Source organism: Brachyhypopomus gauderio, chromosome 6 (genome assembly GCF_052324685.1).
Source record: "Brachyhypopomus gauderio isolate BG-103 chromosome 6, BGAUD_0.2, whole genome shotgun sequence".
In the NCBI taxonomy this organism is placed as follows: Eukaryota; Metazoa; Chordata; class Actinopteri; order Gymnotiformes; family Hypopomidae; genus Brachyhypopomus; species Brachyhypopomus gauderio.
In genome coordinates, this window is record NC_135216.1 from 14,937,415 (window position 1) to 15,225,772 (window position 288,358).

At 45.7% G+C, this 288,358-nt stretch overlaps 1 protein-coding gene and 1 long non-coding RNA gene across 9 annotated transcripts; one reads left to right on the forward strand and one right to left on the reverse strand.

The window, feature by feature from the left end:
• Positions 1 to 12,517: 12,517 nt before the first annotated feature.
• LOC143516235 (uncharacterized) lies at positions 12,518 to 51,394 on the forward strand. The gene is made up of 4 exons (XR_013131616.1): positions 12,518 to 12,644; positions 13,271 to 13,390; positions 37,901 to 38,022; positions 50,116 to 51,394. It is a non-coding gene; the product is annotated as an uncharacterized LOC143516235 (long non-coding RNA).
• Positions 51,395 to 60,674: 9,280 nt separating this feature from the next.
• On the reverse strand, positions 60,675 to 155,624 carry trps1 (trichorhinophalangeal syndrome I). Of its 8 annotated transcripts, XM_077009040.1 has the most exons (8): positions 154,324 to 154,421; positions 153,840 to 153,919; positions 149,657 to 149,968; positions 131,173 to 132,062; positions 125,509 to 126,611; positions 114,819 to 115,455; positions 73,878 to 74,000; positions 60,676 to 64,459 (listed from the first exon to the last, which is right to left on the reverse strand). In XM_077009040.1, the coding sequence occupies exons 3-8, from the start codon at positions 149,667 to 149,669 to the stop codon at positions 63,281 to 63,283; spliced, it is 3,945 nt and encodes a 1,314-aa protein (XP_076865155.1). In that variant the 5' UTR covers positions 149,670 to 149,968; positions 153,840 to 153,919; positions 154,324 to 154,421; the 3' UTR covers positions 60,676 to 63,280. The 8 variants fall into 8 exon arrangements, with proteins under 8 accessions (XP_076865158.1, XP_076865155.1, XP_076865151.1 ...); XM_077009036.1 differs by lacking the exons at positions 153,840 to 153,919; positions 154,324 to 154,421 and adding an exon at positions 155,304 to 155,624; XM_077009037.1 differs by lacking the exons at positions 153,840 to 153,919; positions 154,324 to 154,421 and adding an exon at positions 155,304 to 155,624 and having other exon boundaries at positions 149,657 to 149,972.
• Between the last annotated feature and the right edge of the window lie 132,734 nt (positions 155,625 to 288,358).

A 288,358-nucleotide genomic window follows, 5' to 3' on the forward strand; every position in this document is an offset into this window, starting at 1 on the left:
TATTTTACTAAAAAACTAAAAACCCAGGGGTACAGAAGCAACAGAAAGAGGTATGGTAATAAATGTCAGTGCGTGCCTCTTATTTAGTGATCCCAGCCGATTACTGGAGCATTAAAGTGGTCAGGCACGACTCTCTCTGTTTCTTTGCAGTATAAATGAGGAAAATGCCTCATAGTTTGAATTATGAAGATTAGAGAATCACACAAACAGGACAAATGGTTGTTTACCTTCATGAATCAGGCAACAGCTACAAAATAGCTACACAGCTAAAATATAGTGCTACAAATTAAATGTTTTAAATACTGCTGGGGTGTATGTATGACAAACTGATCTCTGGAGGATTTTTCCCAATCAATGTGGAATTTGACGTGTCATGGGGTTACCAAATTATATACAAGCAATTTCTTTCACCAAAGGCTATGGAACTTTAAAAGAAAACTAGGCTTTATTTTCCAAAACCTTGTATTGGCCTAAAGAGTTCCAGGACATGTCAGAGTACCATCACATTTCAGGGTGTCAACACATTTCAGAGTATCGTCACATTTCAGAGTACAAAGGAATATGAGATCTGGTGCCTTTGCCAGGAAGCACACTTGCAGTGTGATCTTTCACCTCATTAAACACCTTGTCTTCAACTTCATTAAATGAAGTATTGCTGAGGCAATCATTCCAAGAATGCCATTAAAGGTCAGATATAATTTTCTCATGGCATACAGTATATATTAGTGGTATCTTTTGGCCATATGAAGCATGCACATTCTGGATATTCAGTGTACAGGTAACACACTCAAAACTACAGAATATGAGCATACAGTATATAAAGTGAAATCTGCACTAAACTAATTCTAATCCTCATCTAAAACACAGCTCAATTTCAATGTGTTCTATAACAACTTGGTATTAACAAATATAGCTTTGCTTGTTTATTTTTGTCTAATCTTTGTCTTTACCAAATCTCTTATTTACAATATATGTTGCAAAATGTAACACTGACCACCAATATATGTGCTAGCACCCTTTTTTTGTATCTTTATTATTTAAAAAGTTTTTTCATAGTGCAAGCCCTTTACAATCCATGGGAGAAGCCACCTGGTCTTCATAATGTATAACGTAGAGCATTAAAAATACAGCAGCAAACCAGTGCCCACTAGCTCAGGCGGCAGCTTCGTAAGGCTGGGATGATGGGAGCCTCTTCAATAAGTCATGGTTCAAGTCATGGGTCAAGTCACCCTGCAGTGTGTTTCACAAGTACCACCGATGTGTAGTATCCCCCGGTTGTTTGACACATGTGGAGGTCAGCAATGATCAGAAAAAATATATGACAAGGAGGTCTACATTTTTCATGGTCCAACACCGAGAACAAAATAAAAAGGCTTACAATGGCAACACGTTTGTCCATGAGCCTAATATGATGAAAGTCTTGGTGAGAAACACAGAACATACATAAAGCAAGAAGGAGAATAGGGAAGTGAGATAGGAAGTTCAGGGCAAGAGGTGTGTCAAGCAAAGAGTGAAACCACCTCTAAGGTGCGGCTCCCAAAGGACAAGGGAGGCCACAAACACAGGACAGATGGAACACAGAAAAGGAAACAAGTGGAAAAGGACTCAGGAAAAGCAGGAAGTGGAGCACTCTGTGGACCAGGACAACAGCCCATACTGGGTGACCAAGTTTACCTCCCTGGGAGTTTGTCAAGTGGTGACAGACACTGGTATAAATCCAGACTGCCAGGGCAACAGGGAGTAGATGTCCCGTCAAATGGATAAGGTGTCCTGTGTGCTAGAGCATACATCAGGGAGGGCCACAGTGGTACTGAAGGAACCAGGCAGCACAGAGTAGACCAGAGCAAAGGAAATTAGGACACAGGACCAGGAGCAGTGAAGAGGATGTTGGCTGAAGCAACGGTAATAGGAACCCTGGCCGAGGAGATAACTTGTGCCCTACGTTGAGTGAAGGTCTGCAGCGTCAGGTGACATTCACACTGGTGGTAGAAACACCGGGGTCATTGATCTGCTCCCTAAGAAGCACAGACACATGCACAGTCATACTGCCAAATAGCATACATGCTAATTTTTTAGAAGAGAAACAGCCTTTATTATCCCACAGGTGGGAAATTCAGGAAATTGGATGCATCCCCTAGAAGAGGAACTGTCCTCAGGGCGGTAGGAATCACTAAGGTTATTTAGAATACACCTAGAAGCCAGAATCTGCTGTTGAGCCAGACCCTTCTCCAGCACCTGCCTCCTGAGCACCATGATTCCACAGCACCACCCTAACAAGAACACCACAATGCGCTTGCAGGTTTGGGTCCTGAGACCACTGGGACATGAGGAGGGAACCATAACACTGTCCAAAAGCAACGAGAGGACGGTCGGCAGCTGGGAGGAAAGAATGCCGGAGAGGAGGTCAGAAGTAGACGAGGTATTCCGAGATTACATCCTCAAGGAGATGCTTTTGGAATGGAGGTTCAGTGAAAAGGGCACTGTGGGTACAGGGCACTGTGTTCTGTGGCATGGTTTACCAGGTATAACCAGGTGATGGTTGCAGGTTGCTCTAAGAGACACAGTAGATGCCTGGTAATCATGAGAGAGGTGGGTGCAGCAGGTGGCAGGTCCTGGGTCCCAGGGGCCGATGGTGCTGCAGACACCAGGTGGATAATGGCACAACCTGCAGATAGATGGATCTGAGCAGCTGAAGCTCCAGGCATACGGACAGAAGCAGTCAGAGCCACAGGCGCGTGTCCCTGAGCTGCAGCAGCTGCAGGCAGAGTGACAGGAAGTCAGAGTGACAGGAAGTCAGAGTGACAGGTAGATCCTCCCTTGCAGGACAAATCTAGACAATGGAAGAGAATTAAAAAAAACCTCCATGGTCTTAACTGTTCTTATGTCCTCTGATTAGGATGTGAAAAACTTCACATGGTCTGAAGGCACACTGAGAGGAAGGCACACAGATAGGGGGCATATTCAGGTAATGAGAGGCCCGTTGACTACAGCCCTACTGCAAACTAAGGGGCTGTTATGCTGGTGTGCTGTTGAGTGGAATCATATATCCATACCTTTCGAACTGCCTTTAGACTTATGAAGTCTCTAGCCTCCTAGTTGAGTCACCAAGCTGCTTTCCTCAGCCTATTCATACTCATTTGCTCTTGTTTACCTTACCTTACCTTCTGGATCCTGTTGTCTCACCCTTGGTATCCAGTCTTTAGACCCGTCTGTCTTCTGCGACTATAATTGCATCTGTCCTGGTGTAGCTTGTTTGCTGGTTCCTGGCCTGTTTTTTTTTGTGTGTTGTTTGTTTTTTTTATACTTTGTTTGTTAAAGTGAAATTCTACACATGGATTTCACATCACCTGCTCATTTGTTAGTAAGGTGGAGAATCATATGTGGACACTCATCAAACATGAGGCAGTGCTTTGGCTCCACTGCACCTAAATAAGCACAAGTCTGAAAAATACCAGCATATCAGATGCCCACGAGAACAGAACACAGAGTTCAACAAGTACAGATTGAGCAAGAAGATATAGTACCCTGTCTGGAACAGAGAGAGGTCATTATGGGATAGACCATAATGCTGCCGGGTCAAGGGGATAGGGTCAGTTGTGTCTCAGGTTTTTTTTTATTTTTTTTGCAAGCAACTATAAATCCCTCTTAAATGCAACCCAAGGCAGTCCCTTAGAGTGGTCTAATGAGTACACCAGGCCATGTTATTGACCTTTAACATGTGTCCAACAACAAGAATGATTAAGAAGAGCTTCTAGGGCAAATGAATTATGAATAGACAGATCTCAGCTGCTTCCTCAAGACAGGTGCAGCAGTAACCAGTAATAGAACACCACTACTTGAGCTAACCTGTGACATGGAATCAGAAGGAAGCACATACATTTCCTGCCCTCTTCCAGAAATAGACCGTCTGACCGTGACTCCTTTTGCTGAGCGAGCAATGATGTCAACTTGACAGTTATCCCCCCTCCCCAATACCTCCTGCAGCCACAGTGTTTTACTGCACCTCATATCCGTTTGACTGTGCTTTCATGTGTGGCTCTGATGCAAGGCAACATTTCCAGTGGACTTGATTTCCATGACAGTCACAGCCCATCATGCCGGAGTCAAAGGGGCTGAAAGTTTGGAGGGATTGGAGGGGAAGATGGTGTGACGAGCCATCTGGGTTTGAGCTGACGACCAACACAGGTAACCATATGGAAGGCTCCGTCAGTCACTAGAAGACAGCGTGGGCACTCAGTGGGTTATTTCCAAGCATTTAAAAGATTGTCTTGGCACTCACCGTCCCTCTGCCTCTTCATATTTTAAACAAAGATCATCTTTTTTTTTTTTCCATTTCGGATTTTTTTATTTCAGTTAGGTTCCTAACTGTAGTTTGCTCAGCTATTCTGGGAAAAACCAAACAAACATAAGCATGTTAACAATGTTAATATTTTCAGTGTTAAAGACAAAAAGTAGTTATTGTGAATACATGAATGAATTAATGGATGAATACCTTTCATCGTCATTGTATACTGTTACACAACACCTCAGGAACAGAAACACGTATACAGTCACAATCACATATGTAAGTTATAGATATAGATATAGTTTTATCCTCCTACATCAAAAGAGATAACAAAAACATTGCACTTGAATACTTATTTAATAAAATATTGTAAAATTTTATTAAATATGTTTTATATGTTTTTTGACTTGGTGTAAAATGCTAAAATAAGGAGAGTAAGAGAGCGATAGTTGTTTAGTTGAGCAATGACATTGTGGAAAAAATGCTTTGCAGTCTGAATGTGCGGGTCATAAGGATGGCCTTAATTTTATTATTTGTTGTATGCTTTGCACCAGTGATTTTTAAGGAGCATTTCACATCAGTAACAATTTCTAGCTCTGTTGACATGGAAGAACTTGCATCCAGAATAAGCTCAACATTCTCAAGGAAACTGTCCATACAATAATGCAGCATGTGCATAGATGGTAAAAAAATCTGATTGTGAAATCCATGAAAGACAGCACATAAATGATATATAGAATAGTAGTTTAAGCAAGACCTTAAGCAGGATAAACATGAAGACAGCACCCATATTTCCAGTCACAAACAGTCTCATTCAGTGCATAATCACCCAACTCCATGTGGAGACGCATGTATGTCACAAGAAAAGTTACACAAACATACAGTGTGCAAACCTGATACAAAAAACAAAAACTATCTTAGACAAAATACTAAAAATCAAATAAGTTTCAGGTATAGACAAAGTATATTCTCCTACAGACAAGTTTGAGAAACAGCCGAGTTGCATTTCCACGTTACAACCTGTAGGCTGAATGCACTCCATGCATCTTTATACAGTATCAGAACTTACCAGTTTATCCCTAAGGTTCCATTCTCTGATAACTAACCAGTTTGAATAAATGCTTCCCAGTCCTGAACAGTCTGAATAAAAACCTCCTGTTTTCCTGTTCAAGATCTCGCTTGAACTATTATTTTGCAAACCAAAATTGTTTTTTTAATTGTTTTTTTGTGTGTGTGTGCACAATTTTTTATTGTGTTCAGGTTTTTTGTGTACCAAACAGGGAAGGAATTAAGCCAACAATCCTCATTTCAAAGTAATGAAAGCATAAGAATTTCAGTCTTCTCATCTTCAATGTTGACTGTAACTGTAACATAAGGATGTCACGTATAGAACAACACAGCATCATGAACTTAAAGTGCTGGCAGTTATACAATTAGTTATAGAGCCATATGGTCTTTTCAGCTCCTAAGAGCTTACACTAGTTCTAGCTCTGTGAGACTTTACTCTCCCTCATAACACTTTATACTTAAGAGAGCAAATGTCATGACTTCTGTGTTTTTTCCTTCATGCTTGCAGTAGCAATGTTTTTCCAGACCATCACTTCCAACACCATCAGAAAGCCAGTTGGCCTTGTCACCACTGCCGTCTGCTTGCGTCCAGATGGGATCTGGGTCACCTTTGTGGTGCTGATTCTAGCTGACAGTGACGCATTACCTGGCTTAGTGCCCATCAGATATTCAAATTGTCATTTAATTTGTGTTCCTGGGTACAAAGACAATAGCATATCCTATTTATAAAACAAAACACTTTTTTTTCATTTACAGTGAAAAGCTGTTAGGTCTCTGCTTGAACTAGTGTGGAATGCTAATCCTGATAGCTGTGTTACACTGATATGGGCATATAGGGGTTTTAGTTATGAGATTTAACTAACCTACCTGCTTGCCTACAACCAAGGCTTGAAGGAAGGATTGACATGCATAAAACTTATAAAATATCTGACTCCAAATTATAGTTGGTAAGAATTTAAAAGAACTCACTTCTCAAATAGATCAGTGCAGGTTATAGAATATACCTAACCAACTTTATAAAGTACCTTGCTATAAACAATAGCCTGCTTTGTCAGAGGTTTATCATAAACATGCATAGCAGATGGGATACTTTAGAGGGAATTGGTATTAGCATTGATCTACCTTTTAACTGATACTAATAATGAGCCCATTTGGCCCAGTATAGCTATAATCAAGGAAGACCGTGGCTACACAATTAACCAGATTTATTCAATAACCAACAAAATATAAAACAATAACATAACCATACTAGATTAAAGTAACAATAATATCTAATGGAAACAGATACCAACTGGTGCAGACTGCCTCATGAGGAAGCCAAGAGCAAGAGCAAGAGACCCCTGCACCCACAAACTTCTCCTTTTATACTCCCCCAGCATCTCAAAGGGACAGCAGTCACAAAAACCAGGTTAACCAATGGGAATCATGTTGCTGGTAAAGACAACAGAGTACATTTGCATACAGAGTGCATTCCATACAGGACTGCCACCTTTAAGGTGAAGTCTACAAACCTTCTCAGGGAGTGATGGAACTCTTACCCTGTTAGCATAACCTTTCCCAGCACACAACAAGCTGCAAAATGAGACTAAACATGCCACACAAACACACTGATATAACTAAAATACAAATGGTCAGTTTTATCCCATTGCTATGGGAACCTCTTGAGGTAAACCACCATTTGTTGCCCCCCATGGTTTTATGGAGGAGCACCAGATCCTGCATCCCCCACAGGAACACATCTGAGCACTCCTACAGGCAAACAATTTCAAAAATAATATATATTTTATAAAAATAAATAAAATATATATTTTTTGCTATCAGATTTCAAATAGCTATTGAGCTAAATACAAAATATTTTTGGTTTTACTACAGAATGTCTTTTCAAAAGCTTCAAAGAAAAACAGACAATGTGCTTCCTTTGTGGAAAACGGACCCTCAATGTAGTATTCATATATGCATCTGAAAACTCATGGAAAGCATTTATGCACCATGAAATGATGTTGTCCGCTTCTGCCCTTTGACCTCTTAAATCATTGGTTCTCAGTCCAGTCCTTTAGTAGTCAGCCAGACATGTTTAGGTCCTTAGGTGCAAGAACCAAGTAATTAAAGGTTGCAGATCTCTTGGCTCAGGTTTGTTCGGTGCTTAAACAGTGTAAATATGTGGTCTGGCTGGAGTCCCCAAGGACTGGCTTGAAAACCTCTGCCCTAAGTAAAACAACTTTCTATTGCCCTGGACATACTGAACATTACAAGTGCACCTAAGGGTGCAGACCTCCCAAAAAGGTAAAGGGAGGAAGTGTGTATGAACTGACAATATCCAAGTTGTAAGAATAGAGGTTTTAACAAAAAAGTATTCATAAAACTCTTAGATCTTGTTTGATGGTACATTATGTACTAAAGATTGAGCAATGTGGGTTTTTCTATAAGCAAAGCCAATTGCTGATGTTTAGACATCAGGGTCAGCTGATGACCGAAATGTGGTAACGATTGTATTGGCCAAAATCTAGACGTTTTTCGCTTGATTTGCATGCTAAAATGTCACACTAACAAGTGGATGCACAACATTTCTGAACTTAACATAATTTATCGTTATATATAAAATAAATTTAATTGAAAAATATATAAAAATCAATAATAGCAGTGCTGCATATGCAACTTTCTGCATATTTATATATAACCCCAATAACACTCTGCAGCCCACTGACTTCAAATCAGATGCCACTAAACTCGGATATCAGTTGATGTCGATATATTAAAAATGCCAAATACTGGCCCAATATGTCAACCTCTTTATGTACATAAAAATCTAAATGGACTCAAATTGTCAAATCGTGGTGGATAGAGTCTTAAGTTAATTCAGTCTTTATTTGTATGTCTACCCTGAAGTATAAGCCGTAGGAGTTGTGATAATTACTCCACAAGTACCTTTAGCTTTGGTCTTCTCCCACACTTTATCTGAAATCACATACCATCACCCTGCTCTGAACAGGGTCAAAATTCTACCCAGAGACACGGGGAAATAAGTACACGCAGATTTCTTGTTATCCTATCTCCATAGCAGCAAATAGCCAAAAGGTGCTCACTAATTGAGGTGAAATGGAGATCAAATGCAGGTCGTCCAATATCGCCCCCCCCCTCCCAAACCCCCCTCCATTTTATACACCATTTTTGTCATCAAGAAAAGCCACATATGAGTTCAAGAACTATCTAACAAAGACGATTGGCTGGTTTACAGGGAGTGCCAACACATTTCCAAAGCCCCCAGTAATGTGTCATTCATAACTCTAATTGCTCATAATTCACTTGAGTGCTTTTAATAAAGGAATCAATCCAACAGAGGTGATTGGAGATGACTGACTCCTAGTCTCAGTTTCCCCAATGAGAGAGGCCACTTTGGATGTCATAGTAATTCCATGCATGTATGTCTGTTGAGGCTGGCCAGCCAAAGCATGATGAAATACAATGGGCGATTGAGAGAGCACCTTCCGTTCCTCCACGAAGTTCCAGCGGCTGCCAGGATTTAATCAGTTGGAGCACTACTGAAATATGGCTTAAAATGTATCAGTTTGAGAATGTGTGCTGGGTGGGTGCAGTATATCTTTATTTGCTTAGTGCTATGAGAACATGAAATAAAAACACTGTTCAAGAAAGCTTTTTGTTACCTTCTCTCTGCCACTCAACATGCATACACCCTACACACTAAGGAAAGAGCATGTTTACTTTTTAGATTGCAGTGCCTGCTTTTGCTGACTAGGCAGGCCACTCAATGAAAGAGATGCTACACCAAATACAGTTATTATATGCATGGTCAATGTGAATGGTTCTATTAAGCATTCATGAATAGCTACATTATATCCTATATAAAGTCAGCCTCATCACTGCTATGATGAATGTAATTAATATAATTAGTGTAGTAGGGGGACACACCCACATAAATGTGTCTGACCTTATTTCATCTTTAAATATGGAAAGACAAAGTGTTACAATGTTTATGCTGACTCAGCACTCTCGGTGCCCTAGTTCACTAGGTGCCCTATTTCACTAGGTGCCCTAGCTCTCACATGGGTAAGACAATGAATTAACCTATAGTTTACAAAACAATGACCAATTTATTTTCCCATGCTCACCATAGACAACTAATGAAGCTTGAATTGTTGTTTGCTATGCTGACCATTTATTCAGGCAAAACCATCAACCATAAACCTGTAATCGCAATGTCTTGAAAGACAGCCTATTCAGTTACAGCTGAATTATATTAATTACCATTTGCTGTATATTATCAATCTTGACAAGAATAGTCTAATAAAGGGACATTTCTGATTAATACAAGACCAGATTTTTCTTCCAAGTTTATCTCAGTTCAGTAAAATAACAGAACATTACAGTGAGTGGCACTGTCTAGGACAGATTTCTTTGAGAAGCAGAGGCCATGGGCCAGAGTACAGAATATTCTTCCTAAGTCAGAGCTTTCTGGTCTCTGACACTTGGAACATTTTCAGTCATTACAAGGAATGACTAGGGTGAGTGACAGCATCTGAATTGCACAGCAAGTTTTCTAGATGACTTCAATTAAATACAGCAATAGTTATCTATCATTGTTCCATTCATAAGAGTCATATATTTAAGCTTTAGACTAATAATAGATAGGAATAACACTACAATTTTCAGGGACTCTTGCTAGCAAGCGTTTGGTTTGCTTCAATTCCAGAGCAAATCTGAACCCAGGTGTCAGTGCATAACTTGTGACAGCTGACAAACCTATGTGATATGCACTGAAACCACCTAGCAAAAACTTACAATGGCACACTACTTACAGGAAAACCTAATGGCACAGTACACTGTATGCTTGCAGACAGATCTAATCACATACTTACCCTCTCAAATGGAATATAGCCTTAGAAACAGCTGATACACGCAATTGTCAAGCCTGCCCCTCCCAAGACAACTACATTTTCCATAATCCACCTGTTCATTCCCAGGTCTATGTCTATTATTTTTTCTTGTCTATTTTCTAGTATATATATTTTTGTCTATTACCGTATTTTCTGGACTATAAGCCGCAATTTTTTTCCCCACGCTTTGTACTACGCGGCTTATAATGAGGTGCGGCTTTTCTGTAGACTTTTCTTCACCCATCAGGGGCCGGTGCAGAAGTTAATCAGGTGGTAGGTCCAAGTTGTAAATCAAAGAAGAAAGTGCTCAATTTCATTTAGCATATGCAAGCAGCTGGCATGACGGAGAATTTTTTTCAAACAAATAAATGTGTTGTGCCAAAATCCGAGTCCCCTCGTTAGCACACACATGAATACTCTACAAATTATATTCAGGAGTTACAGTGATTATAACTTAGTTCATTGAGCATTCTAGTTTTGTCCTAACTAGATATTTAGACATAATACTTCTGTAATACTGCAAAGTCATGTGGTCAGAGGTGAACTTTGGTATAGCCAGTGTGTATTTTATTTAAAATAATTTACACCCTTGAGCCAGTGTGCTGTGCTGTTTGCTGTGATGGATAATTAAAGTCTAGGTCTTATTTATGCACAGAAACGTAAAGCGACAATATAATCTGTAGCATCTTTATGCGCGGATAAACGAGGGGAGTCAGAATTCGGCACAATACCGGCTGAAAGCCAAAACTGTCGCACGTGAAATGCTACAGGCACCATTCAGAAACTGATCAGTTCAGGTAAATGTATTCAGTTCAGTAGATATATGCGGCTTTTAGCCTGGTGCGCCTTATACAACATGTGCTGTAGAGCAGTCACTGTCCAGTTACCTGGAAGGTTTAGGTGCTCCATGTCATACAATTTTTATTGTATGTTTTTGCATTGCATGTCTACATTTGCTTGTCCAGACCAACTACAAAACATTTACCAGTTTCATAACTGTATGTTCTTATGTTTGATGTTTAATTTCATAAGCCAAAGAGCAATAAAAGGTAGAAAATGATCTCACTACTGCCTTGTTTTCTACTGTAAAATGTATGTCTTAACAAACCATAGCCATTTTATAACCATAGCGATTCAGCTAGCCTTAATATCAGGTATAATTTCCCATAGGAAAAGATTATGAGTTTTTAATTAAAGCTATAGACAAACATTCTGTCATTTGGATTCCACTGTGTGAAATGAGTGGGGGAAAAAGTCTCACAACAATCTGATATCAACATTGTGCATTTTCCACTGTACTACCAGTTTACATTAAAGCCACTCTGACAATAAACTACACTGCATGAAGGTAAGAATCAATACATGATTATTAAAATCCAAAAAAAAAAAAAAACATTTGGCCTGCAGAGTCATATGTGAACTGAATGAACTGGATGTGGAAAACTTTGTAGTCTAGGAATGCACTGAAAACCTTCCAAAGGAAAGTACAGTATTTTGCTGTTATTTTGTTGGATCTATATGTTCAATTGTAGGAGCTTATTTTTCTTTTTTCTTTCTCTTTTTTTTAAAGATAAATAAAAAAGATAAATTCAAACTTTATAAAAAGATATTTCATAGAAAAAGATGGGCTCAAGATGATTGGATTCTATAGTGGGTAGGTGTGGGGGTCTGTTTTCAGCACTGAAAACCAACACAAATACTTGTGAGAAATTAGCCTCTGAATATCTGTCAGCTTACTCCAGGTAGTTAATACTGATTATTTTTTATTTTATTTTTTTTCAAAAAAGCTTTTTGAACATGTTTATAATTCTTACTCCACAAGAGAATTATAAATTGATCATGAAGGAAATGCACTGATAAGTTGATCAGACTATGGAGATGTGTCTTACAAACTCTGCTGCCGATTATGCAGGATGTTTACATGAGTGAAAGCTGGTGTACAAAGATTAACACTGGGAAGTTGGAAAATTATGAAAACTATGCCAAGAACCATAAATTGGCTAATGTCCTGAATAAGTGATTCCTCTTATTCAGTGACCCCAGACCTCACTCTTCACACTCTCCACTAGGCTTGTCCCAATCTGATATTTGGATCGGATCGGCTGCCAATATTTGCAAAAAATGTGTATTGGTATCAGACAGTGGCGGTTCTAGGGGTGGGGCCACAGGGGCATTGGCCCCAGCTGAAATCTGATTGGCCCCCTGAAGTGCCCCTGTCCTGTCACTCATCTGTCCTTTGCCCGAGAGCAATGATCATCAGATTATAGGTGGATGCAATTCCATACCCAAACACTAATCGGAATGTCCAGGGTGAATAAAACTGACAGAAGAAGGTTTGCACAATCCCGCGGAGAAAGTTTTTCTATCCACAACCGATGGCACTTTTGAGGAGTTGGTTGGTAAGTCATAAATCCATGTTTACTCACAGCTGTCACGTAACTTAAATCTAATAAACATTAAATTAAGAAGCAAAGCTAACATTAGTTAACAGTAGTGTTAACCGAGGCCCTATTTGTGTTTAGACATGAACATTAGCATTTTGCTAATAAATGTAATGCGGATTCATGTTCTTCATTGTAACTGTGTTAACATTAAATATAATGTTTGGCAATGATAGAGAATATAAAAAGAAAGGGTCAGTGTCAGGCAGGAATTCAGCAGTTTTTGGTCAAAAGATTGAGTCAGCCAGACGCTGAAACAGAGCAGAGAGAGGGCAGAGAGAGAGCAGCAGAAGACTGTGGACCAGAGGCTGGTCAAGAGCAGGGCAACAACAGTTAATGCTGTAATGTATGATATTGTAACTTGTGAAATGGCACATAAGTTCACTGAATTCATACACCTCATAGTGATGATTTACCATAACTTTTATGTAATGGCTTAAATTTTTATTGGTTCATATATCACCACAACTCACTTTATATTTTAAGCTTTCAAGTCTTTCCTTCAGTTTTAAATAAATAATAATGTGGTCTTGTAGACAACATGGTTTCTGCTGAATAGTTTGTGACATATATTTGTGTTTTAGCCACAAACTGGGACAGGACTCTCTCTGATAAGGACAAGCAGAGTGAAGTTGATGACTTAACCCCCCATTCTACTGAGCCACCAGAGTCACCAATCAGTGCTGATCCTACAGGATCTGATGGTAAGAGGCTATCTTGGAAAGTAATAACTGCTTGCGTGTGTATTGTGACACTAGGCTTATGTTAAATAATTTGTCATTTGCTGCTTTCAAACATCTTCCAGTGTGGTGCACAGAATCCTGTGCAGATGTCAAATGATTGTTCTGCTCCAGTAGGACCTGATGGTATGCTTTTCATTCTGTAAATGGTCTTTAAATTTCAGTGAATTATGCACTCATTCACTTACTGTTGCTGAATGCCATGAAAGTTAAAAGTTGAGGCATGACTGTGTGCGATTGTGTGCAAGGATGTTGGACAAACACTTGGCCCCTCTATGAATATTGTGGCCCCTTGATGGCCCCTTACTCAGAAAAATTCTAGATCCGCCACTGGTATCGGAACGGCAGGCACGAGAAAATGCCGATCCATAATCTGATCCGGGTTTTCCAGCGCACCCATTTAGATAATCCATTCCAGTTTTTGCTGTGTTTTCGCCAGTGAGAGTAAAATCCGGTCCGCATTTTCCAGCACACCTTCAGCACACGAGCATAGCTTCTCCCCAATTTAGTTCAGTGGCATCTCCTAACCATTAAGATGGCCATGTAAATTTGAAGTTATCAGTAAAAATGTCAGTTGTGTGGGATTATTTTACCTTAAAGGACGACAAAGACGAAGAGGTAGAGTGCAACATATGCCACAGTAAAGTCAAGTGTTGTGGTAAAGCTGTAAGAACTTTTAATACAACCAATCTAATCAAGCATTTAGCAAAATACCACCATAAACAACATGAAGAGTTTCTAAAGAAAACCGAAGACAAAAAGAATGGTCCTAACACAATTAACACTGGCAGAAATTTTTGTGAAGCATGACAAACTGCGACTTTTAAAAAATACAATTTACAATATTATTTGCACTTATGGCTTTTTAAGCCTTGGTTTACTGATGCCATCTCTGTTTATTGTTTATTATTTAGTCTATTTTGAGTTTATTAATTGCTAAATAAACAGGTCAGTTTCTCCTTACCAACCATTGTGTATTATTCAAACACACCTAATTCAGCTGGCTACTTGTTATCAACATGAGTTTGACAACAAAGTAAGTTGATTAAATAACTTTAAATTTTAATACATGCTCGGATAAGCCGGTATCGGTATCGGCCGATATTGGTATCGGATCGGAAGTGCAAATAAATATCGGTATCGGATCGGAAGTTCAAAAAGCTGGATTGGGACATCCCTACTCTCTTACAGTAGACAAAAGACCAGGAACGCACCAGACCAGGTCTCACCTTCCTGCCCAAGAAGTTGTACTGACCAGATGGCCCCAGTCTTCACAAAGATCTTCAAAGGTTTACTAGAGCTGTGTATTTCTATCTGTTTTTCTATCTATTGAGACAAAAGCTCAAAAATCATACAAGTGCCCAAAAACACTAGCTTAAGACCAAATGACTACTGGTCTATCATTCTGGCATTTGTAGTGACAAGGTCTTTTGAGAGACTGGTGTGGGCCCACTTGAAGAACACTACAGGTCTACTATATGACCTACTTCAATACGTCAATTGAACAAACAGGTCAGCGGACAATGCAGTCAATATGGAACTACATACTACATTTCATACTACAACTCCTAAATGACCCAGGAAACGATGCCAATATCCTGTTTGTGCATTTTGGTTTGCCATGCAACATCCTAGGTGTTCTTCACTGAAGTCATTCAGCTCAATGTGTCCATTGTCTCCAACTGTTTCTGATGGACAGATTGCAGCAGGCTAGTCTAGGGAAATTCACACCCAGTTTGTGCATGATTAACCCTGGTGCCCCAGGATGGAGTGGACTCTCTCTAGTGCTTTATTCCTTCATCACATGACTGCCCCATTGATGACCCTTGTCAAGACTGTGAAACTTGCAGATGATATGACAGTTACCAGCTTCATACTTTATAGAAACAAATCAGCATGCAGAGAAGTTGACTAGACTTAATAGTTTTCACTCAGGCATAGTTGCAATTATCTAGTGCAGTGGTTCTCAAACTTTTTAGACAAAGTACCACCAACTGTCAAACGAAAAACCTCCACGTACCACCTACTACCCCCCCCCCCCCCCCCAAAAAAAAAAGAAAAAAAAAAAAGAAAAAGCTGTTTGGCAAGTTTAAGTTGTTGACGGGGGGGCGGGGGGCGAATGTAAATTGTTACCGGGAGGATGTAAAATAGACACGAATTAAGTATTAGGCTATATCACGATGGTTGGCGCCAGAGCGAACTAGTAACTCATTGAATCATAGATGTGGATCAGAGGTAAATAAACTAGATTTTTTTTGTCGACGTGAGAAATCGGATGTGTGGCGTGTGAAGACGGTCAAATGCGTGTGTCTCACGCATTTGGCAACCCTTCTCATTACACACATATGTTATAATGTAGTTCTCCTATAGTTCTTGTTGGTAGTGGTTGGTACAGCACAAAAATTCTTCGTGCGACATGCCCTCATACGCATATCGCACGTAAACGAGCAAGTTGTCTAAATCTGCGACATCTAGGGATTCATCTAACTGCAGTGAGAAGCATTTACTCATTTTAATTCTCTCGGTCAATGTTTGTCTGACGTTGTCCACCATTTCATCAATTCTGCGAGTGACCATGTCGTTTGAAAGATGCACCAGGTTGAACTGTTTAGCGACATTTTCTCCGCACATAATACGAGTAATCCCTTTTAGTTTCTGAATTTCAGGACTTGTCATAATTCTGTTTTAATAAAAAAAAATGTGTTGTGTAAAAAAAAAAAAAACCTCAAAGCATCTTTTATTTTCCGAGTTCATCTGGCGTACCACCGCGGGGTGCTTTGCGTACCACCAGTGGTACGCGTACCACAGTTTGAGAACCACTGATCTAGTGTACTACTCTGAAAACTGTGGAAATGACCGAGTAAACAAAGTCCCCAGCTTGTTACCAAAACAAACAAAGTCCCCATTACGGTTACCATTACCCAGTATGGTTTCATAAAACATCATAAGCCCAGACCTAATGTGGGAAACCAACATTACCTCCATTATGAAATAAGCACAACAGGGAACACACATCCATATAAGATCATTAAAATTATCTGGACACTACCAAGTTGACCACCACATATTTTTTTGTTTTAACATAAGCTCGGCCAAAAGACAGATGCAGAATGTGAAAAATGAAGTACCCCTTTACTGCTTTGACAGGAATTAAGAGGGGTAATAGCAGCCAGATGTTGCTAATCAAACGCCTTGATTAACTTACCATCAGCGAGTGTAGCACCTCTATAAAAGCTGAGTTTTTTGCAGTATGTAGGTCTGTTGCATTCAGGTGTGTTTTAACACAGTGCCAAGGAGGAAAGACATCAGCATCAATCTTACAGGCGCAATCGTTGCTGCCCATCAATCTGGGAAGGGTTATAAGGCCATTTCCAATTAACTTGAAGTTCATCATTCAACAGTGAGAAGTGAGAAAGATTATTCAAAACACTCAACACAGTTGCCAAATCTTAAAATAAGCAAATTTACCCCTAGATCAGACCATGCAACGTTCAGATAAATTGCAAAAAAAAAAAACAACCATGAGCTTTTATGATCTACAGGCATCATTTGACATGTTAAATGTTCAAGTTCATGACAGTACAATTAGGGGAATGTAGACTGAACGAGTATAGCTTGTTTGGAAGAGTTGCCAGGAGAAAGCCTCTTCATGCCAGTACAGCTTATGTTTGCCAAGTTGCATCTACAGAAACCACAGGACTTCTGGAACAGTATCCTTTGAACAGACAAGACCAAAGTGGAGATGTTTGGCCATAAATCACAGTGCAATGTTTGGCAAAAACCAAACATAACATATCTGCACAAACACCTAATACCAACTGTCAAGCACAGTGGTGCATAGCTTGTTTTGTAGCCACAGGAACTGGACACCTTGCAGTCACTGTCAACCATAAACTCCTCTGTATTAGGGCTGGGCAATCAATCAAAAATACATCAAAACCAACATTCAGATCCTCTAACCAATATAATTTCACCCATGTCGGTTTTTGGCTTTTAAATACAGTACGTCATATAATATTCTTAATATACTTAATATAAAAATAGGCTGTGTTAATACTTTGCCCACTGTTCATGTACTTAAAAATATTCTACTGCACGTTAGTCCGTGACTCCACCCTGTCCAGTCAGTGACAGGGAAGCAATTATGTGTATATATTATCATTACAGCAATATGATTGTGACGGGCGGTGTGAGCAACTGAAAAGGAAGCGATCACTCCAAGTCTCAGGGAAAAAGGATGGTTTAATAGAAACTGTGCAAACCAAAACCCGTGCAAAAGATCCAAATTAAGGATATAATGACCAGCGGTCAACTGGTACAAAGACAAGACATATATAGGCAAACAAACGACCCTCAGGTTAGACGGATCACGGGCTCCGCCCACCTGAGGGACGCACATGACGTCACCAAACAACAACAACAACAGCCGCTGTGGACGGAGGCGGCTGGTAGGGGGCCGCCTCACTGTGACAGACCCCCCTACCAAGCTACACTCCCCTCCTGTAACGTAGCTTGCGCTACGGAGCGAGGAGACGGACACAATCGCTGAGAGGAGCGAGATTTATTAAAGGGAATACCAAAATCAGAGTCGAAAGGACAGGCGTGGGTCAAACCGGGAGGGCAGCCAGAACAGGTAAGGTACACGGGCATAATGGGACAGGGAACTTAAACACGACGGGGAGACACGGAGCAGGCAGAACAAACACGGAAAACAGAAACACAGCGTAAACTCACGAATGCACGAACAGACAGGATGAACAAACTAACTGATAGACAAAATCACGGATGACACGACTGGGGAATGACGGGACTTATATACATAGAACCAAACTAGGGACAGGTGATGACAATGACACAGGGGCGTGGTAACAAACGAGGAATCATCAAAATAAACGAGCAGGGCGGAACAAACAGGCAGGGAACACAGACATGAGGGAACCCAGAGTGACAGCTACGAGAGGGGGCGTTGCCCTACATGACACCTCCACTGGGTGTGTGGCACACAGCGGCCGGTCATCAGAATTATAAAGACTCAGCCCAGCCAGAGCCTTAAACCAGTTTCTTAAGAATTATTACATTTTGCAGGCCGCCTCTGTCCACAGCGGCTGTTGTTGTTGTTGTCTGGTGACGTCATGTGCGTCCCTCAGGTGGGCGGAGCCCGTGATCCGTCTCACCTGAGGGTTGTTTGTTTGCCTATATATGTCTATATATGTTAACAAATGATAATCAGAGTGCAGAGAAGATCATAGAGAATGATTTGCAATTTGTTCAGGACTTGTAGTCTTCTCGAGTCAGAAAAAGCATTATAAAGATTCCTGAGGACCACTCATATCCAGGACACAACCCTCATATCCAGGACACAACCCTCATATCCAGGACATAACCTGTTTGAAGTTCTCCCCCCAGACAGGTATTACACAACACTAAGAGCCAAAACAAGCAGTCAAAATAATAATAATAATAATAATAATAATAATAATAATGTATATAGCATCTCAAATTCAATGTTGCAGCAAAACGTATTGCAGATAAGCTTCCTAATAAATCAGCTACAAGAGAGTATCACAAAAAAATTAAATAAAACATAGGGACTAGATATAAAAGGTGAATAGGGAAAGTACAGAGAATAAAGAAAAGTCCAACATTAGAGGACCTCAGTGTGCAGCTGGGCCTATATACGTTCAGTTAGATGGGGGATGCAAGACTCTGCAAAGAATTATATGTGAGTAGCAGAAGTTTAAACTGAATGCAGAGTGAGATGGGAAGCCAGTGTAATTGGAACAGAATCGGTGTGATGGGAGCAGATTTTGTAGAACATGAGAGAATTCTAGCAGCTGAATTTTGGACACACTGAAGTAAATGGATGGATTTGTTAGGGATACCAGTGAAAATAGAGCTATGATAGTCTAATTATATTATATGAAAGCTTGAACCAGAATCTCCACATCCTAAGTGGCTGAAGATATTATAGACGTGAAAAAAAAATGAAACCAATGACCATGACCCGCACATGACACACGCAAATGAACATCAAGACTCTCAGGATCAACTAGGGCTCTTGGGTCTTCACTGCAGAACTTCTAACAGACCTAATGTGACATTCAAAACAAAGCAAAGAGTACACCAAGGTTACAAACTACTGCTGAGAGTTTCATAATGATGTCAAGACAGAATGTAAAACAAGAAAGGTTTGAGATAATGGATTTGAACTAATTAGTAAAACTTCAATTTTGTCAGGGTTTAGCCTCAAGAAATTTACGCTCATTCATTGTTTGAGGCCGTGTGTGCAGGGGACAGGAGGACAGTGGTAACTTTGGTGATGACATAAATCTGCATACCATCAGCGTAACAGTGACAGTGGAGGCCATAACTGTGAATGATCTGACCAGCAGGCAGCATGTAGACAGTGAAGAGGAGAACAGCTTCTTTCCACAGGCAATCGGAATTATGAGCAATTAGCCCAGTCAGCGTCTTAAAGTCATTTCTTAAGTATGACTACACTGTGCAGTTTAGTGAAATTTCACAGGTCATCAGAATTATAAAGACTCAGCCCAGCCAGAGCCTTAAACCAGTTTCTTAAGAATTATTACATTTTGCAGTTTGGTGAAGTTTAAATTTTCAGTATTTATAACGGTAATTTAACACGTTAATTCACCAATGTGTGATATAATAAGTTCAACACTTTAGCAAAATAAGCTACAACTAGTAGTACTTAATATTATAGCATTATTGTCTATTTAATGCTGCTGCAGTTCTTGTTGTTGTTGTAATTTATGTAGTGAGTGTAGGTGCTGTGAGAACTATTGAGAGCCATAGACCAATTCCTTGTGTGTATTGCATACAATTGCACATTTTGGACAATAAAAAAAAAAAAAAATCATACTCCAGCCTTTATGCATTCAGTTAAATCATACTCCAGCCTTGATGCATTCAGCTAAATCATACTCATTATAGTCTTTTAATACACGATGCAAGATTAATACAGTGGTTGCCAATTTACAAAATGTAGCAACATTTGGGGAAGATGTTTTTGCATCAGTTTAGTTAACCGTGCACACACAGCAAATGACTCATGACACCACAGAAATCATTGGTTTCCTGTAGTCAGTGGTGCAAAAAGGGGGTATGCAGCATATGCGACGCATAGGGGCGCTACACTAGAGGGGGTGCCAAATCGATGAGATATAATACTTAATTTGTGTCCATCTTACGTTCACCACCCCCCAAGTCAACAACTTTCGTTCGTTGTTTAGGTTGAGGACAGGAGGAGTGAGACAACTTTATCACTCTTTTTGAAGCTAATCTTGAGTTACTACATGCACAACACATGGGATTATAATTTTACTGACTAGTAATGTTTGACCCTTTCACTAGATATCATCATCAAAGGAAGTATAATGCAAAGTACATTTCAAACTCCTGCTGACTCCCCAAACCTTGCACAATTGCTTTTCTCATAAAGATTTTTCGTTTAAGATAATAAATATATTTTTTCTGTCTCCTCTACTGCATAGAAAAATATTGTGATCTCTGACCGTGCTGTGTTCTCAGCCCAGTTCTCCCTATTTCGTCTTATTCAAGTTCCACCTGGCAACTAAATCACTCCTTTCTAATGATAAATTTTTTTATTTCCTTTTCTTAGGAAAAAAAGATTAATTCATCAATATTCTTTATTGAGAGTATCAACACTCTTCAGTAACCAAAATCTCTTGGGATTTCTTATTCTACGTACTATAATGATTGTGTGAAGATTGATAAAGCTGATATTCAGGGCCAGTGTATGTTACATGGGACATTGACGGAAACAATGTTGTAAACATTGGTGAGAACATACTGCTCATATCGCTAAACAATGATAAAGTATCTTCCTCATCTCTCAATTTATACAAACCCCCTCATGTTGAAATCTGAGTTCACAGTGTTGGCTGTGGAAGGGATGCTGCTAAACTCGAAATACATGTGGTGTGAACTCATGTAATAACAGTTTACAGTTCGCCCCATCATCTGATTTCCGCCTAATCCCCAAAATAACCACCTCGGTTGGTATAACTACTGATCCCCATGCAATTACAACAAACAAGTTCAACCACTTTTTAAACATTACATGTCACTGCTCAGCAGATGTTTCAGGATGTGTCTCCTTTAACTCTAGATATTCTGGCTATCACTGCTAAACAGAAGCCCCATGTTGAAGAATGTGTAATCACTAATCCACATTTACAGAAAATGTAAAGGTCTTGATGTATTTCTTCATATAAACTTCTCTACAAAATTATTAATGCTACTTATTAGTATGGTTAATTTGCCAATGGTTTGCAGCATCTGTTGTCCTTGTAAACATGGATTTAAGGCTGCTCTCCCAAAATTAGGCTTTTTGATTTCAATCTAACACTCCATTCGTTATATCAGCAGGACTTATTTCAAATGGGCAGTTTTAGACTTTTCTGCACACTTCTCCTTTGTCATCTCAAGCCTTCAGACATCTTGATTCTTCTACCTCTGGATGGTCAAATATATTCTGATCATGCAGAATGGGACTGTGTGTGTGTTTTTAACTCTCTGTAGATTTGGCAGGAGTGGGTAGTTCGTCATGGCAGGGATCTTCTCCAGTTTCTTCAGTTCGAAGCAGGGCTGTCCCATTTCCCCACACCGGTCAAGATAGCAACAGTTCTCAGAAATGCAGGAAATATACAGGGGTGGAGCAGAACAGACAGAGTTCAGAGCACAGGGGACATGGCCTCTCTGAACACAGAGGACATGGCCTCTCTGAACACAAAGGACATGGCCTCTCTGAACACAGAGGACATGGTCTCTCTGAACATAGAGGACACGGTTTCTCTGAACACAGAGGACATGGCCTCTCTGAACACAGAGGACATGGCCTCTCTGAACACAGATGACATGGCCTCTCTGAACACAGAGGACATGGTCTCTCTGAACACAGAGGACATGGCCTCTCTGAACACAAAGGACATGGCCTCTCTGAACACAGATGACATGGCCTCTCTGAACACAAAGGACATGGTCTCTCTGAACACAAAGTACACGGTCTCTCTGAACACAGAGGACATGGTCTCTGAACACAGAGGACACGGTCTCTCTGAACACAGAGGACATGGTCTCTCTGAACACCGAGGACATGGCCTCTCTGAACACAAAGGACACGGTCTCTCTGAACACAGAGGACATGGTCTCTCTGAACACAGAGGACATGGTCTCTCTGAACACAAAGGACACGGTCTCTCTGAACACAGAGGACATGGCCTCTCTGAACACAAAGGACACGGTCTCTCTGAACACAAAGAACATGGCCTCTCTGAACACAAAGGACACGGTCTCTCTGAACACAAAGGACACGGTCTCTCTGAACACAGAGGACATGGTCTTTCTGAACACAAAGGACACAGTCTCTCTGAACACAAAGGACATGGCCTCTCTGAACACAAAGGACACGGTCTCTCTGAACACAAAGGACACGGTCTCTCTGAACACAGAGGACATGGTCTTTCTGAACACAAAGGACACAGTCTCTCTGAACACAAAGGACACGGTCTCTCTGAACACAGAGGACATGGTCTCTCTGAACACAGAGGACATGGCCTCTCTGAACACAAAGGACACGGTCTCTCTGAACACAAAGGACACGGTCTCTGAACACAGAGGACACGGTCTCTCTGAACACAGAGGACATGGTCTCTCTGAACACCGAGGACATGGCCTCTCTGAACACAGAGGACACGGTCTCTCTGAACACAGAGGACATGGTCTCTCTGAACACAAAGGACACGGTCTCTCTGAACACAGAGGACATGGCCTCTCTGAACACAAAGGACACGGTCTCTCTGAACACAAAGAACATGGCCTCTCTGAACACAAAGGACACGGTCTCTCTGAACACAAAGGACACGGTCTCTCTGAACACAGAGGACATGGTCTTTCTGAACACAAAGGACACAGTCTCTCTGAACACAAAGGACATGGCCTCTCTGAACACAAAGGACACGGTCTCTCTGAACACAAAGGACACGGTCTCTCTGAACACAGAGGACATGGTCTTTCTGAACACAAAGGACACAGTCTCTCTGAACACAAAGGACACGGTCTCTCTGAACACAGAGGACATGGTCTCTCTGAACACAGAGGACATGGCCTCTCTGAACACAAAGGACACGGTCTCTCTGAACACAAAGGACACGGTCTCTCTGAACACAGAGGACACGGTCTCTCTGAACACAAAGGACACGGTCTCTCTGAACACAAAGCACACGGTTTCTCTGAACACAGAGGACATGGTCTTTCTGAACCCAAAGGACACAGTCTCTCTGAACACAAAGGACACGGTCTCTCTGAACACAGAGGACATGGTCTCTCTGAACACAGAGGACATGGCCTCTCTGAACACAGAGGACACGGCCTCTCTGAACACAGAGGACATGGCCTCTCTGAACACAAAGGACACGGTCTCTCTGAACACAAAGGACACGGTCTCTCTGAACACAGAGGACATGGCCTCTCTGAACACAGAGGACATGGCCTCTCTGAACACAAAGGACACGGTCTCTCTGAACACAGAGGACACGGTCTCTCTGAACACAGAGGACATGGCCTCTCTGAACACAGAGGACATGGCCTCTCTGAACACAAAGGACACGGTCTCTCTGAACACAGAGGACACGGTCTCTCTGAACACAGAGGACACGGTCTCTCTGAACACAGAGGACACGGTCTCTCTGAACACAGAGGACATGGTCTCTCTGAACATAGAGAACATGGACTTTCTGAACACAGAGGACATGGTCTCTCTGAACACAGAGGACATGGTTTCTCTGAACACAGAGGACATGGCCTCTCTGAACACAGAGGACATGGTCTCTCTGAACACAGAGGACATGGTCTCTGAACACAGAGGACATGGTGTCTCTGAACACAGAAGATAAGCTTCTATACAACTCTGAACTATGTGTTTTTGTTCCACATGCCCTTTTGGTCCTTAACATTTGGAGAGTTTTTTGGAGTACAAACTTAACCTGGACCCAATATACAGGAAAGTTTATGCTTCCATATATTCTGCTTCGGTCCACTCTAGATTCACTTTTTGTTACTTTCCCAGATGTCAGGGGTGCGATTTCTTTTCTCTATACAAAAATGTTTGGTCTTATTGCTCTGTTTTACTCACTCATAAGACTTACGGGCTCATTCCTTCTTTATGGAGTCTACCCCTTTCCTTTCCGTGCTGCTGTTTGAGTTATCTGGTGTGCACTTTTGCACTGTTTATAGTGGACTAAGACTATTTTGTTTTGTATCTTTTCTTCACTACATTTTTACAGAACCTCCATTTTCAGCACATTGAGATGTTTCCATACATTAAGAGATGTTCACATCTTTTTTTTTTCAGCACTTCCTGAATCCATTGAGTTACCTACTGTCCAATCACACATAGTGGCCTGACATTGGTTGCTAGTCTCTTCATTCCGCTAAAATAGAAAAAGCACAACCACAGCACTTATACACGCTGAATTAGATATGTTACGTTTCCTTAAACTATAAGCATGCTAGTGGATCACGCTCTACATTGTAAATGGAGTAAGCTGACCTTTTGTTGTCTGTGCTGAACACGGTGTGTTCAAGTCTCAGTATCCTTCACTTGTCACTTTCTATGTGGTATTAATCGTTGTCCTCTCAACATACAGAACAGGAATGTAACAGATCATTTCAAAACAAATTAACTGGATTCATCTTGATTATGTTAATCTTAACATCGTAAGGTTTGTGCCAATCAGTAGTCTCTGAGTTTTGTAATGTAACATATTATTGAGAATTTAAAATACACATGAATTAATATCTTTTAACCTGACACCATTTGACATATTTCTTTGATCTACAAAATTGTCATTTGTGAAGTTGGGTTTGGCAATTAAAACAATGAACATTTAAAATGAAGAAATTGCAATAAAACCTAACTTAGGCACAAAAGATTTACATGAGGTATATTTCTGCAGTAGATACAGATAATGACATAATTCAAAATTCAGTGTCTAATAAATACAAACCACGTAAATACAATCCAACAGGAGCCTCTATGTTCTGCACAAAACAATAGTATGTGGTAAACAGGTTTGAGTTCAGTCCAAGAATACAGAAACATTGTACAGCTCCCTGATGTCTCTGACAGTGGATGTATCCAGTAAACTGTTCATTAAGCTCTTTGTGAGAAATTAGTTATGCCATGACTGGATTTAGATACTTTACGGAGATCTCACGAGTCACGTTTTTCTTGCCGGGTATATTTACTTTTAAATGTTATCTAGCATTTTAAATGTTATCTAGCATCCAGAGTTACAAAATAATCGATATCTGTAGAGCTGTAGGGGTAGGTGTGTAATTGTAGGGTGAATTGGGCAGAATTGAGTTCTGTGATCACTCAGGAATGATGGAAGTTTCTAGGATGAGCATCCTGAGTGGTTCCTCCAGAGTGTTGCTGTGAGGAGGTGTTCAGTACTTCCTCCATAGGAGACTTGCCTGGATCTTTCTTCCCTGTGGATTTTTTTTCTGTTTTACTTAGAGATGTGTGTGCTTAGTGAAAGGGAATGTGAGATGGCCTGGGATTTGTACGGTGTGTTTGAAGAGGAATTGGACATTAAGCCGGGATGGAACTACCTCTCTTCTGATGAGGACAACAAACACATCTGTCCCCAGTCAAAGCAAACAAATAAAGCCCACACCAATTGCCTATCCAAATGTTCTTATCTGTTCCTTTAAAAGGTCTGAAGTCTAACAATTAGGTGATTAAATAAACAGCGTCACACCAAAACCTACACGGTTTATCTGGTTTAACTTATCAAAGTTGATCTGATACAGCTGGATCGGGTGTGCTTGAGTTAGACCTGAAACTAGCAGGACTGTAGCTCTATGGAACAGACCTGGGTGACCAGATCACATTATAAATGTACATTAGAAAGCAGACTGTAATGAGAGGAATTAAAGAAACAGGTAAAAGCAAAGCATTTGAGCATCATGTAATGTTATATATTCTCGTTTGTGTCATTGGTCAGTTGTTACATGCTGTATTTACTATTTGATCGATTGATTAATGTGCTTGTTTGAGTTTGAGTATTTGAAGAAAGGTTTCCTATTTTATCTAAATATAGGAAATACCCATACATGGGAGCCCAGGAAATATATACGAATGCTCTGGTCTGCCAGAATATATTAAAAGGCTCAAAATATCTACTTTCATAAGTAAAGTGTGCTCATCCTGGAAGGTGAACCATACTGTACCCTCTCCAGCATGCAAAATAATAGCATTGTGAACCCGCCGCTGACTCTGTCTGCACAGCCAGATACACTGATAAATTTGCACTTATTCTCCTGTGGTGGCTGCATAAATGGGAAGGGAGAGTAAGGACTAACAAACTGGCTAGAGGAGGTGTCCTTCGCTCCCGGCGTGAAAGATGCCAAGCCAGCCCAGCTAGCAACTCAGCCTGCTCAGAAATCGTGTTTATTTTAATGGGAAAGACCTGCCAGAAATGTCAGAGGCGAGCACACACGGGACAGCATGCTACTGCTGTATTCAAGCACACCAGGAAACAGGGACGCATGTGAGAGGGAAAACTTTGATTTCACTGGTTTATAAATACATGTTTATATCATAAATCTTTCATGGATTTCGAAGAAATTAAATCCGAATGTTTATAGGGATGAAGCTTTGATTATAAACTCAGTGAGGTAATACATCGTTTTGTCCTCTCATGCGCTGCATCAGTTTGAGGCATATTGCTAAGCGTGAAAGAAAAAGATCTGTTCATAAAAGGCACCTCATTTTCTTCATTTGTTTCTTTACTAGCATATTTCCCTTTGGTATAAGGCCAATAAACAAGGTCTGGTGCATACAGCAGTTTTTGTGTGTTATACTGTGGACATCTTTCTACACAAACATGGCCTTATATGCCCTGTGTGCCCTCATGTGTCCCTGCCTCCCTACAGGAGGTAGAATTGGACTTTGGGGGGCTAATATTTCGTTTGCTTTAACGCACGCTGATCGATCTGGATGTTTTGGAGTCAGTCACGGACTGCTAGCGTCCGTGTTCCCTCTTTTCCATCCATAATAACCTGGGCACGGTGCCATCACGAGGCCTGCAGCTACGTTCCTCTCCTGTGTGCTGTTGCTCATAATGGAGGAAAATAAGCACATTAAACTTTGATGAATGCCTACTAAAGTGTGCGTTTAGTTAGTATGTGTTTAGTTAAACACTGCACTCAGAAGCTTGCAGAAACTGAATATGACTGGCACAGAGACTGCTGCCTGATCCGTGGACCAAAAAGAAAAAGACCTTAAGACATAGAGACATTCTCTTCCCTCAATCTACAAACCGCCTCAATAAAAAGCGTATGCAATGCATGTATGTTTTAGATTGCATGATTACCATTACTGCGGGAGTACAGAAATGTACAAGCGCAGATCTGCTTAGCACCTATCACCCACAGCCAAGCAGAATTACTGTTACGTTCTTCAGTATGCTAAGAACCCTGAATTCTGCATGTCCTCATAAAACTGTACAAACTGAAAGTGTGAAATTACCTTTCTAAAAATACTGTTCAGTCTGTACTTTTATAACCCTCTTGGGCTATTGCTATTGCTCTATTTAGGAACTCACAGGTAAATTAGGGGGTGTGTATGCCAGTGAAGAGCTGATATTGAGAATGGTATGCCGCAGGAGGCAGGTGCCTGGTCGCTTTAACTATGCCCTTGTGATGTGGGTCTGTAGGGACTTCAGTCCCTCCCCTCAGACTTGGAGTGTCGGTTTCTGGGTTAATTGCTAATTGTTAATTGTTTGGGCAGTATGAAGCCATGTGGAGCACATCTGCTGTTAATAGTGTGGGGTCGCTTCATGTTTATTTTTGGTCATTATGGCTTGCAAACCATTGTTTTTATGTGAGGAAATAAAATAATATACTAGCCATAAACGTTTATCACCTTCCTTATCTTTTTGGGAACCTGTTAAAATGTGTCTTGTAACAGTATGTACAGTAATAACCAGTGAACATTCTACATTTTTACTACATACAATTTAATTTCTATGATGTTATATTCTGTTTCATTTTCTTGTGTTAATGCCAAGCCAAATGTTATATTCTATTTACCAATTTAACCAGGCAAGTCATTAATAACATTCATATTTACAATTAGAGCATGGCAAAAGTCACTTGAGGCATACATATAAAAGTAACTATCACAGAAAAGTATAGCACACACAATGTGTCCATGTTAAAATTTGTTATAAATTCAGTCATAGTTGGCCAGATCTGATTTGTTTGTAGTGATTCCAGAGATGCTCAGGTGACAGGTAATAGGTGCAGGATGGGTGTGTGATAAGGTTGTGATAAATGTATGATGGGTGTGTGATAGGGGTGTGATAAATGTGTGATGGGTGTGTGATAGGGTGTGATAAATGTGTGATGGGTGTGTGATAGGGGTGTGATAAATGTGTGATGGGTGTGTGATAGGGTGTGATAAATGTGTGATGGGTGTGTGATAGGGTGTGATAAATGTGTGATGGGTGTGTGATAGGTCTCCACTAGCCCTTTCATGCTATCAGTAGCTGGCGGTCCTTGATTTGCAGCAGGTCTGAGAAGCTGAAATCATCGTCATGAAGCAGACCGAATGGGGCCTAGCTGCATACATGGCATTTGATCACAACCCTCCCCGCACAATGTGCACAAAGAATCAAAATGTCAAAACACTGAATATGGTCCTTTTTTCTACAAAACAAATATAAACACTTTCAAACGTTCAAACTGGCGGGAGTTCAGCCTGTGGTCAGTTTGAGTCAATAATCTAAGCAGTGTCAGTTCAACTCCACATGGACTGAACTTTCTTCCAGTGTCGGCTCCAAGGAAAGCATTCATTTGTTTTGATTAGTGTTTTGGAAATTGTTGTGGTGTGCTGACTGATCTGGCAGTAAACCTCAGTGGGGACAGGAGAGGGTGCGTGGGACGTCTGTGATGGGCTGGTGAGGGATGCTCCATTATTTAGCTCCACGTTTGAGCAGCGCTTTGTGAGTTTCATTTGTAATCAAGGACTCAGCTCAGATGAGTGCCAAGCCCAGGCGGCTTTCCTGTAAACTACAGGATTTTGCACATTCCTGTAATCTACAGGATTTAGCCTGATCATGTAAACTACAGGGCTTTACGTGTTTCTGTAAATTACAGGACTAAGCATGTTCCTGTAAACTACAGGGCTTAACGTGTTCATGTAAACTACAGGATTTAGCATATTCTTGTAAACTATGGTAAACTACAGGGATCAGCACATTCTTTTAAACTACAGGTATTAGCATATTCCTTTAAACTACAGGGATTAGCAGTGAAGAGATGTGCCCTCGTAACCTGACTCTCTCTCACCTTTGTTGCCCACATGAAAGAGGTGACATCCTGCCCCATATCTGTGAGGTGCAGACATCATCCTTCTAACGTGCCTGCACTGTCATGATAAAGGCGATGGTCCAGGACCACATGGCCCTGACTGTGCAGACCTTTTGGCTATGACTCATTGTTTCCAAGGGTACACAGCATCTGGCTTTCAGCATTATGCTTCCTACAGAAAGAAGAGGTCATAATGACTGAGAGTTCACGTCCAGGTCTGCTCAACTCAGGGCTTGTTTGCTGCTGCTCCACCCACATCCCATAATTTCTGGTGACTGCTGTGTATGCCGTATGTATGTATGTAATAATGTGGACATGTCATAAAATGCATTTTTTGCATTGTATTACCAATTCAAACCCCAGTAGACACAGATTCCGCAGAATATAAAAAGTTGAATTACAATGGTTTAGTATGATCACTACAGCCAATAGTGCAATTTCCATTATACTAATGCACTTACAAAATTGTGCTAACTCATAAAACTAAGGTTTTAAAAATATATTTATGATTCTCCAGTTGACAGTATGTATATATCAAAGACACCAGGGAAATGGTAAACAGATTTTGGCATATTATATCGAAAAGAAGTGAGAGACGGTTAAAAGACTAATAATTTGTGAGGCCATAAAAAAGTCATAATTAATTATGATTTTGAAGTGTGACTGATTACAATATCATATACAAATCTTAAAACAGACTGAATTCCCAACTTGAATATCCAGAGTGCTCATCTTCCACTGTGATTAATAAGATATCACTGAACCAGACCCGGCTGCAGAAACATTTTAAAGGGGGGGCATTGTATTTTTTCAGGGGGGCACATTTTTTTCAAAAAGCCTTTTATTTGCTTAAAATTGAACAGCGGCTCTATGGCGACTCCAGTGCTGAGAAACAACAATCTGTCAATAAAATCCCAAAATCTAAACAAACAAACAAAAAAAACAATAGTGCAGTGCTTTGTTCATTCAATTAAATTAAAAGTCAAATATATGCAAAAACACATGCAGTGAAAAACATAAGCACTGATGTCAGAACACTGACTGAAGTAAACATTCATGCTAGGAGGGTTAACTACAACAGCTAGGGAGTACAAGGAGAACTGTTCTGCCTGCAAGAAACCTAAGTTTGTGCATGTGAGGGAGGAGGTGTGGTGAGCAGAAAGAGGTTTACTCCACTTTTAGTAGAGTGGCAGACGGCGTTTGTGTAGTGTGTGAAACCTTCTTAAGACACTGTCCTTCCATTCATTCCTTATTTGTTTGGAAATAAGTCCGAATATCCATGCCACACGAACAACGGTGAGCGTAGCTGTTTCTCAAGTATGAACTTTAGTCAGTGACCCGCCCCCCTCCAACTGTAATTGGCTAGAACGTTGCCTTCCTTCACTGATTGGTTGAATTGTATGACTGACAAACTGAGATAGGAAAAATAGAAAGATGGTCACTCAGAGGTGAAAACAAAACAAAAAAAAAAAACATATACAGCTTCCAGTCCAGTCAGGGGGGGCATAGCTGACTCTGTGGGGGGGCACTGCCCGCCAATGCCCGCCGCCGGGTCTGCACTGAACAGCAGGAGATTAAAAGAGGGAAAATTTTCCAAATTGAACACAGCACTGAAACTACTCTTAAATTATTTTAAATGATAACAATTAATGAATAAAGGATGAATATGCTTTGCAGATGCAATATAAATATTGTTTAAATCTTGTATATTATAGTGCTAACTTGAGGTGATCATTAGACAAAACTGTGAAATGATTTCAGTCGCATTAAACTGCAAAATGGCTTATTCTGACATCTAATTCAGTTCAAAACCACCACTTCATGGGACAGTGAAACCAGCAGCTGTCAAACCAGTGCAAATCTATAGATTTGTTCTCATTTGTCTCTCCCAGTATTCTATTCCCATGCTTCAATTCCCATATTTGTCTGAGGGGCAGATAACACAAATAAAAGCAGCTGACTATTTCTGTATGGAAACTTTGGCTTGTGCCCTGTAGACTGAATTGAGAGGTGCATGTAAATGAATCTGTGTGAGGACAAACTGCATCATAGGAAGCAGAAGACACCTCAAGTGCAAAGAAAGCTTCATCATAAGAATGAAGCGTGTGTAACCAGCCCCCAGGGAATTATGGGTGAATGAAGTGAGATCAGACCAAGCCCTTTATCTGCAGAGAAAGAAACTTCAGAGAAACTCTGGGAAATGTTATTCCTGTTTATGTAATTCTGCCAGTATCTATGTATTTTTTTTTTGCCTGTGTCAATTTACTATTTTTTAAGCAATCACATAAAAATCCATTTGAGAACCTTTAAGAGAACCTGAAAATGTCAAACAAGGCTAAATGGAATGTGTGTAAAAGAATAATCACTTGAGTAGCATTTCCTCATATATTTCGTATATGTCCACATCAAAGTACATAATGCACACAATTCTATAGATGGCAGGGAGTCAGGTCTCAGGGCTTTTGTTTGGCTTGTAATAAAAAGCAGCGATTTATGCTAAGATGAACATCAAAATGCCTTAAAACATTTCTGTTTCATTTTTACTACGTTCTGTCAGTAAGCTGCTAAACCCGGGAACCTGTGGAGAGAATCACATATGTCTGTGTAACACAAGTGATGTGTCTGTCTAGTTCTCCGTTCTGCTCACACGGTTTCCAGCAGCACATCCCTGGAGCACGTGGACCAGGCCAGGATTGGGGTCACTTCCTCCCCAGTGGCTACTGTTGGTGTTCTAACACTAGACTGTGTTGTGTACACTGGGCATATGTCCACTTCGTTATGAAGGGCAGGATAAAGGCAAGCATATTGCCTGATCTGTATACCATCAACAAACCGCAGGTGCACTACAAAGGTCAATGTCCATGAGCTAAATGGTAGCAAGGGTCTGTTTTATTGTACTTAATTAATGTATTAAGACCAAAGAAAGACCCATATTAATTAAGAATAAGGGAGTACCAAAGCAAGGTATGGAACTCAGGAGAGAATCACTTCCCCTGGTCCCTGTAGAGATGATCCTCTCATCCTGGAGGCTGAATTACATGACTTCATGGGGGCTATAAAGATATATAAAGATAGAACTATCGTATGTGTTCAAAAAAGGCAATCTATTTATTTACTGTGGCTTATCTGAAATGGCTTTAATTCACGAGTCACTGAATCCATGTTAATCACATGTGAGGCCCTAAAATACAAGCAGAGGACAAATTCACTTCTGCCAATCTGAAAGGAAATCTCGTTTTAAGGTCAACATCTTATTCATAGAGGTGTGAAAAAGCCTCGCAGATGGGATTATAACCTGTTATGTGTCATGGCATCAAGAAGACCTGTTAATCAGTGTCCATTTTTATTCTACATCAAATTTCACTAAACAATCTGATCTATTTTTTTCATTTTCAGAGGCTTTCCAAAAATGAATGAAGATTATGTAATTCAGAAAATATCAGGCATTTTCACATGGTAAAACACCCATTATTGAACGGGCTCTTTCAGTGGTCATTTGTGTCCAGCTAGACTTAAAGCAACACTATAGGTGTTGATTCAACAATATAGGAGTTAATACAACACTACATGTGTTAATACAACACGCTAGGTATTAATACAACACGCTAGGTGTTAATAATACACGATAGATGTTAATTCAACATTGGGGACTTTGCCATTCACTAGAAAAAACTAAATTGTGTGTCCATTTATATTTCAACATTAAGATTGTATAATAATACAATTCTTATCTTATATGACATACAGTAATATAATAATATTAATATAATGTTATTGTATATTGAAATCATTATTTTATGAACTAATTCCTTTGTATTCTCAAAACCAAAATGCCATTTAGAATTACTTTAAAATCACTTTTATGCATTTGCTTTATTTGTGACAGAATTAGCTTAATTTCCTGCACTAAACATTCTGCCACACACACTTATCCTGTTCCCTGCCCTTCACAAAGTCACGTGACACATCTGTGTTTGACATAACTCTGATAAATGTTAGTCCTTTTCCCTTCCTTTGAATTTCCTCCCAATTATTTCCTGCGCTAATGGTAAGTGAACAGATAGTGCCCCATATGTTTCTGATTACACTCCGATGCGTCATCTTCTTCACCCTTCACATACGCTCCTGTGAGTCCAGCGATGGGGGCTGTGTCTATATTGGCTTTTTACTCACACATTTGCCAGTGACAGTACACTGGATCTGAGCCCTGATGATAAATGAGAACCAATTGCCTAATCAGTCTGTCAAGTGTGAAATTTTATATTTTCCATCAAGTCCATATGGCTTGTAATGATCATTAAAAGGAGAGGTTGCAAGTTGAGATAACATATAGTAAAAAAAAAAAAAAAAGATTTATTTGATTTATTCCAGCCTCATGAGCACAGATACAATTGAGAAATTGCCATAGTCTGTCACGATATGGAGGGCTCCCCCTGCTGGTCGACCCCATCCACAGCAGCAGTCGTCCTGTTTCTGTTACATTGTGTGCGTCCCTCAGTTGGGCGGGTCCTATGACCCGCCTCACCTGACGGTCGTTTGTCCATCTATATATGTCTTGTCTTTGTACCAGTTGACTGCTGGTTATTGTATCCTTAATTTGGATCATGTCACAGGTCTTTAGTTGGTGCATGTTATCATTAAACCCTCATTTTCCACTGAGACTTGGTGTGATCGCTTCCTTTTTCGTTCACACTCCCTGCCCGCCACAGTCCTCCTTGATTACAAAATTCAAGCACCACCATACTAAGCAAGTTAAATATTTACAAGTTACATATTTAGATGGGATTCAGATATACAGATTCTAACGCATAAATGCACACGTGCGTTGTTTCAGGTAAAGGGTCCCACACCCAAAGAGTACCACTTAAGAAATGTATACCCGCATGCTCTGGTCCTGCCCTGTTATGTCCATCCCATTATCATCTCCACCATTTGTTAGCAACTTGTGCGTTTGTGTGTGTGTGTGTGCATACATCTGTTCTGCAGTGTGAGTGTTCACCAGCATTTCTGAGTGTGTCTGTAAGTTACAGCTCTTACCCATAACCCCCCTCTCCACCCGAGCCGGGCCGCCTGTGTCGGGTGCTCGTGATCACTCCGCCTGCTTCCTCTCCAGTGGATACGATGGCTCTTCAAGGTCCAACATGTACCACCTTTGGTGTGTCCTCTACTTCCCTCCTCTGGTTAGATGCCCTTCTTAAGAAACTAAAGTAGCCTTTATGGTTTTTGAAGCACGTCTTAGGGACCCATAAGGCAGTACACATCTTCTCTCCAAGCTAGCCTCTATTACACCTGTACTAGATCTTCTGTGTTCTTAATGACTTGGGTCAGGTTTGTTGGGAGTTGGAATAAAGCAAAATAGACTTAGTCTTTGAGCGCCAAGGACCGGCTCCATCATACCCTGGCTCTCTGGCAGAGAGTGGGCTGCTGCTTTAGTTCCAAAAGGGATTAATGAGGCCAAGACTTCATAGATTTACAGCCTTTCTCTACTCTGAGTTTGACAGTCCAGCAGGAGAGGACATTGCCAAAGAACTTTTTTGGATGGGGGTGGATATTGCAGTACAGCTTTAGTCTCCCTGTGTTACCAAAGTTGGATCTCATATCCCCGGCCTGGATGACGACCAGCGGCACAGCAGATGTGATGCCACCCAGCGCTGCGAGGCCAGGTTAAAGGGAGGTCACGCTGGATAACACCAAACGTGAGGACCAGTTCCCTGCGTGCCATGAGACAGGTGTAAGTGATCAGTGTCTGCTTGGACTCTGCATCACTCTTCTCATTTAACTAGGATTCCTTGAACACACTTCATGAAGATAACTTGCACAACCGTCCTGCTGCCTGCAACTCCCAAGACTCCCCAACTTTATGACTGAAAGTTGAGCTCCCAAGCATACCAACTAAAATAGTATGGTACAAAGATCCATAGTGTGGTGCAAAGATGCACAAAAAACATACGGTACTGTTGCTGATAATAGCCTGCAAGTCCTGCTCACCGAACGTGTTGAAGCATTACATAAAATATGCTGAAATATATTCAAACTATCATTTAAGTGCCATGGAAATATGCAACTTCATGCATTTCTATTTTATTTTACTTCTATTTCTTTTTGTTTTGAAAAAGGAACACGCAGGTCCACTGTTCTTGGATGCAGTGCAGAAAGTCCAAAGCATTAAAATGCAAAGCTCCAAAGATTGACCCATATCTCTGCTCACCACACTGTGACATGCAGCCACAAGTGTAAGTGTGCAGCTGTGTACTTCAGTAAGTGGGCTTCTAAATGATGGGTGTCTGCTTTAATAATTCAAACAATAGCGAGCCTACATACGAACCAACAAGCACACAGCCTATATTAAGAGAAGCGTGAGAAAAGCCACCTCTTGCCTCGGTGGGCCTGTAGTGATGCAGTGGGAGAACTTTTGGGTGACGTCCAACACTGATATGTTTATGCATGTCTTTATGAGTGGGCATCTGAGCCAATATGTAAAGTGGATCCCAGCTGTGTTCTAAGCTGTGCAGCCCGATTCCGACAAAGCGGCCCGTCAGACCCAGTTATTGTGTGGGAAGCGGACCCATGAATAAACCAGCAATGCGACGGTCTCAGTGGCATCAAGGTAGTCAGATTCTACTGACAGCCCTCAGAGCTCAGACAGACAGAACATACAGACATACAGACAAAGAGAGGGAGGGTGGTACAGAGAGAGAGGGAGAGAGAGAGAGAGAGAGAGAGAGAGAGAGAGAGAGAGAGAGAGAGAGAGAGAGAGAGAGAGAGTGGGGAAGAAACCTTTGACGTTATTCTGTTTGAGCTCCAGGCTCCCTGAACAGACATGGACTTTTCTCACAGAGACTCTTGGGAGAAAGGTGGCAAACCACATGATTCATAGATTGTCTCTCTTGCCTACACGCATACATTGGTGTGATAGAGACATACCTTACATTTATCGAGGTCTCTATGGACCTTTTCTCTCAGAATCCATCTGAACCTCAATTGTATATATAGATATTTATATGTAGAGAGAGAGAGAGAGAGTAAAAACACTACACTGCAGTACACAAGGTTTCCAGAGAAGGAGGACATTTTCTACAGTGGTCCTTCATCAATGGTGCCAGCAAGGTGCTTGTGAAGTTTCAGGAGATGAGAGCCATATATATTTTTATGTGCAAACTTCTTTTGGTTTCTCTATGTTGGCTTTTATTTGAACCAAAACAAATGAGATACTGGGGAAAGGGGCATCATTTCTAGAAAAAAACATTTTAAACTATTTTGTAAATAATGCAAACGCAGGGCAAATAGTAAATTAGTGCCACTTGATAGCAGATCATTTCAGTCACTCTTTACATTCTAATAAATGGGATTGTATTTTTTTTCCTGAAACCAGAAAGTTTAATGAATCTCAAATGCCAATAATCAATGTGTCTAGATCGTGACAGGTACAAAAGTAGTGAATAACCAGTGAGTTGAGGAATAGTGATGTAAAACTGTGGTTCTGTTGGGCCGACTACATGGGGAGTGTCTCTGCGGGGGGAGGAAGATTCTGCAGTCCCACATTAGCATGCAGGAGCGGGCGGCTACGGGAAGATGAGCGATAAAAACCTCTGGCATCACACATCATGTCTACAATATCGGACCGAGATTATTGCTGACAGGGCACTCCCAGAACACGTCTGCAGAGAACGGCCCGCTTCCCTGGTCTCGGCCCCCCTCTCCCTCTCTCTCCTCTTCGGTGCAGATATCTATTTTAAATCAGTGCCGCCGGCTTGCATGCTCAATCAATGCTGGAAGATAAAGAGTCTTCTATTGCCCACTGATACTGACACTCGGCAGCCGGAGCGCTGCACGTTTCAGTACGCGCCGACGCTGGGGCTTCCACACCACACACGGACTTACACGCATTTGATAACGCGGTAGAAGAAGCAGATTCAGAATTGGCCTCCGCGGGGGCCCTTAGGGGAAATGCCTGCAAGGACAGCCTGGTACTGGTGGAGCTACAGGTCTTTGATCCGCTCCTCTCTTCCCCTGTTCCTTCTGCCTCTCTCCCTTTCTTTCTTCTTCCATCAGGTCCGGATAGAGACGTGACAATTCCTCCTCTATACTGCATCATGGCTACAAAGGAAAATGGTGTATCCATGGCAACGAGGAACACATCAGATGATGAATTGTCTTGCAGTGTGGTGCTGAGGGTTAGTGCTTTATGCATTCTGACTGCGTGTGTGGCTATAGAGCACACACACACACACACACACACACACACACACACACACACACACACACACACACACACACACACTTATACCTCCTTCTCACTCATGTTCCTCATAACAAATGAGAGCTATTAACGACAATGACAATACATTCTTCAGTCCGAACCCTAATATCAACACTGACCCATGGCCGTCAAGCTACAGCGAGCATCCGTGAGGCGTCCCTTCCTGTGCCTGTGCACACCGCAGGGCTGAAGAGCACTAATTCACAAGGCCAAAACGTCAGCCATTCATCATTCATATCCCACTGTTCCCCCTGCCTGGTGGGAGAGTTTCGAACCACAAAGCCTAAATGTTATGGTGGGTCCTGCTCTAACTGGGACACGTCCTGCCTCTTCCTGCCTCACTCTGTCCCTGCCTGCAGCACCCCCCCCCCCTTTTTTTTTCTTCTTTTGCACATTGACTCCCATTCATAATTCAGAGCACCTCTGGGTCCAGGGCTCAAATAAGGCAATTCTAGGAGAAAGATGAGAACTGGAGATGACTAAAGGCCACATATCTCTGCTGTGGATTAGAGGATTAGGAGGAGTTCTGACTCGCGCGGCGGATTGATGCGCACACAGCATTCATCAGGCATATTGATGAGCACATAGTGGATTACGGCAGCCCTGCGTGCACCGTGACTAACGCTGATAGAGAACGCCGGCTTGTCATCTATTTACAGATGAATTTCACTCAATCAGCCTCTGCAAGATAGAAGAAAAGAGAGGGAGAAAGAGAGAGAGAGATCATTATCATCACATGTATTAAAAGTAACGTTCTCTGTGCTGCGTTCTGTTTATGGCTGCGTACATCTGTGCACACTTCTCTGAGTAGCAGGGCTGTTCATCACTCCCCGTCGATGATGAACACATTAAGAAACTCGGCAGGGATCGGGGGCTCATTACCATACATTTACAGACATTGACCTGAGCTAAGCTGTCAGTGCGTGCTGAGCATTTCATTTCATCTCCCCCACCCCCCACCTCCCTACGGACTGCGCCAGGCGGCGGATGCAGTCAGAAGGCACTGGACTTTAGTTACAGCTCGGCATGAGTCAATAGTTTTTAACAGTCTGTTGTTAAGTCGCAGCCCTACATAAAAGAAATGACACTCCTCCAGGTGAAGTGTGACACTTTTAGTACCGTCACAAGAGGATTAACACTTGCTTGCGTGAGCACTTCTCCACTAGAGTGTGCCACTGCAGGGAAGGTCGCGACCTTGCGTACTCAGTGGCCTGTGCGTATCCCTCATGAGGTTTCACGCAATGCGATTTCAATGAATATCAAATTCATTAAGGACGTTTTGTGACTTTTCGTGGCATTTCAAGCACTGATCACCTTCATTTGTCCCTGCCTGCTGGTGTAGGCTTTGGGTTTGGAATCGTCATTCCTGTTTCATGGCCTGCAGACCTGTCATGGCAATGATGCCAGTTTTAGTCTATCTGCAGACCTGTCATGGCAATGATGCCAGTTTTAGTCTATCTGCAGACCTGTCATAGCAATGATGCCAGTTTTAGTCTATCTGTAGACCTGTCATGGCAATGATGCCAGTTTTAGTCTATCTGTAGACCTGTCATGGCAGCCCAGACAGACTTCCATCCCACCAGCCGGTGCTCCCATCTCTTTTCTGCCACTGATCTGACTGTGCTGTGCTGACAATTACCCAGAACACCCTGTTCATAAGAGTTTGCACACAGTGCTGATTGACCACTTGCTGTTTTGTGGAAATTTCATGACCAGATGCAGTGGAACACAGCATGAACTTCTGATTGCGTGTTTGTGTGTAGGGGTGTGATATTTTTTTTTACTCATTTGTAGAAATAGCAGCACAGTATTCAAGTATACCCCTGCATTTAATTCATTACCATAATAATGTGGTGGTGAAAATAGAGGTTAGCAGGTTAGCACAAAAGCAGATATTGCATTTTCTGTGGGTGAAGGTCCTTAGGCAGGAAACAAGCCATTTGCATTAAAAGGTGTGAGTAACCCTAGCTTAAGGTCAGTCCTGCATGGTGGAGATGCTGTTTACTAAGTCAGACTTCAGTGCTGATATCCTGAGGCCCACAGAAACACTGGATCTGCAACAGTTTTATTGTCTGGTGCAACAATGCTGGCTGATTTGTAGATCTGTGAAAAATCCCAACAGAAACAGGAATCAGTGATTGATTGAGTCCCCCCCCCCCCCCCCCCCCCCCCCCCACCACCACCACCACACACACACACACACACACACACACACACGCACACACACGTTCAAGCATAGGGGTTTCAATTCTAAAGTCTTTGCATGCACGGATTTGATATTAAAAATACCTAGTGTGAAAATATGTGACCAACCTAATATAGGAATGTTTCTGAATGTTACAAACAGGATACTAATTCTGTTCTAGCACATTTATGCCAAAACCCAAAATGAAATACAAATAAGTGAGCCTGTGCCACCAGCTAGCATCAGGAGAACACACTGTCCCATTTAATATGCAAATTAGTGAAATGAGAAGTGGAACACAAACGTTTCTTCACAGTTGCTCAATTCTACGATAATTTCTATTTTAAAAATAACACATACTAATGCAGATATTCATGCGTATGTTCAATGTTTGACAAATTTAGTAAGACATTCATGCTTATTTTAGAAATAAGGCCCCAGATCCTGTTAGTTCATTAGCTTCTGGTGTTTTCTCCATCAGTTAGCATTCTCACTCTCAGCAAACTACTCAGCTTAATCAGATATTTATTATTAAGTTAGAATAATTTAACTATCATGTCTTATTATTCAGAAATAATCCTTTGGAATTTGAAATTACTCATTTCACATTCAATCAGGCACTTACCTTTTGTTTATGAGCTATAATTGCTTATTAACAATCATAGGTCTTTATGTCCTAATTAATAATTACACATAAACTAATATTAGATCATTCCTATTTCTAAGGGTAGTCATAATGTAAAATTGAATCATTCAAATCACAATAATATCCATAAATCAAATAGCTGCTCATGTGCAAAACTAAATAAACTAATAGATGGCAAATAATTTTTTCTTTGAACTCATTAATTTTCATCCATTTTGCACAATTACAAATTGTAGAACATATTTGACTAGACAAAGCTAGCATGATGTTACAAATGGTCTGTAAATATATGCATGTTACGTTTTCATCCATAGAAAACAATTTAGGATGCATTGAATGATTTAGACAGTCTAGACTAGGGTGACCATATTTTTGTTTGGGAAAACCAGGACACTGTGTGTAAGTTGTCGTGGGGGAGGTGGCGAACATAAGTTGTCGAGCGGGGGGGGTTGCGAACGTAAGTTGTCGGGGGGGGGGGGGGGGGGGGGGGGGGGGGGGTGAGGCTCAGGGATTCCGTGTCTGGGTCCTAGTGCCTGTAGAATTAATGGCCCGATTAACGTAATTTAAAAACCAGGACATTTCCACAGTTTTAAAAAATATACCGGGACAGGACGTGAAATACGGACATGTCCCGGGAAATACGGACGTTTGGTCACCCTAGTCTAGACCAATATATGCTCATGGTGTGAATGCATCTTTGTTAGATATCACTCCTAGTTAAAAACAATTAAAAACAACAGCTAAATAATTGGCCATTTAACTTGGTCATAAAGTAATTAAATTTAATCTAAAAAACTTGAAAATTAAAGTGAAAATGACTGTATGATAATCATTGGTGCTATTCGTTATCGTCACTGCTGTTAAAGGGTATTCATCTTACGCTTGTAAGATGATATTAGACAAGGGAAAGTACTTGCATTATTAGTTATTGTGCATTCTGGAAATGAGACCAAAGTTCCTATAGTGACCATTTAAGAAACACTCCACGTGTGGGGCTGGATGAGTATCCATTAGGAAAAGCCAGTGATCAGTGATCTTCATTCTCGTTCAATTCAACGATTCCACTAATTTCACCATGGCCTGTGAGAAGTAAAATGTTCGCTTCATTTTTTTTTTAGCTTTTTTCCTTTATTTTCTCCACACAATAACTCATGAAAGCCATTGTTTTATTGGAGGAGAGTTATAGGGGCTTCCTTTGAAAATGTGATGTTTTTTTTTTTCGTTTGAGTTCAGCACCATAAAAGCAGCTCAATCAATCAGAATAACGTCAAAGAAGGCAGCATTGAAAAGAGAGGAAAGGCAAAGATGTTTCAAACAATCTACTGAACACACGATGCTGAGTGGAATGGCACAACAGCAAGTCAGAGAGTTGACAGCTCTGGATACAACAATATTAAACGAGTGTTCAGGTGGTGAGCTGAATATCCCAGCAGTGATGAGAAGGTACAGCTTTAATCCAGTGTAGGAGGAGCATACGAAGTGGTTGGGTTGTGCAGTTTGAGGTTAAAATAACAAAAGAACAGACTAAGTCGCAAAGACAGCATTTTATTTCTCTCTCACCTGAACTTTGTGTGAAGAGGCACAGCCAGAATGGAGGCAATGCTTTTTAAGGTATAGCATTGCAACAAGGTTGAACGCCGAACGCAACGACGTTCAAGCAAGTGCCCTTTTCTGTGGGCCCCAGAGGCGGAACGTATTAAAGTAATTCTATTTAGGGGATAGAAGCGGTCACATATGATGCTGCCCTCTCAAAGTTTGATACACATTCTGTGTCGAAGCGCAAAATTATTTTTGAAAGAGCGTGCTTTCATTCTCGAGTGGCTAGAGGCTAGTAAACCGTAAAGAGTTGCATTATAATAATAATAAATGTATTGTTACAGCATTATTAACAATACATCTATTAAATTGACAGACAATGCCAGTTGCCAAAAGATAAAGAAATGTGTTACAGACTCATAAATTGGATAAAAGATAAACATTCTGAAAATGTGGATGAAAATGGGGCTAAACTCCTTCACAGAGTGGAGAACACATGGGACAAACCGGACCAAGATGTCCCGTTAAGAGAGGGCGGAGAGGTGCATGAGGTAGGGGTGTGCTCACATCCCAAATGAAAAAGATAAAGAACGTTACCACAGGTACCACAAATTGGGCAACTTTGCATCCGTATGCAAGTCTAAGACCAACCATCTATCTCAAGAGACAGCTCATTCTATGTATATGTAACTAAAAGACATGGAGACAGTTGCACCTTCATGGACTTAGATGATGAGTCACCATGGCACACTGCACTTGTCTTTAAAGCGATGGCTGTATCATTTAAAACTGACTCAGGGGCAGACACCTCCATTATGACTGAGGCAACTTATGACAGCTTAAACAGAAAAACCAAAGCTGAAACCAGTGACTACATCTTTAGTGAGCCATGGCCGGGAAACAGTGACAAAAAGCCCTTTTATAGCAAGAACGCAAGTGCTTTAGGCTAAGGCAAGAGTCAGCTGTCATTTCAGAGTAGCAGTAGTAAAGTCAGGTGGATAAACTGCTGAGGAGGGCAGCAGGAGCTCACCTTGGAGTTCCTGAACATTTACAGCATTGGGCAGACGCCCTTGCCCAGAGTGACTGACAAAAGTGCTTTGTGATCTCTATCAAATACACATCCTCATGTTACAATAGATGGGTCAATGTTAAGAATACTGTCAAGCTAAAGCTCTGGCCAGAGAAGGAAGACAGTAAACAAGTAAAATAACTTTAATACATACAGGTAAGTGCATATATAAGGGGTTAGTGATTAGATGAATCTTCAGTGTTGGAGGACAAATGGGTGAATGTTCATTCCACCACACGGGTGCCGGACAGAGAAGAGTCCTGTAGCATGTCTTCTTCGTGCCTTGCAGGATGGTGGTTGAAGCTGAGCAGTGTGAGTTGTTTGATCAGGGCTTTTAGGTATGTGAGAGACAGAGTCCAGCTATGGTTTTGTAGGAGAAAAGCCTGCATTTTAAATCTGGTGCGAGTCACTGTAGGGAGCCAATGGTGGGAATACATGTATCAGAGATGAACATCATTGGTTAACTGGGATTACTCAAAGCAGCACCAGCAAATAAATGATGCCCAGTCATATAAAATCATCAGGCCTCATTAAATATGCACTACATTCTTCCCATAGGTGGAGAACTAAAATAATTGACAATATCGAACCCATTACAGACCCAACTGGGTGTGTTGCATCAATGTGCTTCAGAGTTATCAACGCCTGTCAGCAACAGCAGCCACACAACCACACAGAGGCCAGGAAGCTGCTAGACATGACCAGTTTTGTAGGGTGATAATTACCTCACCTAGCAAATCTACTACTGTATCTCCTTAATGTCCTGCTTAGAAAGGATGTGGTGAAGCTCTGGACCGCATGGTGAGGCTTTTTGGAAGGTGAAAATATTGATATTATCCGCATCCACGCACCATTATTATGAACTAAAGCTTCCAGAAGTGACTAAGGCAAAAAAATATCATCCTGCTCAAATAGTAAACGAGACAGGGTGGAGTTCCAGTGGTTCCTGATTCACCGAACAAAGTTCAACATCTCATAATTTGGGTCTGGCAAGAACCTGGTAGTCCATGGTGCCCTATCTAGGGGTCATGCCTCTCAAAGTGGGTCATACTCCATTGGACTGGAATTCCCATCATCCATCTGTCTGCAACTGACCTGTCGCTCCACCCAGAACCACCAGACACAGCTCCATTCCCCATGCAGCCTCTGCCGATCATTGATATCCGTAACCTGTGCCACGTTAGCCGAGATCCATCTGACCTCTTCAGCTCCTCCTTCTTATTTCAAGTATCGACATGATCTCCGTGTGCTCTCGGAGTGCTTCTCCATTTGCTGCCCTGTCTGTGCATTGACCTGATTTGTTTTTCAGCATTTTCTCTGACTTTTGTCCTTTTAGGTTTGTTTGCTCCATGGGATACACAAAAACAAAAAGAGTCATGCTAGGCTAAAAGCTAATCTTTCTAAACTGGCTTTACAATTGCTATTTGAAGACAAAGTTCACTTGCTCAACAACAAAGTGGACTTACTCAGGCTGAGAATGACTACACACAGAGGTGAATTAAATGTTTTAATTCCAACTAAAACATGGCTTAATGATAACATTCCTGACCTGGCCATTAAACTGATGGGCTAACTTGCTTTCATGCAGACAGAAATGTGTCATGGGGGAAGCCGAGAAGTAGTGGACTATGCATGAACATGAACATGAGTTGGTGCACAAATGCTCCTGTCATTAGCGGCCAGTGCTCTGCGTGGTAAAGTACATAATTAACAAGTGTCCTTCCCACTGCTTTCTGCTCTGTTCGTTCTCAGTTACGTCACATCAAGTGAAGCCTCTAAAGGTTCATGTTTTATGACACAAGCAGCTCACTTCAAACCACTTCACTTCAGGCGACTCCAACCATGTAAATATGAAGAACATACCAAATTTTACCAATATCTATCTCAACAAGGGTGAAAAAAACACTGGACCATGTTTACTGGACCAAGGAATCACACAGTGCTGGGTTCTGTCCCCACACTGCATCACATGGAGACCACACAGACGCATACATTTCTCTGGATACATAAGCAAATGTGTGGACAACATTGTAAGCACCAAAACTTTCACCACCCAACCCAGTCCAGATCCCCTGCGGAAAAGCCAGTACCAGCCATTAAAACATTGCAGTGAGTGAATCTATGCCGTATGATACTATATGGCCCTGACAGCATTCCTGGGTTAATGTTTTCCTGCCACAGGTAACTCCAGTAAAGAGCTTCAAAACTGCCACCATTAATCCAGTGCCAAAGAGACTCATGTTATGGACTCCATCCCACCCACACCAGTATATCTACGGACAAAACTGATCCACTGAGGACGTCATACCCTCTGCTATCTACATATCCTTTTCACACTTGGGAAACAAGGACACTTATGTTGAGTGACATTCAACACCTTCATGCCTCAGAAGCTAGTCAACAAACTAATCTCACTAAGATAAAGCTCATCACTGTGTAAACTGTGTTCGAGACTTCTTGAGGATCTCTGAGGATCAACAGGTGGTGGACCCCTCTTTGCTCAGTGTGTAGATTCTGCTGTCCTGGGTTTAAATAGTTGTAGTTTATTTTGTTTGTACAGAAGAGTTTATTGTTGTGTCTGTATGATCTGCCAGATTGTATTTATTGACTATTTGCTCTATTATTTGTTATTGTTATATGTTAAATGTAGAACTGTGTCCTGGAGTAAAGAAATGGCAATAATGTTTACTTTGACTTTAACCAGTGATGGAGAACATTACAGCTGAGATCAGAGATGATCAGACTCTCCAAATCATTCTTACACTGAATATTCTGATGGCCTGCCTATGTCAACAATGTGTCTAAAGAAGCCCAGGAGATCTTGGCAGAGAGTATGTACTTAGTCATTTAGACAGATTCTCCCACTCTTTAAACAGGGGAAAGCAGAGAGTCATACCAGTTAGTATGAGAACTGACATTTTGGAGAGGATCCATCATGGACATATGGGATTAACAACTCTAGAGAGAGATAGAGATGCCGTATGGTGATCCCCATCAACAAAGCCGTGAAGGACAAAGTATCGAGTTCTCTATACAGCAACAGCCACAAGCCGCAAGTGAGCACCGAGAGCCACTCGTGACCCCTGACCCTGCCTGAACGCCCATGGCAGGAGCTATCAGCAGACGTGTGCAGATTACCTCACTGCCATCAACATGCTATTCACAATAGATGGAAATACTGAATCTCACAAAGTTCCCAGAAGAAATCATGACGTACAATGGACCAAATTCAGATTCCAACAACATACTGACTTTACTGTTGAGTACAACTTTATACATAGAACAATAAGTCCACACTATGGATGGATGAAAAAAGCCGTCCTCAAACACAAGGGTCCTGCACTAGCCTTCCTCAGCTACTGACACACAGTAACAGAACCAACACAAGTGCAAACCTCACAAGATGGAGAAACAGACAGCACCATCGACTAATGAAACATGTTACCCAGGTCCCAACAGCATCAAGGCAGAGTCTTCTACCCTGTGCAGACTGAACCCAATAAAATAAAACTGAACTTGTTCAAACCCATTCAAGGCAGATAGGAAAACCTATGGGATGTACAGTAGTAGTGGGGGCATGCGCAGTAGTATTAGTGGGAGCATGCAGAGGAGTATTAGTGGGAATGTGTGCAGTAGTATTACTGGGAGCATGTGCAGTAGTATTAGTGGGAGCATGTGCAGTAGTATTAGTGGGAGCATGCGCAGTAGTATTAGTGGAAGCATGCGCAGTAGTATTAGTGGGAGCATGCGCTGTAGTATTAGTGGGAGCATGCGCAGTAGTATTAGTGGGAGCATGTGCAGTAGTATTTGGAGAAGCATGTGATGTAGTTGTGTTTTGCTCTATTATATAAACAGCTCTCTCTCTCTCCCTCCCTCACTTCCTCCCTTCATCAAAAGAACCCAAAATAGTACATCCGGCATAAAAAATAAATTATGTTTGACCAATTTTCTGCACATCTTGACATTTAAAGGAATGGAATATGTCATCTTCCAAATGAACACAGCTTGCAAAAGATGAGAAAGCTATTTTATTTACTCTTTCATGGTAAACCATTGCATTTCTAAGCCCAAATTTTTCTCAGTTGAATGGAAAGTTTTGAATTCTATGTTATAATATAATCAGTCTCCAGCTGTCTTTGTGGTATTTTTTATTCCCTGAACCCATTTTCTAAGACTAATTAGTAAATCTGGTCGAAAACTCAAGCAACTCAACTGAATGTAAATTTGTATGTGAATGTGTTCATGCCAAATCTTATACATCCTGTAGCTCTGTAGTTGCCTCTGTGTTGAAATGATCCACATGCCAGCTCGCCCAGTAAAAGGAGGATGAGGAGGAGGAAGAGTGTATATATATTTATATAGTCTAGTTCTTTAATAGTAGCTTTTGTTTATTTAGTTGCCTTTAGACATTGCTACACCAATCTTAAAGGTGTCTTCCAACACCTTCTAATACATGTGTTATTCATCATATTTAATTGGTCTGTTTTATTTGTCATTCCATTCACTAGCCATTATTATATCACATTTTGTTTTATGGTCTACTACACCTGGACTAACATAAAAAACTGTAATTTTTGCTTACTAAAAATTCTGACAAGCTGATTCATAAAATAATTGATCACTGGCCATTACAGCATATATATTTAAGTCTCAGTGGTAATGTGATTACTCATTTATGAAAACAGGAAACTGTGGTTCAGTTTGGCTTGTTAGTTTGTCACGTCTGGCTCCGCCCCCTCATGTCAGTCATGTCCTTGTTTTTGTGTCTCATATGCTTTTGTTATTATTTCAGTTGTCATGCCTATTCATTTGTAACTCCTCCCCTAATTATTGGTCTCATGTGTGTCTTGCTTAATTCCTTGATTATCTTTGTACAAACTGGATTCCAAAAAAGTTGGGACACTAAACAAATTGTGAATAAAAGCTGAATGCAATGATGTGGAGATGGCAATTGTCAATATTTTATAGAACATAGAAGACAGATCAAACGTTTAATCTGAGTAAACGTTTTAGTAACATTTTTAAATTTTGGAATCTGGTTTGTATTTTAAACCCTGTATGTTTGACTTGACGTGCTGGTCATTGTTTTTGAGTCTAGGTTTTCTGTGAATCTTTTGTGATGTGCTTATGGGTTTATGTCATGTTTCATGATACTGGTGAACTGTGCGTTTCACGTTTGAGAGTTCACGTTTCATGGTTTGTTTGCATTTAGTCTGTCTTTTGTTATGTTCTATTTGTTATGTCTTCCAGTACTGTACCATACTGAATATGATCATGGATTTGCCCATAATAAATCTCACTCTTCTCAGCATGTGTCTGCCTCACAATCGCTCCACAACGCCCTGGGTGTTACATCTGTAACTCAGATAGCACCCATGAGTGGCCAGTATTCTGGAGTAGATGGAGCGTTCGCTGAGGCTCATATTCCCTAATGGCCAAAAGCACTGCAAGGACCCCTGCTGCATCTGTCCCCTGAACGTTAGTGGTTGTCTCACACAGCAGTGGATTTAGACACAGCCGCTGCCATGACTTTGAACCTTGTTCTCTGACCGTGTCCGGCATCAGAATCTGTCAACAGACTCACATCATGTGTGCTGAGCGCAGTGCATGGCATTCTGGGAGCCTGCTAGGGAGAGGGGAAAGGTTGGAGGGGAAAGGTTGGAGTGGACGGGTCATTGCGTGACCGGCGCAGTGAAGAATGCCTGCAGATCTTTCTCCTTAAATTACTCCTGTGTTTTCCCCATCTGCATTTCCAGTCTGGCTTAATTAATGCTGTAGAATCTCAGGCTACGATCACCTTGTCCGCTACGTTTTCAGCCCCAGCTCCTGCAGAGCAGTCGCATCCTAACACACGTCTTCCGTTCCTCATCAGGCCCTGTTTCTCTCTTGGATCTCATATAGAGGAGAGCTCCTCTCTGTGTGTGTACCTCACATGTCAAAACAAAGAGCATGTGTCGGAGGTGATGCTCACATTTGCAGTTGGAGATCAAGCCGCTGAAACATGGATGTGCGGCCCTAATTACGACAGCCTGCTGGGGGAATGAGAAGTGGGAGTAAAGGCAGATGCAGAGAAGGCGCCAAAGGTGACAGGCGGCATGTAGCTCACTGTAGGCTCTCACGGCCTGACACAATCGACATTCGACTCAGGAATGACTATAAAAAGGAAAATGCCCTTATTAGACAATAAAAGTATTTAAAACTCCTTCACCTGTTAAGTCTTTGACAATGTTTTAATAACCTCTTGAAATCATTCACTGGCTGTTTACCTCATATTATCTAATTACAAGTACTGAGTGTTTGAAATAATAGCAGTGGTCTCCAGTCTAAAAGCTGTGTGTGAATAATTGCTATCTAACAACTACTTAATCTAAACAATAGGAAACATCTGAAGAGCCTTGGTGATCATTACTGCTTGATCCCTTTAAAGGCTGTTGGGAGTTTGTAACATTACAAAACTTCTTGAAAGAGAAAGACAATGAGAATGAAAGAGATTTAAATATCCTTCCACTTTTGAAAAAAAAAGGAGCATAACATCTCTGCTTAATTATCCCTCTTACTTCTTCCTCTGCAGGAGGTGGGAGCGGACAGTGGTGAGATGTTACCTGGTCTTCCCATCACACGTATGGATGCTGTTACTTCTCTGCCACTGCTGGATCTGGATGAAATGCTAAAATCATTTGGCACGGGAGATGTTTGCGCACGGCTTAGAGATATGTTGGCATACAGGCGACATTGCTGAACAAAGACACAGGGGAGGAGGGAGGGGGATCAAATATTCTCCAACGCTTATCTCGTTCTTAACAGCAATATGATTTATTCCAGGCCCGTCGTGCCCGTGACTCCTGCAGAGAACGAAGCTTTGATTAGCACCTTGCACTCCTGCCTGTTGTTTCACTGGTTAACTCCTCTAGATCCTGTTTGTACAGAAGTTCACGTCTGCTGCTGGTACTCAACTTGCACATGTATTGCAGCAAAACTGCTTTCAGATCCTTTTAAATCCCTGATCTACATATATGCAAGACGTGACACATTTAGTGTCACAAATCATACTGTTTATTAACCTTTCTGATGTCCTTCACAAATAATGCATAACCTGAAAAATCCTTTTGACTGATATGTTGGGAGAGCGTTGAGTGATATGGCCCTATAGGATCAAATTTGGCTACATTTTAATGTTTTATTAATAAAATTAATTACATCTTATTTTTCTTATTACTATTCTTATTACTTTCTGACTACAAGCTAATCGCAAGTATAGCCACCACTGATTTTGCACACATTCACACTTCAACATTTGAGCTGGTGGTGCAAGTTCACCATTCACATATATATCCACAGCATGTATTATACTTTTGCAGATACATTCAGTTATGTACAGTCCAGGCTACCTCCACGTCCATAACTGAATGTTTTCATGAAAATGACTCAAAGATTTGGTGATTAACAGTTGTGGAGACAGAATATGCAAACAATGGAAGCACTGACTGTGGAGGCAGTACTGTGTACAAATGTGAGCATGTTTTGGATGATTGTTGCATTATAACATTTTGATAAAAAAATAAATGTGAGAATTTTCCAAAAGTCCTAGAACTAGTTCAACAGGTGCATTTTTCAACAAATTAATCAACAGCTGCAAGGCAACAGGACTTATGAAATGACTTATGTTAGAGTTTACTGAACTGCAAGATACTCCGCCAAGAAATATGTTCAATATGTTTATTATGTGAAGAGATATTTGAATTCAATTCTTGTAAAAAAATAAAAATAGTAAAAAATAAAAATAGTTTGTCACTTTAGTGCCTTTTAAGGCCAATACCCAACTTGGCAAACTTCAGAATGTGACATTTGAACTGTAGACCAAACTTCAGCCAGTTGCACCTAATACTCTCTACAGGTTCCGACTGACAAAGGAACATTATATATATATATTACTGTTATGGCTAGATGTTTTGGATATATTCACATTATTTTAGACCAGTTTGAGAAGGTTGGGTGAAAATGCTAATATCTGATTTGGTGTACACAACACAACAGCCATGACAAGCTACATGATGTGAGTTCAATTACAGTTTTGGCAAACTGTGCAAGATAAAAAAAAATTCCCATATTGAACTCAGCAATAGAGTCCCCCATTGGCCAATTACTGTGAAACTTTACATGCTTGTAGAAAGTCATGCCCTGTATTTGAGAAGCAGTTATCAAAATCAATAGTAGTATGAGTTTGTAAAAATTGCTTCATTCATTTAGGAGTTGTGGCTGTTTAAGCAAATGTAATGTCTCACAGCCATACTGAGCACAAATATGAACATGTTCTGAATAGCGATTAGAGATCGTGCTCTCCAGAATATTCTGACACCAAATTTGTGCTGATTGGGCAAAAGGTTTTGCATATTATACGAATTAGCAAAAAAATCCATCATGTCAAAAATTGCTGGCCAGGGTCTAAACTAATTTAGCAGAAGCCAAGGATTACAACAAAAAAAATTAATAAATATTTTGACATATAGTTCATAGAGGCCAAAATATTTAATGCTGAACTGCAGTGCCATGTTCAGGCCAATTAGGGAGCCTGTAAAAATATACACAACTTTACAGATTCTGCACCTTTACAGATTCTGAACCTTTAAAATGTTTGTTCCCAATTAATTTTATTTTACTGGAGAAAAACAACAATAAAAAAAAATCTTCAAGAAAGGTCCTGCACTATGTGCTTGGATCCTTAACCATCCAAGTGGGCAACTGCAAGAGTTTTGTTCTTTTAGGCCATAAGAGGTGAAAGAAAGAGTCCATTCAGACTAAACCTGAACAACACACAACCATTCACAGCAAAGACTCAGACAAGTACAGTAATGATCCTTGGCAGAACAAGAAACTTCCTTTTAGCAAGTCAAATTATACCTGTTTTCTTTGTTGCAAAAATCCAATGTCCTTGTTTTGAGCCTGCTTCACTTTCAACCTAGTAAAAGTTTAAAGTCCCCATAAAATAGGTGGCTGCTTTTGATATACAACACTGGAAAGGGAGAAAAGCTGAGATAAAATGAGATAAAGGTAAATTAGTGAGCCTCAAAGGTAATCATGTCACTGTCTGACAATATGTCCTCTGAATCTACCCAGAAAACCTCACTGTGAATTATTACTCACACAGTATAACCACGATGATGATGTCTCCACGTTGTTGACAGCTGGAAGCTGGTTTTGGACAGAACTGGCTCCCTGTGCGGGTCTGAAATCAGATTCCCATCTCCAAACTCTCTAAGACACAACAGGCTGAACCGAATTCAACAAAAAAAGGGCGATTTCTCCAAAACTGATCTCACAGAGACTGGCGTTATAGGTGTAATTAAGCTCTGGTTGGATGACATCCTGCATTAGTCAGACTGCTAATGGTAAATGTGGGTGTGGATATTTTTGTCTGTGATAACCTCTTTAATATTGGACACTTAATGTAGTACACAAACACTTCTAATTACACTGGTACCTGTTTGCCCAGGCATAAGGAGAGACGTCCTAGTGATCTTTGGAGTACAGGTGATTTAAAGTCCTGCGTGAGCATTAGAAACAGGAAGCATGGCTTAAGTACTTCTTGCCTCCTGTTTGGCACTAACACCTGGTCATCTCTCCACCTGGAAAATTACATGGCTGCCCTACCAATAACAGTTACACAAGGCATTATGTCCACAAAAAGTGAAATTTGCTCAAAGAGATGAAATATGTTAAAAAAAAATGAATAGATATATTGACATTCTACTATGTTATGAGGTCGACATGACTCACGACTTTTTCTAGCTAGCATTGACTGGCACACCAAGTAGAAACAAATTCTAGATTTACAGCCCTATTCACATTCAACATTTTACTACATTAATTCGGGCAATCCACCCACTTTTGTGCCACATCTCTGTACACCAAAACCAACTGTATTTACACAACGGCTCCCTTTGAAAAACATTACGCCACTGAAACTACATGCCTAATTGGTTCATGCAAAGCCGAGGGACTCCACAGTGTCATCGGAACCATGTAATTATACCTGTTAACAAAGGAGCCGGTTTGCGTGCACACCGGTGGGCCATATGGTGGAGACGAGCTCCTAGGGTGGAGGATACTGCTGCTGCTACTGTTACCGCGGAGAGGAAACACCACAGCCAGCTGTTGCCGTGTGTGCTAGTCACGTGCGCTGGCGTGGACGCGCTAGAATAATTGACGACTGCTTAGCGGAGGAGCTGGTTCCTGCAGCGTGGTGTGCACATCCTGCAGAAGGCACAGCATCTTAAACCCAGCAGAAGGATTTCTCACACCATGTAGTTTCAGTTTCTTGGGAGAAGAGCCTCATCTTGGTTTATTTTGGGGCGTTTTAAATTAATTTTGCTATCTCTGGCTGTCAGCTTTCAAAAGTACTCTACAATGAAAGGTTTCTATAACAAAAAGTTAAAAATACTATTACACATCAGTGTATAAAAGAGAATTGTAGTGCAACTTAAAAGAGCATTATTTTTACAAATGTTCTTACATTTGATAATTTGCATAATAAATTCCACCCCTTTACTTCTTTTCTTTTTTTGATTAAATGGAAATATAGCCTTTAGTTTTTTGCAGCAAAGCTGTTAGATTTAAGATGTCAAATGGTTTGTGTCAAGGCTGTCAAATGCATTCTGAAATCCATGAATTGTTGGACATTTTAATTGAGGTAAATATTTTTAGCCTATGCTTTACAGTTAGACTTCAATGAGAAAGAAAATTTACAATAATAAAAATACATAGTGGTCCTATAATTAAAACTGACCAAAAACATGTAAAGGACAACAGAAACAATACGCCGGAATATAAAACTGCTTAGAATATAAATGTTAAAAAATGTCAAGACGTAAAAGAAGCTAATGATGCCTGCTGATTTATATAGCATTTTGTTGTAAATGGTGCAAAAGTTTTATATTTACCGACAAAATTCAGTAACAGGCAAATTGATTTTCCCTGTTGACTTGCTTTCACAGTCTTTCACTCCACCATAGTCAGAGCAGAAGTTATTAGCTGTCTCCTCACAAATGTCAGCCATATATACTGTGAGGCTGCAGTCCAGCCTCCTGCCCATTTTTCACTAGCATCCTCATGGCCTCTAGTGTCCCAAATAAACAGGTCATCAACTTACCAAGCCTTGCCCCTTCGGCTCTTGGGTCAAAGAACCAATCACCACTCTTGGAAGGACTATAAATAACAGGCTCAATAAAGCTCGATTTCAATATGACTACAAATACATCTGAGGAAGGTCCATGGACATTTAAAAGATCAAAAGATCTACACGTCTTTGTCATAGTGTTGGACTCAAACCCAGTGGGGTGGTGTACATGGCTGCCAGTTGTTCAGGTCTATGAGAAAGGAAGTATGTGTCACATGGTGGTTACATGGTTACCACAGCTGGCGTGTGGAAATGAGAATATGAAGAGATGAATTTTGTCCATGCCAATCTATTTTTAAATGAATAGATACAACACAGGTCAGGTGGCTTGCTGTTCTGGGGATATTGTTTGATGGTGAATATTTTTTTAAATTTAGAAAAGGTTTTTCTGTTCACTAGCAATATGGTGCAGTCGTGTGTTATCTGTACATCATAATTTTAATTGACCATTTTCTGATGGTCCATGAGGGCAGTTATGCTTCTAGTGGGAATATGTAGATGGTAGAAAATCTGAATAATTGTACCATTCAAATTCCACAAACTGTAAATAACATTATAAAGGTGCCATCAACTTAAAAAAGAACTGATAGTATATCTGAAATTATACATTGAATACGTGTGCAAAATATACCTAGATGTTTTGTTGGACTCAGGGGTTAGTAGTGGTCATTCATAAATATTATACAGGCGTTATACAGGGCAGCTAGGAGTCTGCTTCATGGCACAGAGCTCCTGCCTCTAGGGATCAAGAAGTGGTGGATGACCCAGGGCAGGAGCCCAGTTGACCAGAACACAGTGACCTCCACCCACCCCTGTTAGAGAGGTGTTCATCAAATGGGTGAGTGAGTGGAGGGTGAGTTCCATGGTAACAGCTGGCTTCAGCAGTAGCCCCTTTGATAACATGTAAAATGACAAAGAATAGCTTTCAGGAATTAGGGAACAGAGCTGTTCAATTAGGGAACAGAGCTGTTCAATAAGGGAACAGAGCTGTTCAATAAGGCAGTGCAGGCAGTTGCTTCAGAGTCGAGTTGATTTTACTCAGAAATGTTCCCTGAAATTATTGCTGCTAATATGAACACAATATCATTGTAGGCACAGACGTTCCCCATCATAAAAGACTGGCAATGTCCAAATGCAACTGATCTAAAAGAGAATTAAACCTTACTGTGACTCATATTCTCAGCTGACCTGTCTGTGACCAAGAAGAACTTCCTAGATGATGCATTCTAATTGGTGGAACTACTTGGGCCTAATCTTCATGTGACAGGAACATGTACAGAAACATTCATCACAGTTTTCTACAGCAAATTTCCAACCCTATAATAACTGGTTACTCTGTTTTACAATGTTGTTGACATTTGCATTCTGAAACAGGTCAAGAGTTTAACACCATTTACTTTTTACTCTCTTTTATTCTCCTCAAATACGCATTCATACCTATTTAATAAAGTCCTGCATTCTAAACAATACTTGACTATGGCACCTGGGGGAAATCAGTCATTTCCTAGTGAATACAGAGATTGGCCCAACGTTAAAGAGCTGAAAACAGAAGCTTGCGGGACGAGGCGTGTGATGGATCAATATGTGGGGTTTGTCCCTCGGGGAAGTGATCCCAAGTTCAGCTGGAGCGCTATGCACTAAGGTGATGCAAATAAATAAATAAAATAATTATAGGGGGGAAAAAAAGCTTGCTTGCCATACATAATCAAACTGTTACGATAAAGACAATTGTCTGCAAATGTCCATTGTGTCTCATTAATTATTACAGGAGATAAGAATATTTACTCTAGTTCACAAAGCACCCAGATAGTGTGGGCTCAGAAAGGTATTTCTTATCAGGCTTCGGCAAGTCCTGCTGACAAATGACTTCAAAGGTGAAGAATGCTGTTGAACAGAGCACTCAAAACTCGAGAAAAGTGGTCTCGTGTTGTAAAAGCATAGATTTGAATACCTTTCCAAACTACTGGCTTGAGGAGCTCGAGTGCATTTAATAACCACTATCAGTAGCCTGACGTCTTCCAATCCCTCAGTTTAAACAGTTGTATATATACACTAAGCACAGTTGAATAATTGATCGGTGACTGTAACGTTGTTGCGGTTTGAGTGTCAGGATGTGGTGCGTAGTCACTGTTCAGCCAAGCATGCCTCCTTACACACACTAATACTTTATTAAGCTTAGCGAAAACCTCTGTATTGCACTTGAAACATATTAATCTGGACTTAACCAAGCAATAAAAAAGTTTCAAGACTGCAGGCTTATATAAACACAAAATGGTCAATATGAGCAGCACCAAACACACATGGTATTGGAAAATGATGTGTGATATCCACACAGTCACCTTTGCCTTTGACAGTATATTGTTTAAATACCAATCAAGCCACGCTATGACTGATGGGTCATCGACTTGCTCATGAAGGACACAACAGGTAAAAGCAGCAACCACAGAAATCCACCTCAACATTGCGCAGCACCCACAAGACTGCAGCAGATCAGGGCACAGCCTGAAGTGACCCGACACTGGCAACGGGGAGGCCGATCAATACCGCCGTGCGGGAGGAAGCACGCATCGTACCGCCAATCCTCCCAAAATGCAGAAAGTGCCCTGTGAATAGCACGTTGATTAATTGGACGGGTGGGATAGGGGAAGCGTGGCCGTTCGCCAGGACGCTGGAACGAGGCCGTTCAGTGAAGTGCTGCTTCGTGTCTATAAAATTTGCTCTGATGTGCAATCAGATGAGCAGGACGGAGCTGGAAGTGAAGGCTGGAGTGATTGGTGCAGCTCTTCCTGATTGGTCCGTATCACAGAGAGCACTTAAAAAAAACAAAGCAGATTGATAACATATGTAGGATCTTCTGTTCTGTCTTTTATCATGCGATGAATACGATCCTACAGGGAGGCCCATCATAGGAACTCACAACACAAGGTTTATTCAATTTGTAAAGTGGAACCACTTAACAATAAGACTGCCATTATATTTGGTTTATGAATGGTTTAAATGTTAAATAAATGTTGATTAATGGTTAACTAGGTCATAAACTTTCAAATCATTGATAAGCAGTTATAAAACAAATTAATATGGAACTATAATACTGTGAACTGCTGACCCATCTAATTTTAATTTAGTAACTTTATATGTTAAGGTAATCAGTATTACAAAATAATTATCAATTTTAAAAATAAATTCTTCTTCCTCGTAGCCGTTAAATGATTGTAACTGATTAACAATTGACAAGTGTGCTTAATAATTAGCAAGATCTGGGTTATAATGCTAATAGATGAATGTTGGTGATTGGGTGTATAATCAAATGTTATTTGATATTTTGCCCTTTTTGCATTTTTCATAATTGAAGAAATAACCATTAATGAACTGAATGTCAGTTCCTGTCAACTATACAGCAATTATCTACAGAGTTGCCCCGATTGCTACGTAGCCATGGCTCACTTCAGCTTCTCACTACTAAACGTCCAACTCCTGACATCAGCCACCCTCACTGGCTCAGAGCTGCTCCACTCCTCTCTGAGCCCGACGTGCCGAGCTGCCTCCTCAGTCCGGCCGAAACGGGACACGGCGCTGTCTGTAGCCCACCAGCTGCCAGCCGGAGAGAAGAGCCCCCCCAGGACCCTTCAAAGGCGCCCTGGAGAAAGTCCCTCTCTCTGTCTGCTGCATCCCTCTGACTGGTGCAGTGTGCAAATCTCAGCGAGGGAGAGGAGGGACTGCACACTTCTGTGGTGGTGAGGGAAGTCTTTTAAGGAAAGAAGAAGATGGAAAAGAAAGTGACGGTCAAAAAAGGGCAACCATTAAAACCTCCATTTGTGGCCATCACTTTAAGAAAGTTCCGAAAGGAAAGGTTAGGCTAGGTGTGGATGGTATCTACCCTGGCTTTTAACTATCCGGTTTGGTTTGAAATAGAATGTAACTGCACTAAAAGGGCCAACTCAAAAGTGAGAAGTCACTGCTAATGTCAGTTTCCACTTTTTTGATTGAATCCTGGTGTCAGGAAACATTAAAAATCACAGACAACAACAAAAAAAAGAAAGAAAAGCAGTTCCTTCTCATTATTTTTGTAGACATTTGTAGACATTTAGGAGACTAAGCAAAAAGAAATTGTACACGACATATAAAGGAAATTAACAAATGAAATTAGGATCATGTTTTGCCGAAATTAGATCAGAGGTAACAACAGGAACACAAACTGCATTGTTAAACACTGACGCTGCCAGTGATGGAAAACCCGTAACAGACGAGTAATTCTAGCCTGAACCGCACCAGTGTAGACAGCCACAGCAGACTGATGAAACTGCTAAAAACACAGGTCATCACTCCTAAATGTAATCAGGCTGCTAATTACCACAGAGCTGCCATTTGGAAACCATCTGTAGCCAAAGCCAAGAACCAAAACCAGTAGGCTATTAACATACTGGACACCAAACCTGTAGCTTATCACAAAGAAAGAAATGTGGTTACATATAACTCTTCATCTTGTGGACAGAATTATTTTTAAAGAAAGCCAAGCGAGTGCTTTAGCCCGCGTTGCCTGTTTCTGGGAGCGTGAGGGCAGGCCTCTGCTGTCCGAGTGGCTCTCAGCTGTGCAGAATGTAGAGTATCAAGATGGGCTGGAGCGGTTCTGAAGACACGAAGCAACACACATCATTATTATTTCATAAGTCTCATCTGTGTCTCAAATATGATTTATAGTTTAATAACGTTAGCCTCAATTCATTAAAAGTTTCAGATCAGAACTATCAGAAATTAGAATTTTAGATGAAACTTTCTAATTATTATCTGATATGCTTAATTTCCATTAATATCCACCGATCAGCTACTAATTAGAAACATCTTTAAACCTGATAGGTATGCAGTTCTACAATAGCTCCGTGATCAATGTTAGCTATAATTTACCTCGTTGATTGTCATTTTTAGTACTGCAAGACGCTGGCTGGTTATTTTTGGGTGGTTGGACAGTCTCAAACCAGCAGTGACAGACTCGTAAAACCCCGGCTCTGTAAAGCTGTACCTGTTAAACTTGTACGAGCTCAACGCACACAACCAAGCCATTTCAATTTCAGTGTTAAAACTCTATTAATATGTTAAAAATAGTCTACCACATACAGCCCACCACTAAATACTTGTTCATCAGTAGTTCTGTGGTTAGAAACATACTACATTAATGTTGACCAGAGGCGTTGGAGAGCAAAGAATTTCTGCATTAATATGCACTACAAATGCATTCTACGTGTCCAATAAGGCCAGTCAGTCTAGGGGGGCCAGTCAGTCTAGGTCAGCGTTCCTAATAAAGTGGCTTGTAAGTGTATATGCAGGAAGGGAACATGGGTAATAGCGTTTCATTTTACTGCCACACTCATTTTACTTTAACTGATTTCCACTACAACTGTGTAACAACCAATCTCCACTGCATCCTTACCAGAGGACGGCGAATAGCTTTCAATCCTGCTGCCTTGCTCCCAGTGTCCTCGAGGTCATGATCTGTTTGGCCATATAAAGTGACAAAGTTTTGGCCATATAAAGTCACAACCATTACCCGTCAAAAGGGAGAACAACTGGGTGGCGGTCCAGATAGCTCTCTCTCAGCGATGTAAGAGGTCCGATGTTCTGTTCAGATCGGGTCATGTGCCTACGGATACAGGGAGGGCCACAGTCGTCTCAATGTACAGGTCATGAAGGACTCTGGTTAGTGCTTCTCCTCTCCATCAGGAGGCCTGGACACATCTGACCCCTGATCCCACAGCAGCCTCTGCTCTGATCACAGCAGATAGCGCTGCTTTCTGGCACTCCCGTTTCCTCGGAGAACTGGCCATGGGAAAAGGTTGCAACGGTTGTCTCATTAGAACTGCTTTGTTTTGAAAAAACCTGTGATGGTGTAGAGATCAGTACTTATTAACGCTAACAGATGTGGATGGAGGAACTGTGAAATGACACAATGAATGCAACAGCATGCTGCAAAGTTTGCCAAAATGTTTTGTTATTACTTTATTAATTATTATTATCATTATCATCATCATCATCATCATTATTCAAGTTTAGATGCATCAGACATCTTTGCCATCTTTGTTGAATCTTTTTGCATGTAAAATCCTACAACACAAAGTTAAGGTGGCAGTTGAAGAAAACCAAAATAAAGAAATTCTAAACCATCATCTATGCACTTTAAATGCAGCAAAAGTGTAAAAACAATAACGTTCTAAAAACAATAGTTAAAACATTTACATAGTTTTGCCTTCTGTGTTGACCAGGGCCAAACGGGCTTCCAGGCACGAGCAAATACTCCTTTGTGTTTCATTGTTGGAGAGACCTTGCAAAAGGCCTTCCCGGAAAAAAAGGCACAATCTTGTTTGCTTATTACAATGCAGTACCTGTTCATACTCATAGCATGCTAATAAAACATTTCATCTTTCTTCTTCCTTGGCAATAAACAGAATAACTGAAGTGCAAGCGTTAAGATAATTACAAATTAAAATTGAAAGACTGGAGAAAATCCTCGTTACGTAATACCCAACTATAAATGTTCCAATGAAAAGCAACAGTTCATAATTATTTCAGTTATTTTCCAAGAGGCGTTTGCAGTTAAGCAGCATCATAAGGCTATAGTAAGGACCTGTGAAACACAGAGATGTCCTTGAGACATCCAGAGCACCTCTCTCTCTCTTCTCTCTCCCTCTCTCTCTCTCCCTCTATCTCTCTTTTTCTCCCCCTCACCTGCCCAGTTCATATAAATAATATCTGTGGGTAGCCAGTCAAGACCCAGATCACTGAGCCCATGGCCAGGACAATGGAACTGTGGGTAGGAGAAATGCACAGTGGAACAAAACAGAGTACACACATCTCCAAGCTTCTAGCAAACAAAACATGACCTGCTGTGGGCTAAAATGACTAAAATAGACTTGGAGATTTCTTCTCAGGGGAAGAAAAAAACAAACAACAACAAAAACAACAAACACACCTGATAATCTACAATGTTGATCTTGTGATATTTTGGTATAGTAAATTATTTTCAAAGTAATCAAGATATTTAATGGCAAAACCTTTGATCAGTAAGAGCTTCTGATTTATTCTGCAGAAAGAGGAGTTGCAAAGGGGCGTGTGAAGTATAGCTTAGCAGAGCACAACCGTGTCATACTTCTCTAAGAAAAACTTCACCACAAGGCACCTAAGACGTCCAATGCTGACAGCAGCTAATATATTTCCGAGCATAATGCAGAGGAATTGGCAGGTTAATTATCAAAGTTTGTTTCAAATAGGAAACCGTGAAAAGGTTTTCCTGTACTTTCTAAAGTACTACCCAACAATGTGGAATTCAACAGAATTCGTGGAGTTTGAAATGCTCTGGACAGTGGCGGGGCAGTGCGTTTGGGATCTAAAGAGATCTATTCGCATCTCCAGCACACCGAAATTAGCACATAGAGCCTAATCAGCTACTCTTCAATTAGTTCAAAGTCTGTAGACAAATACCAGGAGATAATTACAAGCTATTGAGCTATAAAGCACATGTAAATGAATAAGGTGACACAACAACGTTGTGAAGGACAGCGGCTGGGATGGAGAGGCCTTTGATGGCCAATGAATCAAACACACACCTCTGCTCCATGTTCCACTTAAAGACAGAAAAGACTGTTTATGTGACAGAAAAATAATTAGCAGATGTTTGCTTCATTACCTTGTTTGCTACATTTGCAAATGTAAACTTTTTCAGAGCTCAAGGCCCATATTCAGACGCAAGTTCAATGTTGCATATCAACATATCAGGTAGAAAATGCTCTGTACATTATATCAGGCACTGGTAATATGATTATTCCTATTAACAACAGAAAAAAATAGATTTTTTCCATTCCTTCCCAATTTTCTAGAGTGATATTTCAGTTTGCATCCCAGCATCTAAGGCAGCAGCTCACGTCTTGATGGCCCAAACCAACTTCCTGGAGAAAGACAAATACAATAGAGAAAAGCAACTCGGTCATGAGAGAATTAGTATAATATTAACCAGAGACAGGAAGGCCTAAACGCATGTGTCTTTGCTATTTTATCCATATACATTCCCTGAGGATGCTTGTTTTGAGGATGAAAGTCACTTATGCTGTTGCTATAGTGATGGAGGACTGGCATGTTTACACACTCTTTGCCACGCAGGCATCCGCGCTTTTCCCTTAAACCAGGTAAGAGAATTTTCCAGAAGGCTGTGAACAGCCCTGGTGTAATGAGCAGAATTCAGTTTGAGTAGATGTACCCAGCTCACTGAACTTCTTGGTCAAAATTGCATGTCTGGGAAATAACAATGGAAAAAAAAATCTAAATTGAAAAGCTACTTGTACCATTTTCCTCAAAAGCTGTTCTTTAAAAAAAAAACGTGAAAACAGAGAGCTTCTCGGTTCTGAACTCTGACAGAAATGCTATGCTGACTGAAGTTGCTGAGGCACCAGGAGCCATCTTGGCACGTTTAGAGCAAAACAAAAGTCACGGGATTTATTCGTACGTTTTGTCGTTTCTCCTTCTGAGCCTCTGCTTGGATTCCTTAGATACTGCTCTAGTTGTGCTGGGTGGGCGGGGCCTAGGCGTCCGAGACCTGGGGGCTGGGCTCTGGGAGGGGCCTGTGGAGGCCTCGCTGGATGTGGGTGGTGAAGTCGTACTTGTCTGCGCAGGCGTGCAGGCAGAGGCTGCACTGGAAAGCCCCGCCGTCGCCATGGCAGCTCATGTGAAGGGCGTACATGACCTCATCCAGGAAGAGGATGCCGCAGTGAACACATTTGCTGCACGCCTCGTCCTGAGTGCCCTGGTCCACCTGCTCGGGCCCGGCGGGCCGCGTCTCAGGAGCAGCCTCCTCCTCCTTGGCCTCCGCCGGCCTCTCGCGCTCCACCTCCCTGTCCATGGGCGGAGAGGCCCGCCTCTCGGGCGGGGCCTTATCCTTGGAGGTGGCCGCGCCGTTGGGCACCGGGCTAGGCTTGGAATGCTTCATGGCCAGGTCAAGAGGGGTGTCGCTGTCAGGGCCCGACGTGGGGGGCGGCGGGAAGTGAGGGGGCAGGCCGAAGGCAGGGTAAGGCACGAAGCTTTGGCACGGGTTGGGCAAGCCGGCCATATGGCCCAGATAATGGCCCGGGTTGCTCGGCATAGACATCTTGTATTTAGTCCAGAAGCGCAGCCAGTCGGCCTCGCTCTGCAGGTCGCTGTGGAGGAAGGGCAGACCGAACAGAGGGTACTGGTACTTCTCGATGGGGCTGCCCGGGGGAGAGTAGCTGGCCTGCTTGGACGGGCGCATGTACTTCTCGATGGGGCTGCCCCTCTCGGACCCGGCCTTACCGTCGGGGCCGCCCTGCGGGCCCGCGCTCAGCCCGTTGCCCTCGGCGCCGCCCTCGGCCGGGCTCTTGTGCGCGTGCAGCGGGGGCATGCGCTTGTGGATCTCCAGCGTCTGGCTGACCAGGAAGGCGTGGGTGGAGCGCGGGCTCGGGTGGCACTTGGGCGGCGCCGGGCCGTAGCCCTCCAGCTTGGCCAGCTGCGCCTGAGGGTCGGGGCGTGGCGTGGCGTCGGGACGAGGAGGAACCCCGTCGGGCGGGACTTCGTCGGGCCGGCGCTCCAGGGGGCTGCCGTTGAGGCGCTCGTCACCGTTGCCCCGCTGCTGCTTGGGCCCGGCCTGCTCGGACGAGAGGCCGTCTGGGTTCAGGCGCTTGCGCGTACGCCGCCGGATGATCTGCTCACCGTTGTTCTGCTTGATGATGTTTAATGGCCTGGGGGTCTGAAAAGACGGGGGGAAGTGAGGGAGACAGATAAAGTCAGAGAGAGTAGAAAGATGGAGTAAAACAGGAGACAGGGACAGAGAGAGGAGAGAGATTTTGGTTTTAAGGCATTTGATCCTCAGTTTTCAAAGCAGCAAAGGATAAAACACAACAGCAGTGTCAGAGTGAGGCCAGCACGGGTGTGTAGCTCTCCAGCAGTGCTGGGAGTGTTGCGTTCACAGCTGACCTCTCTGTGCTGTGTTTTTGATTGTTATTATCACATCAGATTTTGTGGCTGCCATGATGTTAATGTTGTGCAAAGAATGTTACAAGTGCAGTGTGTTAAGTAGTAGCAGAAAAAATAGGAACTCAAATGAAAAGCTGCACCTCCTTGAAAGGATCTATACGGGTTAATACATATGAAAAGAAACAGGTGTGTGTATGTGTGTGTGTGTGTGTGTGTGTGTGTGTGTGTGTGTGTGTGTGTGTTCATGAGTTTGGAGATCATACACTTTCATGTCTGGGTTCCCTTCATGTGAAACTTTTTGTCATTTGTGAACTTTTTCCCACTGCAGTGTCACACCTACATCAAGAAGACAACAGATTACAAAAACAGAACGTTGTGTAATCTGACTGCAGACGCCTTCCTGGGGAGTCACGAAGCGCTCCAGAACGCTGCCTCTGTTTATCTTCCGCTTCAGAAGAGGAGAGATATTTTGGGTCTGAAATCCTCATTGCACTACGGCTTTGATATTAACATTTCCACAGAGCAACGAGTGTGATCGGGTAACGCTCAGGTGCCACAGTCATGATGAAGGAGCTTCTCGTGTGAAGAGCAAGAATGCTACAGACTGCCTACAATGTTTACATCTGTCCTACAAACGCTCCCAGTTCTAATGAGATTTCATCGCAATGATTCATCTCTTCCGGGACTCTGAGAGCACACGCCCCTAATTAGGCCAGTTAGCGTAATAATCAGTCATCAAAAGGCTATTAATTATTATCGCTTTGTTACTGTTAACTCTGCAAAGCTATTGCGCAGGCTACCTCATCCGGACACTGAAGACACACCCCCTTTTTTCACAGATAACCAAGTGTCACCTCCTGGGTTGAGTCACTCATTCCCAGGGCATGGGCGTACAGCTTTGAAATGGCACAGTGTGTGCCCAGATTAATGGACAGGCTTGAAAACCTGAGAACAGAGTGAAAAAGATCAGAAAACGACCCCCTGTAGGAGAGTGCCAAACCTCCCTCACCAGAATCTGAATGATTTTAATCTAAAAATTAAACACTCTGGTGTCCATGAGAATAAACAGGGGGGAAAAGCTTATGGGTCATTATGGGTGCATGTTTGGAGTGAAGAATTCAAATCTTTGTTGAATTCAGAAACCTCACAGCTACCAAATGCACTGAGCTAACCAATGCTAACCAAAAACTAAAAACACTTTTGGCTTTAACACTAGAAGTCCCAGAGAAGGGTCTTTCAACACTTCTACTATCGGAACCCAGAGAAGGGTCGAGAGAACTGAAGGATTTTAGCTAACACCCTATTATCAGCTGTAAGCAGGCACTTTTGTTCTGTAAATAAGGCCATTACTGGCGCACCACAGGAGGGGGCATGCTTCAGCTCACAACTAATTGTTGTTTTTCATTGAGTTTGGCCATTTAGTTTCTAGTTAGTTCTATTCAGTTTATTGTATTTTATAATATAAAGGTTATATATATTGTATTTAGTTTAGTTTTATCTGAGCAACAAAGCACAAACAATAAATTATTTTTTTATATTTTAAATAGAAAATTTGAAATTTTATAGCCAGGTACATGTGAGTAATGACCAGAAGCATTTGTGTCTAAGTCAGGAGGACTGAAATTTCAGCATGAGAAACATACAAAAGAACAACTGTTATGTTTCCATGCTTTTTTATGTTCCATGCTTTTTATTATTGCCATAAAATTATACAAAAAATACAAGGAATAAAACAATTCCACACATATTTACACAATAGGCTGCAGTGCAGGGCTGTGTGTGTGTGTGTGTGTGTGTGTGTGTGTGTGTGTGTGTGAGTGGCATGTCCTTCTTGTGTGACTAGCACTTTAGCAGTCACTCAGCAGTCTGTCAGAACATGCCTGGCATTGCCAGGGTATCTCCCTGGTACATTTGCCACACGTGTATCTGTAGCAGTCCACACATCTCACATTTGCACAATTGTTCATGAGTGTTCTCATCAGAGCATTCACATACAACTATCTACCCAGTCTGCCAGTCCCTCATTTGGGGAGAAAGCTACAGTATTGTGGCTATTCCCACTTTAGTGACCCCATTTTGTTTCTCTTTCACTCAGACAATAAAATATTCCAATACAGTGAGGACATGCACCTAAGACGAAAATTTCAGACCCCTCCATGATTAAAAATTGTCTAAATTGTCTAAAGTTGGGAATAGCCACAATAGTGTAGGTTTCTCCCCAAATGAGGGAGTGGCAGACTGAGTGGATAATTGTATGTGAGTGCTCTGTTGAGAACATTTCAACTTTATTGTATATATTTCTAAACTTACATCATGTCCTCTGTAGCTTCTGCTCTCAGCCAGGCCCTCTGACTGCCTCTCTCACCTTATGCATGTCCCCTGCACAACAATGCAGCTGGGGGATGGGCAGACACACTCAGGACCAGCTTACAGACTTTTGCATGACCTTTTTTGAGGTGGATCAACACAATTAATTTGGTAATTTTTTTCAAAATTGTTATTTTGAACCCACTTATCTTTTTTAGAAGAAAAACATTACTAACATTACTACATTTCTACCTGAGCCTGCCAAAAGCCAGTGCTGAGGTATTTTGGATCATGAGGCCATGAGGCCATCCTTTGTCATGCAGCCACTTCTAGGTAGACGGGGGGATGGGTGATAGTGTGAGCTATGTTGATCCATTGACTCAGACGGAGAAGAAAAGACCCTTTCAGAGAAATCTGAACTTTAGCTATTTTGACCAATAATCATGTCACCTTTTGCAGTGAGAAAAAACTTTTTATAATAAAGAGAAAGATGACTGTAGCCACCTACATGTGGATGAAAATTCATGTCACCACACATTTCACTTACTCTGTTGACTGAGAAGCAAGGATAGCAAAGGTTTCCAGTACACAGCAGGCTTTGGACATGATCCTGGAGGGGCCGTGGGCGGGTGGGGTTCCCTGGTCTTTCTCTGCCTGCCTCTGGCCTCTGGGGCCTTGCTAATAAGTACATTCTGTACATTTATCCTATGTTGCACTTACATAAACACACACACTCACACACACATGCATCAGTCATTTGTGCTGTATGTCTTACTTTCTGCTCTTCATTTAGTAGCAGCAGTTGGTGAATCATTTGAGCTGTTTTTTCTGCTCTTCTGTCTTTTCCCTTTTTACTTTCTCTCCCCCTCTTTTCTCTCCTGTCCTGTATGGTTCACCTAACCCCAATTGTTTTTATCACTATTGTACTGTATTATACAGAATTGTTTTCTTTTGATTCTTACATGAAAACAAAGTTGTCCTCCAAAGGTGAAAGGGTGGAGGTGGGCCAAAAAAAAGTTTGAAAAGCCCATATGAAGCAATTTTCAAGCCTAGGGTCACAAACGTCACACACAACACATTGTTAGTTTTCAGAGAGTAGTGAAAATCTGTAGTAGTGATATCTCTTTTGGTAAGATTTCCTAAATTTCCTATTTTTGTTTGCTGGTTATGGCTGTATTTGGAAGAGACACACATGCGAAATCTTGATCTTGAAGTTAAAATTGCTCAATAATATTATTCTATTTCAAGTAGCTGAGGGTTTTTTGTATACATTTATGTAAAAACATTTTTACCTATTAGCAGTTTTTCAAAAGACAAAACTACTTAAAATAAGGTTAAAAATATCAGAGCCATTTTGACTAATCAATATGCCACTTATATGCCATTATAATTCAAATATTATGTTTGTGTCAATTTCACATTATTTCAACCTTTCACAAATAAAATCTCAAACATATGGTTCTGTAGATGAGGAGACTTCTTGCAAGAGATCTTGCACAGTCTCATATGGCAGCCAAGGAGGTGCAAGCTTTCAGCAGCAACCACCCATACCTGACACACGCCTCATTTACATAACACTGGAGGCAAGTTCAGCTCTTCTCCCCCCTGCTGATTCCTCAGGCAGTGGACACTTTTGCAAATGAATGGATGTTAATTGGAGCCACCAGAGGTGTCAGTTTGGACTAAGGTTCTTTGGACCCTCTTTTGGGACTTCAGGGGGGTGGTTGAAATTTCAGGGACTTCTAGTGTTAATTAGATATCTATATGTATAGAAATAGTTTCACATATATGAAGCTCTCTACCTATTAAATTATTAATTCAGAATGAGCTGGAAAAGTGGTGTTTTCTAAATTGAATTCACCATTTCAATTGACCAAAATCTTCTTCAAATTTTCCGTGTCTTAAAACTACTTTTTTCCTCATTTAGTTTGACCATCTTTCCATTAAAATGCCAACCTCAGCTCCAGGAACCCAATATGTTTGTTTTAGAGGTAAGAAATAGAAAGCCACTGTGCGTGTCGGATGGCAGCCCTTCTCAGACCAGTCAAACGCACACGCATCCGTGCGCAGCAGTTCTGCTAAGCTCTGCCGCCCCTGCTGCTACAGACGAGCTGCTCTGTGCTTTACTGCTTCAGGTGTGATCACAAAGTGGACGCCAACTTACTTCCGATTGGTCCGCAGAATTAAAATACACACTGTGGATTGGCTGGAAAATGACCTGTAAACTGCTTATGTGTTGTGTTTGAATGAGTGGAGTAGGGATTCATCTTACTGGCAGCAAGACCAACATCCCCCTCCTCCAAACCAAATACAAAGAAAAACATACAAAGAATCTACTGGAATGGCCTGTTTAACATTCAAAACAGTGTTCTGAATGTTAAAGTTTTAGGAATGAATAGCGCAGAGTTAGGAGAGATACAAATCTGAACCAGAGCAGTTTAAAGATCATGATTTATTCTATTTATGAAGACTGATACAAAATAATTACCATTTGCATCTATTTATTCTCATTGTAAAATTCCTGTCATTGGCAACCCTTGAAGAATAGAGAACCATGTCATCATGCTCTCTCGTCCACACCCTCGTCCACAAACTCCTCTTTATTCCTCTGTCCCCACCCTGCCTCAGGTCGACGTCAGTACACTATTCGCAAACTTTATCCAGCTGACAGGTCTCGTCTCACTCACCGCTCCACCACCAGACATGCTGCCCCCATCCCGCCTCCTCCGCAGACGTCTCCCACAATCCACCAGGAGATCCAGCTAATTGGGTGGGCGCAGGCAGGCGACGAAGGTGAAACCTTCTTTCTTCAGGGCACAGGAGCGAATTCACCACCAGAGAATGAAAATGAGTCTGCTCTGATTTGGACGTTTGCCAGCTACGAGGAGCGAATGCTGCAGGGGATGTGAAGCCCACACGGCAGCTGGTTACCGTGGCTGGTTACCGTGACTGCACTCTGATCTGTCGTCATAGTTTCAGGGCAGGACCGGCAGTAGGAGACGAGACGATGCGAGGATGAGAGAGAACACATCATTCTCTCTTCCCCGACAGCGCTTTCCCCTTCAGACTGCAGGGAAATGAGATTTATGCAGAAACACAGTTCCACAAAGGCTCCTGGCCCTGTACCATATGTTCTATGCAAAACGAAGAAGTGTATATTCTGAGGAACATTTGGCCATTTGAGAGCAAAGTCGAACAGTTAAATCAGTTAAACAGATTTCCTGGTGCCTCCATGTGCAATGCCACTTGCTGGAGGGTGTGGAGTAGCACACATGCACTCACGGCAAGCAGGGAGTCCGTCTGGAGCGCCGAACTGCATGAGCAGTTACACAAGAAGGAAGAGCGCCCTCTACTGATGGACCTGGGCGGCCCTCAGCCTACATGCACAGAGACGCACGCGTCCACGCATGGAAACACACCCACACGCACACACCCATGCATGGACACACACACACACACCCCTACAAGCGTGTGCACTCACACCGATACACCAACACACACAAATTCTGCCACATTCTTCTCAACTCTTTGTCTGTATGCAGGATTTAAGGGTTTTCAGTTATTTCAACAGCTAAATGAATCTTCACAGTATTAGGATTCATTACAGATACTGCTTTATTAGAAAATGACTGGATTATTCAAATACTTTTCAATTTGCACCTCATTATGATTTTTGAAAGAACCTCTAAAAGCTACAGCTCAGCAAGGTTGGGGTAAAGTGAATTTTAAATACAGCATGACGATCTTCTTTACTAGAAAATTTGTACATTTTATTTAAACGAAAAATCTCTAAACAAATGAACAAAATCCACTGTACGCATAGTAGCTGCACCTCAAAAAAAAAAAACACAAAGAAGAAAAAAAGAGAAAGTGGAAGAAAATAAATGCAGGAAAACCCTGAAATTGTACTACACTTGGCAACAAATCCTGAGAGCACCTGGCAATAAAGAGATCTGCGATTCACCTCAGCCCTTCAGATGATCAAAACCACACGCTTCCTAGTTAAATATGATTTCTGGAGGACTGCACAGCTCCTATATTTTCGTCTATTCTCAAGACACGCCGAAAAACCCCGGAGCACTGTGAGAATCTCCGACTGCCTTCTGGAGTGCCTGGAGGCGATGGCCAACAGCACTTATCTCTGCTGAGGAGATGAAAGAGAAGCTGACGGATCTCAGAACCGGCATCTCTCTCTCTCCGCCGTGATGCCTCGCCGCACTCCTCACGCTCTGGCCCTGCGTGGGCCTCCACGCGGGCCCTGCCTCGTGCGCGCACACACACCGGGCTCTGCGTTTCAAACCCGCCGGAGCCATCGCCAGCCGGGGCGCGGAGCCGTGAGGATTTCGCAGGGCAAAAACGTGAGATTAACCCTTCGACTCCGCCGCGCTGCACGTGAGCAAAGCGACGGCACGCCAATATTCCAGACTTCTCTTTGAAGCTTGGGTCTCGGTTTTCTGGCCCTTCGACGTTGGTCTTTTTCACAGGCCCATGGAGCTGAAGGCTGCACAAAACCCTCAGTGCAGTTCTGTAGGCCTGCATTCCGCATAATAAGTGCTGCATCAATGAATTTTGCATGAAAGATGAAGTGGAGGCTTTTCACTGCGTTTTATACCCTGCAGAGGCACATACTCCGCACGCATGTTGAGTTCAATTATTAGAAGAAAAAATCTGAAAGACATTTACTGTTCCAGTCTGTTCGAGCATGAGGAACCCAGGCATACATCTAGAAGCCTCCACAGGCTGGTTTTATGAGGTGCTTTTATGAAATTATTATGAACAACATATAAAGTTTTTTTTTGCTGAAAAGCATAAAAATACCACTAGAAACTTGCTGTCACTCTGAAGGAGAATGTCTTTGGTACTAGTGTGACAACACTAAATCTCCAAGATGATTAATTAGCTGTCCAAGAGCCCTGTGATTGGACGAGCTGTCAGAAACCTACCCGGTAACTTCTTACCCCCTCCCTCACTCCCCGTCTCTCTCATTAGCCTCGAGAGAAAACATGACTCAGCAGTCACACGCTAAAAATAAGCTGCTGCAAACAAACAAACAAACAAACAAGGCATCCCATCATTGCCAGTAACGACATTCCAGGGAGCCAGATGCACTGCCCATCTTCTGTCCCTCCATCTTATTAAGTGCTGGTGAAGTGTGGTGTGTACACGTTCTGATGGTCCAGTGGAGAAGAACTCAACTGGGTCCACTGCTGCACCGGTGAAGGACACATCACATCTCAAACAGCCTGCGTGGAATCTTTGGTGGTGGAGGCCACACTGCTGTGCGGTTGATGACACACAAGTCTTCTCTCTCAGATACTTTTTTCTTTCTTTCTGCATCTGATGCCTTAGTTAGATGCATTCTGGTGGGGGGATTATTTACTTTACATAAACTGCTGAAATAACTGAATCTAAAAGTTACAACACCAAAACATTCTATTTTTTATTTTTTTTTTTGTAAGTTTCTGAATAATTCTAGATGTGTATGTGGCAAGATACAGTATGGATCAAAAGAAGATCGCCACAAGTCATCCAATTCGTCGACAGACAGCATTTCCTCCAATCTGGCAACCAAGCCAAGAAGCGGTGCAGACAGACAGTCAGATGTGAGCGCCTGTGGTGTGATGGGGGCCCACACAAACCACCAGGTGGCACGGCCCCTGAAAGAGCTCCTGTGGCCCGGCCGTGACGTGCCTAGCTACCTCGTCCTGACCGACCACACCGATTCAGGCACAGCCCTGTTAGCAGGGCCCCGCCACCCAGGCACTGGGGCAGATAGCCGGGACCAGCGCCGGGAAAGAGAGCCTCCACGATCAAATGCTTCTCATATTAGCGGGGGAAAAAATCTGTTGGCGCAGTGCAGTTCCGGCTGAGTTCCAGGGCTTAAATGTATGAGCAGAGTCAACTGCAGCAGCAGGCTACGGGCACGAGAACACTGCTCACTTTGTTTCGTCTGTGTAATTCCTCAAATTTTGACAAATTTGTTTACCTGCCATGTTTATTCTGACGCTGTTTCAAAGGAAGCACAAAGAAAACTTCTAGGTTTTAGGCCAGGACTTAAGCGCGAGCAAGAGGGAAGACACGTGCGCTCATGAACACACATGCACGGACGCTTGTGCACACGTGCGCTCACACACACGCACGGACGCTTGTGCACACGTGCACGCACGCACACAGATCTCGGGAGAGCAGAATATAACAACTAAACTGGGTTTTGCTCATTTTAGAGGCTAGATTTGAGACCTGTTCATATGGAGTATGTCTCAAATTCTCATTTAAACCAATAAATAAATAAATGTGCATCTGTTCAATGTTAGGCTGAAATTACATTTGATCTACATTATACATATATATTTTAGTTGTATCCTTTCAACTGCTCTCATCAGTTGCTCACAGCAGAGCGGAGTGTGGGGGAGAACGCTCACTCAGAAAGTTGAGAACATGCACTTGCGTGTGAGTGTGTGAATCTGTGACCCTGACAGGACTCACGAGGTTGGCCCTGCCGTTTGGGTTTAGCCAATCGTGAGAAAGCTCGCTGGAAAAAAGGGTTCACTAGGTGCTGGACCGTTTCTGGAGGGCCCCCGGCTGCCTGAGATGGCGGTGTGGACAGGAGGGCCATAGCTCCTCTGGTTGGGGGGGGGGGGGGGGGGGGGGGGGGGGGGGGGTCAGGCCACAGCCCTACAGCACACACAAGACGCGCTCATACAGCAGCGACTGGCCTCCTGCTGCGCTATTCAGACCAGCTCCCCCCTCTCGTGGAAACCGTAGGTGGGCTCCTGAGACGTCATCGCCAACCCCCACCCCCCTCCTCACCCCACAGCCCTCCCCCTCCCCACCCCACCCCCTCTCTGGTGTTCTCCTTAGACCCTCCCCCAAAACCCCCTTACCGAGTGGAGCTTCTGATAGAGGCCACACGCATTGCACACGTATCCCCCATTGGCGTTTTTCCTCCACAGTGAGGTCTTGGTGGTCAGACAGTTGGCGCAGAAGACCCCTGATCCTCGCCGCCGCTGCAGAGAGAGAGAGAGAGAGAGAGAGAGAGAGAGAGAGAGAGAGAGAGAGAGAGAGCGTCAAAGTGAGTGAGACTGTGGGCTACTGAGAAGGCTGAATAGAGGTAGAAGGAAAAGAAAAAAAAGGTCAGAGAGGGAGACTCAGTGTTCTGAAGAAAGACAGAGTGACGGAGAGGGGGAGATGGAGCCAGACCGCGGGGGCTTTGGCTATTAGGCCTGCTAGCCTGAGGGCGGAGCCATGTTCTGTCCAATCAGAAGGTGGCAATGGTGGGATTAGCAGAAACTGAGATCTTTACTTAACCTTCCATTGATTTACAGAATCAGAAGATACCACTGTGTTGCCACATGAACACAGCACTAGGCTCCTGAGCCTGAGAAGCCACACTGATCTCCTTCCCTCAGCAAGCTCCTCCCCACTGCAAGCTCCTCCCCTCAGTAAGCTCCTCCCCTGCTCCACAGCTGCCGCTCCAAAGCTCACCCAACAATTACCCAACACAGTCACCAACACTTCCTCGATCCATGAGCGCCGTATATACGGCACTGTTCGTACGATTTCAGTCTCTGAAAGTCCACTTACCCACACAGGGACAGGATGAACACCTGACCCATTTGCTGAGCGCTGCTCTCTCTAGTCAAACTACAAACTGCAAGCGACTCCCACGAGCTGCACGTGTGTAAGCAGGATTACGGCTCCTGTAAAACTCATCGGACCTACAGAGCTTGTGCCAATTCTTTACCATCTCACAACCCGTGTAGGGAGCCTGTTTGCCTGCCAGAACAAACACGATGCTCCTGACCGTCCTGCGATGCATCCCCAACGGAAAGCGTTACGCTGGCATCATCTTGAGAGATTTCTTGGCAGTGAGAGGGCACTTGATTCATCGGGTGTTTCACAATGTATCAGTAAAAAGACCTGGGGCACATCCAACTCCCCATTGGGTGATTTTTCCATCCAGATGTGTTATTGGAGGGCCCCCCGCCCCAGCGAAACCAATTATGATCTCGCGTTCGCCGATGCCTGCTCACTCACAACGGCCGACATCCGCCATTAATCACACGTGCACAAAGCGAACGGACACGAAGGGGAAGGACAGGGCGGGAACTCACGTGGCCACGACCGCACCACCACGGCAAGAGGCCAGTCTCGTGGAGAAATGTCTCAGTAAGGAACAAGCAAGTGCAAATCCATGCCGACAGCTGCCCGGCTCTGACAGGAGGCCATGCTTGAAGCACACACACACACACACACACACACACACACACACACACACACACACGCACACACACACACACACACACACATGCTCTATCAGGATTATCAGATCGTCATCAGTGGTTTGAAAACTTGATAGACACTATACGCCGCATAATGTGAACTTAACTCTCCAAAGCCAAACATGTAGAATAGAACTTTTTAAAAAAGACATAAAATAACACTGGCCTAACGCTCCTTCGTCAGCAATGATATCAGCTTGTAGCTCCCGAGCCTCCGAATCCATGCTCTCAAATCCCCATACATCACTGACGAATTAGATCCTAATCAAATTAAAGCTAATCTCTTTCCCAATGCTTTCATACAGTCCTAAAGTGAGAAGGTATATATTTTCCCATCTCAGTGGGGTTGTAGAGGGCCACATACTGGGCCTGACAGGCGCACTATGATTGATTGATTTATTCTTTCCTATCCTGCTCTAGTGTTACAAGGCAAACAGAGCGTCCGTCATCAACTCAGTGGAGATCCTTCTCTGGCCCTCTGGGCTGCAGAGCTAAATCACTCCCACGTGTTGCCCCTCCCCCTCTCACAGAGTCAGCGCAGCTGCACGGTGGACTTAGCACGCAGCTCCCGCGCACACCCTTACACCCCTCACCCCATCACCCCTCTCACCCCCCTCACCCGCGCACACCCTCACCCCCCTCACCCCGTTACCCCTCTCACCCCCCCTAACTCTCCTCACCCCCCTCACCCCCCTCATACCACATCCCTACCCCCCTCACCCCCCCTCACCCCCCTCACCCACCTCACCCCTGTTAATGAGGCTGCTGGTAATCGCCTGCTATTTAGCCGCTGTGGAAAGCAGGCACGAAAATACTCAACCAGACCAAATCAAAACAAAAGTCCAACCTGGCAAAGCAAACAGCAGGTTGGTACACACACACTGGAGACAATGAAGACACTGGAGACACTGGACACACTGGAGACTGCCCCACAGAGCAGCATTTCCCCACAGAAGTGCCACAGCAGAAGCTTCCTTAATCTGCCATTAAATATTGATATGGGGCACATACACACGTTTTTGTTTTCAGTTTTTCTCGACCGGTCACATGCTTGCTCGTGTGTGAGTGTGTGTGTGTGTGTGTGTGTGTGTCCAAGCTCCCAGTAGGAATGCTAGTGAAATGAGTGACTTGCATTCACCACTCAGCAGGGACTGTATTCATTTATTCATGTTTATTTACCTTGATGCCTAATAGATTAACACTGAGTGAGCAATACTACAGACTGTCTAAATTTACACAAATAAGACAGCACAACTGGCGCTGAGCATTAGATGTGTCTCATTAGATCATGCGGCTCTGCGGTAGTCATGTACAAAGCAAACGGGACCCAGTTTCACAACCAGCCAAATTCCTAGCAAGCCAAAAGCAGCAAACAACGCAGTGTTGTTGTTATGACTATTCAACAAGCACAGGGAGCAAACGGACAGCAGTAAACACATACAGCACACGATTAGTGTAAAAAAACACACAGCGCACGGTTAGCGTAAAAACACACAAAGCGCAGAGTTAGCGTGAAAACACAAAGTGCACAGTTAGCGTGAAAACACACAAAGTGCACAGTTAGCGTGAAAACACACAAAGCGCACAGTTAGCGTGAAAACACACAAAGCGCACAGTTAGCGTGAAAACACACAAAGCGCACGGTTAGCATGAAAATCGTGAAGTGCACATTCACTTCTCCTTTGCGAGCATTCTGCACACCGCACCACCTAAGTGCAAGCCGGCATGCTCAGAAACCCTGCATGTAGCCCTCCTGCCACAAATCACATAATGAGCTGCCTCCTCTACAGCCGCTGCGTTGGGTAAAGGTTGGGTAAAGGATGGGTAAAGGTTGGGTAAAGGATGGGTAAAGGTTGGGTAAAGGTTGGGTAAAGGTTGGGCAGGCTGATGGTGGATTTCGGGAAACGAGGGGAGGTGTGTGTCTGTGCGTGCATATAGGGGAAGAGGATTTGGTGGGTGTTTACAGGAGGTTTTGATCCAACAAGTTCAAGTGTCAATTACACAGGAAAGCACAAAAATAGCCTCTTCCTGTCTAGTGGTTCATAATCCCAGACTTCCTATTCAATTATCAACTACTATACTCTGCCATCTGTAAAAGCGAATGTGCACCTAGTCTTGCCAGGTTCCACTGGCCTCCCAACCTCCACCACAGCTCCAAGAGAGGACAAGATGAAGGGGAGTGTGAAATCCCCTCCACACTGGTTGGGGTGAAATCCCCTCCACACTGGTTGGGGTGAAATCCCCTCCACATTCTGCTGGCTGGCTGCAGCTGCTCACAGAAGGTGCGGCGGCCGTGTGGGGAGGGGGGTGTTGGGGAAGAGAAAGCCCTGATTGTCTTTGTTTTCCCTAAGTGCTCAGCCATTTTTCTCGCCTGCCACACTGCCGCCCGGCGGGATAATGTATTGTGCTTTGTTCCCCCCCCCGCCCCTTTTGCACTGGGGGGAGGGAGGAGGGGTGTCTGGGCTCATTTCCTGACCTGCTCCGCTTCATCACTACATCAGCCCCTCCATCCTGCTGGAAGGGCCCGTTGGTCTTGTGTTATCCCGTGATGTCCTGCATTACCCCGCGTCTCCGCTGGTGTCCTGTAATCCAGCTGCTTGTGAACACTTTTCTTCCTCACCACCATGAAGAGGAATGGCAGGGCAGCACTGCTCTGCGCTACCTCACATAAAGCCCCCCCTCGATGGCCCACCGCACACTTCCAGGCAACGTCTGCAGGTGTAAATCATGGACCATGTCCAATACATCAAATAATGATGCATGTCCAGGCTGCAATGTTTTGGGGGCACAGCAGGAGGCAGCAGGAGGTTTGGAACATTAGTGCTGTAGATGTGAGAAGCGTTTGAGTCCTCGAGTCCGCAACGCTGGCCCTGATGAACGGCCATGACCCTCGTTGGTGCTTCTGTGGGTGTAGCCCAGTGCATTCAGTTTGTGCGTGATTGATTATTAATGCTTTGCTCCAGGAGCTCAGGGGACTCCGATACAGCCCTTGTGAAAAAAATCTGAAGTAATTAAGAGTGGAGACCTAATTATATCTATTTATTTAACGAATGTGATCCTACGTTGCAACACCTCCCTCCACTTCTCCCAGCTGAGTGAGCAGCAGACTCCTCCATCCGTCCTCTCATCAACAAATCAAATGACACCAATCACGTCTTCCCAGCACCAAGATGAGCAAGCAGAAGGCCTCTGTGTACCTCCAAACGCACCACTGATCTGTAGTTGTTCCTGCTAGAAGATGCAGTTACACACAGTCTACGTTGGGGCCTGAAAATAAAGGCCAGAAAAATGGGTGAATATATGTGTTTTTCCCCCAGCATATCTCTGCATGGGCATGTTCACGGCACTGGACGATTTCCTGACATGGATGTGCAAGACGTTTCCCATGGTCAACTGCAGGCAAACGAGCTGTATGATTGTGTGTCTGTGATGATGCACATTAATGGTGGAGGGAGAGAAGATTCTCCACAAGGTCTTGGTCTGACACTAATTAAGAATGGAATATTCGAAAATAATCACTACCCTTTCATCATGTACTCCATGGACAGTAGTAATAGCAAGGTTTAAAATGACTGCTTTGTACACAAAGCCACTGAAATGAAATTAAATTTAATTCACTTAGGCAATCCACAGGCCCTCTTACATTAAATAAACAATTATTTAATCAGCTGCAGGGAAATTAGGTGAACCCCTACTGACAATTTCAATTGTAGAAGTCCTGCATCAACATCCTGCAGCTCCAGCAGTGCTATCTCTATGCCAAAGGCAAACATCTGGTTACAATTCCAGACATATCGAACCATCAAGTCCTACTTCACAAGGAGGTTTACGCAAATCTGATGTCTCTGTCTAAATTGCGTCCCTAAACGCATAATCCAACTGGTGATTAATTCATTATTTATTAGTTATAAATGAATTCTTTCTTCAAAGATATTCTGTCTGAAGTCTTTGGAGATGTGACAGAGAGGGTCACATCGCAGTGTATTAAGCAGAGATCCTCCGGCTCTCAGATTCCCCCCGACACGCTTCGTGGCAGAAGGAGCTCGCGTTATTAAAACGGGGAAGGAACTGTTCCTCGGGAGCCTTCTTGGAACACGGTGGCCATGAGGTAGGAGAGTACGCACTGGGCCTCTAAAAGCAGACCGGGCTTCTCTCATCTCAGCCACCTTCTGGACGCGAGTAGAGCCCAGAAAAACTCACGACGGTCCCTCACCACTCTGACCTGACCCAGCTGGCCGGCCCTCTCAGCCTCCGTTCAACCATCCGGACCGGGAAGCTCGGAGGAGACGGACCCCTGGTGAGAGCGCGCTTCTCTGAGGCCATCTCTAACCTTTCTCCCCCTCTGTCAGGGCAGATCAGAGGAATCAGAGGATTAGATCAGAAGATAAGCTTCACTCCTTCAGAGCCCGGCGGGCTGTGTCACGTCGGCCTGCGATCCGGCAGTCTTTTAGCTCATGGCACAAGGGGCCTCTATTGAACGCAGGCAAACGGAAATGACCGGTAACGAAAGAGGAAGAGTCAAGTTCAGCCTCTGATGCTGCATATACCCAGTGCAGAGCAGGAAATGAGCTGAGTCCAGAGCTGATTAAAAATCAGAAGGTGTCTGTCTGTCTTTCTTCTTCCACTGTAACAAGACAAAAGCCACTCGGGTTTCCACACACTGCTGCAGACTCTCCTTCTACATCTAATGGCATTACATTTCTCTGGCAGTACCAATCCACTCAGTACCAGTACCCCCCTCCCCTCCCCTCCCCCAAAGCTTCCCGGGAGTGTACAGGATCCTCCGACATTCAGTGCCTTCAAGGACACATCCTGTGCGGGTGACGGAACGGAAGGCCTGCTTGCACTGCGGCTGGGTTTCTGAACACGCCAGCTGTTGCCTCCGTCCCCCCGAGCGGCCCGTCGGTACCATCACCCCCAACTCCTTTGTTTGTGGCGGACCGGCATGAATGTCAGATTGTGAAAGCAGGTGGCCCCAGACAATGGCTGCAGAGAATATCAGGATCTTGGCCATGACATCAGTGCCACACCCACTCATGTGGTGGAAAGGACAGTTATCAGCTGGAAGAGCCCATGAGCAAAGTTCGCATGGAAGATGGTATTCCGCATAATATTACACTAAGCCTGTCTATCCATGACTCCAGGTCTTTTGTCAAATCTAGTAAGCGATACAACAAAGCCAGTTGTGTTTGTGGAGATATGACACCCTGTGCACCTCAATGCTTCCAGAGAGCACTTATTTAAAACCAATAAAACATACAAACAAACAAACACACACAATTACTTTATGTTTGATCAAGCTCACAGTCGTGAATTTGGTTGCTGGGGACAAGCTGTATATGTCCAGATTATCACTCTTGTACAGAATGAGGAAACACAGCCGGTGGCCATCGAGATGGTAGAAATCAGGTTTCAGTGTATTAGTATATGTAATCTGCCAACCTGTGGCCAACCTGCCTGTGTGGAGACGTGGAGGAGGTTGACCCTGAAAACTACCATGAACCTGGCTCACGCACACTTCACTTTAATGGCCTGTGTTGTAATACAATGTGGAAAGAGGACATGGAAACCTTAGTTCAACTTGCCCTGAAGGGGAAACAAGAGACCATGGCACAAAAACATCAGTCTGAGAGAGAGAGTTAGTTTGAGTGTGTGAGTGTGTGCGTGTGTGTGTGTGTGTGTGTATCTGCAAGACTCTGAGAAGCTAACAAAGACTCTGTACATCCCACTGTAAACTTTACATCGCGGCGCTCTAGCAGGTCAGGGCTTCAGGGTGTAAAAAGGGGGCGACAGGTTATCCAAAGTCAGCAACACTGGCAGGTTCAACAGGGAAACTGAACACATTTAGAATCTCAACATCTTAAGTAGCTGCAAAGTCAGCATCTGGGAAGTATCTGGGTACAGAAGTCTTAAATGGAAAAAGATCTTGTCTAGCTACTCTGATTGGCTCTGTAGGCTGACAAGCAAAAGCTCAGCGTGGGATCCCAGACTGAAGGGGCTCCCTCTGGCCCTGAAAGTCGTATCTAGCAGTGACCCGATCACGAGGTTCACATAGGTGGCCGGGGCAGCAAAATAAACAAACACCCCTGATCATAACCTCATAAGGAGCCGATATGAAAGTCCATGCTGAAACAGCAAACAGGACCGAGGGTGAGTGGCCACATCCTGATGGAATCTACAAACGCTCTCTGATTATTTCATGAGCAGACAGCCACGCTGATGCCCACACAGATAGAGCGCCACCTTAGCATTCATGAAAAATGCAGCTGGCTACTTCAAGAACGTCAGAATTTCAAGATGCTGGTGGCAAAAATGATCTACCGAGGTCAAGCTTGAAGTCACTTCAGAGGAAGGTCACTTGTATGATCCCTAAAAAGCTGAAGCAGAAACAGGGATTTGTTTCCATTATATATGGTCCCCCCCACCGCTAGGAACACACACAGATCACCGTAGCTTTCCATGGTTCCAGATGAGCATGCATGAGAACTTGGAGACGGTCCTGCTCAGAAGAAAACATCAGGTGAATTAAAACATCTCCTCTGTGAGACTCCAGAGCCCACAGTGATTGTTTAAGAATGTCTGATAGGTCATTTATGTGATTATGCTGCTTTTCCTAAAACTATATAAACCCCCACTGGAGTTGAAAGTGGAAGATAATTAATAGATTTCTGTCGAATTAAAGAGCAAAAAAGAAGCTCACATAGTTATCATATGCAAATCTCAAACATTGAGCAGAGCTCCAGCAGGTGCATGGACAACAGGGTAGACTAGCAACCACAGCACCATTTCTACTCCCACAATTCATTGCGTTATGCTTAATAAATACATTTACATCTTTTTATGGTCATTCAAAGTTCTGTTTTCATTCGATAAAAGTACAAAGAGCTGCAAACATGTTGCGTCCAAAGATCCCACCGCTCTAATTAGGCTAAACGCTTCCATGTAGCACATTTGCAAGAGTCAATCAGAAAACGTCCGTTACATGGAACATGTCCAACTGCTGCTTGTTAAACACATTTCTAATGTTTGAAACGAACAACAAATTGAAATAAACCCATTAAGGTTCATATACCCTCGCTGATGGCTTTTCATGAAGTGTTAATCACTGTGAGTTCAGATATTTTCCTGTGCTCTTCTTTACACGGCTACTCTCCCATGCACTGAGAACACAATCGTGAAAAAGACGATTATGTCTAGTGACAAAATTAATTAATACAATTGTCATAAGACCATCACTAACTTAAAACCCCCAAGTGTGGCTCACACCTGCTTCTGTCATTGTGCCATGACAAGACTAGATTAGGCCTACTGCAGGACTGATACTAGATACAGTTGAATTATTTTTACATGGGTTTAAGACTAACCATGACCTGGGCGCATGACAGATTACAGGCCTCTTTCAGACAGAGGTCTGGCGAGACATGCACAATCCCCCAGACCTTTAGGATACCACGTTGTAGTTGTTCCCTATGATAACCCACATCTAAATTAAAACACTCAATAAACGCTCAATGAATTGCTTGCAATACTATAAATTGAATCACACTACTAAGTACTACTGATACACATTTCAATGCATCACAAAAAAGACTCTTCTAATGCTGGTGTTCGGGCCAGTGTTTGGGGCCAGTCATACTCAGTCAGACTCCGTTCCACTGGACAAAAATCGCGTTTGATAAGTGACACAGGGTCTTAGAGTCTGTCCTGTCACACTCGGTGTAAAAAGAAAAGCCAGCATCATTGTGCAGCACTGTACAAGACAGCACGGCCCACAAGAGCCAGACGCCATTCTGCACCACTTAGTGGTGGGAGTTCCAGCCGATGCGATGAGACTCCCTGCATACCCGTGTCCCAGCGGGTAAACACATGCCTGGCCGAAAGGCCACACAATCCCCTCAGACGAGTAAGAATGTGAGGAGTCACTCTGAGGCGTCGAGTGGCTAACCTTTCTCCTCGTTACGCAGGGCTCCTGTGAAGGGCCAAGACTGCACTCCACACGAGAAACCCAAACGACCGACCCAAACGATGCAGGATTGGGAAACCTGTGGAGAAAAGGCTCTGTGGACCACACAACCTCGGGCCATTCAGGCTGGCAAACACAGCACTGGGTGAGCTTTGAGATTTTCAAGAAGGACTTTGTAGATTGCTCTAATGAAGAAAAAAAAGAAAAGAAAACTTCCTAAGTGACCCACTTAGCAACCAAACACAGAGCTATAGGTCTTAATTGGCTGGCAACCATGACCAAGAAAGCCCTCCAAATTAGTGGCTGAACTGGGACGAGTTCTGAGACATGAGAAGCAAATTTCAATGTGCTTAATTTGGATAAATTCTGGAAGTTTTCAGGGAAAGGGATAATGAATGCCACTATGTTATATTAGCTCCTGGACTAAATTTGCTGGAATTTGGAAAAATGAAAGAGCAGTTAAGTCCATGTGTGTGCAGAGGGCTCAGGGCTCCTCAGACAGAAGCAGACGGAGTAGACGACACAGAGGCACGTCTGCGTAGATCCACACCTACAGGTGATGCTTCACACATCTGCTTCACAGTCACCTGTGCGGCAGCGCTGAACATATACAAACAACACTTGCTCATCGAAAACAAAACCTTGCCGCCCTGATTTCCTGCGAGGACACCTGCACACAAGGGAGTGATGCTACAGTTCAGCAGACACCGTCAGCTCCAGGCTGGTGGGGCCAGGGAACAGCACGGCTCCGCCCACCACCCAGAACCTCACGATCCATATCCAGGGGCGTACATGCATGTAGACACACACACACACGGAGAGTGTTTTTTGTGTTGTTGTTGTGTTTTTTAACCTCTCTCATCAACATACCTCCAAGCCTCAGGCACACACACACTTGACGCTCCCGAGACATGCTAAGAGAAGCCCTGCAGCAGAAGGAGCATGGGGGGCTGCATGATGAGCCCCAGCTGCACCGACCGCAGGCCCGTGTGCTGCCCGTTACCTCCGACACGCCCGCAACGGCAGGGGGCGGGGCCGAGGAGGAGGGGGGCGGGCCTGCAGTGCCACCTCTCACCCTCCAGCTAAATTCAGCCACTTGCCTGTTTCCAATTTGTGTGTGTCCCTCCCCTCAGGCGCCCGGCACCATTTCTGCCGTGACCTCTTTAATGGTGCAATGACGCCGCCTCCATCCCTTTCTGCAAATTACTCCATCTTTCTCGACCTTTGCCACTGGCTAGTGCTGGCGCAGGACCACTGTTAATTATACCTCCAATCCCTCAAATATCGAAGGGCTGGTCATTTCATTAAGGCCAGTACAGTAAACTTCAGCCCGGGGTGCAGACACAGAATGGTGGTGATGGGGGGTGTGGTGGGTACTGATGTCTCTACTAGAGTCTAGTGACTTTCACTCACTTTTTAATGAGGTGGGTGAAAGTCAAACACACATATACTGAAGAGAAGTGGGAGGGTGACTGTGTGCTAAAGGGATCAGGCACCAATACTGTAATGTAGTGCTGAGCTGTTAGAAATTCAATAAATAAAAGCTCATCTACTAAAAAGTTTACATAAACTATAGCTATATGTTTATATATAGACAGATAATACAGACAGACAGACAGAATATACACACACACACACACACACACACACGCACACGCACCAGGTGGATGGATTGATATGGATCTGCATACAAACAAACATACAGCATACATACAGCAGATACGTTGGTGTCACGTTAGGTGTAACTACAGGACAGCCATGGGCTCAGTGGCGCCACACGCAGGAAGCAGAGCACATGACACGGCTGCTCCACTGTGCCCTGCTGCAGCCCTGCACAACACAGTCCTGTGGCCCTCCACACGCCAACAAGCGTGGAGGAGGGAACGCGAGGGGGGGGGGGGGGGATACCCAGCAGCCCCTGCGTCACTCGCGCGGGGGGGGAGGATACCCAGCAGCCCCTGCGTGACTCGCGGAGCACATTAAGAGCTAGAGAGAGACAGCATGACGCATTTCACATGTATTCATTTGCAAGACACGTTGACTCCATACTTATTGATCTACAAGTGGGAACAGGTGCCAAAACAGACTAGAAGACAATAGCAGAGATGAGATGATAAGTCCATGGTGTAATTACATTTACTTGATTACATGACAGTTGGTTTCAGTTCTAGCACTAGAATAAGCAGGTGTAAGATGTAGAGAATACTGCACACTTCAGCATAAACAGAACCCTGAGAAATCAGACAGAGCCACTTGCTGTTAGCTTAATGTGGCCAATAAAGCACCAACTGTAGATACAAAGTCACTCACAGTTAAAACTTACATTTTCCGTAATTACTCGAGTTGTTATACTGAACAGCCATAAGCTGTAGTGTCTGTAGGTGTTTTTAATGCTCCTCCCAGTGGTCAGAAGGCCCAGCACATCTTCCATGAAGGTGGGCAACGTACCACGATGGTCAGATGACAGACGACGATGAAGCAGGCCTGAAGCCTCTGGAGGCGAAGTGCTCAGTCATGGTCCAAACGCTCAGAACAGTACGAGCTCTGTTCAAAGGCAAATCAGCAACTCCACCACCCAAGATCTTAAGCTTTGGGGTTTGTTTTTTTTTTTTACAGCCGTTACAGTTTGTTGCACCTACTTCTGTACCGCGCCATGAAGAAGTTGGTGCAGCCTGGAGCAAAAGCAGTACTGAATATACACTCTGAACATACAAAATATATAGAATAATTAAAAACATTTGTTCCACTTAGGCTATATATCTCATCATTTTAAGCTTTAAAGAAGGTCATCACTAATCTCCACCATGACTTTGAAAATATGAAATGTGAAATACTTTAAGCAAAAACAATGTCTCAGGCATCAAACAACACGTTCTTCGCTATTTTCTGCAATAACAGAATATAGCTTAGAGTCATTAAATGCTTCGGTTGTCTCACTTCTGTTGTGTATTCTCTGTAGGACTGCACGCCCCGAACTAGAACACCACTGCCATGATGGGGATGAATGAATACCATTCCACCCCTAGTTCTAAGGTGCAGCACGGCTCCGTGTCTTCTGACAAGGTGCTTTGCACCTATGCATAAAGGATGTGAATAGGGGGGAAAAGGATGAAAGTGATTGGAGGAATCGCGGTTCATTTCCATGAGTGGGTTGAGCTGGGTGAGGTGCGCAGCTGCGTAGACGGGAGCGTATGTGCGCCTCCTCCATTTTCCCTAGTGAACATGCTCCTCTTTCAGCAGGGAGAAATTAAACAGGTCACCTCTGAGCACTTTCTCTCAGTCTGCAAACACGCCTGAACATTTGTCACTCCACAGCTCCGTATAGTGGAGACAACAGTATAAATGCATCGTGCATGTTGGACACAGAGGTGGATCCAGACCCTTCTAAGTTAATACTCTCAACGTAAGCATTTGAATCTAAGTCCAAGCTTACGTAACCTAGGCTGTGTGTGTGTGTGTGTGTGTGTGTGTGTGTGTGTGTGTGTGTGTGTGTGTGTGTGTGTGTGTGTGTGTGAGAGAGACCATCACACATGCAGCAGCTCAGTGAAGATACAGGTCCAGGTCAATTCTGGGCAGCCGCCGGTGTCTCTGCTTAGACGCTTGGTGACATCACAGGGCCAAGAGGGCCCGCGTGATGTTTGCAGCACAAGGGTTCTGCCAAAATGTCACAGTGGATCAATATAGAAGTGAAAGGTCAACACTGCTCTTCAGAGCGAGATCCAATACTTCATTAAGAGTGGAGGAGAAGCTGGAATCTGAATGGGTGTTTAAGTTAGGCGTGCCCCCGCACACACACACACACACACACAGATCTAGCATCACTAGAACAGTGTCTTTAAATACATGCGTAGGCCACTTACTGCACCCATTTCGCTGTCAGACTTTCTAGGCTTTGAATTTCTTCGGCATCACAGATTCACTTCTATACGTTTCTATTTCATCCCACATGCTTTATGTACTTTTATTCTTTCTCCAAAGGATAAATGAAATGAATGGCCATATGAAACATGCTGTACAAATAAACATGTTTTTTCCTGCATATTACAGTGACAAACTGAATCTGTGGTTGCGCATAACATTAGGAATTCATATAGAAGCAAATGTGAATGTGACAATCTTATTAATGTCCATATTGTTAGTTGTCGGGTTTTTTCTACCAGGCATGTTGGGTTTTTTTTTTTTTTTTTTACCAACTGCAGCTGCAGACGCGTCCAGGCCCCACGAGACCACAGACGGCTGTGGAAAAGTATTTCAGGGAAAACTACCGTCTGAAAACCACGCACGCGATGCATGTTTGATTGTATATGAGCAGACAGGAGCCCCTCCAGCTACGAGAGTTCAAGAGGTGCAACACGTTTCCAGTTTGAGCTGTTGCTCCGTGCTAATTATGGATCCATGGTGCTAAAACCCCAGTCATAAAGCTCATCTTCTGTCTATGAGATGATTATAATGTTCATCTCTGCTAAAACCTCCATTTTGGGGTCTTAATAAAACGGCTGCACGCTCCCACAGAGCCCAGTGGGATTCCTCAATGACAAAAGAACGTTCATTAAGAAAACGCACCTCTCCATTTAGAGCCGCGAGCCAAAATGGCTGACAGAGGTCCTTAAAAGCCCATACCTAGCAGCTCTCAGCGGGGGCCTCCTAAGCCCCTCCTCTCCTCCTCTTGCACTCGATACTTTAGAGGAGACATTAAAAGACACTCCGGTCCACACAGCATCACACAGTAGGCTCTTCTGATACTAAAGTCCTCTTCATAACAGCGCTATACCTATACCAAAACCCCACCAACAGCAGCACATGCACTCTCACTCACTAGGTGTGCACACCTATACCCAGAGCCAAAAATGCATGCATCCACACTTGTGCACTTGTCCACACACATACATGCTCACAGATGGACTTTCACAATTGTACACACACACACACACACACACACACACACACACACACACACACACAAATGTCAGCCAGTGCATGCTTGCTGTGATCAAGAGCACATGTCCGTACGCCCACACACAGACACATATAGGCCGTGCTTTTAGTGCTACTGTAAGCAAACCTCAAGGTTGGAGGAGCTCGAGGAGTGTGAACAAACTATCACAATGAATCAGCAATACCAGGCAGCTCAGTAGCTTCGCTTTCCACAAACCAGTAAACAGGATGTGCTGCCCTTATGCACCTATGTGCACGCACACACGTGCACACACACACACACACACACACGCACACACACACACGTGCACACACACACACGTGCACACACACACACACAAACCATTACAGATCAAAGCAGGCTTATTGGAAGACCAACAATGCCTCATCTGCCATCATCGTGTCACTTTTGATCGGCTCTCGGTCATCTCAGTGTGGACTGTGATTGGTCAGCATTCAGACACACCTGGCCTGCAGGGATGCAGAGCACCACGTGTGGTCGACATGACTTGCACGAGGAGGGCGGGACCAAGGTGCCCCCCCACAGCCAGCTGTAATAGTGCCGTGACTCACACTCACCGGCATGGTGCACAGATGACATGTGAAGGGGCCCTGATACATCACGCTAGTTTAAGAACAACACCTGATATGATGATCAATCTATGCATGAAACCCGGAGATTATCATGCTTATCATTCAAAACGTCCAGAACAGATGTGCGGGCCCGGGGCCCATGTGTGTAGCTGCCAGAGCTGGAGAGGAAAACTCCACCTCCTGCTCCGTGCGAGCGCTGGCCTACACGATGGTGTAGTGGTGCGGCCCATTTAGAGGCATGTTACTGAAAGAGTATCTCTTCTTTATCAGAAGAGGAAAAGTTCAGTTGAAACAGAAAGACAAAAGGAAAAAGTTCCTTATTTCCCCTGCAGGAAGAATGAAAGAAGCGGAAGGAAGAAGGAGAGGTTACGCAGGGTGTGTGTGTGTGCGGGCGTTTGTGCATGCACGCACACGCAGTGAGTTTTACTGATAAAAACAGGGTGAGGTGTTTGAAGGCATGTGTGTGTGTGCGCAGACGCAGACGGTGAATGTGGGAGAGAGGAGGCGAGCCAGGGAGCAGGAGGAGTTCAGCAGGAGTCCAGGGAGACGGAGGAAGAGCCTTTTCTCTCCTTGTCTGAAAATGGCATCTTACACCGGAAATGAACACAAGCCCTGACCAAATCAGCTGGAGATCACACCCGCGCTCCACCGTTGTGTTCCCACGCGGACGTGGGGAGAATGAAGCCCATCTTCCCCTTCAGCCCGTCAGCTTCTCTGGGCCCGCGTGTTTACACCTCGGTCATCTCCTCACTCTCTGTCTGCCTCTGTCATTTCCTCCTTCCCTCTTTTCTCCATCTTCCTCCTGTTGTGCCTCACGCTGCCACTCAGTCCCTCCAAAATTGTTTAACCAATGACTTGTGTGTTACTGGGGTTGGGATGAAGCCCGTCGCCCCCACCATCCCCCCCCTCCACCCCCCCCCAATCTCCCCCACTCCCACCGTCTCCACCACCCCCACCACCCCCCCCTCCACCCCCCAATCTCCACCACCCCCACCATCTCCCCCCTCCACCCCCCAATCTCCCCCACTCCCACCGTCTCCACCACCCCCACCATCTCCCCCCTCCACCCCCCCCAATCTCCCCCACTCCCACCGTCTCCACCACCCCCACCATCTCCCCCCTCCACCCCCCCCAATCTCCCCCACTCCCACCGTCTCCACCACCCCCACCATCTCCCCCCTCCACCCCCCCTCCCCCCCCCCCACCTCCCAATCTCCCCCACTCCCACCGTCTCCACCACCCCCACCATCTCCCCCCCCCTCCACCCCCCAATCTCCCCCCCCCCCCCTCCACCCCCCAATCTCCCCCACCCCCACCGTCTCCACCACCCCCACCATCTCCCCCCTACACTCCCCCCTCCACCCCCCAATCTCCCCCACTCCCACCGTCTCCACCACCCCCACCATCTCCCCCCTCCACCCCCCAATCTCCCCCACCCCCACCGTCTCCACCACCCCCACCATCTCCCCCCTCCACCCCCCAATCTCCCCCACTCCCACCGTCTCCACCACCCCCACCATCTCCCCCCTACACCCCCCCCCACCCCCCAATCTCCCCCATCCCCACCGTCTCCACCACCCCCACCATCTCCCCCCTCCACCCCCCCCAATCTCCCCCACTCCCACCGTCTCCACCACCCCCACCATCTCCCCCCCACCTCCCAATCTCCCCCACTCCCACCGTCTCCACCACCCCCACCATCTCCCCTGCCTCGCTGAGTTCTCCTGGTCTGGAGGCTGTCCAGAATCTATAATAAAGTGCTAAGCAGAAGACAGGAAATACTGGAGAAGTCGAACAATGTTATGACAATACTTATAAGTTTTACAGTCAGAGGCCAGCTGCACATCTGTGCAGTATCAGACACTAGTGTCGGCCCAGACGAGAGGAAACCATTTTCACTCCTGGCACACAATACCTCCAAACACGTGTTATCACTTTACCCATAGTGATTTTTTTTGGTTTCCCCTCCATCCCAAAAGAAACCAACACAAACATAAATAAATGCAGCAACAGAACATCTATTTTCCCCCCAAAAACACAGATCGGCATCGTCTTGGAGTGGGACAGAGAGAGGATCAGCGCCGAAAAGTAAAGAATCGCTACGGAAATTGATTTGCCGTGAAGGAATCCGCATCCGAGTCCAGAGGCGAGGTGAGCTGTCTCAGAGCTGTCTCACAGGAAGCCCATGGGTGGGTGTGTGTGTGTGTGTGTGTGTTCGCGCACACACACAACATGCAAAGGGAATGTAGAGCATAGCGACGCACTCCCATGCCTGAGAGACACTCAACCGCCTGTGAAATTGGCACCACCAGGACAAGCGTTGAAAACCTCCACTCAATTAGTGCGAGCGGCCCGCGTCAGAGAGGAGCCACTCACAGCCCGGGCTGAAGTGCTCCTCGGAGGAACTACTCGAGCGAGATGGAAAATAATAATAACAATAATTCATTTTGGAAAGGCCTCGTTCCTCGCTGGTCATCCCTGCAGCTGGGCAGCCTGTGTGAGGGCAGCTGACTGAACCCTGGTGGGAGGGGCTCACACTGTGGCGGGCACCTCTGGAAACACAGGAGAACCAGAGGAGACCCAGAACAAGGGCGGCCAGAGGAGAGGCGGTCCGTGTTGTGTTCGAGGATCTGTAATCTCAAAATCACTAATTATTCATTTCTGTCCTAATTTGTAAGCTGGTTAGTCCACTATAGAAATGAACTCTGTCTGATATGATATTGCATATGCTGAAACTGTGGAAGCAGAAAAACAAAAGCTGAATGGGAAAATGTAATTGTGTGTGTGTGTGTGTGTGTGTGTGTGTGTGTGTGTGTGTGTGTGTGTGTGTGTGTGTTAGGAGGGCGGAACAGACCTCCAAGGCTTTACAGACGGGTGCTGACAGTTTATTTTCATCCCACGTGAAAAAATCCAGCCCTCCGACGTTTTTTGCACCTTTTTGGAAACAAAGTTAATTACGCACAATGAACTGTTGGGCATGGAGATATGGAGGCACACGCAGCTCTACTGTGCAGTTTTGTCTAAAGGAAACGAAGCCCTTGCTTACTGCTGAGCTGTGATAATGAGCATTTATTAGCGAAGCTTGTCTAATTGCAGCAGACATGACGAGGCCGTTTAAGAACCTGTTGTTCTGAGATTGTTGGGTTTTTGTTTTTTGTTTGTGGGAAAGCATTTTGTAACTACATGTACTACATCAGGTTTGTGTCGAGCTCCAGTGCAAATCGCAACAAACCCGCTGCACCACCCCTCTCCCTCTCCACCCCTCTTACCCACCCCCCTCCCCCTCTGTGTTGTGTTTATTAAGTACAGGCCCGGTTAGTGTTCAGCAGGGAGTAATGTCAGCTCGGGCTACATACACCATCCTACCAACTAGTTCTGTTTTTGCAGTACAGACAAAAGGGGGGAGAATTATTCATTCATTCACGAGAACAGTGTCCTGCAGAGACATCCGTGCTTGAGCGTGTGACAGAGCACCGTTAAAACGGGACATGCTAGCACACAGCGGCGGGTGAACCGCGCTAGCACACACCTCAGTGACAGGAGGGTCACACTACCGTGTGAGGCACACATGAATGAAAAGGGCCGTTCAGAATGGGACAGCTGTTAACCCACCGTCAGAGTCCAATAAAAAATCTCCCACTTTCAGAGCGGATTCCACGTGGCAGTGTGGCCAAGAGCTCAGCACACGCGCTGCCCACCACGGTCTGATGTGGACCGCAGCGCATCGGCACACGCGCTGGACGCACTGGTCTGATGTGGACCGCAGCGCATCGGCACACGCGCTGGACGCACTGGTCTGATGTCAGCTGTTGCTCATGAAGAACAAGTGTTTGATTAGCAGGCAACCTGAATCAGACAGCTGACCTGAGCTAGAGAGAGAGAGAGAGGTGTCAGCCAAAGTCTAGAGTGGAGTCAAACGGTTCTGCAGAGCATGAAGGGAGGGAGAGAGAGAGAGAGAGAGCGGCAGAGAGAGAGAGAGAGAGGGAGAGAGAGAGAGAGAGAGCGGCAGAGAGAGAGGGAGAGGCAGAGAGAGGGGGGGAAACAGGGATGGAGGGACTGAAAAGGGAGAAAGAAAGAAGGGGGTAGAGAGAGAGATAGAGAGAGAAATAGGGCAGCTGTAAGTACTTGTAAGTACTGCTGACTACTTGAAAATCCGTGGATAAAAAAGCTCCAACCTTTATTTAGAGAAAGCTCCACATTGTGCACAACAGGATTCACTCTGCATCAACGTCTCAGTCTGACAGTACCTTGATCTAAGACATGGGGCGTGCTCGTTCAAAACAAATACTCGTCATCGTCACCATCACGAGCTGGGGAGTATGAAGGTGTTAATGAAGGCGGCAGATCAGATCCATACCACGCTGTACTCCTCCAGATCAGATCCATACCACGCTGTACTCCTCCAGAACGGCAGCGTGCGTCTGACGCACACCGCGAGAGTTCCACGGGGGGGATGACCTCACGCAGATAGCAAATCCACACTTAACACCAGGACTTACGCAATACTTATCACCCGCTGAACAAGCCCCCACTGTAGAGGCAACAGGGATGGGAAAGTGAAGTGGAACACGCAGGCGTACTGCAGTACTCCTGAATAAACCACCATAACTCTCGCAGCCAATAACTCTACACCAGGAGGCAGGTACCCAAGGCAACACGCATGAATCATTATCCAGTAGCATCTTCTGCATGAACAAAAAGTCTGTAGGAAACCCAGTTACATCGGCAACACAGCTGCTACGCCCCAGCCCAGTTCTGCTGGCCCACCAGTCAGCAGGTGCAGGAGCCCTGGGACCCCCAACACCCTCAGCACGGTTTCTCTCTCTTCCACACGTCACACTTCATGTGACCACTAATGTTTATTTTAAAGCTTTCAGGAAATAAGTTCATGCAAAACACCATCAGCCCTAAAACTGGAGCTTGAACGCAAGACTGGCAGAAGCCAAGAGCCCCATTGTGGCCCGCACCCATAACCCTCACGCTCCATCTCCATGGGTCCACCGCCATGTTCACCCTCAGTGGACACGCACCAAACAGGCGAGTGTGGAGATGGTGTACAGGTGGAGAGAACACCACACAGGAGAGTGGAGATGGTGTACAGGTGGAGAGAACACCACACAGGAGAGTGGAGATGGTGTACATGTGGAGAGAACACCACACAGGAGAGTGGAGATGGTGTACAGGTGGAGAGAACACCACACAGGAGAGTGGAGATGGTGTACATGTGGAGAGAACACCACACAGGAGAGTGGAGATGGTGTACAGGTGGAGAGAACACCACACAGGAGAGTGGAGATGGTGTACATGTGGAGAGAACACCACACAGGAGAGTGGAGATGGTGTACAGGTGGAGAGAACACCACACATGAATATCGATCCAGTGAATGAATTGCTCATGAAGCGTCGGTCTGCGCCTCAGCGTCTATGGGTGGAGAGGTGGAGAGGTGGAGAGGTGGAGAGGTGGAGAGGTGGAGAGAGCTCGATCTCCTCCCTTCCCACCGTCTCCAACATTCCCACCTCGCTGCTTCACCCAGAAAAGGGAGAGCGCACCTCCAAACCTTTGTTTTGACAGCTTGGAAACAGAAGGGGAAAAATTAAAAGAAAAAAAGGGCATGATGGGGAAAGAAGAAGTTGTGTATAAACCTATTAGCTCCCCTCCTTCTACTACAGGCAGAGCCAGAGACACACACAGGAGCCTGGAGGAACAGAGGAGGATCCAGTGTATAGTCTCACCATTGTGCAGAGGCTTTGTGCCTCCATCAGAGTGCGCACACACACACACACACACACACACACACACACACACACACACACACACACACACACACACACGTATCATTTCTGGGCTGATTAGAGGAGAGGGGTGGGTTTACAGAGAAGAGTTTAAGCCAAGCAGACCTCCAACTGGAACGTGATAAGGAATGATAAAAAAAAAGGTGAAAAAAACGGTTTTTTCCCTCCACGTTTTAATCTTCTCCTTCTTGTAATGTAACACTGGCTATGAGGCTTTGCCTTGAAGGTTTTATTCAAAACACATGTTCGCTCTCGTCTTTAAAAAAAAGGAAAAACGCTGCTTTATCGCTCCATCAATCTGGAGACACTAGCTGATTCATTTTCAGCATGGCAGGGGCTTTGTGTGTGTGTGTGTGTGTGTGTGTGTGTGTGTGTGTGTGTGTGTCTACAACAGTTCTTTGCTGTAGGCACTCTATTATATTACAGTATGTGTACATACACAGAATGAGAGCCAGCACAGTATTTAGCCTTCTCGAAAATCAGAGCGGACTTGGAGAAAAGCATCGCTTTAATACCGTTAACCCAAAATAAAGCTTTTGCATTTCACCACTGTGTGGCAAAAAAAAAGAAACAACACATCTATGAAATTGAACCATATACAACAAGATGCACAATGTGGGCTGCAGTGCAACTCGACCTCTAGAAGTGAATCCGCTGGCCGCGTCTACGTGACGCGTGAGCTAATGAAACACCTGAGCTGCTAACCATACACTATACAGATGGCCGACACATGTGCAGCTGGTGACATGAGCACTTCTCAAAATAGTCACGTTTCACTTATAAATACCCTCTGCATAGGAAACGTGTAACGTATGCGATCAAGAAGGCCTGTAAGAGCGCATTACTCAAGTCGTTAGTTTTCATTTCTTAAAGGAAAACTGCAAAACACAAGAACACATGACGCTGGAGTGGGAAGTTCAAATGAGACAAGCTATGCCTCTGTGTATAGGCTGAGGCATCACAGTCTATAAAGAACTTAATAAGAGTCAGCAAATACGCTATGACACTACATATGGAGCGCATTCAGGACGCCATCACGGAGGAGGTGGAGAGGAGGAGAGAGGAGGAGAGAGGAGGTGGAGAGAGCCTAGGCATGACTACGTCTGCCCTCCTTCACTTACTGACCGCTTCATTGGTTGGGGAGGAACGGTGTCGTTGGAGCGTGAGACCGGAGCAGCCGGACCGCCGTTTTATCGGCAGACCCGGCGGGGGTTAGCGGTACGATTCTGACTGGGGGGGCTGGATATGATGGGGGTCGGATCTTAGACCAGCTCAGTTTGTTTAAGTTTGAAAGGGACTAGTGAGGGGAAAAAGGGCTGGATCATCACTTCAGAACGGCCACGATTTAAACGCCTGGGCGAACCCACGTAGAAAGCGGTCAAACCGTCAGGCAGCTCTGACCATTGCCATGGGCCAGGCTAAACAAACATTCAGATGTTAGCTGCTTGTTACTGTGTATGTTTCTGTTGCCGCGGCAACATCCCGAACTCACGAGACATTTGAAACAGTGGTGAAGGCCCTGTGACTGAAGCCCAGGGCCCGACAGGTCTACTTCATCGCCAGCCTCCACATGGCAGGAGAGTCCTGCTGCAGGCCACCAGGGGGAGCCGTAGAGCGAGGAGACTTAGGACCCTCAGACCGGAAACAAGCGTAAAGGCCCCTAAATAAACCGTCTTCAAGTGAAAGTTCATGAAATCAAACATAAACACTAATGTGGTGATAACAGACTGGCAAAATGGATAAAACGTTTTGATGACATCCGAATTTGAATCCACAGAGCTGTGAGGAAAGTGCCTCGCCATGTTAAACGCATATAAAAAGCAAAAGAGGACAAGCACGCTACATTAAGCTACCTTCAGCCTCATCAACAGCTCTTCCACGTTTAAGGAAATAAAGCATTCAGTGACGTAGCATATACAGTAATGGATGCTTCTAGCAAGAGGCAGTCAGACTGCAGTAAAAAGGGGGGAAAAAAACTACGTATAAAATATGGATTTGAATGCATTTTAAAAGCTGCATGTCACTCTGCCAACTCTATGGGCATTTCATGAGCACCATCAGACCACAGTACTGGGAGAAATCGGCATCACATTTGATTTTTTTTTTTTTAGGGGAATGTAAACACAGCTTTGAACAGCCGGGCCTGTCTGGTATCAATCAGGTTTAGTTTCATGACCACAAGGCTTTTTTCCGCACAGATAAAATATGGCTTCAAGTTAATGTCATGTGTGTGACTGTCATGATTAGAGCTTGAAAAGAGAAATAAACAGGATATATGTGAGACAGAGGGAGACAGAGAGAGAAAGAGTGAGAGCATGAGAGGGAAAGATCGAACAAGTGGGAGAGAAGCTAGGGAGAGTAAAGAAAGAGAAAGAAAGCAAGAAATAAAGAAAATTGAAGAGAAAACTAAACAAGAGAGACGGAGATGTTCCTTAGCCTAATTGGATGCAGGTAGTATAGGGTATGCTCTACAGCACAGGAGGGAGGGAGGGAGAGAAAGAGGGGATGAGGGTAATGAAGGCAGTGAGAGTATTTCTGTGACCAATCTTAGCCCAACACCCCAGCCTGATAATCTGCCCTGTTGCCATGGCAGTGGCCTTGAGGACTGCCTGAAGAATTTACTGCCTCTCTCACACTCCCTCTCTCTCTCACACAAACAGTTATTATAATGACTTCAAACTCCACTGTGTAGATGGAAAACACTACCAGGAAACGCGGTCCCTCATCACTGACAGTACTTGCCATTGTTCAAACACCTGACTGGAAACATCTTTTGTGTGGGCCACAAACGTCTCCATCAGCGAGGCAGGGCCAGTGTGTGTCATCCAGGAGAGCTCAGATTCAACTGAGTGTGCAAAGATGAGAGGCCTTCGAACACACCAACACTCACAGACCTTAAACTTATCACAGTCTCAGAAGGACCTTGTACTCATTTACACACGCACACTCACACACACAGGGAAACTTCCCCAGACCCGTGCACGATTACCTCGTGAAACGGGCCCCAGCCGTGCTGCCGTACCATGACTCTGTGACGATCAGCGTCCTGGCAAACACCTCATTAGGAGTCCGGCTGGTCTTCCCCCTGTAAGTCAGCCTAATCCTGGGGCCCCTCTCCCGCTCCACTGCCCTGCTCCTCCCCCGCTCCCCCGGGCCTGGGCTAGTGCGGACCCTGGCTATCCTCAGCCACACACACAGCTATCTGGGCAGACACCGCGGGAAACTGGAGGGGCTCTGGGAGAGCACACGCCGTTTCTGGAAAGCAAGGACTGAACGGCCTGCTGTCGGCCGGGAGAGGACACATGGACATACATATTCATAGCAGGAGGACTGCACCTGAGAGAATGGACACACACACACACACGTTATTACCACTCGAGTTTATGCTGCTAAATGCGTATGCGTGTATTGCGGCGGTGCAGAACTCCTCTGTGATGGCGGATGAGGGGGAATGTGGTGACAGGCCCTCCCAGACTGGCTGGCACGCCTCCACTCGTCACAGAAGACGTTTATTTGTAATCAGTTTGCCTTGTTTTATCTGCCCAATCAAATGAGTAATGACACGATATGCATCAAACTCTCAGGTGAGTCAGTGTCCTGCTGTCTGCTTTTGCAAGACGGCTTTCATTTTTTCAACCTTGGAAGGATGTGTCTATTATTCAGCTATAAAAAAATGAAGAAGAAAAAAAAAATATATATATATATATATATATATATATATACAGTTGTGATCAAATTTATTCAACCCCCAATGCTGCGAAGGGTTTTATGGAATTCAGTGCACATTTGTAATTGTGTTCATAATGAAATCTTACAAGGACTTGTTAAAGAACTAAATGCAACTAAGATAGCATCAATTTTTTTTGTCATAAAGTATTAAATGGCCTTTTTGTGATTTCTTCATTGACACAATTATTCAACCCCTTTACGACTACCACTCCTAAGAACAGAGGTTCATTCCAGTGTTTTCCATCAGGTATTGAAAACATCTGTGGATGTCAACGAGCAGCAATCAAGCATGATAAGCACCAATTAGGCAGATTTAAAAGGACTGTGATACTCAGCTCCTTCTAGACATCTACTGGTGTGTTTCCAAGCATGGTGAAGGCAAGAGAATGGTCCCAGAAGACAAGAGAAGAGGTTATTGCTCTTCACAAGAATGGCAATGGATATAAAAAGATTGCGAAGTTGTTAAATATTCCAAGAGACACTATCGGAAGTATCATTCGCAAGTTCAAGTTAAAGGGCACAGTGGAAACGTTACCTGGTCGTGGCAGAAAAAAGATCCTGACCGCGACTGCTGTGCGCTACCTGAAGCGTAATGTGGAGAAAAATCCCCGCGTGACTGCTAAGGAACTGAAAAAAGACCTGTCAGATGTGGGCACTGAAGTTTCAGCTCAGACAATAAGGCGCGCACTGCATAACGAAGACCTCCATGCCAGAACGCCCAGACGCACCCCCTTGCTGACTCCAAAGAACAAGAAAAGTCGACTGCAGTATGCCAAAAGTCATGTGGACAAGCCACAAAGGTTTTGGAACAGTGTACTGTGGTCAGATGAAACTAAATTAGAACTGTTTGGGACAATGGACCAGCGCTATGTTTGGAGAAGGAAGAACCAGGCTTATGAACAAAAGAACACCTTGCCTACTGTGAAGCATGGCGGGGGGTCAATTATGCTTTGGGGCTGTTTTGCTTCTAATGGTACAGGAAAGCTTCAACGTGTGCAGGGTACCATGAATTCCCTTCAGTACCAGGAGATCTTGGAGGAAAATGTGATGGAGTCAGTCACAAACCTGCGGCTTGGGAGACGTTGGACCTTCCAACAGGACAATGATCCGAAGCACACATCCAAGTCCACTAGAGCATGGTTGAACATGAAAGGCTGGAACATTCTAGAGTGGCCATCGCAATCACCAGACTTAAATCCAATTGAGAACCTCTGGTGGGACCTAAAGAAGGCAGTTGCAGTGCGCAAGCCTAAGAATGTGACTGAACTGGAGGCTTTTGCCCATGAAGAATGGGCTAAGATACCCATAGGTCGCTGCAAGACACTTGTGTCAAGCTATGCTTCACGCTTGAAAGCTGTCATAACTGGAAAAGGATGTTGTACTAAGTACTAAAAAATAATGTCACTAGGGGGTTGAATAAAACTGATAATGATGTGAGCACAGTAAAGACATTTGTGGTTATTCCATCATAAATATTATGTTATGTTTGTCTAATTTATAAGTGCCTCTTTGATATAATTGTAAATAAGATGACTGAAATGATCAAAATCAATGTCAAACTGGCCAAAACACTTTATTTCAGTGGGGGTTGAATAAATTTGATCACAACTGTATATATATATATATATATATATATATATATATATATATATATTTAAGCCAACTTTAAACGCAGACAGTTAGGAGGTCCCAAAAGCTCTGGGTAGATTAAAAGGAAGCTGGATGCAGAGAAGATACCACGGTTCCTCACGCCACAATGAGGAAAAAAACCTGCTGGATTTGCAGTGGTCCCATTAACAGCATGTCCACACGTACACAGCTGTGCCCAGAATGCATCAATACCAGTGCACTAGGCCACACCCAGTCGGGAGAGCCATGGGCAGGATATACTCTCCATCAGGCTACCCTGCACATCTTGCCAAACTAAAGCCATCCTGCATTTCAAATCGCTTCTTTAAATCAACAGCCCTCCCCACTTATTAAAATGGGTATCCCCCCCACTGCAAGCAGAACTGAACAGGGTAAAAACGGGTTAATCCAGGAGGCGTGTCCGGCCCGGCCCGGAGACTCTACTGATCCAGGACCTGGACCCAACTCAGCCAACGCGGAGGAAGCCCCACATCTGTAGCCACGTACAACCTGTTTGTAAAAACAACCAAGTCCCTAATGAGACCCTCTATAAAAGGGAAAATCAACACCACGTTTTCAGGCCCCCGCACTTTCTAAAGCCGCCAACGGCCTTGCAGCGCGGAATACCGGGAATCGAGTGCACATTCGCTCAGGAATGGCTTTTACAAGCTTCCCGAGAGCTTCTGTTGGAAGGTCCGAATCTTGGAAGTGTGGGAGCGTTGCCCCCGCCAGCTGTCGGGGAAAAACGAGCTGCCCTTTTATGATCGCCACATGCTACATGCTAGCAGACCTGTGGCGCACACACACATGCCCTGTGCACAACTCCAAACACATTTACAAATGATGTGTTGTTTTGTTCTTACTTGACATTATGTCTCATGTTTTACTTCTTCACCCCCCCCCCCCTTTTTTTTTGTTTTCCCAGATACTTCTGAGCTTGAAAAGCCCATGGGTAATCCAGCGAACATCTGCAGAATGCTGTAGTCTCCTCTACAGCTGGAAACAAGAAAATGAGCTAGTAATATTCACATGACATCATCCCCACGCACGTCTGGCCCACCCCCTGATAAGCTCCAGAAAGAACCCCCCCGCAGGTGAAGCAGTGAGAAATCTCTTTCGGCTGGAGTTTAATACCGCAACTCCATTTTCTAGTCTAAACTAATGGCAGGTACCTTCTAAACCCATTACATTCTACCACTTGAAAATTGGTTTTTATATGAGACACAAACAATATTTTGAACAAGGATGCCATCGCCAACATGGGATCAGATGGACTTGGTGAGATGTGTTATGGAGCAGAGGTCAGTGTGGCAATGTAAAGGTTAATCAAACTGAAACCCAAAGAAGTTGAGGTCAGCCTCCCAACAGGAATTATATTTGCTTTAAATCCCACTGGATGTGGAAACGCAGGCTCAGGGAAAAACAGCAGTGTCGTCTGCGTGGGCCGGAGGGAATCTCTGAGCACAGATACAGACTGACTGACAGACACGCGGGTGATCTCGCAACAAACCCATTTCAGGAGACCCACTCGAGGGCAGCTGTCTCTCACAGAAAATCCGTGAGCATTTCCCTAGGAGAATTTACACTCAGACAAAACAAAGACGAAGGTCATTTGGACAAATCGCTCAAATAAGTGTTCATTTTCAAAATCAAAAGTGATTTTGCACTGTGAGGCATCTACCATGGTGCTCAGGAGGATTCCTGGGTGCAGACCCAGGACCACATGTGATTGGGTGACCCTTCCTGTCATATCCCGATACAGCACAACAGCAAAGCTACCGAGGTCTTCTGAGGAAGACTGTAAAAATGTGGCACCAGAAATAGGACATTCTATGTCATTAACCAAAGCAAGTAACAAAAGAACAAAACAACATGAAACGTGATTAAAAGGTGGATTATAAAAGCATGCTAAAGCCCCGTGCCTGTGGGCGTCTGTCCGTCAGACCTGCGGAGCACGGTACATTTGCGCTGCTGGGTTAGCTACCACGTCACGAGCTAGGCTGCCAACAGCCCCGACTAGCCCAGTTTCTGTGGCAGCATGGGTGAAGTCCCAGAGGCTGTAGTTCTGTAGGTCTCACTCTCCCAGTCTCTCTCTAGATGGGCCATCTCTGTCTCTACCTAGGCGCACACCCTCCCTCCCTCTCTTTCTCTCTCGCTCTCTCCCTCTCCAAAACCCCTTGGAGATAATCTGCTAATAGGGAGTAATCTACAGCTAATGCACACATTCCTCAGTGAAAGCATCTTTTAATAACAAAAACAGTCTCCGCCCCCCATTCCCCATCGCCATGGCTCCTCTGTAAACAAAGAAGAGGAGCAAGACAGGAGAGAAACTGAAGTATGAAAAACAGAGAGAACACCATGGGACCTGCACAAGGCTCTCTCTGCTGGTACAGAGAGATGGGGTGGGGAGAGAAGGGGCTAGACACAAAGGGGAGAGAGAGAGAGAGAGAGAGAGAGAGAGAGAGAGAGAGAGAGAGAGAGAGAGAGAGAGAGAGAGACAGAGACAGAGACAGTGTGAGAGTGAGAGAGAGACAGTGTGTGTGAGAGAGAGAGAGAGAGAGACAGTGTGAGAGTGAGAGAGAGACAGAGAGAGAGAGAGCGAGAGAGAGGGGAACATTGAAAGAGAATCCAGAGCTAGACCAAAGCAGGAGCATGCTACTACCTGAACAGGAGTCAGACTACACAGGCACAGTTAAAGGTGTGGCCCTCGGGCCCGGAGGCGCTGCACGATTAAATGATTAGAGAGGCGAGAGAGAGAGAGAGAGAGAGAGAGAGAGAGAGAGAGAGAGAGAGAGAGAGAGAGAGAGAGAGAGAGAGAGAGAGAGGGCCAGAGAAAGGGCGAAGAGTCTGCTGGATACAGCAAGGGTAGTGCAGCACGCAGGCAGCAGCCCAAGCTCTCGCACGCACGCTCGCACGCACGCACGCACGCACGCACGCACGCACGCACGCAAACGCGCTCCACATGCTAGTTGTTTATTGTTTACTCAACTTCTCCACCCTCCAGGAGCATTCTGGATGCAGAGGCTTCATGAACGTCAATATTCATCGAGTGCCAATTACCATCGCTGACTGAACTCCCAGATGTGCCCACATGCGAAGTAATAGGTGGGATCTCGGCCCCTCTGCTGCCATGCGGGACGGTCTGCTGTGGGTCCAGCTTGCTACCATTACACTTGTACTCATGTTGGTAATAGCAGCTGTGTCTGCCTGCGAGCTGTTTACAGACATGTACCATCACACACTCAGACTTCGCCGGCTCATTCAGGCTCGGCTACATGTGGCAGGCAGAAGCGGAATGCAACCTTTTCTTGCCTTTCAGTCTGTTGTTCACACCATCCCTGTTCCCAAGCAACCGCCGTAAACAATCAAACATGTTCCACTTCACGTGATTATCGCGGGGATGAAAACCTTCCTGTTCTTATAGGGCCGTATTACTCCACGTAATCCCCCCCCATCCTGGCAGACGAGGCCTTCACCGCCATCTCTGCGCTGACGGGTTCTGCCAAGCAGCTTTCAAACAGAAGGGAGGTAACACCCCCCCCCCACATCACCTCTCCACACACAGCCCCTCAGAACACCCAACAAAACCAGTGCAGCATCAGCGTCAATGCTAATAATATCACACGCGCGCACACAATACGCCAGTGGCCGTTCTTCCTCTTCCCATTACCCAGCATTCCCGCTGATCAGCCCAAAGCTCCTCGGTCGTCTCTTCTCTCGTGAGGAAAGTGGCCGTCCGGACCCTGAGACTGTCTCTCCACCGTCTGAGGATAAATCTCTTTGGTAAATAGCTTCAAGGCCCTTCTAAAGAATATTGTATGGATCAAAGAAGTCACGTCTTCCTGTGTTAAAAGCCTAAGCCACAAGCTTGCTTGTTTGTCTAAAACAATTAAGGCCTGTATGGGGCGGGAGTGGGGGAGACTTGACAAATAGCTCCCAGCTGATGGTGCTCTGGCACTCGCTGGAAGGGGCTACGTGGGTAGAGAGAGGGGGGGGGGGGGCATGTGGAGTCTGGGGTCCAAATTAATGACTGGTCAGGGTCCGAAGCGCCATCCAGGCCCAGCCAATTACCCCCCAATTATGCGAGGTGCTGCCAATTTGGCCTGGATAGCAACCTGGAGCCTGCATGCCTCCGTCCTCCTCCAGAGCACCGCCGTGATCCCACTCCGGCTCGCCCTCGCACGTGGGACCGTTATGGTGCGCAGATGTTCACTTACAGCTGGGCACGGAGGACGCTCACTTTTGCACACAGGAGGGCAGCTCTCCTCCCCAGCCCGAGAACCGCCGACCCAGAGCGTGAGACTCTAACGCGTGGAAAGGAGGAACGAGGGAGACGGAGGGAGAAAGAGACGAAGGGGGTTTAACACCAGGCATCAGGTCAATGACTCTGACCGTGCAGTCAGGCTGAGCAGGACAGGCAGGACACCAGGGCCCTGCAGGCAGCTGAAGGCACGTTCAGGTTGCGCTGCTAAAGGGAGGAGTTTTCCTTTTCTCTCTCTCCCCTTCCTTTTTCAGATCATAAATAACTGGGTTCTGGATTTAGCCCTTGCTTGTATTATTAGGGCCACCTGGATGATTCTGACAGGCCTGTTTGTGTTTGGCTGTGTGACAGGCCAGTTTGACTGACACAACACATAGCCAATCATTTCCACATTAACCTGGGATATGATTATTTATGATGTGCTGTAAAATTAGAGCAGTTTTAAAAAATTCAAAATACCAGCTGAACGAGAAAAGTAAACTGTGTCCTCTTCATTTTTGCCTCTTTCATTGCGTCAGTCATACAGCCCTGACTGGCCATACTAACGAGGAGGAAGCGATTATTATGATTTTCATAAGCAGAACTGTCTTTGGGAGGATAACGTACGATAAAACCTTCTTTAATCTGCAGCCCTTGTGTTAAACAATTAAATAAGAGCAGCGTTGTGAATAATGGATTTTAACGCACAAACCAGACAAGACCTGTGCAGTGATGAGATACGGTTACAGCCGTCTTATCTCCGGGTTTGTGGAACGAACACGTTTTAGAGATCATTCATGAGCCACCTTCACCGCACTTTGGTGAGAAGGAGATGATGCAGGAGACAGAAGCTCTCGGAGAAGAGCTCGCTAAATCAGGACAGACTAAACACCACTCACAAGCCCCAAACTAAAACTATCTATTCAGGCTACATCAACCAAATGATCAAACCTCAGTACTTTCATTCATGAGTTTACCTACACATATCAGGAACAAATGAGTTCAATAAGCTGTTTATGTTAAACATAGAATATTACATAAATTAAGAATGGCACCAACACAGTGTACTGTATGTCCAGACGCAGACTACAGTATATCAGACAACTGGGGTGCTCAGGCGTATGAAACGTCCTGGCCTTTGTAATGTTACCCCGTTTCATTTTTGCTTGGGTCTGAATGTAAATAAGAGGGGGAGGGGTTGGCAGGTCTGATTACCATTCCAAAGAGGCCCACGTGGGTGGTAGAAGCCATGCCAACCATGCCAGGCAACACACGCCCGTTTGACTCATGGCCGCACCAGAGCCATGGGGCCGGGGCACGACAGGTGAGCGCAGTCGGCCCACGGCCGGGCTGACGGCCCACGGCCGGACTGCTCACACGCCGCGACAGCAATCGGAGAAACAGAGGACACCCTGGGAGTGGGTTACACCGGTGTCTTATTTCACTGAAGGATTCTAACATCAGCACACTGACAGGAGGCATGAGGTAGTGCTTCATGTATAATCTTTAATGTATAATGTTTTCCTGACAGTACAGCTGCTTCTAATAAGAACAGAAAAAACAGAAAAACAGAAGAGTTATTGCACACCTCAGAAATCAGCGTCCAATTAAATAATCAGCAGGTGCAAAACACTACAAACTGCAGGGCCAACTGCCCCAAGACTCAAATTCTAAGCAAACATGGCATGAAAAGGGCCTGCTGTTAGAGGGAGGAAAAATGTGATCGCATGCGCGCACACACACACACACACACACACACACACACACACACCACAAGCGTGAAATTACCTCCGATTACGCCTCGCTATAACTTTAAACACAGTTTGACCATTATGGTCCATGGAACAGCAAACTTTGCACATGGCCTTACCATCTTTTCCATTATATTTCCAGAGCAGGGCAAGCCAAAGCCCAGAAACAGAGCACACACACTGCCTCGCTCTGCCTCTCTGCCACACACACACACACACACACACACACACACACCACCCCCGCCCTGGCTGGTCTGGCCTGGCCAGCCGGCTGCACACGGGTGTCAGTTTGTTTCTGCAGCAGTCAAATTTCCCATCATCCCATAGACAAAAATAAACAGGGGCGTCCTGGAAGGCGGTTGAAACGGCTCACTGTATTCCGCCCCCTCAGACAGTGAGGTCATCCACACACTCCTGGGCCCACTCTAGGGCAGGTACCTCTCCTCCTCCCTCTCTCCTCCTCTCTCTCCTGTGCCGTCTCCTTCTCGCTGCCCATAAAATGTGGCTCCTTGTTCCAGAGTACGGCTGCGAGAGACTTTTCCACTTCCTGTCCGAGTAGCATTAGCGCTGGAGAGCAAGCCTGAGCACACAAACGGACGTGTTGTGGCAGCAGTGTAAGCACACGCGCACGCACACACACACACACACACACACACACACACACACACAAACACGAACACATACACACACAGATACGCACACACAAACACGAACACACACACACACAAACATGAACATGAACACACACACACACACACATGCGCACACGAACACACACACACACACACATGCTGGAAAACAAAACAAACGTACACGCATGCAAGGGAAAGCCAGAGAGACACTGAGGACGCATTCTAGACCTTGGAGAAAAGTAAAATAAAACCGCCCAAGGGTAAAGTCAGTATGCTAATAAAATACAAAATCAAATATGGGAGGGCACGCAGAACCCCGGGGTTCAGCTCGGACCCAGGCTGCCAGGACACGGCCAGCAAGTCCTCCTCAGGCTGCAGGAGGGTGAGCACACCAGCAACTGGAGTTCTGAGAGAGACCAGGGTCACAGAGCTGATTCCAAATCAGTCTTGATGCTGGCGGACGCGAGTTCGGTACGGACACCTGGACGGTGGACAACTGGCCTGAGGTCAGTGAATTCGAAGAGAAGAGCTGACCAGCATTAAGCAGGATGGCAGTCTTTCACTAGAAGAACAAGTTTGGCTTTTGTCTGAAAGTTCCCCTCTGTGAAAAGGCAGGGCTGGTTCAACTTTGGTGGGGAAACATTTCCAAGTGATAGTTTTGCCGGGAGCGGCGAGTAACGCCGGTGTGTCAGGCCAAAAGGAAGCCGCTCTGGTCGGCACGCCACTGCTGTCTGGTCTGGTGAGATGTGCAGCGTATGAGTCAACAGTCGGACACGTTTGAATGAAAAGAGGACAGACATGCTAATGACACGAGCTGCTAATAGAGCTGTGTTCTCTGGTGGTGGAAGGCTGGTTATTTCCACCAGACCCTCGCCGGACACCACCCTACCCCGTCTGCTTCCAGCCACTGACCACAGAGCACCTCACGGGCCCCCACCATGCTGACCCAGCTCCACGGGCATCCGGGGGACGGCTCACGGGCGGAGATACGCCATTACTGCGATCAGAAGCACCCAATTATTATCACCCAAAAAAGGAACCTGGCTATCTGATCGTCAGACTCGCTCTCTTGCGGGGAAGGCAGAGCCAGCTCCATACACCTAGAGGACGGCCAATACCTCACAACGCACCTCAAAGAAAAGGCCTGTGATTGAATAACCCACGTCTGAAATCAGCCCGAGAACAATGGAGAGACAAATATAAGAAAACACAAACATAAGAGACAAATATAAGTTGATTAAATTTTACTTCATTGCGAGCTACAACACTGTATGTCTACAGCAATGAACTACACATAAAACTATAATATATTCAGACTTTAAAAACAAAAAATACAACTACTATAAAGGCCTGTATGACCACAGAGAGGTCATTCAATTTATGGAAGCTTCATGAAAGCATTCTATTTCATGCCTCCCTGGTCAACGAACCACAACAAAGTGCTATAATAAAGCACCAGTGTTACAAAGCAGTGTGTGCCAAGTCTGCTTGGAGATCCACCCTGTATCCTGTGGCTTGTGCTTTAAATGGACAGACCTTGAACAAAGCCTAGAAACATCTGCTCAGTCTTCCTGCTCGAGAACAGCTCTGTACAGTACACGGGACAATCAGTGAAGGAGCAGTGGGGGTAAGAGAACCCCCAAACCAGGGCAAATATCAGTACTCCAGTGATCCACTAATCTAGCGATCCCATCGATGAACACAGGAGGTGGATTCATCGCGCTATTTTTACTGTTTGGCAGAAAGCGTTCCTGCCTCTCCTTTTTAGGAGGGTGGAAGTGTTCGTGCGAAACTTCGCCACAGGGAGAACCGAGGGCAGCCACAGAGGAGACGCATGAGCCCCAAATTCCGCAGTACCTCACAGTTACAGAAACAAAACGTGGCCTATCAAAGCGGCTGTCGCAAGACAGAAATTGGAGGCAGCATGCGGAAACGTAAAAGATGGCAGGTCTAATGGGTTTGATTTCAGGCCTAAGGCAGACGTCTGACGTATTACAATCCCTCCCTTCACATCACCACAATACAGAAAAACTGGGCTTGCTTCTTCTCACTTTGAAGATGAAGATCTTTCCCAATGAGCCAAGTGCTACAGATTAAACTGAATGCTACCTTAAAATGCATAAGGAACATCAAAAACAAACAACTGAAAACAGAATACAGCTCTTTGATGCATTATTGCTGGGTTACAGAGAAAGGTCATAAAGACATCTTCAAAAACTTCAAAATGCAAAAGCATGAGGTCCAGTATAAAAAACCTGGAACTGTAAGAAACAGAAAGACAAGCTTGCTTATGCTGTGTTCATTGCCGCCGCAATTGTAAACATTTTGAAGTTTAGGTCTGCATTTGTGTCTTTTGGTTGTTTACAACAGCACATACCAATACCAGTTGGTATTCATTCATATCATTTGGAGACTGTCTTATTGGTTTAGAAGAGATTATTGTGAAGGACTGTTGCGCAAGATAATATCATCTTCATATATGTGTGTGCCAGACCCATTGGCTTCTTTAGTGCACTAGTGTACTAATAGTGATCATTAGTGCACTCCTAGTGTGATATTCCTGCTTCCAGCCTCCGGACACGTTTGTGGGGCCAACAATTTCTTCAAGTTCGCTGCAGAAGTTTCTAGTTGCTGCTGGTTACTGGGCAAAAACCCTGGTGCCACAGGAGGAAATTATTTGGTGTTGTGGGGATACGCAGGAGAAGTGGACCCCAGCAGAGCAGACCTGTCACCTGCAGGGGGCAGAAGCCAGAACCCTTGAGGCAAGGGGGCGGAGCCTATGGCTGTAGGAACTCATGGAACTCATGGAAACCGCAGGAAGGCGGCGGCAAGAGAGTCCTGAGAGTGCAGGACCGCCTGTGTCCCGAACCGTCTGTCCGCAGCACAGCTGGGTGGTCTTGCAGGAGGTGCCTCATTCCCTGGGCCTGCGGCTGAGCCTGCAGCAGCCCGCACACACACACACACACACACACACACACACACACACACACACACGCACGCGCGCACGCACACACGCACGCACACACACACACACGCACACACACGCACGCACACACACGCACGCACACACACGCACACACACACGCACACACACACGCACACACACACTCCTGCGTTCAGGTTTTGCGGCAGTGCTGGCGGCTCGGCGTGGCCGGGTTCCAGGCGCTCCCCCTACGGCTCCGCTCATCCATCAAGCTCCGGACGGACCGCCTGGCGCACACTAGCGCCAAGGCATTGAGGTCGGCCGCCCCCCCCCGCGAGGATGCCCACCGATCACCTGCTGCCCCCCCACGGCAGCCGCTTCTGCTGCTGGTTTGGGAGGTTGTTTAGGTCTATCCTCCACCTCCTCCTCCTGGACACTGTGGAGTTTGGGTGGAGGAGGAGAGCCGTCCTGGGTTCCAGCGCCGAGCCAACACGCCCCAAATCCATCGCACCTCAAACGATGTCAGGCTGGGGTCTCCGCTCTGGCTCTCGCCCACGCTGCGTTTGTACGTAGTGTCGCACGAGTCCTGGGGCTACACCACATTCTCCAGACTAATAAGCCTAATAAGTCGCATCTTCATTAGGCTGCGCTCCCCTCTGCGCACACACACACACACACCACACACACACACCACACACCACACACACACACCACACACACACACGCTCATACCCACCAATGGCTGCGGTCCGTTTCACTCAGCATACTAAACACGGACCAGACTGAACTCAGCTGAACCACCGCACAGGAGAGAGAGAAGGAGTGAGAGAGAAAGAGCTCCTCATGGGGGGGGTGGGAAGGTCACCTTGTCACCTTCCTCAAAGGCCCCGGTAATCCAACCCAGTCCAAATTAACCAGCAGATTGTGGTCGTTTTCAAAGGGGAGGGGGGAAGCTGAGGCTCTTTCATGAGGGCCGTGCGGGTGAGCACGCTGGAACGGGCAGCCAATCACAGGCGTGCTAGGCAGGAACAAGGGCTGTAAGATGCGGAAGGAGGAGGAGGCAGGAGCGCCCCCTGGAGGTGATGGAGCCCTGAGCAAGCCGGCCGCCAGACGTACACCTCACAGGGCTGCAGGCTAGCACTCCGTCAGCAACACCCAGCTGTGGAAGAGTTTAACGAGCAGGGCAGCTGTCTCCACCCTCACAGGGACGAACTGCAGCCCAGCACCTCCAACACAGGAACATTTCAAACCCCCCCCCCCCTTGAGAAATATATAAAACACAATATCTGTTATCATTTGTTAGCCTGATGCAAATCACCGCAGGTGCTAAATCACGTTCACTGCAGTACTTGCCAAGATTTAATTGAATTCAGTGGGGAGACTGCTGTCGGGGCAGAAATGGCTTTGAAATTCAGGGAGCTAAATGCCTCTTTTCAACACAGCCCTTCCGAGCCGTCGCTCCTTCCTTTAGCCTTTCTGCCACTCTGTCATCTTCATGGTCCTTGACTTTGAGGAAAGGACAGAGAAATTATTGATCCCAAGAAACTTCACTGCAACATTTTTACTTGTACTTGAGGTACACATAGAAAACATATTCAAAATAAGTGAAGGTAACTGAAGGGGTGAAGACCCAGCCATGGGCACCGCTCAGAGAGCAGATCACATCAAAACAAAGAACATCTCCAAGTTCTTTGCAAAAGAAAAGCTGGGAAAGTGTAGTGAAGGGGTCTCGGGTTCCAGCCGCAGAGGAAAGAGGCTGAGAGAGGCTTTCAGCTAGTTTTGTGGGAACGAGTTCAGCATTATCTGCCGAGCTGTGTTGAGAGCTTTTAATGAGCTAAAAAAAACAATAGCAGCATCTTCAAAGCTAAGGAGACACACTAAGAGGCCATATAAAAGGCTTAGTGCCCATGGTTAGTGCTCATGGTAAGTCCTCATGGATGCGCACAAAAAATAAAAACCCACCCCCACACAATGTTTTTGTGCTTCTGCATGTCTATCACCAGGCCAGCAGCCCAGGACGTCATCGTCATCGTCATCGACCCGTAGCTGGTCTGCCATCAGCTGTAATCCAGCCATATTCTGCCGGACATGCAGCTGAATGGCGTTTGTGGCACACAGGACCCGAGTGAGACCTTTCTGTGAGGGGAGAGCATCGGGGGCCGAGCAGGACACCAGACCGGACAGCAGAGCACTGGGGCGGAGGACACAAGACGAAAGAGGACACTGGGAGACGGGGACGACTGGGAGAGACATCACAGAGATAATGGGCTGTTCTGCCAGTGGCGCAAGCTTCTGAAACAAGGACAGAACCTCGCGCAGCAGGAACAACACTTCAGCACACGCTCCGAGGCAGAGGTGGTCACGTGACGGCACCTGCTTTTTCTTGGTAAACAATAAGCTTGCTGCCTGGTTGCCATGACAAATTACTCAGTGATTCATCATGTAAAAGGGAACTCTGCCTCGAAATCACAGCAAATTGTTTTCATCTTCACTGGAGGAAGTTCTGCTTTGACCACGTCTTGGTGAGCCACTGCCTGAAGGCGACACTTTTAGCCCTCTTTTGCAACACAGAAGAAGTTAAGTGTGAATTCGACAACTAGCAACTCGATGGTGGTGGGAGCAGAGTTAAACACTGGTAATCCTCTCCACCCCAGCCTACCCCACCTGCTCCATCTGTGAGCATGGATCAAGATGGAGCGAGATCCAAACCCCTCCAGCTCTCCAACCTGAGAGCCCCAATAAGTCCGCCAGCCAAAAGAAAGACCTCCAGAGAAGATGAGACATCTGGTGGGGTAATAGAATCATCCATGTACACTGCAGATACAATAACTTCATTTTATCATGCAGACGCAGATAATAATGTTTGAACAGAGCATGCAGTGCTGCTGACTGAGCAGTTGAAACAGAACAAACAAATGGCAACAAGTAAGAAGACTGGGATTACGGAGCATAATTAAAAGCCAATGGCCTGTATGCTAATGAAGAGTCCTTTAGGGATGAGTAAACCAATCAGGCTTTCGTCTGTTTAGTTCTGCAAGATGGACGTCAATATAGAGTCTTGGTTAGTCGTGACTGAGGCAGGTTTTGTTTTGGGGTGGTGGGTCCGATCAAATATCCTGTAAGAAACATGATTTTACACATATGTGTAAGGCGGAAAAGGTTTCTGGAAGCATTCATCCAGAGGTCTGCGTTCTGCTTCTTAAAATCCTAAACTGTACATCACTGCTTTTAAATGGGGTCTGCTATTATATTCCTGACCAAAAGAACACCTATCTGAAAAGACCAAGAAACACTGAAGGTAAGATGTGGCTGTGGGTTTAGTGGCTCCACCCAGGGCAAAGCCTCATCCCAGATACACATACCTGGTTGCTCAAACTATAATGACATTTTAATCCTTCATCAAGATCAGCACCGTCACTCTCACCTCACCCCAGTGGACCTTCCTGGAGTCTTGGCTCCAGACCGGGTTCCTCAGGTTCTTCGGTGAGGAGCCCCTCCCTGACCGAGGCCCGTTTTTAGAATGTAAGCGCGGTGACTCACGTGCTAAGTCATAGTAACTTCAAAAACATTGTGACGGACCTCCAAGCCCTGCCAAGTTCTATTAAGCCTGTACTAAAAAAGAAAAACAAAAAAAAGAGAAATAAAAAAAAGGACTCTCTGTTTCCCGAAGGCTGGATGAGGGCCTCCGCCCCTGCACCAGCGCGTTCACACACCGACACGCCTAATGATTAAACCACCGAGAGCGTCACACCCCAGCCGTCTCCTGCCAGTCAGCGCCCACAGACACCAGTGGAAACTGGCAGCGGAGAGATGGACTGGTGGCAGAGAGAGAGAGAGAGACTGGTAGCAGAGTGCCATGGACAGACAGCACGCAAAGCAGCGGTTCAAGGGACACACTGAAAAGCCGTTATTCATCTGGGCCCCGTTCCACACAAGAGGCCAGGCAGCGGCACCTCGCCCCCGTTCCCCCTGCCCTGCTGAAATCTCTCCTCGTGTTGGAGCACATGTCATTACATCAGATGCTGGTTGGATCTGGAGGGAGTGACTGGTGTATAGTGTGATCTCCCATCACTCAGGGAGCGTGTAGGAGGGTCTGATGTCAGCGTTCGTCAGCCTTTCCTTCACGCCATCACTCCACAGGGAGACGAAAGGTGACATAGAGCACTTATGGCGCCCATAAACACATACCAAGCATCGCCAAGCCACACCCATATAAAGCCAAACGCAACAGAGCCCCCTTTTCCCGAAAATGCCCGTCTCTGAACCTGGTGAATTAAAGCTGTTTAATGCGGCAGTTCTCGACAGACGTGGCCTGTGTCAGGCTGTGTGTGTCTGTCTCTGCTGAGCGTCCCTAAACCACCCTGGGGTTCCTCCAGAGGCCCCCAGAACTCCTGGTGACTCCCGACCCCAGGAACAGTCACCTGGGGGTTTGTCTGAAGCCATAGGTGACGTGTCCGGGTCAGACCACCACCCCTTACAGCCAGCAGCATGAGGACCGACTCATACAACAAACACTACAGACACCTACATTTCTACAACACCCCCCCCACTAACAACAAACCAATGAACACGGGCATGATTAGACAGCCCCTCCCCCCCCACTAACGACAAACCAATGAACACGGGCATGATTAGACAGCCCCTCCCCCCCACTAACGACAAACCAATGAACACGGGCATGATTAGACAGCCCCTCCCCCCCACTAACGACAAACCAATGAACACGGGCATGATTAGTTACCGCCCCATTTGATTTGACCTATATCTACCGTTAACTAGCATAGACACACACAGGTGTGTGTGTGTGTGTGTGTTTATTTCTCTGCACCCTGGCCAGACGAGGCCATGGGGTTAATTTCAGTGTTTACGGCTCTCTGGGCCACTGTTAGGAGCACCTATAGCTTTGAGTGAAGCACTGCTCTGCAAACACTGACCTCACTAACACCCACACACGCACTCACACACATGTACATAAGCATGCTCATACACACACACACACACACACACACACACACACACACACACACACACACACACACACACACACACACAGGACAAATAAAAAAGCCTGGGACAGATAGCATCCCCAAACCAGCAGTCACACGTAAGAGTTTAAGAGACTGACGATCTCTCTGTTGTAAAATGTGTTTCAACATGGATATTGTTGCTCGTCCTTACTAGAAAGCCCTAGAAAACCGTCTTACTTGATGGCTGTAAGACGTACAATCGTTTATGAAAAGAAAGGAAGAAGTAGTGGGAGTGTGAAAGGGAGGAGGGTGGAGGCCAGTGAACAGGCGGAGGAGCAGGCGGAGGAACAGGTGGAGGAAGGAGGTGGAGAGATAGGAGCCTCTTACCCGCAGCAGCGACTGGGACTCCTCCTTGGAACTCTTGCTCTCCACAGAACTGGGATACTGCTGCCCGGACTTCTCGGCCGTGCTCGCTGGCGTCCCCTGTAGGTAGCCCTTAGCTTCTGCGCCCAGGCTGAACACCAGACCGGGTGAGTCTCGCAGCACAGCGCTCCCTTTCTGCTGGTGCTCCTGCGGCCCGGACGAGGCGTTCAGCAGCCCCAGGGCCGCCTGGGGAAACTGGGCGGGGTTTGCCCTCATGACCTCCCCCACCCGCTCCTTCGGCACCCACACCAGGCCCGGAACCTGCTGGTCCACACCTCGGGCCAGCCCGCGCGCCCCGGGGCCCAGGGTGTCGGACCAGGCCTTCTCCTTCTCGTCCAGGGCCTCGCTCTTGACGGGCTCGGCGCCGGGCACCTGGGCCTCGGCCGGCCTGGCCTCGGGGGGCACTAGGCTGTAGAGCTTCAGGTCACCCTTGCTCTCCTCTTTGATGCGCAGGGTGGAAGGGGCGGAACAGCCGTTGGCAGGGGCGGAGTCTGGGTCGGCAGGGTCCTGGCAGTGGGCGGAGTTAAAGTGGTCCAGCAGGGCTGTGGTATCAGCTGCCGTGAAACTGCACTGACGACACCGACAGCAGCCATGAACCCTTCTGCTCAGAGAGAGAGAGAGAGAGAGAGAGAGAGAGAGAGGCACACAGAGACAGGGAGAGAGGGGGACACATGAGACATCCGTCAGATTAAGCACACCAAAACCATTTACAACCATTTTTTACATTAGAAAGCAAAGCCTGATGCTAAGCATTACTTTCTAGTCTTTCTAGTGTGCCACAAGGGATACGTGGTAAATGGTTTGTCCACTGTGAAATATGTCTAGCACTGCTTTAGATGAGAAACCTGCCCCTCGAACTGAGGGCTAGATTTCTCTAATGCAGTATAATTACAGCTTGGTCAGCTCTTTTCACCTGCATAATGATTCTTTGTTCTATTTCTGTTTGATATAGAGAGAGAGAGTGAGAGAGAGTGAGAGAAAGAGAGAGAGGGGAAAGAGAGAGAGTATGAAAGAGGCCCCAAGCTCTGTACAAACTAGCAGTAAATGAAGAGTCTGCTGAACTTTAAGTAAATGAGTGTAGTTTTCCCTCTAGAAATCCAACCGATTTCCTATGAGCTCGACCTTCCTGTCCAACACTGATGACTGCAAGACAATGCAACTAAATTCTCATATAAATACAGCAAACAAAAACAAATAAGAAAACCTCTAGCTTGGCTTGCATCTAGCCTCCATTTATTTTACCAGCATCAATAGGTACGACTGGAGTTCAGCCACCGATCAATATCTTTAACTTCTTAATCTGGAAGTTGGGGGCGGGAAACATTTCATGGTGTGATGTCAGTGAGCGGCAGGTCGCAGGAGGAGAACGGTGCGGCGAGATGGGAATCTGGGAATCTTCTCCAGAGTTAAAGACCCACCTAATCATCCCACACACATGTGAACATCCACATATCAGACTACTGACCCCCAGCAGACACAGCTCTGAGCCAGTTGTTTACAATTATGGGTTGACTGAATTTCATCATCAGAAAACCTCATGCCATAATGATTCCTTTAGGAGTCTGACATTTCAGAATTGTAAGATGAGCCATACGTAACAGGGACTTATGGGGTATTTCATCTAACCTAATGGACAAGAGCAAAGGTAGAAACGTGAAAAAATGGTATTCTGTAAAGCAGTCCTCGTTAGATAGGGAGAGAAAGAGGGAGAGAGCGGGAGAGGAAAACGAGGCGGTGGAGTGTGTGTGTGTGTGTGGTAATCCGGTTAAAAGCTCTACGGATACTGAACAAAGGAAGCAGGAGGCTGAGTCCTCACCAGTCAACGTTATCGTACAGGCCCAAAAGAGGCCTTGCTCTGTGTGTGTGTGTGTGTGTGTGTGTGTGTGTGTGTGTGTGTGTGTGTGTGTGTGTGTGTGCGTGCGTGCGTGCGTGCGTGCGTGCGTGCGTGTGTGTGTGTGTGTGTGTGCACACAGGGGACAGAAAAAACTTCTCCCTTATACTGTGGAAAGGATACAACTGAGCAGAACAGGAACGAGTGACAACTGAGATCTGTTATCCAGCCGCCAGCCTCTGGCGGGCAGTGGGAGAGGGACATGGGGGTGAGGGACATGGGGGTGAGGGACACGGGGGTGAGGGACACGGGGGTGAGGGGCACGGGTTGAGGGGCACGGGGGTGAGGGGCACGGGGGTGAGGGGCACGGGGGTGAGGGGAGAGAGAGCTGAACTGGCAGACGCCATCTCTGCTCAGCACTAAATGAGGCTCACGGAGGAAAACTGCTTTTCATCAGGGCTGCCGCCCACCTTTCTCAGCATGCAATGTGGAATTTATTTTTTCTTCTTTTTTTGCTGAGACACACAGGGACAAGGGCAGATCAAACGCTCCAGCGTCCAGCACGTGCCCCCCCCCCAAAGAGCAACGGGGTACACAGTCAGGACCAGAGCTTACACACACACACACACACACACACACACACACACACACACACACACACACACACTCACCAGTACACCTGGGTCGCAAACACATCTGGTTCCCAGCCAACGCAATGCGCATATTCTCCCACACTCACAGTAAAGCCCTGGCGTAGTATCGCAATCACACTCACACCTGCACACACAACCCAGACGTGTTTACTTGCACACACGACTTCTCTCCAGTCCGCAAAACGCTTTATTAATGTTACAACAAACGCATTAGTCATTACACATTTCCCCTAATCTACGTGGACATCAGTGGCCATCGCTCACAGATTCAATTACAGCTTTATGGGAACAATGGCGAGGGGGGGCGTCTTGGGGGTGGGGGGGCATCCAGTTGGTCAGAGGACCTTTACGAGCTCTTATCATGGTGAACTACGAGCTTGGGTTCCTCCTCAAGGGCGGGGGAGCTTGATGTGAGCACCGCCCTCATAGAAGAACGGCCATAGAGCTGCTCTGGCTCATCTCACCCTCCACCTACCCCTCTCCGTCAGCAAGCACAAACTCCGTCAACCCCCAGGAGCTGAATCGATCCGGCATGGTCTGGCAAGCCGGATGGTGTGTGCACACCTCACCGTCACCCGCCTCGGTGGCCGTGGCTCGCCCGAGGCCCAGCAGGGCAAAGCCAAGGTTCAAAACTATTTTTTCATTTGTATTTTTATTTAGCAGTAAATAATCATTAACTTCACATTAGAAGATTAATTAAAATGGACACAAACCATCAATTAAACCAGCCAAGACTTTTTTGCTTCCCAAACTAAAATTGGTGAACTTATACATTCTATGCTGAATTCAAATCTGTGCTGGAAAGTTTTTATTTGGTTACTGAGTGTGTGAGTTGGATATTAATTATACATTACTTCCTTCACAAATAAGACTGTTATTATACTACATGTGTACAGAAATACTTCTAAAAATGAGTTTGGCCTACATCATCCCTCAGGAAACTCTTCAGTATGCAGCAGTAGTCTGCCAACACAGTGGAGACCCACGTTCTTGGTACCGATCTTCCATACTACATAATGATATACAAGTATACTGGAACAGAAAAGAAATTCTGAAAACATTTGGCCTGCACATGCAAAAGTACATAAACTTTTTTAATAAAATGTTTTCCTTTTCAGGAAACAGAATCACTGTTGACCAACGAAACTGGTCCGCCTTTGATTATTTCACATCTTTCCTTTTGTTAATTTAAACTGCTTTGTGAAGCACTTAAGAAGGAGCCGTCAAAAACAAGACAATTTTGTATAATCTGTACTGCTATGAGGCTTTAACGTGGATATTATATTACAGGCTTGAATCCCATGTGTCTAGACGACTCCTAACATTCCACTTTTAAAGGAGCGCACACTCGAGTCAGTGAAACATGCAGTGATGATAAAAACAGGACCCCTGGTTTCACACTTGATTTGATTATATAGGCAAATGATCTTCAGCTGAATTGTTTCAAACAAACAATTATACTGTTATAAACTTGGTATATGGTATAATTGTCACTTTGAGAAGAGTCCTTAAATCTTTCACTGAATGTCCTGATAAAGATTTCAGAGTATCTTTCTGATCTTCAAACCACATAATTGCTTAAGCATTTATTTATAAGTGTCTGTTTGTGTTTTGTTTCCAAAAGGTGTTGCACATAGTGTTTTTGTTGGTGTTTTTTTTTTACCTCTGTCTGTTTGCAGGTTAAGACAAGTGGTAACATCGGAGATGGCACTTCTCAGCCAATAATCCTATAATCTGCAGTCATAGACTTCTCTCACTTTCTCGATCTGTCTTTCGCTGTTGCTCAGTCTCACACGCACAGACAACGCCGACACACACACACACACACACACACACACACACACACACACACACACACACACACACACACACACACACACACACACCTTCCCCTTATCTTGCCTCACAGCTTCACTCTTGCGTCATCCTCCAGTGCTTTCCAGGACAGTCCGACGTCGGAGGCACAGCTGGAGAACCAGGATCACACACACGCCTGACAGAAGAACTCACCAGCCAGCTCACCCGCCCAGGCTCCTGTAGGGTCCAGCCAGGACCACTGTGTGCATGCACTAAAGCCATCTTGATCCCTAAATACCTCTCAGCACTAGCACTTCTGCACTCCCCAACAACCCCACTTGTATATCCATGCAACATGACTTGGCAGGAGGGGAAATGAGAAGAAGAAAAAAAAAAACCAAAACAAACCAAACAAAAGCAAACAGGACGAAGCCTATGAACCAATCCCCATGCCAGCAGGGGCAGTAAGGTGGACTTTCTGAAAATGAAAACCTCTTTAGCCATGAACCAGTGCCCAGGCTCAGTGCAGCCATGACACAGCACACGGCAGCCATGACACAGCACACAACGGACATGACACAGCACACAACGGACATGACACAGCACACGGCAAACATGACACAGCACACGGCAGCCATGACACAGCACACGGCGGCCATGACAGCACACGGCAGCCATGACACAGCACACGGCATACATGACACAGCACACGGCGGACATGACACAGCACACGGCAAACATGACACAGCACACGGCGGCCATGACACAGCACACGGCGGCCATGACACATCACACGGCAAACATGACACAGCACACGGCGGACATGACACAGCACACGGCGGACATGACACAGCACACGGTGGCCATGACACAGGGCAGGAGAACAGCACACGGCACGCTGCCAGTCCAGCCCCTGCCAGCCCCACACCTTTGCCCCGGAAATGGGAAGCCAGGCACATCAGCTCCCCTCTCAGGGGCAGGAGGGAGCCAGGTGGGGGCAGGGGTGAGTGGGCAGGGGTGAGTGGGCATTAAAGTTACACCTTCACTAAGCAGGGAGTGGCGTAATAAGATTTGATGCATTGGCAACATTACTAGTTTCAAACACCTTTGGAAACACATGTTAAGCACCCGAAGGGAAAAGTTATAGCGGCTTGAACTTACTGTCAACTCCAATTACAAATGAAAGATGATTTCTGTATTGTTTTAATCAAATTCAAGAGGCCAAGCTACAACATCCCAATCCATGAAAAACAATGTGATTCATCTTGATCAAATACTCCCCAATTCTCCTCCTGCATGTTAAATGCTCTGTATCTCACAATCTCTCTGTGTAGGAGTGGGAGCGGGAGTGTGTGTGTGTGTGTGTGTGTGTGTGTGTGTGTGATATATTGGGCGTGCTCTAGACTGGGCTGGAGTGAGCAGGAGAAGGATGGAGCATCAGTATCAGGTTCACGTTCGTGGTGGGTGGCTGGAGGCAGACCAGGAGCCAGATCACCACTCGTAAATCTCTAAACCTCCAGCCCATAGATAAACACACGCACGACACACAGCCCAGAGACGAACACACGCATGACACACAGCCCGGAGACGAACTCACGCATGACACACAGCCCCGAGACGAACTCACGCATGACACATAGCCCATAGACAAACACACGCATGACACACACCCTGGAGACTAACTCACGCATGACACACAGCCCAGAGACAAACACACGCACGACACACAGCCCAGAGACAAACACACACGCGACACACAGCCCAGAGACAAACACACGCACGACACACAGCCCAGAGACGAACACACGCATGACACACAGCCCAGAGACAAACACACGCACGACACACAGCCCAGAGACGAACACACGCATGACACACAGCCCAGAGACAAACACACGCATGACACACAGCCCAGAGACAAACACACGCATGACACACAGCCCAGAGAAAAACACACGCATGACACACAGCCCGGAGACGAACTTACGCATGACACACAGCCCGGAGACGAACTCACGCATGACACATAGCCCATAGACAAACACACGCATGACACACAGCCCATAGACAAACACACGCATGACACACACCCCGGAGGCAAACTCACGCATGACACACAGCCCATAGACAAACACACGCATGACACACAGCCCATAGACGAACTCACGCATGACACACACCCCGGAGACGAACTCACGCAGGACACACAGCCCATAGATAAACACACGAATGACACACACCCCGGAGACAAACACACGAATGACACACAGCCCATAGACAAACACACGCATGACACACACCCCGGAGACGAACTCATGCATGACACACAGCCCATAGACAAACACACGCATGACACACACCCCGGAGACAAAGACATGCATGACACACAGCCCACAGACAAACACACGCATGACACACAGCTCACAGACAAACACACGCTTGACACACAGCCCACAGACAAACACACGCATGACACACAGCCCACAGACAAACACACGCTTGACACACAGCCCAGAGACAAACACACACACGACACACAGCCTAGAGACAAACACACACACAACACACAGCCCAGAGACGAACACACGCATGACACACAGCCCAGAGACAAACACACGCACGACACACAGCCCAGAGACGAACACACGCATGACACACAGCCCAGAGACAAACACACGCATGACACACAGCCCAGAGACAAACACACGCATGACACACAGCCCAGAGAAAAACACACGCATGACACACAGCCCGGAGACGAACTCACGCATGACACACAGCCCGGAGACGAACTCACGCATGACACATAGCCCATAGACAAACACACGCATGACACATAGCCCATAGACAAACACACGCATGACACACAGCCCATAGACAAACACACGCATGACACACAGCCCATAGACAAACACACGCATGACACACACCCCGGAGACAAACTCACGCATGACACACAGCCCATAGACAAACACACGCATGACACACAGCCCATAGACGAACTCACGCATGACACACACCCCGGAGACGAACTCACGCAGGACACACAGCCCATAGATAAACACACGAATGACACACACCCCGGAGACAAACACACGCATGACACACAGCCCATAGACAAACACACGCATGACACACACCCCGGAGACGAACTCATGCATGACACACAGCCCATAGACAAACACACGCATGACACACACCCCGGAGACAAACACACGCATGACACACAGCTCACAGACAAACACACGCATGACACACAGCTCACAGACAAACACACGCTTGACACACAGCCCACAGACAAACACACGCATGACACACAGCCCAGAGACAAACACACGCTTGACACACAGCCCAGAGACAAACACACGCACGACACACAGCCCAGAGACGAACACACGCATGACACACAGCCCAGAGACAAACACACGCATGACACACAGCCCAGAGACAAACACACGCATGACACACAGCCCAGAGAAAAACACACGCATGACACACAGCCCGGAGACGAACTCACGCATGACACACAGCCCGGAGACGAACTCACGCATGACACATAGCCCATAGACAAACACACGCATGACACATAGCCCATAGACAAACACACGCATGACACACAGCCCATAGACAAACACACGCATGACACACAGCCCATAGACAAACACACGCATGACACACACCCCGGAGACAAACTCACGCATGACACACAGCCCATAGACAAACACACGCATGACACACAGCCCATAGACGAACTCACGCATGACACACACCCCGGAGACGAACTCACGCAGGACACACAGCCCATAGATAAACACACGAATGACACACACCCCGGAGACAAACACACGCATGACACACAGCCCAGAGAAAAACACACGCATGACACACAGCCCGGAGACGAACTCACGCATGACACACAGCCCGGAGACGAACTCACGCATGACACATAGCCCATAGACAAACACACGCATGACACATAGCCCATAGACAAACACACGCATGACACACAGCCCATAGACAAACACACGCATGACACACAGCCCATAGACAAACACACGCATGACACACACCCCGGAGACAAACTCACGCATGACACACAGCCCATAGACAAACACACGCATGACACACAGCCCATAGACGAACTCACGCATGACACACACCCCGGAGACGAACTCACGCAGGACACACAGCCCATAGATAAACACACGAATGACACACACCCCGGAGACAAACACACGCATGACACACAGCCCATAGACAAACACACGCATGACACACACCCCGGAGACGAACTCATGCATGACACACAGCCCATAGACAAACACACGCATGACACACACCCCGGAGACAAACACACGCATGACACACAGCTCACAGACAAACACACGCATGACACACAGCTCACAGACAAACACACGCTTGACACACAGCCCACAGACAAACACACGCATGACACACAGCCCAGAGACAAACACACGCTTGACACACAGCCCAGAGACAAACACACGCTTGACACACAGCCCAGAGACAAACACACGCTTGACACACAGCCCACAGACAAACACACGCATGACACACAGCCCAGAGACAAACACACGCTTGATACACAGCCCGGAGACAAACTAAGAAATGATGAGCGTGACTGTGTGGTGTACGTTCTATGTTGTGCGCACATGCACCTTCTTTGTGATGTATCCCTGGATTACATAAAACATCACAACATTACACACACATGTGCATATTCACACATTCAACTGTAATCAGCTAGCCAGCACACACATGTACTCACTCACTCTTTCCCACTCACTTCTCTCTCTCTCGTGCGCGCACACACACAGACACACGTTTTGCACATGTAAAACTAGTGCACATGTTGGGGGGGTACAGGCCCTGGGGAGTGGCGGCAGGTCTGATTTCTGCTCTCCCCTCTCACTGGGACCCAGGCTGTACCCTCCCAACACAAACAGAGCCTTATTCAGCACGCCTGCACGCCCCACTGCCAGCCAGCAGAGCCACTCAGCCCAGACTAGCTGCGGAGGCACCTGAAACAACCCACTCCAGACTACACACACCCACACCGCCTTCCTCCTGTCCACACTGCAACGTTAACGTGTGTCTTCGTTGGAGGGGAACTTAGGGGCTTTTTAAAGTAATGATCTAGACACCACCTGCCATAATTCATATTTTTCTAAGACCGAACTGAGGGCAATTCTCAAAATGTCTGTACTTTCAAAACATGAAGATACCCTGATCGCTGACTTCCTGTCAGACGTGTGATAAATATGATGGAGGAGACCCATCTCACATTTGTCTTGGTAATGACATAATTTACAAGTGCAGTGAGTAGACCACAATGCAACTCCAGGCTCTCAACAGAGCCCCCCCAGGCAGGCACATTAACACAACACACAGCTAACGTTCTCTCAGTCAGGAGTTGGGGAGCTGCGCGAGACTTGGGGTGCGAAGGCGAACCGGCCGGCGTGGGCGGCCCGATACCCCAGAGGCAGACGTGTTCTGGAAGGGGATGAACATAGCGAGCGATAAATGACAAATGAGGTAAGTGCGTGTGGACAGGAGGCCCAATCAAATCACGAGATTCGTTCCCCGAACGCGCTCGCTTGCGGAGATGGCTGGTGGGTTTTACCCAGCGTGCATGTGTGGTTCAACAAAGCTCCTTTCTCCTCCCCCGCTCCCACTCCACAGCTGGACAAACGAGGTAACGGGCCACGCCGATCGCTTCTGTCAACAAACCACACCACTGCATGTGTGTGGACGTGTGGCAGAAAATGGCGGATAATTGAGATTACGTTGAGGTAATTCTCTGTACCACCTGCTCACAGGGACACCATTCACAGCAGACCCGGCTTGAAGAGGGTTTCTGTTAAGTGTTTGCATAGAGATACTCGTACACACACACACACACACACACACACACACACACACACACACACACACACACACACACACACACGCACGCGCGCACAAGCACGCGTGCACACACATGAAAATGAACATACTTGGTCTAATAGAAAGCTGTCTGTACACTAACATGTACAGGTGCCTCATATATTTTCGGTGTTGTAAGAAACAGGTGAAGCTCCTCTGAAACCATCCTGACCACTGCCCATTATCAGAGATTTACTAACCAAGAAAGGATGCATAAAAAAGAAAAGACTGAATTGTGTTATTATTATTTTATAAAAGCACAGTGATTCTGTGGAGTAATTAGGTGAATCTATTTTAATCCTCCCAGATAATAAATGCATTAGAAATCTAGGAATTATACAGGCATTTCATAGTGGTGCATCAAACAGGTGCAACTGACACGATACTGGCCAAATTAATACAAATTTAAATAATCAATAAACCAAACCTGTAGTGACGAAAAATGTCCTCCTCCACCTCGGTGTAGAAGTGGCACTTTGTGCAGGTGTAGTTGTCCCGCTGGCCCCGCCCCACGCCCGCTACGCCCTCGCCGGGCGCCTCCTCCTCGGGCTTCACGTCCAGCAGGGCGTGTGGGGCGTGTGCGCTGTCGTAGTGCAGCAGCAGCAGGTCGACGTCGGGCGAGGCGAAGGTGCACTGGTCGCACAGGTGGAGGACGGAGGCCCTGGGGGCGGGCGGAGGCGTGGAGCGCCCGGCCGGAGGCTGGGGTGGCAGGAGCAGGGCGCAGTGCGAGCAGGAGGTCTTGCGGCAGGCGAAGGGGTAGGAGATGTCGCCCAGGTGCTTGTCGGGCGCGCACAGGCCGCGCGGGCAGAAGGGACAGTGCTTGATGGTGCACTTGTGGATGCTGTGGGCACGCTGGTAGTGACGGAGCAACGGCGCCACCACCATCACGTCCGGCCCGTGGTTCATGGAGTAGCGGAAGTCGCAGAACTGGCAGTTGTAGCTGGTGACCACCGCCTCCGGCTCGCCGGCCGCCCCCGCCTTCCCGCCCGCGTGCTCCTTCCTGCGGGCGTGCGCCTCCCCCCGCTCCCCCTCCCGAGGCTTGCGCTCCCTCTCCCCGGGGCTGCCGTCGCGCGTGCCCGTCTGCACGTGCCTCTTCTCGTAGTGCTCCAGCAGCCGGCCCGACCCGGACGCCTCGCAGCTGAAACTACAGTACTTGCACCAGAAATACGCGGCCGCGTCTCCGCCCGGCCGTCCCGGAGAGTCTGCCGGCCGGATGGGGACGGAGTAGCCCGCCACGGAGTCGTCCTCCGCTCGGACCGCCACCCGCTCCGCCCACGGGCTCTGCTCCTCGCCCGCCGGCCAGCTGGCGCAGTTGCCCTTGCGCTCGGAGGCCTTGTCTTCGGCGCCCCCCGCAGCCTGGGCTGGGTTCTTCATCTTGTTGGGGTGAGCAGCCAGGAAGTGCTGCTCCAGCTCCACCGAGGTGCTGCCCATGTAGGTGAAGTTGCAGAACTTGCAGCGGAAATACTTGGTGTTGCCCTGGCAGTCTGGAGTCTTGCGGCCGATGCCTATGAAGGTGCCGGCCAACGTCACCTGAGAGGGGAGAGAGAGAGAGACCAGACAGAGAAAGAGAAGACAGGATGCCGGAGTTTAGCGGTGTGTGACATGACAGACAACAGATGGATCATTTTTAATAACATTTGCAACATTTGCAACGAGGTGGTTATCTCCCCACAAAAGGCAAACCACGTCAGCTTCAAACGTTTTATTACTTTTCAGTGCAGAGTTTTTGAGAAGCGCTTAGCGAGTAGGCTGAGGGGAGCGTGCGAAGGGAGCACGTGAGGGGAGCGTGCGAGGGGAGCGTGCGAGGGCAGCACGTGAGTGCGTGCGAGGGGAGCACGTGAGGGGAGCACGTGAGGGGAGCGTGCGAGGGGAGCGTGCGAGGGGTGCATGTGAAGGGAGCACGTGAAGGGAGCACGTGAGGGTAGCGTGCGAGGGCAGCACGTGAGTGCGAGGGGAGCACGTGAGGGTAGTGTGCAAGGGGAGCGTGCGAGGGGAGCGTGCGAGGGGAGCATCCATGCTTTAAAAGGGTTCAGTTGCATTACACAGCACGACGGAAATGGTACGAATGAAATAACAAATCCTGAAGTGATCTTCACAAGCTGTCGTTTGGGTTCAAGCTAAAGCCACCTGCTGAGCTCCTAATTAAACCACAAAGGTTAGCAAAGCTGCTAAAGGGGATTTCAGTTCTGTTCAAGAAAAAAAATAATTATTTTATCAGATAATCTGCAATCTTGCCACACACATTTATAGCTAGAAAATGTCCTCACTGTAACTTCAAGTTTTTATCTTTAACATTTTGATTTCTGATAACTGACATTTAAAAATAAAGACATATAAAGCCTATAAAACTGTTCATAAAGTATTCAGAAGATATCATCACTCAATATGGTCACCTTGTGTATTAAGTGGAAACTGTGTCAGTGTGTAGGTCAGTATGTGTATCATTGTGTAAGTTAGTATGTGTATCAGCTTTAGGTTAGTATGTCTATCAGTTTTAAGTTAGTATATGTATTAGCGTGTAGGTTAGTATGTGCATCAGTGTGTATGTCAGTGTGTAGGTTAGTATGTGGATCAGTGTGTATGTCAGTGTGTAGGTAAGTTTGTATATCAGTGTGTATGTCAGTGTGTAGGTTAGTTTGTGTATCAGTGTGTATGTCAGTGTGTAGGTTTTCTGTGTCAGCATGTTGGTCTTCTGTCAGTGTGTATGTAGGTGTTTGTGTATGAGTCAGTAAGAGTCCTACAGCTAGCTACATGTTCAGAAGTGGCAATTTGTTTAATATTTTTATACAGACCCTGATTCCAAACATTCACATTAACTGAGCTCATTTCAGCTAATGTTCAATCTAATATTCAATCCATTGCTTTCAATAAATTAATACAAAACCATTCCACTGTGTCTAGGTCCATTGTTTAAAAAAAACAATAACCACAACGACGCACACAACATTTCAAGTTTAGTTCACATATTGGGCACATCTTGGATTAGACGATTTAGTACTTAGCAAAAGTACCAATCGACCCTGCTGGCTGAGATCACTATAACAGTGAAAGTAGCTCCTCTACCCAGCTACACAGCACACAGGTGACCTCCTCTACCCAGCACACAGGTGACCTCCTCTACCCAGATACACAGGTGACCTCCTCTACCCAGCACACAGGTGACCTCCTCTACCCAGCACACAGGTGACCTCCTCTACCCAGCACACAGGTGACCTCCTCTACCCAGATACACAGGTGACCTCCTCTACCCAGCACACAGGTGACCTCCTCTACCCAGCACACAGGTGACCTCCTCTACCCAGCACACAGGTGACCTCCTCTACCCAGCACACAGGTGACCTCCTCTACTCAGATACTCAACACACAGGTAACCTCCTCTACCCAGCACACAGGTGACCTCCTCTATCCAGCACACAGGTGACCTCCTCTACCCAGCACACAGGTGACCTCCTCTACCCAGCTACACAGCACACAGGTGACCTCCTCTACCCAGCACACAGGTGACCTCCTCTACCCAGATACACAGGTGACCTCCTCTACCCAGATACACAGCACACAGGTGACCTCCTCTACCCAGCACACAGGTGACCTCCTCTACCCAGATACACAGGTGACCTCCTCTACCCAGCACACAGGTGACCTCCTCTACCCAGCTACACAGCACACAGGTGACCTCCTCTACCCAGCACACAGGTGACCTCCTCTACCCAGCTACACAGCACACAGGTGACCTCCTCTACCCAGATACACAGCACACAGGTGACCTCCTCTACCCAGCACACAGGTGACCTCTTCTATCCAGCACACAGGTGACCTCCTCTACCCAGCACACAGGTGACCTCCTCTACCCAGCTACACAGCACACAGGTGACCTCCTCTACCCAGATACACAGCACACAGATGACCTCCTCTACCCAGCACACAGGTGACCTCCTCTACCCAGCACACAGGTGACCTCTTCTATCCAGCACACAGGTGACCTCCTCTATCCAGCACACAGGTGACCTCCTCTACCCAGATACACAGCACACAGGTGACCTCCTCTACACAGCACACAGGTGACCTCCTCTACCCAGATACGCAACACACAGGTGACCTCCTCTACCCAGATACGCAACACACAGGTGACCTCCTCTACCCAGCACACAGGTGACCTCCTCTACCCAGATACGCAACACACAGGTGACCTCCTCTACCCAGATACTCAACACACAGGTGACCTCCTCTGCCCAGATACTCAAGTTACTCAACACACAGGTGACCTCCTCTACCCAGATACTCAACACACAGGTGACCTCCTCTACCCAGATACACAGCACACAGGTGACCTCCTCTACCCAGATACACAGGTGACCTCCTCTACCCAGCACACAGGTGACCTCCTCTACCCAGCACACAGGTGACATCCTCTAATCAGAACACAGGTGACATCCTCTACCCAGATACACAGGTGACCTCCTCTACCCAGATACACAGGTGACCTCCTCTACCCAGATACTCAACACACAGGTGACCTCCTCTACCCAGATACACAGCACACAGGTGACATCCTCTACCCAGATACACAGGTGACCACCTCTACCCAGCACACAGGTGACCTCCTCTACCCAGCACACAGGTGACCTCCTCTACCCAGATACACAGCACACAGGTGACCTCCTCTACCCAGATACGCAGCACACAGGTGACCTCCTCTACCCAGATACGCAACACACAGGTGACCTCCTCTACCCAGATACGCAGCACACAGGTGACCTCCTCTACCCAGATACGCAACACACAGGTGACCTCCTCTACCCAGATACACAGCACACAGGTGACCTCCTCTACCCAGATACGCAACACACAGGTGACCTCCTCTACCCAGATACGCAGCACACAGGTGACCTCCTCTACCCAGATACGCAACACACAGGTGACCTCCTCTACCCAGCACACAGGTGACCTCCTCTACCCAGATACGCAGCACACAGGCTCTGGAGCTACGCGGCACACAGAATACGAAGGCCAGGGCAGACTCTCGGTTTAAATGGAAAAATTGTCAAAAAAAAAAAAACAGAAGAAAGAAAAAGGGCCTTTTCAGAGGAAGCAATATGCCTGGAATAATTAAAGACTATCCCATGAAATAGCCCGTCTCTGAAATATTAAAAGGAACAAAGTGTAACAAAAGCACATTCAATGCGGAAATAGTTTCAAAGCCCTGATAGACTAGCAGAAAGAAATATGTATGGGAAAAGCTTCCCTGCCTTTGGAAGGAGAACATTAGCGACATTCTGGCTAACCGGTCCGGGCGGCTGGCACATTGGTCTGGCGTAAAGTGGGCCAAAGAGCTCGGAACACAGCAACAGTGGGGTTAAATATGCCAGTCGAATGTTAAACATGACCTCACTGAAGCGGAGAGCAAAACCACAGCAAAGGTAGGACAGATAAATGGCCATGACATCGTCATTAGCCATCGCTCAAATGGCCTGCCTTGTTTTTACTGGCGCTCTCTGCCAGACTTCCCCCTGCGATCTTTCTCCCCTTTACATTGGTGGAGCGAGAAATCGCAGTCATCGATATTACTGCATGGAAAATTCCGCTAGTAATGAACGCTGAATAAAGACTCATTATTCCTTCTCTTAAGGTTTACACAGTATAATGACAATTTGTGGGCCTGGAGGTTGAAGTGAAAAAGACAGAAAGCTCGGCCATTCGTAGGGGGAACATTTCACAACTTTGTGCACAGTGCGTTGGCTGTTTGACCTGCTCATTAAGACCCTGCCAGTAGTTCCAAATGGTCTTTTACTACTGGATAAATTCCCATTTGTAATAAAAGAAAACAGGTTATTGTGCAACTGTTATTACAGCGAGGGTAAAAAAGATTTGAAAGAGATATCAAATGAATGGGCAAGACTTTTTTGTTTAGAAAGATGCACAGGGAGGATACAACCGTTAAATAAGGGGGAAACACTTATTTGTGAAATTCCAATATTGATGTGGAAAGGGGAAAGATTAGCAAACAAATTTTACTTCCACTTTGAACACCGTTTCTGTGTGTGATCCATGTGCTCATGAATGTGAGAGTGGCAGGGCTGTGTGCAGTGGTTACCTGAACATCGTAGGTACCGTTGAGCAGCGAGGCTCTAGGTGAGCCTCCGTCGGGTCCCGTCAGGCCCCCTGCGGTCAGGCCCAGGGGCCGAGGGCCATCTTTGGCCTGGCTCACGCTCTGGCTATGGCCCATGAACTGGACCATGTTATGCAGGGCCAGTATCTTACTGTCCAGTTCGGCGTCCTGCCTCGTGCGGTTGTGCAGGCCCAGGTGGTACTTGCGGAAGTGTTTGATCAAGTCGGTGGGATCGTTGCCGTAGTAGCCGTAGCCACAGATGTTACACTTGAAGTCCTGTAGTTTGGGGGAGGAGGAGGGAGGGGCGCCGGTCTCTGCCCCTAGCGGACTAGAGGCCTCGTCCGGGCCGTCGCTGGGCCTGCGTGGGTGCAGAGGGACGGGGGGCGGCCTGGGCCCGTCCGCCCCTCCGTCGGAGCCCGGCGGCACCATGGGGCTGTGGATGGGGACGCCCTCCTCCCCGTTGCTGGAGCAGCTCTGCACGATGACGCAGCTGACCCGCCTGCGGCCCTCCACCTCGGTTCTCCCGCCGTCTCCTGCCCCGACGGGACTCCGGGCCACGTCCTCCACCTCGTCGCCGTCCGACCGTGCCGGGGATGCGGCCGTGTCCGGCGGCCCCACGTCGCCGCGTTCCTGGCGGGGGAAGGCCAGCCCGTTTCCTGCCTGCTTGTGGCCGGAATAATGAAAGCCAGGCCTGTCTCCCTTCACGGGGCTGGGGCACGACTCCTCCTGCTCCTCCGTCAGCGGTCTGTTGGGCTCCGACGCCTCGCTCCCCGCCTCTCCACTCACCGGGCCCGTGGCCTCCGCCGCCACCGCCTCACCCTCCTCTTCCTCACCACCGAAGCTTCTCAAAGGGGGATTCTTTTTCCGCACCATATCTGCAAGCCAGCCGGAGGAAGAGGGCAGAGTTAGTTCCTTTTTTAAGGCTAAAGCAAAACAATCGGGGTGTGTGGCCAACTCTGCTCAGACATTCAGACACTATTGGATGCAGTTGGAGTCGTTTGCAGACATCTGCTCTCCTCACAACAGGCTCTAGAAAAGCTCTTCAATTGTTCTTCGGTTCCCAAACCCATTGTCAAAAAAAGCAATCTGCTTATAAAAGACCTTCCACTCAGTATCCCAGCCCAGTGCGTAAACAGCTCACCACTCTAATATCTGTGACTCTGGCAGAGGCTTTTTGGATGATATTTTAATGAATAAAATGTGTTCATTCATGTCACGGATGTGGCTTACGGACATGCGTTTTACTCAGTGTACCAAATCAAAGACAAGACAGGGGGAAAAAAAGCTGAGATTTATAACCTGACTCATGACGAGGAATTACCAGCGCTCCGTGAGGTCATATACTGCATGTTTGTTCTTAGCAGACAATGAAGATTAACTTCTACTCAAAATCTCTCATTAAATAGTCTTTGCTTTTGATATAAACTACACTGAAGAAGTGTGTTAGTATGTGTACAGCAGAACACCACAATTACCTGTTTTTAGGGAGAGAGAGAAACAGAAAGAGAGAGAGAGAGAGAGACAGAGAGAGAGAGAATGCGTGTGTGGGCATGAGTGAATGTGTGCGCGTGTGCTTGTGTACATGTTACCGAGTTTTTTCCCAATCTTGGGCAGTTACCATTGGTCATAATTTAACTAAATTGGGGCCAGTCTCATTCTGACTGAAGACGATGGAGCGCAATTTCCTAATTTAGGCTGTAAACCAAATGGGCATTAAATAAAGCAATTTATGCTTGCTAGAGGGACAACGCCTTAACCAAGACTGTGTTAATAAAAGCCTTAGGAAAATCTAATCTAAACCAACAGTTCACAAATCTCGCCACGCCCGATTCTATCATTACAACATTGCCAGTTATTTCACAATCCTCCCATTGCCATTTTAAGATGTGATGTAGCCAATGCACATACACATAAAAAAAAAGGATGAAGACAAAGTCGAACAGTGTGGTTAAAGGCACTCGCCTTCCTACACTTCACAAACAGAGGTGAACATTCAGAGTTCTTTCTTAGATCGCATTTTAATACCAGTGCTTTTATTAAAAATGACTTCTGGGCGTTATCTAACTTTCTTTTTCTCCTGCGTTGGTAAACTGTCAGAGCTTTCAACCTCTGCAGCACCGGTGGTATGGCACAAAGCACAGTCACACACCATCGTATTAAAGCCCTGTCTGCAGGTCAAGATAGAGCTACACAAGTGCCATGATGACTGATCTAAAATGGCTGGCAATGATGAGAATGCCATGTATAAACACAGCGCTCATTCCTGCTCTGCCTGGAAAACCAAGGAGCCGGGGATTTTTTATTTCAATAAACTGTGGATCCAGCATAACCCCATCAAAAATTTATATAGCAACTTTAATCACGTTCTAGACTGGAGTAATCTTTTAAAGCAGTGTTCATTACCTGAAGCAGAAGGACTGTCTCGTTATTACTACCCCCCCCCTTTCTCTCTCTCTCTCTCTCTCTCTCTCTCTCTCTCTCTCTCCATTTCAGAAAGGAAGTTAAAGCTATGTAGAAGCTCAGCTAGGCAGCGAGCTTCACCAGAGAAGGTGATTTAGCATGAAATGTCTTCCTCAAAAAAAATAATAAAAAAGAACAAAAAAAAAAGAAAAAAAATATTAATCCTTGATATGTCACACAATTACATTAAAACTTGGGGGGACGATGTATGATTACCATTCCAATCCCCCATCAAACGAGGAAATAATAATCTACTCTCAGGAGTTCACCGTGTTCATGTAACAGTCGATTCAAATCAGAGGTTCACTTTTGGTGCACCTCCCTCCCCCTACATCTGGTACCGGGCCTGCTCAAGAAGGAACTTAATAAAGTATAATATGTCTTTTGAAGAGGATGGGACAATCAATTTCCTTAATTAAAAAGGGGAGGTACGGTATGAGTTGACAGAGACCTGCACCTGCATACAGAGTAGTGAAGATAGCTGAGGTCTGGCCCTGAGGTGCTGTACCACACCGAGGCTAATGCAGCCCAGCCACACAAGGGACGGTCAAACCACGTCCAGCGTTGGCAGAGGCAGCCTCAGAACCCTGAGGACTCAGCGTAGGTTTGGGTTAGAGAAGGTGAACAGGTGGGTGGTGTCAGTCAGAACAGTCTGTGAAGGAGAGGCCATGCTGCTAACGTCTGAGGGACCATCCTCCATGGCACCAATCACCCCCGAGGTCTAAAGCTAACGAGCAACACAATGACACTCCCTCAGGGGCTACAGGCAGCTGCCGACAGCTCCCCAGCCACCGGCAAGGACAGGGGTCAAAAGGACTGCCGCTCCGTGGATCACCTCTGCGTACAAAAGGCGTAGACACCCATCAAACCAGCCGATGCTCACACAAAGCGCAGAGCTCGACAGTCAGGATCAACAAGCCAGGACTATTTTCACCTCAGACTGTCCGCCGGAGCTCAGACAGAAGAAAGAGCAGGCAGGTTTGCACGGGGATGAACAGGCTCTCTTCAAACGCCCGGGACATTGTTCCCCCTGCGCTGCTGTAATTGATGCGGGTTCTGGCAAAGGTGGAAAGGCTCAATGGGCCCAGAAATGCAAGATGTTGAGCACATACCGTCCAGAGCCCAGCGACACCGCCCGTCGCTTGTGGGCGTGTCCCAATTTCCTCTAGTTCCCTGCACAGTAAACAACTACTTAACACCCTGCAGCCACCACAAAAGCTTTTTTAAACTCCTGCTATGTCATCATTTGTTTGAATCTAACATTAGTGCTCAAGCGAAACATGCATGGATTCCTACCCAGTTACTTTTGTGAACATAATCTGAATGTCACTGAGCTACCAAAGTTTGATTTGGCATAATGTTATGCCAGCATCCCAGTGACAAGAGTGACAAGACTTCTATGTCCCAGGCAGCAGCAGGAAGTCTGGTGGACCCCACCCAGGGCTGCTGCAGGTCGTCTGCTCGCCCTGAGGTCAACAACACAGGCTGGGAAACACGTTGCGCTTTTGTTATCGAACGATGAGCAATTTTGCCGCTCTGAATACCAACACCTCCCAGAACAGGTTCGCGCGCCACACACAACAACATGCCTACATGTTCAACTGCTAATCCCTTCACATTACTACCAGCATGCTCTACACACCCTGGCGTCACACCCCGACATGAGGGACTCTGAGGACACGGAGCCCCAGAGCCCCACAGCTCCTGGGAGACTGCAGGCCATTTGTTTGGGATCTCAGTACACGCATGCATGCACACACACACACACTTACACAGACACAACCACGTACATACACACATACATGCACACACACACAAACACGAACATGCATATACATACACACACAGGCATAGATGTACACACACACACACGCACACATGCAAAAAAACACTGTCGTCCTGGTCAGTCAGGCAGAGAATTGAGTTTCCAAACTCCATAGATGATGAGACTCATTTTGCATCTTTTATTTACTGGCCTCCTAAATGAAAGTGCTAAAGAAATAAAACATGACTGCCTTCTGCACCAGGCAGACGCCGCGGTCCAGAGCCCCACGTCACGCCATAAATAACACTCTTAGTATCATAGCAGCAGCATTAAAACCTGCAAGAATGAACTGTCAATTTGGTGCACCACATCCTTATTTGACTATAAATCGCGTCCACTTTCAACACGGGTCTATATATTTGCTACACGATCCAAGCAGCATCCTGCTGGTATACTCCAAGTATACAGAGTTACTGATGAAGAATTTCTAGCCTACTTATTATATGCCCTGAAGAGATCACCTGACAGATTACACCCAGCAAGCCGAAAAACCATTAGAACACAGAGAGCCACAGTTCCTCACACTTATTCCAATAATTCACGCCAGTGTGTTTGAGAATCCGCCCATAACCTGCATTCTAAACACCCCAGGACTCTTTCCCCCCTTACAAATCAGCCTGCTGAGAAGAGCACATGGTGTGTGTTGCCCTCTGCCCGTCAGTCCAGTGAGTGTACCATGTGTCGGGTTTCAGAGAGCAGAGTGTGTGTGAACGCTGCCCCCAAAAGTCCCGCAAAAGATCCACCGGACCATGGTGACCGTTGTCCAGCAGGATCAGGACACACACCCCACCCTGATCAGATACCGCGGGTGGAGACAGTGTTAAGGATAAATCACGGATCAGTAATCAGCAAGTCTGAAATGCTACATGCATGTGTAGTGCCTATGGAAAACACAATGCTAGACAGACATGCTGCAATTAATAATCATAAGGCAAATGTGTGTGTGTGTGTGTGTGTGTGTGTGTGTGTGTGTGTGTGTGTGTGTGTGTGTGTGTGTGTGTGTGTGTGTGTGTGTGTGTGTGTGTGTTAATCAGGCTCTGACTCACTATGAGCCTGGAATGTCCAGAAAGGCGTCTAAATTGGCAGGACCACTATGTCTTAGCACTGCACCGGTGTTGATGCAAACGGTCCTGCTGTCTCCACGCGTTACAGATGACTGTTACGTCCTGGCAGCCACTACACCGCGCTGCAGGAGCGGGAGAGGAGATTCCACCGCTCGCATACGCACTTCATTAATCATGCTGATAAAGCATGCGTCAACTTCGAGGTGTCTTTTTGTCCTCAAACCACTTTGAGACAGGTGAGGTTCTCAGATTCTCAGGCAGCAGGACATGCGTGATCCCTCTGATGCAGCAAGGGACCTATGACCTTCTCCGCCACAGAGAGAACCCTACAAGCAGGCAGCACTCCATGGTGTCTGCTCCAACACCCACACATGCCCACACCAGGGGCCAGACATACATAACCATAACTTGGAAAAGAAAACACTGAAGTATGACTACACTCAAAGAAACAACCAAAGACTTACAAGCAGGTGGCTAATCGAAGCTAAATGAGCTTCCCAGGCTGAAAGAGAAAGGTCATTTAATCATAGAAACATTTACAGCACTTACAATTAAAATGTAAATAGTATTCTGACCTACTGATGAATGCTTCAATCCTGGTTACTGTACATTTTGTCACTTTCTTTTCTTTGTTTTGTTTAGCTTTTTTTGCTGCTGAATCTTTTCTGTCCCTCTATCCTTCTGTCCGGGATTTCTAAAAGAAGAATGCCACGAAGACGTCCACGGTGAGGCTCCTGCAGCGGGCCCAGACGTGGAGGACGGTGCTCCCGAGTGAGCTGATTCTGCAGTGGATTTCTGGAAATCAAAGGCAGCCTGGAGAACCACAGGCAGCCCATCACTAAAGGCCCAGTCTCTAATGTAAACAAGCTGTGAGAAGACAGATTCTCACTTACGAACCTCTTTGGAGACCATCACAACTCCTAGGACTGCAAGGCAATGCCTTTCTTCCCATATTCACATGCAGAGAAAGTTTGTGGATGACAGAGAGAGAGAGAGCACGCAAGAGCACGACAGACAGACAGGCAGTACAGAAGAGGAGGCTAATCTCCTTCCATCCACATCGAGCGTGAATAGTCCAGCACTGCCACTGCGTCTCTGGGGCATTTAAAGGAGGCACGTCCTCCTCCAGCTCAGTACAGACGTCCTGATACACCCATCCCTACATCCAGGGTTCTACCGCCACCGAAAACCCCCAAAGAGCAAGCCGTAAAACATTTTTTTTTTACCCCCCAAAAACATATTTATAAATGATGATCAACTTTATCATCTCTGGAAGAGAAGGTGGGACGCTACACCTGAACGGCTACACACAGCCACCTCCAGTCCACGAGATGTCAGGAAGGCTCTAATGTGCGTCAAAGGTGACGGAAGTCTGGAGTCAAACAATATGTGGGTCAAGTCAAACTTTCCGATGCCAGCTTCAGGCGTGAGCCAGCACCTGACAGCACGGACAGAACCCTTCCCAGCATGCCCACCCTCTCCCCTTCTTCATTCCTTTGCTTGGTTGTTTTGTTCTTTTTTTTACACCACACATACCCTCTGAAGTCGAGTAAGCTTCAGGCCAGTAGGGTATGAGTGGGACTTCATTCCTTCGTGGTTTGTTGGAGAAGAAGTCGGCTCCTGGAGTCCTCAAACTCGCGTGCACCGAGAAGGCAGACGCCAGGGCCCAGACGCCAAGGCCCAGACGCCAGGCCCAGACGGGGCGCTAATCAGGCCATGACAGCGGAAGGCCCATCACTTTAAGCTGTGTGCAACTTGAGCATGTGCGGAGGGGGGGGGGGGGACTACGAGGGGGAGGGGGAGCGACAGAAAGAGAGAAAACTCTTGAAGTAAAGCTGGCGCAGGAAGGAGGGCACGTTGTGTCAAAAATCGAGAGCTTTTCCCATAATTCCTGATATCACTGTCTTTTCTCTCTTTTCTCTGCCTGAGCGTGAAAAGATGGTGGGCTGAATAAGAAGTAGCCATGACTAACTGCCTCTCTGTGACTTTATGTAGCATGACACCAAGCACAATACAAAAAAATACCCCCCCCCCCCCCAAAAAAAAAAAAAAAACACAGGGTGCTGTGCTCGCCCTCGATTCCTCCCTCTCTCTCTCCCTCTTTCTCTCTCTGCTCGTCACACAAGCAGGAGCAGTCATGTTTATTCATGAGCATGCGCCCGGATCAAAGAGTGGGTGTTGGGAACAGTGCCTGTGGCAAACTACCCAGCGTATCACTTAGGGCCACTTGCTCAAGCCCCGCAAACGCAATTACCCACAACTCCCAGTCAGAGGCACGAGGGTGAGAACACACAACACACCGCACAGCCCCCAGCACAAAGTCTGTAACACGTTTCCCCAGTCCGGCGTGAGAAAGCCAAACCACAGGGCCGTGAATGACACGCACGCAGATAAGAGAGGAAAAGTTGCACCGGTGTGATTTCTCCGGCGCGTCACGTGACCTCCCTCACGATCGCCCGTCTGGGTTCACAGACACAGCTCAAAGGCCTGCACCAGCCTTGTAAAGCCCTGCCCCAAACCCCCTTCGCATGCAGGGGAGAAACTTTCCTCAGCAGTTTGCGGCCAGCACTAACAAAGGTACCTTTCATTCGACATGTGACATCAGCTGCAGAATACAGGAGTGCCCTCTTACAACACTTCACAACTACCTGCCTAATTCATGCAGTTCAAAGCCTAACTGGCAGTGAGCTGTAATTAAGGGAATACAGTAAAGACCCCCTCCCTCACCCTACACACACACACACACACACACACACACACACACACACACACACACACACACACACACACACACCCCTGACTGCTACATTTGGGGAACTGGGAGGTGAGTGCAGGTTGAGCTCAGTGACCTGGCCTCTTTACACTCAATCAGCACACGCTGGAACCGGAGACAACACAGAACGACTGCTTCCCGTACACTTCCTGTGATCACAGAGCTGGAGCTGCCAGCCAGGGTCCGGGATCACGCGCTGCGGAGAGAGAGCAGATAACGCGCTTCCGCCAATGCCACGGAGGGTGTGAGGGGAGGGGGTGGAGAGAGAGGGAGAGAAAGTATAAAGGGAGAAGAAAGAAATGAAATGAAAAAAAGGAGAGAGAGAGAGAGAGAGGAATGGCCAGTGCCCGTGACAGGGCCCGGTGTTCCTGGGGAAGTTCTGCTTTATCGGAGTGGAGAACCTCTGACTGTGAAAACGACAGCAGCCAAAACATAATGAAGCTCATCATGTTTCATGAAAATAAACGAAGAGTCCTTTTAAGAGTGGTCTGAAAAACAACTAAGAACAAAAATGTAACCTTCACACCTACTCATTTAAACAGACGCCACACGTTGGAGGCATTATTCCCTCACATTCGTCAAAGACTGCACGCAACTGCAGAATGCACCTAAAAATAAAAGCGTTTAGCAACAGGAAGGAGAAATCACTTCTGCTTCTGCACCTCTGCTCCCGCCGTGGACCCGTGACCGGGCTGGGAGCTCAGCAGCAAGGCCGTTGGCACAAGGCCGCAGACGCAGCGGGCCGGCCGGGCCAGACCTCCGGACGTCCCCGTGAAGAACTTTAGGGCACTAAAGACAGCCCTGCCGGCTAAACAACAGACGACATTTCCTCCTTGCGACCTGCCAGTCACGAGTACTGCGAGTTGTCGTTTGGTTTCGTGCCAGCAAAGCCGCCACTGCTGCCTCTCTCTGGGGTCTGAGAGACGGTGGAGGAGGGTGGAGAAGGGTGAAGGTGCTGCTCACAACCCCCACCCTCCTAGATGACGACTAGGGCAGTAAAAAGAAGAAGGAAAATTAAAAAAAAAAGCAAAACACGAAAATCATGTTAATTCCCCTTCTGGGGTGCAACAATTTTCCTACGATTCATAGTGAACCACTGCAGATACAGTGTGAAACCCAGAACAAACCGCAGCTTCAGACACGTTTCCCCTCTGAGTAACAATCACACAAGATTGCGCCATGGCCAGAGGTGCTCAACAGGGTAGTCTGCCCCTCGTTCTCAGGAGGAGCCAGCTATTTAACGCTGCTCTTCGTCGATCCAGAACGAGGAAGACGACGGCTCAGGCAGGAGGCAGGTTGAAAGAAAAGAAGGACCGAGCAAGATCTTTAGATCTGGAGATGATTCCGTGTTACAATCCATTACCCCAGTTGTCAAGGCACACCACTGAACCAGCGAAGCTCGAGTCAGATTGTTCTTCACACTTTTTCAATGATATTTTAAAAGGTCATTATATTTAAAATTCTAAACCCCAGTAGATCCAATAATATATAATTAATATAGTGCTACAGTCATCATAGGATATCTTGTAGAGATCTTGTTGAGATGATACTGCAGAGATTAAGCATGTTTATCTGGTAGAGATAAGGTGTGTAGAAAGAGTCAAATTGTTGAGGTGCAGCAACACGGAGAGAGCTGCTGAAAAGACGTGAAGCCCAGTCTGCTACCCCGCACACGAGTCCCGCAACATCCCGCACATCCCACCTCTCCCTCTCCTCACTGCTGACAGCTAACAACGAGAAACAAGGACAAAAACACAGAGGCATTACATGCACGGCGGTGGGGATGAATATTTTATGGACAGACTCTATACAGAGCGTGGGGGGGGGGCTGCAGGACCACAGAAGAAGTCTTTGTAGAAGCTTCACTATTTAAACCAGAGAGGGAGATGTGGAGGTAGGAACTGCTGGAGAGGTGAGAGTGTGAGGAGAAAGAAACCCTGGTGTCAGTGTGAGGAGAAGGAAACCCTGGTGTCTGTGTGAGGAGAAGGAAACCCTGGTGTTGGTGTGAGGAGAAGGAAACCCTGGTGTTGGTGTGAGGAGAAGGAAACCCTGGTGTTGGTGTGAGGAGAAGGAAACCCTGGTGTCGGTATGAGGAGAAGGAAACCCTGGTGTTGGTGTGAGGAGAAGGAAACCCTGGTGTTGGTATGAGGAGAAGGAAACCCTGGTGTTGGTGTGAGGAGAAGGAAACGTCGGTGTGAGGAGAAGGAAACCCTGGTGTTGGTGTGAGGAGAAGGAAACCCTGGTGTTGGTGTGAGGAGAAGGAAACCCTGGTGTCGGTATGAGGAGAAGGAAACCCTGATGTTGGTGTGAGGAGAAGGAAACCCTGGTGTCAGTGTGAGGAGAAGGAGACCCTGGTGTCGGTGTGAGGAGAAGGAAACGTCGGTGTGAGGAGAAGGAAACCCTGGTGTCGGTGTGAGGAGAAGGAAACCCTGGTGTTGGTGTGAGGAGAAGGAAACCCCGGTGTTGGTGTGAGGAGAAGGAAACCCTGGTGTTGGTGTGAGGAGAAGGAAACCCTGGTGTTGGTGTGAGGAGAAGGAAACCCCGGTGTCGGTGTGAGGAGAAGGAAACCCTGGTGTCGGTGTGAGGAGAAGGAAACCCTGGTGTCGGTGTGAGGAGAAGGAAACCCCGGTGTTGGTGTGAGGAGAAGGAAACCCTGGTGTTGGTGTGAGGAGAAGGAAACCCCGGTGTTGGTGTGAGGAGAAGGAAACCCCGGTGTTGGTGTGAGGAGAAGGAAACCCTGGTGTTGGTGTGAGGAGAAGGAAACCCCGGTGTTGGTGTGAGGAGAAGGAAACCCTGGTGTCGGTATGAGGAGAAGGAAACCCTGGTGTCGGTGTGAGGAGAAGGAAACCCTGGTGTTGGTGTGAGGAGAAGGAAACCCCGGTGTTGGTGTGAGGAGAAGGAAACCCTGGTGTCGGTGTGAGGAGAAGGAAACCCTGGTGTTGGTGTGAGGAGAAGGAAACCCCGGTGTTGGTGTGAGGGCGCGTCTCTCCCGCCTCAGAACTCACCCTCCCACTGACGCAATTTAGATGGGGGGTGGAGCAACGTGCGGCTGAAGGAAATGAGACCTGCCTCCGCCCCAACCACAGCCTCGGGCCAACATTTGCATCATATCATGCCTACCGCAGAGCACGGTGTGACACGCCTTAGATCTGACTGACCTGTGCTCTGATTTCACTACTTTATTTAGATGATTTAGAGATCAATGAAAACTTTAGAGGGAGGGGAGGTGGTCACCCTCATTGCAAAAAAGGTGGGAGGGGCTTATTAAAGACAGAAAATATTACATCCAACATGCCATTTCTCCTCCTGACTTAACAGACGTCTCACTGAAATTACCCGGCACAATTGAAATACCTCAGCAAACGCTTAGCGAGGATCAGTTTGCAGATGTTTGACGCAGACAGAACGGCAAAGAGGAGAGAGGAGGCACTTGCCTGGTTATCGGATACGGCCGTGAGAAACGTCCAGCGTCCGCAGGCCGGACTTCTCCTCAGATCAGTCAGGTCTCCCTTTTCCCCTCAGCCGCTCCGTGACACGTTCACACCGCGTGCGCTCCCATTCTCCCAAAAGCCTCATCAAACTTTCATCAAATCGAAAAGCAGCGTTCCTTAAAAATGAAGGTCCAGCATTCAGATAAGCCGTGCGGCGTGTTCAGAGCGTGAAGAACTTCCCACTGGTTTTACAAGATTCCTGCATTTGCTTTGCACAAAGATTCCCCTTTCATATGCCATACAGCCCTGGGAGCTATTAGTCATCCCAGCAGGTTTGATAAAGCAGCCACACCCTGTGCTATACCATCACTAATACCTGAAGCAGAAAAAACCTGCATGATTGTCTTGCTTATCATGGGAACAGGCTGAGTCATTCACCCCTGTCAGTTAAGCTCAGCTCAATCGCCCGTTCATTCTTCTTCAACAGCCGTTTTCGTCCAATTATTTGTTTAATCGGTTTTAATTGTAGAGATCGAGGTGTGTCACCGAAAGTGCCACACAAAAACTCACTGTCGGCCTGGCGATTGTAAAAGCAGGTGACCCACGGGTGAAAAAATGCTGACCTCCCTGTAAAGCAGTAAACAAATAAACAAACAGCTTTGACACATTACTTCGTCTTCACAAAGTTCATGTCATCCAGTAGTGAGGAGGTCGACCTCGAGAACAGTGTGTCTGTGCAGACAGTCTGACAGAGCGAGTCCTTAACATCCCCCTACTAACACCCCGTCCTCTCCCATCCCACACACACACACGCACACACACCAATGCCGAGGAGGAGACGTCTATGCACGTGCTTGAAGGGCTTCCTTCAAAGAGTAGTTTCTGTTCCCTCAGTACATATGAATCCACACCCATGCACACAGACGTCAGTGAGCCACAGCGGCTGGCGTTCACACCACTAACCAGCGCGCTACGCTGCTGCTTACAGGTTTAATGTTTACTCGTTTTGTTGTCATTTACCATGTTTATCTACATCTCTAGCTGTAGAGTCCTTGCTTATGTGGCATCAAATGTATCAGACAGCACACACTGTGTGTGTGTGTGTGTGTGTGAGCACAGATGTATGCAGACCTGCCTAAAACCCCTCTGTGTGTGCTGTGTGCACTATGCTCTATGCTCAGGGCAAGCACTGACTCATCAGAGCAGAAGAGCAACGGGAGTGTGATCCTCCCGCCCACATCGGCCAGCCCCGCCCCCTCAGAGCCTGACCCCACCCCCCCACCCCGCCTCACAGCATTCACTCACACCACTGCTGAGCACTCTGGGAACCTGGAGTGTCTGTGAGCGCTGCTCAGCTCCAGGAGAGTCAGTCAGAGCTGGTACAGAGTCCACTGAGTCGTGACTGCTGTGGTGTAGATGATCCACTGAACGACGGGACTGAAACCGTAAAATGCCCTTCAGAACGGCTCGTGGGGAACAAAGCAAAACAACAAAAACAAAGAGAGGCACCAGACGTGCGGTGGCGTGGGGCAGGACAGCAGACGCAGGCCTGCGCAAGGTGAAGATCTGCTGACCACTTGGCAACTGCTTGGGGAGGCTGAGAGGAATCAGCGGTGAATCGTCTCTGCATTCTTTCCAGCCTGGTGTCACCGGCGAGTTCCTCCACGGTCCAACTGTCCACTTAAAGCCATTTGGCTCCGATTCCCCCGGGCTCATCAGCCTCCAAATCAACCAGGCCCGACATATAAATAAGAACAATATCAGATAAGTCTCGCAGGAAGCCTCTAAACATTTACATTCCCTTTCAAGTGCTGTTTATGGATATTTTATCTCCTATCTGGAAGTTAAGGACACGGTGAAGAAGAAGGAAAAAAAAACTGGAGCAGGCCAGGGACGTGGGGCGGAATCTGAGGCGAGCGGTGAATCAAAGATGCGGCAGGGCCTGTCAGGGCCCCAGGCCCCATGACCATAATAGGCACTGAGAGTGGCGAACAGCGTGGCCTGGGGAGAGTGTGCGCTCGCTCCGCACCCCAGCCCTGCCCGAGAGTTATGGGCCGTGGAAGAGGAGGGGAGGTGTGGGGGGGGGGGTGGGGGGGGGGGCTGCCCCGAGCCCCACATCTGCCCTCCTTCAACAGAGACGAAGTGCAGCCAGCAGGTCTCGGGCTGGGGGACGGTGGACGAGTCCTCCCAGCGCTGCTCCGAGACATCGGGCCACGGTTGTCCCGTCTCCTCGGCCCAACACACAGCCAGCAGCAGGGCTGACGGCTTAGCGAGAAGTCAAAATATTATGAAAACTAGCTCCGTCCCTATAATGAAAATATGCAGATGGTTTTATCACACCTACACTCCCGCATCCGTGGCCTAATTAAGGACAGCAAACTCACTTTTTGACTATTGGTCACTCCTGAAAAACTAATACAAATCAGGAGAAAAGGGCAGTCTGCGTTTACTCGAACAGTAAACTACCAGAAACTCCACCACTCCATCATCTCAGACTAATTGTGCAATCACATAGCTCAGATCCAGCCTCTTGTGACCACAGGCACATATGGTAGTGGGTCCCTTTCTCCTCCAGTCTCAGCCCCAGAAGAGAAACAGTAACGTGAGCTGTAGCACTAGCAGGGTTCCCCTCACGTAAACCTAACATTTATTTGGGTGGACCAAAAGGAGTTTCTATACCTGATCCTCTCAATTAGCAGAACAATGGCGGCTTTATAGCAAGCTGCACCATTGTGTGACACGGTGCCTGTTGTCTCATCCACGCTACGACAACACCTACGTTCGGGAGCCGACTGTTCACAGAGGGCTACAATCCGATAGCCTCAGGAGGCACGAGGGGGCTCGGACCGGGACAAGGACGAACAAGGGAGCTCGGACCGGGACAAGCCCCCGGAGCTTTGCGTGAACAAGTGAGGGAGAGATGTGAAGGCCCTCGTTTGTTTCTTTCAGAGACACAGCCTGAATACATGCCACCTCTCTCTGGGACCTGGACCTGCAAGACCCAAGCAGGGGGGACCGAGCCATGAACCTGCCCGTCAGGCCAAGCTGCACACGCTCCGTCCCGCAGCTCAGAAGGGCCTTCACGTCAAACGATCGGCGTCTTCTTAGAAGACATGCGGTGAGTACACGGAAGGAGGCGGGCCCTGGAGCCGCCCTGGCCAACAATGCTCTGTAGACGTCACTCAGAGCGTGAAGAATGTGGTCGGGATCACTTTGTCAGAGCCGGTGTTCAGATTGGCAGTTATACTGCAAAAAAAAAAAAAAAAAAAAAAGGCCAGAACGAAGGAAAGAAAAACAGTGAGTGAAAAAAAGCAGCGTCATTATTCAATCTGCCAGAGATGGCGATGATGACGTTGATTAATGCCGCTTGGCTTTTTAAATAAACTACTCCTGAGAGAGTACAACCCCACAACGGCGGTACAACCCCACACCCCACACCCTTCACCAGGGCCCACTTCAGACCCGGGGGTCTGCCCCTATTCGCTGCCATGAGCACCCACCCCACCACACACACACACACACACACACACACACACACACATAAACATACACACACACACCTCTCTTGCCCCACCACCATATGCTGCAAAACAATCAGCTGAGAACAACAGCAGGTCTGCGTTCCACCACCACAGCACTCTGCTCCCCTCAACACTACAGGAGAATGAATCACTCCCTTATTTTGCATTTTGCCACTGGCCCTGGGCACTCTCTCCCTCCCTCTCTCCCTCCCTCCCTCCTCCTCTTTTTCCTCGTTTCCTTCTTTTTTGCTCTTGATCTGATTCTATTAGCAGCGTGGTGGGCTCGGGGCTGGAGTGAGAAGGTGCAGTAGAAGGAGTGAGATGGGCCTAATTGGCTGGCAGCTACCGCCGTCCCCCTCCAGCAGGTCCACCCTCCCACCAGCTCCGCAAGGCACTCATTAACGCCGTTTTGCAGCCGTCTCCAGATTTTCCTATCTACTCAGCCGCGCTGCCCTCTTGCAGTTAGCCAGCATGGCCGCGTAGGACGCGAGCTCCGTAATACCTGGCCATCTCGTTAGGCGATGCTCACCACTGCCAACTCTCACTCCTGAAGGCTGATCTTGGTCATTAAAGCCAGCATTCCGAGTTGAAACACAGATGAAGTCGACTTTCCACCGGCTAAACTTTCACTTGTAAACCGGCACGTTCTGGAAGAACTTCAGAACTGACAGTTTCGAGGAATGCCCGATTAGCTACGTGCTCTCCTGATAGCGTCTGACGTTCACCTGCTATCGCACGTCTATCCTACAGCCGCTCGGCAAGCCGAAAGTTCAAACAAGAAATAGTTAAACGAAAACAGGGCCGAGTGACAAACACAGCCTGAAAAGGCTTCAACTCCGCGGCCCTCGGAAACAAAGCCCACTGCCCGCCAGACTTGGTAACCCAGCAGAGCTCCACAAGTTTTAAACCTTACACTTCCAAATTAGCATTCTGGAATCGTTATGCACCAATCAGTGTTGGGCACGCTGGCACGCCGTAGATCACCCCAGGCACCTACGAGGGAGCTATGAAGCCAGCCTGCGTCTCCCTCTATAACTCACACAGATTGTGCAGTGCGACATTACACATAATAAGAACCGCACTCTTGCTAAGCAGAAAATGTTGTTTAGACTTAAAAACTGAAGCTAAAGGGACTTCTCTCCTCATGAGACTAACCATAAAGGAGGAAGGCTCCGAGACACAGGAGATCCATGTATATGTAACTACAGAATAAAAGAGCCACCAAGTCCCTGAACAAGCTACTTAAATAGTGACATAACATCTCCATAACTGTGGCTCACCACATTGAAGGATTTAAACCAGCTATCCCAATCTCAAACCTTGGCAGATAAACAGGAAATGTGGGCCTAGGTATGCACACAGACTTGCTGAAGCTGGTGTTGAGATGTTTTTAATGCAAGTGTTTCCCACTGTGCTTAGACGCATACAGTACTTCCAGTACCACAGAAGAGACTCTGGCTACTTCAACCCTTCACAACATCAGTACACTCTTGGTTTCTTATTTCAGTTCAATATTCCAGTAAAATTAAATGAGTAAAAATGGCTGAATTTAGAAAAAAAAAACACAAACAACTAGTGTTGAACTTTTCAATCATAGTCAATCAAAAAAAAAATACTAATTGGAAACAGCACGAGTCTGTCTGAAATAACATTTTTATACGGATTAAAACGTAAATTAGATTTTTAATCACATGGCTTTTAAACAAGCTCAACAGTCTGTATTAAAACAACCAATGCACAACAGCGAAAAATCACACATTTTTTTCCAAGACAATTAAACAAATAAAAGGGCTTCTCAAGGGGACACATGGGGTCTCAAGGTACACATCTTAACAGTTAGAGATGTCAGGTGACCTTTGACCTTGGAGCCTTTTTTGAGTCGTGCGAATGAGGGATCCACTGAGGTTAATGTCAGCGTCCCCTCTGCGACTCCCTGAACGGCTCCCGAGCCCCAACTAAAGCAGGCAGCCAAAAGGCATTTGCAGGAGCTGTGAGCAGGAGAGGGAACTTCAAGAGCCAATGACACATTTCCCTCTGAAGCCCAGTCTGGGGAAGAAAGAAATGGCATATGTTTAACATTACACTAATCTGGTGAAATCGCACGGCACATCGGAGATCCTCCGTTTCTGCAGAGCTAACAAAGTGAGGACCTCGTAATCGACGTTTATTACAGGGCGTTTAATACGCACGTCTGCACAGGAGAGACTCGGCCCACTACAGCATTCTCTTCCATAACTTTCCTTAGGATCAACTACTGCTCCAGACCACAAACTATGTGGTCATTTTCAAAATTAATCAGATTATCGGATTTCTACGCTCATTGCTTTTGCATTATTAGTTCAGGCCTAAGGACAGAAACGCAGGAACAGACGTTCAACAGAGACGGCTGCAGTATGCTGAAAATGACGTCAAGAGACTTAAAAAGGCAGCTCGACTACAAGGACCTGGCAATCACCTTCTGAAAACATTTTTCAGTGGTCCTTCATGGTAACGTATTACATGGCAATAACTTTAATTTACGACGCGGTCCAACAGCCGGAAAGGACACACAAGCATAGCGGATAAATGCAGCAAAATTTTCAGATGGCCTAGGGGAAAGAGAAGGGTATGATTCAAACGCGCAGACCTGTTGCCAAGGAAGGCGTGAAACAGACGTGAGCAAACGCAAAAGGTGTCCTGCCATTTCAGCGAAAGCAGTGGCACGTGAGGAACTTGAGCTATGACCAAAAACCAACACGCTGCATCACAGATACTCTGGCAGCATTAGCTGAGACATAGTTACACATAGTTACGCTACGTCTGCTGCAGTGTGGTCGGGTGGTGGAGACCCACTCCACTTACACCAATGAAGAAAGTTCAGACAGCAGCAGGACAAAAAAAAAAAAGCCAAAATATCCCTCACTGCTACCGATACCACAGAAATGAGCATGTTCACAGCATAGGCTAGAAAAGCGTGCATGGCCTGTAATATTAGATCAAAACAAGAAAACAGTGACCGGAACAGCATTGAAGAGAAAGAAAGTCAAAAGAACACTACCGTTCCACATAAAAGCTCAAGTGTGGAATGATGGCCTTCCTTAGGATCAAAGCACCCCTAACAGCCTGGCCCTTAATGGGGAAGACGACCAAGAGGAAGCTGGGACACGAAGGCTGGCTTAGAAGTGACCATAAAGCAGCTTAGAAAAGCCAGATGAACCTCACATAACCCTGTTGAACCCACCACGCCAGCCATGTGGGCATTTAGCAGAGAAAAGCTCTACTAGACTGGGGGGGCATTTTAGTAACACTGCTATAGCTGAACGGGGGGGAGGGGGGCAATCTAACATACACACGCCCACACACACCACATGCATTATAATTGGATTTTGATAGCAGATAATGGTTTGAGTACATACCTCTGCTGTGCATTGGGTTATAGCATTACCAGTACCAGTTCCACAGGGAGGCAGATATCAGAGTTGGCAGAGTATCCAAAGCCCTTGCCCTGCCTCTGAGGTATCCCTTATTCCACGTCCATGCTGGCTTCAAATTTATTCCATTGTTTTCTTCAGCGTGAGCCGGGTTCACTCGGGCCGCGCTCTCTCCGCATTCGCCGCTCCCAACGTGCCCTCCTGTGTCAGATCTTCCTCAGAGGACCTCAGCAACACAGCCGATCCCAGACGAGAGCAGGGGCCACATCACACTGCTGTCCTCTCACACTGCACGGTCTGGCTCCAAACACACACACACACACACACACACACACACACACACACACACACACACACAGATTAGACGGGGCAAACTTCAACGCACACTTCTAAACAATACGTTCACTGGCCACGATTATCACAATTAACATACATACAGTGTTAATTAAAAAAACATTGTGCTGAAAGGTTTAGGACAAGTGTAAAAGAAAATCACGGCTGCCTACCCTGGCGTCTACAACACGAGCAGAGTCAGACAACATACGTTTGATCAACTGGAACGGCATCGTGGCATTAAGTACTAAAAGGAGACCACAATAATAATCCAGAGAAAGTGTCGCTCAGTGCGGCGTGGCCAAGCGTCCTGACAGCAGGACCGACCAACGGGAGCTCCGACAAAACAGGCCCTCTGGAAACAGGAAAACAAACACACTCAAGGAAAACTGCTGCAGTCTTCCCTCCAACTCCTCCTCTCCCTCCAGCTCATTCTGTCCGACCTGTCTCCAACAATGTACGAGTCCTATGTTATAGCCTCCACACAAGCCTCCAGACCACACAGATGGAGAAGAAACAGAGAGCCACAACTGAGGGAGAAGGGGGGTAGCAGGGAAAGAGAGAGACAGAGAGGGAGAGAGAGGCAGAGAAAGAAAGAGAAAAGAAAGGCTAAAAAAAAACTGAAGTGTGGCAAAAGAACACAAGGGAGAAGGCTAAACTGACTCATCACTGTTCCAGAGGAGCGGAGAACGTAGGCTCTGAGCTGGGGGGTGGGGGTGGTTGTGGGGGAGGTGTGGAGGGTTATCTGAGCATGGAGCTCTCCGCTGCAGCAGTCAGAGAGTGGACAGAGCGGGCAACTCTGAGGAGAAACACAAGTTTCCCAAAGTTTCTGCAAACTTTCCCCGGTCGTTCCCTCTGAACGTAGTGAGGAGGTGGCCCGCTGAGAAGCTAGGAACGCCGCTACACCCCCCAATGGAACGCCGCTACATCCCCACTGCTACACCCCCGCCACAGGTCCACGCCAGAACTTCCTCAGTCTGGCCCTCAGCACACCGGAGCTGCTCTCATACCCACTGCAAGGGCACAATTGGCCAAAATACGAAGAAACCAGACGAAGTCAAGATACCTCTCAATGGTTTGAAAGAGGTATTCGGTCAATAGGTCCACTTTGACGACTCCTATGGACAGAAAATCTACCCAACAGCAAAATGTGTTCATATACCAGTCAAAGTGGCACGAAGATAAAAAAAAAATTTTGAAAAACAAGGCATTTTGATTTGAGCTAACCTACGGACGACCACGACGACTCCTTATTGTCATCAAAACATGACAAACACCTGATTGCAGCAAATAAAGGAACAGAAATGGAAAAGACTCTGAACTCATTATCCTCAGCATGATAACATCACCACAGAGAAGGACAACATGAAGAGAACAAGGACTTTAATCGCAGCCATCACGAGCCTTCAACATCAACATTTAATTAATATACCACTGCCATTATCAGTGCAGTCCATCATTAAGCTGCCAACGTGTGAAACAGCTTTCTTTAATTTAACTAGTTTGTGAAAATAATTAAGGTGATAAGATGAATTAACATTATATTAACATGTAACTATATCTGAAATTTTTAAAACATTTTTGTAATTAAAAATGATGAAAACGGCAGGAGTTCAAATGCAATGTCAACCCCCTAAAGAAATCCTTTCTAGAAAAGACTCTCCTGTGCCTGACGGTTGAAAGTTAAAGGTTGCTATGATACCCCAGGCCTCGCTGATAACACCCTCATTTTCACCATTCTCTCACACGCAACAAAATACAGAACACACACACACACACACACACAAAAGACAAAAGAGAAGAGAGACGCCTGAAGTAGTTTGGATTCACACAGCATGTCACTTCAGGTCATTTTCCTCTCACTCCCAAACAAGCTTTTCATATCACTTCACCAATCGGTACGCTTGACTGAAGACAAAAGCAGCGGTCAGTGTACACCACACACACCAACTACATCCAACTTTATGAACATCTCTCATTCACAGAACTGCTCAACCAAAAACTAAGGACAAAAAAGAACAAACTGAACTATGACTCAGCTGTGACTGAACTATGTTGTTGAAATGCTAAAGGAAACTACAGATTTTTTAAAACCAAGTATGACTCAAATGCACTTTGTCTAATTGTTTTAGCATGATCTGCAATAGAGGTTTCTTCTTTCTAAGCTAGAAAATAACAGAGAATAACTTTTCCCCATATATGCTGAACATCGGAATACTCCTAACCACAAACGTAGTTTAGATCATCTTAAAGGTAAAATTTATGCCTCGTTTAATGCAAATGTTTAATGTTTTAAAAGTTTCTAACGACAGTTTTCAGAACTCTGTTATTGTGGTTGTATGCAATTGTACAGGAAACTGTTGATGAAAGGAACATAACAGTCTGATACAAAATCTAAAAATATTTGAAATGTATTAAAGTCTTAATGTGTTTGAGATGTGCATGAAAATTAATGTAGAAAAAGATTTACACCATCAAGATACTTTTTTTCCCACCCAACAACTCTAGCAGACAGAAGTACATACAACACTCTAAGGGCAGTTTGTCAAAACTACTTTTGGCATTGTGTTGTAATCAACTTTTCTTACAGGACACAGAACATTTATAAATCACCACATCTAGAATACACAATAGCCACTTACAAATCCTTTCAAGGCATGAAATAAAACAGGGTGGATTAAGGAACTTCATTTGTATTTTTCTATTACAGTCCAACTGTGACTTAACATGCCAATTGTACCTATTTGAATTAAAAAATAACAACAAAAAAAAACTAACAAAAAAATACTCTAAATTCCCAAAGTACTCTATGTTTCCCTCTCAACCGTCTTCTCATTCAACAGCGCACACACGGATCTGCAGGGCAGAGGCCGAGCGTGGGGTTCATCTTGCTGTGCTAAGAAGGGAGTCCCAAACGAAGACCAAAAGAAGACCAAAAGAAGTTGTGCAAACTTAAAAGCCACGCAGGAGAAACGCAAGCTTCCCTGCTGATACTTTCACTGAGCGGCGAGGCCCGAATTCAGCTGTCAGCCGTAAAGTTCTCCACTATACAACGCTGATCTATTGCATCCCGCCCAAAGGGCCCACAGATGCAGGTCCATTTACATTTCAAATCTACCTCACCCAGTTCAATCACTTCAAACAGCTCTTATCAGACAACCCATGCCGATCTTACTCTTCTCTTTACAAACTGATCTGCAGAGAACTAATCTCAATACCCACAGGCCCACACTCAAGGACAAATATCAACACTTGTGTATTAGAAAAGGCAGAAACTCTCAACGACATGCTGAAGAAATACAAATACTTTGAGTTCTCAGCAGACAGTAATAACATGCCAGTTTGAAAATCAGAATATACCATGCAAAAAAAAAACAAGAGGGAGAAACAAAAATTCCTTCATAAAATATATGTAGATTTACATGCACATATAAACAACAGATCAGTGAAGTTGGCACAGCCAGGAAGGCAGAAGAATACAGTGGAGACGGAGGAACTTCCTTGTTGACACTATCTGAAACTCGGGTTTACAGTCGAGTCCCTCTCGTCTTCTCTCCAAACGATGGGTGCCCTTGTTTGCTCAGGCTTCGTCATTAGGAAACTTTCACTGACAAGAAAGCGGTCTTTCAGCAACCCACTGGGCATCATTTCCAGCCTGCCTTAGCCTTAGACTTTACAGGAAACGGCACAACCTGTGTACTGAAACCAACTTGGGAATTTTGTGTCATAACAATCAGATATGGGTTATGCTTCAGTGCCGCGAGTTAGTGTGAAAGACGGGTGATTTTTATCTCAGGTTAGAGTAAAATACTTTTTTCCACCCACTTAAACCTACCGGTAATGTATCAACGTGCTTTCAGGCTGTAAAACCCAATGAGCTGGCACTCTTACCAAAGCCACAGTTGTTTGCAACAACTAGGAAGAAGCAACAACACAAACAAGTCACTATGTAAGCTATAGACACTTGTTTTTCAGTCATTCAAAAAAGTGGCCTGTGTATAAAATTGTATGTACGGCAACTAAAGTTCTGGTTAAGAAAAACAATGGACATGTCAATGATTGAAAATATTTGTATAATGCTGATATATAAAAGTTAAGATTTTGTGAAGTAATTTCTCGTATTTCGTGAGTGTACGCTAGCTAATTGCTCCTGTTTTGTAGCAACTTACAAGTTGCTCTTACAATAAATATATGAACAGTCCAACAGAGCCATGAAGTGCCTCGGAACGCCGTAAAGTTTACCAACTTACTAGTGAAAACCCCAAGCATGTATTTACATGTATATCCATCAACCTCGCTAAATATATTTTTGTACTGACTTTTTTTTTTATAGGAGAACCTAAAATCCGCTATTCGCAAACTTCCTTCTTAAAACCTGGTGCACGTCTCCATCGCCTCGTCAGCGTCTTGGGGAATACTACATTGAATAATAGCGAAATTAAACAGCAGTCTAGTCTACAATTAATCCACAAAACAAGTAATCCATTAAACAAGCAAACATAAAAAGAAACTTTTTTAAATTCTGTACATTCTCCACACAAACAACCTGCATGAGTAGCTGGCAAAATGCTCAACGACCTTCAGTATGTTGCCATGCCTACGCTTTTTCTTATCTTAGATAAGTTACGGAAAGTTTTATAAAGTTGTATAGAAAGTGATATCTTACAATGAAATAATATTTTAGACAAAAACCACCCGAGATCAAGCCAAACAAACTTTTCTGTTTTATTCTACATCTGATATTTAGGTTCTAGCTGCTCTGTAGCTCACCTAACATGTACTTACACACAATAAGGAATAGACAGGCTCACACGTTGCGGCACAAACCCACATCACACTTCTACATCACAAATAAAGCAGCAGATTAAACATCGCCTTCCTTTGCCCATCGACCCATAATACATAATAAACGGCACGTCACGAAAACACGTTACATCAAATAAAAACGCCGTCATTTTTAAGAAATAGGAAGGGGAAAAAAGTCAAACCTACTGAAACTCATGTTTTCTTCCTTGTGCCTGAACGTGACCCACTGTTGGGGGTGCTGCGTGTAGCAAGTAGCCAGTTTTTTTATTTTTCTTGCGTTTGACCCAACAAAACCTAAATGGCATGTGAAATCCGAGCAGCGTTGGTCCCTTTTACTGCAAAGTAGCTCACAACTGATTCGCGAAATCCCTCAGCCTGCTCACCATTACATAACACTCGCCTGAAAAGCGACCAGCATTCAGGAACTACTGCAAATTCACATCTCATTGTGTCTGTTGTGTTCGCAATGCTCATTGATTCGCTTTCTCCTTACCTGTTGATTAAATTGCAATTGTCTTTGCAGTCTGAAAGATGGTGGAGCTTTGGCGTGAACCATGAACCGTCTTTGTGTTGTTTGTTTGTTGATCTCGGGAATTATTTCTTTTTTTTGTTGTTGTTGTTGTGGGCATATAAGATTTCGGATTGCTCCTGTGCGAGTGAAATCGGTGTAACTGTGTTTTTAATATCAAAAAACGCCTGAGTCTGTTTGGAAAAGGTTCGTTTGCAGTGATCTCAGTTTATCAGAAAATGTTATCGCTTGTCAGGACCTCAGACTCCAAGCATTACGTCAGTTTCAAGACACCAACACTATTAATATCAAGAAGCCCTTGCGGAGGAAAGCGCCACCCTAGAGCCAGCAGTCTTAAAGGGACAGGGACCTCTCCTCCTCCGCCTGTGCTGCTGATGCACCACCTGCTCACTTCATAACCACTTCTCAACGTTCATTTATAAGAGCATGTGAGTGGGTTGAAGGTGTGGTCCACAGTTCACTGGGCACTAACCTAACAACAAACACACAATGCTAATGTGCTCAATTCCAGTATAAATACTTTAGCCTATACAGTCGTTAATGGTACACATATTACGTAGTATGTATACTGTATACGCCTATACCGTTATGGTGAATAAAGGATATTTTATTAAGTTTGGGGGTTTTTTTACACAACCCGTAAGGAAATTAAAACGATTCAAACTGCCTTGTATATATTTATAAGTGCTCCTATGATTTTTTTTCAGGAAATTATAAATTGCATTCATCATTATAATGCTAATAATTGCAAAGTGATAAAGATATAATAATACATAGGCTATGATGTAAATAATTACTGTAAATAATAAAAAATGCAAAAGCAAAAGTGAAATCACCACTGGGGTTTATAAACTATTTATAATCATTCTACAAAATGACTTTTCTAGCATTACACCATGAACAGGGGGGGAAAACATAAATCTCTGTGACAGATTATAACAAAAGCTGGGGTAAAAATCTGCTGACTGGGTTTACACGACTATAAAACCCTCACCAGTACAGACAGTGCCCAAAAGCACAAAGTAAAAATTAAAGTAGCAAAAAGAAAATTATTATAATGAGGAGGAAATGTGTACATAGCACACATTACAGTTTTGCTTTAGTTTGTTTTTTCTTTCTTTTTATTTTCGTGTTTGTGTGAATTCTTTACTTTTCATTTCTTTTTGTGGCATACATCTCTTCAACAATAAACATGTATAAATAAAAAAATATATTCCAATGATATCATCTTGCCTTATCCCACAAATAATGTAGTGTATTCTTAAAAGTAGACAAAATGAATTGAACAGAAATCATTTATTGAGAGCAGAGATTAATGTAAGCCTTGGGTACACTTCTGCAAATACTTATACATTTACAGCCTCTTCAAGTGACTCATTCTGTGTATTAGGGAGAATCAAAATCATTTTTCAGTCAGAAGGGAAAGTTAATGAAGCGTAAGCACCAGTTTTGTCATTCTCCAGCCACTCCAGTGAGATTAGATGCTGTTTTCTGTTCAGAATAAATGTCAAAAACATAGTGTAGGGAGAACATTTATAATGTGTGAATATTTTTTTAAATTCTCACATGTGTAAGTTTTCTCTCACTCTGTCTCACTTCTCTCTCTCTCTCTCTCTCTCTCTCTCTCTCTCTCTCTCTCTCCCATTCTCTCTCTTTCTCTTTTCTCAGTTTGTGTTAAATCCAGCTGACTGTACACAACATGAATTGTGTTCAGGTTCTCCACATTGACTGGTCTTGATTGATGATATTCAAGCCCACTATATGTTTCCTGGGGATTTAAGTGATGGGAAAGTTGCACTGTCCAGAGCTCAGAGGAGACCTGCCATCTTCTCCAGTGGCTTGCAGAACATCCCTCTGTTCTCCCCAGCTGTCGGTGGTGCAGGACCTCTGACCCTGTAAGAGAAACAGTCTGTCTGTTCTGCCTACTTACTGCAGTGTAAAGATGGAGAAAAAGGCTTTAAGAAAACCTCATGTCAAAATGATGCTTATATGGAGTTCAAATGTATTTCAGAAATCAGATTATATTTTATATGGATATATTTCGGGGACACCACCGAGGTACTTGTACTCCTGGGGTCTATTAACCCAGAGTCCTAAAAGTTATTTTTGTAAGCTTTGCGTTTTCTCCAGCTAATCTACTGCCATTATGAAGTACTGCCTGAGGTGCTGGCCAGAAGAAACTTGAGGAGTGAAATCAAAACTGTTTATCTCACTTAGAGATAGCATACCACGAGGTAGCCATCACGGCAATATTTTTAGTTTGTGTAGCTATATTCTGCAAGACACATTACATCCTCTGATAGCTGGTGATAGCTGGCTCCAGCACCGCCACCTAGCCCAGCTCGGTTCTGTTTCAGTATTGCCTTTCGTCTGTCCATGTTAACAGCCAGACACATCATGTGGACATATTTAGAACTCCCCATGGGTAGGTGACTGCCCTCAGTTGAGCTTCACTGCCCCCACCAAGTGTTTATTTTGATCAATTATACAGACACTGCACACTCTCGTAGCTAATTAGTACTAATTAACCACTTTATATGTGCTAACAACATATTCATTTCCATTCTGAGTCACTTGACATTTTGGAGGGTTCAAAAATAAATGGTAAACTTTTAACAAACTAGATCACATTATCTTTCATTTACTGTAAAACACATCAGTGACCATCTTTGCCATATGCAATGTCTATACTAATGTATTTCTATTAAAACAAATAGAAATGTGTTCTCATGCTGGTGAAAACAGCACTAATCATTCTGCATGCTGGAATTGGAGGCACTATAGGAAAAGATGCCAGTGTGGGGAATTCAGTAGTCTGTGGAATTCAGCAGTGTGATCCACAATTCTGGGAAATGACACAGCTCCATATTACACTGCAAACCTGCATCTGCTGCCAACACCTCCACCTGCAGCCTTGACGTCCCGGCTCCACAATGGATGTGGCTTTCATGGAGAAACGACTGAAATGAAGGAACTGAAAAGTGAGTTTTGCAATTATATTTAAGTATTAACTTAAGGTTAAGAGGCTGCATAGGGCATACAAATACACATTAAAAATAGAAAAAGCAGAGATAATGAACTTTACAAAAAGGTTCGACTAAAGCACAATTTTTAAATTTAATTTGACATCTTTAACTATATTTGGAATTCAGGGAAATGTAATGATAAAAATCCCTCCCATTTAAGAGATTAAGCCAAGAACAAAATAATAAAAATGTGGCATGATTTAAAAAACTTTATTCACTTGAACAAGTATAAATGTGAACATAATTCTTACAACCGCAATAATGCAGCCTATATATTTAATAAATTTGTATTCGAATGCAGAGTGCACTGCCTTGGACCAGTGGAAGGATCACTGGTGGTGATGCTCTTGACAGCTTCAGTGTGACTGATTTAGGAAGGACCACAGAGCAGAGTGACTGATTTAGGAAGGACCAGAGAGCAAGCACCATACTCACATGTTTCTCCAGGTACAGGCACTTTTCTACAAACGGAGAAGATCCTTTTTTGGCCTGTGCTGTGTGGGTGGTATGACAGAGTAATAGTGTGATACTGCAATAGGTAGGCGTGGCCTGCTCGGTGTGGTTGTTATAAGCAAAGCAATGTGGATTCTGTTCACTATGCAAGTCAGCAGTATTTCTTTCTCAAACCTCAGCTGCAGTTTGCCCACGTAGAGAGCGTGTGTGGGTAAAGGAGATCATAAAAAAATAAGGAACGAGAAAAGAGAAAAGCAGAGAGGAAAAGAGGAGAAATTGTCTAAGAGATTAAAAATCTGTCCTGCTCCACGGTGCTGCACTTCACACTCTACAAGCCCAAGAAAGAAAAGAAGTGATAGAAATTATGAGTGTGCACAGCAGTAAAGTAATGGATAGAATTCCTGAGTTTTCTAAGATGATTTCACCAGAGCTCCGAAGAAGGTTTGAAACATTCAGAGAATTATTATACAAATGGGTCTACAAGCAACTGGCCACTGTACGAGATAAACATCAGCTACTGCCAAAGCCGGCTGCAGCTACGTAGATCCGTCACCTCTGACGGCTCCTCACCTTGAAACTGAAAGAAAGCCAGGAGTGAGTTCTCAGCCGACGCTACCCTACGTGCTCTCTGGTGCTTGACAAATGAAGGCCCCCAAGACTTCTCCTTCTTCCTCAGATACAGGGACGTAGACGTGGAGTTGCATTCACTGCTGTGTTTTGTTGTGTTTTTGCAATAGTTCCTAACAGTTGTGTCCTCGTATGAACCCAGGTGTCTGTAACTGAAAGAGGGAGCACTTAAGGTGCTGTCACAGTGCTTCATCATAGTGTAAACTCTTGGACTCTGTAAAACACGCAGACATACTAAGCAAGAGGTCAAAAAATTTCGTATATTTGTCGCTATTATTCAGACAAGTTTATTACGGGGATGGGGGGAGTGTTCATGTTTGACTGAGCTATAACTCTAAGATGATCAGAAATATGAGCTAATGGAGGTCAGTAATCTCTCCCTCTAGCTCTCTCTCTCTCTCTCTCTCTCTCTCTCACATCCCCCCCTCTCTCTCTCTCACTCACTTTCTCTCACACACTTTCTCTCTCTCTCCCTGCTTAGATTTCATTATTGGCTCTGTATATCTCTCTCTGTATCTCTCTCTCCCCAGTAAACTCTGAAAGCCAAGATCACCATGAGGAAACATATGAAGATAATCAACATATCTAGTGATTTTTTCCTGTCTTGAGCTGTCAGATGGGATTTTGTTGGAGTCAGTAGAAGCCACTCACAACATCCTTCTGTTTTACTGCAGACTTTGTATCTCCAAAAAAAGGTATCAAAACAACATAACAAAAGATATACAATACAGAAGAGATAGAATTGAAATCAATAAGAGTTCACACTCCTATGTTCTGGTCTCTTCTGGTGATGCTTGACATTGAATATCACAATCTAACTATATTGTCCTGGGAGGATATCTTGTTCTTAATCTTCTGTGAGGAATTCTGGAATGAGGACCATGTCCTTACTTTGGTTCCGTTTGCATGGGGTGTGTACATCCTGGTGGGACTGGACTGTGTCACAGGTCATCTTCACTCCATGCCCTCTCTGTCATCATCACACCCTCTGTTCTGATGCCTCCTCTGGTCTATCAGCACTTCCATGTTTGCAGGAAACATGCCAGCTGTTCCCACTGTGTGTGTGTGTGTGTGTGTGTGTGTGTGTGTGTGTGCATGCAAATATCTTGATAAGAGAACTTAAAAAAAACACAGACAAGTTACAGTTTAAATGCTAATCCTCTATATAGATAGTATTGTCTGTCTGTGTTCATGAGAGAGAGACAGAGAGAGAGAGAGAGAGAGAGAGAGAGAGAGAGCACATGCTCTAAGGTGCTAGAAGAACGTCAGCAGGTGACTACATATATCAGCAAGTTAATTCCAGAGGTGTGTTGATATGAAATACAGCCAAACACACTCATGGGTCTCCCTTCCGCTTTCCTCTCCATCATGGTTATGCAAAAAGGACGCAATAAATTAAAAGATAATGCAGAAGAGAAAGATTACGGCAAACAGATTAGCTAAGGAATTTGCTTAGATGAATGAATCAATCTCAGATTCGTCCCATCACTCTCTCACTGTCTTCACCGTCGTGTCTACAGCGTACTGTATTTGAAAAAAGGGAGAGAAACCGTCGATGCTGACGCATTATATGGGGTGATTCACTCAAGGACAGTGATGGTTGCTTAGCATTTGGCCAGCACCCAAGACCAATAAAGCAACAGTGCTGCGTTTGTTTTACTATTAAATCACTATGCTTGTCTGCAGTGCTAATATATGGGCCAAAGCATCACAATAAATAGAATTCCATTAGACCTCCTGACATGGGGCCTACACACTCATTTTATGCAATTCATTCATTTTTAGACACTGGGACTTAATATTATCAGGAATAAACATACAACACATGGAGGGCTATGGGAATCACATCTGAAATTTAATATAGTCATTTTCATGAATAACAGTAAAATAGAAGAAACAAATGCTCTCTTATGACAATCCAACCTGATTGACAGAGCACTCGTAATGGATGAGAAACTACAATCCAACAGTCAACTGACAATCTGACTCACATCCTTCAAGATATTATTATAATCTTTGCACTTGGGTGATAATCTCTCTCAGTAATTATTTCCTTTCATTTTGTCTATCTAGCAAACAACAGAAAGAGAGAGAGAGAGAGAGAGAGAGAGACACACACACACAGAAATAACACTTGAAACACTTATGAAATGAGAACTTGCATTTCGTTTGTGTATCTGTTTGTCTGTGACAGTAATAGTGATGGCGCGAGCGTGACACTTTGTGTGAGAGAGAGATGGATTTGGGGTTCCTCTCGTGCTCAAAAAAGGCAATGAGGGGCCCTCGCGTGCCAAATCCACTCTGCCGTAGGTCACATCAGCACGGGAGGGGGGCGGAGCTGGTGGGCCCTGCTCCTCACAACCTCCAGACACTCACTGACTTATGAAGGGATTCCAGGATAACTGATACGCCCCCTGATAATTCTGTGCATTATGGGGCTCTTTTCTCTCTGAGAGAGACAAAGACAAAGAGAGAAATAGTACCTTAACTATGAAGATGTAGAGCTGTGATCCATATTTGGTGACGGAGTCAGCCTACATTTTAGAAGGCAGTGTCAAGGACAGATATATCATAACTATCCACAAGAACCTTGTATATCCTACACAACTGAACAGCTGTGGACTAGGGCAGAACGTGTAAAAGAAAATTGATTTTATATTGTTTGCACTTAATCCCCATGTCAACATGTCTAAAGTAATTCATTTGTACCTTACTTTAACATCAGTTTTCAGTTTGGAGAGCATGGATAAGGTTCATGCATTATTTCCACACTGACTGAAGTTATTGGAGAGAACATATACTTTGATTTAAAAGACAGTATAATAGAATCAAATATTTATGTATTTGAAGAATATGGAAGTCTATAGATGTGTGTGGACATCATGTGAAATCGTATGTATATACTCTATATATACAGGTGCAGGTGTAGCATAATTCACTACAATTATTAATTATTACAATTATTATTACATTTTATGTGTGTGTGTGTGTGTGTGTGTGTGTGTGTGTGTGTGTGTGTGTGTGTGTGTGTGTGTGTGTGTGTGTGTGTGTGTGTATGTGTGTGTATGTGTGTGATCCAAGGCCTCTTCCTCTCTGACAGCAAACGCAGCATCTGAGGTTTCCTGTCACCTGCAGGAACTTCCTGCCTCTCGCTCATCCAGGCCTCAGGAAGGAAAGGTTCAGTCTGTTGTATGGACAACAACCAGAGAGCAGAAACAAGGTGCTAACTGTAAGATTACTGTAACTGTAAGAGCATCACCCCTCTGGCCCCTTCTTGTTCCTTTGTTACATTTAAAAGGAGGGGATGGTCATTCTCAAACTGATGGATTGATTCATTTTCACGTCACCTGCCATTGGATGAGCCCCACTGCCTAAGAGACCGAGTTGTGTGATAGGCTACTAGCTCACGAGCCTCAGCACTTGCTCTCCACTGAATGGCCAGAGAGATCCCTCTGGGAGGATCCCCAGCCTGATTCCAGATACACTAAGATCCCTGGTTGCAGTAACTGAAACATGCTTTCTTGGTCTGCGTTCATTCCTCCATGTCCAAATGAGATCCTTTATTCTTTGATCTAGACAGTAAGTTTCTGAACATCACGTCCCTGTTGATAGGTGCAAAAAATCATTTGATGTCTCCTTCTGCCACGCCTCCTGTCTGTCCCACAGACCCATTCTTACCCACCTGTGTTCTCTTCGTTCCATTCCTCTCCACACAGCGCTGCCCCGCGGTTTGGCCGGCAACTGGAAAGAAAAGAAACCCAACCTTCTTTTCCAGTCCGTGAGGGCTGAGCGAAATATCAGCGCTTCACGCCGTAAGCGTCAGTGACTGAGCATGAAATGGATGTTGTCCAGTATCAAACATGGGCCATGTCCAACGGGAAGAAGATCGCCATCGTTGATGTTATATAATGCACCACCAGGGCAGAGCTGCAACGTGATCGGGCTGATTCATCTTCTGGACATGGTGTACTGCAGTACTGGGACCATGAGAGGAGTGTGGTGTGTGTGCCATATATCTGCTGGCGGACATCAAAAAGACAATGTAATCTCCCAGAGAAAGACAATGGAGAAAAAGAAAAGATCTTTAGGAAATGTCTCCTGCACAGCTGGAGCACGCAGGCTCAGAGCCAAGCGAAATATGCGGACCTGCCAAAGCGAATTACAACCGCAAAACAGGGGATTGTCTTTTCTAGCACCGTTAGTTACTTTGTCAAGTTAGAATTGATTTGAGGGAGGAAAACCTGACTGTTTTGAAAAACACCCAGCCACAAGTAATCAGAAATGCTGTGTTTCATGTGGTAATGCACTGCACATCTTGCTCCTGCAGCTACAGAGAAACAGTTTTGCAATAAGGAATATGATTGAAATATTGCGATGCATAAAAACCTGACAGATTTCTTAATGAGAGTTATCTTGACAAATGGCTGCGTGATTGGTCTTCAGAGCCGTGAGATGTTTAGCACATTCCAGGACATCTGTTCTGACGTATGGGCCATGTTTTTCTGGTGCTGGTGGTGTTGGGGGGGGGGATCTGCAACATGTACTTGCCAGACACCATGCTGCAGACAGGCCAGTCTCTCAGAGGAAGCACTCCGTCCGATAAACTCTCCTGACTTATCTTCACTGGGACACCACCCCTCCCTTTCATGCACTGGGGATGGATTTTCTGTTTTTAAGGGCTGCGGTGGTAGTAATGCGATACTCTGAAGCACGCGGTCTGCAGGCCACCGTGGCCATCTCAGAGCGGAGCGGCCCTGCCCTGCATCCGCGGAGACCTGCTGGAAAACTTAACAGCGTCCTCATGAACAACACAGGACCAGACGGGAAACCTCAACAAACAGGGTGCGTTCAAAGGCGGGAAAACATTTACGTAAAAATTCCTACGGGTACAGGGAGGCATGGACATCCTCACGAATGAAAAGGAAATAACACTGGGGCAGGGGCGGGGGGGTTGAGAGAGAGAGAGAGAGAGAGAGAGAGAGAGAGAGACCGAGACAGAGTGAGAGAGTGAGAGTGAGAGTGAGTGAGCGAGAGCGTGAGAGATAGAGAGAGAGAGAGACAGTGAGAGAGGCAGAGAGAGAGAGAGTGTGTGACAGCGCGAGAGAGGAAGAGAGAGAGTGTGTATTCATTCCTCGTCAATGCCAGTGCTTCTTCGTACGTCCTGTGGCGAGCAGCTGGTCATGGCTGTGGCTATTCCCAGCCATTCCCAGCTAATGGCTTTTACAGTGTAAGGTCCCTGCTGGCCTGTTTGAACCTGTATTGTTAAGGGCCGGCAGGCCACGGGCTTCATGAGAAGGCAGGGGAACCCTGGCCTGACCGACGTCTCTGCGGTCAGTCTGCCCAACACGGCCCCTTTTTTTAGATTTAGGACTGGGCTGACTCAAAGCTGGCACATAGGAAGAAGCCACAACTTTCCAGCCTCAGGCGACAGAGCTGACCGCTACATCATTTGGTCGGTCGCTGCGCTAGAGACGCTAGCCGTTTGGTAACCGGCTGGCCCGCTCGACGCACTGTCCCTGCTGCAATAATTACAGTCTGGCAGATTGTTCATGGTGGGAAGATGATACGATTTATACAAGTTCTACAATTTACAAAGTGAAATTGTTGGTGTTGTTGGTGTGACATGCAAGTGTTCCCGTTTATCTTGTCACGCGAGGGTACAGCACAGTCAACAGAGCACCACAGGACATACTACGCTGCACAAGTAGGTTAGGTTCTGACAAATCTGATCTTAGAATACTAAAGAGTGCATAAAGGACATCTTGTTTTGGTTGGCCTAACCAGACTTATTGTGACCAACAGTCCTTCTCACTAGAGTGCACTGCCACTTTCACAGTAGTGTTCTGCTCCTGAAGGCATTAGAGAAGCAAACAGTGAAACTGATTAAACTACCAATCATTGGGCATTGTTAGATCGTTGGGCATTGTTAGAAGCCATTAAAAGTAAGAGTGCTTGCTCATCCTACTTGAGTTTAATCAGACATTTTTACAGCAGGAAAAGGGTCGTGAATCCTTCCAGGATATGCAGGAGTCTGCCGGCCAGAGTCACCAGCCCCTCGGACGGCGTTCCCCAGAGCCTGCACGTAACGCGTGGCCTCCATCTTATGCGTGCCCACGTGTGGAGCGTTAGCAGCGTATAGTGACGTGATGGCCTGCTCACGTGGAGCGATAAGCTGCCCACCGGGGTGATGACAGTTCCCGCCGCAAGCGCTCCTTTGATGATGGCAGCATAATCTGGAGCAGATGAAGCGGCAAATTTCAGACTCCTTGAACATCGATCAAAAAGTGGAACCGCGCGTCGAGACCACACACCCCTCCCCCGGCCCGGATCACGATCAGCCCCACCCCCTCACCGCTGGAAAAAGACTCCACCCACCTTATTTGCATATGCTATATGTGTTATATAATTATGTTAGCATGTCTGTGTTGGTTTTAGCTTACCTGTTTCCCACATGCCTAGGTACTTGGGATTTATGTCGATAATATTTTCTATAAAACACAGTGTTACTATATGGAGCATGAAACAATTGAAACCAGACCTCCAGTGACCAGTGCATACGGTTTTAGAAGCGCATCAGTCCTCAGAGTCTAAAACCTTACATTCCTAATGATTAGCATTCCCATCTGACCCATTCAGGACTCTGAGAATTTTGCCTCAGGCTGAACACTCTATAAACCATGTCTATGTGGACATGAATGAATGGATGAATAATGAATCAATACCAAATGAGGTATCGATTTGCTGAACAGAATATGACTTATCCAGCACAGCTGATTCAGCAAAAGAGAAATGAATCACCATTGCTTTCTGCTACTGGAACATGACTAAGCGTTCATAATTATTATGTGGACCGTCTGATCACACTTTCCACATATTGACTTTTATAGGTTAGCGTGTCTTTGAAAAATGAACAGTTACTGCTTATCATTGAATTGTCTTGCATCTCTTGCATGTCTTGCATAATGTTTGCTGTTGTTAACCTTTGGGTTCCCACCCACCAATAAGAAGTAAGAAATGTGAATATGGTTGAGTTGCTTGAGCTCGCCAGGAGACCAGAAGACGAAGCAGGTTGGGGATGTCAGGCAGGTCTTCTCATGCATCTCTTCAGCTTACACTCACCTTACATCTCCTCAAATCCTCACACCCTAGCCTCTCCGCTCACACCTACATCCACAGCCATGCTCTGTACAACAAGCAGGGCCAGGGCCAGAGTGGACCCCTTTTTCAGCCCGGGAGTTTCATGCCCAAATCCGGCCCAAAATAATTTTTCCCTCCCAATCGGCCCAAACTAGAGACTGACATGAGCCGGCCCATCAGGAATCCTCCCGACTCTCCCGATTAGCCACTCCGGCTCTGCGCAGGGCTACGTTAGGGCTGGGCCGGTCCCTGGCTAACTGGAAACCCACATTATGCCTTTTCACAAAAGTAGCGCAGATAATGAAATATTTAAGTCCAGTTTAAGTCCATTTAAGGCAGTTACATGCCTTCAACTAGGAACATCACCTTAAAAATTGTAAATCTAGCTTTTGTGGTAGAACTGTGCCACTGTAGCAGCTGTTGTTGTTACCTCGGTGGTGGGCTTGGGCGTAACCTCCTTTAGCCTCGGAAGGACACGGATCTTGAACACTGTTCACTGTTGCACACATTTACCCCTCACAGCCTTGATAGCATGTAGGTCTATGGTGATAAAAACACTGGTGTGGGGATTCACATGGTGTGTTTAAATGCTGGTCTCCCAGGGTGATTACTCACACTCGCATCGTTGTACATTATGTATAAATGAGGTTGGCAGCTGAAGTGAAAACATTTTTATGCTAGTGACACAGTAATTTATTCTTGCTTTTCCCTCATAACTCCAGTGATGGAAAACTTAGAGAAAGACTTGATTGAGAAGTTCTTGAGGGAACACATACTGTTAAATGAGATGGTTGAGGGCTTTTCTCCCGGTCTCATGGTACTAATAAGTGACATCCTATCATATGGGTATCAGGGTATCATATGTTCTTCTTAGAATTACTTTGTTATTGTTGCTAGTGTTGATGATGACGATGGTGCTGATAAGGACAGTGATGACTAAGGTTTCTCAGTTAGTGTACATTTATCATTTACATTTAAAATAAATGCATATAAACTGAAATAAAAAATGAGAGTCATATGAATCTAAAATGTATATTTGAAATTTCATAGTACATGCATAGTACATTCAATTTAAAAAACACAGTACATTACAAATGACTGTGTGTAGACAAGAATGTTTCTGGTTTTCCTAAAATACTTATGAAAAGGCTTGTGGCCTTCAGAGCACGCCTGTTACATACAAACACCATCTGTGTTCAGACATGGCACATGCCTTGGGAGCACGGTGGGCTTTACTAACCTTACACTCTTTCCTTCTTCCCATTCAGTCTTCCGTGCCTGAAGATCAAAATGCAAGAGCTGCTCTACTCAAGCCAAAAACATTTCTCCTCCGAAGAAGTTTCCAACCACTAACGCTATGATGGGATTTTATCTGTGGTTATACTGCCTATGTTTAAAGGCCGTTCTCAGATTCACAGAAACAGCTCACTATCGCAGCTTTACAATGAGCAAGAATTAGGTGCAGGCCCCCTTTAGCATGGCAAGGAACTGTCTTTTCTACCACTGCAAAACTCCATTAACATTTGGTAGACAAGAGTACAGATTATATGTAGGATAATCGGGTAATGAACAATTGACATTAAGTTTATTTTCGTTTCAATAGTACAAAAAATTGTTAAAATAACATTCGACATTGACTTTCTTTAATTGACATTACTGGCTTTGTTTGGTATAGGTTGATCTGTTGATTAGAACAAAATGAATAAAAAGAGTTTCTAGCCACTGTGAGTTCTTGGAGATCTCATTACAGGACGTGGTCTGATTAAAAGGGGTACAGACATTTGTAAATGTCAAGTGTTTGTGATTATCATCATATCAAGTGTGCAACATTATTCAGCTCCCAATAACCCCTTTTACATTTGTCTCTGAAACCAGGTTGGTTATATTTACCAATTAATATATTTTCATCCTGTGAGATGAATAACGTCTTTACATCATTGGAAACATATGGATGATCCACATGATACTGATCGATGGATTAACAAGTAGTGTACAACTTGCAGAAGCGCATGGCTTGTTGATTCAGTGCACTTGAGGCCATCACACACAAATGCTCACCAACTGTCATTGAGTTCCTCCATCTTTGCTCAGGCACTGTGGCCCAGCGTCTCAAGTAGTCACGACAACAATGCCAGTGGGGCTTGCACATAAAACGAGAGGATACAATGAGGTATGGAGAGAGGGGGGAGACCACTCAAATTACAGACATGGAGCTGCACTGATTGTGCTGAAGGGAGCTCAAAGCCAAACTTCATCTCACAATACACACACGCGCGCACGCACACACACACACACACACACACACACACACACACACACACACACACACACACACACACACATATCTCCAAACCAAAGTTGCACTTTGAGATTGGCTTCTGCTTTTGTTTACATTCTAGGTAACCCTACACACTGTAAAAATACGCTGAGAAGGAGCTACACAGTCCAGTAGTTGATTTCTGCTCAGTGATTCAGTGATATTAATGGATGAAAACCCATGAATAGTAAGCAGGTTTCATGCTTTTTGCTAGCCTATTGTTAAAGTAAATAGGGGAAATGTGTCTGTAATTGTAAAGCAGGGTCCTCTTAAAGAAACCCATTCTGGGAATGGACTATACGTACCTGATTCGCAGAAAAATTCTGCAATTGATGGTGATAAGGAGAGTGATATTTGATTATAGCTTTCACAAATGAATCATGCTGACAGACTCATTCAGTGACTAATGCTTGACTAACGTTTTTCAATTTGGTCAGCACTGCAGCACTGAACAGCAGGACTTTAATTATAATGACATTGTGAACTTGCTGAGAAAATAACCCCCAAAAGTGCCACTCATTTTGTGCATTTTGCACCATGTAGCCCTTTTATAGCACTGGGAAAATGCTGGCATTCTAAAGGTTGATGCTATAGTAAAATCTACGTCGAAGAGACCATGCGAAGACTTGGTGGAACCCCCAGTTGCTTCCTCTGTTCCACAGCAAACAGTCACTAGCGATGCAGTCTAATGGGCAGTGATAAACAGTGAGGGAGGGCCTACTGAACCGCGGAAGAGGACATCTTAACTCCTGGACAGTAATAAGAGGAGAGTGATGCTCTCCTCTTATGGCACTGGTCACACACTCCCCGGCACTCTGGGGCCATGAGGAAGATGAGCGTTACTTGGTGCGCCTGAGAGTGTGAAGTCATTAAGAAATGCCCGGTTTTCTCAGCTAATAGCAGGAGGAATAGCAAGGGGAGAGGCACGGGGCGTGCTCAGAGGCGCTCTCCCTCTCTCCTGCTCCTCATGCCAAAGACAACATTTGTGCTCACTGAGACATGAGACACCAGAGAGGCACTGGAGAGACCCCCCCCACCCCCCACCCCACCCCAACTCACACACCGACTCCTTTCCCTCCGTGCTAATTCCACCTGGACACTTTAATTGTGTCAGAATTTTTAGCCTTGAATTATGCAAATTGCGATTGTGAGGTCATAGTGTGTCAAGGAGAGCTGCCACTCCGACCACAGAATGAGTCTGTGGAATAAGCCGCCCTTAGCTGCTGTTTCCATAGAGACTCGTGTCCACAAAACTGTTTCATTTCTTCGCTGTCCTGCCAAGGGTGCAGTTATGACTGAGCATTTATTATTGGAACACAACACAATCAATGTTTGATACCTTAGAAACCATTCTGGTTTGAGAGAGTGTGAGAATAAGTCTAACTGAGTCCCAACCTTAACTGATTGTACTGCACTGAACTCTTGGTAGGAGGCACTGATGTGCTCACGGGATGACAATGTCTTCTTCAGTCAGGGCACGCTTTCTGAAGGGTGTGTGCGTGCGTGCGTGTGCGTGTGCGTGTGCGTGTGCGTTTGTGTGTGTGTGTGTGTGTGTGTGTGTGTGTGTGGGAGAGATGAGGTGTGTATATGGAAAGGAGTGTGAGACAGAGAATAATGTTAAGGATCCTTCACATCTGGCCGAGTTACACAGTTACACTCTATGCCACATTATTCATCTGGTCCATTACCACACAGCAGTGGCACAAACACACATTCTACTGAGGAAGACATGTGGACTGTGTGTAGCATATCAAGTCATGAGAGGCAGTGCTGTAGCACTTTATAAAAACAGGCCCTAACAAACAACAAACCTAATCGTTTATTAATTACTTAGTAATCATTAATCATTTAGTAATAATTACGTAATTGATTCATAGTTATTAATGAATGCTTAATTTGATTTATTAAACATGTGCTTTGCAAATAAACTGCCACAGTTGCACCTCATATCAGAACTAATAATATAAGTGCTTCTGCATACTTTTCTCACATTGTTAATGACATGAGCAACGCTGCAGTGCAAAGCCCAGTGGACCGTAGTGAGAGATGGAGTATGGAAGACAGGACATGCAGGACATGCAGGACATGCATCCTGAACATCTGAGTGGCACTGAGTACCACTAATTGTATGGAATGTATTCACATTCAAATATTGTCAATCATTAACAAGCTGTTAGGTGATGATTCGTTTACTTTAAGGTATCTTATTATAGTTTTACCTTACAAAAAATATAACAATAAATATTCACAACAATAAATATAATCAGTTTAAATTCAAGGAATAAATCTGCAGCCAAGTGATTAGGATTAGGAACACGGCTTATTTAATTGTCGGAGATATATACTAAATACGCTGTGTAAGCAGACCTGTACCTTGAAACCAGAGTGAGTGCCAGGACATTTCAGGCTCCGGCGAGCTGTCCTTCAGTGGTTTCAGCGGGACAGAGTGACAGGACGCAGACTCAGCTCCCACGGCTGTTTAAAAGTCAAAAGCACCAATCTGAATGCCCATATAAGAATCCCTTTAGATGTCACCGCGCTCAGCATGGGTGACAGTCATACGTCTCTTTTTCTCCTGCACCTTGGCTGTGAGTCTGGATCTTTCCTAGTCTGCATACAAAGCTGTTCTGTGGGCACACGGTAATTTAGGCCCAGCCGAACGGTATTAATGAGAGAGCCGTGCGGTAACACATAGAGGTGGCTGGGGTCCACAAGCCTCTCATTACTCATATTGCGGTGTCATTTCTACATACTGAGTGTGAGTGATTGCTGCTGTTCTTGCCAGTCTGATATAAGGAGGCAGGACGAAGACACAACATTTTGATGATGGAGTGGCTCGTGTTCCCTTGCTTGAAATTCAGGGAGTGTGAACACACACACACACACACACACACACACACACACACACACACACACACACATTCACATACACGCACATTCACATACACGCAGATACACACACACACGCCAACACACATGAACGCACCGCAACTGCCAAAAAAATGCACTGTTGCTTTAAGAGTAGCTCGCGGAAAGTGCGCATGTGCGTGGTACCGTTCAGCATAAAGAGCGAGTTTTGTTTTGATATAACACAGGCTACCCGAGATTACTTGGTCCTGCACTGCAGTACTGTATACGCATAAATATATAGTTTCTACTTGTTTGTGTGAATAACGCAACGACATTGCTTTGGATTACTTATAACGTGTGGAGAGAACATGACGTATCGGTGAGACGTGTCTTTACATGGATGTAGGTCATAAATAAACTAAGAATACCGCCAAACGAGTGTGTGGTTCACTGTTTGACGCCTACACCGTGGGCCTGATACATCATCTGTTTCTGGTGCCTCCACAGAGCCCTTAGCTGTCTGGAGTGGAGCCTATCTGAGGTTAAAAAAAGCATTACAATATGCACGCGCGCACACACGCGCGAGCGCAGCACGCGCTATGTTCTGCTCTAGCAGGAGCACAGAAGTGGGAATTCTGCCGTTCCTGAAAGCTAGTGTTCCAGAGCCTAAGCCATGCTTAAACCGAAACCCTGACATCTTGACAGTGCTCCTGGCATCCTTCAACTGTGGATCCAACAGTACTGCTGAGGACGCAAGATCACCACTGCTGTCACTGTCACCTGTCACTTAGAGTGAGCTAAAAGTAACTGTCTCTTAGCAGGCTGCCACTGTTTATTGAGACATCCCTGCACTAAACCTGCACTCTCACACAAGCACAGCCTCTGCTTCCTTCCAAGGCATCCCAAAATGCACCATCTCAGTATTCAAAAGCTCCTGCGTATGACATAGACACGTGACATGACTGGCTACACACGCACACAACCCATGTGCTGCACACACCAGCTCTGGCACCTCCCACATCCCGGGTCACGCAGCTCAGTTCAGCACAGGGTTAAAGCTCTGCTGTCTGGGGCAGCGGGGCAGATCTCTATGTCTGTGGCCCTCGTTTGCCAGGGCAGTGGGGCTACTCTTCAGACGTTCCTCAGTCAGCACCCTCATGATGATGCCACAGCCTCTTCACACTGTGTTCAGCGGCGTCCTGCTGACAAGAACAGATGTCCAGACAAACTCAGACATTTCAAATCAAGACAGCATACAGCTTGCTGGATAAGTGCGGTGCTATATTTGTACAAAAAATGCATGTCCAATAATGTCATAAAATTAGAGATTACAAAAATGTGTCCTAAAAGGAAAGAATGTCCTCAAAAAGGAAAAAGCACATAAATCTTTAAAATATATGTGCACACATTTTCCTAAATAACACATCTGCAGGAATGAGGATATAAGTAATTCTAACATAAGTAATCTACTTTGTGTCTGCACACCTTCCCTGGGCACAATTAAATCAGCTCATCAGGTCATTAAGTAAATCATTGGCTTTTAATCATAATTTCCATTGCATCTGAATGGATTCTACAGAATGTTCCGGACAGAAAAAGCACAGCAATTACTCCAAATCACAAGCCTCATTTTTCGTGTGTCCTGAATGTTATCCTTGTCAATTAATGTCAAAGGATGATAATTGGAGAGCTAACTTAACATCCATTAGAGAGGGAAGTGTTGCATGGTAACTCATAGCACTGCAGGTGTATTAACTGGCTGGTTCATCACTCTGTCACCCTGGTGAAGGACGGCTGGGCCCTGCCACTGTGCCGTGGGGGAGAGCTGTTTCCTTCCGCTCTGGGAATTTGTTGTTGCCCAAACTAGCTAATATCCACAGAGCAAAATATTTACAATGAATTTCTTTTACACTGCAGTGCATACATACATTTTCAAGATAAGCTGTTTGCTTGCCTTTATAGTTGCCTTTAAGCAGACTTTGCACTTTGCTAGCTGACTGTACACCACAGTGTTGGGCATTGCCACAACCACAGCCACGTTTGAGCACGGCCTGCTGCAGAAGTGTAGCTTCCTAGTCCGTGGACACCCAACAGGCAGGTGAATACACATCCTGCTCTATCCCAGTGTAATGTTCTGTAAATTAGCCGTGTCACTTTGTTAAAGAAGCAGATTTAGTGAGGAAGTTGTTGACCAATTCTACCAACAAATTAATCTGCAGATATTTAATTCTGATTATTACTATCACGGTTGCTTTCACTGTGAGCCCGTTATAAAAATATGCTGGCATGGAAGGTTTTTAATAATCTTATATTAGCGCTTTGTTTAACACACAAAAGACTGCACTCTTGCGCATAGCAAAAACAAGGAATATGTAGCAGACACACAGCACAAGACTCGGAGATGAGCGACGATCACTACACCGACGCGCATTAAATGCCATTTGAATAAACATGACCCAAGTGCAATGCAAAACATTGATGAGACACATGCACTTTGAGCCACACCCAAAGGAAATACATATATGGACGTAAACACACGCAGACCAAACACATACACCTGAGGGGAGGGGTCAGGGGCTGTACCATGACACATATTAGTTTAGGTTATTGCTCCAGTATATGTACCAAGACAAAACCGAATCTGGTTTCAGGTTAAAAAAAATGTACAAGAATGTCTTGCACACCTGCAAGCAATTATTGGTCTGGTCTATGAATGCTCCTGATTTAAACACCCTAGAAGAAGTTGTTTTAAAACACTCCAAAGTTGGTATACACTTGCTAAAAAGAGCCATGACATCGTAAATTTAGGAGAGGTCATTTTTTTCAAACTGCACATTTCATCATCTTAAAAGAAGACATCTGCTCGAAAAATAATATTTTCTCTTCAGAATATTCCATCTGCATGTTTCTACCTCAACAATAAGTATGACATGTAATGCAGTTACACTAAAGAAATGTGTTTATACAATGTCCATTATGAAAGCAGCTTTGATTGTAAAAGTGTCACCATAAATGTGTCCCCAGCAGATTTCATTTTAATCGTAAAAACGCACTACTCAGAAGGCTGCCTCCAATGAGCGAATTAAAATATAGCTAAGTATAAGTGTGACGTTTATTACTTGATGAAATGAAATTAAGAGTCCCGTTTTCAGAATACATAAATTAGCATGATGATGCAAGAACGAACTATGCCGATGTCAGTACTGCTACCGGGATGTATAACATCACATTTCCTCTCAGATACACACATTATCAGCCATTTACCCCACCTCTGCTCCACCAACCCCCCACCCCACCCAACTACCCCCCCCCCCCCCCCATCCCTCCCACACATTTTACAAGCAATCCTTGCAGCTTCGCAAATCAAAGAATCCACTTTGTAAGATTCCAGGTCTCCTGAGGTCAGTGGGCTAATTGAGTCAATATTCCATTATGACAACCAAGTGACAGTCCCACTTCCATCAGTGGCTCGTTTAAAGGACACAAGAAACTGCTTCCGCCCTCTCCCCTCTCTCGCCATGTCTATCTCGCCCTGTCTGTGAGCCCTATGTCAGCCAGTTGAAACAAATTATGTTCATTTTATCGCTCGCCCCGCTCCTCTGACATGAGGAACAAAGCACTCTTGCCCCTAAATGTGTTCCATTTACTCATTACTTAACAGCTTTTCCCGCATGTTAAAAGCTTGATCTTTTACACATAATGAGCTTTGTAACCTTTGCCATTTTTCTATATCTCAGATCCCACTATATTAAATTAGTGTAGTCTGAGTATAGTGGTTCTTTCTGCTGCAGGGAGACGACGGCTAGGCTGTGTAAGCCATGTTGAACTACACAGAAGCACCTCCCTATTGGGCCTGTGCTCTGTGAGCATGTGAGCACCCTCTCAGTCTTCTGTTTGGTTTTTACCGTCAACATCAAATACAAATGGTTCTTGCAATACATAGACATGATCCACAGCTCTCTGACTGGAATTGAACTATTTATCATAATATTTAGTTTAGTATTTCCACAATATTTCCATTCCATGCAACTTATATAATATTCCCATGCCATAACACTCATCTGTTCACTGCTTTCTCTAGATTAGTCAGATAAGATTGAGGTCATTCAATGGCCTATTACTGATTCCTGTTCGGGGGTAAACAGCCGATTCTCAGTCCTTCAGTAATTCCCACGCACTGCGCATAATGAAACTGAGCCGCCATCTTCACAGAGAATCCGACATGAGCCATCAGGAAGACTCCGCCCTCCGCGAGCAGAGAGCATCACAGAGCCACACATTCTCTTTCATCCCTGACACCGAATGAAATATGGAACTGCTGAATGTCTCAGAGATAGAGGCCGGCGAAGAGAGGGTTTGCACCCCTCGGACTTCTTTTAAAAGCCTCTACTCCCCCCACACCCCCAACCCCCACCCTTTTTGTGCTTTTAACATGGTGCCCAGACAAAAGCTATAGAGGAATTGGAGGAACTTTGATCTCTCCACATGCCCAAGACCACTATTTGCCAGTGTGGCACCAAGTCCTGCAGACCCAGGAATCATGGGACCCTGGGCCCAGGGTTGTGGTTCAAATGGGAACACCCGAACTGAATTACCCAGAGTTCCACTTCCTTTCTCGCCCTCCTATAGTGGATTAGAGAGAATTCCTCAGTGAGCCGTGACCCTGCTCCTCAGCCTTACGTGGCCGTGGGTGTAGTCACAGGCACGACCCCCGGCTAATTGGGCCTGGGTGCTGCCGCCGCGTAGCAAGTCTTTCCATTAATATTTCAATGACGGGAAGCAGTTTGGGCTCTGGGGTCACTGAGAGAGCATTCGATATACCATAACAAAAGCTAGCCTACATCCACTGACTGCTGGAGTGAGGGAGAGAAACTACATGAAAAACTGGATATGTGATACAATGAAACATAATATGATATTCTTATTCGTATACATATACTGTATGCTTTTATTGCAAAAAATATATATAGATAACCAATATGTACTGAAAGTTATAAAAAACTATGCGCCAAAGCAGACAGGAGGAAGCACAGTGGCATGATGCAGTATCAGCTGAGTCTACTGAAGCTACTGAAACCCTTTGATAACATCAGACAACATCCTGTAACCTTTGCAGCACAGCACTGCAGCAGAATCTTAACTGAGGTCCGTGCCCCACAGGTTAAACCCCGGGCTGCAGGATCGGGCCAGATTGGACTGGATCGGACCGGCCTCTGCAGCTCACTTCACACAACTTCAAGGCCTCACCTCCCAGTTCCAACTGAATCATGCAGGGATTCGGATTTAAATTTGGAGACAGTTGACTAATGTGTTACATAACGGCTGGACCTTCACCTTTTTGGCCATGTTTAAAGAGACTCAAGTACTTTTTGCAGTTCTCTAATTAATCTCCATCAGTTTCCCTGGCGTAGAGTAATGTTAGCATGGGTCTGCTAATGCATCTGCTAATGCCTAACAGGCACTTTGTAATCACAGTGGATCTCCATCTGTTCAGATGGAGGAATTTCTGTAGTGTGTCTTTACCACTATATGGGTTATCAGCATTGTGCATAATTATGGTTTGGATGTGAAAGATACTTCATGAATGTCAACCATGGAAAACCGTTTCATGTGCTCACTCCATCTTCTAATGGTGAATTTCCATAAATCAGTCAAAGTCATCAAAACATCATTTGGTCTCCAGTTCACACTGTATCACATAACTGGCAGATTATACATGGCATTTAGATGATTCTGCTGCAGGACTCTAAATTGAACTCACATGCATCTGAAATCACAGGAGGAATGATTGATGATGCTGGCTATCATACAAAAAGACCATTTTCAGCCAGCTTCCTAAATTAAAGCAATGCTGTTGGGCCTCTTTGCAGTGCCATGAAACCTTTCTCACTCTGTCATCTGCATGGAAAAAGTTAGCGGCATCTGTCTAAGGCTCACAGTACGTACAGGTGCGATCGTCGGCAGGCTCCCAGACTGCCAAAGTGTGTCAGACGAAGGCAACGGCCGGGAGCAACAATATATATAGAGGGCTGAAGAGAAAATGGAAGCTGTCTACTTTCCCAGAGGCATTTCTGTTATTGTCAGTCTCCCAGACAACGCAGCTACGCGAGACGGCTCCTAGAAGCTAGTTTATTAGCATGCTATTAGCGTGTTACTGCTGCCGAAGTTCCACAGCTCCCGTCAGAGGGAGATGAGCCCTGTAAGAAGAGGTATTGAACTCTTCATCTCGGAAAGAAAAATATGAAGCCCAAAACCCAGCCACAAGCCATCAGTCGGACACTTGAATGAGAGCGTCCAACCCCAACAGAATCCGCGGACCTTTATGGTCTCGTGGGTGTCTCCGACAGCTACAGCGTGCGTGAGCAGAAGGGAGGAGTGGAGCGGTGGGCAAAGACTCGAACAGCTGTAGTCATACTGAAAACTGAAGTGAACACATCCTGTAAAAGTGGCCCCTGTCCACTTGTGTAAATTCTAAAATCGTCGTTTCTTTGTCAGTTTGTATATCATTTTCATTGCTGTTTCATTAGCCGGCTTATTAGACAAATCGACAGGATTTCATGACGGCATAAACCATGTCGTATAAAAATTGGTCAACTTGTGCATAAAGGAAATTGAAAAGTGATTTTGTTCTTGCAACTTTATTTGAAATGAAATGTAAACACCGATCTTGTGGCGGTGCTTGTGAATGCTGACGGACACAGACAGGCTTGAAATGACAGGTTGAAGTGTCTGTGCAGAATCCCTACTGCAGCAGAAAGCCCTCAGCCCCTCACATTCTCACTTTAGACAGCCCTGTCACCCATCACTCTTTGGAATGTCAATTGAATTGTTCACAGGTGACTGAATTCACATGCAAAGGACAAATGCCGTGCGTTCCTCATTTGCCCTTCACCTTTTCTGATGATGGGAATTCTGGCCGGGCCGGCGAAGCACATTCTTTTACCCTCTGAGCTATGGAAATGCGGGGAATTGAGGGGAATTGAAATTCCATCGAAAGGCCCACATCTCTGTGTCCTGTCACGTCTCCCCGTCCATGGAAGGAACCGACGAGAAAATGTCCCTGTCAGTATGTCAGCGAGCAATCCGACCTGATCATTCAAGCATGCAGTCTTCCATGTTTTCACTCTTAACATATAGCAATGCTATTCCCTCCTTTCATACTAAACAAAATGCCAGCCAGGAGTAGATTCTCCTGGGAGGCCTTGTGTTGGTGGAGGCAGAGTATCACATGGATGGTAACAATCCCTAACTGCAGATATATGGGTGACGTTTTATGCTAACAGAGGGCCTTTAAAAATGATCAGCTGAAATAAGGAACAACAGTTGAGTTATAAACAGTTAAGAGTTATAAACTATTAAGTCAGGTGTAGTCTCTTAAAAAGTTGACTTTACTGCTTCGTTGTGGGTTATGGGTTAATTAGGAAGGTGTGTTGCTCAGCACTGAAGGTCTGATAGTTTAGTTTAGTTTAAGACAGCGAGCGCATGTTGGAGATAAATGGAATTCAGGTTTGTTTCCTAAAGAGGAAGTGAAACAGTAATAAAGGCTGCGTGCAGGTCGCCATTTTTTTTCCATTTGCAGATATTGCCTTCATACAGTTGGAAGATGAGCTTTAGGGTCGAGGCAAACAGATTAACATACAGCCCACTTCAAAGGTCAGCTGACAGTTATGATGAATAAAAACAGCAGCGTTATTGTCTGGTTCAAGGATGGAGAGAAAAAAAACTTTCTCTCCCTTTCTCTCTATCTCCCTCTCTCTCTTTCAAGATCTCTTTTTATCTATCTATTCCTATCTCTCCAGCTGTCTCTCTCTCTATCTTCCTCTATATCTCTCTCTAACTCTCACCCCCTCTGTCTCTCTCTCTGCTCTCTCTTTCTCTCTCTAGCTCCCTCTTTCTCTCTCTAACTCTCTCCCGCTCTGTCTCTCTCTACTCTCTCTTTCTCTCTCTATCTCCCTTTCTCTCTCTCTCTATCTCCCTCTCTCTCATTCTCTCTTTCCCTTTCTCTCTCTCACCGCTGTCTCTCTGTCTTTCTCTCTCTGTCTTTCTTTCTCTCTCTCTCTGTCTCCCTCTCTTTCTCCCACCCTACCAGAGTGAGCAGTGCTGGTGTCTCCTAAGAGTGGGTATCCTAGCGCTGGGTCCTCAGACGTGCATCGGTGATGCCCCGTGTGACAGGTCTGCATCTGCAGGCATCTCCTGCACATCATACCGCGCTTCTGAGTCTGCTAAACAGGCCCAACCAGAAGAGTGCTCTAGGGAATCTTGTATGGAGGAAACTGTCCTGGCCATGAGGATGTGCACCACTGCACACTCTGTGGATAGATGAGATAAAAGTCAGACGTTTTGGTAAATGAACAGTTTAAAAACAAAATACCACATACATACGCCAAAACCTCAGCATGGTGGAAGAGAGAGGTGGTGTGTAGCGGTTAAGCGTGGTGGAGGAGAGAGGTGGTGTGTAGTGGTTAAGTGTGGTGGAGGAGAGAGATAGTGTGTAGTGGTTAAGTGTGGTGGAGGAGAGAGATGGTGTGTAGTGGTTAAGCGTGGTGGAGGAGAGAGGTGGTGTGTAGTGGTTAAGTGTGGTGGAGGAGAGAGGTGGTGTGGTTAAGTGTGGTGGAGGAGAGAGGTGGTGTGTAGTGGTTAAGTGTGGTGGAGGAGAGAGGTGGTGTGGTTACGAGTGGTGGAGGAGAGAGGTGGTGTGGTTAAGCGTGGTGGAGGAGAGAGGTGGTGTGTAGTGGTTAAGTGTGGTGGAGGAGAGAGGTGGTGTGTAGTGGTTAAGCGTGGTGGAGGAGAGAGGTGGTGTGTAGTGGTTAAGCGTGGTGGAGGAGAGAAATGGTGTGTAGTGGTTAAGGGTGGTGGAGGAGAGAGGTGGTGTGTAGTGGTTAAGCGTGGTGGAGGAGAGAGGTGGTGTGTAGTGGTTAAGTGTGGTGGAGGAGAGAGATGGTGTGTAGTGGTTAAGTGTGGTGGAGGAGAGAGGTGGTGTGTAGTGGTTAAGTGTGGTGGAGGAGAGAGGTGGTGTGTAGTGGTTAAGCGTGGTGGAGGAGAGAGGTGGTGTGTAGTGGTTAAGTGTGGTGGAGGAGAGAGATGGTGTGTAGTGGTTAAGTGTGGTGGAGGAGAGAGGTGGTGTGTAGTGGTTAAGCGTGGTGGAGGAGAGAGGTGGTGTGTAGTGGTTAAGTGTGGTGGAGGAGAGAGATGGTGTGTAGTGGTTAAGTGTGGTGGAGGAGAGAGGTGGTGTGGTTACGTGTGGTGGAGGAGAGAGGTGGTGTGTAGTGGTTAAGCGTGGTGGAGGAGAGAGGTGGTGTGTAATGGTTAAGTGTGGTGGAGGAGAGAGGTGGTGTGGTTACGTGTGGTGGAGGAGAGAGGTGGTGTGTAGTGGTTAAGCGTGGTGGAGGAGAGAGGTGGTGTGGTTAAGTGTGGTGGAGGAGAGAGGTGGTGTGGTTAAGTGTGGTGGAGGAGAGAGGTGGTGTGGTTACGAGTGGTGGAGGAGAGAGGTGGTGTGTAGTGGTTAAGTGTGGTGGAGGAGAGAGGTGGTGTGGTTAAGTTTGGTGGAGGAGGGAGGTGGTGTGGTTACGAGTGGTGGAGGAGAGAGGTGGTGTGGTTAAGCGTGGTGGAGGAGAGAGGTGGTGTGTAGTGGTTAAGTGTGGTGGAGGAGAGAGGTGGTGTGCAGTGGTTAAGTGTGGTGGAGGAGAGAGATGGTGTGTAGTGGTTAAGTGTGGTGGAGGAGAGAGGTGGTGTGTAGTGGTTAAGTGTGGTGGAGGAGAGAGGTGGTGTGTAGTGGTTAAGTGTGGTGGAGGAGAGAGGTGGTGTGGTTAAGTATGGTGGAGGAGAGAGGTGGTGTGGTTAAGCGTGGTGGAGGAGAGAGGTGGTGTGGTTAAGTGTGGTGGAGGAGAGAGGTGGTGTGGTTAAGCGTGGTGGAGGAGAGAGGTGGTGTGGTTAAGTGTGGTGGAGGAGAGAGGTGGTGTGGTTAAGCGTGGTGGAGGAGAGAGGTGGTGTGTAGTCCCTTTATTGCCTTGGACGGCCTTGAACTGGAATGTTATTACAGTTTTTCTGACTTGATAAAATACTTTTCCTCTCCTCTTCTCAAAGCAGTAAACACAAAATCTAAACTTCATAAAACATTTGATTTCTGCAAAATCAAACAATAGACTCAAAACTATTGTATCTGTGCTCAAAGCCTGACACTGCTGTCAGATGAAGCACAAACTCAGCAATGCGTAAAAGCTACACACAGCAGTCATTACACACAGCAGTCACTACACAGTACATTATACTCATTGTCTATCATTCCTCCTGCCTCAGCATCATTGGTCATGGGCTGGATATCAGGCCACAGAACTTCATCTACATCTCAGTGATCTCCTTCTCTAAGCAACTGGGAAAGAATCCTTTAGCCTGCTGAGGCCAGCCTTGAAAAGTATCCACTTTTATGTCAACGCATGCTCCATGCATTGACTGGAGTAGATTTTCCTGGTTATAGACCTTTTTGTCATAAACGTTCCACCGCCACACTCAGAAAAATTCTTCGATTGGGTTAGGAAGGGAGCGTATGTTGGAAGACAAACATTTGTGAAACTGTGGTTACTGATGAGCTGCTCGTGTGCTCTTGGACTATGTTCACATTGTCCCAAATGACAACATACAAAAGATGCTCTGCTTGCCAGGATCCCCCAGCTCACGTTCACCAGAAACGTCCTGGAGAGCATCCAGAGGTATTAGCAGATGTTCCAAGGTTTTTGGCCCTAATGTAACATGGCAATGAAGAACCTTTGGCTGTTGATGGACACACATAGGGTCACATTTACATCCATCTGGCCAGGCACTTCTGATCTAAATGTAGCGACCGTTCCTTCTCGTCTTCAGGAGATTGAGGCTAGCTTCATCTAAATAGACATTCATAGGGCCTCTCCATGGATTCCAGTTCAAACTCTCTATAAATTCTCTATACACACAGTGAAAACGAATCAAAAGCAGTTTTATGACAGACTTCATAAAAACATGTGCTGCTTTACATGCAACATATGCATATGTAACAATATGTGAGCACGTATGTGTGTAACTGTACTGTAAATACACACATGTTGCACATCTGCGTGTTGAGTTTCCTGCTCTTTCACTCTTACCAAGTGGTGCCCCAGTGGAACTCCATAAGCTTCATCTTCGCACCTGCTCGTGTTGCTTGAAGTGTCAAATTTCAAAATGTATATTGTCTTCAGTAATCTGCTGTTGGATTTTGTGCAGTCTAAATGCAGTAATGTGATGACATTGGGATCCTCCTGTTCTCGTGAGAATCCTTGATCTATGACTCATAGATGCTGCGATAACAGTAACTAGGTGTATATTATTTTAAAGTTGTTCAAAAAGCGTGATTCATTTAGTAATTTAGCTTTGCCTGTTGATTCCTGTTCTGAGAATTTGTTTTAGCAATTCAAAAAACAAAAATAACAAATGCATTTATTAAAATAATATTTTCTAACCCAAATATCAAAATTAGTCTTGAGCCCATATCTTTGCATTCATTGCATTCTTTTACTTTGTAGAATAGTGAATTCTGATGTACTTTACACACCCGAGGCCACTGTCTTTGTGTGTTGAATGATAACTCCACAGTACTGTTAACAATGCATTATATGAGTAATTTCAGGCTGGAGGCATCCTTAAAGTTAATGAGACAACGGTCTTCTGAAACTTTGGGGGGGGACCTCTAATCTTTCATTATTCCAGTGTTTATTCCAGTATTACAGATACATAGTGCATGACCTCCATCAGCGTACAGTTGATGACAGAAGGCTGTAGACATCTCCTACAGCTTGACACCCAGAGACACACTGTGTTCCAGACAATCCCTACCGAGTTACGTGTAACTTCTGTAATGACGTTATTCATCAAACTAAACCTACCACATGAACTGGGCCAAATACAGATGTTTTTGTAAGAAAATTGAACATTTCCACGAAAACATCGCTTTGAAAGACTTTTTACAGCCACTTAAAAGTAACAATGAAACTGCTTGTCCATAGACTTTTGGATGATTTTTCACAGCAAACCAAATTTAATTAAACAATAAACCATTTTATGGAGCAATTGTGAAAGACAAGAGCAAAGATATTGACTTACTGACCCATGGCTGACGACCATGTAGGAGGAATAGGTCAACTACAGTGACCCTCTCTGTCACTGGCTATAAAACCAGGCCTGTGTGTAGAAATGTAAAACCTTGCAGCACATCCTCTAAACTGAATATTGATTTGCAATGCAAGCGTCAGTCGGTCAGCTCTTCCTTCACTCACGAATATGTCACTGAATGCAAATGAAGGCCATCCATCGCTCACTGTCATTGGCTCTTTTATGGGGTGCGGCTTGCATATGAGATGTTTTAAGAGGTGGGAAAGTTTCGAAGCAGTTAGCTTCAAGGGTCTGACGTTCTTTTTTTTCACACGAGTGTGACATGATTTGTATGGAAAAGGTTGTTGTTGCAGGTTAATAATTCACATCTTCCTGGTTGCTAGAGACAGTTGTCTGGATGGGAAGAGAAAGACAGTGAAAGAGAGACAGAGAGGAGGAGGAGAGAGAGAGACAGGAGGAGGAGGAGGAGGAGGAGAGAGAGAGGGATGCAGGGAGCGATTAATCACAGCAGGGATGTTCTTCTTCATCAGTCTGTTCCTGAGAAGGGAGTTCATTTGTGGAGGGCTTCAGTGTCTTTGTGTGAATACAGAGCACAACAGTCACTCAGAGGCTGTGGGGATATATATGCTGAGCCTTCTGTGTAGAAGTGCACTGTCAGAGCAAAGACCATGCAGACACAACCAGCCTACAGCGCCTTCTGGAAGTTACACTGGTTTCATTAAAGTCCAGTACGGCTGCCAGCACAGACCTACTGTGATTCTCACACGGTTCAGTTTGTATTTTTCTATTTCAAAGTAACATATAAGATATTTTTTTCATTTCACTGAAAAAACAACTTAAGTCTCATTAAAGTAAATCTAAGTGACACATCAAAAGACGTCCTGAAGAACATTTTTCATATAAGTTCTACGGTAGGAGTGAGGAGAGGCAGTGCTGGGAGTCGGTGATAGACTGGAATCAAACATTGGCACATAGACACGCACAAGGCAGTAGCTTTTTGCATTAACCTACTTTTTTGTGGTGAGTGTATCTTTTAGGGTTGTGCAAAACGAGTAAGAAGGTAATCATTTTTACGTGACTGTCTGGCATTGATGGGAAAACTGAAAGCTGATCTGAAGTTTTGTATGCTTTCCATCACACAGAACCACTTCATCCTGGAAACAGTTACTGTTTAGCTTCTCACAGGCTAAGTCAGATCTTGAGATTCAAAGCTTCAAACGGCTTTTTCTCCAGCTTTTGCAAAGTGTGTTTCTAACATTGGTGTAATGCAATTAAGGCAGATACCAAACCATTTGTTGTTGACTCTTTTTTTCATATTTGCTGGTTATTTGGTGTTCGTGATGGTCTTTCTAATTCCCTTTAGAGCCGTGTGGGAAAGGTTATTTGAATACGATTTCAAATCCACTGTTACTGCAGTTACTACACCCTAACACAGATACTGCAGTTACTACACCCCAATACTGTTACTACAGTTACTGCAGCTATCAGAGTTGCTGTTTAAACTCTGATTGTCCAAATGAACCATGCATTAAACTTCAGTGAAAATGAGTTCTTCGGTATTGAGGCTGTCAAGGAGACATGTTGAGGAGGCACCATCTACTGCAATAAAGAGAGTGAATTTGCCTCTCTCGGGAATAAGAGGGAGAGAGAGGGAGAGGGAGGGAGAGAAAACATGTTTTAGATGTTCTTTGAGGTTTCTTGGTAACGCGATAGGGGTGGCAAACATGCTCCGTAGAAGCACCCCCCAACACACACACACACACACACACACACACACACACTCCAAACCCAGCTAAACAAAGAGGAAGCTTCACACAGAGAAAGATGGACTGTGTCTGCTGCATGCTGAGTGCCATCTCCAGAGGAGGAGGACAAAACTCTGACGCTACTTATTAAGACGCGGTGCGTTTCTGGATAACTGCATGAGAAAACCATAACTTGAAATTAAATTAATGTGCCATTTATGTGTGCTTTTGTTTTTACTTGGGTTAGTGGCAAAGGTAAATCAGACAATATGTAAATGTAGAGTAAATGTAGAGTATTCTCTTAAGGTACACGCTACAATGAAAAATACACCAAAATCATCCAATGTTACCTAATTTCACAGCATTTTGTATAGTCCAAAACTAACTGAAAGTGACATCACTTACAGTAATCAGTATAGGCTACATCAATCAAGCTACATTCTGTTCTACTACTGCAGTAAAAGGCCGTTATACACCAAATGGCGAAAATGTGATATATTGCGTTTGGTGTGTAAGACACCGTCATTATACATCCGTTCGAAATTATTTAAAATAATAAATTCGCATGAAAAAAACGTTGTCCGTGTGTAACGGTTCCATGAAGACACACAATTTATACAGGTTACTGTTTTTTTTTCTGTTAGCAGATGTTAAAAGCCTTAACCAGACACTTGCATGAATGTTTTGAATTGGAAAGTATGGACCAAAGCGTTCTGAAGGACCGAGAGCTTCAGCGATGATCTTGAGGTCGTATCTCTTAGATGGTACCAGGAGTTCTGACTCAAACGAGTTGACATTTTGCAGCTTTTTCGTGCATCTGCATTTGCGCAGATGCCATGAGATGTTGCACGTTTGCACTGCGTGTTGATGCCGGGATGTCAGGACTGCTCCCTGCTAAGGTCCTGTCGCTACTGGTTCAGACCCACCGAGCAGGCCGAGCCGGTAAGATCCAGTAATCAGTCTTGCCATTTTTCCTCTTTTCTCTCTCTTCTTTCACGCGTTTGTGTGCTTTTGCGCAAAGAGGTGTAATTTCAACCTGTTCATTTGTCTAAGAGCCACTCACCACAACATTATTCCGCATGATTGTTTTGCATGAGTGCATCGCAAGACGCTTCTTCCATACGTTTTTGAGCTCGGTTCGAGGCATTTCAGAGACAACTTCAAACATCTTAATCAAGAGCTTCCGGGTCCCCATAGCAGCGCACAGGACAAGCTGAAACAGCGCTGTGTTCGCCGACTGTAATTGCTTTTTCTGATTTCAAAGCCAACAAGCACCAAGTGTTTTTGTAAGTTCTCTATGCATTGTAGGTCATAATTATACCATATTGTCAGCACTGGGTATGGTTATGGTTAGATATTATGAGGCAGGCACTGACAGATGAGAGAGACCGTATGAAAGGACGTCTGAAAGAGCCTGCGTTGTGTTCTTGGGCTAACGCTGGATAATGACTATGACTTTTCCTACTGCATGCAAAAAACTTATATAATAATACAAATAAATACATAGAAAGAAAAGCCTATCTTTCCCTTCAGTCTGGGTGTTTTACACAAGCAGCCTACCTCTACTGCTACCGGGCCCTTTATTCTCTTTACAGAGAGAGAGAGAGAGAGAGAGAGAGAGAGAGAGAGAGAGAGAGAGAGAGAGAGAGAGAGAGAGAGAGAGTGCAAAATGAGATATTACCTCTGCAAAAACAGCCAGTCTGTAAGGTGCTTTATGCAGTGCCACTGAAGCCTGATTCATTTCCTGTGCTGAGTTGTAGCATGCGGCCATTTTGCATCCCACAATACTTTGGTAACACTGTGAAAATCTTGATTACCAGCTAGATCTACAGAATATTTCCTCGTAACCAGCTTCTAAAGGAGCATGTTCCAAGCCTGACCTTTTCCACATTACTTCCCATAAATCTGAATCCTATTGATCGCCTGTGATGTGTCTCCTACAGCAGGGGCAGGGGCATTTCCAGTGTGCACACATTCCGCTCAAATGCCACAGAGGGAGGGGGGGGTGTTGGGGGGTGAACACATGATTCCTATTGTTTGGAGACAGTAACCACACATAAAAGATAAGGAATTGTTTCAAAGGCACATCATTAATGCATTTGGCTTCAATTTGCTGATCTTGACATCAAAGTGAGCCATGCATGTCGATAGCCCTGCTTGAATCCCATAGCCAGTGTGATCTTCCACCCCAGTATTAATCACACAATTACAAGCTCAAATACATATGGCATGTTACTGTATAGCTCAAATACATATGGAATGTTACTGTACAGCTCAAATAGAAACCACATGCTGTCGGACGCTCGCTGAGCAGCTCAACACTGATTCCACAAAGGCCCTTGTTTGCGTGTAAAGACATAAAAGTGTTTCGTTCCGGGATAAGTCGAGTAGTTCTGAATGAAGAGAGATTCTGATATTTTCTTCTCTTGTCTTTCTTTCTTTTTTGGCAGGCTTGGCTTCCTCTGCTCTTTGCAGTGAAATGTGTTTTTGAGGGCACGAACACACACAGCCTGTCCAATTTAAAGCTCAAAGTCTGTAATTTGCTAAAGGTTTCGCTTTCCTTATCCTAATGGTCTTAACACATTTTAAAGGGAATTAGTTTTTCAGGTACATCTTTAATGAAATTGACATATATTAAATTACATTTTTATGAAACTGCAACATCATGGCCAAGGTTTATTAAATTAAAAGAACTGAACAACAATTAGAGGAGATGCAAAACATAACTAAGCAGAAAACAAGACAAGACAGAAGCTTTAGAAAACGTTCCAAGTTTGTTCTCTGTTTCTTGTCCATATTGTTCTTTTATTTCAGATGGCGATTTCTTTATATTAAGGTAGGTTTTGCCTCGGCCTCCCCAATGTCATGGTGGCTTAATAAGTAAATGTCTTATTCATGTTTAATTTAACTAATATTTTAAAATGTCAATGGTCGAGAACAGAGCTCAGTTTGAGAAGTTTTACAGAGACCCATTTTCCATAGCTTATTTCTCATCTAAATGCTGGCTGCATTTCATTCCTTAAAATTAAGGTTAAAAGAATAAATGAAAATTTCCAGTCACATAATACGGCACAAACGCGCATAGCTGAAAAATAAAAAAATGCTTTTGAACGTTCAACATTCAACACACACTTTATAACAGGCACCAAGCCTACATGACACATACCTCTGTTAATCTCCTTCTGTAATGTTAAGACAGCAACAGGCAGACTTACAACACTGAATAATTACACTCATTGTATTAATAATTACAAAGAACCAGATGGCTGCAGAGCAACTCGTTATTTAACCTTTTTTTTTTTTTTTTACAAATTTATGAGGAGCTGTGCTGCTTTTTCTGGAGCTATTGGGTGTGACAGGTTTACAGTGGCGTCACATGGCCCTCGCTGTGCGTGTGTTTCATGGGCTTGTAAAGACAGTGGTGCAGCCGAGCTTTAAAGGAGACCAGATGGACGAGCATACGAGACCTCTCACCTGTGTCGCTCGCAACCTGCTGCATTCGGAGTGACGGTAGCACACGTAAAGTACACACACACACACACACACACATACACTCATATGCACGGACTCATATACACACAGGCACACAAGCTAAGCAAACTCTTTCACTTTTTTAGACATATGAACTGCATTTGCGATTTGCTACCTGCATAAAGGCTGCGTTTAGTGATATGCAATGCACACTGCATATTCACACTGTCATCACACACCAACACACACACACACACACACACACACACACACACACACACACACGCATGAACAAAGAGTCCCCAGGCTGCCATTCTCCCTGGGCCAGTGCTAGATGTCTGTTCTGCCATCTCGCCCTTATCCCAGTGTGCCACACTCGCTAGCAAACTGACGTGAACTCCCCCACTTGAACTCCAGCAGAAGTTCTGTCCTGCCCCGGCCCAGGGCACCTGGGGCACATACAGTCACTGATGGGTCGGTGCTGAAACCCACGGAACAGAAGAAGAGGAACCCGGACCAGGAGAGGAACAGAAACACAGACGTGGTGGCATCCAGTGGTCTCTCCTGCAACTGTGCAACATCGACCGCTGGTAATGGTAAAAGCATTATCACTTAAAGTTCAGTTATTTCAAACACTATTTATTTATTTCAGAGCCCTGCCTCCAATGCACTTCAAGCCAGTCTTAGAGAGGAGGGATCAATCTGTCACGAGCCTTTGAAGCAGACACTGGGCTTAATGCGTTACAGCAGAGCATATGGTGTAATGCTTTTCACTTTCCAGAGAGCACCAGACAATACACCACATGAAAGCATTGTGTCCAAACAGAAAGTAGAATGTAGTCTGAGACATACAAGCATATAGATTAAGTCTAGGCAGAATGCTAAATAAAGTGGTAGATTCGGACTGAATGTTGTGGAAAGGTCTTTTTCTTAGAGTCTGATTAATGAATTTGGATTGAGCGGGCTTTGTGTGGCTCAGTCATTTGAATGATCTGTAGTGCATTTTTGAATGAGGTTTCAGTGGAACTTTGAGAGGAAAGTTCAGAAGCAGCTTTACATGTGCAGAACTCACTCAGTGACACTTGTACCGTCAACCGAAAGACTTTCACACACGGCTGGGGGAACACACGCCTTATCAGGAGTATCTAAAACTCACACAATTTTAAAACGATGATAAATTTCTTTGCTCAAATTATGTGTGTGTGTGTGTGTGTGTGTGTGTGTGTGTGTGTGTGTGTGTGTTCATCTTAGTATTCTAACCTCTTGAAAAATTAAATCAGGGGTACATTCTGTTTATTTACTGATAGTTGGTGATATTTTTAGCATTTGAGATAATGTGAATGACTGTAGTGATTAAAAAGCACACATTCCCCATGAAGTTTATCGGGCAATTTACAACCAAAATAACCATTAATGTCCTTTTAAAATGAGGCAAAGCTGTTTGTCTATTTTTATGTTGTAAGACAACAGAGTGAAACACTAATAGCATTTCTCCTACCTTTCTGTGGCTCCATACAGTGACGAAAACAAAAGTATCTTTTTACAGTAGCTGAAATAAATTGCACTTTTACAGTCAAGGTTTTAGCTGAGCCGTGGTGAGATTATTAGGGATTTAACTTGAGATAATTAGAGATTTAAAGCTATCTCTCCCTCTCTGATGTCCTATAACAAGGATTCTCACATTTGCTCAGATAATTTCTGGAATAGCTTTTACACAGACCACTTATTTAATTACTTTTTTGGTTTTTAAGATAAATGTGTCGAGGTCAACTGTGTAACTAAGAAAAATAAAGAAACCCCATCCTTTATAACAATCTACACACACACAGTCTCAATCCACAAGTGTGGCAACATAAGATTAATTTTTCTGAGAATATTTGAGACTTCCTCTGCCATTATTTGTGAAATGTTTATTTTTCATTCCATCAAATTATCTCTAATTATTTTACAGATGTAGGAAATGTAGGAAATCCCCCCACGTCTGACCCAGACGTAGACGTGTGCTGGCTCCCAGAACAGAGGTGATACACAGTTTTGTCATTTGCGTCTTTCGTCCCCAGAACCCTCCCCAGTGAATATTTTACAGTAAACCTCTGCAGAACTCTAAAGTATGTAAATGTGCAGTTTAACCGCTCGCCCTGTGGCTGTGATTACTGAGGCTGGGCTAACCCTTTATGAAACAGTAGTGTCCTTTGTGGTCCTGGAGCTCATGGTGGATTTGTCTCTGGCAGGACGTGTCCAGCACACGCCCCATCAGGGGGAGCGCTGAGGAAAACCCGTCTGGCGTTTTCTCTGCCCGGGATGGTGCTCTGCCAAGTCCACACGATCCTGAGGGGGGGAAAAAGAAAGAAAAAGAAAAGTTGAGCAGGAAACTCGGTGCGAGCTGTTTGACTTGGGCTGCGTGGTGCTGTTCCTACGTTCGCTCTATCCCCCTCCTCACCCTCCGACCAACGATAAAAAACACTGTCCACTCAACCAAAATCTTGCGAATTTTGAGATGGCTGGGGGGAAAAAAAACGCACAAATGGCTTGTCTTGAAAGTCTTACTTCACACTTTGCCTGGATTGTAAAATGGGTATATGTGTTGCCAAGCTGACGGCCCCTGGGCCCAGCCCCTCTGCTCCACTCCCCCGTCCAGGCTGCCCGTAGTATCACTCAGACGGGCTGGAATAGGTTAGGCCTGGAAGTCATTTCCCCTCTAGGTGCTCCAGCCTCGCTGTCCAGACTCAACAAGGTCCTGAAATATCATTAACATCTGATTTTCGCCAGCGTCGCACAACCGCCTCTTTGTTCCTTCACAGCAGACGGGGGAGGGGTTTCTCCACATTACCATATCAGCAATATAATTAGCCCTATTAGAGAGCAGAAATATAGGACTCGTTTCTCTTCTGTTTTTTTCTTTTCCCCTCCTTACGCGTTACGCTACTTTTTTTCGCACAGCGCAAGCGGTGTGTGAATATGTCTATTGTGCTCATTTGGGTTTTGGAAAGTGATGTGGTATAATGGTACATAAACATTACCTCACCTTAACTCGAAGCAGAGACTATTCAAGGCGAAATAGACTAGTTAACTTAATGAGGCACACAATCAGCGCTTTGTGCCTCTGCCGTCACAGGGAGAAAAATGTTCCCATCTTTCTGAAGTCAGAGGGCGACGTGATGAAATGGGGCTGGGTAGGGAGCAGGCCCGCACCACTGGGGAATATCTGAAGCTCGGGCCAGCAGTCCGGTTCACTGTCACTCTCAATTTCACTCACTTGTTGCAACGCTGTCACACTGCACCCTTTCCTTGTGCATTGTGGGAGTATGGATAAACAGCCCTAGTATTTATGTGTCCTTTGATTTACTCTGTCACAGAAGCAATAAAGCATGCCTCTGTGATTTCGCCTCTGTCAGAAAGTGCCTCTGAAAGATTTATCCTACCGAAGTTCAGATGTCACCCACGTAAGAACCTGTCGGCTATTTTAACTGTCGGCTAGAGCTATTTAGAAATTAATTCTGCTTTGAACTTACAACTTTGGGATGGGAAAAAAAGAAACTGTTGGATACAACTGTCTACCACTCAGTTTTTGTACATATTTCAGATGTCTTTGAATAACCTTGTGAAACTACATTGTGAAATAGACTCCTATGCTAACCTCACTTTTTAATTACATTTATGAAATGGAGACTGAAGCTTAAAGAGGAACTTGGAGGAACAGACAGATCTTCTAACATGATTACAATATCTGTGAAACTAATAATACCAAAATGGTCAACAGAGTTTTTTTTAGCACTGTATATATTTGTAAATATATTTACTGTTATGGTTGATAATATTTTGGTGTTGGTTTTTATTATATAATTTAGTATATGTGCTTGTAATTTAAAACAGAATTTGTTTAGATGAGAAAATTTGTGGTCAATAATTAACTTATTTTCCTGTTGTGTTCTGATGCCAGGTTTTTAAAACATTTTTATGGCAGATTTTTCTGGTTATACCAAAGGCAACATCTTAGATGACTGAATACTTATGAAAGCTTGTTTTATTATGCAGCTGTACATGCAGATGCTCTGGAAGCCATGACCTGAATGCGTTTATAATTGTTCATTGTGGAGGTTCATTGTGTTGCTAGAGTGTACATCAAGAAACAGTTTTTGCGCTGAAAAATCTGGATCCTCAAAGTGGTGACGCAGCTACCAGCTCCATGAGAGGACATACGAACTACGCTGAGTTTACGTAAACACGCTCATGCTTAAGAAGTTGTTCAGCTATGTAAAGTTCCCAAATCTCCTACATGCCACATATATTCATTTTCACTAAGCGTGTATCCGTTTTCGACGCTGACAACATATTTACCTTTTCGCAAAGCAGAAAAAGACCCGTATACTCGTTCAGCTGAAATTAACCGAAATTGTTCAGTATCATGTTACCGTAGTTTCCTAGCAACCAGGAGTGCGTTCTCTCTCCCTGAGAGGCCCCCATGTGGATGCGCAGTGCTGCTCAGCTCCTGCTGGCACTAGCGTGCGGCGCTGGGGAAGTGTGCTTTTAGGCCACTGGGCTAATGGGAGCTGATGGCTCAAGCCCTGCAAGCCAAAACTACACCGTAATTGAATAATGGTAACACAAGCTCCACTAGATTGTTTAAACGAGCTCTGTTGCATGCAGAATAGTCGTAAACGCAGCCTGCCGTGTTACAGCCGCATTTCAAGGTGTGAGATCAAGCGCACCTCTTAGCCAGAACAGCCACTTTCGTTTCTATTTGACGGTGTATGTGCGGACGTGCTGAATAGATTTTACAGACCTGGATGAGTCAAATAATGTAGGCAATGCAAATCCTGCAGTTTATTGCATTGTACTGAGTGCCCATATGTGCCTACATGGTAAACTGGCCTAACCATTAGTTCTACCATTAGAATTAGACAAGAACCTCCATTATTTTTACGTATATTGTCCTCTAAGGGATGGAAAGTGTCCAGACCCCGATGCATAAGAACAGGACGATGATGTAGACGGGAAACACGGGCAGCGTGCTAGTACTGACTCGTTCATGGTTTAGAACCCACAAGTTCATTCAGTACCTCACCACCAATGGGCAGCGTACAGCTGTGTAGATGTATTGAAGTTTCTTGTTGACCATTAGATCTGTCTGGCCCTTACTTTAATAAGTATGTGTCAAACAGAAGCAGGGTGAAGTGGCGTGGTTGATTGAAGGGATCTTACCCAATACTCTTACGCGATAGTCTGCCAACTGCAAACTCCCACCTCTCCACGATCAAGGGGGCTCCTCAATTAACAATAAACACCGGGATGTGTGTGCAGTACCAGCAATTCCTCACTCACGCAGCTATCCAGCTAATTAATCTCACTGCACCTCTAACGAGCTCCAGCACACCCAGGCAGGAGAGGGTTCTGTGCAATACATACTGTCCTACAGCCATTATCTCCTGAGTTATGGACCAATGGTTTGGAGTGAAATTGATCCTTTGATAAACGGCTGACAGGGCTTCATCTCTCCTCTCAGACAACAGACAAATCAATGTGACAGCTGCTCGCAAAAAAGAGCACCATTGTTTAAAAGCTCGAAGTATTAGATTATTGTAGATTTATGTCCACATTCAATTTTTGTGTTCATTTTTTATGGGTGTTTTTTTTCCTTCTACTAAGTCTCAGAGGTGATGGCGAATCTGGGCTGATAATGATCCATGGTCTCCATGCAGTGATATTGAGAGCCATTAGGAAAGCTTGCAAATCAAACACATATTCTGCATCTTTGTGGGCGACACACAGAAACATCTCTCAAAAGTTTGGGCTTTGAAGGCAAGCAAAGTCATGTGGGTGTTCATACGTCTCTTTCCCAACTCATCATAAGAATACAAGCAATTGTTTTTGGCCACCAACCATGGGAAAGAGATCACAATTAACCACAAATATGTGGCCATGCAGTTTGAAGTGGAAATTAAATTGAAAATGTGTGCAGGGCGACACATTTTTCCCTTTATCTTTAAAATGCAAGCATTTAATTTGAAATATTTACAGTTGCAACACATAACTTGTTTGCGTGGTACATTTAGTCTTTGTTGTTTCTTTTGGGAGTCCCATATTTCCAGTGGAGTCCACAGTGTATATGAGCATGCAGTCTATTTAAATGCTTTCCTGGTACTGTTGCTTTGTAGACACAGCACATAGTTAGATATGGTAAACAGCCAGTAATGACCTTTATAGCTCTGGCTTTTCTAAACCCACAGCCACTGTTCCTGTCTCCTGCCTTTGCTAATGAATCTTTACCTCTGCTCAGTTTCACTAATATTCCACTCATTAAATAGCGCCATTTTAGCCTTAAAATTACTTAGACAAATTGGAGAACAAAAGACAGATCAAGAAAAGGACGGATGAAGCAGAAAGCTAGGGAGAGTGGAGCATGCAGCCCCAGGCAGTGCAGACAGAACCGGCCTCCCAGACAGTGCAGACAGGGTTGGACTCCCAGACGTGCCACAGCAGACCGGAGCCCCACAGGACTGCAGTGGCCAGGCGAGGGCTGTGCTTTTACTCTCTGTGCAGTACTGCCGGGGAGACTCTCCCTGAGAGCCCCACTCACACATTTTTATAGATCACCATTAAATCGTCAAATTGTTGAGACTTGGAATGGTTTTGTCCCATGGGCTTAATGAGTCTAGCAGGTGTGCATCTAGACACCCTATACTATATATGAAATGTCAGGAGCCGAGACCCCTAATGCAGGCAGTTCTCTTAGTGATAAAAATCTAAAGCTTTACCTAAATTCCAATAGAACGTCTCGTTATTGATAGAACAATAAACAAGCTTCGGTTCCTTTGACAGTTCCTTCCAGTGGAACGTGTCTCAGTTCAGTCACCTCAAGAACATTATTAGTCTTTTACAATCCACTGTCCACATCTTTAGAAAAGGGGACAATTACACCACAGTAGAAAGCGATATGTAATAATTAGGACTGTCAGTGACAGAGTGACTTCAGGCACTGAAGCAGAACTCTTGGACGTCAACCCCCAAACATCAATCCTGACCTCTCCGTTTCTGCCAGAATGACTAATGTGAAGTATCTTGAGGAAAGGAATGGAATAAAGTAGTTGTTTATCCATAACATTGAATAAAAAGTTTTTTGTTTATATTTGAAAAGTGGGAAATAACAAGTAGAACAGACTTTCACAAACATTTTGCTTTTCTGTTCCTTCAGAGGTTTACTTGGTAAAAATGCTAAGCACACTCTCTCAAGAGAACTACATTGTTAAAAAAATAATAACACCAAACATACAGCTGGAGGCAGTACAAGGGCAGATCTAATGTTATTAACATGTGTTGAATCTGTCAGTGATTATTATATTTTACTGACCCACAAAGGTTTGGAGATGCCTAATTTATATGACATTTTAAATAAATGAACATATTATATGGGTTTGCTTAATACATCCTAGCAAGAACAGTTTTAAGGATAACATCACTTTATTGTTATAAATATAAATATTGATTACAATGCTTAACAAACAATGAATATACAGTATATATTTTAAAAGCCCTCCATTAGAAGTTGTATCTGCTTCATTTGACCAGTGATTTACAAGTGTTCCTCTGTGGTGCTCAGAAGACTTCTTAAATGTGCTATGAACAGTTGGAGAAAGCATACAATCAAATCTCCATTTATAGAACATTTATTTTCATACTAAGGATGACACTTTGATGAACATGATGTGCAGTGTTGCAGAACATACCCAAATGATAAACAGGTGTGTTCTATGTTAACACAGGTGGCAGGTGGGTTTTTTTTTTTTCAAACATTCAAACATTACTCAGAAAAGATAAAACAAGATGAACACTGAAAATGGCATTTTAATCCAGTGAAACAATATTTTACTTGTAAAGCGCATTCTAAACCAGTTACTGGTTAATGTTAACATTCAAAATCAATAGGCTTTTATATTATATGGAGCAAACTTCCAGAAGTGAAACAGGAAGTTTTCTAGCACAGAAACATACATGTCCTAGCTCTGAAACATACATGTCCTAGTTCAGCCACATTCATATCCTAGCACAGAAACATACATGTCCTAGCACAGAAACATACATGTCCTAGCTCTGAAACATACATGTCCTAGTTCAGCCACATTCATATCCTAGCACAGAAACATACATGTCCTAGCTCTGAAACATACATGTCCTAGTTCATCTACACTCATGCCCTAGCACAGAAACATACATGTCCTAGCTCAGCAACATACATGTCCTAGCTCAGAAACATACATGTTCTAGCTCAGAAACATGTAAATGTGCCATATTTTTTACACTGCAATCGAAATTTGTCCTCCGCTTTTAACCCATCTGTGCAGTTAACACACACACACACACACACACCAGTGATTACTAGGGGGCTGTGGTGCACACGTGCCCAGAGCCCTAGCCCGGCGCCCGGGGAGCAGTTGGGGTTAGGTGCCTTCTCAAGGGCACCTCAGTCATGGCCTCCGGTCTGGGAATCGAACCCACGACCCTCCGGTCACAAGACCAGTTCCCTACCACCAGGCCATGACTGCCCCAATGTCCTACATACATGTCCTAGCTCAGCAACATACATGTCCTAGCTCAGAAACATACATGTCCTAGCTCAGAAACATACATGTTCTAGCTCAGCAACATACATGTCCTAGCTGTTGGAAAAAAGAAAATTAAAGGCTAATAACTTGATGTGTCAATTTAGTGTTTTTCAGGAAGACTGTGGGAAAGCAGGAGTAAGGAGGCCTCAGTGGCCTTGAGGAGAACAGAAGGGGCCTATTCAGTGCAGGATGTGTAGCAAGCAGTTTTTAGATAACCAGGCACACAGGCTGGGAGAAGAGGAGCAGGTGAATTTCCATGGAGAGCAGCCAGGATTGGGGAGTTATCGAAACTTAACAATTCGAAACTTATGGACAGAGAGTATGAAAGAAAGGACATCGCCCAGCACGGGAGGCTTTTCGCTTGGACACTGCTGAGATCCACTTGGGTTAGGTAGATTCCTAGGAAACTAGCACCAGTGCACTGAAGAGTTTGTACCACGAATACTTCTATTATATTGCATTCATTAATATTCTATATAAATCATTTTAAAAGAACTTTTGTTGTCAAGACTTTGCTTGGACCACTCAGTCAAAAACCAGTCGGTTCATCGGGGCGGTGTTGGGGCCCGTCTGGGTCGGAGAAGAAAATTCCCAACAAATTGGTAGCAGAGGATGGTTTTTGGCTGGAGTCGAATTCTGCAATTAGGACAAGAGAGGAGGTCAATCCGTCCGTGAGGTGACTGAACTAAACCGCGCGGTCTGAAAAAAGGTAAGGAGCCATTCTCTCCTATTGGCTGATGTTACTACGTCATAGGCTAAATTAAAGTTCAGTCACTAAATGGTCGAGGCGAAATACTCTCTGTAAATTTAGTATTGAAATTGTATACGTGTTACAAACTCGATATATAGACAGGAGGATTGCCCTACGACTCATAAAGTCGGGAGGAGGACGCCCTGTAAACTGCAGTAAACGGTTGAAGAGTAGGCAGCCCACGTTCTAAAAAGAACCTTGGTTCTAAAAGAGAACGGTGGAGGACGTGCCCAGAGAAAGAGCAGGTAGCCCACGTTCTTAAAAAGAACTTTGGTTCTAAAAAAGAACGGTGGAGGACGCGCTCAGGTGACGAGTAGGTAGCCCACGTTCAAAAAAAAGGGGAACTATTGTTCTAAAAAAAAAAAAAAAAAAAGAGAACGGTGGAGGACGCGCTCGGTCACGGTTAAATGAATGAGTAGAATGAGTAGGTAGCCTGGGATTCCAAGAATAATATATATTCAAAGAAATTCCGGAGGACGCGCTCAGCCGGTTTTGGGGGGCCCCCGTGTGTTTTGTTGAAATTGCGTGCGTGATTGGTGAAATTACAGCTGTATCTGTGTATGCGTGTTTGCAAAATTGCAGTGTTGGGTTGGTTTTCATGTACCGTGTGGTTTTATGTTGAATAAAGACCTGTATAAATTGTTTGAGCATACGTGCTATAATAAAACTTGAGAGCCTTTCATTGGGGGACTTACAAACCCACGCCCATAAATCCATGAGCCTCTTATGTGAGGACATTTGAACCCCTGAGTAAATTGCATGAGCCCCCAAGAAAGACGTTCGTCATTGTGTACACAAGCACAAGAGAAACATTTCATAAGAGGTTAAAGTGTAAAACAAAAATTATTATATATTTTCATGCATGAAATTATAATTTGGTTTATGACGCTCCGTAAACGTACGATTTAAGTGCTGGAAGTGAAACTCGCGTGAGCTGTGTTGAGCTGGAGTTGTTTGGAGTGTGGAGATATTAACTTGTGTCTGTCTGCCCTTGGGGTGCGCGCTGGCGAATCAAAGCGCTTGCGAACACGACGATAAAGTGATAAAGTTTACTGAATTAATTTGGGGGTATTAAAGTGCTAGTGAGTACAACGAAAAAGTTTTAAAATTTACTGAATCGAAGCAAAAGTAATTTGGAAGTAGTTTAAAAACCGGAGTTATATCATGGATAATATTAAGGGTTTGGAGGATTATTTGGTTGATACTATGGAGAAACGTGCTGTGCCGAAAATGAGGTCAGACACAGTGATGTATGTGAAAAAATGTTTTGAGAAGATGCGATCCGAAGGGTTGTGGCCAGACCCGGACGATCGCGGTGTGTCTCAGGTTGATTGGGAGCAGATCGAGAAGCATTGGGTCACACGGGTTAATAAAAAGAAAAAAAGATTAGAGGCTAGCGGAGCCCTAACTAAGCAAAAGCGCAAAAACCAGCTGGAAGAAGCTGAAACTTATTTGTCGTATGTGAGAACATTTCGAAAAATTTGTCAAAATATTAATGATAAAGAACGAGTTGAAACCAAAAAGACAGAACCCCCTGTGCCCCCTCCCTATGCAGAAAAAGCGTGTGAACCCGGTGCTCCTCAACGTCCGCGTGCAGCGCTGATGGCGCCAGTGTCCGTGAGTGAAATGAGTGACGTTGGTGTGGACGGGGCTTCTGCACGTCCAAAATCAGTGAGAGAGCGTGAATGTGAAGAGGGGAGACAAGTGGTAATGGAAGTTATTAGTGACATGGCTATGGATAAAATGGAGAGTAGACTAAAGAGGCTTGAAGACTGTGTGCGCGAGACAGCTAGAGAAGGGCGGAAACACCGATAAGTTGATGAAAGATGCATTACTAAAATTGTTAAGGGAAAGGGACAATTCAAAGCCTAAAAAGCAATTAGTGTCAAAGGAAGACACTCCAGTACAGGCAGTGGCCGTAGAGCCGCCCGCGCAACCAGTGATGCAACCCATACAACCCATGATGCAACCTTATGTTATGCCACAACAGGTCAACAGCTGGGCGGTGCCACAACAGCCCGGTTACTACGCCCAGGCAGGCCCATACCGAGGCAGAGGCAGAGCCAAAGGTAGATTCAGGGGAGGCAGAGTAGGGAACTTCCAAACCACACAAAGCAACGGCTGTTTTAGTTGTGGCCAGATGGACCACTGGGCAAGAGATTGTCCGATGACGCAGCAGCAGCAGCCAATGCAGTACCAGCAGCCAATGCAGTATCAGCAGCAACAGCCAATACAGCAGCAACAACCAGTACAGTATCAACAGCCAATACAGTACCAGCAACCCCAAAATGTAAATTACCAGCAGAAACCCGCACTCACACAAGGACAACAGGTCGTGTCTCCTGGCATGCAATACATGCCAGCGCCACCTGGTGGCCAATGAAGCTGCCCGATGTCCAGTTCCCCCACATGCAGTGAACCAGTTGTATGTCTATTGGTGGAGGGGGAGCCAGTGGAGTTCTTAAGCCTGGTTTATACTCGACGCGCCGCGAGCGGCGCGAGGGTCCGCGCGGCGAAAATGACGTAATCGCGGAGGCTCCGCCCGTGCGCGAGGGCATCGCGCGCTGTCGCGGCGCGAGGTCGTGCACCTCCCGAATTTTGTAACTTCGCGCGCGCGCCGCGCTTCAGCGCGATCAACAAAGTCATGTTTGCAGAGTTCATACACCTATACAAGGTGGAATTAAAGCACTTGTACGGCACTTTCAAGGCCCATTTAAATATTTTCCAGCACGATAAACATAATTAAGTTAAATATTAATATATATACTCGAAATAATTCGCTTTTTATCACATTATTTAATGGTTGTTTATTTTCAAAACGCCCAATCTTAACGTCTTCACGTTCTCTCATGTTTCGTCCTGGAATTACAAGAGGCTCGTATTTGTTAACGTAATTTCAACATTTTAATGTACTTTAGCCTAAATTCCACCACTTTTCAAACCTGAAACACAAAGCAACATCAAAATGCGTCAGGTAAATGTTCATTCCCCTTTTTTGAGGGGTGTTTCTTTATACTACCACATATCATTTCGGACAACATTGCAAAGCCATATTTATGTTTGATGCCTGGTGTGTATATATACGGTCTCTGGTCAGGTAAAAATGTTCTTTCACCGGTTTTGCAAGGGTTTTTTATTCTCCACTGCCAACTATCGCCACCTATCGTTTCGGAGAACACTGCAGCGACGCTCGCGACGTTCGCGAAAGTATAAACGCCTACACCGCTCGCGCAGGGTCGCGCGAGGTGGGCGGAGTCGCGCGCTACGGTCGCTCGCGAAAGTATAAACCAGGCTTTAGTCGACACGGGAGCCACCACGTCAGTCTTAACAGACAGGAAGTGGAAAGGCTACTTGTCGAAGATGTCACTATCCACTACTGGATTTCTGGGAAAAACTACACTGCAGCCACTGACTGTGCCCTTGAAGGTGTCAGTGGGCTCAGGCCCACAGGTCGAGCACACATTTTTGTTTTCAGAACAGTGCCCAATTAATTTGTTAGGTAGAGATTTGTTGTGTCAATTTTCAGCCATTATTGAATGCACACCGAGTGAAGGTAAATTAGCTGTCTCTGTCACCAACCACGATGAGCGCCTCAGAATACTTAATCAACAAGCAGCAGACGGCCCAGCTCACATTTACTGGGCCACATTACAACATCCTGAGGAACAAGCAACTGCAAAAAATTTGCTTTACACGTTTAATTTATGGAAACCATGGTTCCTGTCACTTCAGAGTATGACCCCACCAATAGACAGCACACACTGCACTTTTAATTACATCAGAGGGGAGGATGGGGTTTACGGACAGCTGTGGAATAACATTGAAGGTCAATTACAAAATATAAATTGTGAATCAATGATTTTTGGACCTGAAGGTGTGGCTGCACTAGTTGTGTTAACAGGAGAACAGATGACGTACTGGAGAAACCCGGACCAGCAGGATTCACTACCACATGTCTCGCTGTTGGTCTCGGCTGGACACGAACCTCGTGAGCTGGGCCCCATGCTGGCCACTGCCATGAAGGAACAGTTTCGCCCAACCTGTCTGCCAGGGGTAGAGGGTACGTCGGATGGTAAGTACTGGAGAGTCGCATGTGACACCAGTGACTTGGCGTACTTCTGTAACCAGCCCCTGACAGCCACACACGGCAGAGCACTGTTGGATCACCCCCAGGCCAAAGAACAACTAGAGACGGTCCCAGCCAACTTGTGGACCACGACAAAGGTAGATGTAGGATGTGCATCACACCACATGGCTCCTATTAGGTTAAAGCCAGGAGAAACAGTCGTTCATCAGCCACAGTACCGAATCAAGCCAGAAGCCATGGCAGGTATTACAGACACCATTGCAGATTTAATCAAAGTTGGAGTTCTGAAACCCACGACGTCACCGTGGAACACGCCCATACTACCTGTTAAAAAACCTGGAAAAGATGAGTATCGTATGGTGCATGATTTGAGGCGCATTAATGATGTCACTGTAACTGAGAACATACCAGTACCTGACCCCTATCGATCTTTGCAGAACCTAACGACTAAACACTGCAGCTTTTCATGCATAGATTTAGCTAATGCTTTCTTTTCTATACCAATTGATGAGAATGTGAAAGACATTTTTGCGTTTACCTTTAAAGGTCAACAGTACACATACAACAGGCTACCTCAAGGCTACAAAGACTCACCAGGCATCTTCAATCAATGTCTGTTGAAAGATCTGTCTAGATTAACTGACAATGATTTGATTGACTCTAACACCGTACTAATACAGTTCGTGGACGATTTGTTAATAGCTAGTACTTCACCTGATAAGTGCCTTAGAGACACCATAACCATTCTAAACTTGTTAGCTGAATTAGGTTACAAAGTGAACAAGTCAAAACTCCAGGTGGCCAGGCTGATGGTCACCTTTCTGGGGAGAAACATCTCACACAAAGGTCACACCCTGACTCCAAATCAGAGACAGTCAATACTGTCATTTCCAAAGCCCACTACAGTGTCCCAAATGATGTCATTTTTAGGCCTGACAGGCTACTGCCGCAACTACATACCTAACTACAGTGATTTAGCTCACAGCCTCAGAAAACTCGCAGTGTCAAAAGGTCTGAGTAACGGGAAGGTGGAGCTTGACTGGACGGTTGAGGCAGAGAGGGATTTTATAACTCTGAAACAAGCACTTGCTAGCGCTACTGAATTAGCAGCACCAGACTACACACAACCTTTTCATTTAAATGTTTCTGTAAGAGACAATCATGTTCATGCTTGTCTCTTTCAGAAGGGGGAGAGTGAAGGAAGGAACATTTTATTTTTTCACAGTGAAGGAAGGAACATTTTATTTTTTCACAGTTCCAAATTAGATCAACCAGTGATAGGAACAGGACCATGCACAACATACATGGCAGGACTCACCACAGCGATAGAGAAGACAGCACACTTGGTAATGCGTCACCCACTAATAGTCAGCACCAATCACGGAGTAATGGCGTTCATAAACTCACAAGCCTTTTCTTTGTCAAGAGCACGACAGAACAAGATAAAAGCCATACTCACACAGCCACACATCACGTACAACACTGCGTCAAAACTTGTGAATCTGACTGATAACATTGAAGTAGCCGAAGATGCGACACCACATGACTGCGCTGACGCCACAGAAAGATACATTCAGCTCAGACCAGAACTGCACAAGGTCAGAATTACTAAACCAGGAGCATGGGAACTCTGTTCAGATGGGAGTTGTTGGAGACAAGGTAACGAACTGAAGGCCTCTTACGCTGTGGTACAAGCATGTGGGGAAGAGTGGGAGGAGGTGGAATCAGGAGTGGTTCCACAACCAGCTTCAGCTCAGCTGGCAGAAATGGTCGCACTCACTAGAGCACTGGAACACGCGTCAGGTCAGATTGTGAACATTTACACAGATTCAGCATACGTGCACGGGGTCATCCACCATGAACTAGTCAGGTGGATGGATAATGGGTATACTAACGCCACGGGACAGCCAATCAAACATTTGAGAGCAGTACATGAGTTGAGTGAAGCTATCATGTTACCCAAAGAAGTGGCAGTGATAAAGGTAAGAGGACATCAGGGTAATGACAGTTTTGTTTCTAGAGGTAATGAAGCTGCTGACAGAGCAGCCAAAGCTGCTGGAGGGTACAACCCACAGAGCTTGTTGTTGCTGGAAACTCATAACATGCCTGAGTTGACGGAGAGCCACCTGGCACAGATCCAAGAACAAGCCACGGTCTATGAGAAGCAATTGTGGATAGACCGGGGAGCCACTGTCACTAAAGGACTCTGGAGGAGTCCAGAAGGGAGGGTAGTTTTGCCCTTAGAGAAGATGAAATTGATACTATGCGAAGCACATGGGCCTACTCACTCCGGAGTGTCGGCCATGGTGACCAAATTAGAATGTTTATGGTGGCATCCATACCTCAGAGACCACGTGAAGCAATACGTGAGCGAATGCGATATCTGTCAGTCATACAATGTGAAGAAACCATACCGGGTGAGAATTGGAGGATACCCAGTGCCCGCGGGGCCATTTGAGGAGATTGTGATCGATTACACAGACATGGGGCCAGACAACAGGGTAAGGGGGTACAGGTACCTGCTGGTCATGGTAGACAGATTCACCAAGTGGGTAGAAGCTATACCCACCAAAAAGGAAGATTCAAAATCAGTCATAAAATGGTTGCAAAATGAGTTGATTCCCAGGTACGGCCTACCAAAAGTGATTAGAAGTGACAATGGGTCCCACTTTGATAACAAACACTTGGCAGAAGTAGAACAAAAGCTGGGCCTAACCCACAAGTTTGGCACTGTCTACCACCCGCAGTCACAGGGGTTGGTGGAAAGAGCCAACCAGACCATTAAGACTAAACTGGCCAAAGTGTGCGCAGCAGGAGACATGGACTGGGTTCAGGCGCTGCCACTAGTGTTGATGTCCATGAGAGCGACCCCCACGGGAGAATACAATCTCTCACCACACCAGCTCATGACAGGACGACCCATGCCAGGGTGCCCTCGACCAAGGATAGAGGGACCAGCTTTGGAAATCCAGGAACAGGAGATGTCAGAGTACATGAGAGAATTAACCAAATTGCTTTGTGAAATCAATAAGTCTGTTCAACAGGAAAAAGGAGAAGAAGACCTGGAATCACCCAAGGTGAAGGTGAAGCCAGGGGATTGGGTAAGGATCAAGGTGCACAAGAGGAAGTGGAACGAGCCACGGTGGACAGGCCCGTGGGAGGTCGAAGGTGCCAACGAGCACTCAGTGAAAGTGAGGAAAGACAAAGGTAAGACCTGGTACCACATTTCACACTGTGTTGCAGCAAAAGAACCAACAAGAACCACAGGAGAGATCAAGACACACCTGGAGGAGACAGGAGAAGCCCCAGGGAAGGAGTTAGTGGTAAGTACCGACCCCAGTGTAGCTTTTTACAGAGAATACATCACAGCCGAGGACTGGTGGGAGGAAGGTGAAGGAGACCTGTTGGAGACTGACTGTGAGGCTATAGCACACTGTGTGAGCGCGGACCTGAACCTGGGAGCTGGAGTGGCTCTGCAGATCAGACAAGCGTTTGGCACTACAGGTATAGCCAAGGTGCCCATAGGCAAGTGTGCCACACAAACCACACAGACACACATTATATTTCATTTAGTGACCAAAAGATACTACAGGGAGAAGCCAGAATTAGGAGATCTGATTTCAAGCATACAACACCTGGCCACATTGTTAATATCATTGAACATTAACACTCTAGCCATACCGAAGCTGGGTTGTGGACTAGACGGATTAGACTGGAGGACTGTGAAACCAATCATTAAAACTTTACTTAAACCAACCGGTACCAAGGTGGTGGTGCACCATCTTCCATCCTAGGATGGAATTGTGGGAAATAAGAGACATGTTGTCGGGACGTGTCGGACGTCCAGATGAGGCTCAGTACCAACAATACGTTAGAGTGGGGAGATTAACTTTGAGAACATGGACTTGGCTATGGGGGGGAACATTTCTAGCCGCGGTGATAATAGGAGCGGTGGTGATATTTAGTGTAGGAAATCAGAAACAACCCAATAACGTGAACGTAACTTTGTGTCGGTGGGACGACAATCACACTGCCTGCAAAGAGGTGAGGCCCGGTGAGATCCACAGCCCTAACCCGCTAGTAAACGCGACCAAACCAGAGAAAATAGACTTTAAAGTAAGAAAACCAAGAGGAGCTGGAACCAGGCCAGTAGGACAGTCCAAGGACCGGTGTGTACAGACATACGGAGGTGTGGAATTGAGTTATAGAGATGGTACAGCCTCGAGCTGGACTTTTGACTTATGTGAGGTAGTGGACTGCGGGGGAGCCAATGCCTCATACAGAGGATGTGATTTGTACATATGTTGGACCAATCAAGTTAATGCGGGCTGTCATGGAAGGGGGAGTTTCTATAGTGCAGACTGGTGTCCTGGTTGGGGGTCAGTGATAAAGTACTCGGGGAGATGGAAACCGACATTAGGAGATAAGAAAGGTAACCCGTCCACGACCTCTTTGAGCAAATGGTGGGTCGATGTGTCGTTTCAGCGAGACTATCACGTGTCCCAAAATCCAGTAACTTTTTCTGTCAAATGGAATGGGCAGATATGGGGTAATAACAGACCGTTGTACTTCACCCTGGGGGTGGAACAATCAGGACGTGACATATGGGGAATAATTAAACTCAGCTATTTAGCCAAACCCAAGCCACTCAGCCCAGCAAAACCTGAGGCAAAAATAAAAGAGGTGGAGGATTCAGCAGATAAGTTCACTCTAACCACAGATTTCACTAAATTATCGTCCCAGCAGTTAATAGAATTAGCAACCGGTTACAGCGGCTCGAATTTGTGGTTGTCATGGCTAGAACAAAACAGTAGAGAAAATGGGTTAGAAGGTTGTGTGGCCTGTGCAGCGGCCCGACCCGCGTTAATGACCTCACCAGCCCCACTGAATCCTGAAACAGATCCAGTAGGATATCAGTGTATGTTGAATTTAACTAAGGTGAAAAGTATTACGACCTCAAATTGTTCCAGCCTGGACAGTATTTTTCCGTATGTAAAAAATTTGGAAGGAGGTAACGCTCCTTTCGTGCCAGTAAAACTTACAGGGCAATACCAATGTTTTAACTTGACCGAGAAAGACGCAATCATGAGTGTGGGAGAAATTGAACCAGATTGGTGCAACGCCACAACGAAGGTCCCGGGGATAGGGAGAGTAGCCCGGGCAGGGATCTGGTGGTACTGCGGAGGACACACTCTGTTGGCATTAATACCAGGAAGAGCTAAAGCAATCTGTGCTATGGTTAGACTAATCACACCAATAACAATGATAGGGCTGAGGGAAATCACACCGCAGCCTGCTATAGCCCAAGGGAGAAAGAAGCGTGATGCCTTTGATTTGTCCATAGGGTCACCAACATACATTGACTCCATAGGAGTGCCTCGGGGGGTTCCCAATGAATACAAGCTAGTTGATCAAATAGCTACGGGCTTTGAGAACATTCCAATTATATCAGCCTTGTTTCCAGTAACACCGAACAAGAATGTAGATAGGATCAACTTTGTCCATTACAATGTGCTGAGATTAACCAACCTAACGAGAGACGCAATAGAGGGGCTGAGCGAACAACTGAGAGCTACCTCACTGATGGCCGTACAAAACAGAATGGCTCTAGATATGCTCCTGGCGGAAAAAGGGGGTGTATGTTTCATGTTTGGCGACAACTGTTGTACCTTCATTCCCAATAACACCGCACCGGACGGGTCGGTGACCAGAGCTCTGGACGGACTGAAGGCTTTATCTAAGGAGATGCAGGAGGCCTCAGGTATCAGTAACCCCATGGAGGAGTGGTTCACGAAGGTGTTTGGGAAATGGAAGGCACTGATTATGTCCTTGTTTATGTCAGTAGCAGTGTTCATTGCAATTGTTGTTATTTGTGGATGTTGTTGTATACCATGTATCAGATCTCTCACCCAAAGGTTGATCACAGCCGCGATTGAGAAGGGGGATGCAAAGAACCCACCACCATACACCATGCCACTGATGGTGGAGGATGATGATGACATATCATCTGAAGAAGACGATTCTGTGTGAAAAACTTGTTGTTTTTGATTAATTATGCTTGCTTTGTAGGTATTGGCAGCGTCTGCGACTGATGAAGAATGAAGACGCACCACACATTAGAGCACAACCAACAGCACATGAAAGCTGATTCACTAGCTTAAAAGTAATATGCATGACACATGGGCACATTAATAGAACGGGTCGAGGTGATCTCCCACCAGGCGGGACCTGGGTCTCGGGGACAACGTCAAGTCACGAGACCGTGGGAGATGAAGGGGGGCATCTCCGAATAGTCTGAAAGGTCTCGGCCCACGACTGGGGAGTGATCCAGAACCCACCAATCACATAAAAGAACACATAGACGTTGTACTAACTGACATAGTCACACTATGAATGTATACACATTTAGGGATTTTTATGATTGTCTTTCTTTTAATAAGTGCACTGGGCTAGATAGATTTTAGTATTAGACTAGAGTTAGACCAATGTTTTGGTCTAAAAGGGGGAATGTTGGAAAAAAGAAAATTAAAGGCTAATAACTTGATGTGTCAATTTAGTGTTTTTCAGGAAGACTGTGGGAAAGCAGGAGTAAGGAGGCCTCAGTGGCCTTGAGGAGAACAGAAGGGGCCTATTCAGTGCAGGATGTGTAGCAAGCAGTTTTTAGATAACCAGGCACACAGGCTGGGAGAAGAGGAGCAGGTGAATTTCCATGGAGAGCAGCCAGGATTGGGGAGTTATCGAAACTTAACAATTCGAAACTTATGGACAGAGAGTATGAAAGAAAGGACATCGCCCAGCACGGGAGGCTTTTCGCTTGGACACTGCTGAGATCCACTTGGGTTAGGTAGATTCCTAGGAAACTAGCACCAGTGCACTGAAGAGTTTGTACCACGAATACTTCTATTATATTGCATTCATTAATATTCTATATAAATCATTTTAAAAGAACTTTTGTTGTCAAGACTTTGCTTGGACCACTCAGTCAAAAACCAGTCGGTTCATCGGGGCGGTGTTGGGGCCCGTCTGGGTCGGAGAAGAAAATTCCCAACATAGCTCAGAAACATACATGTTCTAGCTCAGCAACATACATGTCCTAGCTCAGAAACATACATGTTCTAGCTCAGCAACATACATGTCCTAGCTCAGAAACATACATGTCGTAGCTCAGCAACATACATGTCCTAGCTCAGAAACATACATGTCCTAGCTCAGCAACATACATGTCCTAGCTCAGAAACATACATGTTCTAGCTCAGCAACATACATGTCCTAGCTCAGAAACATACATGTCCTAGCTCAGCAACATACATGTTCTAGCTCAGCAACATACATGTCCTAGCTCAGAAACATACATGTCCTAGCTCAGCAACATACATGTCCTAGCTCAGAAACATACATGTCCTAGCTCAGCAACATACATGTCCTAGCTCAGCAACATACATGTTCTAGCTCAGCAACATACATGTCCTAGCTCAGAAACATACATGTCGTAGCTCAGCAACATACATGTCCTAGCTCAGAAACATACATGTCGTAGCTCAGCAACATACATGTCCTAGCTCAGAAACATACATGTTCTAGCTCAGCAACATACATGTCCTAGCTCAGCAACATACATGTCCTAGCTCAGAAACATACATGTTCTAGGTCTTAGACGTCTGAATGTGTTCTACGTGCACTGTCTGCGCTTCTTTGTATGAATTAAAGTCACGTTTGTGTTCGAGACTGGACTCGTGCCTCGTCCTTCTCCCAGCGCCTCAGCGTTACAATATGTCCTAGCTCAGAAACATACATTGCCTATCTCTGAAACATACACACGTGTTCAGCAACAAAAACTTTATGAACATCTCCACAATTATTAACCATACCACATCTATACCACACCTACAGTAGATGTTATTTTTACCAGGATCTAAGTAGCTGCTTCACACTTACTGACTGTTGATTAACCTTTTTGCTAATGGCAGCACTAACATTACATTTTATGTTAGAAGGAGTAAGACCTAAGCCTTCACTGAAATTACTGCATGAGTACCGTAAATATAATAAATGCAGTAAAAATTCACCCCTTTTTAAATAAAATGGCTTCTTGGACCAGTTCAGGAGACATAAGTTTATATATATATATAAATATAAATATTTCATTTATATGCAAGCAGTTTTTCCAGCAGTCATACATTAGCTCACTGAATATGGCAGATATGTGCTGAGTAGTTAATAATGATAATGAAATTAACTATTCATAAATTGTGAGGGATATTAATCAGGGACCCCTATTAAGCATGCTATTAGATATATCTTCAAATGCTGAGAGTGCAGACAACACTGATGATGTTCAATTAATAACATTTTTAAACAAGTAATTAAAAATTTATCTTCATTGGTTGTGGCGGGTGAGCTGGTCATTGATAATAGCCAAAGGGACGTCACGGTGCAGCACCCCTAGAATGAGCCCTGCTATAGCCTGTAGTTAAGTCCACATTAGTGCCCGCAGGCTCTAAATAATAAGTCTGCATGCCTAAGAGTTTTTCTACCAGCATGTTCCTGGCTTGGAGACCTTATTCTACAGAACCCCTTCTGCCCATTAACGTTGAATGTGTTTAATTTAATATGATTGTTGCAATAAGTCTTCTTGGGTGACAATGTAGAAGGAAAATCTTTATTGGAACAATAGACCTTTGTATAGTTGACTGCACTGCAGTGGCTAATTAACTAACATGTTATAAAGGATCCAATTTGGGAGGATCAATTAAAGTGGGGTGAAAACAATAGAGAAATGGGTTCTGGGTGGGTTTGATCTAAGTGTTTGCTCGTGTTCTCATAGTTTAATGTGCACACATGCACACAAACAAAGTGCTATGTGCGGCCGGCCGTCCAGGCTACGAGAAGCGTCCCGCACGCACCTGGCCGTCGCACTGCGTTTAGTCGCACTGCGTTCAGTCGCTCTGCATTCAGTCGCTTTCCCGACATGCCTGGGAGGTATATCCCCTATCAAAGATAACGGCTAATTGTTCCAAAGTGAGGCACGGGAGTAGAGCATGCAGCGCATGGCAACGACACATCAAGGAATCCGGGGAGCCAATTAGCCGTTATCAAACCGCACTTAGACACCACGCCGAGCCTCCACGTCGCGGCCCATTTCTGTGCATCAAACAAACGTGGCTGCCATTGATATTGTGTGTCGTCCCCAATTACACTGAGCCATCACGTGTGAGAGGAGACGGCGCTGGGGAAGACAAGCGCGGTGGCTACGGCTTGTTAAATAAGTAAGAATCGCATCCATGAAGTATTACTATTGAAAAAGGACTATTGTTTTTATTGACCTGGTTTTGCTGACATTTTCAATGTTAAGAAACAGAAAGTTTCTTATTTGAAAGTTTCACTGCTTGTAAAGCAGTGCATTATGATATGTACAACAAATCTATCCTTTAATTGCTGATTTATTGTATGTATAGAATAGCCAAAAATTTCATTTCACAAATTTCCTTCTAAAATAATGTTGTTGTGAGGGGGAAAGGAGAGATCCCAGTTCAGTTTTGGCCAGCTATTTGTGAGGACACTGGAAATGTAATTACATGTACAGATGGTGTATAAATCATGGACAACAATACAGAATGGTGAAATGGTGTGGACAGAGGTTTCTGCTGCATTTTATAGTGACCTTTTTTCCTTTAATAATTTTTGGGTCTGGGCATACACTTCAGGCCTATTATAAAGAGCCCAGTGGAAAGTGAAATCACGTGACATGTAGAAATCAGAAACTAGAGACAAAAGAACAACCCCAGGCCAAAGGTATGGATGAATGGATGGATGAATAATCCTTCATTTACATTTTTTCCTCTACTGAATCATTGTGTCAGTGAGGTAGAGGAGCGCTGGTGTCTCTATCCACAGGTTCTTCCTCCAGCTCTTGCTGGGGGACCCCCAGGTGATCCCAGGCCAGCTGGGAGATGTCAATTGTATTAAAAGTTATATTTTAAAGCATGAGGATGAGCAAGGGATTCAGAGTTGCTTAGTTTGAGTAAAACTGTCATGTGTGCTTTACAATTCTCATATCCTTATCATCCTATTATTTGGGACTATAATATTTACACAAAAACACACACAATCTTGTTTTGCTGTTTTTGTGAGGAATCCACAATCATTATTCCACTGACATCTACTACACCTAACTCAAACCCTAAAGTAAAAAATGAAACTTTCAACATTTCTACCAACAAAGACAGAAATATGAGATATTCCTATCCTTGTGGAGACATTTTGTAAACACACACAGATATACAGACACGCACATACACATATACCTGAGTGATGCAATAGAAAAGTATTCAGCCTGTCATTTGGAGATCACAAATTAGATCCCTGATGTTGCCATAACCATCCGTGGCCAGGAGCCTGATACAAGAAAATCAGCAATGCTTTCGGGGACGGGCCAGTGGCATATTCTTCACTCTCAGTAACCGTGACACTAGCCAATCGTGGGTGTCCGTGAGCTGCCCTCGGAGTGTGTTATGACATAGGTTGATATTGCATGAGCTCCAGCAGCTGTTTGGTTGTGTGTGCTTGGGAGAACGTCTATGACAACCCTCCTCGTCGGCAGCTATTGGCTGGCAGAGGAATTACCTGATAGGTGGGATTGGGCAGTCACTCAAAAATAGGGAGGAAACATTGTGGACCCCAGAAAAAAAAAAATACATATCTTTTACCTGTTTCCACACAAGCTACTGTTATCTGTTTCACACATCAGCTCTGAGTACTAAACCTACTGAGAGGAATCACAGGCTTCATGTTATTCAGACCCTTCTACAGCACCAACAAGTGTATGTGTATTGAAAATGTCCTCTGATATGGCGACGGGTCAGGAGCGGTGGTTATGTAGCCATAGCAAGCTAGCATTTGCATACATTCCCCATAGCAAATATTCCTTTTAACTTTGTTTTTCTTTACTCTGATTACTGAAATAAATGCTTTCGTCTGCTGACCCTACCCACTTCCTGTCCACAGAACAGCTATGATCAAAGTAAACACGATGTCTTTCAAAGTGCCACAGAAAAATCGTAAAACTTCAGCTCTCTTCTGTATTTTTTTAGGTTTTATCCTCTTGTTGAGTGTCTGTTGTATAATAACCCTCCATTCTTTTGACAAGTTAGTAATAGCTCTGTGCACGTGCAGACACACACACATCTGTGTCTGTGTCTGTGTGTGAGCACCCGTGTGTGTGTGTGTGTGTGTGTGTGTGTGTGTGTGTGTGTGTGTGTGTGTGTGTGTGTGTGTGTGAAAGAAGGTTTTAATACTCAAACGCTGTGGTGAACCAGAGTGTGGTACAGCACTTGTTCACTACCTGTATCCAGAGAGGCTGTCCTGAAACCAATCAGCAGGTGACAAGAAATGTCCCTGAAACCTGTCTGAGGAAACGTATGAGAACATAGACTAGTCTACACAAATTTAGAAGAGTTTTAGAGACAAAATGTTTAAATGATTGTTAACCAGTTTACTATTTCATGGTTATCTGTCTATCAGTTTTGTTGTGTGTGTGTGTGTGTGTGTGTGTGTGTGTGTGTGTGTGTGTGTGTGTGTGTGTGTGTGTGTGTGTGAGAGAGAGAGAGAGAGAGAGAGAGAGAGAGAGAGAGAGAGAATTAAGTGATACACATGCACCCCCAAAGGATAACAGCACTGGACACAATGCAGAGAGTGACCAGGAAACTCAAGGAAACGCAATTAGCCACAGGAGGGTCTGAATGGAGGGACCTGACTCCACCACTTCAGAGTCATGTTCTAATTCACAAGGGGGATATACATGCTTATGTGGTTAAGTGAGTGATTTAATTAGTGCTCTCACACTGAGACACCTGCTGTATTGAGTCACTGTGCAATGTAACATAGTTAATGGGCCAAAAAGAGCTAGTGTCAAGAATCAGGATCACTGAGGGGCCACGCATGCAGCCGCCAGCTCTTCAGAAAACACTAAAGACGGTGATGTCCCTGCGATGTCCACGTGATGTCCCCATGATGTCCCCGCGGAGCACACGCTAGCGGCCTTGGCTTCTCTGTCAGACTTGAGGAATGATATGGTCACTTCTACAGCCAATACTGGAGGTGCCTAAATACTTAAAGACCACAGCAATGTTTCCCCAACCAGTGATTGTACAGAAAAGTGCTGGTTAAGCATGAAAACCTAGCCAAGCATCGTGAGCTCCACTGAGCCGCAAGTCCACAGCACGTCCTGCTGACTGACAGCTCACTGCATCTTCACGTCATTTCTGCTCCTGGTGTGTCAACATTGAGAGAAAATTGCACCAAAATAAGCATCCATCTATATTTTAGAATAGTGCAAACCTCGAGCCTCAGGGTGGGCAAGGGGGGGGGGGGGGGGGGTATCAGGAAGCCTTTCGGTTTGTATGAGTTTCACATAGAGGCCCTTACAGTGAGGGCTCCTGGGCTAAGAACCCAGACCCCTCTGAGGGAGACACATCACCCCCGTCAGACAGGAGAGCCTGTGCTCATCACATCACGTCTGTGGCCTGGTATTCCTCTAACAGATGCCGGTGTGTCACTGGGTAGTGGGTGAAGGGGCACAGACGGTGGCGTGACGGCTTGACATGGGGGATCCTGGAGTGGCATAGCATGACGAGCACATTAATGGTATGCAAATGAGAAGCTACGACAGCGCTGTTTACTCACAAAGTGGGAATATTGTCATGGGGAATTTATTCCTGGCTGCAGCATGGAAATGAGCCTGTAAAACATCATCCAGCAATTACGCGGTCTTCCCCAACAACTAACCCCGCCCATCCTCTGCATCCAGAGCTATGACATCACAATCACATTTCATCAGCACTCAGGTTTATTAGAACAAGGATAAACATCACAGACGTGTGAAGAAAATACCTCACAGCACACCCAGATGCTCAGACCTGAAAGCAGGTAATAGGTCATTTGTCTTGTGGTCAATATATGCATTTTCATACCTGCAACTTTGTGCTAGTGCAATCCATTTTTTCCCTGTAAATACTAGGTTAAAGATTCATAATGATGATCGAGATCATCTCTGTCTATCTGTCTATGAGGATCTATCCAGTTATCTCACTGACACTCAGCTGATGAGGGCAATGCACTCATCTTGTAAATGCTAACTGTAAGGAACCTGGTTGATGTAAGACTTTGTGACGTGGAGCAGGTAGAACGTACCCTGTTCTGACTTGCTAAATGATAAAACTAAGGAGTTTAACCTTCAGAATTTTTGCAGCAAAGTCAGACTGGCATGAGAATATTGAAGATGCTAATTTTTGGCCAGCACTAAAGTACTTAAAATAACTGCAAGCAAAGTAGGGTTGCAGCCAAGACAAAGTTGTCTCATTGACTAATGAAAGGTAACACGTCATCCACTCCCAGTGGCCAAGCTCTCACTGCTCAAACGTTCCTCTCCACCACCACCCATTGGAACCCCTGACACAAAGATTACAAATATAACCATCATTTTCTCTTACCCCACCCTGGCTACAAACCAAGGGATCAAAGCCAGGGATCTGGATGAAGTCCCTAAAGATCCGCTACTCAGTTCCCTGGGTGATTCTGTCACATGAGAGAGGTCATGGCATCATCAACCTGAGCTGCATGTTCCACAGGGCTCCAGCCGGGATCTCCGTTCGTTCAGGACAGGGCGAGTTTCATGCCGCCCTTCTGTGCATTCAAGCTTTCCTGACAGGAACCTGCAGATGTGACAAAGGGAGTGTTAACTATTCTAACCCCCATTTTGTCATGTGCAGCTGAACAAACTGGGAACCGACAAGACTCAAGTATTCCAGCGTAAAATTGCAGATCTCTCTTGGGAAATCCATCCACAATCTGGTGTACATAATTATCTGTTTGCACACAGCTTAGTCGGGAAATGTCAGCACTTAAAGCATGAATATGGTAATTCTCAGACCTGCTCCACAGATCTGCACCCTCTCTACATCTCCTCTGGGGCCATGCAGGGAATTTGTGCCACCCAGTTAATAGGACACGTTACAACATCTGGCCCTACTCACGTGCCCTTTGGCTTTTGCAATGTCTCAGAGCTGACATTTAACAAGCCTGTGTTAACTCTCTGGAGGTGCCCTTAATTTACTTGTTGCCCAACCTGCCAAATTTAGAGCGAGACGTATTTTCAGAAGGGTTAAACCCATTTCCACACCACTAGACTATGTGTAAACACTAGCAGTGAAAGGTTAGCTCCTGCATACACACATTTTAACTTCACTTACATATCAGAACGTAGCTTCTTCAGCAACAAATGTGGTTGCAGTGTGATGTTAGACACAAGAGACTCACAGACACATAAGAACTTCAGGCTCACAGCACCCTTTCATTAAACTGGGCTAAAGCATGTCATAGGTACATCACTCTAACAGAGAGGTTGTATGCTTTTGAGAGAACAATGTTTTATATGCATGGAAGAAAATACTGTGAGATAGAAAATGTGAAATGGGCTAAAACAATTGTTTGCCATAGAATATAAGAATGAACATAGACTGTAATATTTCAGAACATGTTTTGCAAAATGCTGATCAATTAACACATTGATTCCAACACCTCCAAGACTGTTCAGGAATACAAATTGACTTCTTGCAAAGGTCCTATGATAACAGAGACGCTGGCGATACTAAGTGTGGCTTTTCAATGGGGTTGGGCCAAAGGGACCATTGAACCAATATATTTACATTGTTTGGTAGAAACTCTTGTTCAGAGGGACTGGGAGTCAAACCAGTAACCAGTTTTGCCATCATCATGCTCTTCCATGTGACAGTAGTTGCTTGGCCTATGCTGAATGTCAATTTGAAGAAAAAATTGGCCCAGCTTGCGAGCTCAGTACAGAAAATGGTCTCTAATCCAGACAGTTATATTGATGGCAGGGGGCTTGGGTCTGTGCTTTGAGTCAAGCCATTGCTTCTTGTAATGACTCTGAGCTGAAGATCTGTCTAAAAGGTAAAGTGGGAAGGCTGAAGCCTTTCAGAGGCAGGAACCATTTGCCTCATAACATGAGTGCAAAACTAGATTACACCATTTTGAAATGAGAGTAAATCCTTCAGCTATATTCAGCACAGTCATCAAAGTCTAATAAGGCCTTTTGTAACGATTGACTGGGAAGCTGACACGTGCGACAGGGAGGCAGGTTCACTGAAAGGAGCTTCACAAATAGGACTGGACAACATTGACTAAACCTACAGGACGGATAAGATTATGACGAAGCATACCATCAAGGACTAGACAGACACTACGAACACTGACAACAAAACACAAAGGCATAAACAAAGTAACTGGAGTTAAAGGGCAGGGGAGGTAGCATAAGGCTCAGACACAACGGTATTAAAACAAGGCACAGAGCAACACAAACACACCAACCAATGGAAAATACAGATTAACTCAATAGACAGGAACTGAGACAACACAAGGACATAACTAAAGCACACAAAACACTCAAAGAGTGGGAATGGACACCTGAAACAAGAGCAGGAACTACTTAGAAAAGTAGTACCAAAATCAAAATAGAAACACCAGCAAAACCAAGTAGAAACAATAACCCTCAACAAAAGACTAAGACCAGGAAATAAATAGGTAGTTAAATGATAAATGAAAGTAGGGACAGCTGAAACTAATGACAGAAGGTGTGGCTAGGCAAAACGGGGTGTGGGGAAACCAAAGAGAAACAAAGAGAAAACCGAAAGGGGAAGGGCAAACTGGCAAGTTTGAGTGACAGATGGGGCGGAGCTAAACATGACACCTTTGTAGACCTTTCACCAGCCCCTTTAGTCTGCGGATGGTTAAAGGTAGTACAGACTTAGGTCTATTGTTAAGTCTGATCTTTCAATTGTCCCAGGGTATGACATGGTCAAGGAACTTCATAATTGCTTCAGCAGTGACTGAGTCAACCCCATATAACATGAAAAGAATCATTGATTGTTCACGTCCTTGCAGATGTCCAGGTCCAAGCGTTCCGATGGCAAACAAAGATCATTCCACAGCTTATAGTGAAGGAGCAAAAAGTGATGGTTTTTCTACTGGTGATGCAGGTTGCACAGGTTGTGTCTTTGCAGGTTGCGTCTTTCAGCTGGCCACCAAACTGTATCCTGGCAGCCCCATTTATCTGAGCCAAGAGTGTCCTCGTATGTGTCTTCATCGTGTGTCCCTGGAGGTGTGGCGCTGTTATTGCAGAGTGACCACAACAGATCAGTTCACGAGTCACTCTTCCAACAGTGTTCCAGTTCAGAGAAGACAAGGAATGGTTATCCACCCTAATGTGTTCTCTGAAACAAATGAGCGTTCTACAGATGATCCTTCTCCAACTTCTGTCAGCGACAGAGAGACAGCATCTTTTGAAAAGGAAGGGGCCATGCATACAGTCTTACAGGCTACCATGGCGACTGTGAGGTTGAGGTGAAAGGAAAAAGGAAACCTACAACTACTCTCTTTCCCAGGGGTACGGCATGCTGGGAAATTTTGCAGCTACAGCTGATACGAATGGCTGTGAAGGCTCAGGCGTTTGTATCCCCTGTCAGCAGGGCTGTCACAGCTTGGTGATCTGTTCGGAGAACATGACTAGAGCCGTCACCACTCCCATGCTCAGACGGGACCAAGCAGTCGTCACTCTCCCATGGGGGGTTTTCTTGATCCTTCGCAGTGAGGGTGCTGGAGGAAAGCGTGGGGTGTTCCTCCACCCCGTCGTGGAACTGGGAGAGGCGCTTGTCTCTGAGTCAGAGTAATGGGAGAGTTGAATACAGAGTACAGCCAGGCTTGCTGGTGCACACTACTCCAGTGATGCTACGAGCAAGAGTAGCAGGAAGTACAAGGATTGTCCGTAATAAGCTGTCATGTCCAGGAATTATGCCAATTAATGCCAACACACACCCTGAGACTTTACACCTTCTGCCTATCAGAGGTGTCAAAGCCCAGCAGTGACACTGGTTCATTGAGGCAGCAAGACATGGAACAGAGACTCAATTACTGGAGACACCTTGGGGCCAACAGCTGCTTGTATATAAATGCAGTGAGGCATCCAAGCTTTACAAGACCATGTTTGGCCACAGTTACTGTCACGCAGGAAACACCTGTAATATATTAGTTCCATCCTGCACAGGAGCTCCAAGGTCAAGGAAGAAGTTCAAGCTTATTATATTTGGTGACATGGACTGGGTGGGAATGTCACAGTGCCATAGCCTACAAGAGCACAGGCCAGTGATATTAATCTGCCCTGAGGTTGTAGGGCTATAAAAAGAACTAGTACTATGAAGCAACATTTAGTAGCAACATCTTTGCTCTGGTGCTGAATATGCATAGCTTGTCGGCATAGACAGGGCACTTGAAAAAGCTAGCTACATCAAGGCCTGTTGTATGCATAATTATGTCTGCATATCCTCACCTTTATCAAGGGGTTTAAACCTTTGGCATCATCTGCATATCTGACCTTTAGCAGAAGAGATGTGGGATCTTCTAGCATGGCAAATGTAACTACAATTGTTACAGTGTCTTTGACACATTTGCCATGCTGGTTAGGTTGCTAGCTGACCAGCTGTCCCTTTTAAAACGTGGGATTCTCAAAACACTTCCTACCATAGGAACAAAGGTGCTGTCAGTCATTACGTTGCTTCCAAGCATAATGAAAGTCTAGTAACCCTGAAAGAACAGCAGGAAGACAGTGGACCTCCTAGTGTCTGCAATCACACCCATTTCAACATCTATCAAATAGGTTGCAGATGACCATTTGCACCGCAGACAGGGAATGAGAAGATGCCCCAAGTGAGAGAATGGCCCGGGGCCACAGAGATAGCAGCCGCAGCCACGCTGGTCGTCCTCATTACCGATCTCTTACATCGACATGAGAATGCAATTTGTATTGCGAAATGAGTTGTTAACATCCCAAAGCCTTTATGTTCATGGTTCTTCCTCTGGCCAGTTCTCCATGTTTATATCTATAGATCCTCTTTACAAAGTGTTTCAGGTTTTTGACAAAAGGCAAAACAATAAACAATCATATAAAGCAGTAATTGTTTTAAAGGGAACATTCAGCTTACAGCAGTCCACAAATGATCAAAATTCTAAAGTTCATAGAAGTAATGAATGTGATTCAAGATTTAAGAATTCTACTCATTCCAACATCATGATCAAGCCACAGCTCATTCTTTGCATTACACAACTTTGTTTGTACTGTACAAACGGCGAAGGCTCTGGTTAGTGCCGGGTTTCATAAACGTGCTTCTTACAACTTCATTCATACAGAATCCAACAACATACATCTTACTTGAAAGCTTCGTCCAATTTATTTTTATTCAGGACTTTTTATTCACAGTCAGTCTGAAGAATTCATTTCATCTTCAGCTATACTGATTTTTACCTTTACTATAAATTTTTGTTTGTGTTTTGTTTTTACTTGGAATCACCCTAATTCTAGGTCCAGGAGTGAAATCAGCTCTAATGATGTAACCACAAAGAATACTTTGGTCAGAAACGTTACAGCTGCTGACAGTGGTCAGCCACTGATGCCTTTTGACTGCTAGTTTTCATTCTGTCTCAGTCACAATCATATACTTGGTCAGTCTTTTCTTTGGCATTGAGGATGTTATTCTTTAACACCAAGGCTGACATAAATAAAATGAACCTGCACTCAAGCAAAGCTTAAAAGAAGAACGTTAATGTAGCAAAAATGTTTGTTAATGACATAACAGGTACCTGGTGCAGATTTGATAGGACTGAAGCATTGCATGCCACTGTTTGGGTGTGGAAGGTTTGTGTATATGACTTTAATCTCATGCCTTTACCACTGAACTCTAAGCATGCAGTTCACTCAGTATCTCTATTCCATCCATCCATTATCTTTACCGCTTTATCCCACTAGTCAGGGTCACAGGGGGGGTTGGAGCCAATCCCAGCATCATCGGGTGAAGGCAGGGTGCACCATGGACAGGTCACCAGTGTGCCACATGGCCAACAAACACGCATACACTCACACCTATGGGCAATTCAGATGAACCAATCAACCTAACTCACAAGTCTTTGGAGGAAACCAGAGCACCCGGGGGACACCCACACAAGCACAGGGAGAACATGCAAACTGGGGACCAGGAATCAAACCCAGACCACCTTACTGTGAGGCAACAGAACCACACCACCATGCCACCCCAGTATCTGTCTTCTCAACCTAAAAAAGATATTCCCAGAGGAAGAGATATTCAATGTTTATTGCTGTTCTAGCAGAAACTATGCTGCATAGCTAAAATATAATATTATAAGTCTCATTAAAGTAGCATTAGTTCTGGGCTAATGATATTTTGAAAAAGCTTTGTCTTTATACACCGTGCCTGCAGTAATGAATTCCTGATGATGGACTGTCCTCAAAAGCGATTAGTGTACCGAGGAGGAAGCTTGTCTGACGTCAATGTGCAATGTCCTTCCATTCCTGGTCTTCAGCATTTCCTTACTGTCATGTTCTCTATTCTTAAAAATGTGCTCATACACTTAAAACCTGCCGAGTGACCTGCCAATTTATCCAGCAGAATCTGTGGGACTCCACATCTATAAGGCATGTTCAGGTTCATATATCTCATCTGTCAGAAAGATTAGTTTAAGTTTTCTGCCTACATTGAAAGTGGTTATAGTTACTATTCAGCTTATTCATTCATAGACTCTGACACGTAGATCTTCTTTTCAAAGAATAGGTCCTTTCACATAATCCTGCTGCAAGGCAAAAACGATTACAAAATGACAAAATAAAATTTAAAAATGGATAAAATAAAATGCAATGACAGTGTCAAGAGTCAAGCTGTGGACATTAAGAGTTTTTTTCTCCTTTTTCCCTCAGTTCTTCTGAACTGTCAAGGATTTCTAATTATTTTCCTTTTCCAAACTCATAAAACATGTCCTCCAACAGAGAACCCATATTCTGCATCCCCAACACAAGCCACAGATCTCAAAGATCCTGTTTGTAATTATCAATTCATTTGGGAATATGGGATTTTCTTTAAAAATAAGGGATTGTTTTGTTCTCAGACAAAACCACATCACAAAGTATCAAACATAAGCCTTTATTGTATCTTCAAAACCAAGAAAATGGAAATTCAACAATAAGGCGCCACTGATGAAGCCTGTGAATCCCTCAGGAGAAGCGTTCGCTGTTTGAAGATAACGTTCTCCCCCCTTTGCTGAGAGGAAGAGAAGTTTTGTCAGTGCATTTCAAATGACACATGAAGTCTGGGCAAATAATTTATGAAGCACATTTCTCAAGAAAACATTACATTATGTGGCAAAGCAAAAACACACACACACCCACAAAAGAATTTAGAGAGGGAAATAATAATAATACAATAAGCTGGATCTCACTTGGTCCGATGGCATGAAGACTGGACGGCTGTTCCAAGTGTGTCAGAACTACTTTATGAAGCCATTTGTCTCAGTTTTGTCGCTTTCTTATGACATTGATCGATTGCTATCTATGTGTGATTTTGACTTTTGCATGAAATAGATTTTCCGCCAAAGACGAAGAGAAGTAAAAACTCTGATACTAATAACCTGTAACTGTTCCATGAACTTATGTTTACTATCTCTGCTTAGGTGAGGGACGCAAATTCTTACAAGTAGAAGAAAACTTATAGTGTGTCTTAAAAAGTTAAAACTCCACATTTGATATCCACATTTGGTTCCAGTAAGCTGGACCTTCACAGAAATTCATAAGGCGGGGCGGTCAGTGAAATCATACAGTCCAAACCACACCATGGCGGCTAGGCTGGTTTTTGCTCTGTGCTGTACTTTAGGCATTTCATTCTTTAACCCAAGCCTGATTTTGTTTCAGAGCTCTGTGTCTTACATGCTACATGGAACTTTAAGGAGATATGGTACACGCTAACAAAAACAAGGAAAGCTATAGAGATAGGCTAAGCCTATGTGATTCTACCATGACTATGGAATTCTCATTTACATAGACACAATTCTATGTGAATATTCATGTGTAATATTCAAATGCACACAAATCCAAAAGGACAAGGCTGACGAGTCATCCAGCTGTGTGTCTGTTCTTTGGGAGAGCTCAACCCTGTCACTACAGTAGACCCTGACCCTGCAGTAGACACCTGCAGAACATCCAGGCTGGGTCACCACTCACATGATTTTGACACTCGTGTTATCACATGCTCCAGAATGCTGTAAAACACAACAAGTGCTGGACAGACACCATGAACTGGACCCTGCTGTGCAGTTAGTGCTTGGCCCTAAAGAACCACTTGTAGCTGAGGCCTGATGTGAGGACACTTTAGTTGTCATCTCTGCAATTGCACATACAGCTATACATTAAGAATATTAACTGTGAGGGTCTTGCAATTTTGATGATGAGATCTTGTTTTTGTATCATCTTTGAATGATTGGAAATTGCATATTCGAAACAATCATTATGATGATTATGATAATCAGTCCACAATGTACTTGGTACTTGGTAATGAAGCTGGATTGTGTGAACCATTGTAGATCACAGTGAGGCGGGTCGAGGACCAAATACCTTTGCATATGCAAATGCTCATTGCAGCGCTGAAGGAGAGGTGTGGTGTCTTTGAGCTGGAGAAGCACTTGCCTACAGCTCTGTTCCTCAGTTCCTATCCCGCCTGACTGATCTGAGCCCCTGTGGCCCACCAGGCACTGCAGCACCAAGATCATCCAAAAGATTTTGGAGTCTGTGTCACTTTGAAACCTCTCCGGTAGTTAAAATCAGCTTAACACTCCGATGCTCTTGGGGACCTGGGGCCTGATCTGAGAAGCGCAGTCATGACTCAGAGCAGAGCAGAGGAGGTGAGATGGAGGTGACCTCCACCAACACCTCCCTGGAGCTTCAGATGTGGAGCTACCAAAACAGGCATCTGAATCCAAAACAAATCCGACCGGGTGAGAATAGCATTATCTTGTGTGTTTTTTCATTTGTCATTGTTTCTTGTTTCATATCCCAATATGACCCACTAAAGGCGGCGTTCCCACCTACCAGTCTCTATACCTCACACCTCCCAATACCTATTCTTTAATCTCCAATAAAATCGGAAGAACTACACAGCTACACAGCAGGCCTCCTCTATTGTTTGTAGCTGTGTAGTTCTTCCAATTTTATGATTTTATTTTATTTTTCCTGCCCCAGAGGAGAATAATGGTGCACTGTGCACCTCCCTCCCATGTCTGCGGCGTCCAGCAGAAGAAGCCCTGACCGACGGAGTGTGATAATGTAGCGCCCGTGCTGGACTCTGAGCTCGCCGTGGCTCAGGCAGGTCTAGGCGGTGCGTTCCCGTGCCTGCTGGCCTTGGCTCTGTGTCTGCGTCTACTGTGTTTACAGGACCCATAAAGCAGCTGGGAGTTGGCAGTCTGTTCATGTGAAATACGCATCCACAGCCAGAGTTAACACGGCCGCCGAGACCTGCAACCTCAACGCCCGCCGCATACTCTGACTGAATAAGGTACATCTGCGCTCACCCCCACCCCCCTCCCCAAAAGCCCAGTAATGTTGAGTTACCAAACAATCTGGACCACATATCAGTCTGGAGTCGCATTACAGATGCAGGGAGTCCGTTTAGATGGCATGTGTTGTGATAATACGTTCTCCTACGACTGGGTTGTGTACGGGATGTCATAAGTCTGCCGGTACCCAGCAGTAAACATAAAGAGGTGAGTGAGGACACAGAGACATTCTGTGGAGCCCATAGGAATGTGTATAAGAAACCAAGAGGGTCGTTAGCAACCGGCTACTTCCTGATTGATGGAACCTGCTTCCTGTTGGAAATGCTACGGGTTTATGAGCTCTCTGAATAGTGGGGTTGATGCAGTGTGGTTCGGGTCAGTGGGTGATGCTGAAACCTTCTTCACAGGGCAACCCAGTCTTCTCTGGCCACAACAAGCGCTTCAAAGCTGACTTTGGTTAATGGGTGGGTTTGCTTGTTTTTGTTTAAATGCTATCAGAATGTACAGAATGTTATTAGAGGCGAATCAGGGCTCCCGTAGCACAGCCCATCATAGCAGGTGTTGCGTCAGGTAGAGACAACGTTGCTTCTTCAACAAGATGATAAACAGAAGTTACTCTTCAAGTAGCTGTAACTGAGTCTCTTTTGACTTCAGAAATAATTAACATTCACTTATATGAAAACATGAAAATATGTCAAATTCAGAACCTTCTGTAAACAGTGTATACTGTGTATATTAGTACTGCATTTGTCTGATGGTACAAGATATTTAAATTAATCGTGTATGATGTCATAACATTCTTTATATAACATGCTTTGTTCTGTCTCATTGGCTGGTAGTGTCCAACACCCGTTTGTTTCCAAGCGCAACAAGCTGTTTCTGGTGTTCCCTGAACCACATGAAAAGATGTAGGGTTGTTTTTATAAAAAAAAAATACCCAATTAGCCACTTTATTGTGGATCATTTATATGTAAAGCAGATTATTCCAATTATGGCGCCACATGACTCTGCAACAAAATGCCAATTAATAATGGGAAACAGTAAATCACTGCCTTAGGCGGAGCGGTGCAGAACAAAAAAGCTATTTTGACTTATCATTATACAAAGTTACATTTACTGCATGGCTAGCATTGCATTTAAAGCAAACAACACACTATTATTACGCTTCTTTCAGTATGAAAAAAGTTATGCAAATTGAATGTGAAGAGACCTTTTATCATATGGCTTGCTTTTCACCATTAATTTGAAGCAGAGGGACTGGTATTCCTGGACCAGAAGAATGCTCAAATTTTTAAATTGCGGGTTCATTATGTGGCTGCTTTATAGAAAATGAAAATACTGCCCTAACAACTAAAATCCATCTTCCCTAACTGCGCCCGAAAATCATTAGTGACCCTTTTTTTTCACTCGTCCCTGAGTGTATTTTTCAAGTCTTCCTGACTGGCAGTGGAAATAAACATGGCACGCAAGTATTTTTATTTCAGCATATGATATGTGATACTGTAATCACAGGCTGCTTGCAACCGAAAGAGGTCTGAAGGCAATAATTTAAAAACATACGGATCATGTCTGGACAATCAATCAGGAATAACTGATACTGCTGGACAGCACCACAATCGCGTGCATCGCGTCTATGCGTGACAGCAAATCAGAGAGGCCATACGAATAAAAACCCAGTCTAAATTAAACGCAGCATAACACCGCTGTATATTTCGTCGCGCTTGTATCAAATATGCATGCTTTTGGGAACATCTATAATTTCGAAATAACCAATACTGTAGCTATGCGTACATGCAATCCTATTCAGAACACTGGATCATTCCTATGGGGTGTTGGACACTTTTTACAGTATATGTCTGAGTGGACGGACTGACGCAGCGAGCCTGACGTCATGAACCCACCTTTGCGCCACCCTTCTGGCCGTGATTCCCCACACACGTCTACGAACGGCGTGTTTTTACCACACGCTGCTTATGAGAGCGCTCCACTGTGCGGGAACACTGCCTTTATTCAGCTCGGATAGGAGCCGGGACTGACAGAGCCAGGCGCCACGCTTACACGCCAGGCCTGCACCTGCTTCTCCGAGTCGTTAACGGCCCGTTTTCCTGTCGAACCGGGACCAATCAAACAATCAGCTAAGTCTCAGCACAAACGGACAGAAAAAGAACTGACGCGCGCGTTGATGTGTGCGTGCGTGTGTTTTCAGGAGGTAGGCCATTATATACAGTATCTTAATCATGTTTATTGAATTAAGAGTCTCGTCCAGGGCATCACGTCCCTTACCTGACTCCTGATTAAACACTGACCTGCGTCCGTCAGTTAGAAATAACATTTACAAACATACTTCATCTTAGATTATATGTGTTTACTTTATTTTGGTGGCATACTAAGAGTTGTATTGATGGTCAAACTCTTTATTTGTAAGGTTTATTGACATGCTAAACAAACATAAAACATAATCTAATCAAAAGAATGCACAAAAATATACATATCTACAAAACACCTACAGGTCTATCATATAGATGTAAGAGAAGTAAAACTGGCTAGCAGCTTCAGTACAGTATAAGAGTTTGCAATTTATAAATAACTGTGTAGTAAAGTGACGTGAAAATTAGCATCAGTAAAAAGATGGCAGTTTAACTGATAATGAATTATTAAGCTTCCTGGTGGTCATAATGCACTTCTAATTAAGAAACTGTACTAAATTAATGGATTATCAGTTCTGAGTAATTATTGCAATAATATTAATGTTCTGGAATCCTGTCTTGTTTGTCAAGTGTGAACAAAATTAATATGGTGTTGAGTACACTTTCAACACATTATTCAAGAATGGAAATGTAAAATTGATATGGTAATGTAAGATTGATACCAACACAATTAAAATATGGAAATACATCATGTCAGAAAACAATATTGTGTGTGTGTGTGTGTGTGTGTGTGTGTGTGTGTATGTGTGTGTGTGTGTGTGTGTGTGTGCGTGCGTGCATGCAAGCGCATGTCTTCATGTGTGTCATAAAGATGAAGAAATTAAAAATTCATGACATGGTTTTTCATTTTCTACATCAAATGTCTTTCTATTAGTCAATACAAAGACCTGACTGTGGTGCATGGTAAACAGTACCTTTGTCACTCTATTTCTGTTAGGGACTAATTGGTAAGTCCATGACTAACGTTCCAGATATAAACACATATAGAAATAAAACAGAACGCCACGCTTTAGAAGGACTACAATGCTTTCCAAGTCTGTAGGGTTCGTTAAGATGATTAGGGGTTACAGGAGGACATCAGATCTGCTCAGCTCTGTCTTCTGGAAGTAATTAGGTTCCTCAAAGAGACGGCCTGAAAGAGGCCCTTCACAACATGAAAGTTCCTTCCATTTTGTCGAATGTAAATCAAAAACATATTCATTAGTATCGGAAAACTAACATGCAAATCTTCACCACTTGAAAAGGGACGGCTTAATATGTACAAGGGCACAAACAAGAGGACTCATCTGGTTCTGTGTGTGGATGGGGGTTCTCTTCTCTGTGCTGTTTTATCTGGGCTTTTTCTGAGTTTTTTTATCTTCTCCCTGTCTGTCCCCGGCACCCTGGGGGGGGGCGGTGCGGGGTTAGTCAGTCGCTAGTTGAGGGTGACCTACAATGATAAGTCAAGCTTTTCATGATTTTACGCTTTTTCTCAGTTCAAACAGCACAGCCACCAAATAATGACGTCTTACCGTGTGGGACATGCACTGCTGTCCCACACGTCTGGAGAGCAGCAATCATAAGAACAGATAAAGGGGACTGAGAGAGAGAGCGAGAGAGGGGGGGATGGAGGACTAGAGATGAAGTAAAGAAGTGAGCGATACAATGCAGAAGAGCATCTAAGGAAAGCAGATAGAAAGGAAGTGATAGAGGACAAATTGTTGGACCATCTCTGAGGTGATGAGCCGTTTGTGCCCAAATTAGGCCAGGATCTGGACAAGTGGGGCCTAGAGGAAGAGAGAGAGAAAGAGAAAGAGAGAGAGAGGAAAAGAATGTGTTACATCACTAACAGAGATGGTGCGGGCACGGCTACCCAGCTATGGCTGCTGTGCGTCTCTAGGGAGAGATTTACTTTGCTTTTGGCTCAAACACAGCAACTGTCTCTGATCAGCCTTTCCCATAAATACCCCCTCCCTCCCTCTCTCCCTCCCTCCCTCCCTCGCTCTCTCGCTCCCAGCGTCGGACGGGAGGAGCCGTGTCTGTGGTGGCACGCATCTCATCAGTCATGCCACGCTCGTCCTGCCAAGATTGTGCCCAGCTGAGAAACAACACATGACTTCTCCTTCCAACACACACACACACACACACACACACACACACACACACACACACACACACACACACACACACACACACACACACACACACACACATATATCCTCACACTGTCCTCTCCAGCACTCTGTGCATGTGTGACAGTGTGTGTGTGTGTGTGTGTGTGTGTGTGTGTGTGTGTGTGTGTGTGTGTGTGTGTGAAAGGCGTGTTATATCCATCACTTTTCTGCCGCTTGTGTCGGAGTGGCTGACCTCCCAATCTCGTTGGGCTAGTTCAGCCCAGGTCTTCTCTCAACCCTGGCCAACGGGGCCGCGCTCGCAGGCATCAGAGCAGCCGCGGCGGGTGGGAAACGCACGGCCGGACCTTCATTTGTGTATTGCTGGGTTTTTACACATGGCACAGCCAAGTAGCAAAAACAGAGAGAGGTTCGCACGATGTGGCCCACTGTACAGCTCCCAGCCCAGTTGCTTCGGTCCTGGGCTCCTCCAGAGAGGAGACGTCTCTCCGCCACAGCGCCCACGTCTGCACGAGCTCCCGGGAGTGCACCCAGGACCAGACAGACCACTGCCTGCCACCAGAAATGTACTCCACTTCTCCGAGCAACTCTTTGGGGTGCAGTTAGATTCCAGCGTGTGCCCTTTTCCACGGGACGCCTTTCTTTGGGTGCATTCCAGCGGTTCATATATGCATTTAATGCCAGTTTCCAAGACATTCATGGGGTCTGAGGAGAAACTCACTGTGACCTTTCCCATCACACATCACCTGCAGCAGGAGGCCACATCCCTGAGGAAAGAGCTTCCTACACACAGTTCTTGTATTTTTAGGGACAGCTCTTAAATGTTTGTGTATTTTCTTTTTTGTAATTTAATTTGTGTAGACAGAAACATGAACTTACTGTTCAGAAACTAAAGGCATGCACATGCACAGGGCGCTTTCAGTCATGCCACTGCAGTTCTGCTGAGATGTTTTAATGGCCTGGAATGTGTTCTGAAGTCGTCCGACTTTAGAGTTCCCAAACCAAGCTTGACATGCATCTCCAACGTCCCTGAGCTGCTGGGCCTTATGCACCACTTCCAGACAGCACTACCTTCGTAGGCCTCACCCTAATCCCCAGAGATTAAAGGTCAAGACCAAATATCACAAAAGAAATGTCACCAAAGGCCTACCGGCCAAAGCAGCGAAGTGCTTCTCTAATGCAAACCTTAACACATCACCAAGATGACGCCTCTCTAATGCCAACATTAGCCGGCACAAACATCCACGTAGTGAGGAAACATTTTGAGGGGTCAGTCAGGTAGGTAATGGAAATATTTTTAAGCATCTGAAGCCAGTTACTGTAGCTTTCATAAAAGAGAAGCTTACTAATGATATATTTCTTTGAAAAGTCTAAAACACAGAAAAAAACATATCTGATGTTAATCTGTGTGTTTGTTTTGTTTGTTTAAAAAAAAACACGCCTTTGAAGTAAAATATCATGTGTGTTTGCTTTGTGTTATTGCATCTGTTTATGATATCAGTATTTTCATCAAACTATTGCAGTACAAAAACCAAACATTCAAAATACATAAATCCTCGTTTCTACAATGCATTTTTTTGTTTATAAAATTCCTATTCCTTCAGAGATCCTCAAGGGTCTGCCACCCTGCTCACATGTTCCTCCAGCTTGATCACTTCAATAGTAAATAACAAGCACGGGAACACCAACGAAGAGGATGGCATGTGGCAAATGATGAAGCAATTATCTTCATTTGTAGATCTCCTCAGGACATGCTCAGTGAAGCGTGGGTTCTCTCCAGCCTCCTCAGTATGCCTCAATCACACCAGGACAAAGCAGGCGGCTCCCAGCTCGCCCCGGGACCGCGCCGCAGACCCACACGGGGGCCGAGTTCATCTGCCTGCTCCACGAGTGATGAAGGCAGTTTTCAATGGGGACAAATGAACTGACCAAAATAAATCTTGCTACTTTTTCTTCTTTTCTGAGCCTCTGTACTATAGGAACAGATGTTATTTATCCTTAAATATTCCAGAGGTCTCGGATCTGCTCATTGTGTTTTTGAAGCCTGCGTAATTACATTAACAGTTCTGCAAGGACACTCTTTAAAAAGACAAAAAACTAAAACATCTCCTTCCTCTTCACAGTTCCCCCATTAAGGACATATGAAAATATCCTGGATCTCATCAATAGCTGAATCCAGTTCTGATTACCAAATGGCAGAGTTGGATGAGTGCTTGTCTGTACCTGCCCCAGATCTCTACACACTCCTATATTGGCACATGTGGGGAGACACTGGAGACAGGCCTGCGTCTCCCCACGTGATATGTGTCCCTCTCTTTTATGGGTCCACATCTCATGCTCAGAGCTAAATGGCCGTATGCCATAGCTGTGTTACAGCTCCTCTGGGCTGGGTCAGACTGTGTTAAAGCCCCTGTGTGCTGGGTCAGACTGTGCTACAGCTCCTCTGTGCTGGGTCAGACTGTGTTACAGCCCCTCTGTGCTGGGTCAGACTGTGCTACAGCTCCTCTGTGCTGGGTCAGACTGTGTTACAGCCCCTCTGTGCTGGGTCAGACTGTGCTACAGCTCCTCTGTGCTGGGTCAGACTGTGTTACAGCCCCTCTGTGCTGGGTCAGACTGTGTTACAGCCCCTCTGTGCTGGGTCAGACTGTGCTACAGCTCCTCTGTGCTGGGTCAGACTGTGTTACAGCCCCTCTGTGCTGGGTCAGACTGTGTTACAGCCCCTCTGTGCTGGGTCAGACTGTGCTACAGCTCCTCTGTGCTGGGTCAGACTGTGCTACAGCTCCTCTGTGCTGGGTCATGTTACAGTCCCTCTGCCATGTTCTCCACTCACAGGTGAGGTGTAGGACAACTCCCTGCTGACTGCTGTCTCACACAGTGTTGCTGTTGCACCAGTTGCACATATATATTCTGAGGCTGGTGGTAAAAGTTATGGAAAGCACAGCTAGTTTGACAAAACACCCTTCCCAGCAATAGTCCCGAAGAGAGTACTGTCCATGCCATATGTGGAACTGCTAGATTATTATTGGTTTAATGATAATTATTAGGTAAAGGTATTCTTGTTTGGCCCCAACACACTCAAACATGAACATGAGCATACACTCACTGTTAAACGTGACTGTGTTTACACTCTCCCTGTTGAACGCAAACAGTGGTGGGGCTTAAGAAAAGAGTTCTGTCAGTGTTGTTGATGTTGCAGCTTATTTACTAGGAGACTTATCTTACACTAAACAAACACCTGCCAAGGGAACCTAGGGTCCTCTACCCCACACGTAGAGAGAGGAGGGGAGCGGGAGAGACTGAGAGAGGGAGGGAAGGAGAGAGGGAGAGGGAGGGAGAGAAAGAGAGGGAGGGAGGGAAGGAAGGAGAGAGACTGAGAAAGAGGGAGGGAGGGACAGACTAAGAGAGAGGGAAAGAGGGAGGGAGGGAAGGAGAGACAGGGGGAGGAAGGGAGGGAGAGAGGGAGAAAGATAGAGAGATTTGCCTCAGGAAACATGTGTTATAGAAGTGAACTGAAGAAAAATGTCAGGCTATTTTGGTACCTCTAAAAAGAGAACTTGCAAACAGAGACAGTGGGGTTCTGAGTACAAAGAAGCCAAAGGCATGCGGGGCCCACTTTATTTGGTTCGGTTTTAACTGTCGGCAAAAAGAACAATAAACTAACAAAACTGGCTGAAACACTGAGGTCATTCTGTTTGAGCTGCTCCAAAATGCAATTTAATTTAGTCTTCCAATAAATCAGATGCCCACTAAGGCAGAACTTTCAAATTAAAGACCGACTAATCTCAGAATGATAAATTACTGAGCTGCCTTAGCATATCTGCTCATGTTCGGGGCTTCTAAGTGCTTCTGGGAGTTGTCATTTAAACTTTTTTTTTCCAACTTACAAAGTGAGTTGCAAGCACAAGAATGATGTTTATTATGCACTTTCTTTTTCATTATCAACAATAGCAGATTATTTATTCTTATTAACAATCTTTGGCTTATGATATGGAGTAAAAAATAAATATATAAAGATGAATAGGTAATTATAAAAATATACTAAATATACTACTACTACTACTACTACTACTAATAATAATAATAATAATAATAATAATAATAATAATAATAATAATAATAATAATAATGCAGACATAATTAAGAATTGTGAACATTCATGATCACAAGTTCCTGTTTGCCTGTAGTGAATAATAATATAAAACTGTCATGAAAACTCACCAAAAAACTTTTGGGTTAGCAAATAAGAAAAAGTAGAAAAGTAGTAGAACTTCTGCTTTATGAAAAGAAATGTTCGTAGCAAAAAATTAAAAAGAGAATATTCCCCACTACAATCTTTAATATCACACGTATCTTACTGCAGTGCACTACGGTTACATACCTGGGATCTTCTTGAGACTTCTCAGAGGCTCTATACATAGAACATAGAGAACACAGAGAAAGACTATTATACTTCTTATTCTTAACTGGAGAAGTATTTACTGTGAAAGAGGAGAATCTTGCTGAATAGTCAGAAATGCATATATTATAGCTTTAGATCTAGGAAATCTCACCAACAGCTGACCTCAGAGCAGTAGCTAAGCACACAGTGAATCCCACAATCCCCTCCAGGAGTACTTTTATTAGCTCCGAAGCTTGTCCGATAACTTAAGAGTCCTCATATCTCCCCCTAGTGGCGAAGGTGTGGTCTGCTCCATGCACTGCCGAGAGTTCTTCTATCTCATCTACAAATCTACAAGTGTTAGTGTTACAGGGGCACAGTGGAATTATATACCAGTCACAGAACAGTCAGCCTGCCTTATTCTGTGCACCACTGAAACAAGAATTCTAATGCATAGTAACACCATTGCAATGATAATTATTATTTATTTGTTTGGTTCTTGATTTCTCTATTAAGCTTTCTTTATGCAATGAACCCATAATGAAACTATGTCTTTACTAATTCCTTCTTCAATTTTTAAGACAAAAAAAAATCTGCATAGAAAATGTGCAACATTACATTTTGAAAATGTGCAACATTACATTTCAAACTACTTTAAAACAATTACCTGACTACACAAACCACAAAATTATATATAATAATATTATTATCATTTATTATCAAAAAATTTATATCCCTGGGATATTATCATTCTATGCTGTTATATTTTCTCCTGTGTTTGGGCATTATAAAGGTTGCCATTGTAAATGTATACCACTGTAAGAAGGTATTTGAATGTGTTGATATGGTCAAAAATATTTGTCGAGACAGACAGTCCTCTCCCTCACAGCAGGTTCACCAGACTACAAGTCTCACTTTCCACTAACCTGCTCACTTTCCACTAACAAAGCGCATGAACACACAACACACACACACACACACACAAACCTAAGGGGAAACTATTTAAAATTCACAGAAATGCAAACAGCCAAAATACTAACTCTCCAACCTAAGAGTGTCGAACAGGTCAGCTGATGTGACGTCTGCTGTCATTTGTAGGTATAAGGCAGTCCTTCAGGGGGCAGCGGGCTTACGGGACGTCCTGCGTGTCCTGAGGACATGCACGGGCTGGAGTCCAGCTGTAAGATCTCAAACAGGTCATCGTTTGTATGTGCCTGTTTAGTTTTCAGTAATGCAGATTAAATATTTAAGTGACGCACATGCTTGTGTTCTTTCAAAAGAGTGTCTACAAAAGCCACGTCTGACTGCGCAGAGCTGTACCAACAGTGGACCTGGTGTTGTAGAGGACAGAGATGGACCTGTTACTTCTGACGATGAAGAGCTTTGGCAAATATGTGCTTTACATTCTAATTCGTTTATACATACACCTGTGTAAACATTCTGATTACCATTAGTTGCCACTTTGTTAGTCTTTGAAAATAATGCACTCTCTGTACATTTATATTCCATGTAATTATGATTTAGAGTTTTATAAATTTATAGAAGGTATCTGATACTCAGATTTGTTTAGAAAATATACCTTAATTTGCCTGATTTGTAACTTTTACCAATAACATTTTTTACTTCATCAGATAATGTAATAGGGGTTGAGTTTGTAGTTATTTGTTTATAACTACAAAAAGATTTTAGACATTTAAAATGCCTAAAACATCACTAACACTTTTCTCTAAATGTTTTATAAAAGTTGCTTTAACTGTTAAGCAAAAAGTACTTTCTTGGTCAAGATCTTTTATGAAAAAAAAAAATTAAAAGTAAATGTTAAAAGAAGACAATGTGTAACACCAAACTAACGCTGCCAGCCTCAAAACAATGAAACTCAGTAAAAACAAAACAAAAAATCCAGATTATGCAGGATTGCCCAGAATATACAGTATTCACTTTTTATCTAAATCTGTGTGTTCTAGTATATATGAGGCAAGATGGTGGACGTAAAAGTTGGAACGGGCCATGAAGCACACTGTAACTGTAACCAACACTTATCTGCCTTTTTCTTCCAGCCGAATATGCTGAACTGTACGCTGCCATATCACATAACGTAAGACGTGTGATTTTTAACCTGGCACACGTGCAAAAATAACAATCGCTTGGTTTCAGCTGACCTAATCACATTGCTCCCTGGCATATTCCTACTTTAGACAGAATTCATAATGAGCAGGCTTACATAAATCAGGTCTATTGAGTACTATTTAAAAGAAATGTAAAAATCACCTGGAACTGACATGCACATATTGGTGAAAGCAGAGATCATCAGACCTGAGAGTCACGTCAGGGCTTCGGTGCTCAATCAGTGCTGGGACGGTGGGTCGCAGGAGTTCTTCAAGCCCATGTGCTGGATCCATTACCTGCACACGTGCCTGCAGCACACGTGGGATGAGTAATATATTCCTATACATCGCTGTACATATTATGTATTTCCTGGCAATGGCACTCCATTGCCAGCGCAATAAACAATATTTTATTCACCGCAGACAACTCTGCCATTATTCACAAATACAGGACTTTTATTATACCATGGCTGCTGGTTTCGATTTGGAAGGACAAGCCATTGTACACTGAACATATGGACAACAGGTTTGTCTAACTCCAGTTTGGGTGTATTAATAAAATCATCACTGCAGCCTGGGCCATGTTAACAGATACAGACACAGAGCTGCAGTCAGAGGGGAAGATAAAGAGTTTGCGCTGGCAACTCTGAGAATTTTCAGTCAGCCAGGCCAAATGATTTTTTTTGCGATATTTGTACCACATGCTGGTAGAATACAGAGCTTCTGAACATTAAATATGAAAGGAGCAGAATTAACATTACAACTGAACAGAACAGTGGCCATTTATCATGTTAAAAACAAATGCACTGTATTAATATAAGGTATATAAGTTAATTTCACAAAATAGATTTGAAGATTTAACCACTTGGACTGGGATTGGCAGAGGAGAAACAGTAGGTGTAGGAGGAGTTCGGTGAGTCCCAGATGGCTTGACTCCGAGCTCAGAGAGAGCTGTGCTGGCTGGAAACAGGTGTGCATTATTCATTGCTGCATGCCCTGCAGAATCAGTGTGTGAGCTTTGAAACTAGCTGCAGTGCACAGGTGCTGGGCCCAGTTCTTCTGCCTCCCCACATCCAGGTGAGCTGTGTGAGGGCGGTCGAGTCTTAGTGATGTACCCACAGGGCATGAGAAGACCGAGCCCGGAACCTGAAGGCCAGAGGAAGTCGTCCTGCTGCCCCTAACACACTGAATCCTGCTCCTGCTGGTCTGTGTATCCCCAAGATAACCCCCCCCCCCCCCAACATCACTCCTCTCCCTTTCTTCTTCTAGCACTTCCTGTTCTGTCATGAGCCACGCCTTCTCTTTGAGGCGGTGTCTATCTGACAACCATGGCCGCTGTGGAGATAAAAAAAAAAAAACAAAAAGCACACACTCCAAGGTATATTGTCCAAAAAAGAGGACAATAATGTTTCCTATTTCCTGTGAAGAGTGATCGTTGTTACAACAAGAGAAGATGGGCAGAAATTTCCACACGCTCCGTCAGAACACACACACCCGGGCTTCAGAAGTCCAGTGAAGACTACTGGATCATTCATCCAGCTGTGTTCATTACTGGAACAGATAATGAAATTTCTCTCGCATTCACAGAAAAGACAAGAACAGCTAGCTTCGGCGAGTTATCCCAATGATCTATGCTTTCAATATGCACATATTGATTAGCAATAGAGCTAAGGACAATATAAACTTAAAATACGGCTATAAAGCAAACACAAAGGCACAACATCGGGCCAAGATACGCTCTATTATTCTGCTACATTGGACGATAAATATCCACGTCGTCCAACTAGAGTTAGCTAGTTAGCTCCGATATTTATAGTTATGTCCAGCTAGGTGAAAATAACCCCTCTGTTAACCTGCGCACTTTATTACAAAGTTTATTGGGCTTGTCTGTGGCCGTGGAAATTGCAAATCTATACACTTCATCACGAGGAGCGGACGCGAAGAAAAGCAACACACTGTTTACCCCAGTCAATTTATTTTATGGGCTCTGTGGCTCTGCTCACACTGTTTATTTGTCGAGCAGACAATTATTTCCCCACTGCGTTTTCCTCCCCTTTTTTATATAAAGGGTTGGGGGAGTCTTAAATTTGAAAAAAAGAAATACAATCCTGAGTTGCATTTGGGTTTCAGTTGGTTCGTGTGTGACTTAGAGCCAGGCAGGTCAAAGCGCGGGGCGCCCTTTTGATTTTCTTTTTTTATTTCAACTGAGCTATGTGGCGTGATGGACCGTATTCACACTGTTTTAACTTAAAAGTCAAAGACGCGGGAAACAGATACACGGACTTTATCCAAACTGGCAAGGAATTGTCAGGCCACGAATTATGAACTTGTACCGTCACTGTTCTGTTCATTTTCCGTTTTGCTTTTCTTCAAAACATTTTGTGAATGTATATGTTACAAAAACGTTGTATGCCACCTGTTCGAGTAGAACTATTAACATGTTAATAAGCTGTTAAATATAGAATGCCTCAAAAATATACTGTTTTTAAAGGAGGGAAAAAATAACTTTCTAACAGCTCTTCTCAGCTCATTTTGTCTGCCCTACTGACTGAGACGCATGTGAGTTAGTATTGCTCCTTTAACAGAAAAAAGTTATACCAAAACATTTTAAATCCCTTTTTAAACACTTAAATTGAATAATATATACTGTTTAAGACAAACTCGGAGAGGCCTACATGGCAGTATCCCGTATTCTCTCCGAACACTAGACGTGTATTTATCTCGATAAGCAGCCCCCGCCTCTTTTCTCCTCCATTAGTCGTGGTCGGACTGTCAGAGCTATTTGGACGAACAAAAGCCTGCTTGTTTTGACATATGGTTTTTCGGTTTTGTTTTTGTTGATAATGAGAACCACGTTTCTTGGCTGGAAGTGCTGAGGCACGAGCCTCTGCAGTCGCACACCACCTCAGAAAAACCGAGAGGAAATTACCGGCGGCATTTGTTTCGGCACGAGTCTCGCTAACGTTCACCCGGTGGCTTGAAGAACTCGCACACATTGAGTGATGGATAAACCGATTGATTGGGTAGCTGATTTTTCCCCCTTCAAATGTAGCAGCTGGAACTAGGCACAAAACAGCATCAAAGCCGTGACAGGTCAGCAAGGGTTTATTTACCACAGAAAACAAATGTACACCGATTTAAGTTAATATAATCATTACGCTTGATTATCTCTTCGTCTTTCAGCTTCCTTCCATCCAGGTGCGTAAATCACACACAAAACACACACAAACACACACAAAGGTGCTCCTGTGTGCAGGGAGGTTAGCTCCGTTTTGGCACTGTTCATATTTTCCTGGCAATCTGTTTTTCCTGTCCTGACCCGAGATGGAAGAAAAAAGCTGCTTCTGCTGTGGTGGACAGTGGAAATTAAGTCGTTTGACCTACAGTGACCTGAGCTTGTAGAACCAGAGATCTGCAGGGTCTCATCGGAGTTCGGCAGATACCAAAAGTGGCCTCCACCCACAGTGTCAGAGCAGGGACAGAGGGAAAGGTTTCTGGCCTCAAACAATATGTAGGCAACGTATTATGCAGATGATGGCATGTTAGTTTTAGTTCGTCAAAAGCTTATTAAACACTTATTAGGCAATGCGCAGACTCAAATTTCATTAGCATATTAACGTAATTTTGTTTATTAGTCTCCTATAACAGTTCAATTAAATGCCTCGCGCCTGAGACCTCGGTTTTGCTCATACTGGGGAAATACTCAGGAAACGATATTGGATTTGTGTTCTTTTTCATTGGATTAATTATACGGACATTTATAATTTAATATGTATGTTGTTTTTTATAATTTGTTGGTTGTAGCAATTTAAAGTGTCTTTTTATAAAGTTATGAAAGAAGGGGGACACGAGCAGTCCTATCCAGAAGAAAGAAGCAGGGATTTCCACTATAACAGGAGGTTTTATGAAGTAATTTAGTGCCATTTTATATGCAGTGCTACAGTTTATCCTGCTTAATATGTAGGGTCAGAATGTCCTTAATCTAAGTGAAGTAGCAAGGCTAAGGAAAGGTATGGAAGGACTTCTGTGGAATAGAAAAGAAAGCAGGTCTGTGTCTGTAGCTGTTATACATTATTATTTGTATTATTATTTGTATTTGTGTTATGTATTAAAAGACTGAAAGCATTAAGCTGAGCATTACAGCCAAGACATCATCTGTCCTGAGGTCTGTACTACCTGCATCAGCAAGACAGGTTTTTATTTTATTCATTTCTGAAAGCATTTATGTTACTTTTCTTCCCCAGTTTGCCACCAATGAAAAACAGCAGGGAGTTGTGACTTTTAACCACGAGAACTGATAACTTCACGTTCATTCTAAGTTTTCAAACAGTGTGTGGGAAGAGAGCGAGAATGCAGGAAAGAAAGAGTGAGAGAAGCAGAAATATTGGTGAAGTCCCACACATAAGTGCCCTGTTGATGGCCTGGTGCTGAGCCTCTGGCCCTGGGCACCATGCGGCCGTCTCGTTTGGGCCAGGGTTTCACTCACCTATGTCTGGGTGTCTAGACATGCCACGTTATGAACAAACAGAATGAGTTTCTGCACTGCACTTCACACACTGAAGTGCTCTATGTACTATGTGTGTTTGGTTTTTTTTTTAATAAGGTCTCTTAAATTTGAATGGCAAAAAACACTTTCTTGGAATGCCTTTACAATTCAACAAATGTTACAAGCAGACTGCTTTGTTGGTGTGTCTTGTTGGTGAGGATCTGGCTTTGTGCCTTTTATAGGGGACGGCAACTTGGTGCTGGACGCGACAATAGTCACGCCACTCCCAAAAGTCATTTCTGTCCAGCTAAAACACAAACAGAATTGTCAACCACAGAGGAAATCAACAGTGTAAATCGTGAAAAAGCCCATCAGAAATCCCTATCAGATAAGAGGAGAAAGACAGCACTCCAGAGTAAATGAGCAATCATCTCAGGCCATCCAACCTGTGGGCAATTGCTGTTCAGTCACAAACCATTATGGCCGCAGGGCTGAACAAAAGCAGCACGGGTTAGCGTGCGCGTGGAAGCCAAGGAAGACGATGACGAGCAGGTCCGAGAGATGAAGGGTCAAACCGAGAAGTGATTGCAGTCACTACCTTTACTGATGGTGCACACAGCCCTTGAAACGCTGTTGTTAACAGGAGACTTCACACTCAAACACAGGATGGGAGTTTTTGAAGGCATGATACAGTGCATATGCACCTCTGCATCTTTAACTATGATACACTGTAGTTCCTCCCTGGAATCTTCATACACACACACACACACATATGCATACACAGCTGATGAAGGTCCTACGCCTGAAACCTTCTGTTTACTCCGGAAACCTTGCGGACTTCACTGCAATGCTGATCTCAAGTTCAAAGTATTTTCAGGTAAAATCAGGTTTAAAGTGAGGATTTACATCTAGCATAGATGTAGGAATGAAACCCTGTTTAATAAATAACTCCTCCTCCCTGCCCCATGTCTGGGGGCCATTAGCAATTCTGTAATTGGCTGCACCGTTGATTCTTTTCCAGCTGTGTGTCATTGCCTCATTAGTTCATTAGCACTAACAGAAGGTCTGGAGCTGATTCCAGACGTGGTGTCTGCACCTGGAGTCCAGCTACATGGGCCAGTACCGGTGACACTGGCCAGCACGAATCTGAGAAGTGAAAACAAAACATGTGGAATCATAACTGTAGGTGTGTTAATATAAAAAGTACAGTGTTAAACACACTGGCTGAGCTTATGGTTAGAGGGCAAGCTGGTACACAGCGTAAAAGATGTCAAAAGAGTTCTCAGTCATGAAGAATACCTGCTGAACAGATCAGGAACAACATCTGATGGAGGTGTGTTAAAGAAATCTGATGGAGGTGTGTTACAGAAATCTGATGGAGGTGCATTATAGAAGTCTGATGGAGGTGTGTTACAGAAAAAATACACCACCATACACCAGCATTGCTTCAGTATTGCCACAAGACGCAAAGCACTAGTCGGCCTCAACAACAGAAAACAAGATTACAGATTTGCTGAAAAGTACATAAAAAACTCCTCAAAACACCTCATTTTGGGTCCAATGTGACCAGACGGATCTGGAGTTCTGGCATGAGGAAAATGTGGGGTGAAAGAGGAAGTGCTTTTGATCCAAAACATGGAGCTGCCTCGCTGTTGTTTTTTAACTGATGATGTGACTGGTAACAGAAGCAGGATGGATTCAGAAGAGTCCAAAGCCACTTCGGCTGCCTACATCAGCCCAGAATGCCTGAAACCTCAGTGGACAGGACTGCAGTCAGGACAATTACCCACAACACATTACTGAAGCTATTCAAGGAGATTTTCAGCAAGTCAGTCACCTGACCCGAAGACCTCTGACCCAAAGCCCTCTGAACCTGAACTTCTCCTACTAGCAACAAGACTGCAGGCTACACAGGGAAAAATACACAGGAAAAATACACAGGGACCGAAAGCACAGGCCAATCAGGGCATCTGTGCACAGTCTGGTGATTTCTGTGGGTTACAACCTATAGGCTGACATCTACAGCACAACATGCATACATACAATGATTGAAAATTGTTAATTAGTCCAGTGATGTATGGGCATCTGAAACGGAAGACTGCATTTAAAAAATAAGTCTATTATAAAAAGATCTCCGTCCAAATTAAAGCTGACATTCTGCCCTTTAATATTCTGCTTTTCTTTTATCTCACATCCAGAGCACCAGAGTACACAACAAGACAACCAAACCAGTCAATGCCCTGTGCTGCACACACGCTAACGGCTACAGTAGCGGACCACGCACAGAAGAGGTGTTCCATCTCCCCGCCCAGAGCTGCTGTCTAATTATCACATCATAATGAAAAGTTAAAATAACTTTGGCCTTTCCTAACACGAGCCTCTCCCAAAACAGCTGGCCTCTGGAAACCTAGTCCCTCATTGTTCTAAAATGGACTGTGTTAAGAATGTTAAGTCGAGCGGTTAGGGGGGGGAAAACAGTAACATTCAGAGTGATGGATTGGCAGTGTGTCGAGGTCTGCACTGCTCTGCAGTATCTGCTCTCCTACAACAGGATAATTTTTATCAGTGAAGAGGTGACTAGGAGGCAGAAGGCACTGAAAGCTCTATTCTTTAAGCATTCTCCCGCCTTTCCAAAAATGGCTGCATCACCGTGGACGTTTGCACAGAGATAATTATAAAGTTTCGGATTGTCGACAAACACGAAGATTTGAGCGGGAGCGCTGTGGATATGAGGGCTTCCACCATGCCGGGTTGTTAACTGACTGTGACGCAGTGGCATTAAATGAAGGGACAGGCCTTCAGGAGTGCACAAGGGCGTAACCTAAAGGCATGCTGGAACCTGCAGCAGCAGAATGAAATGTTTCCAATAAGCCAGACGAAGGTTAGCATGGCGCTTAGCTTACACAGAGTTATGGCGAGATGAGGAGTGAAGGACAACTGGACCAGGCTCAGCACTAAACAACGTGTAGGATTCTATCCCTGTCCGGCTGTCGCATGGGTTGTTAAAAAGTGGCCGGTTAAAGAGAATTTAGCATGTGACGGCCTCGGCCTGGCCTTGAGCGGACGCCGTGGTAACAGAGCTTGACCGCACTTGCCAGAGGATTTGGGATTTCTTGCACCACTGCCCTGCCACACCCAGACGGACATGCCCGGGTGGCTGATTACAGTGAGGGGGGGCATTCACGTAGTACCATACGTAGGGTCACCACGGGAGCACCGTTTATGGACGACAACCGCACACGGGCTCGGTGAAGCGTTTAGCGCGTCCTGAGACTGCAGCACGCAGTGGCATGACATTAGTGGGCCACGTTTTAGAGGGACGTGTGTCAGCGTTCCTGCGCACAAGTGGGAGCTTTGAGGGGGAGCGAAACGCCTCGATTTACACAGCGGCACAACTGTGCTGTCACCATGAAAAACAAGCAACATAAGCACAGACGCCGGCCAGAAACGGCCCATCTGCGGCTCTCTCGGTGAGCCTGCCTCTCCCGGCTCCTGAACCCTCCCAGGCCTGGTGGGCGCGGGACCCGGTGGCCGCACACAGCCCCTGCCCCCTACCATGCGAAATGCAGAGTGGCCCGGCGATCGATCAGAACGGCTGATAAAATAGTTTCCACCGGGACTTGGCACAGGCCGGGCTCCATTTGGCAAGCACGGCCACTGTGGAACAAATGTGTATGTATACTGTGCGCATACGGATTACAGAGATAAAGACCAGATGCAGGGGAGAGCACGGACTGAATTTAGAGTGGCCGTGATTGAGATCATGGTCTGTGGAGGGGGAGAGCAGAGGGGAGAGTGTGTGTGTGTGTGTGTGTGTGTGTGTGTGTGTGTGTGTGTGTGTGTGTGTGAGAGAGAGAGAGAGAGAAAGGGAAAGAGAGAGAGAGGTGAGAGAGCTCCAAAACAAGCTTTTAATGACTCGTTCCAGGGCCGCTCAGGAGTGCTGTGAAAGATTTTGCACCACCTGACCAATCAGGCGCTGCCGTGCGTGACGGCGCGTTGCTGAGGCAGACTCTGGCAGCTTCACAGTGCGACTTAGATCCAAAGACAAAGCCTAAAAGACAGCAGTGCGCTGGCTCAGAAAGGTCCCAGCGTTCATTAGCGGCACAGTAGCCTACGTTTTGCGTCCTCCCAGGCGCAGCCTACGCAAAAAGGCTGCTGCGCCGACTCCTCCACCCACGTGTGCCGCCCACGTGACCCGCTTCCCTCCAGCACATCAGAGCTCACATCTCCTCTGCCTCTCTTTCATGGAGGTGGAGTTCAGTTAATCCAGATCCAGGGGACAGGAAGGCCAGTTGCCACAAGGGTGTGAGCACTTCAAAGCCAATTGGATAACGAGGACCGCCTCCATTATTCTTATCATGTGACACGTGGGCCGCGTCCTAGCCGCCGTCCCGGAGCTCCAGGGCAGGAGACGCACCTCATCCCCAGCCCTCACCTGAAGCTCCTGTGTGTCCTCCTCGGCCTCGCCCCCTTTCCCTGCATTGCTGCAGGGTTCCTTTCATTTGATGGGCTGTCCCGTTCGATGAGGACGTTTTTATGTACATCTCTGCTCCACTTTGTTCTCCTCCAGGTGGAATCGATGGTCAGGTCCTGGAGATACAGTAGGCGTTCTGCAGGAGTTGAACTTAGAAAACAAAATAAACAACACAAACTGATAAACAAGATAAACAATACAAAGTGAGAGTTATGCAGTTTGAAATTTCATCTTATCAGATAAACATATCCAGCATCATCATGAACAGAAGACCTGCATGTCTGATCTTCATACAGTAGTCCCATGAACAGAAGACCTGCATGTCTGATCTTCATATTGCAGACCCATGGGCATTTAGAGCAATTGACATGGCACTCAGCAGTAATCTCCTAATCTGTGAGAGCTCCTTTAATGATCAGATTCTCTGCCTGTTCCACCTTTGTGGTCTGACCTTTGAGCTTTGGTTTAAAGTGTGCATTCATGTGCTCCCTTTGCCGAGGAACCCACCTCAGCCCTCCAGCCTGGTGAGCAGTGATCTACAGGTTTGGGGACATTCAAAGAGCGAGTCTCCAGGATGCTGGCTTCACATTATTCAATGCAGAGCCTTCAAAGCTTAGTGAGGTTTTTTTTTTAGCAGTTTCCATGGTAATGCAAGGAAGAGCAAGAACAAGAAGAAGAAAGAGCACTGTGTGTGTGAGCGCGCGCGTGTGTGTGTGTGTGTGAGCGTGAGTGAGCATGTGGGAGAAAGTCAGAGCCGAGGTGAATATGAGAGATAAAGAAAGACAGGAGGAGAGAAATAACACAGTCCGGTATGCATGCAGCAACGGGGAGGTCGTGTCAGCCCCAGAGCGGCGTCGCCGTATCGCAGCCGGCGAAATGCTTCTCTCACTTACCCTCTTCCTCATCAGAGCTGCCACACGGAGCAGGGCAGATTACAGACGCTCCCCGGGTGTGAGCGGAGGCTCCTGAGGAGGACGTCTGAAGTTGTTGAGCTTCTACAATGTCATTGTGCAATGAGGATCATTCATTTACATACAAAGCTCAAGGAAACGTAAATGCTCCAACACACAGGAGGTTTGCTTCGTTTCCTTGGATCCTATTCTTGGATTCATTCATATTGTCCTCTGGCAAGGCGACAAACTGATCCCGTTTATTGTAATATCCATTTGCTCCCAGCAAACATGTTTGGACCCCCCCTTCCTCCCCCATGTATTTTTCATATAAACAGGTCTTTCATATAAGAGGTCAGACAGGCATTTTCTGTCTGCCCCTGGCCAGAATTTACAACCTGCTCACTAATTCTGCATCAAGGTTATCAGACCCTGAGACTTAGGTAGAATTGATCTGAAGTAATGCTTGCTTCGCCTTACCCCATAAGTCTTCATTAGGCAATCCCCCTGACCCACACTAAACCCCATGTCATTACCCCGCAAGCCATCATCAATATCCTTGCAATCCCAAAGGCAGAGCCAAACTCTTCTTCCTTCAGCTGCGCGTAATCTGGCCTCCAGCACAAGGCAAGAGCAGGTAATGGCCAATGCAGCTGAACACCTTACTGCGGGTGAACACTAAACACCTCCTCACTGCCAGTGAACACTGAATACCTCACTGCAGGTGAACACTAAACACCTCCTCACTGGGTGAACACTAAACACCTCACTGCAGGTAAACACTGAACACCTCCTCACTGCAGACGAACACTGAACACCTCACTGCAGGTGTACACTAAACACCTCACTGCAGGTGTACACTGAACACCTCACTGCAGGTGAACACTGAACACCTCCTCACTGTGGGTGAACACTAAATGCCTCCTCACTGCAGGTGTACACTGACCACCTCACTGCAGGTGAACACTGAACACCTCACTGCAGGTGAACACTAAATACCTCCTCACTGTGGGTGAACACTAAACACCTCCCTGCAGACGAACACTGAACACCTCCACACTGCAGGTAAACACTGAACACCTCCTCACTGCAGGTGCACACTAGACACCACTACAGGTGAACACTGAACACCTCCTCACTGCAGGTGAACACTAAACACCTCTTTACTGCGGGTGAACACTAAACACCTCATTGCGGGTGAAAACTAAACACCTTCCCACTGCAGGTGAACACTAAACACCTCCTCACTGTGGGTGAACACTGAACAGCTCCTCACTGCAGACAAACACTAAACACCTCACTGCACATTAACACTGAACACCTCACTGCAGGCACAACACTAAATACCCCCTCACTGTGGGTGAACACTAAACATGTCCTCACTGCAGGTAAAAATTGAACACCTCACTGCAGGTGAACACTAAACACCTCACTGTGGGTGAACACTGAACAGCGCCTCACTGCAGACGAACACTGAACACCTCCACACTGCAGGTAAACACTGAACACCTCACTGCAGGTGCACACCAAACACCTCTTCACTGTGAGTGAACACTAAACTCCTCCTCACTGTGGGTGAACACTGAACACCTTACTGCAGGTGCACACTAAACACCTCCTCACTGCCGGTGAACACGGAACACCTCACTGCAGGTAAACACTCAACACTTCCTCACTGTGGGTGAACACTAAACACCTCACTGCAGGTAAACACTGAACACCTCACTGCAGGTGAACACTAAACACCTCCTCACTGTGGGTGAACACTAAATACCCCCTCACTGTGGGTGAACACTAAACACCTCCTCAATGCAGGTAAAAACTGAACACCTCACTGCAGACGAACACTAAACACCTCCTCACTACAGATGAACATTGAACACCCTCTCACTGTGGGTGAACACTGAACACCTCACTGCAGGTGTACACTAAACGCCTCCTTACTGCAGGTGTACACTGAACACCTCACTGCAGGTGAATACTAAACACCTCCTCACTGCCGGTGAACACTGAACACCTTCTCACTGCAGACAAACACTGAACACCTCCTCACTACAGATGAACATTGAACACCTCCTCACTGTGGGTGAACACTAAACGCCTCCTCACTGCAGGTGTACACTGAACACCTCACTGCAGGTGTACACTAAACACCTCACTGCAGGTGCACACTAAACACCTCACTGTGGGTGAATACTGAACACCTCACTGTAGGTGAACACTAAACGCCTCCTCACTGCAGGTGTACACTGAACACCTCACTGCAGGTGTACACTAAACACCTCCTCACTGCCGGTGAACACTGAACACCTTCTCACTGCAGACGAACACTGAACACCTCCTCACTACAGGTGAACACTAAACACCTCTTTACTGCGGGTGAACACTAAACACCTCATTGCGGGTGAAAACTAAACACCTTCCCACTGCAGGTGAACACTAAACACCTCCTCACTGTGGGTGAACACTGAACAGCTCCTCACTGCAGACAAACACTAAACACCTCACTGCACATTAACACTGAACACCTCACTGCAGGCACAACACTAAATACCCCCTCACTGTGGGTGAACACTAAACATGTCCTCACTGCAGGTAAAAATTGAACACCTCACTGCAGGTGAACACTAAACACCTCACTGTGGGTGAACACTGAACAGCGCCTCACTGCAGACGAACACTGAACACCTCCACACTGCAGGTAAACACTGAACACCTCACTGCAGGTGCACACCAAACACCTCTTCACTGTGAGTGAACACTAAACTCCTCCTCACTGTGGGTGAACACTGAACACCTTACTGCAGGTGCACACTAAACACCTCCTCACTGCCGGTGAACACGGAACACCTCACTGCAGGTAAACACTCAACACTTCCTCTCTGTGGGTGAACACTAAACACCTCACTGCAGGTAAACACTGAACACCTCACTGCAGGTGAACACTAAACACCTCCTCACTGTGGGTGAACACTAAATACCCCCTCACTGTGGGTGAACACTAAACACCTCCTCAATGCAGGTAAAAACTGAACACCTCACTGCAGACGAACACTAAACACCTCCTCACTACAGATGAACATTGAACACCCTCTCACTGTGGGTGAACACTGAACACCTCACTGCAGGTGTACACTAAACGCCTCCTTACTGCAGGTGTACACTGAACACCTCACTGCAGGTGAATACTAAACACCTCCTCACTGCCGGTGAACACTGAACACCTTCTCACTGCAGACAAACACTGAACACCTCCTCACTACAGATGAACATTGAACACCTCCTCACTGTGGGTGAACACTAAACGCCTCCTCACTGCAGGTGTACACTGAACACCTCACTGCAGGTGTACACTAAACACCTCACTGCAGGTGCACACTAAACACCTCACTGTGGGTGAATACTGAACACCTCACTGTAGGTGAACACTAAACGCCTCCTCACTGCAGGTGTACACTGAACACCTCACTGCAGGTGTACACTAAACACCTCCTCACTGCCGGTGAACACTGAACACCTTCTCACTGCAGACGAACACTGAACACCTCCTCACTACAGATGAACATTGAACACCTCCTCACTGTGGGTGAACACTAAACGCCTCCTCACTGCAGGTGTACACTGAACACCTCACTGCAGGTGTACACTAAACACCTCACTGCAGGTGGACACTAAACACCTCACTGTAGGTGAACACTAAACGCCTCCTCACTGGTGAACACTAAACACCTCACTGCGGGTGAACACTAAACACCTCACTGCGGGTGAACACTAAACGCCGCCTCACTGCAGGTGTACACTAAACACCTCACTGCGGGTGCACACTAAACACCTCACTGCGGGTGCACACTAAACACCTCCTCACTACTGAAACAAGTTCAATCCATTTTTCTTTAGACATGCAAATAGTATTCAATTATGCAAATTGCACATATACAATTTCAGACATTCAATTACAAGGATACATATAAGCACAGATAGGTGTACATTATCAATTTTATTAAAATAATGCAGATACATATTAACATACAAGTAAATATAGAAGAGGGGGAAAGAACCAAAACAAAACAATGGCTGTGTTCAAAATAGACTACTACATACTGGATACTGCATACTGGACTCAGTATATACTGGATACTGCATACTGGTCCTCGTAGTAGTATGCAGTACAGTTTCCAGTATGCGACAAAAGCAAAGCATACTACGGGGTCACGTGAATGTAGCGTTGCATGATGTGATGCAGTACACCATGAAGATAGCTCTGTTCGCGTACTGGAATATTTTGCGGAAGTAGTAGGTCATCCGGGTATGTTTCGTGTACTGGAAAATTTCATTTTGGTCACATACTGCATACGGCATACTGATTTGGGGCTTGATCAGTACGCCAGTAGTATGTAGTAGGCTATTTCGAACACAGCCATTAACTATGTAATTAAAATGCCAAAGAAAGAATGTTAGTTAGCAGTTAACATATTAAATAAAGTTAAATAACTATATACATGTTTATTTATATATGCTGGGCATTCTGATATTAGCACCATTTCCTTCAACAGCGGTACCAAACAACAGATGCTCAAGTTGCATTTGTATTTTCGAGGTTATGCTTTCATCGCCTTCCAGTCACGCTGTTACCTCAACCAGTTAGTCTCCCTGTCTCATCCCAAGTTTCAGACTAAACTATGTTACATTTATGGCATTCATGTACTGCTATAAATGTAATTACATCACTGCAGTATCACAGATTTACACTGCAGTATCACATCTTTACACTGCAGTATTGCATCACTGCAGTATCACAGCTTTACACTGCAGTAATGCATCACTACAGTATCGCATCTTTACACTGCAGTAATGCATCACTGCAGTATCGTATCTTTACACTGCAGTATTGCATCACTGCAGTATGACATCTTTACACTGCAGTATTGCATCACTGCAGTATCACATCTTTACACTGCAGTATTGCATCACTGCAGTATCACATCTTTGCACTGCAGTATTGCATCACTGCAGTATCGCAGCTTTATACTGCAGTATTGTAGCTTTACGCTACAGTGCTGTATCTTTACACTGATCTCGATCATCAACTCTTCATCCTAATACCCAACCCTTGACTTTTTTTTACTTCTAAGTGCTATTTCTGAGTGAGAGAAAGGCACTCTACAAGTAAAATTGTGATAAATATTGTAATTATTATAATAATGATTATTATTACTGAGATGTCAAACATTAGTATGACACACAAACACTGCTCTTCTATCTCTCAATAGAGTGACAAAACTGAGGAATTATAAGCAAGAGTTTACCAAACACACCACAAAAACATCTCTCTGCTGATAAAGGAACCATTAGGTAGCTAAAGGGACATCAGTACATACACGTTTATATCAGATCTGTTTTTTGGACTGGCACAAGCCCCATAGGACATGAGAACAGTGGGCACAACAGGCCTTCAAATAAACCATAGACTCCGCCGGAGCTGCTGTGTACCTCTGCCGTCCTTGATTGAAGGACAGGAATTGTTGGATTCATAGAGAAGTTCTCGTTTTTGTAAACAGTTCAAACAGGAGCTTCCTTTGACTAGCTCTCTTGACTCCAGAGTAAGGAAGTAAGGTTCAAAATCAGAATTTAAGATGAGGCTTCTGCCTGGATAAATAAAAGAACATACAGAGTGATTTTATGGTGAGAAATTGAATAAAAACCGGCAACTGGTGTTAAAAAGGAAAAAGTAGGAAGCCAATCTTAACCTCGGCTAATGTAGAATTACTTTGATCTGCTTGTGTAGATACTTAAATAAGCAGGTCTGTGGATGTTTTCAAACCCCCACCCAAATTCATATTTCTCACAAATACACACACACACACACACACAAGTCTGATTGAGTGGTGAGTATAAGGACGAAATGCAGCTTGTTTCTAATAATGACTGAATAAGCATGATTCATCATGCCTGGCTGGCCTGAAGTGCATAGCCATGGTCAAGTTCTTAATAGAATAGTTTGATTTGGTAAATTGAACTTTATAGAGGCACTTCAGTTTGGTTAGTTTAACTCAGAAATGATTGGAAGGTGGGGGAAGTGGCCATGTTCACACACTCCCCCGAGACCCCTCCAACGACAGGACAATTCGCAAGGTCTTCCTATCATTAATCAGCCAGCATGGCCATCAGCGGCTGGGCCGGCAGCTCCGCGGGTGGACATGAGCGCCCATTAATACGGCACACATGGGTGTGAGCCCAGGTCGTCTGAGGAGTATGCCGCTCACACACGCTCCAACACCGCTAGCCCGAGGCTCGCTGAAGGTCCAAGGCCAGACAGAGGGCACAGCAAGCAGCGACTGGAGTGATCAGTCATTGGAACCAGGGAGAGGAAGACGGAGAGAGAGAATGACAGCATTTAAGCATGGGTGACGGTCAGAGAGAGAATATAAGCAGGGAGAGAAAGAGCGAGTGAGCATCTAACGATGGAGAGAGAGAGAGAGAGAGAGAGAGAGAGAGAGAGGGTCCTCTCTACTGAGTAGAATAGCTATTTGGGAGGTGGCAGAGGGAACAAAGTGAGAATGGAAGTCACTACAGGACACAGGGGCAAGAATGGACATTGACTGTATGGTTGAGAACTTGTGTAGAAACATGAAACTGTGACGGGTAGGGTGAGCGAAAATAAATGGAAGCGATCACGCCAAGTCTCAGGGAAATAGGATGGTTTAATATGTAAAGTGCGCAAACCAAAACCCGTGAACTGATCCAAATTAAGGATATAATAACCAGCGGTCAACTGGTACAAAGACAAGACATATATAGACGAACAAACGACCCTCAGGTGATCGCGGGCTCCGCCCACCTGAGGGACGAACACAACACCACACTCACAGGACAAGCTGCTGCTGTAGACGGGGGCGACCAGTAGGGGGCCGCCGTACCGTGACAGATCCCCCCTCCAAGCCGCACTCCCCTCCACCGGCTGTGCGGCCTACAGCGGCAGCACACAAATCAAAGGGACAGGCAGGCAGGGACAAGGGACACCCCCTGTAGTCCCGGAGCTGTAACACACAACACAAACACAGGTTAGCTCACCTACCTGGGCGGGACCCTGGACCGACTGGGCCGTCAACAAGACAAAACCACGCCCCGATCGGTCACAGGGCCCTCACGCCCTAACCGGCATTAAGCCGCTTAGCCCCACAGGTGCGAGGACGACGGGCCATGGCTCCTTGTCCGTCCATGGTGTATGTGTGCAGGTTACCTCCCTGGGGCGTGGCTACGTCACCTCCTGGACCCCGTGGAAGGGTCTCCGTCTTGTGCAGGAGCTCTTCAGACCGGAGCCCCCTGGTCTCCAAACATCCGGGGGGCCCAACCCTCTAGGGAGGGACTCTTTAAGACCGGGCTCCGGTCACCCCACAACATAAGGGGGCTCCTGCCAGGTGGAGACCTCCACAAGGCCCAGGAACACCACGATCCACCGCCAGGGAGAAGCACTTGCACATAAAACACAAATGCACACACATACCCACACACATCAACACAAAACACAAACGCGCACTGCCCTGATCCCCCCTACCATGGGGGAGGGATCTCCGTCTCAGCAGGGGACTTCCACCGGCTCAGGAGAACCCCCCACGTTCCTGGTCAGGGCCTCCCTCACTGGTCCACCCCCAACACACACTCACGGGGGAGAGGCATGTGTGGAATTACACAAAACAAATCACGCAACACGCTAGGACAACACACACGCAAAGACTAGACAAAAACGGTGTACAGACGACGAACGGACGAGACCCACACATGCGCGCTCGGTTTAAACACAACAGCGACGTGCCGCTCGTGTTCGCAGTCGCTCCCCACATGAAACACAAGACACAACGGGGAGCGAGGCGACAGTGAGGAGCGGCTTCCGCGCTTTACACAAAACATTAAACATTTAACACCACAAGCACGCACACTGATCCAGACGCCCGTTCGCACGTACACACTTTACACTCACACAACATGAAGAGTTTCCCGGGAAAGACGCCCCGGTCTTCGCCGTGCCACTCACAACACTAATGCACGGCGAAACTCTTCAGACAAACAAACAACGGACATGATGAGCTTTTCCAGGGCAGACTGCCCTGGTCCTCGCCGTGCTACACACACACAAAACACATAAGCACGGCGAAGCTCTTCACACAAAACACCACGCAGACAAACACTTACCACGAGACATGACCACAAACGAAGGAGAAAGTAAAGGAGACTGGCGGCTTCCGAAAGTGGCTGGTTATTCTGTGACGGGTAGGGTGAGCGTAAATAAATGGAAGCGATCACGCCAAGTCTCAGGGAAATAGGATGGTTTAATATGTAAAGTGCGCAAACCAAAACCCGTGAACTGATCCAAATTAAAGATATAATAACCAGCGGTCAACTGGTACAAAGACAAGACATATATAGACAAACAAACGACCCTCAGGTGAGACGGATCGCGGGCTCCGCCCACCTGAGGGACGAACACAACACCACACCCACAGGACAAGCTGCTGCTGTAGACGGGGGCGACCAGTAGGGGGCCACCGTACCGTGACAGCAACTAATAGATTAGGTTAATATTTGCCATCATAGTACCAACAACATGAGTTTTTTTCCCTTTCATTATTTTACACAGATTAATTTCAATTGTGGTAACAAAGCACAGAGCTCTGGGTAATGACAATGCCCACTAACATTAAATGAAATCCAAATTGTAACGCTTGGGTGTGGGAAGCAGGCACCAAGACGATTACGGTGAACAATGAACATTTAATGAGACCACACGAATAAGCTCTGTGTGGAGCGCAAGCAGCACATTTAACACACTCACGCTGACACGTAGCTTTAGACAAAGACGAGCACACGACACTGCGCGAACGCACATTAAATAGGTGAATTACACAGACCCACGTGACCTCGAGACAAGGCACAGGTGTAACAAACGAACACGCTCACAAACAACTCACACCCACGGAAGTACAAACATGGACATAACTGCACGCAGACGACATCATGACACGCCCACAGGGAAGGGTCCGGAGCTGTTCCGTAACAGAACCCCCCACCAGGGGTTCGCTACTCCCGGAGCGTCCCGCACAGCTGGAAAGCCCCGAACCAACCCGACGGGCAGGTCCGGAACCGCCGGGATCACGAGCCTCCGAGAGCCTTCACCCCCGACGGTGGGAACCGCCACCAACAGCTTTAGCACACCTTCCCTGGGAAGACAGGGGAGAAAACATTAAACAAAGGCACAAGCACAAACATGCACACCGGGACGCTGAACACACAAGGCACAAACGGGAACAGTGGGTTCGGGAGACACATTGGGACTGACACAAACACGGGTACACAGACATTCATAACCGGTGCCAGGCATCCCGCCTGAGGCAACGCCTGTAGCGGCGCAAAAGCTCCGGGGGCTGGAGACGCTGCAGAAGGCGGTACTCCTCCCGCCTGTTCCGCCCGCTCACCGCCAGGTGCCGCACGGCTAGCGGATGCGCTGGGTGTAGCGCGACTGGCCGACCGCTTGGGGGACGCACTTCTGGTGGACGCGCGAGGTGCAGCGCGACCGGTCGACCGCTTGGGGGACGCCCCTCTGGCAGACGCGCGAGGTGCAGCGCGACTGGTCGACCGCTTAGGGGCAGCACGTCTGGCGGACGCGCGAGGTGCAGCGCGACTGGTCGCCTGCTTGGTGGCAGCACTATCGGTGGACGCGCGAGGTGCAGCTCGACCTGTATCCCGCTTGGAGGCAGCACGACTGGCGGGTCTCGCGGCAACCATCCTCCCAGGTCCGCGGCTCCCTCCTCCGGGATTGCCGTAGGGGCTTGCGGCCCCATAAGCCTGCCGGCGCCCTTTCCCCTTCTCTGGGAACCCACCGTAGGAGGCCCCTCCGGTGCCAGGCCAGCCTTCTCTGGAACCGGTATCGGGGGTGGTGTCCATCGCCGGCATCTCCTCCTCGGCCACGCTCCAGTCCATGGACTGTGCGGGGGTCTCACATCGGGAGTGGTCCATGGGCTCCTCCCCACAGGAATCCCCACTCTCCAACGCGGGCGGACTGTCCGATCCGCTCCCACCCCCTTTGCATACGGTCGAGAGGGAACTCACCGACCGAAGACTCTCCCCCTCACTCTCCTCGCTCTGCTCGTCGGTTCCCGACGGGGCTGGGTGCAGCGACGAAGGGGGACTGAAGTCTTCCCTCTCCTCGCCGTAGTCAGACGGTGGAGGACTGACGTCTTCCTCTCCGTAGTAGACCGTGCTCTTTGAGCACACTGAGGGGGGATACTCCTCGTAGTCCGTCCCCTCCGCCTCGCCTTTGGACGGTGGGAGACTGCCCCCCTCCCCCCCGTAATACACAGTGCTCCTTGAGCAAACTGAGGGGGGATACTCCTCCTCCTCCGAGCCGTCTTCCTCGGACTCGTCCTCGGGAGGATTGGCACGTACCATCCCCGCGTAGACGACCAGCTCCGTGCCCTCTCTGGTTTCGACCAGGGGGTTGGTCTCGCGCGTCATCGTGCGGAGTCCTTATCTCCACGTCGCCCGGAGAAACACCTCCTCTCTCCTCTCCTCGGCGCTCTCAGGAACTCGCTCGGGAGAGGACGCGCTCCGGGGCATGGTTCTCTCCACCTCCGAAACACAACCGCCCACAGCCCTGGGTGGCGGCTCTAGGGACGCGGTGGGGTGCTGGTCCTCCCATATACGCACCGCGGACTGACGGAGGTGTTCGGCCATCTCTGCGTCTTCTGTACCCCGAGCGGCGCAGAGTATGTAAGCACAGATGGGGCTCTGCATCATCTCCTGCTCGGAGACGGGGGCTTCGGGACGTCGGACTGGAGAAGAGCCGTGGTGACGTCGGCTCTTTCTCCTACCTTTAGGCGCCCTGGTGGCGTATCCAGGCATTCCTTCTTTTATTTGGCTCGTCTTTCTGTAACGTCCGGGTGTAGGAGGCAGGCACCAAGACGGTCACGGTGAACAATGAACATTTAATGAGACCACACGAATAAGCTCTGTGCGGAGCGCAAGCAGCACATTTAACACACTCACGCTGACACGTAGCTTTAGACAAAGACGAGCACACGACACTGCGCGAATGCACATTAAATAGGTGAATTACACAGACCCACGTGACCTCGAGACAAGGCACAGGTGTAACAAACGAACACGCTCACAAACAACTCACACCCACGGAAGTACAAACATGGACATAACTGCACGCAGACAACATCATGACACGCCCACAGGGAAGGGTCCGGAGCTGTTCTGTAACACAAATTATCTGCTTTTGGCACCTTTTTGGAGAATATTTTTGTTTTATATCAATGCAATAACCGGAATAACCTGTTATTTAGTCACTGTAATTCACAGTCCTTGAATAGATAATATTTTTTAAAAGATCATAGCAAATTATGACAATAATAGTCTTGGAACAGTTGGTGACCCACATCTCCACTGTTTCTCCCTCCCGGCTAGTAAGATGGTTAAGTAATAACTAATTTATCGAGGGCTTTTTTGAGCAGGCACTGAGATCACTAATTAGGACCCTTTCCTGATTAAAGAAATGTTGGTTTAGGGAAGGAGGCGGAGCTTTTGATAGTCGATGACTCTGAAACTCCCCAAATGTTCAAATGCACTTTTGTTCATTCATCAGCTAATGATCCCATGGTGTGATAGAGGAGGGCTTGAGTTGTGGAATCACTGCACCAACTCAGGAGAATCACTGCCCTCCAAATACTGAATAACTCTGAAGTCACAATCTGCACTTGTGCAAAAAAGGGGTCCTAGTATCATTCAAGTAAGACTTTCCAGAGTTCTCAAATCCTGCCCTTCAGGGCACCAGAAGCAACATGAAAACGAGAGAGAAAAACAAATGAAATCGAATGAAATGTTAATTTCTTGCCGGGTGTACAAATAATGATTATAATCTTAATTATAGCTCATGTATTGATTTTACCATTTTCAACCATGAAAAAAAAAACAACAGTGTTTGACAAACTGCATCTGCAACACATTTCTCTCCTGCAGAAAGGACCAGGCAGGCCTATATATTCACCCTTCAACAGCGATGAGTAATGTACAGCTGTCATGCAGAGTGGCTGGGTCCGAATGTGCTTTCACTCCTCTGTGGTTTCACAGTGCAGGAGGTTCTCTTGAGACTTATTAATAAATCATTATCTAAGAAAGGCAGGAGCTGAATTGTGTCGGCAGATATTAGCAGGATTGTAATTTAGCCCAGTCATTCAGCCCAATAAAGTGCAGCGATTGTGCAAAATAAGAGCTGAAAAAAAATGATGACAAAGAAATATGAAAATCCACATATCTGGTCAACACCAACACTGAGGCCCACCCTCCACCCAGAGCAAACCAAGGACCATCCTCCATCCAGGACACACCGAGGCACCACCAACCAACCCAGGGCAGAGCGAAGCACACCAACCAACCCAGGATAGACTGAAGCACACCAACCAACCCAGGATAGACCGAAGCACATCATCCAGCCAGGACAGACCGAGGCACACCATCCAACCCAGGATAGACCGAAGCACATCATCCAGCCAGGACAGACCGAGGCACACCATCCAACCCAGGATAGACCGAGGCACTCCATCCAACCCAGGATAGACCAAAGCACACCAACCAACCCAGGATAGACTGAAGCACACCAACCAACCCAGGATAGACCGAGGCACACCATCCAACCCAGGGCAGAGCGAAGCACATCATCCAGCCAGGACAGACCGAGGCATACCATCCACCTCAGGACAGACCGAGGCACTCCATCCCCAGGACAGACTAAGGCCCTTGCCAGTTCTTTTGGACTGAAGCAAAGGACCCACATCAACATCACTCCACACATCCATCACGTCATACAGCATACGCGGAAGAGACAAGCAAACATATTAACGGTGAGGTCACCAAGGCATAATGTGTGATTGGGTAGCACTTTGGGAGATGAGATAGGGCAGATTTAGTAAACCAGTTTCTCTTCAGAGAGATGAGAAACGGTGGCCAGTTCTCTGTAGTTTCATAAAAGCACAACACGGTCCTAGAGGTGGACAGGACGGGGGTCTCACCAATAGCGGAATAAGAAACGAGTATGTTCATGAGGTTCTCTTGAGACTTATTAATAAATCATTATCTAAGAAAGGCAGGAGCTGAATTGTGTCGGCAGATATTAGCAGGATTGTAATTTAGCCCAGTCATTCAGCCCAATAAAGTGCAGCGATTGTGCAAAATAAGAGCTGAAAAAAAATGATGACAAAGAAATATGAAAATCCACATATCTGGTCAACACCAACACTGAGGCCCACCCTCCACCCAGAGCAAACCAAGGACCATCCTCCATCCAGGACACACCGAGGCACCACCAACCAACCCAGGGCAGAGCGAAGCACACCAACCAACCCAGGATAGACTGAAGCACACCAACCAACCCAGGATAGACCGAAGCACATCATCCAGCCAGGACAGACCGAGGCACACCATCCAACCCAGGATAGACCGAAGCACATCATCCAGCCAGGACAGACCGAGGCACACCATCCAACCCAGGATAGACCGAGGCACTCCATCCAACCCAGGATAGACCAAAGCACACCAACCAACCCAGGATAGACTGAAGCACACCAACCAACCCAGGATAGACCGAGGCACACCATCCAACCCAGGGCAGAGCGAAGCACATCATCCAGCCAGGACAGACCGAGGCATACCATCCACCTCAGGACAGACCGAGGCACTCCATCCCCAGGACAGACTAAGGCCCTTGCCAGTTCTTTTGGACTGAAGCAAAGGACCCACATCAACATCACTCCACACATCCATCACGTCATACAGCATACGCGGAAGAGACAAGCAAACATATTAACGGTGAGGTCACCAAGGCATAATGTGTGATTGGGTAGCACTTTGGGAGATGAGATAGGGCAGATTTAGTAAACCAGTTTCTCTTCAGAGAGATGAGAAACGGTGGCCAGTTCTCTGTAGTTTCATAAAAGCACAACACGGTCCTAGAGGTGGACAGGACGGGGGTCTCACCAATAGCGGAATAAGAAACGAGTATGTTCATGGTGCCGCTCTGAAACAAACACCACGGCTGTGTTCAAAGCAGGTCTAATGAGTCCGTCCTGATCCCAGCACCTCTCCAATCGATGTCCTCGGAGTCTTCCTCACACACACGCTCAGATCGATGAGGCTTCGGGAGAAATTCATTCCACCACGCTTGTCGACACAAACAGCAAATCAGATTATCAGGTGTGAGAGCTTTGCTGTAACGAAGGTTTGAATGAACAGATCCACATGCACCAACTCATCCCTGAACCATTTCTGTACAGAAACTTCAATTAAGAGTTTAAAGGTTCACTCCCTCCTGATCCGGCTACCATGGCAAACTAATCAAAAACAGGCCTGTGTGCTTCTGTGATCTCACAGGGGTAAAAACATCTGAGATTTTTTGTTTGTTTGCTTGTATTATATTCAAGGATAGCTATTATCTCAAGAAGCTAAGGCTGCATTACTTTAAATGTGGGACATTATTATCGGTATAACCTGGCATCACTGACATCAAGTAATTTGACAATGACAAACAATGGGCTGTTTTGGGTTATACTTCAATATATATTTAAAAAGAATCAAATACTGATACAAATACTACAGCCTAACATGAGGTAATGCGTTGTGGTAGCTTTCAAACTCAGGTCTCAACATCTCTAAGTGTCCACTCTCATGGTGCACCATGGCGCCAGTTAACCTGTGATGGATTACCATGAAAGGTTATTGTAAGAGAAGAAACAACATGAGGTATTTCAAATGCATTTCAAGCTTTATTTAGTACTACGTATTGGACAATTGAAGGTGGTTCATGGTTTCAGTGATTTAGATGTGATACACGTCTTTAAAGATAATTGTCCATTCCTTTGAATACGAACATCCTTAAATATCAAAAGAAAGATGAAAAGACAGAAAGAAAGAGAAAGAAAAGCAAAGGACAGAAAAGATCAAAAGAGCCCTAAAACGGGATCTCAGACGCCCAGTGTACCCGACGTGAACACAGCCGTTGACGTGACTAAACGTCTTCCTTTTCATCTCCAGCTGCTAAGGAATAAAAGCCTGGCATTTTTGAATGCGCTTCCTATCGTGACAGGATGTTACATTTAATTGCAGGGTTATGTCCGCACCGTGATTATCAAAATTAACCTGAGAAGAGACAAAGGACATTAAACCTCGCCAATGGTGAAACTTTTTTCCCCCCAGCATTTTAGCAAGAGTTGAAAACTTAATGGGCCGCTGAGCGCGGGGTGAAAAGGCTCGCCTGACCGAGCGGTATCAGAACCACACCACAATTACCAGGGCAGCGTTCCGTAATCGTCCAGCGGGATGATTAGAACATAAAAAAACTGACAATATAACTCCTCACCTTTAATTCCCTATAGTAAATAAATTAAAAATGCATTCTGGTCGTACTAGTAATGCGAGCGTGAGGCTTGGGGTGGATTGTGAGCATGTGGGTCATAAACTCATGCGTGAATTCAAATTTTATTCTTTGGAGCGGTGGAATGAAATTAATTGCCACTGCTAAATGCTGGGGATTGACAGGACCAGAGGGGGCAGTTTTCTACAGTATACGGTAATTACAAAGGCATAATCTTTGATTCGGCTGAGTGTACTCTGTGAATCAGACGCATCATGTATTCGAGGACAGTGCGTCGCACTTTTCCCATTTTATGCTACGAGAGCGTGTTTTCCGACCGTACGAGCACAGGCGGAAAGGCTCAGCACGCGCGCGTCACAGACGAGCGAGAGTTGAACGCACTTTTTCTCTAGTCAGGCAGCGGGGTCGGAAATCTATTCTCATTAATGAAATGGGAAGAAAGTTTACGCCAAAGAGAAGAAGAAGAAAAACGCAAGCCCAGGAGTCGAGGGCACGAGGGCCACGAGCTCCCAGGGAAGAGCGGCGCGAGATTCGTGAGGTATGGCAAGTTAAGTGAGAGGGAAAAAAGCTTCTGGTTAGAAAACAGCCATATCAGAGTGTTCCTCCTCCCACCTCAACCCCCTCTCTCCTCCTCACACTCGTTTCCTGAAGTGATGAAAGATCAGCCATCCATCTAGCTCTCACGGCCCTTTCTCCCACAAGCAAATCCACAAGACCACACACCACAGCGCTGAGGGGCGGGCAGGAGTCATTTTATTAGTGGATTTCCAACGGCCCTTAAATCTCACGAGAGTTACACTGGTGTGTAGTTACACTGGAGTCTTCTTCGTCCAACTTCATAATGTTACTAGCATGTGTTCTATGTAAAAGTCTCTCTGAATTTGTACAGGTGTTCCTTTTACTTTTTAATTACCCTATAACATGCATCTATGCACATGAATATTTACAAATACTCATGCAACAGTTTTTCATATTATGTACATCAAATTATAGGGTTGCTTAACTGTGCAGCTACAAATCCCCATTGCGGAAGCAATTACAGGCTGGGGAGTGGATTACTCCTCACGTACTCCAGGGGGCGTCGGAGGGGGAGTGGCCTGCCTCCCTGCCTCTAGCTGGAGAGACTCGGCCATAAAGAGCTTGCCCAGGTTCTGAGAGGAGAACTTCACTCCATCTGGCAGTACAGGTTAATTTGCCCTGTAAAACAAGAAAAATATGTATGTTTAAACACACCTGTTTCAAACAGGAGAACAGGTAAGAGGATAGAGTGAGGGAGAGAGGGAAGAGAGGGAGAGAGAGAGAGAAGAGAAAAGGGATGGAAAAGAGACAAGGAGTAAGTAAATCTGAGAGAGGAGAAGAAAGGCAGAGGCAGGAGTTATGACAGGGCTGTCTGGCAGAGTCGTTCGATCGTAATGTCCTCCATTATGGTCTGAGGGCTGACTGGAGCTCTCCTAAGTGATTGGCTTTCTGCTTGGCAGGGCCGGAGCACGTCCAGCTCTGGCCAGCTGGGGTCCGAGTGGCCTTGGAGCCTTAAGAGACCCAGAATCAAGTGCAGCTCTCTGCAGCAAACACTCCATCACAACTCCAGCGCTGTTCCACGTACACACACACTCACACACACTACACAAACAGCTCTGATGGGCTGGGCTGACCCGGGATCAGCTTGCTCACAAGTATTCCGCTCTTTCTGACCCTGGCCTCTATGTTATGTCTGACCTCAGGTTAGCAGTAAAGCTTACATGTGAAAGCTCTTAACAGCAGTGGGGCGATGCTCTCTGATAACACAGTGTGGTTTTCCATCCACCACTGTTGTGCTGTGCCCAATACAGGTCAATAAAATCTAGATTTGAGTTTATAAACATGAATGAATAATCTTCTGTCCAGCATTTATTAAACACTCCAGAGAAAAGGCAGAATATCATGTTTGAATGCTGAATTCTAGCTGAAGCCTCTCACAGTGAGATGTCCAGTACCTATCAGCAGATGTGCGGCGTGGTACCGGGAGCAGGACGGCATTGTGCCCGGGCCGAGGTGCTGGCTTAGCTACCTCACACCTCACGCGCACACCAGCTCCAACTCTAATTACTTCCAACTCAATAAGCAGCCTCACACATAAAGCCCCGCAGGCTGGGCACTGCATCGCAAATGGAACTTACAGTAAATCACAGAGCTTAATAATTCATAGTCCTGCAAACATGAGCTTGCCTCTGGCTTTGCCACTTGACAGTGAAGAACACATAAAAGTAAGTGGAACAGAGCTAGGGGAAGTGTGTGTGTGTGTGTGTGTGTGTGTGAGAGAGAGAGAGAGAGAGAGAGATGTTTTTATGTAATTGAGCATTTTATTAACTATATTTTCAAAATACAGGTAATATAAAGTAATTAACCAAAATCAACGCTATTATGATGTGTAGGAGAGAACAAGTGAGTGTGTAAGTGTGAGTGTGTGAAAGTGCAATTGGGCACACGAGACAGTGAGACAATAACAGTGAGTCAAAAAGGAAAGAGAGTGAGAGAGTGAGAGAGTGGCAATGGGATGAGGGGATGAGGGGGACGGGATGAGGGGATGAGGGTGACGGGATGAGGGTGACAGTGAGACAATAACAGTGAGTCAAAAAGGAAAGAGAGTGAGAGAGTGAACCAGAGGCCTCAGAGAGTGAGAATGAAAGCAGGAATGAGTTTCCACTTTATTTGGGTGGATTTTAGTGACTGCTAAAGTTTTGGTGGTGCCAGCCCTCAAAAACAGTGACGGACGAAACTGATGGGATGAGGGTGACGGGATGAGGGGATGAGGGTGACGGGATGAGGGGATGAGGGTGACGGGATGAGGGTGATGGGATGAGGGGATGAGGGCGACGGGATGAGGGCGACGGGATGAGGGCGACGGGATGAGGGGATGAGGGTGACGGGATGAGGGGATGAGGGCGATGGGATGACGGGATGAGGGTGACGGGATGAGGGCGATGGGATGACGGGATGAGGGTGACGGGATGAGGGTGACGGGATGAAGGTGACGGGATGAGGGGATGAGGGTGATGGGATGAGGGTGACGGGATGAGGGCAACGGGATGAGGGGATGAGGGTGATGGGATGAGGGTGACCGGATGAGGGCAATGGGATGAGGGGATGAGGGGGACGGGATGAGGGGATGAGGGTGACGGGATGAGGGTGATGGGATGAGGGTGACGGGATGAGGGGATGAGGGTGATGGGATGAGGGTGACCGGATGAGGGCAATGGGATGAGGGGATGAGGGGGACGGGATGAGGGGATGAGGGTGACGGGATGAGGGGATGAGGGTGATGGAATGAAGGTGACGGGATGAGGGCAACGGTGTGAGGGGATGAGGGTGACGGGATGAGGGTGACGGGATGAGGGGATGAGGGTGATGGGATGAGGGTGACCGGATGAGGGCAATGGGATGAGGGGATGAGGGGGACGGGATGAGGGGATGAGGGTGACGGGATGAGGGTGACAGCACATGTGTGAGTGGGTGTAATTAACCCTCACTGTCACCACTATGCTGACAGTCAGACAGGGGTTACGAGGACTGGGCTGCTATTGGCTACAGCCGTGTCTCGCACCTGCTCATTAAAAACCCAGCGTCCAGTCAAAGTGCTGGGGAGCCAATGGCAGAAACCTGCATTACCAGCACCAACAGATCAATGAGATCAAGCCTGTAGATTCCAAGGCAGGAGTTACTGCCTGTTAGCGTTAGATTGTCTTGGTTATCTTTCAAGGCCACAGCAATTCCAGTGCAGGTAGAAAGCAAACACTGGCCTGGGAAACCTGACCTGGGATCAGTGAAAGAGCAACCCTTCTAAATGTGCCTATCTGTTTGGTCCCAGGTCTCCATCACGTCCATCACTGTAAACAGCTCCTCGTTTGTGCCGTGCTAAGCCCTCAGCAGGGGGAGAGGGAGCAATGCCAGATCTTTACAAAGCCAGATTACTCAGACTAAATAAGGAAAGGAATCATTACCACGGCTGAGTGGTCGCAACCTGTTCAACACATCCTGCTCACTTCACAGAGGGGCCACTTCCAGCATCTTTAAGTGAATCAGTGAAGCTCTCGCTACACTGACGTCCTGCTCCCCCTCCTGCTGCGGGACTCAGACCCGCCCCCTCACACGTTTCCCAGCAAGAAGCGCCACAGTAATGCCACACCAGTGGAAGCTGCATGACCGACGGAGGACATTTTACGCTGGTCTTTAGCTTAACTTAGCTCAGATTAGCTTAGCTTAGCTTAGCGCTTGGATGGGAGTTCCAGCAGCCTGGGAGGGCTGATCCAGTTCTGCATTAGCAGGGCGACTCGGCCCAGGCAGCCGGGGGAGGCACGCACCAGCTGTGAGCAGGGTGTCCCTGCACGGCGGAGGCACTGGTGGCCTCCAGGATGCAGCGCCTCCCCACGACTCTGAGCGTTCTCCTGCTGCCGTCTCTGAGGTACTGGAGGAGGGGGAGGAGGGAGGGAGAGAGAGAGAGAGAGAGAGAGAGAGAGAGGGAGAGAAGGGGAAAGGGACAGAACAATAACAGTTCATGTGAACATCTTCGGCTTGTGACGTTAACCTGCCGGGTGGCCTGGGGCGAATTCTGTTGTCCCCCAGGGAGACGGACCCTTCAGGGCGGGTCTTTCCTGCCCCGAGACATGAAGGACGTACAGGAGCGCAAGAGAAGCTCCATCTGAATCGAGGAGAGGAGGAGGAGAGGAGGGAGGTGAGAGGGAGGGCCACGTGTCTGGGGGAGAAGAAAGAAGACCTGAAGCAGAATGAACCCATGACACCTGTCCTGCCACCCCCAGAGACTCTCTGAGGAGCACACGCGAGCTGTGTGTATGACCACACACACTCATACTAACAGTGCTGTTGCAGTACAGAACATGCGCTTAATACACACAGAAGGCACAGACTTAATACACACAGAAGGCACATGCTTAATTCACACAGAAGGCACAGACTTAATACACACAGAAGGCACACACTTAATTCACACAGAAGGCACACGCTTAATTCACACAGATGGCACACGCTTAATTCACACAGATGGCACACACTTAATACACACAAAAGGCACACGTTTAATTCACACAGAATGCACATGCTTAATTCACACAGAAGGTACATGCTTAATTCACACAGAATGCACAAGCTAAATACACAGAATGCACATGCTTCATTGCCACAACCTCACATGCTTAATTCACACAGAACGCACATGTTTCATTCAGTGTACACAGTGTTCAGGGTACACAGGGATCAGAGTGTGCGAACAGATATGAAATAAACTCATTTTTTAGTGTATTACACCAAACTGACCTGCTGTCACAATCTTAACAAAGGCCAAATGACTTCTTCCTAGCAGTACGAGATGTGACATTTCAGATCTAGCAAATACGCAGAGCAACTTACAAGCTCTTGCACCATATAGGAAATTCTCCACATCACACTGTATCCCACCCACGTATCGGAGGGATTTGGGAAGACACTTGTATATTGGACTCAATCAATAACAGAGCTCTGGGCGCTGAAGTCAGCAGGTCCACCTTCACCCCAGCACTCCGATAAAAGCAGAGACACACGGCAAGTGCATTCATCTCCACCCAGCTCCATCCATCTCCACCCAGCTCCATCCATCTCCACCCAGCTCCACTAACGTCATACAGGTTTGTTTTTGTTTTTTCTATTTTTCGGCAGTTGTAATGGCGTCACCTTTCCATGAGCAGGGCTGAAGCAGACACGCCCCTGGTCCCTTAAACACTTGCCCCGGCTGGCTGATATCAAAGGGCTCGAGAGAGAAAAGCGTCACTTCTTATCAGGTGTGCAGCCGATGAGCGGCACCAGCCATGTGCGGCAGTAGCACCGAGATCAAGCGTGTGGCTCTTTGGAACTTGGCCAGTCACACAGGACTCAAATCTCCCCAGCCGGCAAGCCCACATCGCACTACAGCAGCTGAAGGAGCACCTAGGTGAACAATTATTGATTGATTATTGATCGGTGGAACCATTCTGGCTGAGCTTGGACAAAGAGCACCGTTCCAGGAGAAGATAAATTTTTCTCTGGAACATTGGTGGAGCATGGGTGGAGGTGTGACAGGATGTGGGCAGAGGGCAACGTGTCCACCTGGAACAGGGCAGCGCGCAAAATGAGAAGAAAAAAAAGATGGGCGGGTGGAGCGACGGGTGGAGTGACAGGCGGCCCAGCGGGGTCCTCCAGCCCAGCACGGGAGGGCGAGACGGAGGGACCTTCACACACACCTTGTGATGGGTTTGGAAAGTGCCACTGCCTTCCTGTCGGGCAGAGTAGAGTGAGAGGGACTGGGTGAGGACTGGGTGAGGGACTGAGTGAGGGACTGAGTGAGGGACTGAGTGAGGGACTGGGTGAGGACTGGGTGAGGACTGAGTGAGGGACTGGGTGAGGACTGGGTGAGGGACTGGGCGAGGGACTGGGCGAGGGACTGGGTGAGGGACTGGGTGAGGGACTGAGTGAGGGACTGAGTGAGGGACTGGGTGAGGACTGGGTGAGGGACTGGGCGAGGGACTGGGTGAGGGACTGGGTGAGGACTGGGTGAGGGACTGGGTGAGGGACTGGGTGAGGGACTGGGCGAGGGACTGGGTGAGGACTGGGTGAGGGACTGGGCGAGGGACTGGGTGAGGGACTGAGTGAGGACTGGGCGAGGGACTGGGTGAGGACTGGGTGAGGACTGGGTGAGGGACTGGGTGAGGACTGAGTGAGGGACTGAGTGAGGGACTGGGTGAGGGACTGGGTGAGGGACTGAGTGAGGGACTGAGTGAGGGACTGGGTGAGGACTGGGTGAGGGACTGGGTGAGGACTGGGTGAGGGACTGGGTGAGGGACTGAGTGAGGGACTGGGTGAGGGACTGGGTGAGGACTGGGTGAGGACTGGGTGAGGACTGGGTGAGGGACTGAGTGAGGGACTGGGTGAGGGACTGGGTGAGGGACTGGGTGAGGGACTGAGTGAGGGACTGGGTGAGGGACTGAGTGAGGGACTGGGTGAGGGACTGAGTGAGGGACTGAGTGAGGGACTGGGTGAGGGACTGAGTGAGGGACTGGGTGAGGGACTGGGTGAGGGACTGGGTGAGGGACTGGGTGAGGACTGAGTGAGGGACTGGGTGAGGGACTGGGTGAGAGACTGAGTGAGGACTGGGTGAGGACTGAGTGAGGGACTGGGTGAGGGACTGGGTGAGAGACTGGGTGAGGGACTGGGTGAGGGACTGAGAGAGGGACTGGGTGAGGGACTGAGTGAGGGACTGAGTGAGGGACTGGGTGAGGGACTGAGTGAGGGACTGGGTGAGGACTGGGTGAGGGACTGGGTGAGAGACTGGGTGAGGGACTGGGTGAGAGACTGGGTGAGGGACTGGGTGAGGGACTGGGTGAGGGACTGAGTGTGGGACTGAGTGAGGGACTGGGTGAGGGACTGAGTGTGGGACTGAGTGAGGGACTGGGTGAGGGACTGGGTGAGGGACTGGGTGAGAGACTGGGTGAGGGACTGGGTGAGGGACTGGGTGAGGGACTGGGTGAGGGACTGAGTGTGGGACTGAGTGAGGGACTGGGTGAGGGACTGGGTGAGGGACTGGGTGAGGACTGGGTGAGGGACTGAGTGTGGGACTGGGTGAGGGACTGGGTGAGGGACTGGGTGAGGACTGGGTGAGGGACTGAGTGTGGGACTGGGTGAGGGACTGGGTGAGGGACTGGGTGAGGGACTGGGTGAGGGACTGAGTGTGGGACTGGGTGAGGGACTGGGTGAGGGACTGGGTGAGGACTGAGTGAGGACTGGGTGAGGACTGGGTGAGCTGAGCAGCAGCAAGAGAGGTGGAGAAGGCGGAGGAGTAGGTGTCTACACACACACCGTTAACAGCCCCGTACTGCAGCAGGCCGGGTCACACAACACAACCTGAGAGACATTCAGCATGTGCTGTAGACTGGAACAACCACGTGTGTGTGTGGGGAGGGATTAATGGAAAAGCAGCAAAACAAATGATAGAAGAGCAATTTTAAGGGTGTCCCCTAACAACCCCCCCCACATCCACATACACGACCACACACACACACACACACACACACACACACACACACACACACACACACACACACACACACACACACACACACACCACTATACACACAAATAATGGCTTGCCTTTAAAAGTATTTCCATTTATATAATAACCCCCCCCCCTTCCATAAACATAGAAACACTTAATTTGTTCTTTGAATCTGTGTTACTTAAAAATAAATAGAAAAAAAGAAACTCAAAGGTCTTTAAACGACTGAGCACTTAACATTAATAACTGTCTTTGAGAAATGGAACAGCTATGTGTTAAAAACTGTGGAGTGTTTGAAAGACTTGAATTAATCAGCAAGACTGAACAGACGCAAATGAACAGTACAAGCAGGTACCACACAAATCCAGCATGGGAGTGTTAGAGCATGTGCAGGGGTACGTGGGTGGGCGGGGTTAAGTGGGTGGGCGGGTAAGGTGTGTGCAGGGGTACGTGGGTGGGTGGGCGGGGTTAAGTGGGGTGGGCAGGTAAGGTGTGTGCAGGGGTACGTGGGTGGGCGGGGTTAAGTGGGGTGGGCAGGTAAGGTGTGTGCAGGGGTATGTGGGTGGGCGGGGTTAAGTGGGGTGGGCAGGTAAGGTGTGTGCAGGGGTACGTGGGTTGGCGGGGTTAAGTGGGGTGGGCTGGTAAGGTGTGTGCAGGGGTACGTGGGTGGGCGGGGTTAAGTGGGGTGGGCAGGTAAGGTGTGTGCAGGGGTACGTGGGTTGGCGGGGTTAAGTGGGGTGGGCTGGTAAGGTGTGTGCAGGGGTACGTGGGTGGGCGGGGTTAAGTGGGGTGGGCGGGTAAGGTGTGTGCAGGGGTACGTGGGTGGGCGGGGTTAAGTGGGGTGGGCAGGTAAGGTGTGTGCAGGGGTACGTGGGTGGGCGGGGTTAAGTGGGGTGGGCAGGTAAGGTGTGTGCAGGGGTATGTGGGTGGGCGGGGTTAAGTGGGGTGGGCTGGTAAGGTGTGTGCAAGGGTACGTGGGTGGGCGGGGTTAAGTGGGGTGGGCAGGTAAGGTGTGTGCAGGGGTATATGGGTGGGTGGGTGGGGTTTTAAGCAGGGTGGGCAGGGTAGAGACATACCTGGTGTTTCTGTTTACTCAAGCTGTGGCTGTAGTTGCTATACTTACTATTCCTGGCTCATGTCGTCCACGCGGTCCATCAGCATCTGCAGTACTAGAGACACCCACCCACACACACCCACACACACACACACACACACACACACATACATACACACCCACACACACATACACACACGCACGCACACACACATACATACGCACGCGCACACACTCACACACACACACACCCACCCATGCACACATACACACGCCCACATACACACACACACACACACACAGACACACACACATACACACACACCCACCCACACCCACCCACACACAGACACACACACATACACACACCCACCCATGCACATGCACACATACACACGCCCACATACACACACACACACACACACACACACACACACACACACACACACACACACACACACACACAGAAGACACATCATTCTCACATTCACAGTGTCACATAAAACAGTGCACCACTCGCTTCAGTGGTGCAGCTCAGGAAGGGAGTCAGATCTGTACTCAACTCTGAACTTCAAACCCATCCTGATTCTGGCTTTACATTTCCGGCAAGACGCTATGATGTGCTACCCCTGATGATCAGTGGGCTGAGCTGTGCTGTGAACAGGTTGCTGTGTTGTGCTGTGTTGCGCTGTGCTGTGTTTTGTTGTGCTATGTTGTGCTGCGTTGTGCTGTGCTGTACTGTACTGTACTGTGCTGTGTTGTGCTGTAATGTGCTGTGCTGTGCTGTGCTGTGTTGTGCTGTGCTGTACTGTGTTGTGTTGTGTTGTGTTGTGTTGTGTTGTGTTGTGCTGTGCTGTGCTGTGCTGTGCTGTGTTGTGTTGTGTTGTGTTGTGCTGTGCTGTGCTGTGTTGTGCTGTGTTGTGCTGTGCTGTGCTGTGCTGAGATGGGCGGGGCTATCGCAGAGATGGGCGGGGCTATCGCAGAGATGGGCGGGGCAGGGCAGGGCTCTTTCCAAACAACTTGAAGAAACTCTAGTTCTCTCCTTCTCCACCTTAACTTCACAAGCAGAGCCGGAGTGGCTAATCGGGAGATTCAGGAGGATTCCCGATGGGCCGGCTCATGTCAATCTCTAGTTTGGGCCAATTGGGAGGGAAAAATAATTTTGGGCCGGATTTGGGCATGAAACTCCCGGGCTGAAAAAGTGGCCCACTCCGGCCCTGTTCACAAGCCTTCACATTTTCTATCCAAGCTCTCAAATGATGAAATAATCTGAATTTTTGGTGCATCCTTTTAAAAACAAATCATATGTGTAATTAAAACCACTGATGAATCAGATGCCATGAATATGTCTTTCTGAAAGCCTTTTACGTTCAAAGCAACAACAGAAGCATATATGGTGTAAGATTCCAGTGCATATTTCAGTCATTCATTATGGGAATTCCATAACATCAAAGCCAGTCTCACTTACCCAGAGGGTACGAAACTCTGCACAAACTGAGCTGCCTGACTCCAAGAATTCACCACTAGGTGAGATTTCATTAGGAAACAAATAAATGATTCATCATATCCAGAATACATCACAAGAAAAGCTGCATATTTCAAGCAATATGCAAATCTCGCCGCAGTGCCGTTCTATCTGAGGCTCGACAGGTGAGATGGTGTTAGGTGATTTTACAAGTTCCCCTTTAAACCCCAAACCTGGCCTTTTTATTTCCACTGCAGCATTAATCTACATTAGCAACCAATTAGACACAATAGCATGTTCCATTAATCTTCCTGGAAAATCCCCAAAGTCTGCTGGGAAGACAGATGAGACGCAAACTAGAGGTAAGGACAAAATTTAAGAGATTCATTCACACATTCACACACGCGCATGCGTGCACACATACATGCACACACACACACACACACACACACACACACACACACACACACACACACACACACACACACACACCTACTGTTAACAGCAGTGTTAAAATTGCTATCTACATGGTCAATAAAGTGGGTTCCCATTGCTGGAGACTTCAGCTCCAGACAGCTATTCACACCAGATGCTCACAGACATTATTTCACCTACTGCCCAAAACCAAAATCACCAAACAAATGGAGTCACTTCACAAACCAAAAGATGGAACTGCAGGAGAAACTGTGTTAGAAGACGTCATGTGGAGCTGAGGCGAAATAAAAGAACTACAGAACAAACCATGATGAGAAGATTACAGATGCAGAAAATCCCATTTTCCCACAGACTAATCAATCACGTTACAGGTTTTAACTAGTAGGATGCTGGAGCCAGACAGGGACTCCCAGTTCAGTTCTACAAGATCTAACCCCCCCCAAAAAGTCCAAGGCCAGCTTGGTTCAACTTCGGTTTAACTATGCCCTTTCATAAGGCATTAGGAAACACAACAAGGTACGTGGTGAAAGGCAGATAAACTGGATGCAGGAAGGAATCAAACTTTATTTTCACTTTAACTACCCCTACCAGGCAAATTATAGAGTTTTGCTGGATCTGCAGGTCTGGCAACAAAGAAAGCAGAAAAGGGGAGGGCATGAGAGAGAGAAAGAGAGAGAGAGAGAGAGAGTGTGTTTGTGTGTGTGTGTGTGTGGCCCTGGAAGAAGGTTTTAATGTTTCTGAAGAGGCTCTCTGTCGTGGCGCGCCAGCTCTGATGAATGAGGGCAGGGATCCCAATATGACCTCCATTTTTTTCCCATGCACCTCATTATTCAGCCTCCAATGAGTGTGGAGAACCACGCTCTCCCGCACTATCTGGCTCACACACACACACACACACACACACACCTACAGTATGCTAAGACACATGTACACCTTGTATTTGTGTGGGCACACAGGTTGTTTGTCGCCATTTCTTCCTGTCTACGCATCTCTCCCGTGCGGTTACACAAACCCCACTAAACAAATTCAAAATTACAGGATGTCTGCTGGGATTCAGGTTTGAATTACAGCTGTGCTGTGTGCCACATCTTCCCATGCCTCTCTCTTGGAAGCGAGAACAAGAGATTAGAAAGAATGTTTCTTCAGAAAATGTCTGAAAAGAGAAGGTGGCCATCTTTCTCTTGCGTTACCATAAGCGCAGCCACACAGTGACGCAGCCGAGGCGATCGCCGTGCCAACAAAAGCCACGGCAACGGGGAAAGGTGAGTCATTAAGACACGCTCTTTTATTTTAGCGCTGGACTGACGGAGGGCTGAGGTCATGGGGGAGCGTGCTGCTAGCCCACAACCGCCTCAGCTCTGCCGTTCACACACACACACATTCCCAGTCCCAACCCGCAAAACCGGACTTAACCCATGACTGACGCGGCCCCGGAGCAGGGGAGGCACACGGGGGGTAGCGGAGGTGTGTGTGTGTGTGTGTGTGTGTGTGTGTGTGGGGCTGTGGGGCCGACGTGCCCTTCACCAACGCAGCACCGATCCTTTGGCAGCCCAGTTTAATGAGCACACTGGTGAGAGACAGCGCCTCCTGGTGGAGCAGCGCACCTTTGTGTGAGAGATCTGGATCCTCCAGCTGTGTGGAGCTCACGGGTATGGGAAAGAGTCACGACTGGACCAAAAGACCAAACACACCAGCACAGAGAGACTGGGCCAAGAGAAGACCAATCACACACCAGCACAGAGAGACTGGGCCAAGAGAAGACCAAACACACACCAGCACAGAGAGACTGGGCCAAGAGAAGACCAAACACACACCAGCACAGAGAGACTGAGCCAAGAGAAGACCAAACACACCAGCACAGAGAGACTGAGCCAAGAGAAGACCAAACACACCAGCACAGAGAGACTGGGCCAAGAGAAGACCAAACACACCAGCACAGAGAGACTGGGCCAAGAGAAGACCAAACACACACCAGCACAGAGAAACTGGGCCAAGAGAAGACCAAACACACACCAGCACAGAGAGACTGGGCCAAGAGAAGACCAAACACACACCAGCACAGAGAGACTGGGCCAAGAGAAGACCAAACACACCAGCACAGAGAGACTGGGCCAAGAGAAGACCAAACACACACCAGCACAGAGAGACTGGGCCAAGGGAAGACCAAACACACACCAGCACAGAGAGACTGGGCCAAGAGAAGACCAAACACACACCAGCACAGAGAGACTGGGCCAAGAGAAGACCAAACACACCAGCACAGAGAGACTGGGCCAAGAGAAGACCAAACACACACCAGCACAGAGAGACTGGACCAAGAGAAGACCAAACACACACCAGCACAGAGAGACTGGGCCAAGAGAAGACCAAACACACACCAGCACAGAGAGACTGAGCCAAGAGAAGACCAAACACACACCAGCACAGAGAGACTGGGCCAAGAGAAGACCAAACACACACCAGCACAGAGAGACTGGGCCAAGAGAAGACCAAACACACCAGCACAGAGAGACTGGGCCAAGAGAAGACCAAACACACCAGCACAGAGAGACTGGGCCAAGAGAAGACCAAACACACACCAGCACAGAGAGACTGGGCCAAGAGAAGACCAAACACACACCAGCACAGATGGTTCAGTCCCCATGGTCAGATAGGGGGGAGCATGTGGCCCAACCTATAGTGGACTGTGTGTGTGTGTGTGTGTGTGTGTGTGTGTGTGTGTGTGTGTGTGTGTGTGTGTGTGTGTGTGTGTGTGTGTGTGTGTGTGTGTGTGTGTGTGTGTGTGTGTGAAAAGTAAGGAAGCTTTACAGAATGTCAGATTGGGTTTTCTACACCAATTGTTAATGTACTCTGGCTTGGGAATACTTTAACACACATTATGTGCACACACAAGCGCACACACACACACACACACATTATATATATATATATATATATATATATATATATATATATATATATATATATACATACACACACACACACACAAACACTCAAACACATATATACACACATACACAAACAAACACACACATGCACACACACACACACACACGCATGCACATACACACAGAAGTAGGCAGAGAGTGAGAGTGCCCAGGACAGGGGATGAAGAGGCTGAGAGAAAGAAAGAAAAAAGTCAAGGAAAGATGGGATGCAGGAGAGGAGTGCAGGAGCCCTCTGGAGAGGTGAGATCATTTCAGACTCAGGCTACATTTGAACACTAGATTCTTTTTTTTTTTTTCTAAGTCCAAAATTCTACCAGCTCCTGCCTTCTTCAACGCTGTAAAACTCATAAATTGTTTTTTCATTCAACACAGAAAAAAAAGGAATTCAATTTAGCCCCCAGATGAAGAGAGCTGATTCGATGTGAGCCCTCTGGGAAGAGGGGGGTACGGAACAGGAGAGGAGGAAGAGGGAGGGAGAGAGGGAGAGAGGGAGAGAAGGAAAAAAGGAGAAAGCAAGAAAAAGACAGGGAGGTATTGTACTAGCTGGGCTGCAGTGGTCCAGTGTTTGCTTTGGTTTCTACGGTAACAGCAGACTGCAAAGAGATAACTTAAACAGATGTGGAGAGAGACTGAGGGGAAAGAGTCCTAGAGCAAAGCCCTGATAAATCTGCCATGTCTGCTCACTTTTTTAGTATTCCAGTCATTAGAGAGGGAGACAGCACACCCAAAGATAGACAGGAAGACCAAGAGAATGCAAGGGGGAGGAGGGTGAGAGAGAGAGAGAGAGAGAGTGAGAGAAAGTAGAGCAAGCACAGAGAGAAAGAGACAGAGACACAGAGAGAGAGACAGAGAGAGAGACGGAGAGAGACAGAGACAGAGAGAGACCGAGACAGAGAGAGAGAGAGAGAGAGAGAGAGAGAGAGCTCCTTTTCTGCCGTTATGGATACTGTGTGCCGATGTCTCTTTATAGTCTTACAGTGGAAGAAAAGACTATTGTGAGGAATGTTGATCCTGATACTGAGCAGTACAGAGCTGCATATTTCAAACACTGTCACTTGCAATTATGTGGTGTGATATTGTGCTTTTAACTCCAAACTGCTTGAACGTCTAACAGTAGTCGGTGCATTTCAAGACACAGGCCGAGTCATCTGTGTAGTTATTCCCATGATTTGTCATTCCAATGGCACAATGTTGGCTTGGTCAGATGTTCCAATAACAGGAAGACATGGTGATTCATTGAAGGCTTCTCCTTAAGAGCATCTGTGTATGTGAGCGTCCACGTTTGTTAGCAGCGCAACAAATACGCCGTTAAACACAGCGCACTTCAGAGACCATTCAAGCCATGAAGGCCAAAGCCACAGTTCTGATTAATGTCTGATCAACTGTGGAAGAGAACACTGTCCGATTTGGCAATTACAATCAAAAAGACTACAGGGAAGGAGGTTGTGCATACAGGTGTGTGTGTGTGTGTGTGTGTGTGTGTGTGTGTGTGTGTGTGTGTGTGTGTGTGTGTGTGTGTGTGTGTGTGTGCGCGCGCGTGCATGGGCATGTTTTGTTGAGTGTGTGTCCTCACACCTCGCCTTAGTGAAGGGCAAGTGATTGCCGATGTGTTCTTTCAAGTGCTAAACAGGGTGCTGGGGTTGGCCTTTCTGCCCGGGAAATATGTGACAGGATTGGATTAAGACAGACAAATGAAAAAGATCAAATTCCCTTTCTAGTGTAGTGTGCCAGGGGAGACCTTCAAACCTACTTGGACCTTTGACAATGAAATAAGTAACTGCTAAAATTAATATTTCTATCCCAGAAAACATCACCTCACCCGGCAGTGTAATTAAAAAACATTAAAATGCTAATTGAAAACTCAAAACATCCAATGGACGAATCCCTAAATTTAAAAAGCGGGCGAAAGGCGTATTAGCAGATCTCTGCGAATGATTGATAGCATCAGATTTATTGATCCATCTGCAGCCCTGTTGGGACTATTACTTTAAAAGCCACTTGACTGTTCTCTGTCTGAGCAGAGGAGAGAGGAGACAGGGCATTAAAGAGGCACATTTGTGAACATGGACGCACTTCCTGCTATATTACAGAGCAGGACGTGGTGATGACTTAGTTCCACAGTAAAAGTTGAGAGAGTGTATGTGTAAAATTTAATTTAGTCATTAGCTTGGTCATCATGGTGACCCAGACTCTGCTTTCTAGACATGCCTGTTCGTTCTTCAAGCTGAAGAGCATGTGTGGATAGTGATGGGGCTTGTGTCCTACAGACAGCCTGCACGCTGTAGGGTCCATTAGTTCCTGTGAGTTCTTCAGTGTGGTTCTGTTCAGCACACCAAGCTTCGAGCTGGCTACCATGTGGTCGGGCAGCGTTCCCAACACGCCAACGACATGTCGGGTTGAGCAGCAGAAGCTACGCTAGCTGCTTTCTCTCGTCATCTCCAACCTGGCCATCAAACTTCTCACCAAACTTTTCTCGTTTGGTAATGTTTGGGTCGCCTCCACGGCCCTTTACTGAGAATAGAACTGCAGACAGTGTGATCACTGGGGAGATTCACAAATGGCCGTTAGCAAAGTGCTTGAAAACTGGGGTTGGGGTCACACTGTGGACGACGAGGAGCACACAGTGACCACCTCACTGAACATCTTCGATGGACTAGACTCATTCTCTTCTCAAACCCAAAGGCTGGTTTAGCCAAGACTACATTACACGTTCCTTATTAATAATCTGAAGCAGCACTGAAAAAAATTATATTTGGATTAACATCTGAGTTCTGGGTTAATGCATATTAAACAAAGGTATCAAATATCAAACAAATGGTATCATAAATGGAACTGGAGCCCTTTCAGCTCTTTCTTGTTATAAATGATAATTCATGCCTTCTTACAAAAAAGCACCAAGCAAGCATATGACCATTAAATCCAGTTTGTGTAAGTTGTCAGGCATCGGGTTTACATGAATGTGAGTGTGTGTGTGTGTGTGTGTGTGTGTGTGTGTGTGTGTGTGTGTGTGTGTGTGTGTGTGTGTGTGTGTGTGTGTGTGTTTTGTGTGTGTGCATGCTTGTGAGTTTGTGTGCGTGCGTACATGTGTACGTGTGTGAGTTTGTGTGCGTATGTGTTTGTGTGCGTGCGTGTGTGTGTGTGTGTGTGTGTGTGTGTGTGTGTGTGTGTGTGTGTGTGTGTGTGTGTGTGTGTGTGTGTGAGTTTAGTGCGACTGACCTCGTGTGTGTCTGCTACAGTAGACTTCTCCTCCAGCTTCCAGAGCAGCATGTTGATGAGGTGTGAGTTCTTGATGATGATGATGGGCACCTCTTCAAACATGTTCTCGTAGCCCACAATGCCCTTCTTGAGGCTGAGACAACACTGCAAACATCACGCTACATGGACAATGAACAGGCAACAGCCTCTACAAAACGAAACGCTTCATGTAGACCATGTGAAGTGTGCAAAGGTCACATGCCATATCCCGCAGGGCACCAACATGTATTTGTTCAGGTTGAGAACATTTTAGATGTTCGTTATTCATTTGGTACACAATTCAGAATACTTCTTCTCTTTCTTTGGTCGACATTAGATATGTGTAAAGGCAAAAAATACTATTCCACACTCTCTAAAACTGTGTGAAGTAACAATAGTAGCAGTGTGAAGTAACAACCTTGTCATGGTCACTCACAGAAATACGAGAGTCACTGGTTTCCTTTTTATGTATTATAATTGTGAACTTATGTGCTAAGTAGGTTTATTAAGTAGTAAAATGAAAGAAAGACAAGCTAAGCCATGTCCAGATGTGTAGACACACAGAACAGAGATTAGCTAAAGGACACAGAAAGAGGCCTCTCTCTCCATGTTTCTCCCTTTAAAGCATGTTTCCAACAAAGACATGACTGTTCGAGTTAAATGCTTCATCAGACATATTCAGTCCTGCTAATAAAAAGTTACCATGTGTTAAGATTTAATTTGCCAGTATTCAGAGTGCACGTTAATTAGGTGAAAAGACCAACCTGAACTACACACTTTAAAATCTTTGAGAGTCTCAGAGATTTAACTCACGTCTGTCTATCCAAATTCTCAATTCACTGAGTGTGATCACTCACTGAACACAGAGATCTGATCACATGTGGAGGTCGCTCATAACAAATGGCGGTGACACCGTCACAATTCTGCCAGCACTAATAACTCCATTAATGTGAGCAGTCAAGGTTGAAGTCGACATTTTCCTGGCAAAAAATCAGCTGGTGACTCTCTCGGCTGATCAGAAAAACAGCTTCGAAGCCCAAAGTGGTTTTGATCAGAATTAGTGGCACAAAGTCAGAGAATGTGGGCATGATATCAAACCAGAAGAGCAGACTGGGATTTGGCCCAGGGAAGCTGGGAAATATCCCAGTGTGTTAGTGCACGCACGTGCGACAGGGCACAGTAGAATGCGTCGGGCCTGCGTCTGCAGAGTTAACACACCCTTCTGTTGAGAAGTCCTCCTCCTTACAGATCTCCATTAGCTTAGGAGTCAGCCGGCAAGCCTTGAGAGACAAGGAGCCCTGAGCTCTCTTAATGGGATCTACAGAGGAACCGGAAGTGAAAAGACATGTCTTACCCTATTGACAAGTGTCCATGTCTCCTGCAGACCCTCTCCTTGTCTCCCATGGTGCATCACTTTTCCCCCTTCGTCAGCTCAACTTCACTTTAGACCAGCTCACCGGCGCCATCACTCTGGAGGACCCAAAGGGGGCTCAACCCGCCCGTTGGTTCTGCTGCAGTTGGGGCCTGAACACAGTGACGACATCATCATCGTTAAAAACATTTCTGTGAGAGATGGCATTGTGGGATATTTCTGTGGTGGCTTACGAAGCCCTGGAAAGGCTGTGTGATGTTAATGTTTGGAGGGAGGAGATTTATGGCGAGTCGGAGTGGATTAATGCCCTCATCAGGAGGCCGGCGCCCTGGGTCAGCGCCGCTATATTAGTGCTCCACTGAGGCCCGCCAACAGCTGCCCGTCACCCACACGCTCCGACAGGCAGGGGAAGTATTTGCACATTTCCGACACAATTCTGTCCACGTCTGTCCACGACCCCCCCCACCACACACATTCTGTCATTCAGTTTGGGGGTGCAAGGAGACAAGAGTGGAGCTCATACAGGGACACGGAGAAAACCCCAAACTGAAGACCCCATTTATACACCGGCGACGAGTGCGACAGACCATGGAAGCGAATGAAAGGTGGACACTCCGAACACGGGTTTGAGGAGATAAGAGGTGATTCACGTCCTCTCAAGTGTCACACACAACCAACCACCCAAAACCCCCAACCCAGCCGTGAGCACGCGGCTGTCGCCGTGAATTCTGAACGCGCGACGCTGATTATTATCCCTGACAATCAAGCGGGCTGTAGGAGAGCTGGTGGGTGTGAGTGGAGGGGAGGTACAGGTTGATGGGCCATTACTACGCCCTCACTCCCCTGACCCCGGGTGTCCTTAACGCCCCTGTACAAGCATTCACACTGCAAAAATACACAAGCCAAGCAGGCATTGAGGAGAAGGACAGAAGGCTAGGCTGCGTCTTTAATGTATGCGCAAGCCTCTATTACTGAAGGGGGAAACGGAGCAATCGGGCCCTCAAAACAGGCCAGGGACGGCCCCCAGCTTCAGGGGCAACCACTCAAAACTGGGCCGAAATCGACCCACCAATCACAGCCCCGCAGCAGTTCAGCAGTAAAGACAGACATGCCCTGGCCACTCATGAGCAGTGCTCAGGTGGAAGGTGGTTGAGGTCCTTGATGGGGCTGTGATGGGCATGGGTCTCAATTATGGTGTCTGGGAGAATCTGACATTCATGTGATTCACTGAGAGGACAGAAATTTAACTGTGAAGATACATTCACAGGTGACAGGATAAAAGACCCCAGGAACTATCTTTTATGAGGAATGAGAATATTATCACAAGGATTACATGGTATCTAGCGTAATAATCTCAATCATAGTGTAGCATATGCCATATCTAATGTTCATATCAAAAGAGAATTAGGAGTGCATGTTATATACTAATCTGAATTCCATATTAGAGGAGACATGACATCATAAAATGTGTTCTGGATGGAAAATAAATATTTAAAAAAATACTTTGACGCTCTTACTTAGTACTATACATACACACTGAGAGTGTATCTGAGTCTCTGAGTCCTTCTTTACCATGAAGACTCAGATATTAAATTTTCAACTTTCCAGGGTGATTTTCAGGCATGAATACAGATTATGATGAAATTATGCCTGTTGACCACCTGCATTAATTCTCTCAGTAATTTACTGCCGTCCAGCAGGGTCTGATGAACAGTCAGCGTGAACTACGCAGTGGGGCTGAGACAAGAACTTTAACAGCTGCCGGAGAAGTTGTGGTTTTTCTAACCAGATGTTGGAGGTGATGAAAACAGGCTTTAAGGTTCGCTCTATAGCGAGTGGCACTCCATCTCACAGGTCACAAACTCGTGCCAGTCCGCACCGCTGTGGGGCCGACCCCGGCCGTGCTGAATGGATGTATTGTGCTAACAGAGTGGGTGGAGTGGGAGTGGAGTGGGCGGGGCTGGATGTGGAGTGGGCGGGGCTTGGGGCGGAGTGCTGGCAGCTCCTGATATGGAGCCACATCTGGCACGAGGGCGAGGAGTGAGAAAACTGAGCGATAGAGAGCAAGGCAGAGGGAGGGAGGGAGGGAGGGAGCGAGGGAGGACAGAGAGAACACTCAGGGTTTTGTGCTGAGGACTCTCCACCCCCAACCACCACTCTGCTCCACCCCAGTCCGCCAGACCTCCACGCCTGCAGCCTCTCCACACAATCGCCCCCGTAATCACAGAGCATGTATTGCAGGAGGCTGGGCTGAGCGTGTGTGGAGGTCTGTCATACGCCCAGCCCCACCGCCTGGCCCCACCGCCCGGCCCCACCGCCCGGCCCCACCGCCCGGCCCCTGCTCCTCCCTGGGCGTCACCACACAGCCATCTGGTAGAACACGTCGGCGGGCGGCTGCCTGGTACTGGGGGGGGGGGGGGGGGGGCAGTGAGCCAAGCCCTCCAGCATTCCTGAAGGTCCACATCAGTGCTCCGATAGCAGGCAAAACAAACAGAAAGGAGGAAACCCTGTCTAGACAGAACTGCTGCTGGGCCACTACACACGTCGAGGCTCTGTTTACACACGGGGGGGGCTGCTGTCCACAGCCAGGATACAGACAGACAGACAGACAGACAGACAGACAGACAGAGAAAGAGGGAGAGAGAGAGATATGGGGACTAAAGGGTGGAAAAAACGCATGTGTGTGTGTGTGTGTGTGTGTGTGTGGGTCTGTCACCAAGATAGAGACAGCTGAAGAGAGACAGAGAGGGATGATGATAGAGAGGAGGCCAGGCTGAATGGGAGAGCGCGGGGAGCAGCTATTCACAGCCAGCACTGAGAAGAATGGAGCCGGTGAGATAAGGAAAGGGAGAGGACATTAGTGATGGGAGAGACGAAGACAAACCCCACGCTGGACAAGTCTCATTAGTCCTGACATAAAAGAAGTGTGAACGAGACAGACAGAGGCAGAGAGACACAGACACACCTCACCATAAACGAGCACCAGATTCCTTCATGGCACGGTGGTGGTTGAGTCCAGTAGTGCTCGGCTCACAAAGGAGCCGTAAAAGGTGGACCGGTACCAGCCCACGTGCAGATGGTCGATGTTCACGGGATGAAGGATCCTCATCATCTCCATCTGATACTGAACTGTGTGGCCAAACGGGGGGTGGGGAGAGGAAAGAGACAGATGAATTGTGTTTTTTGGTCATAGTAATATCTGAAAACAGAGAATCACAGGGCACTCTGGATGAAGGTCATCAACCAAGTCGTAATGGTACATTCCTGACAGACAGAAAATCAAAGAGAGTGAGTGAGAGAGAGAGAGAGAGAGAGAGAGAGATGGCAGACAGACAGACAGGAAAAGGCTTTTGAGGACAGCTTTGATTAGCTTTGTCAAAGTTGGCCCAACGCAGCTTAGTTTACAAGCAGATGAAGTGCCTAACAGAAGGGTGTGATGGTAGATGAATGTGTGTATGTGTGTGTGTGTGTGTGTGTGTGTGTGTGTGTGTGTGCGCGCATGCGGGAGAGTGTGTGTGAGTGTGTGTGTGTGTGTGTGTGTGTGTGTGTGTGTGTGTGTGTGTGTGTGTGTGTGTATGTGTGTCATTGATGACCAGTAAAAAGCAGGCTGTGCAGAAACTGCAGAACTTTTGGGGGCAGGTGCAAGGCAGGACTGTGAAAGTGTGGCTTCCAGCACGGACCTTCTGTAATCAATTACCACAGCACAGAGAGGTGCTGAGGCTTGCTGTGTGTGTGTGTGTGTGTGTGTGTGTGTATGTCAGAAAGCCTAGCATCCACTAGTGAGTAAAGAACAGACCAATGACCACTCTGGATGAGTGTATACAGGTGTGTGTCCAGGTGGGTGTGTCCAGGTGTGCGAGTCCAGGTGTGTGAGTCCATGTGTGTGAGTCCAGGTGTGTGAGTCCATGTGTGCAAGTCCAGGTGTGTGAGTCCAGGTGTGTGAGTCCAGGTGGGTGTGTCCAGGTGTGTGAGTCCAGGTGTGTGAGTTCAGGTGGGTGTGTCCAGGTGTGTGAGTCCAGGTGTGTGAGTCCAGGTGGGTGTGTCCAGCTGTGAGTCCAGGTGGGTGTGTCCAGCTGTGAGTCCATGTGTGTGGGTCCAGGTGTGTGAGTCCAGGTGTGTGAGTCCAGGTGTGTGAGTCCATGTGTGTGAGTCCAGGTGTGTGAGTCCAGGTGGGTGTGTCCAGGTGGGTGAGTCCAGGTGTGTGAGTCCAGGTGTGTGAGTCCAGGTGTGTGAGTCCAGTTGGGTGTGTCCAGCTGTGAGTCCATGTGTGTGGGTCCAGGTGTGTGAGTCCAGGTGTGTGAGTCCAGGTGTGTGAGTCCATGTGTGTGGGTCCAGGTGTGTGAGTCCAGGTGTGCGAGTCCAGGTGTGTGCAGAGTGGATGTGCATGATTACGCTGAACTATGATACTGGCAACACTACCGACTACATAAACATGCATATAAACACACACACACACACACACACACACACACACACACACACACACACACCCACCTGTAAACTCAGGTCCTTGAATCTCTTCTCTCTGACAGCTCAAACTCAGTGAGTGATGGGAATGTAAGAGCAGGACTGGAATTCCAGCTTGCATGTCAAATGCGAGCACAGCGAGAGCCTCCGCCCGCGTCCCAGAAGCCAAGGGCAGCGCCTTTTCATCTGCAATCTCGCTTTACTGACGGGCGCTAAACCCTGCGCTCCTGGGGGCTCCTTCTTTATTTATTTATGAAACCATTCTGAAGAGAAAACAACTGGTTGGAGCGGACAGTTGTTGAGGTCGCGGGCCTGGCAGCCGATCCGAGACGGTGAGGAGGAACCGGCGAGTAAAGCGCCCGGCCCTCTTCCGAACCGCTCGGGCCATTCGCACGAGGCCGCCACACAACTCCCAGACAGCTGAGAGAAAACAACGCGGCTTTCGGAGAGAATACGTGCCGACTTCAAAAACAGCCCGCATGCCGGCGCACGGTACGGCTTTTTAACCACAAGTCGCGAGAAGAGCACGGAAAATAAATAAACAAATAAACAAACAAACAAGGTCATAGTATAGAAAAATATATATAAGGGTGCCGGGGGGGGGGGGGGGGGGGGGGGGGGGGGGGGGGGGGGGGGGGGGTGGACTTAAACCCCAAAGCCACTAAAGCATTTGAAACAACAACACAAAAAACAAGATAATGAGAGTGTTACCGACGGCGTCCTGTAATTAAGCGCCTTTTGGCGGGCGAAAGCCCTCTGCAGAAATACAAGAGTCGAGCCAAAGCCGCCTGATCAGACCATGAAAGGGAGTGGGATTTTCTGCAGAAAATTACAAATATGATCTGAGGCCTCTCTTAACTTTGTAACTTGTAGTGCGGCCATTTTAATGAGACGGTTTATGACAAGAAGAACGAAAGCACTGAACGTGGAGAATCGCACGACAATCAGATCGGCCACGACGACTAAAGCGGTACGAATGTGGGTGTGCTTACAAATTTTCCACGGACATCTTGCTTACGGGGTGGTTTTTCCTCGGACTAACCAAACGACCGCTACCGGCTCAGAAGCTGAAGCAGTACACGCTGATTTGGAGCGAGTGTCTCTGGGCTGCAGTGTTACTTGAGATGGGGCAGAGGATAACGGCAGATCAGGACCCCAGTCCCCAGACCCACCGTGTTCAGGAGACCGTTCCCCACCAGAGACGCTGCTTACAGCACAGCCATAAAAGCAGCTGGACACTGACAGTGTTTTATTACTTGGGCTCTGTACTCTGAGCTGGATTTCAAATGAAACAATGACCGTGTTATTACAGTGCACCATGTCAACTTTAATTCAAAACAAAAAGAAACTCTAAAATGGCTGCATTACGGGCCCAGCAGAGCACCACCAGAGAACGTACCAAGTGTCTGGTGACGTCTGTGAGTCTCAGGCTCCAGGCATTCATCAGCAAAGGAGCTAACGTCTGCCAGCAAGCCATTAAACGTGACAACATAAAATTATGTTAATTTGTCCAACTCCTTATGGGCCCCTGAAATGAGAAGACTAACTATAGAAAGGGCTATGAGTTCTGTATGGTCCAGAGAGACGTAAACAACCATGACACGCTCGCAGCTGCACTTCTGCCACAAAACCTCAGTTACACCTTCATTCCAAAGCCAATAGTTTGCATTATAGAGCCAAACTAAAAGAAGAACAAAAGAACAAAAGGCTGTCCAATTACTTCTCTGTCCGATTACTTCTGCTTCTTCGCCTCACATTTACTGTCACGGTGAGGCCAATAAATGACAGAAAATCAGATCCACTGCACAAACAAAAGACAAAATAAGTCACTCTTGTAGTCTGCGGTTCTTTACTGTGCACTGTTGATTTTGTACCAAAATGACCCTTCAACACATATTTTAATTCTGTGTAGACATTTAGGGTGTGGAGACGGTGAAGATCAGCATGTGAACCCAGCCCTTGTGAACACTGAAACAGTCCAACACACACAAACACTCTAAAGTTGGCACTTTATTATGTGGGCCAATCCGATGTCAACTGCAGGCTGTGGTCCGATCTGCGCATGCTTCTGTTCTAATGAGCTCTTTTGGCTAGCGCATACGCTACCTTTCCATCACTAGTTTCAGCATGCACACCCGACTGGAGGTTTCAGCTCAGTAGTTCTATTAAGCATCACTCAGACCACTGCCTGTGTCTGTTTAAAAAGTTATAATTACGTTAAACCTAATTCTATGTGCACCTGCGTCTTGTTTATATTAGCTCGCTAATGGACAAGGAGCTAAGCAAGATGGCCGACATCTTATGCAATTAAAGGAGGACGATGTTGTCTATGTGAATCCCCACTGAGGCCCTGTGTGTGTGTGTGCTCTGAGTGCCAGTGCTCTACAGTGAGTCACACACACTGCTTCACTTCGCTTGTATTTATGAGCAAATTTTTCTGTTATAGTAAATACCTAAAATAACTTTAGATTCTAACTTTATTTAAATTTTCGCCTTTTCAGTTTTTGCATTCAGTTGTATCTCGCTTATCATCTGTAAAGTGCTTTGTACTTTGTCAAAAAGTGCTATACAAATAAACTTCGTTTTACTTTCTACAGAATGTAAACCCAGAACACGGACGGGCCTCCCAACGATCCCAGTGAAGGATGGCGGAGCAGTCAAGGGTGCGGCCATGTCGGGGTCGGCGGCGAGAAACCGCCATCGGTGCACGCCATTGGTGTCATGGCTGTGAGGGCAAGTCTAGCTCACCTACTTCATCATGCTTCCCGGGAGAAAATATGGACCCTGGTTCTCAGTTATTAACAAGCGGTGAAAGCAGCAGTGTGAGGAACCTCCATAATACTGACCGAGCCCGACAGAAAAGAGGAGAATCGCACAAAAGCAACCGTAAGTAGGAAAAATGCGATGCTTAACCGGAATGGCAGCTCACGGCTCATTCATTACATCACAACCCCTGCCAAGCACGGACCGACACACCATACCCCGGTGCTACACCGTGCTCATGTCAGTAGAAATGTGCATATTCAAAATAAAATACAAAAAAAAGGCATTTGGGCTTATCAGCTCATTGGAGCCCTGACGGCTGCACTGTCAGGAAATTATTTAGAGCACGGTTCTTGGGGATTTATGCGGAACGGGGATGGAGAAGAGGATTTGCACACGGAGGCACGCAGCCAGCCTGAGACACCTTCCTCACGGAAGAGCAGAACGTCTTCCTCCACACAAACGAAGCAAGGAGCAAAAAATATCAAAAAGTCAATATCAAAAAGTCGCCCAATTGTGTCAGCCTGTAAGAGAGGCTGAGAACAATAGCTTGTGGGAATGGATTCCTAGTTGTAACATCAAGAGCATGGAAAAACTGACAACAATTGTGCCTTTGGAAGCCCACCACGTCCAAGCGACCCCCCAAACCTGATGTGCACAGGGAGCTGTGGCTGACTAGCGCCCCCTATAGCTGCAGCACCATACTGCTCCTTTAGAGGGCAAAGCAAGCACACACCCCTGTGTCACAAGAACCCACAGAACTAATAAGGAGTTGCCTTTTCAGCCCTTATTTTCTCCTTCTGAGTATCTCCCATCTCTCTCTCTCTCTCTCTCTCTCTCTCTCTCTCTCCCATCTCTCTCTCCCCCATCTCTCTCTTTCTCTCTCTCTGAAAGTGGCTGCAGTCTCATACTTGTTAGAAGACCAGATATTCGGCCACTGACAGCTTGTTAGGTGTCCGGAATTGGGCACCTCTGCCCTGCAGCGGATGTTGAGATCCTACTACCCCAAAAAAGGGATAAAATACACATTCTTCCTTTCAATTCCTTTCATACAAACCTGCAGCGAAACGCACACCATGACCAATTATATCCCAGCAAAAATGTCTCCAAATCTAATCTGTCTATTCCTCCACGACTGGAATGAATATCATTGTTAGTGACCTGCCAGGTAAACTTGAAGAACTGATGCACACACACATTACCTGTTTTGAGTTTTAGCACTTGTGTAACACAGCTATATAATTTATGTAAAATAATATGTATAAAGAAATTGTGTAAAGAAACTGTGTTTGACTAGAGAGTGCTTATATTCCATTGCCAGCATTACCTGGTATGCAATCAGAGACTCAACACAGGGGACGCCAGACATGATCAGACACAATCAGAAACAGACCTGGATCTGGTACAGTCTGTTTCAGAATCACCTAATCAAGAACATCTCACACACACACGCACAGGCACACAAGCACTAGCACACACAACCACTAGCACACACCCATCATGGTGCTAGT

Excerpts from the sequence above, each read along its gene's own strand:
- trps1 (XM_077009036.1), bottom strand. Across the intron at positions 74,001-114,818 it reads AGTCCCAGTCGCTGCTGCGG|CGGCGGCGAGGATCAGGGGT; the intron begins GTAAGAGGCTCC and ends CTCTCTCTGCAG. Across the intron at positions 64,460-73,877 it reads TCTATCAGAAGCTCCACTCG|ACCCCCAGGCCATTAAACAT; the intron begins GTAAGGGGGTTT and ends CCGTCTTTTCAG.